This window comes from Podarcis liolepis (assembly GCF_965112155.1).
Source record: "Podarcis liolepis genome assembly, chromosome: 9".
Classification (NCBI taxonomy): Eukaryota; Metazoa; Chordata; class Lepidosauria; order Squamata; family Lacertidae; genus Podarcis; species Podarcis liolepis.
The window spans coordinates 44,402,458-44,680,975 of NC_139564.1; the positions used below are offsets into that span (position 1 = coordinate 44,402,458).

Below are 278,518 nucleotides of genomic sequence, written 5' to 3' on the forward strand. Positions count from 1 at the left end.
GTCTCTGAAACACCTCCTTTTTGACCGAAGTTATTTCATTTCAGAATATAATTCAGCACTGAAGGAGTTACTTCTCATATGTGTACAATAGAATGTAAATCTGTACAAATCTATTCTCCTTTGGTGGGCAAAGCATTTACCTTTCCAGCTCGTTGGTAGGTTGCTGCAGGTCCTCAACCAAAGAATTGCAAATTCTTCCAGCCACCTATGTCAGCATCCGGAAATGTGTTTTATTAAATTTGGGCACAGAGAACCTGGCCAAAGCCACATGCACATCTCACATAACAAATGCAAACAGACCCTTCTTTCCTACATAAATGTAATTAGCTTTGCACTCCTGCTTCCACTCTCTTTTTTCTTTCTTCAATAGAGTCCTTCATTGTGTTATTATTTTATCTGTGTCAGCTGAAAGGAAATGCTGGTTCAACTTGGCATTTGCCTAGGTTATTTGTTTCAAAAATTACTCTCACTGGAAAAAAATAGCACAGAGCTTAGCAGTTTTTGGAGGGAGCAGCAACAGGGGGGATGGAACAGGGATGGCAAATGTTAATCATGCTTTCTATCATCTATGTTAACACTGGGAAGCAGTCAAATATCCAGGGGATTTTCCTTGAATATATTTTCCCCAAGAAAAATAATGATATGGTTTTTAAAAAATATGTTTAAAAGATTACAGATAGAACCACATTTTCTAGACAAATGTTTTAAACAGCTGCTAAAATCTGATGGGATAATGAATTGCTTCAGTTGCCGGTGGCTGTAGTATGATGACCACAACACCTGATCCCGGTGTTCAAGAGCAAAAAAGAAAATATGTACTTAGACAGCTCTCCTTTTTGATATGTAAGACTGAGATCACCCACCAGGGAGTAATGGATTGGACAGCTATTTTGTACACCTTGATTAATAACTGAAGTGTCCTTCAACACAGCAAATTTGTGCTGCTTTGAAAGTGGAGAGGGCGATCAATCTCAAGATCTCCCAAGTCATTCTTTTTCAATGTTAATTTGCATTTATAAAGGAGCATCTAGTGATTCTTATGAGCTGTGACTGATCTAGGCATTTTGCATTAGAAAAGTTTAATTGATTGACATGTCTCTGTTAGTTTCCAGTATGAAACTATGCAGCATTTCCTTGAATAAAAAGTATATTGGCATAGTTTTATTGAAAGAGTACAGCAATTTCCTAGGATGAACAGCCATTGTGACATGGGTCCCCTTGTGTCACCATTTCATCAGAAGTGATTCAGCCCATGGAAGTCAAAGCTCACCTTCCTGAGGGATTCCACAATGGTGTGAGCAACCAGTGTGGGAATATGGCAGAAATTATAACATTGCAATCAGAAAGAACTGACAATGCCTATCCAGAGACATATTTATAGAAGGGCAAATGGGGCAATTGCCCTGTGTGGTGCATTTGTGGGGGCAAGATTTGCAACATCAGCAGAAGCCTTGAACACTTAGCTTTCATTTTGTTAACAATATTAAAGTCCATACATGCTCTGGGAGAAACTTTATAAGCCTCATATTTTCTGTGAAATGAGCTAGCCTAGCTTGGCAGCTCTAAATGAGTGAAATCACACCTGGGGGCACAGGAACTCCTCCTAGGGGTCCTGCATGCCTTTCTGCCAAATAGTATGTGCAGTAGGAAGCCATCCCAGATCACCCTGATTCAGGAAAACCAGTAGTGGAGGTGATGGCAACTTCTTCCCTGGGGTCTGGGACTTTCTCCTGTCCTCTCCTTTGTGTGGCTCCAGATGAACATCTACACTGAAAATACATGGCATATTGCAAAGGGGAAATGGATAGCAGCATGGCGTCACTCACTGCATCAGCACCACACCTTTTAAGCATTGTCAACCACACCACCCAACAGTTCCTGCTTCGTTGGGTGATGCTTCTTCACAGGCTCCTCTTTCCAGGCCTAGGGACAATAACAGTGTGCCGCACTGCATACAGAAAACATGCATACAGAAAACAACAGTAAGCTGCACTGCATCAAGAAAATATGCCAAAAAGCAATAATACACTTAAACAGTTGGAAAGCAATGGAATCAGTACTCAAGTTAAATAAATCCACAGTGAAGTGAGCAAATCATTAACAGCATGCTTCCAGAAAGCCAACATCATCCTCCATCTGGATCTCAAAGCAACAATTTAAGATTTCCCAGTACAACCCAAACCAACAGGTTCCAAAATGTGTCTCTAATTCAGCACTGAACAAACCAGCTGAGTTCTTAATCTGTGAAGTCCAAGGGTGGGCTCTGAAAGCCAGGCACCATGTGGTAGCCACTTAACAAAATGAACTGAGTGGCATCAGGAAACTCACAGTGAAAGATGTAGCCAAGTTTAGTAGCAATTGGTGTGCCATTCAAGGTCATGATCATGCTAACATGTCTGCTCAAATTATTAGGAGCAGAGTAGAAATGGGGAGCCCTACTTTACTGATGCTCCTTCAGGCACCTGGGAGTGCCAGATACCACTTCCCCCTCACCCTTCTCCTTCTTCAAAGGCCAACAAAGTACCTTGCAGGTCTTTGGGGAACCAGTGATGCTTCTCTGGTGATTGCTGTTCCCATAGATGCTCAGAGCATCTTATGACCACCAAGAACCTAAGACTATAGCTCAGACGATGAAGTCCGAGGATCACTGGCATGGAAAGCCACCCTGCACTTACATGCTTTAAGCCTCTCTTGCTGCTGTAATAAGTTTCCAGGTGCTGAACGCCTGTTATATGAAGAGAGCATTCAAATGTCAACTGACACCCCTCACCCAACCAGAATCATGTGTGCTGCTGTCCAAGAAGGATTCCACCACATGCTCTTTGTGACCCGTAAGAAGAGATGAGAGATAAGATATGAGCATAGATGGGGATAGGGAAACATTTCTATGGAGGACTCTTGTGGGGTTATGGCTCTGTTTAGCACTCCCAAGTTAGCTCCTAAGTTCAGTTTGTCATGCTTTCATTGTGTTCAGAACATACAAATGATTATTAGAGTTTTCCATATATACAATAATTTTGTATGCAACTGTGAATAAACCATACCTCCACTACCATACATTTTAAGGAAGGGCAATGGTAATAATACACATGCTCATTTCATATTTGATGCAACGTGCATGTATTCTTAAAAATCCAGATTGTTGTTGTTGTTTAGTCGTGTCTGACTCTTTGTGACCCCATGGACCAGAGCACACCAGGCACTCCTGTCTTCCACTGCCTCCTGTAGTTTGGTCAAACTCATGTTGGTAGCTTTGAGAACACTGTCCAACCATCTCGTCCTCTGTCATCCCCTTCTCCTTGTGCCCTCAGTCTTTCCCAACATCAGGGTCTTTTCCAGGGAGTCTTCTCTTTTCATGAGGTAGCAAAGTATTGGCCAAAGCTTCAGGATCTGTCCTTCCAGTGAGCACCCAGGGCTGATTTCCTTAAGAATGGATAGGTTTGATCTTCTTGCAGTCCATGGGACTCTCAAGAGTCTCCTCCAGCACCATAATTCTTCAGCACCAGAAGCATCAATTCTTCGGCGATCAGCCTTCTTTATGGTCCAGCTCTCACTTCCATACATCACTACTGGGAAAACCATAGCTTTAACTATACAGACCTTTGTCAGCAAGGTGATGTCTCTGCTTTTTAAGATGTTTTCTAGGTTTGTCACTGCTTTTCTCCCAAGAAGCAGGGATCTTTTAATTTCGTGACTGCTGTCACCATCTGCAGTGATCATGGAACACAAGAAAGTAAAATCTCTGCCTCCATTTCTTCCCCTTCTATTTGCCAGGAGGTGATGGGACCAGTGGCCATGAAAATCCAGATATTCATACTCAAATACAAAGAAAAGTGTCGTTCGCATTGTCCCTTACATTCTATGCGCACAGAAGCTCAAAACAGGATTGTTTCCTTCCTGAATTTCAGCATTATTTTTAAGAACCATCTGTACTTTTCAGCTTACTGCCGTCATCTAAATATTGTAGGAGCTTTTGGGAAACTGACAAATCAAGCTGCTGTGCTTCTCAAACTTACCAGCATGCTGCTTTCCTCTAGTGCCTGCTGTAGTCCTGGAAACAGATGTCTGGTGTGCAAAAATGTGTCAGGTAAACTACCCACTGTTTGAAAAGTCAGCAGCAGAGGACAGGATGCTGGTAATAATTTCACAGAGGAACGTGGAGCTGCTGTTTCCCCCCAGAGCATCAACAAAATGGTGCTAGAGTAAATATGAAACAGAAAACAATGGAGAAGGGGTTGGATATGTAGAATGGATAAAATCTGGCAAATTACAGGCAGAAAGGGCTACAGAAAAGTTGCGGTGATTTTCCCACAAAGGCAAGGTGAGGAGGAGAGAGGAGCCAAGCAGGCATTTGCAGCTGATCATCTCCATGCCACCAGCTCAGGGAGGCCGGTGGGTGAGAGGACAATGCAGCTGTGAGTCACTAGCTACTCTGTGTCTCTTGTGCCCTGACCAGGCACGGCTGCACTGGAAGGGATACAAAAATCTAAGAATTGATCTAGTGGACACCAGACGACACACTGACACACATAAAGGGCAGGAGTCTGAAGCCTGGGCGTCAGTCAGCTCAGAATGCTACAGTGTGTGGGTGGACCAGAGGAGACTAAGAAAAAGCAAATGGTTGTTGGGTGGGAAAGGATTTAGAGGAAGACAATGATCAAAGTTAAATGGGCACAGCTTGCTAGAATGTGGTAAGAACTCAAGGAAGAAGGGGAGACAAAAGTCTAATTCTAAAGCTCAGTGTGAACCAGAATCAGTACCCTATAAAGAAGGAGAAGGAGAAGGAGAAGGAGAAGGAGAAGGAGAAGGAGAAGGAGAAGGAGAAGGAGAAGGAGAAGGAGAAGGAGAAGGAGAAGGAGAAGGAGAAGGAGAAACTGGCTGGGGAGACCCATGATGAGAATGACCTTTAGTCCTTTAGGGAATAGGGAACACTTGACGGAGTTCTTCCTTATGTAATCTCACAACAGTTACAGTTTAGGGATCCACTCATCCCCAACCCCACCACAGTGGTACTCGGGTTACAGACACTTCAGGTTACAGACTCTGCTAACCCAGAAATAGTACCTTGGGTTAAGAACTTTGCTTCAGGAGGAGAACAGAGATCGTGCGATGTCAGCAGCGGTAGGCCCAATTAGCTAAAGTGGTACCTCAGGTTAAGAACGGTTTCAGGTTAAGAAGGGAGCTCCAGAACGAATTACGTTCTTAACCCGAGGTAGCACTGTACTGCGAAATTTTGAAAAATGGCAGTAACTCCTTCCCTTTTGATAGAAGTGGATGAAGTTTTAAGACATACTAGCCCTGCCTGAGAAAATAAAGCCCAAGAAATTACAGGCAAATAGTCCATGGGCTTTAGTTACTTTAGTTACTAGGGTTACTTCTCTCAACCCAACTCAAGAGACACCCAGATCCTCTTGTATCTGCCTGATTTGGTCCAGAGCTCAAGATTTAGGAGAGTCTGCTGCACACCTGTGTTGAGGGATGTCATAAAAGAGATAAGCAGGGATTGTTTTCAGCTGGAACTCACAAGACCTCATTTCTGGCACCTTTCAGGTGGGCGCCATTGCCAATATAAAAGAACAAGGGAGACATTCATTATGAGTTCCTGCACCTCTTTTTCTAGAAAAATTGCACTGGAGATCAGGATATGCTACAACAGTGGCATTAGTAATATTCTTGATATAAAAGTAAGGGGGGGGTGAAAAGTGTGGGTAGGTGAGAATACATTTTGTTTTAGATAGAAAAGATCTTGCCAATATACATGTGTGTATTGCTTTTTAGAGTACTGTATCATGTTTTTTTTTCAATTGAAACCCAATTTCTTTTACTATCAACTCAGTCGGTTGTGTGGCTACCTGTCTCGTAGTACATTGCAAGTCACGGATGGATAAGCTTGGATGACAATCTGCTTTTCTACTTCAGAGAGTTTGAATATTGCCATCAATCACGTCACTGCAGTAGTTAGCTCGCAAATCCATTCTAGAGTTATAGAAACTATTCTCATGGATACTACTTGTAATAATCTGCCTTCAAGCGAATGCGCACATGTTCAAACTGTTGATGTCAGTTGCCATGTAAAAAATTATCATAGATCAGTTGCTGTTTCACAGTCAACCTCACAGAGCTGTTTTGGGGATAAAAAGTGGGGGGAGGGAAGAATAAACAGTTTCACCAGCACTAGGTACCCCCATTGCTAGGATTGGGGGCAGAGTTTTTCAGGGGCTCCCAATGGTTTATTCAAGTAGGCACCCCTGTTTCTGTCCATGTATAGAGGGAAAGCTACAGAGGTTCTCCTGTGCATGATGTACAGCAATGGGCAAGGCCTATCTGAGGCCCCCCCACATGGTTGCTGAGATATACTGTTCCTTTAAATCTTTTCCCCTAATTTCCATTGTATTTCTTGTTTGGCTCTCAGGTCACATTAAAACTTCCATGGGCTCTTGGAGTTATTTTGCAATTACTTCAAAACTTATTAGTTTGTGTATGTCAGATGTGGGAAAACTACAATCATCCCTGGTCATTGGCCATGCTTACTGGGACTGATGGGAGTTGCGATTCAGCAACATCTGGAGGAGCAAATGTTCCCCATTTGTGATGTCTGTTAAGCCCCTTCAGCACACATAACAGTGACTGTGCTGCTCAATTCCTCAAAACGAGGAGCTGAGGCCATGAAGTTAGCCATGCCTCAAGGTGGATGCGGAAGAGTAGCTTGCTCCAGCTTCATTCCACCTACTCTCCTGTGCATGGAGTCTCTGTCCCCTCCCCTCTGCAGATGGAGAGTTAGGATTACTGAATGACTACTGTGGTCACTATATGAATATTGTAATATATGATCTCATTATCTTTCCCCATCCCTCTACACCAGCCTTTTTTAACCTGTGGGTTCCCAGATGTTGTTGAACTACAACTCCCATCACCCCCAGCTAGCAAGGCCAGAGCTCAGGGATGATGGGAGTTGTAGTCCAACAGCATCTGGGGACCCACAGGTTGAGAACCGCTGCTCTGCACAAAATATGCACTGCAAATATGTGCTGTGGTGGACCTTGGCATCTCATATTTCAGTGGTGCCCTGGGTGATGCCAAAATCTGGCATACCCCTCCTCACCTCCCACTGGATATCATAGTTGTGCTGCCTTCTGCCCCAGAAGCTCCATGCCCAGTGTGACCACACCAGTCATGCTCCCCTAGATCCACCCTTGATATATTTCCATGAACCAGTGGGGGCTAAAACAATATTCAGTTGATTTCTATTATAAGTTGGAAAGCGGTGGCCGAAATACTAAACGTACTTTCCTGGCTGCAAATACCACTGAACGTAATAGGTCTTCCTTCTGGGTAGACAGGCAGAGGATTGCAAGGTAAGCTGAGCATGTGAGATTTGTTTTCTAGCTGAAAGGCTTTGGCTTTTTATGGCAGAATTGTATGTGGTGAAACAATGTTTAGAAACATTTTCATGCTTTTTAATATATTGTGATTTTCTCATTTAATTTTTTTAAATCTAAAGGTCATAGATGTTAACTATAAACAAGAGAAGTAATCAAATACGTGTGGTATGAAATTCCATTGAGGACTGAAATTAAACAACACTTCTGAAATGAGAGACAGAAGAAAACAGGAGTCTTTGGACTTTTGCACTACAACCTGAACTCAATTGCATTTGTCAGAGGATTCTCATTTGTACAACTTGTGTGCTTGCTCCTGAGCACTGGTCTGTTGATGTTATTAGAGTACTCTGCTTTTTTCAACAAACACTGAGCTTGGACATTTCCCCATATACCTGCCTGAGGGTGTTGGGGGTGGTCTGGAGAAGCAATCAGATGTTTCAGGGTGGTCACAGAAGGAGAAATCAGTCTGCATTTTGCAGCTGTCTAGAAAGAAGGATCCATGGAGACCTTGAAGCAGATCCTGTTTGCTTTTAAACCTAGCTTTTAAAACTAGCACTATCTCTCTGAGGACTTGCCTTCTCCCCCTCCCCACCCCCATCCTCAATGTGTATATCTGTAAAGGAATAAGCCTCAGGAAAATGTCACACAGCTCTCGCAAGGAAAGAGACATGGAGGTGCCTGCCCACAAAACTTTGTAAGAAGTGCACGCAGAAGATTCTGATGAATTTCAAATCAAGAAGTGAAGTGGGGCCACTTCAGACAGATTTGGGGTTTGTCTGAAGCAAAGTGATATTGAATCAGGGAGTTTCTTTGTGCAAAGCAGGTACTTTGCCACTGAGTTGTGGTCCTCCCAGTGTTGACAAAGGACTTCTCAGGAACTGGCAGCATCGTTCTTCATTGGGAAGCACTAACCTGTCGGTGGAACCACTATTGTCAAGAACTCAAAGTTATATGCATGCAACAGAATGGTGAAAACATCATGTTGCAATTCTGAAAGGGTGTGCATTACCTGAAACTTAGAACTCTTGCCAAAGAACATTTCACGCATGCAACACTTTCCATGATATTGCCCCAAATGGTACAGTACTTGGTGACATTATGTTCTGGCTGTACTTTGGTGTTTCTGCATGTACAACAGAAATGCTTGATTTGGGTAAGAGCATTCTCTTGGTGTATATTCAATATAGTAGTAGATGGCAGGTTGGTTAGATTAATATGTTTGATGAACTAAATGATGGACGAGCCCATCTAGCATTCTAAACTCCTATTGTCATCACGTATTGCGCTTTAAATCAGGCATAGGGAACTTGCCTGTGTCCCAGTTATTAAATTGCTTTCACTTTCTTTGCTGCTATATGGATTCAAATCTGTCAGTACATGGGTCAATTCACAATTCAATATGAAGAGGGAAAGGAGGGGGAACCCATAAGATTCACATCATTCTGCCTTCACAGGGACCATCTGTCCCAGCACCTGGCGACAGTAGGCAGGATTTGTCTTCAGCACAAATGCTGTTCGTTGTTTGTTGAAGGTGAAACAAAATATTTCTGCAGCAAATCATGAATGATGCACAATATTAGAGATTTAATCAGTATAAAGGCCACTTCATCACCATAATTTTATGACCTTTCTCCCAAGCATCAGAAGATGTATATTCTATGGAAACAACCCCACTTTTTTAAAAAAAAGGAAAGGGAAAAAGACTGCATTTCTTTTACCACTTATCTTCAGAATAACTAAATAGTTCAGAATATTTCAGAAGCAGTGCTTGTAACTGTCTCAGGGTGCATGTTTGAAAATGTGCTCTTGGCAGAAGCAGCTATTCCATGTCAATTATTTTTCAGAGAGGGCTCCATTTTCCCGTAACCACTTAAGGATTAGCAATATTTTTAGGAGTGAGAATGTGATCTGCTATTTGCATATCCCCTCAGACCCATTGCATGTTTGTTCAAAATCCTGGGGTTCACATCTCAGGTCATATGGTGCAATAATATCTTGTTTCACCAGTCCCTACATCTGCATCTAGATGACAACAAATATAAGAAGAGGGTTCACAGTGTTTGAGACCACATTCAAAGCTGGTCAGAGCAGCATAGCCAACAAGCTGAATGTCAACTGAAGCCTGCAGTTCTTACCCCTCCTTGCTCATTTGTTTATTTCCTGACTCACTTGATACCAGCTTAAAAAGTGGCTAGGTTATCCTTTTTCTCAATTTGGACCCAATCTGGTTTGGAGAAAAATGCATCAAAATGCAGTATTTCCTAAGAAATGGCAGACTAGATACAGAATAGATATGGATTGTGGCTAATGTCATTTGCACACAGCTTCTGAACAAGTGGTGGAATGCAGAGTGAGCGCACAGCCTCACTCTGGTGCTTGTTCCTCCCTACTCTTCTGAGCAAAGCACGCTGCAGCCAGATGTCTAGAAGGGAAGAAGGTTGCACTGCTTCTCTCTTAAGAAGGGCACTTTGTTCAGTTTTCTCAGCTCAAGGTGAAGGGAGGAGGTAGCAGCAATGGGCAATGGAGTGAGTGATCAGGAAAAGGCAAGACTGGGACACTTTGACTTGCACTGAATTTGCTGCTCCATTATCTGACCCTTTGGCTTTGAAGATGGCCTTGAAGGTCAGGCAAGGACAGCAATTTATTTATTTATTTATTTATTTATTTTCCAAGTTGCAGAATGCTTAGTTAGCAAACTCTCTAAGGGATCTACACAATTGTTGTTCTTCATGCACTGCTTATATTACACCTGTCTTTATCCTCACTTTTCCTTTAAAAGTATCTTCTGGATTTTCAGTCCAGGAGCAACAATGTCTAAAGTTAGTACTTGTTTTAATACAATGTTTTAAGGCTGAATCAGATAGTTACAATATGCAACAGAGTGGATAGCTCCCCAACCCCATTTTATTATTTTTCCCTAGAGAGGGAGAAGCGTGTCTTTCGGAATTTATGGCTACCGTGTGGAAACAAATGTCTATTTGCTATGTACTAGCTGGCTGCCTTAACCCTATCTGAGGGATGGCTCTTATTATACAGAAAGTGAAGTGTTTGTATTTTCTGTGCATTCAGTGAACAAATTTATCTACCCCACCTCCATTTCTCAATATTTCTGAGCAGTTGTGAGAAGATAGTCATGCTCAGTTCACTAGTGGCTGGAGGCTACAGAGTGGGGATGGGGAACTGTTTTTCAACACCAGCACCCATCAGCCCCAGCTAACATAGTCAATAATCAGGGATGCGTGATAGTCCTATACCTTCTGGAGTGCCACAGGTTCCCCATCCTTGGTATAGAGGATACATCTCCACTATCCTCAGAAAATACCACTCCAGAAGTTTTGAAAGAGCCATGGTGAAGATGCAAATTAGTATGGATCCATACCAAACCCTCTTGCCATAAAGATGCACTCTCAGGAGAGAAGGCACTGGAAACTTCAAAGTTTGACTGGACAAAACACTCTCCTTGTTTTGGGTCACTTCAGTGCATTGTAGAAAGTTCCACACTGAGTGGACAATTCAAAACGTAATTGGTATGCTGCAGTGCTTTTGGAAAAATCGTTTCAGACTGTGCAGCTCTAATGCTTCATTAAAACAAAACAATTCCAGGAGGGCCTTTTCCTAAAATACTTGTAAATCTAAACCAGTAGTAAGGGCAGAGAAAAAAAGAATTGCAATTAATGTGGAATGCCTCTATGCCAGCTCTGATAACTCAGGGATGCTGTAATAACACAAGAAGCCAAAATAAACTGAATTACTGCTGGCAGCATATATTTCAATTTAAAATTGCAATATTTCCCCCTCCTGCTCTTGACAATGAGATAGCACAGTGACTCTAAAACTGTTAGGAATCATATTGGGCATTACTGATGCTGTTTAAAAAGGTATATTCAAACAGCAGAGACACTGAAAAAATCCTACCTTATGCCAAATCTTCTAAATAGAATAGCATGCCATTTCTCTATGATGAATAACAATGCAGGGAAAACAAAGCATCAGGCTCAGTCTTGTGGGTCCAAAACAAGATTAAGACCTTTGGAGGCCATAAACACTGAAAATGTTGCGGTAATTCAAAATAAAAACAACGCTGTACCTTAAAATACATTTTTATTTTTTTGAAATGACACAAAGCTTATATATATGCAGTTTTGACTAATGTACACATTTCTGCAAGCAATTTTCTCTAATGCATTTTTACATGTTATTTTCACCAATATATCAATTTATATTACACTCGCCCTTAATATAAGCATTTTAACAAAACAAAACATTGGTTGGGAAACAGCATCACAAAATTTAGATAAGCATGAACGTTAAAGGGACCTGTGCTTTGGTTCGCATATTATGTTGGAAACTGAGAATTTGATAGAATTAGCTTTACATGTATTCTGCATGGAATTGCTCCACTATACCTAATAGATTGAAGTTAAAAAAACAAAACAAAAAACAACAACCAGGTACAATGTGTTCCATATGCCTGGTACCATTCAGTAGCCTAGCTGCTGTGTTGTTTTTGGGGAGAGTCATATCTCAATGGCAGAGCAATTGCTTTGCATGCAGAAGGTCCTGAGTTAAATCTCTTGCATCTCAATGTAGGGTTGGGAGTCACCCCTGTCTGAAACCATGGAGAGCTGCTGCCAGTCACCAAGGCAATGCTGAACTAGATGGACTATGGGTCTGACTAGGAATAAGACAACTTTCTGTGTTCCTAAACCAGCAGCCGTTTCTGAGCAGTCTTCAGTAAGAGCTGTTCGACAGTGGAATTTGCTGCCAAGGAGTGTGGTGGAGTCTCCTTATTTGGATGTCTTTAAGCAGAGGCTTGACAACCATATGTCAGGAGTGCTCTGATGGTGTTTCCTGCTTGGCAGGGGGTTGGACTCGATGGCCCTTGTGGTCTCTTCCAACTCTATGATTCTATGATTCTATGATTCAGTGGCAGACCCACACGCAATGCCCAGCAGTAATCCAAATGGCATGTTAGCAGAACATGGCTAAACGTGACCAACTTATCTGTCCCTACATGAATGAGATCACAGCCACAGATGCCACTATCCAATATCACCACGAGCTATTCCCTTCCCCAGGCATGTCCAACAGGTAGATCACTGGACGTTTGCAGTTGATCACTGGTAGATCATTGGCTCCCCCCAAAGAAGCTGAACAACTGTGGCTCCCCTAAAAAAAGCTCAACTTTTTACCTCCTCCTTGAAAAAACTGAACAACCTTGCCCTGAACCCCCCAAAAGGGGGTAGATTGCTGCCAGTTTTTAACTCTGTGAGTAGATCGCAGTCTCTTGGGAGTTGGCCACTCCTGCCCTACCCCTTTTATTTTGCAGATCATTGCTGGTGAACAAAGCCCTGTGTTTTGAAGGACTGTTCCAGCTATTACCCTCCTGTGCCCCTCTTCTGCCCCCCATCACTTCAATTTCTTTCTCTCAAATTGTACTCGAAATTTAAATTTCTTATTTATCATCTCTCCCCAACTGCTTGGAGCTCCCCTTAGTTTCAAAAGCAGCTTGTGAGGTGATCCAGGAGCAAGGGAGAAAGATGTAAGGAAGATGGAAAAAATAAACTCCCCGTTAGGGTGCACTGAGATTTCCATGTGCTTCTTGTGGCCTAAATAAGTGGGTGCTCTGCAGCAACTGTGCTAACCGAGGCTGATCACTAAGGCAATTAACTTCATGATGCACACTCTGCTCTCTTATATTACAAAGTGGGAAAAAGTAGGTGACCTTGTGGGGGGGACACTACATACATAATTATCACATTTCCCTCTTTTAATCAAGAAATGCTACTACGGAAACATTGGGGTTTTTAAGCCCAACCTTACTCTTTCCTGACAGATCTCAAGAGCCAGAGAGCTGGTGTCCTACATTCCTCTTCGTTACAGTGAAAGATGCCAAGCAGTTCTCTGCTCTCTTCTTTTCCTACTGGAAAGAAGTGCACAAAATTTCTCCAATTTAGGTTGAAGACACAAAAACTTAAGTTCTCTGACCATGTCATAACTTTATTTGTGAAACCGCTCAAGTGGCCTAAGGGAGCAATTACAGTTTTTCTCAAGATCACACATTTGATAATAAGAGAAAGTAAGATGTAAAAATGCCTGTTGTCTTTGTTCATGGAGTTTTCTTTGCAGGGATACTGGAGTGGCTTGTCGGTTCCTGCTCCTGGAAAAGACCCTGATGTTGGGAAAGATGGAGGGCAGAAGGAGAAGGGGACGACAGAGGATGAGGTAGCTGGACAGTGTTCTCGAAGCTACCAGCATGAGTTTGACTAAACTGCGGGAGGCAGTGGAAGACGGGAGTGCCTGGCATGCTCTGGTCCATGGGGTCACAAAGAGTCGGACACGACTAAACGACTAAACAACAACAACAAGATGTAAAAATAAACCAGTAATACCAATTCTGTAACATAGGAAGCTACCCAGTACTGAGTCAGATCATAAATCCATCCAGCCCAGTTCTACTGATATTGATTGGCAGTGGCTCACCACAGTTTCAGACAGGAGTATCTCCAAACCCTACCTGCAGATGCCAGGGATTGAACCTGGAACCTTTTGAATGCAAAGCATGTACATTACCTCTGAGCTACAGCATTTTGCTATAGAAACACATTATCATTTTATGACAAAGAAGTATCCCTGTAGCATTCTCGTCCAGAAGTATGATGAGTTTGCCCCCTGAGAGCTGCAACATGTCAGACAAAATTCTCGACAACGGGATGCTGTTATTATTTTTACAAAAGGAGATAAAAGGCAGGTGGTTCTCTTCACTGCAAAAAGAAAGAAAGGAACAAGCAAAAAAATAAGAGGCATTTGCTTTTGGATTTTCAGAAGCTGCAAAGATTCTACCTCTTTTCCTTTAATACTTGTGGCTCAAATGTTTTTATAGGCGTTGGAGAGTTGAGCTGAAATCATACATTCTGGTTACAGGCTTGACCTGTCAGTCACAATGGAAGTCCTACCTCCTACCCTTTCCCACCTTTGTTGTAAGTTCTATGCACCCCTTGGCATTTTCTGGATATTTTAAGTTGAGAGACATCAGTTTAACATTTAGCAGATACTTGTATGTAGCATTTTTGGGGTGCCCAATTTTATGAGACACCATAAGACACTTTGGGAGGGGGAGGTTTGATTCAGGGTACCTTGTACAGATCCAACTTCAGCTTTGAGAAGCCTGGAATCCCTCTAACGCTCCCCAGGAGTTGGCTGAAATTACTGCACACTCCTAATTTCTATGGAAATATGTCATCACCATGGTTATAAACTGACAGCCATTTTCATGGCAGACCCAGGGCTCAAGCTATATGGTTTGCCATCGCTTAGATTAACAACTGGCAAAATTAATATTTCTTATTAAGTTTGAGGAAAGATCCTCACCACTGCCAGCAAAGCCTGCCTGATGGCAGAGGACTATAGGACCTGGAAAGAAAGCACTGACTGACTATCAGGCTGATTTTGCAGTGGCTGAGGACAGTTCCTGGCTATTGTGAGACTTTAGGATGAACATCTCACAGTGGCTCCTGGCCATTGTGAGATCTCATGGTTGCCAGGACTTTGTGGTTATTGCAAGACTTGGCCACTGTTGCTGGCCTCATTGTTTGGTAGGCAGGAACTCACAGGACAAGGCCCATCTTTCTCGTGGAGGGTTAGAAATGTGACTGCTTTAGAACAGTAGTTGGATAAAGAGAATCAAGCAGAAACCCGACCCTGATTCTAGGTGATGCAGTTAATGATTTCAATTAACCAATAAAGTCATGGCTAATTTGAACCCAAGTCTGGTGTCAGCCTCTTTCATGCTATTCAGAAACTAGTCCACAACACAAATCTAATTGTATCAGATTATGTGCTGCTCAGTGGAATGTCTTTTCTTTATTTTAAAGAAAGATATACTGTCTTTGTACCTGGCAATAAAGATCAATACTGATTCTGTAACTTTAAAGAGAGAGGAAAAAGTGCACATACATGTAATATTAAGTGACCACATATTTTTACATTCTTTTTGTGCTTTGGTGATGTGTACAATGCTAAAACAAGGAAGGAATCTGTCTGATCTGACATTCCTGAAAACAGAAAGCTTCTCTCTGCCTCTCATTCCTCATGGCACACTCCTTCTCTCGGAAATTTAAATGAACTGTTATCCACCTTTAGTGAAGAGGCTCCTAAGCCTCTTGGTCTAAGTGCTTTACAAATCCTTTCCCACACATTTTGACGGATGTATCTGCTATTAGCTGATTACATATGTGCAGTGCTTAATATAACATAACCACTCTTAAGGGCATGAATACATCTCATTAATCCAACATCTCATTGCTAGGGATATGAATGCAGCGCTGAAGCAATTGAGATTGCAAACACGGGTCCTGACATCCTATCATTTCTGCTGCAAAACTGAATTTCTAAAGATCTGAGAAGAAGCAACCTCTTTTACCACTTGCCATATTAAAGGAGGTTCACAGTTCCAGAAATAGACCACACTCCTGGATACAGTGATTGCAAGGAAGGAGGAAACATCCCAGATTGCCTCCCAGGGTGGTATGCACATGCCTGTGTACTGAACATCAGCAGTGTGAACTGGCCTTGAGAGAGTAACAGTCAAGCTTCAATACTGGAGATAATCTTTCTACAGAAGGCAGGATTAGGACAAATAATCATCCATGTGCTTAAATGGATGAAAAAGAAAACCCTTCTGTCAGATCAAAACAGGTCCAAACAAATACCGTATTTTTTTGCTCTATAAGACTCGCTTTTCCCCTCTTAAAAACTAAGGGGAAATGTGTGTGCGTCTTATGGAGCGAATGCAGGCTGCACAGCTATCCCAGAAGACAGAACAGCAAGAGGGATCGCTGCTTTCGCTGCACAGTGATCCCTCTTGTTGTTCTGGCTTCTGAGATTCAGAATATTTTTTTTCTTGTTTTCCTCCTCCAAAAACTAGGTGCGTCTTATGGTCTGGTGCGTCTTATAGAGCGAAAAATACGGTATGTACAGCATCACCATAATGGTTTCCCCCCGACAACTTAGTCTAAACATTCTAATGTTCAGCCAGTCACATATTCTTCATTTCAAGATGGATAAATTGCACATCACTTAGACCATTTCTTCAGAAAGACATTTGATCAGCATAATGAATCATGGGTAACGGCGGGGAAGAAATTCAGTGTAGTTTGTGTTTTAATGCAAACATTCCTAATTTGCAGTTACCAAGACGACAGGTGAACCAAAACACAGCTATGCTTTGAAATTCACACTTCCCAAATTTTTGCAATGTAGTTCTGAAAAGGGAGGGATAAAAATGCATGAGGTAGGTGAGAGGTGAAAGTAACATACAAAAATGCATTTTATTAGAGAAAATTGGATGTGACTTTGTGTATACAGTGGTACCTTGGTTTACAACCATAATCCGTTCCAGAGGTCCGGTTGCAAACCAAAACAGGTTGGAACCGAATGTGCACTTTCACCAATGGGGCCTTCCCCCAAAAACTGGTTGTAATAAAAAAAGGGGGGGCTGTAATCCAAAAAAGGGGACACACACTTCCGGGTTTGACATGGTTGTAATCCAAAATGGTTGTAGTCCAAAGCGGTTGCAAACCAAGGTATCACTGTATTACAAGAAATGCACCATTAAAATGATGGTAATTTTTTGTAAAAATATAAATAATTGTAAGCAGATCCAAAAATGTGGCAAATTGAATTGAAGATTTTAAAATTGATAAAATGGGAGAAACTGAAGTTGACAGATTGATCCAATCTTAATCAGGGATGGACAACCTTTTGACAGTGGCATACTCTGGGCTCCCAAATTTAAGCAGCACCCTAAATTTCAGCACACCTCACCTCTCTTACGGCACACAGTGTAGCTGAACCGGTCACACTACCCTAAAAATGCCTCTGCTTTATATGTTGGGGTAATCTGCTTGGGGCTAAAGCTGTCATTGAGTGAACCAAAGATTAAATAATTCAGAACACAGTTATCACTACCCCCATTTTAGAATTCCCAAGTTTACGCAGGGCTGCTCAGATGTAAGCCCCAGTTGATTTGATGGAGTTCCTCTCAAACATTTTTTTAACTACCATTTACAAAAATAAACATGACTTTAAAATGCATTGTAGCATTTACTCACTTCCTCAGATTCATGAACTGTTATTATCATTTGACACATACCCCTCCCCACATGTATACAGAAGCAATTTGTAAAAGCTTAGCAAAGAAGCCATAAAATGCAAAAGGTATGAGATTTTTATCCAAAATTCAAAGGTGCAGTGACAGTTTTTAACAGTGACACAAACTCTCTAGCTTAGCTATCCTACTGTAATACCTTTGGTGGGAGAGGAGAGAAAATCTTGGACTCAACAGAGACCTAAGCAAATAGAGCCAAACTTGCTATGGATTTCTGGTTCAGCAATTAAAAAAGAACTTTATTACAATTTTCAACCTAGCCATCATGGACATTCCACAATATAAAGGGTTGCAATATGAAAAGGCACACAAACCTGGAAGTGTTTTCTGTGGGAGATACACATGTCCTGCTAAAGAGAAGAGACATACTATGAAAGAGAGATTATGGCCTGAAAACAGATTTTCAGAACAGCAACAGATACACTAATAATGTAGTTAAAGACTTCAAGTTGCAAACACAGCTACTTAAGGGAAAGACAGATTTCCTAATAGATTTAGAGATCAAGAGATGAAAATTGCCACAAAGAAGAGGGATAAATGGATGGAGACTTAAAGGGAAAGCAAGAGCAATGAGCCAAATTGTTGGATGCATGCTGAAGGCAGACAACATTGGCAAGCAGCTGGCCCAGTAGAAGATAGGCAATTTTAAACTAAATTTTCAACATTTCCCTGGTGGCTCATTTCTCATTTTTTTCATGCTAGCCAAATCTCATTGCAATGAAACCATTGTGATTCCACTTATACAAACTGAATATTGATCAATATTTTACAGGCTCTTGGCTCTCATCAAGATTTATAATGATTCTCAAGTACTAGATGATTACACACACACACACACACACACACACACCCCAGGGTGGAAACATCAAAAAGGCATGAGACCAAATATATTTTCCTACTTGTGGTTTGAAAAATCACACAATGAAATGCCCAGAATGTTCATCATAGACACATGTCTTTAGACAGTCAGGTGTGTATAAGATGCATATGCCTAGTTCTGCAAGAGTAGAACTAGATGTCCCAGGAAATCTGGGGCTGTTGCTAAAAACTGCATCTATATGCTTAGTGTGACCTTACCCCCTCATACTGTGAATTTTATCCATCCTCACTCTACGTCATTGGCAACCCAATATTGTGATGATGCCACATCATGCATTGTCAATGGCAGCCCCATGTCATCCAAGAAAGTCTAATTTTGCCCTGACAGTTGCGACTTCATGAAGACACGTCGTTAGTAATTTCCTGTTACCTTCTTTGGGGATTTGAAACCTAAATATAAACAAGTACAGTTAGTAAGGGAGCATAGAGATAAGGCTCAGTGGTAGAAACATTTTTTTCTACGCAATAGGTCCAAAGCTCAGTATTCAGCATGTCGATTTAAATGGTCAGATAGCAGATGAAATGAGATACCTTTGCGGTGGAGAGTTCTTCCCAGTAAGCATAGGAAGTCCTTGGCAATATGGACCAATGGTCTGAGTCAATCTAAGGCAGCATCATATGTCCACAGTAACTCTGAACTAGATTTGCCATATTTCATTTTAAGCATTCTGGGTTTTATTCAATGAAGCCATCCCATTAGCACATGGACTACTACCTCTTCAATAGGACTTCTTCTCCCCTCCTCTCCCTGTTCATCCCTGCCCCCCGCAAATGTGTTGTGGGATTTTCCTGACACTCTGGAGAAGATGGGACACATGGGGAGAGGAGAGGGAGAGGAAATCTTGCTATAAAAGGAGAAATCTTTGTAGTAATGAAACAATACCAATGTATACAATGCTAAGAGTGCAGTCTGAAGGAGGGCAGGGGTATTACACAGATGGTTTAACTGCTTCATTCACCACCCTACCAGAACTGTATTTTCCATCCTATTGGAAACAGTGGAAGGGTAAGGAGAGGAAGAGGTCTACAGATGCTATTTTGGTGTGTCTAAATCTGTCTTAGGGGCATGAGAAGGGACTAGGAGAGCTTCGGATCCTTTGGATCCCAACCAATTCCCAGAATGCCACTCCGAACATAGACCTCCAACATCAGTTGGGCCAGTGCATTGAAAGAGCCGAAGTCATCTGAGAGGAAGGCTCTGACGCCGGGGCTCCATACATAGCATACGTTTTAAGCACCACCCATCAAAAAGAATCCTGGGGACTGTAGTTTGTTAAAGGGTACTGGGGATTGTTGCTCTATTATGAGTAAACTAGGGATCCCAGGATTCTTTGTTGGGGGGCTTTAAATGTATAGTGTTGTCAGGCAGCAGAGGAACCAAGCCCCACAGCAGGAAGAGCAATGGATAAGGCAAAGAAAAGTCCTTACCATCTGCTTTTTATTCAATATTTACAGAGAGGGGCTTGGGAATGCAGGCTCTTGGGATGATGGCATTGTCCTGAGTAAATCTCCAACCCCCTTCTCTCCCACTTGCTCATTTGTCATCATCATCACCTCCTCTACAGGTGCTACTTACGGCCTTCTGTCTTTGAGCTCTTTGCTCTCGTACTTTTAAGGCTCGCCGGGTTTTGAGAGATGGTGGGTCTGGAATGCTTTCTAGTGACAACATGACAGCCAGCTGCTGCTCCGGCTCTGCCTGCTCCTCCTCTCCCATTATTTCCCAACTTTCCCCCTCATCTTCCTCTGAGCTGTGACCTTCCTCAAACCCCTGTTGTGATTCTGAACTGTATTCTTCTTCTCTGGAAGGGTCAGGCTGGGGAGGTGGCCTCCACCATTCCTCCTTTGCCTAGTCCCTGACAAATGTGTTAACAGCCCTATTCTCCCTCTTTGATGTTGGAGCTGTGTGTCTGATGTCAGAGAAGGTTGTCCAATGATATTCTATGGCCTTTGGGACACTGTTCCTGGCACCACAGGACTGCACCTGTAAATAGCTCTAGGTGTACTAGAACCAGCCAATCTTTAAATATTGATAAGAATGTGAACTTAATTTCATATTAATGTTTTAAAAACATTCTAAACACATCAGAATGTTTTAAAAGGAAAGTCTCTTAAGATAAAAACAGTTTCTGTTGGATTTTAATTTGGAAAGAAACTGGTACAGCAGACATTTCAAAATGCTCTATCCTGGTTAGGTTATAAATTCAAAACCACAAGGCTTCTCTTTTCTATCTCATTTTCTTTCCTAAATTCCCCTGAGGTTATCTCACTCTTAATGAATCCATTGTGATTTTTTTTTGTCCTGAGGAGAAAGAAAATGGAAACTTTCTAAGCTGCAGCCTTTAGACTATGGCAAAACAGGAAATACTGTTCCACTGATTTGTCAATAGCACCAAGAGGAGAGAAATAGATTTGTTCTTTCACAAATAACAAGATCTAGCTGGCTCAAATAAAAGAACACTGAGCTATAGATGACCATCATAGCAACAGGAACCAGAGCAGCAGACAGTGGGTGTGATCTTCAGTTATTATAAACTGCCATTAAGCCATTGATTTACCTTAGCCATAAAGGTTTGAAACCACCTCCCTGGATCTGTGTGTATGTTATCAGCATTTGCACAGACAACCTGCAAATAAGTTGATTACACAGTAAATGGAGCATGCCACTGACAATAGGTGACGTCTGTCTTTCAGTAAGCCCAAGAGCTCTTTTAAGCAATTCAGCGTGTGAAAGGTTAGTCTAATATCAAAATTGCAGTGCTGAGCATAAGCTGCTTCAGCTGCTAAAATAAGTCTGAAGGCTTTTCTGGAGTACAAAAGAATTTGGAGAACTAAGGAGGAAGAATTAGGCTTCTTGGAGTTTTGCACTTGTGGGATCAGAAGACAACTGAACATTTCCAATCCCTCCTGGCCCAGCTTCCCATTCAGTTTTGTATGTATTCACTTCCACTTCCCTCCCAAAAACTTTTGTCCTCAGCAGTCTACACCCAAGGAAATGTAAATTTGTGGATACAGCTGTGAGAACAAAAGTTCAAATAGGTTCAATAAATAGGCTAAATACAGCTGACCATTCGCGGAGTGGTGATGCATTACACTGGTGTATATGTAATCATTGGATAAGCCAGTAATCTTTAATATCCTGCCAAGTGGTGAGGAAGCTCTATCACACATCTACATCATATCAGAAATTGGAAATAGAAGAGTATTAGTAAGATTCTTTCACTATGTTGCACAGTGTTGCAGAAAACCAGGTAATTCTACTGTGTATAGCTACTAGAGAAGAACCTGACTGGGGATAAAAAAGTTAATTGATTAATCATGAGTTTTGTTCCATTAACTGATTTATCAACTTGCTAAACTTGCATATGAAAAACAATACACCAGCAAGGTTAATGAGCAGAGTTGAGGAAAGGATTAGGGGCAAGGCTCCCTTCAGAAAATGTAAGAGTTGTCCAAATGAGAACAAAAAGGAACACAAATGTGACAAAGGACATGCAAGCTGGCAATAAAGAGTACAAGAAAAGAAAAGAAATTGATGAGTGCCTCATTAAAACCATGAAGACCAATAGTTCAAAATATTAGAAACAGGAAATTGGTTAGGGAGGTGACTGGGCTCTTGGGTGATCAGGGAGTTAAAGGGTTACCAAGAGAGGAATGGGAGATTGCAGAAAAGCTGAATGAATTCTTTGCCTCTGTCTTCACTGCAGAAGATTTAGGGCAGATTCATGTGCTTGAGGTAATTTTTTTATTCGGTGAGTCTGAGGTTCTGAGACTAATAAAGGCAGTGCTTTTTTTCTATAAAAAAAAAAGTTTAGGGGTACTCTCATTTTCCTACTCATATTGAAATACTGCCCCTCAATGAGGCCCAACCTAGATTCACAAAATGTTTCGGGGTATGCATCCCCCCTGCATCCCCCCAGAAAGAAAGCACTGAATAAAGGTAATGAGATGAAGTTCTAGGCCTTATTGACAAAATAAAAATCAACAAAGCACCAGGTCCAGGTGACATCCGCTTGAGAGTTCTTTAAAAAGCATGACATAGCTGAAATTCTAACAAAAAAATATGCAGCTTGATCCTAATGTCACGATAACTTTTTCCAAACAGCTCATTCTGGGTTGAGAATAAAATAAAAAACTAGACCAGAAGATATTAAAAGCAAAACATTCAAAGAGTATATCTCTTTGAGGGTGTCAACAACCATTTAGAAATAGGGGATCCAATAAACTTTGACTTTCAATCAGCTTTCAGTAAACCCTGCCATCAAGACTCCTGGTGAAATGTAGCAATCTTGAGATAAGAGGACAGTTCATCTTGTGAATCAGTAACTAGTTAAAGAACAGGAAGCAAAGAGTAGGAATAATTTGACAGTTCTAAGAATGGAAGAATATATGGAGTGGGATTCCCACCCCTACCCCCATCCCCACATTGGTATTGGAATCTGTGCTTTTTAACTTGTTCAGAAATGACCTTGTTTAGAAATGGAGTTAGAGGTGAGCAGTGAGGTGATCAGGTTTGCAGATGGCAACAGATTGTCCAGGGGTTAAAAACAAAAAAGGAATTGCAAGGAGTTTCAATGGGATCTTTGAGAACTGAGTGAATGGGCATCAAAATGGCATAAATAATTCTATGTAAGCAAGTATAAAGTAATGCATATCGGGGAACCCCCATCCCCAAATTCTAACGCAACCTCAATGGTAGTCCTAAATAGTGGGATTTCCTCCCCACAGAGATGCATCTAGCATCATCATGGTATGTTGTTGTTGTTGTTTAGTCATTTAGTCGTGTCCGACTCTTCGTGACCCCATGGACCAGAGCACGCCAGGCACTTCTGTCTTCCACTGCCTCCCGAAGTTTGGTCAAACTCATTCTGGTAGCTTCGAAGACACTATCCAACCATCTCGTCCTCTGTCGTCCCCTTCTCCTTGTGCCCTCCATCTTTCCCAACATCAGGGCCTTTTCCAGGGAGTCTTCTCTTCTCATGAGGTGGCCAAAGTATTGGAGCCTCAGCTTCACGATCTGTCCTTCCAGTGAGCACTCAGGGCTGATTTCCTTCAGAATGGATAAGTTTGATCTTCTTGCAGTCCATGGGACTCTCAAGAGTCTCCTCCAGCACCATAATTCAAAAGCATCAATTCTTCAACGATCAGCCTTCTTTATGGTCCAGCTCTCACTTCCATACATCACTACGGGGAAAACCATAGCTTTTACTATATGGACCTTTGTTGGCAAGGTGATGTCTCTGCTTTTTAAGATGCTGCATCATGGTATAGATTCCACTTTATGCCTAGCTCTTTGGCACCTAAGATATATGTTTTTAGAACCTCCCCTGTTCTTCTGATTGCAAATTGTTTTAATTGATTTTAATATTGTATTTTAATATTGTTTTAACCTACCCTGGGACCTTCTGGTGAAGGGTGAGTTAGAAATCCCAACACTAAAACAAAACATCAGTGATAATAATAACATTGACACGAAATCCCCCATTGGAGTCATAGCCTTCCAGGCTAAAGAGCTATTGACACATCAAAAGCACCTAATGGCATTAATTCCATTAATTTCCTAGGGAATTTCGGCAGTACTTGTTATGTGAAGATCTAAATTCAAATGATCATGACCTTCATGAACAATCCTGCTTTCAGGAAGCCAAACTTTGTATTGTTTTAAACTGCGAAGTAAACAGTGTATCAATGCAACCCTAGCCATGTCTACTCAGGACTCCTATTGAATTCAAAGGTGCTTCCTCTCAGGTAAGTGGGTTTGGATTGCCATCTAAAATGCTCTGCACATTCTGCTTATAAACTGCCGTCATGATAGCCAATTATATTACATTCAGGAAGCTGTGAGGTGAACACCCTCTGGCTCATACCACGTGCTTCTTACAAAGCTTGGCTTGATCTACACGTCATGATTGAGAAGACAGGTCTCTTCCCTGCAATCAATGTCAATTAGATGCTGCTTTTGTGGAGCTGACAATCCAATGGGACCAAAATAAACTCTGAAGGGCCCTTAGGTAATGAAAAATGACCTTTGTGAAAAGGAGAAAGGGAACAAAGAGGGATTTCAGGCAACCATTCATTATCTCAGCAATTGTAGAAAAGGGTTCCCCCCCCCCCTCTGTTAAGTAACTAAACCTCTTTTTTTATTGGTTTCCATTGACCTATGTTTTGATTGATTATGATCCCGATTCTAGTACAAGATCACTCTGCCTCTTATCACCTGTTACTAGTAGGGGGAACTGTCACTTGTCTCATGTGATTTATGATATCACGCAGGTGAACTCCAGGTTAATTGCATCATATATTTGAATAAATCAGAAGACCCAACTACCTTTAAAGAAGACATCAATAAACATTGCTGAGATCAAGGAACAATCATCTTCTTTTAGGCAAGAAGGAAGAAGGCTAGAAGCAGCTAATGCTGTGGACAGATCCTACTAGTCTTTGATAGTTATTTGCTCCAGTTTGGTGAATACTAGTACAGTAGTGTTGGCTGACATGGTCTTGAACAATCTTTAAATGAAAAGCTGAATGTAGACAGAAGCTAAATTGTATTATTGGACAAATGACCATACAACAAATATGTATGAAACTGCTCTGTGATCTTCAGGTGAAGGGTGATATATAAATTTTAAAAAATAAAGTAAAAATAAATAAGGTAAATATCTTGTCACCATGCAGAGTTACTTTCAGAGAAAGACAATGGTCTCACTAGCCTGGTACTCAATAATGGTATAATGGTGGCATAGCGTATCTCAGGGGTTGTCAACCTGGTCCCTACCAACCACTAGTGGGATTCTAGGTGGGCGGTAGGGGGTTCTACGGCACAAGCTGAATCCTCCTTCCTTCAAGCACTGGTGGGTGGTAAGAAAATTTTACCATCAAGAAAGGTGCATTAGTGGGCAGTAGGTATAAAAAGGTTGACTACCCCTGGCCTATCTGGGAACTTTTGCACTCTGAATAACAATGCTGAAAGCACATGTTCTAGTCTAAAACATCTTGAGGGCACCACGTTGGGGAAGCCTTATTTAAATGCATACTTTGATACATTTTAACTCCTGAAAACTGTGTCACAGCATTCTGAAAAGTATGTTCCAATCCGCTATTACCAGGAATGTAGAAGCAAGCTAAGAGTTTCAGTGGCCTTGTCTACTAGAGTATGAGTCCATGTTTCTTCAAACTGCAGGCAATGATGGAAAGCAGTCTAGGGAAGTGTGACAGAATCCTCATTATCTTGACAAGTGACTTCACATTAATGTGAATGCCACATATGTATCACTAAAATCTCTGCTGTGGGCTCAGCACTGACACAGTACAGGTCACCTGTTCTGATCTAATATATTCTGCTTGGCACCATTTCTGACCAGTATGACACAGCTCTCAGATCATCCTCGCTATCTGAGCCTCTGGGCCAATCCATTTTTCCTCCCAGAGAAAAAAACATTCATATGCCATACAGCTGTCTCCTGGTGATAATCAACATCACTGATTTTGTTTCATGAGCAAATGACCTTTGCATGCTAAGCCCTGATATTCTATGAAGAGTATGAAATGCTTTGTTGGGCATTGAGTTAAAGGGAATTCTCCCACAAATGACTATAAATCACGTTGGATCCAGTTCTAATTAGAGAAAACTAGACAAATTGGTGTTGAATTACTAGTTTGGTTCCCTGAATGCCAAATTCATTCCTGATTTGTGTATTTGACCATAGAAAAGAGGTGTGTGTATTTGCATTTTCAAAATATCCTTTTGGAGTGTTCAAGATGCTCCAAAGATTCACAAAGGCTTTCTTACATCTCTGGAAATGAGGCAAACTTCCAGAATACAGGCAGCAAAAAAAAATCCCCCCATGTGCTGATTCTCACAGTCTGTAATAAGGTCATGTTCACTGCAGTTCAGAACATCACCAGCCATAACAACATTTAAACAACTATTGCTGGAAGGCTCATCTATTATGAATAGCCATTTTCATTAGAAGCCATGTTTACCCCATAAAACTTGGCTGTTAATTGTGCTGTTTTGGGAGTGCAATGTATATAGCGTGATTCATATTTCTGAGAATCCATGCCTAGACTGGGCAATGAGAGTTTAAACCCAGTGAGTGTTTGTGAGGGAACGTGATTATTGCTCTAGCTAATGTGTTACTCATGCAGTGTAGGGAAGAGCTGACTGACAGGGAGAAAATAGCACAGTCTTCAGCAGCAGGTTTTAAGATGAAGGGGACGAAATGAAAATTCTGTCATAATCTTCCTCTCCAGCTATTTTTAAGTTCTTAACACCCCTCTGTATGACTCACACAGTTTCCCTTCCGCTCTCCCTCAATACTCCCGTCATTGAACTCAATCACATAATGAAGCTCACAGAGTGTGGCTGGTTTCTGTAATCTCACAGGTGCTACTGGTGAGATGGAGAATTAAATTTTAGAGCCATCTCTTCAGACACCTATATCCATTTAGTAAGCAATCTTTCTCTGTGTCGGACATTTAAGGGGAGACACAGTACTGCCATTGTTCCCCACATCTTGGTATTTTAAAGGGAGAGACTGAGGGAAATAACCTGCATTGTTTACTCTTTATTTTTCATGCAGGAGTGTCAGTTTAAGGTATTTGTCACAAATACACCACAAGCCAGTGGGGTGTAGGGGTGAAAATGTCAGACTAGGATAGGACCTAGGAGACCAGGGTTCAAATCTCCATTGAGTTATGAAGCTCACTGAATGACCTTGAGTCCATCACTATTTGTCAGCTTAAACTACTTTCCAGGGTTGTTGTAAGGTTAAAATGAGGAGGGCATAGCCATATACGCTACCATGAGCTTCTTGGGGGAAAGGTGGGAAGTAAACAAACAAATGAAATACTGAGTGGTGTGGAAATTCAAAATAATGTTCCCTGCCCTGAAAAGTTTCACGAATCTTATCAAAATTCTTGCACTTCCAAGCAATAGGGTAGGATGACATCATCTTCTACCTGTTTCTGCCACATGTCCTGTCAAAGAAGGACACAAAACTGGAGTCCTGGGGAAGTCCAGTCTGGGGCCTTCAACATAAGCTGAACTGTAGATGCACTTCTCACTTTAAGAAGTCCTAGTAGAGTTGACACCACACATTACACACATTTTGTATGCAATTTTGCCTCATAGATACCCTTTAAAAACTAATGTCACCTAATATATTGCATTTTCTATAATATTTTCACCAATACATGCATTTTTATGCACAATTTCTCCAAGTATATGCATGTGTGTACTCATCACTTGACTAAAGAACAGCATTGCAAAATTCAGAGAAGTGCAGATTTTTTAAAAATGGCTGTGTTTCGGTTCATGTCCTATTTCAGACATTGAGAATTAGGGAAGCTCACCCTTTAAATGCAAACCTTTTTTTGTTTACTTTCTCCATGCAAATAACTCATCTTGGTGCCCTACAAGCCTCCTCAATGGACTTCAGATAAAGAAATTCTGTTGTATTGTATTCTAATGGTATCTAAGGCTTTATAAATCCTATTGCACATTTTCTTGTACAGCATCTTTGCCCCCTTACTGCATGGAACTAAACAAAAGAGGGAATATCTTCCCACACCACCTATATGAATGTTTTCTTTTCTTTTGGATGAAATGTTTCAGTTTGATGCAAATAGCTGCAAACTGAGATAATAAATCTCAAGCACAACTTCTAAAATGCATCTACAATTTATTTGTTTTATTACATTGTGTTTATACCGCACCTTTTCTCTAAGGAGCTCAAGATGGCATACATGATTCTCCCCCTCCTCATTTAATCCCCACAAGAACCCAGCGAGGCAGGTTAGGCTAAGAGGCAGGGACCAGCCCAAGGTCACCCAGCGAGCTTCATGGCTGGGTGGAAACTAGAACCCTAGTTTGACACTCTAACCGCTACACTATCCTGGCTGCTACCACTAGCCCTTGGTGCTCACCAGGCCAGCCATGATTTGAAGGATCAGATGTAATTGAAGAATACATTTCACTCCTGCTCCCTTTGTAGACTAGAGGTTTAATATCCAGGAATGGATGACCTTCCCCACATGTCTGTGGTGGCTGAGGACAATTGTGAGACCAACACAGCCTTTTTTGCAAAGCCGGGTTCTTGTTTCAGTTGGTGCAAAAGGCTCACAAGAGGAAAGGGAGCTAGACTAGCTTCTTCTCGAGAAGGATCCATACCCCAATGGTTTTTGTAAGAAATCTCACCAGAGACTGCTTTATTATTTGCTCTGGTGTGTTTTTCAGCCATCACAGATTGCATAGCTTACATAATTTCCTCACAAGAGTCTGCAGTCCTTTTTTCCCATATAAGCCCCAGATGTGTATGAATGTCAAAGAGATTTATATACACTTAAGGAGGGGGGGAGGGAAGAACCTGCAAGATCAAGAGCCTCTGGTTTTCTTATGTATTTTCCATTCCATTAAGCATTCATACTGAATTTCTTTAATTGTAACTTTTTGAAAGCCAGAGTGCCATAAAGTAGCCTTGTATGCTTTTACCCCCAACGTAAACGGCATTAGTGCAATTGAGGCCCTGTTGATGACAACTTACTTAAAATAATAATATCGGGATGTTTAGAGCCTGTCTTTCATCTCTTAGCCTCTCTGTGTATCTACCTTGCATTCAAATGCTCTTTGATTTCACCGCAAAGAACATCTCTCACTCACTAGTGAGCATGGACTTATTAAAAATTAATACAGAAGCATATTTAAAAATTAAACATATTTGTACATTAAGTTTCGGGATGATTCAACACTCAGGGGGAAAAAGTTGTAAGAAGAGAGAAGACATTCACTTGAGCAGCAAGATCTTAGCTTTCCTCCCCTCTCTACCTACTTGTTTGAAACACCTCTGGCTATGCTCACAGCAGTTTGGGCAAATTCTCCTGCTGACATAAGCTTTTAATATATATTTTTTGCCATAGTTTTTGCCGTCTTTATTATGAAGCATAGCCATGATATGCAGAGAGTGCTGCATGCAGCATGCAGTGCTGTCTTGCTAGCTCTCTCTGACTCTTTCCCACCCTGCCCTTTACTCAGGAGTTCAGAATTTTGAAAAATGTTCTAAGAATGAAATGTCTGAAGAATAATTAACCGAAGTAAAAAATCTTCCAGCAGTGTCTTTTTTTAAAAAAATACACTACCCCAAAAGCACAAAAAGAGGCCAGTTTATCACTCTCTCTCAAAAAGCCAAACCTAAAAATGGTCTGAGGATGCTACAACCTGTCTGCCACTGGAATGGAAGCAAGCATTAAAACAACAACATTGCTTGTGAAACACAAGATTGTTTTTAATGAGTTTTGTTAATATATCAATGAGGGAAAGTCAGGAAAGAAGACCAATCTGTTTTGTGCACACATGCTGTGTTGGATTAAATATTGTTACACACCACCCCGAATCTCCACAGCAATGTGAGATTTCTGGGAGTTCCAGGAATGCTTATCAACGTCTATGTTTTCTTTTGGACAATGGGGCACAGCGGAGGTTGTGGTGTCTTCATAATATATGGATCATTTACTCATATATACAACCTCCCTACGATGGGGGAGCTTAGAGCATCACGCTTCAAGAGAGTTCTTGCTTCTGCCATAGTCTTGGATGCCAGTGGAACCCTCTGTTCCCGGTCCCAGATTGCTGCTTACAGACTAACACCCTCCCCCCTGAGCTTGCTTCAGGCAAACTGAAATCCTAAATGCAATTCTGCTGGAGGAGGGCTCCAGTCCTATGCCGCCTGGTACAGTGTGTCTGCTAATGGGGCATATCCCTGCCTTTGGTTGCTTAACAACTCAGCCATTCTCAGCAAGTGAATCCCTGCTGCATCCAATGATTCATGGGGCTTGGTTAAATTCTAACCTCTTTCTTGCTTCCAGGAATTTAGGGGAGTCTTGCCCCTCAACTTATAACAATACAATACAACACAACACACACACATATGGGGGTGGGGAGAGAAGCAGGCAAGCAGGCAGACAGATAGACAAAGAGATGAAAGTATATTTCCTTTTCTGTTTTCTCCACAGGTCGCAGCAGCAGGGAAGGCAATCAAATGGGTACACATAATGAAGTATCAGCATGTTAGGCTAAGCAGAGTATGATAGTGTTCCCATGGGTGAAGGCGAGCCTTACATTTCTCTCTCTCTCCTTCCTGGTGAAAAACACTGACTTGGCAATGTGCTCAGTTTTATATGTTGCAAGTGGGACCTGCAACCTTATGGAGTGCTCGTGTTCATTGAGCTGTTTTTGTTTGTTTGTTTGTTTGTTTGTTTGTTTGTTTGTGGTACTTTAGAAGTTCTTTAGAAATATATAAAAGGATGTCACATAGAGGAGGGAGAAAGGTTGTTTTCTGCTGCTCCACAGAAGCGGACACGGAGCAATGGATCCAAACTGCAAGAAAGAAGATTCCACCTAAACATTAGGAAGAACTTCCTGACAGTAAGAGCTGTTTGACAGTGGAATTTGCTGCCAAGGAGTGTGGTGGAGTCTCCTACTTTGGAGGTCTTTAAGCAGAGGCTTGACAACCATATGTCAGGAATGCTCTGATGGTGTTTCCTGCTTGGCAGGGGGTTGGACTCGAATGGCCCTTGTGGTCTCTTCCAACTCTATGATTCTATGATTCTTGTTTCTGGTATTTATACAACCACTGGTGCTGAGATCTGCCTGAAGGTGCTGTTTTGGCTACCTTGGAATCCACACTCAGAATAAATTCACTGTTAGTATATTGGGTACTGAACATTTAGTGAATGTTGATCATCAGAGGGGAAGCATCTGAAGTGGGAACTGAGGCGAGATGATTGAGAAAACTATGACTTCTGCAGTAAGATCCACACCATGCTTTAATGCACACTCAAACACACACTTCCGGCTTCCCCCAAAGACTCCTGGGAACTGTATCCTTATCAAACTACAGTTCCCAGATTCTTTGGGAAATGTCATGGTCTATATCTGGCCTCCATCTCCCTGCTAAAGTCCAGCTTTGACAATTATACAGTACGTGTGAAAAGAGGACTAGTGCATCGTTCAAAAGGAAGTACCGTATTTTTCGCTCTATAACACGCACCCGACCATAACACGCACGTAGTTTTTAGAGGAGGAAAATCCGTAGGCATGCCACCCGTAGGCATTTCCTCCATAACACGCACAGACATTTCCCCTTACTTTCTAGGAGGAAAAAAGTGAGTGTTATGGTGCAAAAAATACGGTATTAAAAACAACAGTTTTGATATGGGAGACCACCGGTAGAATCTTTCTGATTGAGCCTGATAGTATTTTCCCCTCAGGTTACCTAATGAATTTCAAATGCAGTATGAGCTGACAGCTCAGAGCAAACAGTTAAAAGATTTGCATGTTTCATGCTCAAGTAAAACAATGCCCATCTTCTCCACAGCATTTACTTCACAGTGTTAACAGAGTCACCATAGATTCAATCAGAGAGCTCTATTTGCCAGTGACCTCAGCTGGATTTCACCATATGGCTACAAGAACTGTTAATGAGAAGAAGATCAAGCATGGAGGAAATAATCAGCCAAATACTCAGTACATTCAGTAATGACATTATCAAGCTCATTTTCTTGTGCTGAAAAGATAATGAAAAAGCACACCCACTGAAGTGTTTATCTCTGCAGTTTACTGCTTTTTTATTGTTAAACGCCTAAGAGCTTTTGCAGCAATGATAGCAGACAAAATAATAAGCTATTATTTCCTTAATTTTAAGATAAGGTCTATTTATATGCCCACAGTATATGGTGTTAAGTGCAGAAATAGCTGTTTGCTTTTTTCATCTGATGCCTCCTCGATAGGTCGGCAAAAGTCCACATGGACTATTATGATCAGAAAACACACAACAATGAACCAGAATCGCTTTTGTTTCATTATGACAAAACGCATAGTGGTGAAAGTCAGATAAAAGTTGAAAATGCAGTCTGTTAATGTTAGGAAATATAGTAAGGAGAATGATGACTTGAAAGTATGTGGGCATGCGTGGCAGTGCCATCAGTAGTACCACTGATACCTTAACTTCTTGCTTTAGGCCTCTTGATCTAAGGATGTGGGTGTAAAACAAGAAGCATCACACTCTGTGCTGAGTTTTGTGGAACTTCCATCCCTTCCCCCATCCCTCCATTGTAACAAATGATGAAGACTCCCACGTGCGGATCGCCTATTAGATGTGAGGGGCAAGGGGGAGCAAAGTGAAGTCTGGTGTTCTTTCTCTTGCCAGGTCATATGCCGGGATCAGGGCTGTGCCTTCAAATGCATGAAAGCCAACCTTTCTCATTCTCATCTCTAGCAAGGGAAAGTATATCTGAATAAGTTCCAGTTTGGTAGCCAGAAACTGATCCCAGTTCATTTCATAATCCTCTCACATCCATGCATCCAGTGCCCAAATACAGAGTTTCAATTTTACCCAGGTTTTTTCCCTTCTTAACCCTCAGTGGATTGGGCAGGTTTAGTTAAACCAAGAATGAAGGGGTAAAACGCATATTTGAAGGCTTGAGAAATTGTTCTAGGAAGCATTAAGCTTGTTATTGACATATGCAAACAGGGTATTTTGGTGAGTTATTTTGATAAAGACACTATTTATAAAAAGCCCTTGCAAAGCAATTAGCTGTCCTCTCCACATAACAGGATGCTGTTCCAAAATAGCTACTGACCAAAAGTGTACAATTGCTAATTTTCATTGTGAAGCTTGACTTTCAAACAAGAGAATGCTGGAAGAATAGCTAGAAGGTGGTACAGAGATTCCTATTAGGGAAGAACACGCATCTGTGTCTGCTTCTGCTACTGCCACAGCAGTTTAATATCAGAGGATGGCTAGGTGAAACCCTGTTTTAGTTTTAGTTTTTTAAAGACACTGCATCCTCAAAATCAGAATCCATTTAAATGAAGTCCCAGGAAGGGTCTAACTGTAACCGAGATTACATGAAAAGCGTCACTTTAGCAATGTCTGTCTGCCTACTCATCCATCTATGACATCAGTTTAGATTGATGGGATATAACTAAATTGAGAAATAACAGGAAGATTGTTGGTGAATATCTGGTTTATGGAATGCCACAGAATTCAACTCCTTTGTTAGGAATAGGCAACTTCTCTTTGTTCTTTAGATGTATGCTGCAAAGAACACATGGTATACCTGAGGAAAACATAGTCTCTTCATGGTGTGAGGCCCTATCCTCCAAAACATTGCATGCTGATGAGTCCCCCCCCCCCGGTGTCTGCACACACAATGCAAATGTCTGCAGGGAGGTGGCCTTCACATGTGCAGTTGTTCCACACAATCTGGAACTCTGAATGACTGGGGTTCAAACTGCATGGAATCCTTTTGTTTGTGCAGCTGATTATACAAAGCCACTGCCCCACGCCGCAGGCATTTAGAATGTATGTGCAGAAACCAGGGGGAGGGACTAATCATTGTGCTTGATGTTGGGGGTGGAGCTACTTGGTATGGCCCTTCTCATTCCATAATACTATATATTGTCTCACTCTTGCCATATCCAGTGGAGTTTGTTTTTGCTTGTTTGTTTGTTTGCTTGCTTGCTTGCTTTACAGAGAAACTAAATTTTTACAGCATTACTTGATATTTTCAGAAAATAAAATAAAATTTCTTTGGTTTTCCGAGAACAGTTTATGTGCTTTTTAAACAAACATAGATTAACCAAGCTAAATGCTGTGCAGGCACAGAAATAATAGCAGATTCAAATTCCTCACACCCGAAAACACATTTTTAAGACTCCTCACTGAAGACAAGGGCAAAAATTAAGTTTCACCCCCTAAAATCGCACACCCGATTATAGGCTTGTAACATATATTACAGTGGTACCTCGGGTTAAGTACTTAATTCATTTTGGAGGTCCGTTCTTAACCTGAAACTGTTCTTAACCTGAAGCACCACTTTAGCTAATGGGGGCCTGTTGCTGCTGCCGCGCCGCCAGAGCACGATTTCTGTTCTCATCCTGAAGCAAAGTTCTTAACCCGAGGTACTATTTCTGGGTTAGTGGAGTCTGTAACCTGAAGCATATGTAACTTGAAGCGTATGTAACCCGAGGTACCACTGTATATGCATTTGAGGCTTGTCCACATAATAGCCACAGTAGCCCTTTTTCACTGCATAGGTGTTGTTAATTGCAGTTGCTTTTCAGAAAAAAAGACAAACTGACAAACAACATTGCTTTTGAAAGGAACACAGGACTGCCTAAGGAAGAAAAGACGCACCACTAACAAAGTTTAGCTGCTAAGTTTCCATTTGGGAATCAGCTAGGTAAAGGTAAAGGGACCCCTGACCATTTGGTCCAGTCGTGGCCGACTGGGGTTGCAGCGCTCATCTCGCTTTATTGGCCAAGGGAGCTGGCGTACAGCTTCCGGGTCATGTGGCCAGCATGACTAAGCCGCTTCTGGCGAACCAGAGCAGCGCACGGAAACGCCGTTTACCTTCCTGCCGGAGCAGTACCTATTTATCTACTTGCACTTTGATGTGCTTTCGAACTGCTAGGTTGGCAGGAACAGGGACTGAGCAACGGGAGCTCACCCTGCCGCGAGGATTCGAACCACTGACCTTCTGATCGGCAAGTCCTAGGCTCTGTTGTTTAACCCACTGTGCTACCCGTGTCCCCTGGGAATCAGCTACACAGCTGCAAATAAATGTGTTGCAAAGTGCAACATACAAATGTGGCACTAGATGGCAGCAGTGAGCTATGCAAAATTCAATATAGTTTTCAAAACGTTTTTAAAAACCATTTTTCACAGTGTTTTTTGTATATGTGTGTAGATTACACCTTGGCCACCATTTTCAGCATCGCTTGATCCAAATGCCAACCATTGCTCTGATATACCCCACTATTAGTCTCTGCGTGCATTTTCTACAGCCTAAAGGAGCCAGATATAATTGATTTGGTGTTCACCAGCTCTTGGAAGTTGGACCTCCTCTACCCAGGCAAAGAATGAGAAATGAAAAGAATGAATTGCTCTGAATAACTAGCATGAGGGGGAAAGAAGATTCTATCTTTTATAACTGAAATGTTATCGGAACCACAGATCTGCCACTGTCAGGTACTTGAATAGAGGTTTCAAGCTGTAGCCTGGCAGGAGTGTGATAGATTTCACATTCTTGGCTCTCCTATTTTTTCCCCACCTGCCACAACAGCATTTGTAAACTGCACCGCCTGGTGACTGATGATGCCAAGGGTAAACAATGAACAGAGAATAGACGAAGAGATGAAAAGGCACCCTGTTGGCGCAGGGAGGAGAAACAGCCCTTAATCATCTTATCAGGGATGGCACTTTGTGAGTTATTTATCTGTGCTGTCTGCTTTGCTTCCCAGGACTAGTATACCAAAGTCATTAAAATAAAATGGTAGAGATGGGGTGCGCATTTAGAAATGGCGGTGGGTTTGTTTTTCGCTCGCAAGGCTTGCTAACACATATTTCTCAATCTTGCTGAAAAGAGGTGGTGCCACAGGAAATTTATCAGCCTTGATACAATGGAGCATTTGGTCCAATATGTTGTATATTAAGAAGGAAACCACTCATATATTGTGATTAATTTGATTTGATAATACCGATCCTTTTCAAATCACAACTCCCAGCTCTTTTGAGCTAAGCATAATGATTTTAATGCTTCTTTTACAAGACTTGAAGGATAGGAGAATTTGACTCCTGTGCTGGTTTTCCTGGCAAATAATTTGAAACGAATGGGGGTTGGTTTATGGTTTGCAACAGTGCAGATCTAACCCACCTACAATATAATGAAAGATTTAGTGACTTTAGCAATCTCACTGCCAATCAAGCAACATAAATGGAGATATCAAAATATAGGCATTTATTATTATGAATAAAGTATATAGGGGAGTTCTGTTCATTTAGAAAACCGTTATCCTGTCATGCCTACAAGTGCTTGGCTTTAATATTAACAACTTTTATGACTCTGTAAAATGAAAACTGTTATGCTATGTTGCTAAACAGAAACCTTTGCCATTATTTTTGCACAGATATATAACATTTAAAAAAATATGAAGTTAAATACTAGCTAGTGGGCCAAACCAAAGACTTGTCATACTGAAAGAGTGACTCAGTGTGTGGATTATGAAGGGAAAGGTTGAGGGGAAAGATTTATGTAATCCATAAGCCCCATTCCCTGGCCTCCAATCATTTTAGCCCCTCCTGTTGGTTTTCACAAGCCACAATCCAAGCTCAGTTCCTACAGGATGGATGTAAAATCCAAGGGTACCTTTTATGTCCTTGTATCTCCTGAATGATGTCCCCGCTCCCCCACAGCACAGCTACAATCATCTTACATCTGAAAGCCAAAATGAAGTTTTTAGGCGATAAAACCCTGAGATGTATCATCAGCGTGAGTTGATAAAATCAATCGCTGAGCATAACTCTCACTAATGAATTGAAATAATATTTTAATTTAGCTCTAAAAGAACGAGAATTCTAATGGGTTCTTCTCCAAAGAACCTAAGCATTAATTCAATTTCATTTGGAATGGAATTACATAGCACAATCTCTTGCTTCAATCCTAGGACCAATCAAAACAAATTATGTATTCTTAATGTGTTGGTTCAGAAGGCAAAGCAATAAGAGCTATAAAGTAGCCACATACCCAGTGCAAATGAGCAACTTTTTTTGCTACTTTTCAGTGGCTTATTTTTGTATAGCATGCAAGTATTATTTTCCTTTCACATCCGGATTTGTGCTTTTAGATGGCACGGCCTTAAGACTAGGAAAGTTGCTTGTATGGGAGCTAAAAGCAAGCTTGTTTAAATGAAATTCTACATATTACATTACTCCTTCCTGGTTCTTAATGATCTAACACCACTTGAAACATGATGGAAGCAGTTTAGGAGTAGAATGATAAATGGTCCTGCTACATCCATCAGCAGGTGAAGAAGCAACTGCTCCAATGTTTACTTTCCTCTTCTGCCCTGGTTCCAACATGAAGCTGCAGGCAAGAAAACCTCCTTTCTAAATAGCTGTACTAGTAGGTATATCTGTACTTTGTTAAGAGCTTTATTAGTAGTTGTAGAAGAAGAGCAAGCTATAGTAGTAATCATCACCAAATTAAAATAATGATGATAATAATATGTAGTATTAATTAATAATAATGTTCAAAAAAATGTTGTTTAGCTCTGATATTGTGTGGCAATATACATTTCAGTGCCCCAGAAATTATACCCAACAATGACCACCTATCCCCCAAAATGAGCTCACACAAATAATGTAACCGTGGCTGTTCACATTTATTTGTGATCCTCAAAGGTACTCAGTGGTGAAGGAAATCTTTCATGAGACTGGCTAGAGAGACTTCTGCTCCTTGACAACTTTATTTTGTGCAGTTCAAGAATCTGAGGCAAAGCATTTCTAGCCAAATGTAAGAAAGAAAGCAAAGTGGGAAAATGCAAAATTGCTTTCCACACAGTTCTATTATTCTAACCTTAAATTATTTGCTTAAGGGAATAAAAGGAATAAAATAAGCAAGATGCAATATAGCAGGAGGTGAAAAACATCTTGATGCATATTAGCCTTTTATTGTCCTGTGTCAGTTTTCCTTTGACTTCTAGCAAATCTTCTTGCTTGAATGCCTTCTGTGGAAAACATCTTGATTCACTATGAAATCTAGCTGAAGATACGGCATGGGTCCAAAGAAGAATAAATTGATGTAATTCTCCATAATAAGGATGTGCAGTTTACTAACAGATCACAAGAAGAGGCAGCAAACACTTCAAAATTGTTTGCATTGCTTGCAGGTGGTTAGAGCCAATTGCTCTTAGATCCTCATTGTTATTCAGATGGATGCACCAGAAAAGAAATAGCAAGGATAATTATATTTCTGAAAAGAATGGCTTTAACGTATCTGATATACATTTTTTAAGAAAAAATGATAAGAAGAATAAACACTGCCGTAAAGCGTCTGCTCCTCTGTCTTACATTAAAAGCAGGCTCCTTTACAAGAATCTATGATTTCAAAGCCATTATTGTGTGTTTGTGTGTGTGTGTGTAGTGCAAATACAAAACAGGTTTTTGAAACCAAGTCATTTCCTTACAGAGTTAGAGTGACAATTTTGAAATTGCTTATGTATGCAGACATAAAAGTGCACTTAGTAGCTGTAATTACAGCTTTTACAACAGTCTAATTAAAGAGCACATCCATCATATATATTGTCTTCTTTGCTAGGAACATTATCAATCAGCTTAGAGGGAAGGAGAAGACAGCATATTTCCTTTTCAACTCTGCCTGAGCTTCTAAGTTAGACATGTTCTAGTTCGAGAGGAGGAAGGAATCCCCACACTATGTACAGTACTGTGATGACTTCCTGTTTTTCAGCTGTCTGCTAGCAGGCTTTCCCCCCCCCCCTTCATTCTTCATCATGCATATTATGGGACAATGGGAGAGATGGGAAACCTGCCGCCCTCCAGATTGCTGAGCTACAATTCCCATCATCCACCACCATGCTAGTTGGGATTGATGGCAGGTGGGCTCTAGGTACGCCTGGAAGACAACAAACTTCCTGTCTCTGGGCTAAGGCAACATAGATAGCCAAGGAAAATACTCTCAGTATTTAGCAGCACCTGGTCTTTCCAGTCTTTCCACTAACATTTCTCTCCCATTTACAGAAACCTCATAACGATGCCCTAGGTTCAGGGAGAATCAATGAATGGAGTAGGGGTGGATCACAGCTCCTAGCCTGGCCCCCAACTTCCACATGATGACAGGAAAGTCTAAGTGCATAAAATCTGTAAATAACTTGTACTGATTCTTCTCAGATTTACAATGTCTGCACAGGCCTGTTGCCATTCATCCGTCTCAAGAGACAAGGGAGCGTGCCTCCAGAGGTGAAGTCAAACCGCTGCGTTATGTGCTGGTGACCTACCCAGGGCCCAAGACTGGGCAGTGTGTATGGGGGTCCTAGGCTGCCCAGATGACAAGAACCTCCCTGCCCCTTTGGCCTTGCTGATGTGGTCCAAAGGAAAGCAGAGCAATATGTTTGACTGCAGCTTAGCTGCAGGGGCCATTTCCCAGGGTGTGGCCGCTATCATATGCATCTTATAGGAGCCACAGGTGAGAGCTGAATGCTAGGTGAGGACCAAAGGTGAGCAAACTGCTCCAGAAGGAGCATGACACGTCCCCCATCAGAGGTACTGCCCTTCACCTAACACACCATACACCCATACAGGGGTAAAGGTAAGGGTAAAGGGACCCCTGACCATTAGTCGCAGACGACTCTGGAGTTGCAGCGCTCATCTTGCTTTATTGGCCGAGGGAGCCGGCGTACAGCTTCCGGGCCATGTGGCCAGCATGACTAAGCTGCTTCTGGTGAACCAGAGCAGCACACGGAAACGCTGTTTACCTTCCCACTGGAGCGGTACCTATTTATCTACTTGCACTTGACGTGCTTTCAAACTGCTAGGTTGGCAGGAGCAGGGACCAAGCAACGGGAGCTCACCCCGTTGCGGGGATTTGAACTGCTGACCTTCTGATCAGCAAGCCCTGGGCTCTGTGGTTTAACTCACAGCACCACCCGTGTCCCAACAGTGGTACCGACACACAATTACACCAGACTAGACCATAGTTCCGTTTCGTTCCGTTCCAGATTATTGCACATGTAGTCACCCTGGCCAACTTGCCTTCCTAATGAAAATGGACAGAGACTACCCCTGTTGAAATTTCAGTATTTATGACTTATCTAAACATATTTTAACTTCATAATAAATAAGTAAATGCTCAGTATAATCAATGTGCAATCAAGTAATTATTCTGAACATTTTCTTTATCACAGTTCAATATTGAATTCTCTGTTTCTCCAAAGAATTACAACTAGCTGATCTCGCTCAATTCAAAATGCATCTGTTCATCACTTTTCTTCATAAACTACTTGACATGTGCCTCTGTCAGCATGGCATTATGGAGTGTCACAGAGCTGACACAGGATCTTATCCCTCCCTGCTCCAGCAACAAACCTCATTCTGGGGCTTCTGCAGGCTATCACTTATGAGAATCCCACCAGTGGTACTTATGCTCGCCTGCACTTTGGGCAGATGGCACCATATGCTTCCTGCCAGAACAGTGATGCTAGTGAGATTATGTGGGTGGAGGTCAGTGGAGCTGTTTTGAGCTGAGTGGAGAGAGACCTCCACCCCTATCCAACCCCCTCCCCACCACCAGTGCTGTGGATAAGAGGTTTAGATTGCACCATTAGTAGTAGGAGTAGGAGTAGTTATTCATCATTTTTTTTAAAAAAAAACTTTCAAAATATAAATTCTCTTGTTGGAATGTGTGGACACATTTCAGTGCAGCTTCCTGCCTGGTTTGGGGACATTGGTGTACGACTTTGTCTGGTGAACCTATTACCCTGTTGCTTCTTCTGAAGCTCTCAGCAGCCTGTAATACTGTGATTATCCTCCTGAGCTACTGGGCAGGGCTGTTGTGGACTCTGCGCACCAGTATTCCCATCTCTATGGGAACTGGTAACCAGAAGGGACTAATGATAAGGTGCTTGCTTTCTCACGGCAGTAAAGTTCTATGCAAGATATTTACACAAGCGTCGTAAGTGTGAAATTAGTTTTTTGGGCAGTATAAGAAAGACACCATTGCATCCCTCCATTTCTCCAGATTCAAAAAAGGCAGTGGAATCCTTGAGGAGGTATCTGGTGTTGGTGTCAGGCTGTATGAGGGCTAATACAATAATACAATAAGTCAGAGAAGATTATAGTATAGTTGGCTATGATGGGAGGCCATCCTCCTAAAGCAGCAAGTTTGAACTTTGGAGGGTATTTCTGGATTCTTGCTTTTTTCTTGATGGTTGTAGATAGCTGAAACTAAGCAGCTTGCTTTCCCCCAGCTTTGCTGTTGCTTCTTTTTCCTGGTCCTGAGAAATATATCTCTTCTGGAGCCAGTATTTTATTTTGGGTGGAAATATCCCACTGATGCCAACAGGGTAAGCATCTGAAGATCAGAACGTGATCCACAAATCCTACCAAACAGAGGCTGAAAAAAAGAAAGAAAGCTACAAAAAAAGCTACTTAGTTGGATATTAAACTGCATTTACCTGTATGAAATACTTTAAAGGATTCCTGGGCCTTCGATGGGAAAAAAGTACTCTTACCTATGTAAACTCTTTTTAATATGTTTATATTCTAACTGTCCACTGGCTAATATTAAAACAGAACTCTGTGGATAACAATGGGCAAAGACTCACTTCCTGTTCTTTTGAATGAGAGAAAAATCACCAACTCCTTCTCCATCTTTAAGCTGAGAGCAGTGTGCAAGGTGAAAGTTGGAGGAAAAGGTTGTTTCAAAACCAGAGAAGAACTGTCATTCTCCTCTCTTTTGGAGTTAAATTCTCCTTGTTCTAGCATCTCAAGTTGGGATCACAAGGGGCAAAAAGGATGCCACTACTCACGAGCACTCATTAATCACCATTACACATTAGAGAATAGGAAATGTTTAACAGTCGTTGTCCCCATTCATCTTCACAGCAACCCTATGAGGCCAGTCATTGTCTGTTTGAGATGTCAAACCTCCTAGGGTACTTACCATGGATACAGAGAGAAAAATAAAGGACCAAATCAAAGTACAGGACTTGGATTTACAGGGGGGCGGGGCGGGAATGTGGGTTTCTTTCCAGTTTTCTCTCAAAATCAGGGGCAGTTGGCAGTCAAACAAATATAGGACTGGACTGAATGATGCTTTCTTCCTAGTCTGGCCTACAACATGGAGTACAGCATAACTGCATCTGCTCCCCTTGCCCACTCACTATATTACTGCTACCATATTTGGCCACCCACAGGGGAGAGTTTGTTCAGTATGGTGTATGTGCATAAAATCCATTGTGATTGGGCAAAAACAAAGTCATTGATCCCCTTGAGGAGAAAATCAGTAATCAACAAGGACAAAATGATTTCTATACACATAGGCCATACAGATGTGCTGTCACCATCAGATGGACGCTGGAATATATGAGGCAGAACCAGTACACAGAGGGGTAGAAAGGGTAGGTAGTCTCACATTCCCCTCCACATAATGGGCCAGATGATGGGGAAAGTATAGTGCGAGCCTCTATTGAGAAGAAGTAAATTTAGATGGCAGTCTTTGAAATTTCCACAGCAATTGGCTGTAAGATCTTTGACTTCATTGGAGATCTAACTTCTGCCCTCACAGCCAACTCAGGAATTAAACTGGGAGTAGACCAAGGCAGAACAATAATGGGCTTTGTATTTTGCCCAGTATTGTAGAACATGACTACCTTGGCTTCTTAGATGTATGTGTGTAAATAAAAGCATTTGGGAGAGTGAAAGGGAAAGTATCTATTTCACACAAACGCCAAAAAAGAGAGAGAAAGATAATGTAAACGTATTTAGCTTTGGATGAATTGCTTGCAAGGAAAGCAGCTGATTTGTTGGAGCAAATAAGCCTCTTTAGCACTTTTAGTAACTGATGTATCTTAATATTTACTGTAGTGCAAGGTTCCAGGCTGCTGTCTGTGCAAATATGCACATAAAGTGCCCTTAGAATTGGACAAAATTGCTAGATAATCAGGGCCTCAGGATGCTCCTGAAGAGCCTTTTTGGAGTCTTCCATTTCACGCAATGAATTTTCAATCAATAAAAATCACATTTTTAAAAATTCTAATTTTGTCCACTGCCGTCTTTACGGTGACTTTCTCTTACTTCTCTTGGCAGTATATGGGTCAATACAGCCAAGGAAAGAACCAATGAATACATTCTGTGAAAATAAATAAATGCTGATGTGCTGAAAGTTGATTTCTGAGTGAAAAATGTCAGTTTAGATATTCTGTAAGTTTTAGAGACTGAGAATTGCTGGGTCCTCAATGACTTCAGAATCTGAGCATTCAGAAGTCAAAATGAATTTATTTATTCTTTGTCTTCCACAACCACTAGAATCACTGTACCCCACGGGAAATACATTTTGTGAAGAAGTAAATGATATGTTTCCATCACTGTGACCTCCAGAAGGTACCCAGCAGGGAAGAGCAAAGGGTGATGTTTGATTGGATTGACATTTTCAGCCTACTGAACTGCATATTGTCCTTGACCCATCAAACAAAAACTAGGAAGTATCTATATTCTACCCATGCAACCCACAAAATGGGTGAAATTTTTATCTTGAAATGTGATCTTTTTTATAGCATGAGAAGTTGATGTTTTGACACTAAACATCTGATGTAAATGAGCCTGGCCAAAGCAGAAAGTCCGTTCTGGGCTGTGGAAGAACACAAAGAATGCTGAATTCATGGGCAGGAGGTGTGCATTCCAATTTCTGTCCTGGCAAAGGTTGTCATTCCTCTATGTTCAGCTCCCCAAAGCCAAACACAGCTGATTCACGTATCTGGTTGTCAAATCAACCAGATGCCCACTGCAATCATATGCATGTGTTCAACAAGGCTCCCCCCCCCCCCAGTACAAGGATGGACAACCTTTTCTGTGGACATTCCCTCAGGACATCTGCTGGGGGCTGCATGCCAACTGTGGGAGGTGCTGTAGCCAAAAGTAGATACAGCCATTGTAGTCCATACATTGGTGACCTTGAGCTTAGATAGTTGCAATGCACTCTATGTGGGGTTGCCCTTGGGCCTGGTCTGGAAGCACCAGCTGGTGCAGAATGCAGAGGCTAAAATGCTGATGGGGGCAGATGTCTAACAGCTTGTGACAACTCTAAACATCTTGCACTGGCTGCCTGTATCCTACTAGGCCAGGTTCAATGCTCTTGTATTAATTTACAAAGCCCTGAACAACTTGAGTCCAGGATACATTTTGTTTTTTGTTGTTCAGTCGCCTTAGTCGTGTTCGACTCACCGTGACCCCATGAACCAGAGCATGCCTTGGAAACTCTCACTTTCTTCTCAAAGCTTCTCCTTTTTATATCCATGGAGTTTTCTTGGCAAAATACTGGAGTGGTTTGCCAGTTCCTTCTCCAGGTGGATCACATTTAGTCTAAACTCTCAGCTATGACCTGTCTCTCTTGGGTGGCCTTGCATAGCATAGCTCATAGCTTACTGGGGTTCTTCAAGCCCCTTCGCCACGACAAGGCAGTGATCCATGAAGAGGCCAGGATACGTTAAGGACCACTTAAAACCTTATATACTAATTCAATCACTGAAATCATCATAGCAGTTTGCTATGTTACAGAGGCCCAACTAGCCTCAACTAGAAAGTGGGCATCCAGAGTCACTTCTCTCATGCTGTAGAACACTCTTTCAGCAGAGATTCAGCAGGCATCCTTTGCTTTTGACCTTCAGGGATCTCTTTTTAATGCTGACAGTCCTGTGCAGTTTAATTTTTTTGTTGAGTGGCCAGTCATTTGCTTTTAAGGGATCTATGTTGCTCTACCCCACGCTGAGATTTTGTGGGAGGGTGGTATATAAATACTTTTATAAATAAATTATAATAAATCTTGACACTTCCCTCACTTTCTGCTGCATCATGTCTCCCTTGCTTCCTCTCTAGCCAGTAAACTGCTAGAGGATGGATAGAACTTTTGCTGGAGGTCTGAACTGACTGTAAATGTTTTTTTGCAATTCAGTTGAATGACAGCATTACATTAGACCGAGGACTATATGGGGACAACCCCAGCCCTCCTAAATGCATCAGTAATCTGCACTGTGTCATTGCAATTCTAAATATTATTTCCTTTAAATACATGACAATTCATCATAGCCATTATTTATTTGTTACAATGGCTTTTCCATTTTTTTAAATTTAAAAATGCCCAAAGTGGCTTACTGAAAAAGAAAGAAGAAGAAAACCACAACATTTTTTAAACAAACCAAAAAACACTTTTTTATTTATTAATTACATTTATGCCCCAACCTTCCTCCTAAAAGATTGATTTCAGATGCTCACTGCAGACATGTTCCTCCAAATACATTTTTCTGAGATGCAAAAGATGTGAATCAATGAACTGTCATTCCATTTTCTTACATTTTTAAAACAAAATTTCCCTTGACTTGTAGAAAGGTTTGATGTACATTCTCAAAATACTGTTAGTAATTTCAGATTTCACTACAGAAAACAAGGAGGAAAAGCACCATGTTCTCGAACACAATTTTTCAATGAATGTAATTTAATGCACATTTTGAGCCACTTGATACAGATTTCTAAATGGTCTTACTGGGGAAAAAATTACAGATGTGAGCCTTTTTTTTTAGTAAGAAATTTTAATGGGAGTAAGTGCTGTGTTTTGAGTGTTAACAGATGCACTTAGAGTTAAGAATTAAAGCATAGAGAGAACTTGTTCATAAATGCACAAAATGAAGACTAGATTTTGATACATAAGTTGAAGATCACAATCATTTTGATTAATGGGAACTGTGAGCTTTTTAAAAGACTGCAATATCTTTTCAGTTGCCATCTCTAAGTTACAAGTCCCCCCACCCTTTTTATAAACTGAGATGGACCTGCCTAGGCCATTCCAACAAAGTGGCAAGCAGGAAGGACTTGTATGTCTTCACAATTCCGTGACTTCATGCAACCTTTTTTCTTGTATACAATTCCAGATTGTTCAAGGGGGTTCCTGACCTTCTGGAGTGGCATGGGAAGTGGTAGGGAAGAGGAAGGAAAGGGAACATATCCTTTTGCAAGCTTCATTTTACTTGGAGTCCTGATCATGGCCCCAGCCTTAATTATTAGCCAATGTTCAGAAGCAGGGTAGAATGAACCACTCGACTCTGAGTCTGCTATGTTAATGCAGCAGCTGAAAAGCAAACTCAAGTTCCTGATGCTGAAGGGGGCTGAGCTGTCAATGATCTACTGAATTCCAAGCTAGTCTTACTGCCAAACATGTGGCACTACTGATCACCCTACCTGACAGTCTGCTATGGCCACCGTAAGTGTCAGAGCTGTGGATGAGGCAGTGGCCCTGCTGTTCTTCAGGTAAAAGGTAAAGTTAGAGGACCTCTGGGTAGTTAAGTTTGGTCAAAGGCGACAATGGGGTTGCGGCGCTCATCTCTCTTTCAGGCCGAGGGAGCCAGTGTTTTTCCACAGACAGCTTTCCGGGTCATGTGGCCAGCATGACTAAACAGCTTCTGGTGCAATGGAACACCATGTCGGAAGCCAGAGTGCACGGAAATGCCATTTACCTTCCTGCTGCAGCAGTACCTATTTATCTACTTGCACTGGTATGCTTTCAAACTGCTAGGTTGGCAGAAGCTGGGACAGAGCAATGGGAGCTCATCCCTTCGTGGGGATTTGAACCGCTGACCTTCTGATCAGCAAGCCCAAGAGGCTCAGTGGTTGAGACCACAGCGCCATCGCTGTTCTTCAAAGCCCAATCAGCCCCGGGGAAATGGTGGTTAAGATTGTGCCCTGAAGGAACAAAGAAACTCACTGGCTACAATATTATCAAGTAACATGAAGAGTATACGTTTGGAAGTAAAGGCAAATATGGAAGCAAAGTAAGTCTAGGCCAGAAGATTGGGCTATCAGGCAAGGTCGTGAACTACAGCTAAACCAGGACTAGGCATGAAAGGCATGTAATAAAAATGTTTTGTCACCCAAAGCATTTAATGTGTAAAATGAGCTGTCAAAGGCAGCAGCACAAAATGAACTGACAAACACAGTCGGAAAGGCGTTGTTAGAAGGAAAACCTGTTAAAGATGACAAAAGCCAGATTAATAGGGCATTGAGTGTGGAGAGGCTGCATGACCTTCTTCCAGGGGGTAGGAGCGGGGAGCTATGTTGTTATAGCCAGACAGAACAGACGTAGGCTTTCTCAAAATTTGCTTAATGTTTAAACGGATGCCGGTTTCTATTTCACGTAGTTCATTCCCGTCATCCCACTATTCTAGCAAATGGCAAAAGACCTTCTAAAAATATGCAACTTAATAGGTCCCCGGAGAAAGAAAATGAGCATAGCAGATAGAGAAGACGGAAGGTTAGCTTTGCAGGGATGGGTAGGATGGGAGCGGGGGGGGGGGGAGAGATATAAGAAGAAATATAGTGAAATGAAAGTAGGACAAAATCTCAGTCTTCCAATTTAGAGTATATTTTCAAAGAAGAACCAAAGTGACATACTCTAGCTAGGTCCATGTTCATTCATGTTGTCTGCTTTTATTTTGGGCACGGGGAGAGGTAACTTGCTAAAGTTTAGCAAGCAATCCTCTTATTTGTCATCTCCAATGGAGTCTGTTTATTCCTGAGTATTTTTCGATTTGGCTGCTTTAAATGAAGTGGGCCAAATTTATTTCTAGTACAAACATTTTGCTGTGAGTCATTTGCCTGTTCAATATCGCAGCATTAAAGGCACCATTCTGAGGGAAAGTTTGAAAACCACATATATTTATGACTCAGCAGCACCTGAATCTCTGGTTCTATACAGTGAGGAATTTGGGGGTAATAAGTCGATCCTTGGGAAATTACTGTTAGTCTAGGGTGTGTAGGTTTTTCTATCAAATGATCAGTGCATCCTTGCACAGAAAGCCATCACTTATCAGACCGACGTTAGCATCAGAATGTGGAATTTGTAATGGAACATTCCCATTGCTTCTCATTCCCATTGTTTCTCATGCTGTGACCAGTTTTGTGTCCTATTTTTGTAAATGTTAGATGGTCCTCCAACCATTCAACCATTTGGAAGAACAGGCAAACAGAGGCGGATTTAGGAGTGTGTGTTGCACTGCGCACAGAACCTCAGGGATACTGCAGGGGATGCCACAACTATGATTTAGAATGAGGCATGAGACATAGGAGGTGCTGAATTTTAGCGTCACACAGGGCACTGCTGAAATTTGAGACCCCGAGGTCTGCCACTGTAGGCGAATAACTACCTGGCTATTGGCTTGATATTTCCTTAGACCAAAGACTCAATATCAAAAATCTGGAGGAAAGTGAGGTGGAATGTAATGTTTCTTAATTACACACTTATTAATAATGAAATGCAAACTATTTCTCTTTAATTTTTGCTGCTTTTATGTGAAAAGCAGATTGAGAAATGGGAATGACCCCCCTCCCCCCACTGAGACAAATAATCTCGAGAATGAATTTTTTGGTGGTGGGAGAGTATATGCATTGAAAAGAGGTATATAAAATTATGCATGATGCGGAGAAATAATTTTCCCCCTTCCTCTTTCATAACATAAGAACTAGGGGAAACCCAATGAAGCTGACTGTTCAGATTCGAAACAAACAACAACAACAGAGTACGTCTTCATGTACTGTGTAGTTAATCTATAGAATTTGCTCTCACCAGAGACAGTGATGGCAACAAACTTGGATGGCTTTAAAAGAGAATTAGATAAATTAATGGCAGACAAGACCTTCTGTGGTTACTAACCCTGATTGATATATTCTGCCTCCATTGTCTGAGGCAGTATGCTTCTGAATATCACTTGCTGGGAACAGGAGGAGGAGAGAGAGCTCTTATACTCTGGTCCTACTTATGTGGTTGAACACAGTGAGGATGCTGAATTAGATGGTCTCTGGCCTAATCCAACAGGCACTTTTTATGTTCATATGTTATGTTTTAAAAACGGAAAAAAGAAAAACACACACCAGTATTTTAGAAATAAGGAAATATATTGGGAGGGACAGGCAAGAGAGAGAGAGAGTTTTATTATTAAATCACTGAAACTATTCCTATTTAACTGAGCTCAAACTTGACCTGTAATGTGCACCTCCAATACAAGCTGTATTTTTACATGGCACCAGGATTCTGAGGAGAACAGTGTTGCCATTTTGCACTCCTGGCCTGAGGTTTTTCAATACCTAGAAACAGAGGGAGGAGAAAAATATGTAATGCACCAGAACAAACATTTGAGATTCCATGGTCCAAGGGAAGGTGTCAGCAGAGAAACCAGTTTTTTTTGCAACCCCTGCAAATCACTTGGCACAGCTTGAAAAATCTCTGCAGGGCTTGTTCCTTCTCAACACATACATTTATGCCATACACACACGCATTGTGCATTAGGAAACCTATCATTGCGGCCTCTACAATTGACTTAATTGGGCTTCTCTGTTTTAGACAAAGCAAATGCATTTCTCATTCGGCACCAGGATATTTTTGTTCCCTCCTCCCCAGTACCAACAAGATTTTCCCAGCCTATTAATGTACAATTTGCTTAGAGGCAGAGGCAGCCTCCTGGTGCATCAGTACCACGAATAACTACTCATTATATCCGATCTACTTGTATTCCTGTTGTCTTGTTCAGAGACCTTTTAACCCAGGCATCCTGGAGGCAGGCAGCTCTGAGAATTGACTTAAGATAGCTTAGAGTTTGGATTTCAAGACCCACAGTCTGCTTCTGTTAACTCAGCAGCTTCAATGTGACCCACAACTGAGATAGTTTGGGCTTTCAAATGCCACCTTTTAGGCACAGATTTGTGAAAGCGGATTTGAAAATTTTCAATGGAAGTAGACAGAAAGGCAGGTGGCACTTGTTGCTTATGGTATGTAATCGAAGTGCATGTCTGTTCGGTAAATAACTTGACTCAAACATTTACATAATTGCCTAGAGGCTAATGCATTCCTCCTTGCTGAACTGAGACAGGATTTGGTCTTACATATCCACCCTCTTTCAAATTGCCTCCATTAAAAGGCATGGTGGCATTTGATTCTCCCCGACCTTTGGACCATCTAACCACATGGGTTGTTGTTTGCTCAACCCTAGGACTGGACCTGACTTTGGATGCTGCCTCTGACAACCAGACCCTGGTTGGCTGGCCTCTCACTCCTCTGAATCCTGCACGCTGTTGCTCAGCAATGAGAGTACAACAAGGGCCCCCTTCAATTTGGAGCAAGCCCTGATATCAAGTCATGTTACTTCCTGGAGCAGGGGTGTGGAACCCTTTTCAGCCTGAGGATTACATTCCCTTCTAGACAATCTTCCAGGGTCCACATGCTTATGGTGGGAGGAGCAAGAAACAAAGGTAGGTGGAGCAAAGAATGCCATTTTTTCTTTGTACTGTAGGCTTGTTTCTACAGACACTCAAGCATCTATCCTCCATCTAGGCAAGCAAGCAAGATTATCAGAATTCAAGGACACAAAAAACAATCCCGAGGGCTAGTAAGAGAACCATGGAGGACAACATCTGGCCTCGGTTCCCCATCCCTGGCTTTCAATGTAAGCACAAGCACTCTAATAATTAGGTGATATTCCCTTTATTATTATTATTACTATATTTATTTTCCACCTTTCCTCCAAGGGGCTTAAGGTAACAGTTCTCTCTCTCCTCAATTTATCCTCACAACCTTGTCAAGTAGGTTAGGCCCAAGGTTACATGGTGAGTTTTTATGGCTGAGTGGGATTTGAACTCTGGTCTCCAGGGTCCTATTTCAACACTCTAACCACTACACCACACCTGCTTTCACATAAGTAAAACATGAAGGGGCTCCTGTATTCGTTCCCTGCTGAAGGTGGAATATAAAGCAAGCTGAGGTATGAAAAATAAAATAGATCTAACTTGCAGGCTTGGCTAGCCCCCATTGAAGACAGTTATATATTTTGAAGGCAGTCAAAAGTGACTTCATAAATCCTCATTAAGATAGCTAAGAAAACTTGCTTAATGAAGCAGAAAGATGAGTACAGATTTGGTCTTCTAAACAGCAACTGAATTGCCAATATGCCACAGGAGCAGATTATATGTAAATATTAGGAACTGTCAGCAAATTAAAGATGTCTGGCCCTTAAACAACCAATCAATTAGCTAATTGATTAAATTTAAATAAATGTACATATTGCAACACTTTAGTGAAGGTAACCTTTTGAGGTTCCCAAAGGAATGGTTCAGCCTCTTTTTAACATCAGAACTTACAAATATGATAAACAAAAACAACCACTAATTATAGGAAGGAAGAAAAATTGCTTACGCATTACACTGAACACAGGTACAAGCTGTTTCTACACATGTACAAGTCTTTGTGTGTACTCTTATGGATTTGTGTACACACATATATAGGATTGTACATTCATTTAGTGTAATGTGTGGACACCTCTAGAGTCATATTCTCCAGTAAGTATTTTCAGGCCACATTTTTAGAAGAGAAAAACCTTAGCAAAAATAAAGTAATACATGTGCAGCCATGATGAATATGTACAACTGAGACCTAAGACACAGCCTTCTCTGTGGTGGTACCCTGGCTATGGAACTGCCTTCAAAGAGAAACAGTGCTCCTCTTTACCTCCATTCAGGAAACATACTAATACTTTTGCTTTAATTCAGTGCTTTTCCCCCCTGGGGGGACGCGGGGCTAAGCATGCCCCTAAACATTTTGTGAATCAAAGTTTGGCCTCATTGAGGGGCAGTATTTCAATATGCGTTGGAAAATGAGAGTACCACTAAACATTTTTTTTTTGGGGGGGAGCACTGCTTTAATTTATCCAGGCATTTGACCTGTGGTTTTATAATGTTTTTACCCTGCTGGTTTAAAGTGCAATACATTATGATGCTGTTTTAAAAGGTTTATATGTCATTTTATTACTGTGCGATGACCTGGGCTCTCTTTTTACAGGAACAATGAATTACACAATTGAGTTAATAACTACTAACAAACTAAATGATTTCAACTCTATGCCATGTAGATTTGCTGATACCTCTGTCGTTGGAGGCTTTATTCATATGCACTAGCTGCCTATTAAACACCAAGCCAGTTTTCTCCTACATACATATAAAACCCTAACTAGTACTGGACCAGGATACCTGAAAGTCTAGTAAGCCTAGTAAGATCATCAAATTTAACATGCCACAAAAGGCAACCAGACGTTTCATGTAGGAAAATGCACAGAATTCCATTCAGGCAAGGGAGCAGGCTAGTGGATATGAGAGAGAGGGAGAGAGGGAGGAGGAGAGAGAGAGAGAGAGAGAGAGAGAGAGAGAGAGAGAGAGTGCTCCATCGCTGCCATAACAGCCAGCTTGAGTTCCATGCTGGACATGGAAGAAGTACTTTCTTGCATGGCCATCATGCAAATTGATTGAGCATAGGAAGCTGCCTTATATAGAGCCAAACCAGTGGTACACCTAGCTCATTATTCTGTACACTTACTAGCAGCACTTTCTTGGGATTTCAGATGGGATGTCCCTCTTAGATATACCTGGAGATGTTCAGGCTTGAACCTGGGACCTTTTGCATGCAAAGCAAAGTGTTTTCCCAAGACGTGGCCTTCCCCAAGGAAATGCAGCCAGCTGATGGAGGAGAGACTGGAGGCTCAATTCTCCTCCATCAGCCTGCTTGATTTCCATGCTGGCTGCAGAGGAAGTAAAGCATGGCCAACAATAGCAAGTTTGGCTATTGGGAGCGTTGATTGCCCCCCTCCACCAGCCTGCTGCATTTGCATGTTGGTTGCAGAGGAAGGAAGGCCCTTGTGCCTGCAGAAATATGGATAACTGTGTTTAAGGCTGGATAAATGAGAAACAGAGAGAACTGAAGTGGACAGCCCTTTCCTTCCATAGTCTTAACATGAATACCACGATTGGAATGTAATAATGGAGGGATACAATCTATTTCAGAGGAACAGACCAGACAAGAAAGGAGGAGGAGTGGCGTTATATGTCAGGGGTGTGTATACCTGTGAAGAGATCCAAGATTTAGAACCTCAAAGCCAAAGTGAGAGCATTTGGGTCAAAATTAAGGGAGAGAAGAATAACAGAGACCTCGTTGTGGGAGTTTACTATAGATCCCCAAGCCAAACGGAGGACATAGATGATGCCTTCCTGGAACAGATGGCCAAGCATGCAAAAGGAAGGGAGATAGTAGTAATGGGGGACTTCAATTACCCGGATATTTGTTGGATGTCAAACTCAGTCAAGAGCATAAGGTCAAACAGATTCCTCACTGGCCTTGCAGACAACCTCATTGTCCAGAAAGTGGGAGAAGCAACAGGAGGAACAGCCATTTTAGATCTGGTCCTAACCAATGTTGATGACCTGGTTAGAGGGGTAGAAGTGGAAGGATCATTAGGCACGAGTGATCATGCTCTTCTGAAGTTTACTATACAGCGGAAAGGAGCAGCCAAGCATACTAGGACTCAATTTCTTGACTTTATGAAAGCCGACTTCATAAAACTTAGGGAAGTGCTGGGTGAGATCCCATGGACAGTAATACTAAAAGGAAAGGGAGTTCATGATGGCTGGGAGCTTGTTAAGAGGGAGATAGTAAAAGCACAACTTCAGGCAATACCAATGAGACGGAAACATGGAAGGTGCCTAAAGAAGCCAGGGTGGCTATCTAAAGAACTTTTAACTGAGTTAAGATTAAAAAAGGATGTGTACAAAAATGGGAAAGGGGAGAAACCACCAAAGAGGAATTCAAACAAATAGCCAGCACGTGTAGACACAAAGTCAGAAAAGCTAAAGCACAGAATGAACTCAGGCTTGCTAGAGAGGTTAAAAGCAACAAAAAAGGCTTTTATGGGTATGTTCGTAGCAAAAGGAAGAACAAAGAAACAGTGGGGTCACTCAGAGGAGAAGATGGTGAAATGCAAACAGGGGACACAGAAAGGGCTGAACTCCTCAATGCCTTCTTTGCCTCAGTCTTCTCCGATAAAGAAAACAATGCCCGACCTAAAGAATTGGGAGCAAATGTTTCAGCAGAGGAAACACAGCCCAGAATAACTAAGAAGATAGTACAAGAATACTTGGCTAGTTTAGATGTATTCAAGTCTCCAGGGCCAGATGAACTGCATCCAAGAGTATTAAAAGAACTGGCAGATGTGATCTCAGAACCACTGGCAGTCATCTTTGAGAATTCCTGGAGAACAGGCGAAGTCCCGGCAGACTGGAGGAGGGCAAATGTTGTCCCTATTTTCAAAAAGGGGGAAAGAGAGGACCCAAATAATTATCGCCCAGTCAGTCTGACATCAATACCAGGGAAGATTCTGGAGCAGATCATTAAGCAAACAGTCTGTGAGCACCTAGAAAGGAATGCTGTGATCACCAATAGTCAGCATGGATTTCTGAAAAATAAGTCATGTCAGACTAACCTGATCTCGTTTTTTGAAAGAATTACAGGCCTGGTAGATGAAGGGAACGCAGTGGGTGTAGCCTACCTTGATTTCAGCAAGGCATTCGACAAGGTGCCCCATGATATTCTTGTAAATAAGCTGGTAAAATGCGGTCTTGACTATGCTACCACTCAGTGGATTTGTAACTGGCTGACTGACCGAACCCAAAGGGTGCTCATCAATGGTTCCTCTTCATCCTGGAGAAGAGTGACTAGTGGGGTGCCACAGGGTTCTGTCTTGGGCCCGGTCTTATTCAACATCTTTATCAAACAACTTGGATCATGGACTCAAGGGCATCCTGATCAAATTTGCAGATGACACCAAACTGGGAGGGGTGGCTAACACCCCAGAGGACAGGATCACACTTCAAAACGACCTTGACAGATTAGAGAACTGGGCAAAAACAAACAAGATGAATTTTAACAGGGAGAAATGTAAAGTATTGCACTTGGGCAAAAAAAATGAGAGGCACAAATACAAGATGGGTGACACCTGGCTTGAGAGCAGTACATGTGAAAAGGATCTAGGAGTCTTGGTTGACCACAAACTTGACATGAGCCAACAGTGTGACGCGGGAGCTAAAAAAGCCAATGCAATTCTGGGCCTCATCAATAGGAGTATAGCATCTAGATCAAGGGAAGTAATAGTGCCACTGTATTCTGCTCTGGTCAGACCTCACCTGGAGTACTGTGTCCAGTTCTGGGCACCACAGTTCAAGAAGGACACTGACAAACTGGAACGTGTCCAGAGGAGGGCAACCAAAATGGTCAAAGGCCTGGAAACGATGCCTTATGAGGAACGGCTAAGGGAGCTGGGCATGTTTAGCCTGGAGAAGAGGAGGTTAAGGGGTGATATGATAGCCATGTTCAAATATATAAAAGGATGTCACATGGAGGAGGGAGAAAGGTTGTTTTCTGCTGCTCCAGAGAAGCGGACACGGAGCAATGGATCCAAACTGCAAGAAAGAAGATTCCACCTAAACATTAGGAAGAACTTCCTGACAGTAAGAGCTGTTCGACAGTGGAATTTGCTGCCAAGGAGTGTGGTGGAGTCTCCTGCTTTGGAGGTCTTTAAGCAGAGGCTTGACAACCGTATGTCAGGAGTGCTCTGATGGTGTTTCCTGCTTGGCAGGGGGTTGGACTCGATGGCTCTTGTGGTCTCTTCCAACTCTATGATTCTATGATTCTATGAATAAACAAAATACAGTACCATAGTACAAACGCTCAACCCACACCACACCACTGCTTTCTGCGACCTTGTTTCCTTTTCAATTTGCAAGCGGCTCCAAAGACCAAGGGCAGGAAAAACTAACCTTGATTAATCGTGTAATCTCTTTCTTGTAGCTTTGGCTAGAGGGAAAAATGCATTTCAAACAGACAAATCTCTGCCAGAAAAAGCAGCCTCAGCTTCTTCTGTTAGCATACATTATTGCCCTTTTCTTAATCCATGTTAAGTGACTGAACTCAGCTGTAAGTTTATGTCCCACTAGCAGATGGCACTCCAATTATTCATATTTGTAATTGCCTTAGAAAAAGAAGAAATACAGTAGTAGCTGGCATATCCCCCCCCCAAAAAAATTTAAATTTCCCTAGTGAGTTAATTGTTAATTATTCCCTAAACTAGTCAGGAATATATTTTTTTTAACCCTTCTACCCACATTTGGGAAACTATGTATATCAGACTTTATTGCTCTTTATTTTTTGTGGATTATTCATTTGTTCAGATAATGTATTTTCATTATGGTTTGAAAAGATAAAACTCAACAGCACAAATTGTAATTTGCAATGTACAGTCTGGTTTAGAGCCACAAAGAAAGCTAGGGATTTCCTTTCTGGATGTTCTCTGGAAGAGATATCAACTGGTCTGAAAAACTGGAACAAATTACTTACGGCACATTTTCATTCTGGCCTTCAGTTAAAGGCTGACAGAGTTAAATAGTGAAATGGGCTAATAGAACATAGGAAGGGCCCTGCTGGGTCAGAGAAAAGGATAATTTAGTCCTTTCCAATTGTGACCATCCAAAGAGAAGGGGAAGCAATCCATCCCAGTCTCCTGTGTGTGCCACCAACTACACCCATACACTGCTGCATCATATGAAAGCGGTGTGATGACACAATGTGTCAGGGAGTGGACTACCTCTGTTTGGCCCAACAGGCTGCAAAGGCGTCCCACCACCAAGACAGGTTGGCTCAGGTGGCTCAGGACATGTCTGGCATGCACAGGGATGATGGACAGGGTCAATGTGAGCACCCATCTCTGGCCTGTGCAGTGCCGGATTTATGTATAGGCTAAGTAGGCTGAAGCCTAGGGCCTCTAAATCTCGGGGGCCTCGCTAGCCCGCCCGCTCCCCAGAGGGCAGTTTCCCTTCTCCCAAAATTGCAAACCCAAGACTTCATGCAAGGGCAGGGCAACTCAGGCTCAGCAACTATGGGACTCAGGGCTAGTCAGTTGGGCCCCATTTGAAGCAGTGGGGCCCAACTTGATTATTTTTTTTTGTAGGGCCCCACTTCACAGCCAAAGTCTGCAAAATCTTAGAGATAAAAATAAAATCCATCTAGATTGCCCTGGTGCGGGGCACCCCCCTTAGGAGCGGCACACGAGGCCCAAGTTGGCCCAATTGCTCCAATTGCCTTAAGGTCAGCCCTGATGAGACTGTGCAGGGGTTGTACTGACAAGCCCTGCACCTTCTAGGTCCCAGGTGTCACTATTCAGAGTACAGACTCAAGGACATGTTATGGAAATAAAGGGGGGCACTTATTGGAAATCAGTTTTGTCACCTCCCCCCTCCAAACCCCGAGACAATGAGTCCAGCCACCTTTTATTCACAGTCGCATAAGCACTACACTACAGCATGGCCGTAAACCTGTATGTTCAACCACTGAAATATACACCCAATATGTAGCAATGGAGATTTATGTTACTGCTTTATGAATGAACACTGTGTTTTATGAATGGACTCTGTATTTTGTGAATTACCTAAGAGCCACCAATAGGGAGCTCTAGAATCTGACAGCTAACCAATTGGGTACTACCAAACAGTGACCCCTATTGCTGAAAGCAGGTAACCAGCAGGGAATGCATCAGCTCAGCCTTTGCACTGTTGACTGAACACCCCTGCTGTGCAGATAATGGAGAAAGCTCATAAATTGTATCTCTTCTGGCATCCTGGCCAACTCTATTACACTGGTGTAAGCCCTGGTGCGCCAGAAGCCCAGAACAGCAGCAAATAAAATCCGCTCATACGTCAGTGACTGATAAGACTTGTCAACCATTTCTTCCAAAGTCTTCCTAAATTATAAAGCTCCAAAATACAGGCCAAAAGTGAGCAGGTCTGGGAAAAGCGAGGCATACAATGGGCACCACCAGTGAAAAGGCCCTGCTCCATGTAACTCCTGCCCTGTCATTCGATAGGGTGCCCACTTGCCCTCCTTCTTTACATGGAATCCTCTCTACTGGAGTCTCCAGGTCCAGTACAAAGACCATAAGAAGGGAGAGCAGGGACCTTGAAGTTCCCAACAGCTGTTAAGCAAGCAAGCAAGCAAGCAAGCAAGCAAGCACACAGGTCACTTTTGTCACAGTCAGGACACCTATGGCCAGGCCTGCACCCAGTTTTGTTTTTGTACAATCTTGTTTGTCCTCAGTAACCAAAATTATATTATCAACATATACAAGCAGAAATGTGGTTTTCCTTCATTTGCAAGGAATTGTAGAAAACAATGTGGCACTAATAAAGAAAAGTTTCAGGGTGGCAACAGAAAGCAAACTAAAAATGCTTTTGCAGTTCATCAAAATATCCAGCAATATCAAGTTATAGGAAAACTGGTGCTATTAACAGTAATTCTTCTAGTTGGTTAATTGGTGAGGCAACTACCATGCACATGGTGTGTGGTGCTAATTATTGTCCCAAAGAGTTAAATGATAACTAATCAGAGGCAGCTACAGTTGCAAGTGGCAACAAAATATCTGTGAAAGGAAGAGGAGCAAGTTTGCTCAAGTGAGTTGCAGGTAGAAATACTGTTTGTAATGAAGTGAGAGCAGTAGTTCACTTGCTCGAATTAACAAATAAGAAAGCTTTGAGAATTTAAATTCTAAATTAAAATTGATTACTTAATTGAGAAGTAATTTATTTCCACACTGTGGCTGCAGACCAAAGCACTCGTCAGGAGTGTTATGAGATTCAGTTGAGGGTCAGATGCCTTGTCAATCCCAGCAGGTATATAACAGAAAGACCCGGCTTGCTACAGCCTGCCCACAAAAGGTTTACAAAGTTCAGTTATTGTAAAAGATTTCCAGTGTTAATTTTATGCATTTTTTAAAAATCACCATGATATTTAACAATAATATCTTATGTTCTTTAAGGAGAAATTGTGAATTGCATAATTTTAAATACCCGTCATCATCCTTGGCTTCACTCAATTTTGTTTATAACACTCTTCCATTTTCTTTTAATTGTGAGGGTGGAGGGTGGGGAAGGGCCTCACCAGTGGAGTAGTCTAGGGCCTCTCCATCTAAATCCGGCCCTGGGCCTGTGCCATCATGCATCCTTTTTCAATGTCTGAAGAGGGCTTCTCTTCTGTCACTACAGAAAAGTGTAATGAAATCCAACATTCACCCTGTGTTTTGGATGGACTACAGTGAGCTTAGAAGCTGGGTGGCTTTCCAGGAGATTCGGGTCAGTCTCTAGACCAGCCTATGCAATATTACAGATTAATTTTTCCATTGAGTAGCATCAGCCATGGAACCTGTGGGATTTGGGGAGATATTCATCAACTCCCTGTGAGTGTACACATTGCAAGAGAAGATGGGGAAAGGTGATCAAGTGTTCCACCCACAACCAACTGAGCCAACTGTTTTTAATATTATGCAATATTGTGCTTTCATATTAATGTTGTGTTTTAATTGCTGTAACCCGCCGTTGGGGTGATGGGTGGGTAACAAATTGTAGCTATCACAAATAACCAGAACAATCTGCTTACATTTCTGAAGTGGAGCTCATAATAAAGATATTTCCAGAATTATATATTTTTTATATTAAAAAAAAACTTGCTCAAAGAAAGTCAGCCTGTGAACAAATGCAGTTCATGCTGATGTCATTTACCTGAGTGGGCTCAAGGTTATGCCTTTAGATGAAGAACTATCTTTTGATGAGAAGGCAGTATGAATACATTGAAAAGATAATGCAAAAAGAAAATCTGCTCTCCCAGCTAAGTCTCTTGAATTAATGGTATACTTTCCCCCGCAACTTGTACTCTCAGTTCTGAAATATCTGTAAGGAGATTATTTATTTTATGAAAAACTAAGAAATAATCTTTGCTGAGGTTTTGGTGTTTGGCATATTCAAAGAGGTTGCAGATGAATTAGAAATAATGATGAGTGTTTAATCTAATAAAAGTTATTAAGAATAAGATGCAATGTGAAAATTCCAGGCACAATCCGTAGGAATGGATATGAACCATCTGGTATCAATGAGAGTTCAGTACTTTACTGTGCGCTATTGCTTTGAATGGGACTTAGGTATGCACGGATTCTTCTGAACGTACTCTCTGAATGTCAAGAAAGAGATGATAGTATAGACTATAAATGCATTGCATCCAAGGTTACCCTGAAATCCTGAAGTCTCTACAAGAACAAGGCTGATAAATCTGGGGCCAGAAAAACATGGGATGCATCAGGCGGTGGTCATAGCCAATATTACAGAAGTGGCAATCCTGTTTCTATGCAGTTGATATTCTGAGATGGCCTTGTCCATATGGCAGCTGGTTGCCATAGTTTGCATGCAAAGTCTCACCAGTTTTCACGATGTTTTGCTATAATCTACAATCACAGTATCTTTGTATCCTAACCTACAAATGGAAATCCATAATGATTTCATAGAGTAGTAGAGTCAAGGTGATGGAAATGAGTGGTAAATTTGATTAATTGATTGGGCAACCTCTGGTGGCAACATTCATGGCCTTCCTATAAATAGCTTTGATCTTGCACACATTGAAAGAATGGGTAGTATCTAAAGTTACTTTGACTCAGAGGATACCCATTGAAATTAAATGGACACGACCAACTTCTGTTTATGAATCTCAATGAGTCTACACCAAATAAAAAAATGAAAATTGTATACAACACAAAGCTTGTTTCTAAATATGCTAAACTGTAAGAGCTCATGGGGGGGGCGTGTCTATGAGTACAAGACAAAATTTGATGCCAGGATTCAAATTCTGCCCTTACTAGGCAAAGCTGCAGATACATAAAATATACACTGTGATGAGTATGATTGATGGTGAAAGGTAAGAGCAAAAGATCTGTTATTAAATCTGTGTGCTTCAGTCTAAGAGCTAAAATATGTGTTGTTAATTTTGATGGATAATGTGGTATTAAGGTGTCATGTTACATTAATTATAATATGTAGAAGATATATAATGTGGACAATACCCTCTGTGAGCATATATAGCAAAAATATATAGTCCATGGCAAATGTGGTTATTCAATGATATGCCGAACATCATTGATTTGGGGGTGTTCTATTGAATTATAATTTCAGCAGTCCTTGGTTCAAAGACAGGACACAGAGTTCAGTCGTGCCCATTCCTGAGGCTCTGAAACAGATAGGTGTGTGAACAATCTACTGAATCATAATTCTGAAGATGCCAAAATGTATTTTTAAAAATGTCTTGGGGAGCTCAAGCTACATTCCTAAACATCCTTCTCTAGGAGTAAGCCATACCGAATACAATGGCACTTACTTTTGAGTAAATGAGCATGACATTGCTTCACACCAAGGTCTCCGGTGTACCTGCCACAGGCATAAATGTCAGCATTTAAATCGGTGGCCTTGGGTATGAAACTGGATCTTACTGTGGAAACAATATACCTGTAGCTCAATTCTATCACTGCTTTCAGCCTGAATTGTTACTTATTGTGGCTGAAGAGATTTTGTTGATCTCCAAGGGTTCCAAACCAAATTTACTTTTGCAGCACTTCCTTAGTTTCCTTTTTGAAATTCTTAAAACCAATATTAAGTCCATGTCAATCTTGAGCATCACAGGGCTCATATTATTGGTAATAAGATACCATGAAGTTTTGAAGGAAGATGAGGCAAGGGGGTTTAAAAAGTCCCCAGAGCAAACAAGGAGAAAAACTTCACACGATAAGGAAAAGTAGAAAGCAAAGGAACTCAAGTAAAAAAATGTAAGGAAACATGCCTCCTTTTAACATTTTTTGTGTGTTTGTGCTACATGGTAGGATTTCTAAAAATGGTTTACTTTCAACTTACTATGTGGATCATTGGTGGCAGAAGGAGGGGGTGTTCAAATATTTTCCATGTGAGGCAATTCCTAGGGAAGGGGTGGGGAAAGAAAATTATTTTCTGACAAATTCTGTCTCAGTTAGTACTTAGCTATACTTAGTTTATATTTATGAATGGACAAAGCAATTGGATGAAAGACTAGGGCTGATAATCCTAAACCTGCCAGAGAAGCAGTGGTGTTTAATGGAACTGTGGAGTCCCTGTTCCATCCACAGCATCACCACTTGGATCAGCTGGGGCAGAAGAAGATGGGGGGGAAGGAGAACTTTCTATTTTTGCTATACCATCTCCCAGACTAGTGCAGCAAACAGACCCAGATCAGGCCCAGCACCATAACATGTTGGCCTGATGACTGGCTTAGGATCTGGGGGATCCTTTGCTGTGGTTTGTGCTCACTACCAATTGATGGGGATACTGTTGGCAGTAGTTTCTGCCTGCCCGCAGTTTGGGCAGGAACTTCAAAGTGGCAGAGCACCCTCACTGGAAGAACTGCATGGGTGGACACCTCTACCTTCTCCAGACCTCTTCACCACAGCAGATTGTGGGGTGGGTGAGTTGGATTGTTGTGTCCAGCTGCACTCCTATATCCATATATGTCTGAGCAAGTAGTATTGAATGTAATGGGATTTACTTCTGAGTAGCCCTGAAACAGAACAGTAGGCCAAGCCCATTGTTTGCTTCAGCTGTCAGATATCAAGTTCTCCTACCTGAATTATAGCCATTCCTAAGAATTAGGAAGGCCTGCAGTATTGCTAGCCGCAAATTTTCCACAGTCAATGAGGTGACTAATATTAAGTGAGCTGGCTCTTTAAGAGAGCCTTGCTCTGACCAAAAAAAAAAGAAAAGAAAACAAAACAAAACAAAAAAACAAGTGTGGTTTTCTTTTTCTTTTTCTTTATCTTTTTCCCCCTTATACTAATTTTTCTTCTTCCATATTAATAATACAAAATGGGTCAGAAAAGTCAAAAACACTAAGTAAGCATCAATTAAAAGGTAATCATCCATACAAATATAATTCATTCATTCATTTCCCTTCTTTTACTACCAATCATAATATTAAAGCAGGTAACCAAGAGTACGGATAGAATGATTATATCTTTCCTTTCTCATCTCAGTCTCTAGTTCAGGTATGAAAAATCTTTTGCCTTCAAGATACAGCTGAGCTATAACTCCCATAAACTCTGGCCATTGGGCCTGCTTGCTGGGATTGAAGGGAGTTGTAGGTCAGCAACAGCTGGAGTGCCAAAAGTTTCCCACAATTGCTCCATATAGAACCTTCTTCCCCACCTTGGGCTTGTAATCCTGGTCGCTAGCTGACTTCAAGAATTCAAACTTGCTTAACAAGGTCAGGTTTGGGTTGTAGTTCCCCCAACATAGACTCCAAGATAATACTGACTTTCCAAACTTATTCTTGAAAATTGAACTTGATCCACACTGTTTACAAAACTTGCTTCACCAATTACAAAATGGTTTCCCTCTGATGCTCTTTGAAGATTATGGATCTGTGTTAAATGACTAAATATAAGGTGGTCTAACATCTGGGTCATTCATTGCATCTGGGCTCAGTCACACAACACAATTAAAACATATTAAATAAAGATTAAAACTGGCTCCATAACCGCGCCCATAATTACTTACCTTATTCATAGGTAGAGAGGTGGTGGTGAGGTTTTCGATTTTCTCCAGGAGGAACCAAAAAAAGCAAAATGGAAAATTGTTTTCTGATAAAATTCAATGCAGCTGTACTTATGAAAAGGTGAGTTCCTTCTCCCACTCTCGCTTAAGATACAGAGAGCTTTGTAATACTAGCTTTTAGATGTGCGTTTTAGATGTGCGTTGAGACTGCACATCCATATTCAAGCAATATTGTGGCTAGGTATGTTTTCAAATAAATGTGGAAGGAATTCATTAGTTGTAAAACTGATTAGTCTTAAGTGGAAGTTGCCATGCAAAATCACATCAAGCCAAGAGCCTTAGGGGCAGAGCTTTAAAACAGGAAAGCAAGTATTACTCAGTGAAAGATTTGTATTTTCCCCCAGCCCAATTTCTATTCCTTTCTGAATACATTCATCATAATTAAGTCAACATTTGTAAACAGCTACCATGTCTAATTAAAACTTGCATCTTTTACATCTTTTACCTGTACATCTCCTTGGAAAACATTATAGTGAAAAATATGCACCAGGATCCTTATAACTGCATGCAGGATACTGAACCCTAGTAGGAGCAAAGCTCTGAAGGTCCCACAGAAATCACCCACTGCAAATTGCTCATTTAATTCAATTGAAGGACTGTGGTTCAGCAGGGGTGCGCCTACTTTGCACGCAGAAGGTCCCAGGTCCAATCCCAAGCATTTCCATATAGGGTTGGGAGAGAACCCCATTTGAATTCCTAGATAGCCATCACCAATCAGTGTAGACAATACTGCATTGCGTGGACTCGGTATATGATGGCTTCATAAAAGACAGTTCTGTGCCTGCAAAATAATGTGCCAATGAAGCTGTCCTGTCCATCAAAGTGAATGAGGACCCTTTTCCCCTGCATCCCACAAAAAGGGAGGTTGCTGCGGACACTACAGTATTAAATAAGCCTATTGGGTAGAGTTCTGGGGTTTTTGAAGTAATGATACTCAACGAACTATCTCAGATAAAGACGTGGCTGTAAACCATGTCCAGTCTCTGGCATCTCCATGTCATACATGGAAAGATCCCTGCCTGGGACCCTGCAGAGAAATTGCTTGTCAGCATAGATGGACAATACTAAACCACTGAGCCTCTTGGGCTTGCCGATTGGAAGGTTGATGGTTTGAATCCCCATGACAGGGTGAGTTCCCATTCCTCTAACCCAGCTCTTGCCAACCTAGCAGTTTGAAAGCACACCAGTGCAAGTAGATAAATAGGTACCACTGTGGTGGGAAAGTAAATGGCGTTTCTGTGCGCTCTGGTTTCTGTCACGGTGCTCTGTTGCGCCAGAAGCGGTTTAGTCATGCTGGCCACATGACCCGGAAAGCTGCCAGTGGACAAACGCCGGCTCCCTCGGCCTGAAAGCGAGATGAGTGCCACATCCCGTAGTTGCCTTTGTCCATGGGTCCTTTACCTTTTTTTTTTTTTTTTTTTAACCTAGATGGGTCCATTGTCTAACAAGTGAGAATGTATATTTGTGGAACCAGGTATTCCACTCCGTACCTGAACATATACCAGTTTGGGCATGTCTCTTTCCAGGGAGAGGCAAATGCTTAATATACTTTACATTAGGAGATGCTGTGTATTAATAGATTTGCTACCGATAACAAAAGTGCAAGATGGGCTTGTTAATATAAACACTGTCACCAGTAATGGTACATGAAATCAAGTTTTCCTGTACTAAACGGTCAGTGTGCCTTGGTACTTAACGGAGAAATTGTACTGAATTACTGTCACATTTTTATGCAGTTTACCAGAGGAATAAATTACTTACCTGTCACCTGTAATGCAGTTATTCAGAAATATCCCCTTAATGTAGCTGTGTATATCTGCATTTGAAGTGCAATGATGCTATTTGACCAAGTACCTTCTCTGGGAATATTTTATTCATATCTGGAAGACTACTTCTCCCACCAGTAAATCATCTAAGATACAATTCTACTGCCAAGTCAGCCTTAAATTCAGTCTTCTGTCCTTCTCCTGTAGTATTAAACATGCAAACTTACTTACAGCCCCAGGAGTCTATAAGGAAGTAGAATGTATGGAGAAAATACAGCGTTCTCTAAAGCTGCTGCGGTAATTCACTTTAAGATTGAAAGCTATTAAATTTGGGGGCCGGTTCTTTACCATTTAAAACACACCCACACAAATCTTAAATAACATAAAACCATAGGTAGGCCTCTATTGTTGTTTCAAACAGATCTGAATTATCCTTTTTTGCCTGTAGGTTTTATCATAGTCAAACCCATTCTGCAACTTTTGATCAAATTGGAGGAATTAATATCTAACTATATGCATTCCATAAACAACTTAAGGTATGAAGGGTAACAGATCCTTAACAAGATCTACTGAGATTGACTTATATACTGTATTTTTGTGAATAAGATGATGCTTTTTGCTAAAAAAAATTAGGCAAAAATTGGGTGTCATCTTATACACGGGTAGTGAATGCAGAGGGGGGACGTGCGATGAATGCCAGAAGCAAGCAGGAGATTGGCAGCAGCGATTGGGTGGGTGATTGGTGGCTGCGGCGAGGCCTGCTGGCAATTGGCTGTGGCTATGGCAATTGGGCAGGCTACTGGGGGCTGTGATGAGGTGGGTAGGCGATTGGTGGCTGCAGTGAGGTATGCGATTGGCAGTGGCTGTGGCAAGCGATTGGCAGTGGTGGGTAGGCGGGTGAGTGATTGGCGGAAGTGACCTCCCCCACCCCCACCCCAAGAAAGCTAAACAACTTAATTTCTTAATTTTGGGTTAAAAAAATAGGGGTCGTCTTATACATGGTGGCGTCTTATACATGAAAAAATACGTAGGTCTGGTGTGTGTGTATGTATGCATGTGCATGCATCAGTAGTTTTAAAAGATTTTACATGTATAAAAATAAATATTAAATATTAATAGTAAAGGTAAGACATTTAGAGCACAATCAAGGCCTGCCACTGGCATTTTATGGAGTGGCAGAGTTGCCACCACATCCACAGCCCGACCACTCATGGATGCTGCAGCAGAAAGTGGGGCGGGGGCAGGAGGTTCAGGCTAATCCCTGCAGCAGCTCCAGGTTAGTGTAGTGATCAGGTCCAGGCTGGGCCTAGTGTCATCTCATGATGACACTGAGGTTGACTTGGCATCTGGCAGAGCCTGACCCAGTTTAGCCCTGCCAAACCCTTTGAACATGTTGTTCCAGGGCTTCCCAGCACACCTCCTACCCAGATGCATGTTCAGCAAGTGGAAGGGGGAGGGTGACTAAGCTGATAGAGCTAATCAAAGGGACACTCCTTCTCAATCCAACCCACCATAAGTAGGATTTGATTGTGTAGCCCATTTTAAACTGAAAGGCCTCTTCTGTATTCAGGGGCACCTGAGCACCCATAAAAAATTTGTTGTGGGTGCCCAGCACTCACACCTCAGGTCCCCTGACGCAAATTCCAAAGTCTCGCAAGGCCTCAGACAGCATCTCCAAGGCCTTGCAAGACCTCGGAACCCGACCTTCAGATTCTGAGGTCGGGGAGAAGCTTGTACTTCCAGCTAACACCCTAGAGACCTGATGTCAGTGAGAATAGACAATGCTGGAGTAAGTTGGCACATAGTCTGATCTGGTTTATTATAATTATTAGGGATTCATAGGTTTGGATGGACATTTGTTTCATGGTCTTCACCAGTGCCATAGAAAAACCTCTTATCGATGAACATCTGTTATGCAAGACAAGAAAATGCTAGTAATTTGGGCCATATGCATTTTCAGCATGGAGCATTTTGCAGTGCATTAAAAAAATCCTCTGAAGGCATTACCACTTGCTGGAGTCAGTTTAACTGTAAGCATTTCCTCATTATAATGCCATTAAGGCTTGAACCAACCGCTCGTTCTGATTGATGAAGTAAATTCATGTAACTGAGCAATCTGCATTTAGCACTAATGCCTGTGAGTCTGGCATTTGACTAATTTTGCTCCCATATTTTTTTTTTACCTCTTATGATACTTTTGGACTCAGCATAGAAAAGTTGTAACATAAGATACATACAGAATTAGACATCCAGTAGAACCTTCTTTTACTTGTTGGTTTTTGATAAGATTGGTTAACTCTGAGACAACCTTGTCCAGAAAATTCAATTGATGAATACTAACCCCACAGAAGGAAATGACACAATTACCAGAAAGAAAAGAGCTCCTCTGCCTTAATTAACCCACAAAGTTATCTGGGTTCAGAATGGTTGGTATCCTGTGGCCCTTCGGATGCTTTTGGACTCTAAGTCCTATCATCCTGAACTATTGACTATGTTGGCTGGGGCTAATGGGAGTTGGAGTCCATTAACATCTGGAGGGCCATGGGTTCCCCATCCCTGGTTTAAAACATTTAAATTATTCATTCATTCATTCTTTCTTTCATTTCATTTCTATACTGCCCTATACCCGAAGGTCTCAGGGCGGGTCACATAAAATATAAAATACATACAAAATACATCAAATCAAATCAAAACAAAAGCAGCAACCCGATAAAAAAAAACCAAAAAAACAGTCAGCATTTTCAAACAGGGTATAGGACCCTGTTTATACTCCCATCATTTCCACAGTCCATCTTAACTAGTTCTGTGGTTCTTTTAACTCCTAATTTATACCAGTGATTTCTAAAATGGTAGGGTGCTTCATAGATGGTAGGGTGCTTCAATTTAAACGAAACCTTACATTTAATTCAGCCAGTTGGAATTTTGTATGAATTTCCACCTCTCCACTTGAATACATTTTAAGTACATCTGCTTTGTTTGAAACAGGGCAGATAGAGCTGGGCTACTATTCAACAGCTCCATTTTTGTGAGACCAGCAGTCACAATTGCATAGTCCATAATGACTGTCAATGTCCATACAACTACAGACCTGATTCAAAAATTGGAACTAAATGTGCATGTGCTTCATGGGTGGGATGTAGAAAATTAAGGGCACCCACATATTTGCACATGGAGACATCGCCATGGCCTACACGGGTGTTGCTTCAAGTACATCTTTCTTTTCAGCTACGTCATAGTTGCCTTTCTGATGTTTGCTTTTCATTTGCATGGCCATCCGTTAAAGCAAAGGTATCCTATGGTGACTAAATCCCACAAACTGAAGTATCATGTTACCCCAGACACAGTGCTTCCTGAACAAGCCAATGCATGCAGTTAGCTATAAGCAGAGTGATCAAATAATGACCAATTAAGTGACACATGCACTGGTCCTGCACTTCATTTCTGCCATAGCCAGATTTGTACAGGATATTCTCAAGCACCCTCAAACCTGTACCTCAAAGGGCCTCGTGCCAAAGGAACTCTCTGGAGATCTGAAGCTGCCATCAGGAGCCATTTTCAAGTGATCACATCCTGGGGGCACAAGATCTTTCCACTGCTCCTGTCACAGGTGAAACGGAGTTCAAGATTTATTCGCTTGATACTTGATTCACCCTGTATTCATTTGGTACATTACACTGTTTCAACATTTCTTTCTTTTTTTGTATCAGGACTGCAAAGCTGGGTGAGTGAAGGAAGTTGAAAGGAATGCGTTCTGACAGTGCCTTTTCAGAGAAACACTCAAGTTGAAGTTCTAAGCTTTATCGTTCGCCACAGCATTCAAGGCTCAATCTTTCTAATGCTGAGATCGCTCTTTAAAAGAGTTCCTAATGTTTAGTAATGAGAAATTATCTGCCCACACAATTAAATGAACTTGAGAAGTGTGATTAAAAAAAAACCCCACCGTAAAAATTCAATTAGATCTGTGTATATTAATAGTTCAGTGAGCTCTCATACTCACAGTGTAATGTGCAACATGGAAGACCACAGAACTGAATCGCTGTTGTTCCCCAGCCCACACACTTGGTATGGAAATAAGGTTAACCAAGGAATAACCAATTTTCAGGAGTCAGATTTAGCCCTCTTCGGATATTCAGAATTTGTACAGACTCAACATAGAGAATGAGGAACAAAATCATGACTCCTATCCCCATACTGCTCACACATATATAGATCCAGTACAGGTGACTGGGGACCCTGGAAAATGTTGAATCCTCGGATATGCAAAGAGATCGTTCATATATAACTGAGAAGTAGGTTGGTTCTGGGCACACAGAAAATGGATAACAAAATTGAAAAGGCACTACTGGTAGGAAAAAAGAGGAAGAAACTCCAATTGCTCTTCTTTTCTTTGTACATGGAACAAATCAGTAGGGACAGCAGGTATGATCCTTTCCACCTTCCACATGCTAACAAGGTTTCCAAACTGCTGAAAGGGGCTTCTGATGTTTACAAAAGACTAAATTACAAAATTCATTTTCAGAATTGGAAAGTGAGAGTTGAAAACCTCCACTCTCTCCTGAGCCAAATCAAAATCCAAGCAAGAGAAGAATTTTCCCCTGCCCATCCCTGCTGCCTTCCCCTTTCCACCCCAAATGTACTCTCCTTTCCTTATCAGATGTAGCAGAACAAGCAGTAGCACACCTGTATTTTAAGAAGGGACAAATCTGCCTCCTCTTCCACCTATGCTCTGACACATTGATCTGCAATTATGTGCTGTGGTTTGGATTGCATAGGTCCATATGCTCAGGGCTATTGTCTGGGTAGTCTTACTTCTACTGGATGAATCAGTACTAGTCAAAGTACAGTACCAGGAACAACAAAGCTGTGTAGCCTGTATATATAGTACTGTTCTATTGCCATCAGTAGAATGTGAGCAACTCAAGTACCTTCTTAACTGTGGTGCTTAGACTAACATTTCCATAGGCCTTAACTGCAAAAGGAGTTAATATCCTTGTTGGATGGTAGGGTGCTTCAATTTAAATGAAACCTTTCATTTGATTCAGCCGGTTCTACTTATTCAGTAGAATAAGTGCTAAGGAAAAATGGCCACAAGACTTTAATGATTATGCATAGCACCCATAGATCATCCTGAGAGTGAAATTTTCAAGGCTTCTCTCTCTGCTTATTTCCACATTTCAGAAAAGTTGGTGACCCTGTTGTCTTAACTGCTCTGGTGATGGGTGCTATAGAAAATCTGAAAATAGACAGATAAAATTACATTCCCTGCATGCCAATTCCCATAGTGAATGCTGCAGTCTGCATCTTTATTGGTCTTCTATACTACAGTTACCCCAAAGTCAGCAGGACATGATATAACACTATCAAGCAGGGCACAATCACTGCAAATCCCACAGAGTATTCAAGACGAGAAGGAAGAAAAGCATTTGTAGCCACAGTCGGGAAAGTTTGATTTGCAGAAATTAATGATGTTCATACTGAGCTACGTACAGAGACAGCCTCTGCAACTTGATGCCCCCATCCCCCCCCCAAAGACATTTACAAGGTCATCTTGTGGTTCTGAATGCAAAGGGGGGATAAATATACAGAAACGGGGAAAGAGGTTACACAATACATATGTTTTTGTTTTCATTACAAAGTTGTAAGTAAAAGTCAAAATCAGCTCCTGATTCCATACCAGAGGAGAGAGGGGAAATTCAGTGCTTCTCTAAACCCAGAGGAGATATGCTTATTAACAATAGGTGAAGGCTTTATGTAATGACCTGTAGGTTTAGGCGTTGCCTATATGAAAACAACTTCTCAAAGAAACTGCTTCATACAGCCCAGCTTCTCAGGTGACTTAATGCACTGATGGGATGCTGCAGATTGACAAATTTTATGACGTTTTTAAGATTGGATCCAATGTAATTCTAATTAAAGCTATTTGCAGCTTGCACTGGAGATGAATACAAAGTAAAATGCCATGGTATTTAAAAATGTATTTTGTATGTTGACATTTTACAGCTAGCTTTAATAATCACTGTTTTAGTGGTGATGCTTTGCTTTGTTCAGTAGTTGCGGAACCCCGCGTTAACGATGTGAAATGTAGCTTGAACTTAGATATACATTACAAAATGAGCCCAGCAATCTTCTTATGAATGAATTGGTTTATTCCGATGAATTACAATGGAAACAAATAAGCAGCCCCAAAAGTTATCCTTCCCATTATGGCACAATAGCTGACGCTAATAACATTTGTTATTAGCACTGAATAGCAAGCTCTTATTTCTAGCAACAATTAACCTCACTGGGGAGCAATTTCATCTACACATAGCAAAGGCAATAAAGTGAAGTAAAGTGACAAATTTAATAACAAGAGCCAAATACTATATTAATAAAATTCTTCATACTTGTTGTGGCATCGTCAGTGGAACTTTGGTATAAAAGCCTTTAACACTTTAGCTTTTCATTCTGCACACAAATTATAATTAAGAGAGGAGGGCTGAGTAAATATCTCCAGTGAAACGGATCTGACATTCATTATTTTAAAGTTCTTCAAATCTTTTCAAAATAGCAGTATTTTTTGCCCCATTATATTGTACCTATTGAACAGACATACTGTATCTCCCCCCCCCCCATTATTTTAAAAAAGGTTATAAACTGCTTCTCTCAGAAAGATTTACAAAAGTTGGCTTGGTCTGAACACTGAGGGAATAATTCTGGATTCTAGAACCTGGTGCTGGAACAGCAAGATCTCAAGGTTCACCTGGACTTCTTTGTATTGGATGAGTTCTGCAGGTTATGTTAAACCATAGTTTAGCAAGACCTGCCGAATGCAGTCAATACAAATCGACTTAGGTTAATCACTGAAGAATTAGTAATCCATCCCTTTCCATCACTGTACTGCAAAAACCAATGTTTGCTAAGAAGCTGGCTGATGGTTTTTGAAGGGAAGCTCAACAGCTCAATGCCAGAGCACAAGCACTGCATGTGCAAGGTCTCAGGAATCACCAGTCAAATTGATCTGGGAGCAAATATGGGGAAAGAGCTATGCCTGTGCCTCTGGAGAACCCCTACCAGAGAGAGGAATCAAAACAAGGCTAGAAAGACCCAAGTATAAAACAGCTTCTTATGGTGCTAACCATATTTGTCTTAATTCAGTGATCTGAACAACTCATCTCTTTCTTAAAAGAAGCCTAAAAGAAGTCAAAATTACATTGATTTCCCCGTGTGATCCCAGAGAGCCTTGTTTTAGACTGATCAAAATGTACAGCAGCTTACAATTTGCTGTATTTTCTCCCCTCCCCATGTGATGCACTGAGATGCCAGATAATTTGTTTGATAGGTGTTTGTGTTGACAATGTCAGTTTGAGTAATCAAGCTATGTTGTTGATTAAGAAGCCTTCGTGTTTGCCCTGAAAATAAATCCTCAGGTTTATCTTTCAGTGACAGATGTTTGGTTGTTGTATCACACAGTGATGGGCGAGACCTCCCTTTCTTGGCAGCCACACACGCTGCCGTGTTATCTGAAGTCACCCTGTGTAAAAAGGCATGTCAATATTTTGCCATGAAATTCCTCTGTGGCGGTTTGATTAGGTGCCCTTCTCACACAAGTCACACAGATGACACTTTTCTGTGATGTGACACCAGGAAACTGAAGGTCATGTGAGTAACACCACATCCATCTGAAATTTGGAATAAGTCCTCTTTAAAGCTACCTGGTGTGTGTGCAGGGCCTACCTGGTGATTAGTTAAGGGTACTCCATGCTGTGCCAGGGCATCCCACAGATGAGGGGCCACCACTGAAGAGGCCTTTTGACTTGTTGGCACACACTATGTGTCACTTGGTGGAGACACTTAAAAAAGGGCTTCTTTGAAGATCTCAGGGCATGGGCAGGCAAATCTGGGAAGACGTGATCCTTCAGATATTATGGCCCCAGCTGTGAAGAGTCTTTAAAAGTTTAAAAAAACACCTGCCCTGTTTTTGCTAAAGGACACACGATTTGTGTTGTCTAACAAGAAGGAATCGCTGGGAGCAGATAAAATAATATAAATCATTCTACTTGCATTCAGTGCAAGAAATATGCTTAGGTCTGTTTTATATTATGGGCTAAGGAGAATTCCCCTCCCTGTCTCTCTCCCAATCTTGCTCTCTTACATGTCATATCCCCTAAGTCCATTTTAAACAACTTTATTCTCCATGTATTAAAGCAGGAGCAGCCTGGAAATCTTCTACCTATATTTCCATTATTGTTTCTTGAATTTAAAGAAATTCAAAAGCACTGGTTGTAAATACTTCCAGCTAATCCAGGCATAATGTGCCTCAAATGTTAAGCAGAGTTCAGCATTTGAATTTGCTTGAGGGTCATGGGCCATGGGGCTTTGGCATTTTATTTTCAGCATCCAGAATAGGCAGCAGCATTCATGTGATTTTGAAGGTGAGAGGCAGTCACCTAGGACCCCAAATCCATGAAGATGTGCATGCAGCTAATCCACAGGGAGCTCAGCAAAGTCTAGACTTCAAAATATACTTTGGACATGCTCTCTTGCTCCTGTCAAGTTGAAAGAAGGGAAGGGAAGGCACTTGGCAGAAAAGGATGCAAGCAGCAATGAAAGAAGTAGACTTGAGACACAGCAATTTAAAAAAGATTTAACCAGTGGAGTCCCAGAACCAAGAAACAAAACACAGTGCTCTCTGTCTCCCAGTTTGCAAGTATATCTCCTCCTCGGTTACAGATCTGTCTAATTTTTATTATGCAATATGTAACAAAACCAAAAATTATTTCATTGCTCTTTTTACTGATTTACAGTTTTAAAGGGTAAGAACATGAGACAATGGACAGATGAACATAAGATACAGATGCTAAAAAAATGTGCACAAACCTAAAAATGAGGTGGCATCCTTGAATAATACTGTTTTTTGACACAGCATGAAACAATTAAGTACAAATTGGAAAATTGCTTGATCAATTGCTTGATCAAATTCACCTTCAGGAGATGTGGTACATACAGGGGCTCCCCCACCCTCAGCATACGCTACTGCCCCCCCCCATATAAGAATACATTTTTGAGGTGCCTCCAGGGAGCAAGTTTCTCTTCCTCTATCTTCATGAATACAGTTGATGAATGTGTACTACATTTCAACCAACTATAAACGCACCCTTAATTGGCTATGACGCTCGATCTTCCCTTAGAAAACTACCTGAAACAGCAGCTTGCGAGGCTAACAAGATTTCTCCGGAAATATATAGATACCTTTTACTCAACACAAATCTGTATGGAAACATTTTGCTACTGGCCAATATAATTTAACCATTGGTAAAATAGTGTTACTCAGAGTCTTTATAAAAGGAAATGATGTTCCCTTCCTGACACATGGGGGGGGGGTTATATATAAAAAATACAAGTTTCTCATTCAACTTATTCTTTGTAAATGCAAGTTCCAAGCATATTTAAGATGGAGGCCTTAGGACTTCTCTTTGTGTCATAAGGGAAACCAGTTAGACAGCTTTGGCTGACGTTATGAGAGGGCACAAAGTTGCAGTAGTTGTGTGTTGCTAAAATATTTACAATAATACAGACTATACATTCATTCATACATTCATATTGTGCTTTTAGAATGTACAAAGGATCTTAGGTACGGAGGACCCCTACAACACCCCTGTTAGGTAGGTAAGTATTATTGCCATATTGCAAATGTGGTAGAGGGGCTTGCCTTAGGCCAACCAGTAGCCTTTGAAGCAAGATCCTCTTTTATTGCTAGTTCAGCCTTTCTGCTAGGCAAATGTCTGTGGTTCTCTGTACAGTGGGTTGCATCTCACGCAGAAAGAAAACAAGCCTATAACTCCATTTGCGGAATCATCCATAGGTACACCCTCCTCTCCACTACCAATAGTCCTACCCCATACATGCCTATTCAGAAATAAGTGCCATTAAGTGCAATGGGACTTATGCCCAGATTTGTATAGGATTGCACCCTTTTGCCAGGAAATTAACTTTGGGATTCAATCCTGTTGAGAGTGCACCTTATCTTTAGCTCTAACAAGTAATTCCATCTTAAGGCTGACAGAAAAATCAGGCTGTCATATCAGTTCATTTTAACAAAATTCAAAAGGTCGGTAAAATAGTACATTATTAGGATCAGAGTTCAAGTATAGTATAGAAATCCAGTTGAGATGTCTTGCCTAGTAATCTGTAAATTCTTCTCCTTAAAGCAAAGGGACAGTTCTTTGTCTGACAGCCAGTCTGATGTAATGTTTAGAGTCGTGGTCAACAGCATGGTTCCATGGCACCAGTTTGCTAATTGTTACCTCCTAAGGTGTCTGCAAGAGGACACACAAAATAGCCCGTCGAAATATACAATGTATGAGATGGTTCTTCCTGCCATTTTGTATTATACATGTCAGTCATTGTGTGACTGGTACTCATTGCTCTTTCTCAAAATTTCAATATAGTGGTACCTCGGGTTACATATGCTTCAGGTTACAGACGCTTCAGGTTACAAACTCCGCTAACCCAGAAATAGTACCTTGGGTTAAGAACTTTGCTTCAGGATGAGAACAGAAATTGTGCAGCAGCGGCGCAGCGGTGGCAGGAGGACCCCATTAGCTAAAGTGGTGCTTCAGGTTAAGAACAGTTTCAGGTTAAGAACAGTTTCAGGTTAAGAACAGACCTCCAGAACGAATTAAGTTCTTAACTCGAGGTACCTCTGTATGCCCACTGGCCCCCCAAAACTGGTGACCCCTGGTTAGAGTATGAACAAGGGAGGCTCAGATTCAAGTCCGCATCCATCTGGAAAAGTTACTGGGAGGAGAAGCATGTATATATTGCCCTAAACTCTTTAAAGGAAAGGCAGGATATAAATGCAATATGGTAAATCAATAGCAATACCTATGCTGGTAGAAGAATTGTAGAACTGATGCAAGATGGTCAAGAATGTGTCACACAGAGACAGAGCAGGACTGATATTGGACGGAAATAAGTGCTTCAGTATATCTTTACGTTTTTCAAACAATATTTAATGCTAAGAAATGCATTCCCTTTGTACACAGATGGCAGATGGCATCTCAGAAGACTTTTCCATCTAAATACCCGAAATAAATAGTAAATAATGTCATTATCATTATGCAAAATCAAAATGATGAGAGGCAGTCATGGAAATAGAAGCCAGAGCTCTAAAAGCCTCTTTTTACAGAGCCAACTTTTGTCTCAGCGACATGAAAACAAAATAAACGTTCCTTTAAAACACCACAAGTTATCTCATAATTGAAGCAATCTTTTCTGTATAGCTTGGACAGCAACAGGAGGGGAGGGAACCCAAGGCATTTTTTGTTGTTGTTGTTCTGGAACAGTCTCAAAGGCAGAATGAGCCTGGCCTTTTGGGGCCTGAAATAACCTACACTCAGGGCAACAGTCATCACCCAGAACACAGAACAGATGGCAGCGTGGTTGCCTCACTCACACATACAGGTTACTGAGCAGATGCCTTGAGGGCTCAGTATCAATTTTTTTGTGACAAAAAAAATCATGTAGGGTTTCAGGGCAGTCTTGTACACGCTTCACCAAAAAGAAAAAGGAAAAAGGAAACAAAGGAAAGCACCTCTACAGCAAATAAGAAAAAGTTACCAGGGAAAAAGGCAAAATGTCAACTGAAAATCAAAATTAGAAACTACAATCCAGTTATTAATGCTTCACATTTCACCTTCGCCGGTCCTTTTTTTGTTTAAGTAGGGTACTTCCTGTTCAAATTATTGCACATTTTATTGAGGTAATGCACAGCAGTTCAAGACATGAGCATGGAAGAAATGCTATTATACATTCTCCATCTGTTTTGCTGAAAAGGTCAGCCTACCTGAGCAGCAGCCACTCACCTCTTTCAAATGCCAGCTGTTCAACATATAAAGGCAGTGACTGGAGAATGGGGGCAGAGGGAGGGAATTGAGAAATAAAGTATAAGCGCTTAGCCTCCTCAAGTGATTGGTACCAGTCACTAAACAATGTGACGACAGGGCAAGAATATAATCCTGTAGATTTAACTGATGTGTTGTGGTTTCAAAAACGAGCTACAAAATATGACCCAAGAATCTTGATGACAAAACACTGTAATTTGTACAATTTTAAACTGTATTTTAGCCCAGGTTTGTCTCCTTTGATATTACAAATGAGCTACCTTAGTTCAACACGATGGCCTTCCAGATGTTGTTGGACTTCAATTTCGATCAGCCTCAGCCAACATGGTCAATAGTCAGGGATGATGGGAGTTGTATTCTAGAGGGTACCACATTTGCCTACTCCTGCTATAGCCCTCATTCAAGTATTCAGTCTGACCACTGACTAGTATATCTGAAGGAGGATCTCCACCCCCATTGAGGTCTTCCTCTGTGGGTCTTCTGGCGGTTCCCCCACTGCGAGAAGTGAAATTACAGGGAACCAGGCAGAAGGCCTTCTTGGTAGTGGTGCCCTCCCTGTGGAACGCCCTCCCTTCAGATGTCAAAGAGATAAAGAACTACATAACTTTTAGAAGACATCTGAAGGCAGTGCTATATTAGGAAGTTTTTAATGTTTGATGTTTTACTGTTTTATATATGCTGTAAATCTCCCATAGTGGCTGGGAAAACCCAGCCAGATGGGTGAGGTATAAATCATCATCATCATCACAGGAGTACTAAATTTTTGTAAAGTGCTGGGTGCACAGATGTTCCCCAAGGCCCCCACATCCCCTGAGCCCTGGGCAGATAGTTGACAGTTAACATTTAAAATAAAAGATAGATGAAAAATTGAATTGTAAAAGTAAGCTAAGAACTGGGATGCAACTGAAACCTTTTCCCCCTACTTTGCTAGAGTGAAAATAAGGTTCAACTGCCATGTCTCTTCCCATAATAAATAATTATCAGACAGACAGCACTTGCTTACTTCAACCAGGTTCTTTTATGGCTTCTACTCATAGAGAACATGGAATATGGCTGCTGCACAAATTATATTATAGCTCCCATTTTTTTTATCTGGGCAATGAGCTGATCGAGAAAAAATGAAGCACGGCTGCCCATTAGAACCAATGGGATCAATGTCCTGCTCTCCATTGTGCTCTTAGAAGGTGTGGCTATTATAAATGATACAGATGACATTGCCATCGTATGTTCTGTTCAAAATGCTGCCAGGTAAGCCGAGACCCTTCCAAAAGGAGGTTTGGGTTTATACTTTCCATATTAGCTTCCTCTTCTCCCTCCCATGGGTGTCTGAGGGTGCCTGAGGTGGTGAGGAGCTACCTTGGCAAGGGGTTCTTTGGGGCAGCTGTCCCATGCCTTAGGGCAGTCTTTGAGGAAAAGTGCATCCCCTTCTTATTTTACTTTCTCATGTTGTCATCTTGCCAGAAGCCCACAGCCCTTCCTCATGACATTGTACATCACTACACACAAGCAACTCTTGAAAGCATGCAGCCTAAAAGTATTCTATTATTAGCTGGGCAATTTCAGGTCGCTATACAAACCCTGCACAAAGCAACAGAGAAAAAATGGTTAAATGTCACTCTCCCCTCATGATACAGTACTTTTCTCGGAATTCCCATATGGGGCAATGGCCAACCCACCAGATGAACCAAAATACCAGGTTTACCACTTTTCTTTTCTTTTTTTAAAAGTTTCTAGCATTTGTAGAATATGAGGTACGAGGCAAAATGTACAGGCAACATTATTCTTATTTTTGTGTTAGACACTAACCTGCCTTTGCCATTCAATGTTTTGCTTCCCTTCCTTCCCCTACCTGAAAATTTCCTACAGGTGCTGCAAGCAAGCCTTCCTTTGCCAGCCCAAACTTACCTGGCAGTGAAGTAGTGGTAGCAGCATTAGTGCTATCTCCCCCCCCCCCCGAAATCTACTCAACTTGAATGCTGCAACAGGGCTGCTTCTTAGACCATATTGATGAGAAGCCCTAGAGAATTCTATTTCCCAAGGAACCTTGCATCTAGGACACTGATGTTGCAGCATTCTGGCACCAGAAAGAGTAAAGAAGGGCACAAGGGAGAGCAGACGCTGTGGCTTGGGATGTTTTGGAGATGTTTCTTTCCCCCTCTAGAATAGCATAACTAGCATGAGCAGGGAGAGGGTTGCAATGAATTGGTTTTTCTTTCTCTGGGATGCAGATATGCTGCTCCAAAGCCTATGCTGATGCAGAGCCAGAAGGCAGCGGGGGGGGGGGGAGAATCCTATTATGGATCGTGCAATTTTGTTGTGTCAAGCAAAGAGGTAGCCTTCACTTTGGGGGCTTTTTGTAGAGCCTGCTAGTTGGTGGCGAACAATAGGTAGTTTCTTAATGGGCACTAGCAGCGCATCCTCTTAGTTTTTAATCTCAAAAGCCCATTGTGTAAGGTACCTAAAAACCACTTCAACCTGCAGGGTAGTAGTTAAAGGAAGGACTTGTGCAGTTTCAATCTGGGTGGTAGCAAAGAGGAGGGGAATCAGTGTCAACCTTTTCCAGGTGGTTGCTAGAAAACTGTGTGGTGGGGTGTCCCACGAGAGCAGTTGTGTTTGTAGGATGCATGTCAGAACCAGGATTGGCTGAACCTGTGTGTCAGGGAACTGACATCGGAGACCAGCAGAGAGAGAAGTCGCCCCGATAGTGCAGGAGAGGGAACCAGCAAAGAGAGAGAGAGAGGTTCCGAGGGTGAAGGAAATCAAGGTGACACCAAGAAGAAAGGGGAGGAGGAGAGCACTTTGGAGGGAAGGCTCAGGGACTCTTCCAGTGAGATCAGCGGGGAGAGTGCCGGACCACCACTGGGCACGCCTACTCTGCGCAGAAGGCTTCCGCGCAGAGAGGCTAGAAGGAGACTGGCTGTCAAGGAATTCTTATGTTGGAAAAAGTTTAGGAAACACCCACTAACGGATTCTGCCAGTGACTGAAGCAGACGCACAGGGGAGCACTTCAGTCAGGGAAAGGTTTAACCAAACAAGCAGTTCAGAGAAGTTCGTGACTTACACACAAGCAACTACAATTCCCATTACACTGTGTTTACTCAACCTATATTTTTTTTATTTCATACATTTATATTTCCATCTTTTAGGATTACTCCTTACAAAGCAACTTACACAAATCTAACACACACACAAATCATATAAGTGGGGGGAAAGTCAGCATAACAAAATAACAGAAAACAAATCAGCTAAAAAAATATTTTATCAATCATTTCACCACATTCAGTTCAGTGCGAATCATAAAGCCCCCCTAAGCAAAGGCATGCTTTTCCAAAGCATGCTATGTTGAACCTATGGCCCTCCCAGATGTCGCTGGCCCCAACAGCCATCAGCCCCAGCCAGCAGGATCAGGGGCCAGGTATGCTGGAAGTTGTCTTTGGCTACTTCGGCTCTCAAGCACGGGACATTCCCAGCCCTACTTGGAGGTGCTAAGGATTGAACCTGGGGTTTTCTGCATGTCGAGCTGTGCTCTGCCACCAACTTATGGCCCTTCCATTACAACAAAAAATAGGTTTGAATCACATAGACTCTCTTGAGATGGACAGGTTGATTAAGGGCTCCTGCTACAGGTCATATAGTCCACGTAGCTCAGCACCATCTGTTCTGACTTGTGTCAGGACTGGTTCAGAACAGAGACACAGAGACTCAAAGTCAAGTTAGCTTTTTATTCAAGAAAACAGCATACAAGCAGAGAGCACACAGGCACAGCTGCCCTCAGTGACTGACTCTTGGCTCCTCCTGCTTCCACCTAAACCTCCTCCTCCAGATGTCTTCCAAGCCAGTGTAAACTCCGGCAGGGAGCTCCCCCCTTGGATTTTCTTATCTTTATGTTCAGCTACATGCAAAGCCCTGCATGACCTTGGAGTCAAAGGGGGAGGGGAGCTTACTGCAGTGGGGCCAGGCAGCTGCTGCCAGGCTGGTGCAGCTTCTGTCTGCAACCTCCTCCTCTCTTTCAGGTCCAGGGTCTGAAGTCTCTTCCTCTGCCCTTGAAGGGCCTGTTGCTTATTCGGCCTCCCTGCCTCCCTTTTCCTCTCACCTGTCTTCAGAGTCCCACCACTATGATTCTGGGTGTGAGCCTTCCCCCTGTGCTGCCTCCCTAGGGGGTTCCTTGACTGAAGCCTTCCACGACTTCTCTTCACCCGGCCAGTCCCTGGCACTTGCAACAACTCTCCAATTTCCTGTGCAGAATTTCTCCCCAACCCTGCAACCAGATACGATTGAGGAAGCCAGGACTTGCACCAGGGACCTTTGCCATGCAGAGATTGGTCTCTGCCATTGAGCTATGGCCCAGCAAAAATCCTAATTATATGTGTTATCATTAGAACAAAAACTTCCAAATGTGAGTTGGCCATATGACTACTGGTCCTATGAGTTGCCATCTATTCTGGGGCAGTTACACATCAGAGTAACCAGACAGATGCTATTACTGAATGTCCTAATCCTTCATTCCATTATGGCAGCAGAAAGGCTGTTAAAAGCAAGGGTGAAGTGCCATTCAGTATAAAACTCAGATGCAACACCACACCAGGAATGTTCCATTCACACCAGAGGCTCTGGGTACCTTGAAAAATATTGAGGAATCAGACGAGACAGCACTAACCGCATTGACTAATCTGGAGGGAACACTTTGGAAAGCGAGAGCCTGAAAGAACGATGTCAGCATAGCTTGGCTAAATAGCAAGGGAAGGACCATAATAGCATACTACAGATATTGGGGAGAGTATAAACCCCCAAGGAAGAGTATGAATTATTTAGACCCTGGCAAAAAGGTATAATTAAGAATAATGAGGTGAATTTATAAAATGGAATATTCAGGCTTGAATAGAAGGCAAAAAGGAAGCTAAATTAGGTGATCTACAATTTTCCCAAGGGAAGTCGTAGAAACTCGATTACCTGGGGTGGCTGGATGAGAGAAAAGTGAGAAAACACTATAGGGGGAAAAAGACTCTTGAATTCAGCAACAGATACTGTACTTGGCTTAATAGCGCTAAACCGTGTATAATCCCCGTAGATCAGGCTTGGAAGCCACGCTGACAATGTGCTCCGTTGGTGCTAGTTATTACAAGGGCAATATTTCTTTCTGCGGTTGTGTCAGTGACTTCTTACCTCTTGAGGCAAAACTCAGCTGGGCACCAAAATGTATCTGAGACACTCAGGAATGTGCTCAAGCAAGAGACAGAGAGGCTATCATTCAGCGAGGTGAATTTGGTCTTCAAAAGGCATCATGTGCACACACATCCCAGTTGAGTCTCCAATTACAGGCTTCACAGAGGAGTTTTGCAAACCTGGGAAAGCTGTTCGTTCAAAGATAATCACGGGACAAAAAGTAAGGGGGTGTACCATGAGGGCAAACCGTCACAAAAGTGCTGTTGAGCTCAGCTTCTGTTTGCAGGCTCTCCATAGGCATCTGGTTGAACACTGTGAGAACAGAGTGCTGGACAAGATGGGGTTTTGCCTTATCTAGCAGGGTTCTTCTTATTTTCTTAACTAATGTCTGTCCCCAGATGAATTGCGAGAGGAGCTGAACTCCATTATGTGGACCAAACCAATTTCTCCCCACTGTCTAGAAGTTCTTCAGAACTTCTCCTTCTGTATGGTAAACGCATTGAGAAGGGAGAAGAGCAGGACCACATCACTGGCCACCTCTAAAAGGCTGCATGTACTACTGCCCCTACCCTTCTATGTATTCAGCACATTTGCAAATATACACTTATGTTTATATATTTGATGCATACTCCAACAATTGAGACCTCCCAATTGTGCAGGTGTTCCAGTTCTGTGAAGCATCTACAGACTGACAGCCATTTGCAGACATTGTGCTAGTCTGTGTACAGTTTAGAAAATGCATTCATTCTGTCCCAGTATTTACATCTTCCTACCACCCTGTTTGGGGGATCAGAAACAATTTGGAAGTTTTGATAGAAGTTTGTCTTGCGAAGAAAAACAGTTTTAAACTTCCATGCATGTGTAAAATGTTGAGATATGCAAATAGCCAACCTGTATTTTCTTCCCTCTGAGATTTCTTTCCTCTGCAATCCTGCCCCAAGTACACAGATGGAAATAATTTTATTTAATATTCTAAAAACAGGTTTAAAGTACAAACAAAATGATGCTCTGCCTAGAGGATGGTGCCACTTGGATATACAATGCATACCAACCTGCCTTGCTACTCTGTTAACATCAAAATGCATACATAAAACTGTTTATCCTACAATTCTTTTAGAAACACAGTTCCTAAAACATCTGAGCTCCCCCAGCCGAAGAACATACATCCCATAGAGGGAGTATAGCCTTCCTTTGATTCAACAGCAGTCAACCCCCCCCCCCCACACACACACATTTATGCACCAAAATAAGCTTTTGCAATAAATGTGTTTATATGCTGGGGTCCACTTAAAGTGTTCTCTTGTAAATATATTCCACTGAATGTTGCTGGGAATTCATTTCCTTCTCCCCTCCCTCCCCACCATACTTCTTGGCCACCTCCCAGACTCAGAGTGGCTTGTTATTTTCTAAGCAGTGGCAGAGGTCATGAATGGTTATGAAGATGGCTACTACAGTGTTTATACCCTGCCTTTTCATGAATCGTGCTCCAGATGGCTCATTTGTAGAGCAGACTCCACTACTTTGCTTGCATTACAATGAAGCGACTCATTGTCAAGGGTTTTAAAATAACACCCATTGCGAGGTCATTGATGTCATGACACAAGGCAACACTATGAGAATGGTGGCCTTTGCACTGCAAACGGTGGGCCTTCAGAGGTCAACAAACATGGTAGTCCTAAACAATTTACCTATCACAATATGTTACACTGGCATCTACATCTGATAGGAGATTCCTTCAGGGCAAGGTAAGTTTTCGCTAAGGGGCTTCACCCATTCAACCTTTTTATTGTCACAAACCTTGTCAGCTATTGCCATATTGCAACCTAGAGTCAAGCAGTCTGTTCTTAAAATTCATGTGACAAAGTGAGAGGGTGTGTGTGATCCTATCATGCCACACTACTTATGCCTACTCCTAAGTCCAGTTATGAACCAAAGAAGAGGACTGCAATGCAATGCCAACTTCAAATTATCATGCATGCTGTGTGACAGGAGAAGATCCTGACGACACATCCACCTCCTTGGGAGACAGGGCCAACAATCTGGTCTTTTACTCATGCAAATTGAACCACTGCAATACTAATTTCTCACTTATACCACACTTGCTGCACAGGCATGACTCAAATAACTCAGTAGACTCTTCCATCAACACAATATTAAAGGGTCACTATGTTTTCTTTCATAGATATATAATGAGAATAAGAGACATGGACTTGCTCAAGACAATAGACACAATCCCACACAATATTGTGTACAGTGGAACCTCTACCTGCAACCATAATCCATTCCGGAGGTCCATCCAGAGATCGAAATGGGTCGCTGGGAGAGGCGCTGTTATGCGCAGGTGCGGGCAGCGATTGCCCGCTTCTGTGCATGTGTGAACAGTGGCAAACCCGCTGGTTACTTCCAGGTTTGCCTCGGACGTTGGGCAAAATGGACGCAAGCGGAGGCGGATGTAAGAAGAGGTTTGACTGTACACTGAAATCAGTGGATCTATTTCAGCTCAGTGAAAGCCTTGAATAAATTTATTAATTACAGTGGTGCTCAGTTGTGACCACGGGAGTCCATTATGAGTCCCAGCTCCAAGTACAGCTCTCCTGCCACAAGGCCACACTGGCTAAATAAAAGAAGCTAAGTGAATGATGGTGCAATCCTATACATATCTATTCAGATGAAAGTCCCACTGATTTCAATGAGACTTGCTTCCTTTCCATTTCTATAGCAATCAAACCTCAGTGACTTTATATTATTTATCATTGATATAGAATCCAGAAGGTGTTTTAAATAAAACAAATCCGAGGATAAAAATCCGCAAGCAATTGTTTGGCCCACATGACCTTTATATTAGAATGAAAGAAGATGGGAGCTGCCTTTATAGAAATTTCAACAGGGGGCTTTCTCCATGTAAGCAAATGTGTGCTTGTAGGCTGCAAGGGAGGAGGAAAATCCATTATCCAAACACTTCCATCTCCCTCCCTCCACGAGTTAATGCCAATGTACTTACAAGCATCTTAGGAGGAAACAAACATTGTATAATATATTAGGAAAAGGCCATCTGGCAGAATATATTTGCTCTTTTCCAGCTTAGCTGCAATCCCATCCTCTTGTGCTTTAACCACCTCTTTAGTTATTCCATTTTTCTGCAAGGCATTTCATGCATCTCATGAAATTGCAGGGATGTGTGTGTGTGTGTGTGTGTGTGTGTGTGTGTGCGCGCGCTCTAAAATTGCCTTTCTCAATAACTTTTTCCACATGTTCATCATTCTCTTGCAATTCTTCATTTCCTCTTTATTTTCCTAATTTTTGGATACCGTCCTCTTTATCAGCGCAATCAGTGCTCTTTGGAAAGCCTGAGATGAATGTGAATTGCATGGTTTACAGGGAATAGTAAATATTTTATAAAAGCTATGGATTTCAACAGATTGTCCTATCTATAATTTAAGGGAAATATTCCTATCATGGTTTGGTGCAAACAGATTCTCCCTTTTTCTTCTTTCTCTGAAATTCAAATGCCTTCATGTCATGACACAGGAAAATAACTGCTTCTATTATCTTTATCTACCACCCACCTTTCGCTGTCATTATGCAACTGTTCAAGAAGGAAGACAATTACTGATGGCTTTATTAAGCAGTGATGCAAGGAACTCATCCATGAATGAGGCATGAATATATATATATATATATATATATATATATATATATATATATATGCATGTACTTCTTAAATTCTTCTCCCACATTTATTTTTCCTGAGTACAAATTATTCTATGGTTTTGTGAATTCACATACCAATGACACACCACAGTTAGGGCCATTGTTCTTCTTCAAAGGTCCTGGGTTGTTGACACCCAACCAGCCATGGCTTATGGGCAAGCTTGAGTTTGGACATTAGAACAAATGATGGCTGAAGGATGGGGCCAAAGGGCTACATTGCTTCTTGGCCAAGTTTGGTGGTGGTGGGTATGACCAAAGTGAGTGTGGCCAACCCACACTCTTTCATGTGCATATATACAAAATACACACACACACTTTCCCCTTCTCTCTCCTCATTTTTCTTTGTTTCCATTCTCCCTCTTTCCCCTTCTTTAAACATACCATAGGTTTGTGCTACATCTGAACTCACTCTGTTTGTGTCTAAAAAAAAACAAAAAAACACCCAACTGTTGGCAAGTTGTCCTTGTGTAGGGTTGCCGTGTCTCCTTTTTTCTCAGGACGCATCCTCTTTTTCCGGGGTAAAATTTCTGTCTGGGTGGATTTTTAAAATTTGCCAAAATGTCTCTGGCTATACTTTCTGGGTGAGACATAGACATAACTGGTGGCTGAAGACTTGCTTTCCTCTTCTTTTCTTCTGCCCCCTCAGCAATTCTATAGCCTACATATAAAATGAGAGTCGTCATAGCATCCTCTTTTTTGCTCTTCAAAATATGGCAAACCTCTTGTGGTTACTGTTCTTGCTTTCTTCATATCCCAAAGATAGAGGGAACACAAATGTATCAAAGAACCACACACATCAATAGGACATTGGAACATTCTTCACACACATAAACAATTACCGTACACACCAGGCTAAGCACACATGGAAGGAAAACCACTGCTTCTCCCCAGCTCACTCCAGTTAGCATTGCCTGTAGTAAGAAGAAGAAGAAGAAGAAGAAGAAGAAGAAGAAGAAGAAGAAGAAGAAGAAGAGGAGGAGGAGGAGCAGTAGTAGTAGTAGTAGTAGTAGTAGTAGTAGTAGTTTGGATTTGATATCACCCCCTTTCACCCCCTTTAAGGAGTCTCAAAGCGGCTAACATTTTCCTTTCCCTTCCTCCCCTACAACAAACACTCTGTGAGGTGAGTGGGGCTGAGAGACTTCAAAGAAGTGTGACTGGCCCAAGGTCACCCAGCAGCTGCATGTGGAGGAGCGGAGACGCGAACCTGGTTCCCCAGATTACGAGACTACCGCTCTTAACCACTACACCACACTGGCTCCCAGTGAAAAGGAGGCCTCACTTAGATTTGACATTCCTGCACCAAAAGATACAATATATACTGCTCTTGAAAAACACCGTCACCACAGCATAGCATACATAGTGTGTACCTTCTGGACACAGATGCTGAGGCAGGAGGCACATGTCTTCCGAAGCATATGCAACAATAAATCAGCTCTTTTTTAAGATGCCAGGGGATATTTTTTTTCAATTCCAAAATTCCTCTTTCTGGAATGCATGTTTCAGACTCTTATGTTAGGGGATCTCTGTAATCCCAAAACAGGAACTGCAAAGTTGTGCTCTTAGTTCTCTGTAGTAAAGATTCTGCTAGGTAGTAGGGAAAATGAGACATGGACATTTCTTTCCTCTTTGTGTGGGCTTTTCTATTAGGCTCCTGGATGAGGCATTATTCTGTAACCAATCTGTAATCTTTGTGGTGTAACCATCTTTTCAGTGATGATTGATGCAAATTTTAAAATAAGTTGTTGTTGTGGTTGCCTTCTCAATGTATTTACCACTTCAGGTATAACGCTGTTCAGGCATTCTGCCTGAATACATAATGCACAGACAAGTAGGGGGCATGGGGTGTATAATGGCACTGTCCACACCACCCCCTCTTGGCATGTGACAGCCCCCATATGCGCGCTCTCCAGCCTTTCTGTGTAGTGGAGTGATATCTGATTAGGCAGGGTTCTTGATCGTACAGAGACTTCTAAGCATGTTTTACACTGTTCTGCACTAAACTTTTACATTGATCTTTGAGAATTCTTGGAGAACAGGTGAAGTCCCTGCAGACTGAAGTTGGGCAAATGTTGTCCCCATCTTCAAAAGGGGGGGGAGGGGGAGAAGACCCAGGTAACTACCGACCAGTGAGCTTGATACCAGGAAAGGTCCTAGAACAGATAATTCAAGTCAGTTTGTGAGCACTTAGAAAAAGATGCTGCAATTACTAAGACCCAGCATGGATTTCTCAAAAAGTAAGTCATGCCAGAAGAACCTCATTTCTTTTTTTGATTGAGGAACAAGCCTGAGACAAACACAGTGCAGCCCTATGCAGGTTTACTCAGAAATAAAACCCATTAAACCCTATATGCCCTGACCTGAGAGTAAGCCCCATTGAACCAATGTAGACATGCATAGGATTGCACTGTGGGCAAATGAAATGAAATATTCATGTCAGGGAACTGCCATAGGTGCAGGAGGGAGAGAGCAAAAGCCAGATGGATTATAGAGAGCCTCGAGGGATCGTGGGAAGTAGCTCCTCTTCTGCGGAAGAGAATAAACGCAGCTCCAGTGGAGAGGAGGCGCAGGAGTCGGAAATGGCAAGGACTCCTTGCCTGGGAGAAGCGGGGAGGGAAGGGGTCCTCTGCTGCTCACGCCCTCTTTGCGCAGAATGCATTCGCGCAGAGAGGGGAGGCGCCGACTGGGCGTCAAGGAGCTTCTTTGCTGAGGGAAGTTTAAGAACCGCCCACTCACGGATTCTGCCAGCGATTGAGCCAGCCACGGGAGAGTGGCGCTCTGGACAGATAAAGTTTACTTTGGCAGCCAAGCCAGGTTTTCACAGGCAGGCAGGGAGATATTTGTCTGCTTGCTCCCGAGCAACCCCTTGGAAACATAACAATTCAGCACATATTGCATTCATGTTCTTAGCAAATTGTGCTCTATACTTATTGATTGTAAAAGAATATGGCATTCTGAGATGGCCAGTGTGCATTCCAATCAGGTGCGCTTGAGAGCGCTGCCAGGTATTTGACTTCATCTCAGCGTTATCTTGAATACATCTCTGTTCAAAGCCTGTTGCATAGAAGAGAGCATCGGAAGACAAGAGGTCTGCAAAAATAAAATAAAAAATTAAAGAAATTCATACAAATTGGGTTTAGTGCCAGGAATTCCTGGAATTGCTGATGGAAGTCGTTTTTGAGAGAACTAATTTTGCACTTGCTATGCTCACCCCTGAGTTAGATGCGGGTGGTTCTTTGATTTTTAAAAAACTGAAATCATCTTTTCTCTTCATACCACCCAATTTGATAGCCCTTTAGCCCGAAACTGAGCTGAGCAGATCATTACTGCTCATTTAAAAGGCAAATTTATAAATAACTATGGCAGGAAACAGGAAGAGACTCAGAGGAACAGTACAGAATAGGAAAAAGTCAAGGAAGCTATTGCTGACACAGGAATGCGGCAGCCTAACAGTTTAGCTACAAACAACTAAGTTTTTGCCTCAGTTGCAATAAGGTGCTAAATTTCTAGTAAAGGCTTTTGACCAGGGATGGGGAACTTCTGGCCTTCAAAATGTTGCTGAACTCCAACTTCCACCAGCCCCAGTCAGAATGGCTGATGGTCAAGGACATGGGTAGGCAATCTAAGGCCTGGGGGCCAGATCCGGCCCAATCGCCTTCTATATCCAGCCCACGGACAGTCCGGGAGTCAGCGTGTTTTCACATGAGTAGAATGTGTCCTTTTATTTAAAATGCACCTCTGGGTTTTTTGTGGGGCATAGGAATTCATTCATCCCCCCCCCTTCAAAACATAGTCTGGCACCCCACAAAGTCTGAGGGACAGTGGACCTGCCCCCTGCTGAAAATGTTTGCTGACCCCTGGTCAAGGATGATGGGAGCTGGAGTCTAGCAATATCTGGAGGATCACAGATGGCATTTGACCATCAGTGCCTTCTTCAAGCATGCTCAACTAGTTGGCATATCCACCCAGCTCCAGATGTGCCGACAACTGGAATAACTGAGCATGGGGGAGATGCTCAGTTTTTCTTCCGGTGTTCTGAGAAGCAGCACACTTTTAGACACTTCTCAATGCCTTTCTTGCTGCACGGGAGCCAAACAAGGTGATTCAAGAAATGTATGCTCATGCTATATGTCATGTCTTGTTTCCTTTGGGGAGAAAGAAATAGCAAATGTCAGGGGGCCCAGTCATAATCAGGATCACTGCAGCCAGAAAGAGGTGCAACTCAGTCCTTATGAAAATGATTCTCAGCTCAAAGTGACTACTTGCACTAGAAGGAAAGATAACATCAGTACTGCTGAGCTCAGATGAGAATATTTTTCCCTTTTCTCTCTCATTGAGGGTTAACTCAATAGTACATCTTCCCCTAAGCAGTAAATATTTTGCTTGAATTCCCATGACTTTATACCTGAAATATCTAAAATACCTGACCTCTATGGTGGATGGAGCAGAATTCTGCACCGGAGGCACTTCATCCAACGGGGTGGATCGGCATAAAATAAAACGGCTGCTCTTGATCATGCCAGAAGAAAATAAGGAAGAAAATAGACTGGAGCACTGCAACCAGGAAAGCTCACTCTTCCCCTTCTCATGCTTCATTTCATTCTCGCTGAGTCTCTAGGGATGATCAGAGTGCCAGAATGAGATGAGAGCTGTTCTCCAGGCTCAGCCACTCCAATCTGTTTCTCTCTCTTGTTTAGCTCTCTTGCAAGATTGCGGAGGTCAACAGAGAGAGAATGACCAGGGTCATTTTGTGTGTGAGAGAGCTTCTGGGATTTTTGGGAATATTGGTGTCAGTTGAATCCAGAGGGATAAGAATATAGAAGAAAAACTCACTCTGCTGTCTGAAGACAGAAATTCCTGGCTCACAATGAATGCCAAAAGACAGGAACTCCGGACCTCAATGCTGTGATTTGTTTGGGGTAGGGGTGGGTAAACTTATTCCATTCAAGGGCCAAGTGGGTGGAGCCAGATGCAGAGGGGCTGGGGACAGAGGGGAAAGCATTTAAAAAAAAAAAAAACCACCACCCTGTTTTATTACTCTCTTCCCCTTTCTCCTACTGCACCTTATTCAATTTATTCTATTATTACTTCCCATCCCTCCCCGCCTCCAACATCTGAAAGGCCATAGGTTCCTTGTGCCTGAGTTATAGTAAGGGTCCTGGAGAAATAGGATTGGGGGGTGCATGCCATGGAGTTGTAAAAACCCCCTTGGAGTTGTAAAAAAGCCAGTGTGGTGTAGTGGTTAAGAGCAGTAGACTTGTAATCTGGAGAACCGGGTTCACGTCTCCGCTCCTCCACATGCAGCTGCTGGGTGACCTTGGGCTAGTCACACTTCTCTGAAGTCTTTCAGCCCCACTCACCTCACAGAGTGTTTGTTGTGGGGGAGGAAGGGAAAGGAGAATGTTAGCCGCTTTGAGACTCCTTAAAGGGAGTGAAAGGCGGGATATCAAATCCAAACTCTTCTTCTTCTTCTCTAATGGGCAGGTTTCAGGATAGGATAGGTTGGTCACTTAAACATCACACAAGAAAGGAAATGCATCACCAAATCAGACAACACAAAGTTGAACAGGAGCAGTCCTCCTAAGGCAGGAATGTGGAGCCTGCCACCCTCCAGATTTTGTTGGATGGCAACTCCCCTCATCCCTGGCCATCATACACAGTGGCTAAGGCTGATAGGAGTTGAGTCCAACAACATCTGGAAGGCCACAGGTTCCATGTACCTGGATGATGGCAATACACTGCAATGTTTTGTTGTTGGTCCCACATCAATTTGTCTTATGCTGAAATCAGTCATGAATGTGGAAGAAATATTCTGCTGGTACTCAGTGCCTGTCTGCCCCTGCACCTTTTCATCATGGACTTGCAAGCTTTTTATCTTATTAATTTTTTAAGGCCATGTGAAGGTCTTGGATATGAGGGAGGGTATATATTTTCACAAGATTATTTTCCTTGTGCTGTATATTTATGTCCTGTGACTGTGCAAAATGGCATGCAACAAATTGCTTGCTTCTTCTTTTTTTGCCTCTCCTTCCTTTGTATGTTAATGTAATAAGACACACTCTTAATCCCAGTTTCCTTTTTATATATAAAAAAACAAAATTATAAGTGTGAAACTGTGAATGGTAATTTCTCATGTGTCAAGAGGCTTAGTTAGACCTTCTTTTCTTTCGGTTGACAGGCAAATCAGCTTGCCGAGGCTGGGAAGAGTTTGCTGATAAGATTCTCCTGTGTATGCTGTCATTAATTTGTCATTTTTGTGACTGTGAGGCATGCAAAAGTCCCTGAGATGCAGCAAGAGCTCCCCCCCTTTAATACTGTAAAAAGAATTAAGAAATTAGCTCCCCTACTGATGTGATGACAATTCATGCAGCTGCCATGAAGGAGAGATCAGGTTTTAAAATGTTATCGGAGAAGCAGGAGTTTAACGTCAACAAAAATTGCAAGACTTACTTGGCCTCCAGAAGGAAAAGAATGGATTGTTTCCTTTTTGTTCGCTGCCGTTTTGTGTGCTTGACGGAAAGATGGGCATTTATACTCAAGACTACCAGTATTTTGTGGGAGGGATTTATCTAGTTAAAGAGGAGTAAAACACTCTTTCTGAACACAGCTGGGTTAGATCATGGGTAGGCAAACTAAGGCCCAGGGGCTGGATCCGGCTCAATCGCCTTCTAAATCCGGCCCACGGGCGATCCGGGAATCAGTGTGTTTTTATATGAGTAGATTGTGTCCTTTTATTTAAAATGCATCTCTGGATTATTTGTGGGGCATAGGAATTTGTTCATTCCCCCACCCCCCAAAAAACTGGCACCCCTCAAGGTCTGAGGGACAGTGGACTGGTCCCCTGCTGAAAAGATTTGCTGACCCCCGGGTTAGATCATTGTGACCTCATTACACCCAGGAAGAGATCAGCTGTGGGATATAAAGGAGAGGCTGATCCAGCGCTAATAGGAATTGAGAAGGTATGACAGTTTCTTGTGCACTGTGGATTTCTGGACGGATATTGACTGGGATCAGAGTTTTCCTTCTCCCAGGTTGACGAGCCCCATCCAGTGGCGAAGCTGCATGCTCCAGCACTGTGGGCGGAGAGCAGGCGGGGGCGTGGCTGGCGTGTGTCCTGGGGGCGTGGCATGCTGCAGGCGGGGGCATGGTGCCCAGCACAGTGGTGGGGGGGTGCGTAGCGCGTGTCCGAGAGGGTGGCCGTGATGGCACCCCCCTCCCTGATGGTGCCAGGGGCGGTGTGCTCCCCTCGCCCCCCAGTTCCTCCGCCAGTGGTCCCATCTGCCCCTCACTTCCCTCTACGGCACGTGCAGAAACCACAGTCTTGGCCATTGGACCCGCTATTGGTCTCATCCATTCAATCTGCCTGAGCCTGTCTTCACATGCAGGGGAAGTCCCTAATTTATTAAGGGTTGGAGATCCATCTGCTACCCTCACCTGGTTGAGCCAGACAGTTGCAACTGTTCCGTGGTATAACTTGCTATAACATGCATCATGACAGCTTCCAGGATCCACAGGTGAGATCTGAGTGACAACACCTGTTTTCTGAAAACACATATGGTGAAACAGACATGCATGTATGGTGAACTACATATGGAATTCACAAAACTTCCCATCAGAAAGTGGGAAAGTTAACCTGTTTAATTAGAGAAAATTCATTATTGACATTTATTAAGGACTGGAAATTTCTTAAGGAATTAATGCATGAAAGAGAAAATGAACTTGTAATATCTGGATTTGAAGATTGAAAAACTATTGGTTTCTAGAAATTAGAATAGTTGGATGTTAATAAGTGAATGCTATATTTAGCTGACAGACAGAGAACCATTATCTTTTCCCATTCTCTTTTCTTTTTCCTTTCTTTTTTCTTCTTTTTGCTCTTGTTCCTTTTTAAATTGTATTTTTAAAGTATTTCCTTTATTCTGGTGTATTATAAAAAAATACTTTGTATCGGGTATACACTTTTGTATATCTTTTAATAAGTATCAAAAATAGATTATTATTTTTAAAAAGGAAGTGGGGAAAGGCTGTAGCTCAGTGGGAGAGCATCTGATTTGCATGCAGAAGGCCTTGGATTCAGTGGATGGCATCTCCAGGTAGGAAACTGAAACTGCAGAGAGCCTCTGCCAATCACTGTAGACAATACTGAGCTAGATGGACCAATGATAATGGTCAGTATAAGGCAGATTCCTGGGTTGCTATCATATGGCTTCCATGCAAGGTATCTCATATTGTGCGAAGTGGCTTCCAGACCTCTTGTATTTGAAGAAAGAACCACTTGTTTGTTTTGAATGGGGGACTCCATTAGGTGCCAAGGCTTCGTGCAGCAACTGCAGAGAAAACACAGCTCTGCATATTTTATGTTATTTCATTGCCGTGTTCTAAGTATACAGGTAGTCACAGTCTCCCTTTCATCTTTATTATTTTTATTTTTAAAACAAACTCAAAACATCAGATGTGTTTCAGGCTGTTCTCTGAGGAGGCGCTCATATCTCCTGCACAGCAAGCTTTCCTCTCAGCTGTCAATTAATCGCCACCTGGAAGGCACCAGTCAAATTAATATTGTATTAAATGGATCCAGAAGTCACAACAAACTGAAGTCTCTAAAAAAACAAGGAACAAGCTGGCGGGGGAGGGGGTGGGCATTTGGAAGGTGCATGCTTAGTCCCATACTACACCACGATATTCCTGTCTTGCACAAACTGCCTCATCTCCTCCCAGTCATTCACTTACATCAAAAATTAGCCGTGGTTTCAAAGTTCACACGTACCTGGTTTGATGTAAGAATTTGACCAGCTCATAATATTCCATTTTGCTACAGATGGAGCACTGTATCCTGTACTAGCAATCCCCCTCAGTAGACACGTTTCAGTTGCACACGTTCCAAGAGTCTAACATATTAGGATCCTTCAGCCTTGGCAGGCATATCTAGTACTGTAACTCACACATGTACGTTTGTTGAAGTCACCTAGAATCAATATATATTCACTTATTACTGAACTGGGGATAAGAGCTTATTGCCGAAACACAAATTTCAACTCCCGTATTTTCCGCTCTATAAGACGCACCCGACCATGAGACGCACCTAGTTTTAGAGGGGGAGAACAAGGGGGAAAAAATATTCTCTCCCTCTCTGAGCAGTGCCCCTTCAGCGAAGCAGCAGGAGAAACGGAGCCCCTTCCAGCTCCGCAGCTTTCGCTGAAGCCTCCGGAGCACAGTAGAAGTGCTCCCGCTGCGCTCCAGAGGCTTTGCATTGCTTTCGCTGAAGCCATGGAGCCTGCATTGACTCCATAAGACGCACACACATTTCCCCTTACTTTTTAGGAGGGGAAAAGTGCGTCTTATAGAGCAAAAAATACGATAGATTTGGAGATTAACTACTGAAGGGTTGGGGAGGGGGGCAGCTTACTTGCTATATGGTGTTCTACTTCTTTTTTCTTATTGCACAAGTAACTTGCATCTTACGCTTATTTATCATACGCACTCACAGCCTCATGTGTGTCACCGAAAAATGTTTAAATATTTTCAAAATGATGCAAAAATGGTGTGCACAGGGAAAAAATAAGAATATGGCACAAAAACGACACACGCAGGGGGGCAGGCGAGCAGGAAAGAGCAGCCAGCAATCCCAGCAGCTTCCATGAGAGTGTTTGAGTGTCGAAAAAGCAGGTGAAGAGGGTGACTGGAGGAGGCCATAGAGGCTGGCAGAGGAGTTTGGAGGGGCAATGGAGGGCTTTGGAGTGCGGAGGGGGTGGTTGGCAGAGCTTCAGATTGTAGAATGGCTCCAAAATGCAAGGCATCAGCATTTTGGTTTGGAACTGTCTTCGTATTCATGAGCTTTCTTGATAGATGTTTGGGGAAACAACCTGTTTTTCTGAGTGTTCTCTTCTTCATTTTTGGGAAGCTTTTAACACTGACATGTAAATTAATTTGCAAAACATTGGCACGCCGCATGAACAAATAAACATAAGGGTATGTTTGAGTCCAGGTGTTGTAACACCCACACTAATTGCATCTTTAATTAGGCACGTGTTCCCAAACCAAATCTCTGTTCCCAGAGGGCAATGAGATTAACATACGTGTACAAATATTATGAGCTAAAAGAGAATGTTCAGAAAGCACACACCCACACACCCCAAAAAAACCTCCACAAACATTTATTAAGATATTATGAATACTGAGCCAATTCCAAATGAAGCCAAGGGAGAACCTGATCATCACTAATATAAACCCTGTGTGCCACACCCTTTTACTTTCCCCTACACCAGACATGGAGAACCAGTGTAGTGTAGTGTAGTGTAGTGTAGTGTAGTGGTTAATAGCAGTAGACTCGTAATCTGGTGAACCGGGTTCGTGTCTCCGCTCCTCCACATGCAGCTGCTGGGTGACGTTGGGCTAGTCACACTTCTTTGAAGTCTCTCAGCCCCACTCACCTCACAGAGTGTTTGTTGTGGGGGAGGAAGGGAAAGGAGAATGTTAGCTGCTTTGAGACTCCCTAGGGTAGTGATAAAGTGGGATATCAAATCCAAACTCCTCCTCCTCCTCTTCTTCTTCTTCTTCTTCTTCCATGTGTGGCCGAACTACAACTCCCATCAGCCCCAGCAAGCATGACCAATGACCAGGGATGATGGGAGCTGGAGTTCAGCAACATTTAGAGGGCCAAAGGTTCCCACATTTGCCCTACACCATCTCACTACCTGTGAAATTTGTTCACATAAAAATGATACGGAACTTCAATAAAAGGAATCAAAGTTATTGCATTGGACACCAAATATAGATTAGTAGTGGTGGTCGTGCTTCATTACAATCCTGAAGGAGTAATTCCATAACAGATAAAGGTTATTCTGCATGGTATATTGTATGCTTTCAAATCTAGCAAAAAGAAAAAAGAAAAAAAAGGCTCCAGCACATTTTGCAGATATCTATAGTAATTAAGAGATTGGCTTCCCTGCCTTTACTTTCATTATTTTCATGTCATTCTCTTTTCGCTCATCCTTAATATGCACAAAACTTCTTAATTAAACCTCTACAGACTCTCCATGGCTTGTGATGCATGATTCACCATGTCAGAACTGACACTGTAAAGTTCTTTCTCTACATTTTAGGCTTTTCAGCAGGATCAAGTGTGGGTGTTTTTCGTCAGTAAAGCTTTTGTACATTTTCTCTAGGGGACAGAATATTTTGTCAAGTCTCAGAACACAAGGATATTAGCTAGAAGTAGCTGCATTGCCTCTCATCGCCAAGCCTGTGAGAAGGGTGAAGCCCAACATCACTTTGGGAGAGGGGAGATTCCCAGGCCACACCATCCTGGGAATGGAGGGGAGACCAGGATTTCTATGTGACTCAAATCCTACCCCTCTCTTGGTCCTCTGCTGGGGACGTATTTTCACAAAACAAACATGCAACTATGCCAAATCATCCATCTGCATTTCAGCCTTGGGAGGCTAGCGCCCCCCCCATTCACTTTATTACCATCAAGTCAACTCCCCCCCCCCAAAAAAAACTTTATGTCCCACTACATCCTGAGGGCAGTGAACAGCATCATATTTAAATTAATATATTTTTTAAAAAAATTAAAAATCTGAATTTCTATACTCACTTTATATATCCATAAATACTTTACATACTGAACACTAAAATAGGCTCACTAAACTCTTTTTTTGTAAATGATTTTTTATTAATTTTCCAGTTACATTTTCACAATTAAAAACAAAAATTAACTCACATTTCTACCGGATCTAGATTTATACAAACACATTTTCTCAACCCTTCTCTTTGAGATTCTTTGAATCTCTGGACTTCCCTCCATACCCTCTTCTGGTTCCTTATATAAAACCAAGTTCTTCTGCATTTCCATACTTATACTTTTCCAATTATTATTTCCCATAATTTTTTTCTAATTTTCTACTAATTGCAAGCGTTTACTTAAAATCCTGCCAATGTATCAACCTGTTTTTGCACATACACAATAAACGATTCACACACTTTTTTAAACTTCTCATCATAGTCTCTGAGTTTTGCCGTTAATTTTACCTTTTCTGCAAAGTCCATTAGCTTGATTTGTCATTCTTCTTTCGTCACTATCTTTTCTTCCATCTTTGGGCTAACAATATTTGGGCGGCTATTGTAGCATACATAAATATTTTCTTCTGTTCTTTGGGGAGTTCAGTTCCTATCAATGCTTCTGGGGGTTTTTTTTAGCAAAAGTTATTTTAAACATTTTCTTCAGTTCATTACAGATAATTTCCCAGAAGCTTTTAATAACTTTACATTCCCACCACATATGATAAAACATACCCTCCTTTTCTCTGCCTTTCCAACACATTAGAATCTGTTCTATACATTTTAGCAAGTTTTATGGGCTCACTAAACTCATCCCACTAATAGGCAGTGCAAACACACATGCAAGAGTCATTAGAATATCTGAAAAATCTTGTCAAGAGAGGAAAGTTGCTGATGGAAAGGTGCAATTCATGAACATAGAATCATAGAGTCTCAATGCATGCAATATATACACTCCACCACTCGTAAATCTATAAGCACCAAGTGGTTTATTATTATTATTATTATTATTATTATTATTATTATTATTATTATTATTATTACATCTTATGTACGCCACTAAGAAATTCTGAATATTAAGTGGTCTATAAATACCTGAAATAAAGGAATAAATAAAATGGTACAAAAATGTATCGGGGATTCATCTTTTTCAGAAGATCTAGAGAAACTATTTTTCTGCCCTCATATATTTATGAGCTATTGCAGCTGAATAATCTCTTAGAAATCTGGAGCTGGCAAGCACACATAGTCCTGTCTTTGGAAGGACTACCCTTGATAAGCATTCACCTGCTATGCAAATAAAAGCACAAACAGAAGGTCAAATAGCAAAGTGAGAAGTGTGTGGTGGTTAAGAAGCCATCACTAACAGTTTTCAGGTTTGGAGGGATACTAAGAACTAAGGGATACGATTATGGGGGGCACCATGTTCCACAATGTGAAAACGACTTGCATTTAGCTCAACTTCAGAAAGTCAAAAAAGAAAATTAATTGCTTTCTCCCAAGTCTCTCAGGCACAGTGTGCCTAAAAATAAACACCAAACAAAAAAACCGGCTACCTCAGCAGCTGGTGCCTCAGATGAAATTCACATGCCAGCTGCAAAAGCCACCACAAAATCAGCTCCTTTCACATGAAAAAAAGAGAGAGTGAGACCTTACCTTACTTTTGGTTCTTCAGCCTCCACAAAATGCATTCCCCACTCCCACCCCAGAATATTGCACATATCTTTTCATGCAAGGAGCTAGAGTAATTTCGAAGAGTAGCTTCCGATCTGTTGCACACAAAGAGATATAGCACATTGAGTTGCTATAACACACACAAATTACTGGGTACCTGTCACTGCTTTTGCAGGAGGGAGTCAAGAACGTATTGAAAGCTTATGACTGTGCAATTAAAATGTTCTGTTACCTCCTCCCCACTCTTAAAAAAAGGGAGACTATATTGCAATTTAGGAAAGTGAAGGTGAAATGGGCTGAAAACTGTGGGATGAACAAATGGTTACGGGGAAGAGGTGTAAAACAGTTCACAAGAGAAGCAGGATGAACACTCGTTGAACACTGTAAAAAAATCAGAATAAATGCTCAATAAAAACCAGACCCAGGCTGTGTACGTACTATACCTTTAAAGCACACTGGAAGCACATTCTTTACCTCAGATAATCCCGGTCACTGTACTTTGCTCATAATTGTAACTCTGTGATGGGTCAACTACAGTGCCCAGAATTCTTTGAGGGAAATTATGTGTTTCAAATGTATTTTCAAAATACAGTGTCTACACAGCCTGAGTTTAACTACTGTGTATGCTTTGTGCGGGACGCGGGTGGCGCTGTGGGTAAAACCACAGTGCCTAGGACTTGCCGATTGCATGGTCGGCGGTTCGAATCCCCGCGGCAGGGTGAGCAAGTAGATAAATAGGTACCGCTTTACAGCGGGAAGGTAAACGGTGTTTCCGTGTGCTGCGCTGGTGCTGGCTCGCCAGAGCAGCTTCGTCACGCTGGCCACGTGACCCGGAAGTGTCTCCGGACAGTGCTGGCCCCCGGCCTCTTAAGCGAGATGGGCGCGCAACCCCAGAGTCGGACACGACTGGCCCGTATGGGCAGGGGTACCTTTACCTATGCTTTGTGCAAGTAGATCAGGGTAGATGCTGAATACGGAGGTTGTCTGAAAGAGGCCATGGTGTAAGGAAGTCGGCTGTAGAGCTTTCTGTACATTAAACCTGGATTAATCCAGGTTTATGCATGCATCGGTGTGTATTTAAACCTTCACTTGCATGCAGTCCCTCTGGCCAATGGGGTGTAGGGCTTAGTGCGCAGGACTAACACCTGGGAGACTAGGGTTCAAATCCCAACTTGGCCATGAAGCTCACTGAGAGACCTTGGACAAGTCGCTGCCTCTCAGCCTAACCTACCTCACAGGGTTGTTATGGAGATTAAGTGAGAAGGGGGAGAAATATGTATGCCACCTTGAGCTCTGAACTTAAGGGATGAGACAGAATGTTATCTCCTCCCCACCAAATTTTTGAGGAAAGTGGAGCATCCAAGAGGCTCCTCTCTGCTGAACACCCAAGAGGGTTGCAAGGAAGGATGTGGTCTTTCAGATACTTGAGGATGAAGGTGCCTACACACCATGCATTTAAAGCTCATTGCTTCCTCATGTAGTACTCTAGCACAAGGCACAGCATCTCTCAGGGAATCTGTTTTCAATAGGGAAAGATTTGTGAGGGTTTTTTGGGGGGTGGGGGAAAACTTTGTTGGTGTTGTTCCACAAGGGAACTTTTATCAACAGCATCCTATGTTTTCATGACAATTTCAACCATATCTGCCCAACCCAACCCTTTGGAAAAGTGAGGGTTGCACAAGCATAGCTTAAAATGCTTTGTTATTATAGCTGCTTGGGGAGCTATTTCACACACGCAATCCTGGTTGTTTTCTTCCATCCTTCTCAATACATTTTCTTTATGGAACACCAGAGGCAAAAGCTTCTGAGGTTAGTGAATGGATAGATCATTGTTTGGATGTTCTTGTAGCTGAAGCCTGCTGCAATTGGGACTTTCTGCAACAAGCTTTATGAATTTGGAAACAGGGCTGACTAAACCCACGAGCTCTTTCATGATGGAGTCTTAGAACAAAATGGAACACTCGTCATCTGTTTTACCAATTCATTTACCCCGAGGCCTACCCATTTACTGCCAGAGGTGCAACTAGGCAATTTTAGACCCTGGGCTTAACGGTCTTACACATGAGAGCAGGCAGCATTAGCTGGCCACGTGCAGATCTTTAGTTGTGAGGCACACAATTAACATCTATTTCTCCAGTTGCCACCTGTAGTCCAGGCTTTATAGCTGCCTCTATGCCCCTCATATGTTAAGAGAACAATTCTCTTGAGCACAAGCAGTTTCACATTAATAAAAAAATAAATCACAGTGCCAGCAGGACTACAGAAATAAAATGGACCTTGCTTCTGCTGCCCTGGCGCTAAGCACATTCACTTAACAAAATACATAATATATTTGTAAATAAAAAGAACACCTGTGACTATGTACATGCCCAGTCAGCTACCCAGAATATAAAGGGTCTTGAAAAATAAGGATAGTGATGTGATCACTGGCCGGCTTGATAGGTCCTGCCATGCCTAGGCCTACCCAGTGCTGAGGTGGACTTGTTTGCTGCTGCCCCCATCACACGCAGCACATGAGATGGTCATCCAGGTACTCCTGGGCTATGGGGTCCGGGACAATTGTCTCAAGGTCTAACCTTAGCCGCAGCACTGTTCATTGGTAAATTGTGTGAAAATAGCAGTGCATTAATTTAAGAATTACACCATGGAGGACTGCCATCATTTGAAGGGTTAAATGTTAACCATAAGCATCTTGTATCAATAATCACAGCGGATGACATTAGTTATCTGACTGCACAAGTTGCTGAACTTATGGAATCATTCCCTACCACATCATCACAGCTAATCAGAGTCTTTATCATCATGTACACCGAAGCCATTAAGGCTTGAGGGTCACGGAGGAGAAGCTGTAGCAGTCTCTGGGAATTCTGTCTCTCCTCAGGCTTCCTGTCTGCTTCATTGGGGATCTAGAGCAACTATACTTGGCATTGGGTAATCAGGACAGATGGGGGATTCTGCTGGTTTATCACCTGCCTTGCTTCCTAGAAATCTCCCTGCCTGAGTTAACAGAGATGGTCTCTGAGGAAGCATTGAAGACTCCTAGACTGCTGGTTCTTGAGGACTTCAACATTCATTTATTCTGAGGCATTTTAGGACTTCATGGTCACCATGACAACCACGGGGCTGTCCCAACACATTTTATGCACAACACATTTGACGGACCACACTCTTGATCTGCTTTTCTTGACAGGCAGGAATAATGTGATCTAAGAGAAGGGGAGGTATTAATGTCAGCTCCTTGTGATGGTCGGATCACCTTCTGCTGAGATTTAGGCTTTCCGCAACTCAGAGGCTGATGGATTCAACTGGTTTCCAGACAGTTCTGGTGGATTTTCTGATTGATATAACTGGTGCGCCTGTTGAAGCCCTAGCTGATTTGTGGAATATGCTAATAGCGCCAGCTCTTGACATTATCACCCCTGAGCTCTTGCTCTTGTTTGATAGAGCCAAGTGAAGCTGCTCTGTTGCATAAGGACACCAGTAAGTGATCAATATCCAACATACTTGTGGTGGAGCAAACTTGCAGACGAAGATGACAAAGAGAAGGAGAAGTGACTCATTGTACACAAACCTCATATACAGCTCTTAGAGCAAATGGATGAAGGATCCAGAAGAAGTCTGTATCCCTATAGGCTACTCTAAGAGTACTGCTCCTATTCAACAAGCGAGTCTGAGAAAGGGGGGTTGGTTATGGCTTGTATGCATTCCATAGAAATAATGCTTTTGCTGAAATTACCAAAAACTATATGGATTGTTGCCCAAAATTGCTGCTTGATGGCCTGCATTTCTTACCTAATTTGGGTATAGTTTTTTATTTGTCTCAAAAGAGAAATGTTGCCAAGGGTTTGAAGGCAGCTGTACCTATAAGAATCATTACAGCATTCAGGGTAAAAGTTGGTTATGAGAGTCTTTATTTTGCAACCTATACATAAACATAAAAAAGAAAACTGCAGTATACTTTAATGTTACATAAGATAATCATTAAATTTCGTTATTAAACCTATTGAAATTAAATGCAAAGAAGAAACCATTTTTTTCTTGCAATTAACTGCAGATAAAAATCAGGGAAAACAGTTAACACACAGTTGAAATTAAACAACTGCTTGCATAATATTACACAGGTTCTTTCAATTTTATTATGGCACAAAGCCACAGGTCTGATATGAATGAAGGTAGTGGAGTTTTAGAACGTCTACACAATTAATTAACATGCTAACATAAATATAGTGATTAAAATAATTTTCTCTACAGTCAATTTTGAATGCAACCCTACTTAAGAATTATAATGTATTCTACATGGTAATTACATAACAATGGGGTGGGGGGTGGGAAATAACGTATTTCTCCATTCCAGCAGCAGTACCTATATTGATATTAAATTTGGAATTTGGAAATGCTTGGCTAATGCCTAATAATCTTATATTGGTATGCATGCTATAAATCTTTCTATTTCTATTTTGCAAGGCACCTTACAATAACTCCTCTAAAAATTTGAACTAATATCCAAACAGGGCATGAATTAGGAGAGAGATGCAAAATTAGTTTGAGTCTGGAAACTAAAAAGTCACAGTTAGGGTTCAAAAGCATTTCTTAGGGCACGTGTCATTCTTCAACACAGTATTATAAAAACACACTCTTTATGCAAAGTTTTCCCGTTAAAATATGTTAAAACTAAAATTTATGGTTAGAATACTATAGAAATAAAAGTAAAATCATCAGGCCGCCTGCACGCATAACAAGCTTACATGATTTTGACATGAACAAGGAAGAAATAAAAGAACAAAAGGACAACAAAACTTTAGATTTGCAGAATCTATACTTTTCCTGGTTTACTGCATTTAAAATGTCATTTCAAGATGGTAGTAATTTCAGAGTCAAAAACATAACAGTTGCAAACACAAAGGAGGACCTGACACCTTCTTCTATAGTCACAGTTTCTCCACTCCTCTGGTAAATTATAGGCTGGCGACAGGTTATTTCCTTAATCAAACTTTCCTTATTGTGCCCATGCAAAGAAGTCCACATGGCCTAAATCACTGCTAAAGTTTAAGTTGCTTTACTTATCACAGAGCACCTGCTGGAAGCGGCCATACACACACAATTCCAAACAGAAGATGTCTTTTTCATGGAAGGTTTTAAGTTTGGTTGTCCTTATGATTATCTGAACATATTATTATTTTTTTAGTAGCACACATATGTTTCTTTCTTCAGGCTAGACTCCAGTGTGTTTTCTTCTGCTCAACGGCATATAAAAACAACACATAATATAATGCTTTTCATTTAAACAAAGGAAGTCTATGACTCCAGCTTCAATATTTCAAATAATCATACAAAATATACATGTTGTTTAGAATCCTTTTGACCTTCGAAGGTATAGGAATTTTCTGGGGCGTCATCTTGTAGAAAGAGACAATTTAGTCACAGCTAAAAGCATCAAATATATCCTTCGTGGTCATCGTCATCATCATCGTCCCCTTCATCCTCATCGTCATCTTCAATTTCATCTTCGTCATTCATCATATCGTCATCCTCATCGTCCGTCCACTCATGGAAATCACCGCTGGCAAAATCACCTGATGTTTCCAGATCAATAGCTAAAGGAGAATATAGCTGCATTACTTTGTGTCAAGTATTATGTAATGCTATTTTTTTTAATAGGTAAGATCATTTTTTTCCTAATATTTTTTTTTGGGGGGTGGGGGGTTATATTTGTGGCCCAAGGGAGTTCAGAATCCAACTACTCAAAGAGCTCCTGTCCCTCCGGACTCTTGCTAAGGCTGCATCCTAAAGTTGCTTTCATTCATTGTCTGACTCCAAGGCACAAATTTAACCATCTACTAGAAAATGCATTTTGAAAAAGACTAGTAAAAACACTGGTAAGGAATACTGATAACTCAAGATGAGAGATATGTATTTTGTCATTATGTATAAATACAAAATGGGCTTGTCAAAACTAATTTTAATTATTGCAAGAAACAAGCAGAAAATAACAGCTTCTAATTAAGGAAACCCCCCCCCCCAAAGTGTGAGATGATGTTTTGAGTTGTGCTGTGTTTTATTATGTAAAAGGCTTATAACTGTGAAGGTGTAGGTCACAATCTACAGGGGGTGGGGTGGGGGCTGATTCTGCACACAACAGTCCTGTATCAGCAAATACTTTATTTGGAAATTTGCCTAACCAACAGAAAAATTGGGTTTGAGGCAGCCTTGAATGATCAGTTTTTAATACAGTTGCTTTAAATGCAAGTATCATCTATGGATTAAGAGAGATTCCAATTCTCTCTATCAAGGAAATCAGATAACAGGGCATACTCTAGGTGGTAAATTCAGACCTCAAAGATCAGCTGTGGGGGGAGGGGGGGACACAGGACCTGACAAACTTTTCTCATCCAAACAACTGGAAATGGAATTATGTGATTTACCACAGTCTGCAGCTCCATGTGTTCTGGATCCTGTTACCTCATTGCCATATCTGTCCACGCACCAGCACTGTCCTGCACTTCCATGGCACTGAGTTGGCTTGTAGTAACCATCTTCATCACATAAAGGTATATACTGCCCTGTGCAATACACAAAAACATTACCAGGGATGTGCAGTCACTCTTGCAGCATAAATGTCCTGGCTTCAACCAAGCCATGCCTGGATAGCTCAGTCGGTAGAGCACAAGACTCTTAATCTCTTAAGGTTGTGGGTTCAAGCCCCACATTGGGCAAAAGATTCCTGCCTTGCAAGGACTATATTACCCTTGTGATCCCTTCTAACGCTACGATTCTATGAAACTTGTGAATATGCGTACAATTTTTCTGTTATATCTCCTATTTCATTCTCAGGTTAAGTACTAATACAATGGTACCTCGGGTTAAAAACTTAATTCATTCTGGAGGTCTGTTCTTAACCTGAAACTGTTCTTAACCTGAGGTACCACTTTAGCTAATGGGACCTCCCGCTGCCACCACACGATTTCTGTTATCATCCTGAAGCAAAGTTCTTAACCCGAGGTACAATTTCTGGGTTAGCAGAGTCTGTAACCTGAAGCGTCTGTAACCCGAGGTACCACTGTGTGTTTAAAGGTTTCAGTAAATATCAAAGCATGTTTCCCAATCGCTTGCCATAAAAGGTCTCTCTGTTCTACCAGAAAAGGAATGTCTACATTGCCTTTTCCTTGTTCTACTGATACATAATTCATATTGTATTTTTTCATATGTTTGAATTGGGTTAAGATACTCTGCAAGGGATGTGTATTTCATGTTGGTTGCCATGGAAGAGTAACAGTGGCAAAGCCCAACTGAAAAGTCACGGAGTTCAATGGGACTTACTCTCAGGTAAGTATGTACAGGATTAAGAAAAGCATTTGTGGACTTTTATGGGGAACTCTTCAGAGACTCAGGAAAGAATAAAACGAGGGAAATAGAGAGATACTTAACATCCAAGAATATAAAAAAGATTCCCCTGGCAGACAAAGAGAAATTAAATGCCCCGATTAAGGTGGAGGAAATAAAAGCAATAATATCAGACCTAAAAAATGGGAAGGCCCCGGGCCCAGACGGGTTCACTAGTAGATATTACAAGGAGATGGAACCGATTCTGTTATATCCCTTACAAGAAGTAATGAATATTATTCTGAAGGAAAGAGAAATACCGGAGACGTGGAAGGAGGCACTGATAACACTAATTCCAAAGCAAGATTCAGAATTAGATCAAATTAAAAACTACAGGCCGATCTCTTTATTAAACGTAGACTATAAGATTTTTGCGGGAGTCCTGGCAAGAAGACTTAAAGACATTTTGTTAAATAGTATTCACAGAGACCAAGCCGGCTTCTTGCCGGGCAGGCAAATGAAGGACAACCTAAGGAATATTATAAACATCATAGAATATCTAACAGAAAGGTGCGACAAACAAGGCATATTGCTATTCGTGGACGCCGAAAAAGCGTTCGACAACGTAAATTGGGAATTCCTTTTGAAACAATTGGACTACATGGAAGTGGGTACTGAATTTCATAACGGTATTAAAGCAATATATACGGAACAAAAAGCAAGATTAATAATAAACAACGTAGAGACGGAAGAAATAACAGTAACCAAGGGAACAAGACAGGGCTGCCCACTGTCCCCATTGTTATTCATAACGATATTAGAGGTCCTACTAAAAACTATCAGAGAAAACAAAGAAATTAAAGGTATCAGGGTCGGCCAGCATGAGCATAAAACAAAAGCCTTCGCAGATGATTTGGTTGTAACGTTGGAAGAGCCATTAGAATCAACAAAAAAGGTACTCGGAGAATTTGACCAATTTGGCGAGGTTGCAGGCTTTAGATTAAACAAAAGAAAAACAAAAATAATAGCTAAAAACATGCAGGCAGCCGAAATTGAGGAACTACAAAGAGAAACAGGAATAGAGGTAACTAAGAAGGTGAAATACTTGGGGATATGGGTTACGCCAAAAAATATAGATCTCTTCAAAAATAATTACGAAGCGGTATGGAAAGGAGTTAAGAAGGATATGGAAACGTGGGGCCGGTTAAGATTGTCATTTTGGGGTAGAATAGCCACAATTAAAATGTCGGTATTTCCAAGAGTTTTGTTCCTCTTCCAAAATATCCCGATCATCAAGGGTACTAAGATATTTAAAGCCTGGCATAGAGATATTTCCAGATTCATCTGGCAAGGAAAGAAGCCGAGAGTGAAGTTTAAAATTTTGACGGATACGAAAGAAAGAGGAGGCTTCGCCCTTCCCGATTTGAGGATTTATTACGAAGCATCCAGCCTATGCTGGATAAAGACATGGATAAAATTAGAAGAAGGGGAAGTGCTAGATCTAGAGGGTCATGACAACCGATATGGGTGGCACGCCTATCTGTGGCATGGGCGGAAGAAGGGCCATACAGGATTTGGGAACCATGTATTTAGGGGCCCATTGTTGGAGGTCTGGGAAAGATATAAGGAGATGTTAGAACCCAGAACCCCACATTGGCTATCCCCGTTAGAGGTAATGGCCATCAAAAAGATCAATATGGGAACCAACTGGGCAACCTATGAACAACTGCTCATGAAGGAGGAAGGAAAATGGAAAATGAGGCCGTACGACCAGGTTAAATCTCAAGTATACGATTGGCTACACTACCACCAAATAAATGACATGTTCAGGAAAGACGTAAAAGACAAAGGCTATGCCGACAATAATTCTAGATTCCAATCTGAGGTTCTGGGGAGCAACATAAAAATATTATCTAAATTGTACAAGTATTTACTGGACTGGAACTTAGCTGATGAGGAGGTTAAGGCGGTAATGACCCATTGGGCTAGAGATCTCGGCCGTAATATTTATCATGAAGAGTGGGAAAAACTCTGGAAACAACATCTAAAATTTACGGCCTGTGTGACACTTAAGGAGAACTTAATGAAAATGTTTTATCGCTGGTACCTGACTCCGGTTAAGTTAGCTAAAATGTATGGATCCTGCAACAAATGCTGGAAATGTAAGATAAGGGAAGGTACGTTCTACCATATGTGGTGGGAATGCCCAAAGGTTATAAGGTTCTGGGAGAGTATATATGATGAAATGAAAAAAATGTTAAGGTATACTTTCAATAAAAGACCAGAGGCGTTCTTGTTAGGTTTGGTAGGAAAAGAAATTAAGAAGAAAGACTACAAATTGTTCCAATACGCAACAACGGCAGCAAGGGTCCTATTAGCAAAAAATTGGAAGCAGGAGAGTATCCCAACAACGGAGGAATGGAGAAGCAAATTATTAGAATATGTGGAGATGGATAGGATGACATGTAAAATTAGATATACCAAAGATCAGAGATTTGTTGAAAATTGGGAAAGTTTTACGAAATATCTGAAAAGCTTAATCGATGAACAGACAACACTAGTAGGTTTCCAAGAAGCTCTGTAAGAGAAAAGAGTAAAGCTAAAAGAAAATGGATGGATGAGAATGACTTATGGCTTTACAAATATGGAAATGCGGATTTATTGTTTAATGTTACTTTGGACGATTCGTGAAATGACTGAAGGAAGTCAACTCTTTTCTTTTCTAAGTGACAGATTTAAGTTTTGATTAAGTTTGTTATGTATTATGACTTTTGAAAACTAATAAAAATTATGCATGAAAAAAAAAAAAAAAGTATGTACAGGATTGCTACCTAAATTCTACTTAAGTTTATTAAGTATATCAGAATAAGAATACAATTTATTTTAAACACTGTAACATATGCAACAAATTTGGAGGTAATTGCTTCAATTTAAAATACGAAGTCTTTAACTCTGATTATAATTATGCAAACTTTTAGATTCAATGAACAATTATTCACGTAAGAGATTTGAAGGAAATATTAAATAGAGCATTTAAAACCATATGTTATTTTACGACTGAATCATCTAACCCTTCTTTTCGCAGTAGGTTTTATAAAGTGAAAAAAATTGACATTATAGTACTGTAATAAAACATATGTAATATCTTGGAACTGATAAGGTAATAAAACTAAGTTTAATGGTTTTCAAAGACTTTATAAATTCTGTTACTGGAATTTAGTTTGGTCCATCATTTTAGGATTCATATTGATTTTCTGTTGCAGTTTCGCTAGAGTTATTTATGTAAGCAATAAAAGCTTCAAAAGAATGATCTATGACTTACCTAGGAGCTTCCTTCCCCCTTGCTGTTTCTGAATGTTGCTGAGCTCTGTCTGGCAAGGTGGGTCTAGAATGATGACATCAGATAAGTTAAACTTCAGTTATGTGTGAGATTTTAGGAATGGCTTGCTCTGCTTACGATTTAACTTCAAGTATAGGATTTAAAAATGGCTTACTCTCACTGACATTGTTATTATTAACAGATGTGAACTGGAAGCCAGTTCTTCTACAGTCAGAATGTAAGAACAGTTTTGCTGTTTTAGAAAAGACATATTTAGCTTAGAATTCTGACTTCATCAGAGGTCTTCCTCCAGATACCTCTATGACACTTGTAAGCAAAGCATGATAGCATCAGCAATCTTTCACAACTAACATCTGTTAAAAAGAGGGTACATGGGATGGTATTAAAGTTTTACTGAAAGTGGACCCACTGAAATTAATGGACCCAAGTTAGTTATGTTTACAAGTTTCAGTGGGTCTGCTCTGTTTTAAACTTCGTTGAATACCACCCTTGGCTTTTGACCTAGACTGTTGATAATCACCATCTGATAGACCTACTAACCAGATCTTGTCTGATATTCTTTAAGGCTATCGTAGTATTTTCTTTAAAAAACAGTCTGAAAACTGCCAGATGATATAAACAGTTTGACCATAGGAAGTCTGCACTTTTAAATCTGCACTGGTTCCCAGTCTATTTCCAGGTCTTTTTCCAGGCTATCGTAAGTAATGGAACTCACAAATTAAATATTGTGAAGTGTGAAATAATATTTTGTGAACCTACTCTCACCGTGAATCCTAGTATTATGTGGAGAAACAATTATCTTTATCCATCTAAGGTTCCCCCCCCCCTCATTATTAGCATCCTTGCACTTAGTAGATGGGAAAATATTTAAAATATTTTTTAACTCTGTGCAATCTTGGCTGTATAACTCTTAGTAGTCACTGATCAGCAGAATTCTACTAAAATAATATTGGATGAGTGAATCCTGAAACGATTTTATTTATTTATGCATGTGCATACATGTGTTTGCTTTAATAACTATTATCTGGGTCACAAGCAGAAGAAAAGTCTCAAAATACAAGTACTTTAGAATGCTGTGTCTTTAGAGTAACTCTACAATGTAAGCATATTTCACAAATCTGAATTTCCTTGAGCACAGTACAAGGTTGAATACTTTCAAGTCCCGTGTATTTCAATAGAAGAGTTAAGCACACACTTAAATCTTTTGCATTGAAATTGAAAAGTTCTTAATACTGGCTGGATTGAGCTGTTTGTGTGTGTGTGTGTGTGTGTGTGTGTGTGTGTGTGTGTGTTCAACAGCTGCATCACTTTCACTGATTTCCTCTATTGTCAATAGCTTTGCTATTGAGCTAAATTTAAGACTAAGTCCATGTTACTTTTGATTTTGTTTTATTATATACCAAGGTTACAATTGACTAAAATTGTGTTACTGCTTGTTTAGTCTAAACAATGCTGAAATGCTACTGATTGTTGCAAATTCTGCAGTTTTTAATGGAATACACAATCATAAAATCTGTTCAGTACACACACACACACACACACACACACACACACACACACACAATTTTAATGTTTTAATATATCTGTTGCAGAAGACTTCAAACATCAATAGACCTTTTGTGCATTAGTCATGCAAATGAGAGAATCAATACAGATTGAAATACAAACTGACTATTCATGCAGATCAGTCTGTATTTACCCTTCATTTTCGATTTTGAATTTTACCTTGGGGGAAAATAGAAAGATAAACAAAATGCTTGAATGGGTTATGGAGATTCTGTTTAGAAACAGCCTCCTTAGAAAGGGGTGGCTGTGTGACAAGAAATATGCCAATTCTATCGATACTAAATTGAGAAACAAAGTATCAAACACAAGCCAGAGAATCAGAAGACAAACCCAGCTATTAGAAACAAATTGCTACGCTTATCAGTAGCACTTTTGTAAATTTATTACAAAACAACCCTATTATACCTTTTATCTAGTGTGTATTTTTATACTGGGTTGCTGAAGAGTGATCCTTCTTTAAGCAGACGACTTTGTGCAAGGGATGGTGTCAGAGTTTTTCCTGACACACCTTATTTCACCCTGTATTAGAGGGAAAACTGCCCAACAGGAGTCATGTTTTAGTAATTTGCATTAGGAAGCAGAAGACAAGGAAGCCCTGTTGCATTATCACAACTCCTGTTATAGTTCTCTGGATCCTGCTCACTGTAACTTTTCACAGCCCCTTAAAAAGTGGATTTCTCACAGAACCTCTTACTTTTCCATAACCTTTTATAAGATTTAATCACACACACACAGAGAGAGAGAGAGAGAGGGAGGGAGGGAGAGAGAGAAACAACTAAGAGTTAAATGTCTAACATCAAGGTTTTCAAGTTGTTCTAGCATTGTACCTTGCTGCCTCTGAAAGCAGTAGCACCACTCATTGTTAGATATCAAACTGTCTTTGTAAGTGTCACAAGAGTTGAAGAATGCCTTGGTGCACTGTTCATTCTTGTCAAGGTAAATGCTTCCAAGCTCTGACTGGTCCAGTAGGAGGTCGTAGTTCGTATCAAGCCTGTTAAACATCCAGCCAAGAGAGTCCTTGCAAATTGGCAAAATGCTGGTATCAAATCCTAAGAGGCAGAAATACAAAGAAATCGAATGAGAGAAAGATTCAGCTAGCTCACAACTTGGCAAAGCCAGGGAAGTCATGGAAACATCTTTACCAGTCAAAAATAAGTTCAGAGTGTGTGCTGATGACCAGCTTGTAAAAGTAACATGCTAACTGCATAAAAACAAGAGTATCTGCATCTATTATTTAGCATAGCATTTAATCTCAAGACACTTGAAAACATATGCTTGCTTGAAAATTCAAGGCATGCAATAGTGGGAAATAATTATTGCACCCTGACTTCAGCAATGTTGACATCCATAAAATGAGAAGTAACTGAGTAAGACTGGGTATGTACCTGGGAAGACTGGTATGGTTATATAAAATTGGTAAGAAACGGAGACTGAAGTCCAGATAAAAACAGTGGAGCCTGGCACAAGGAACCATAAAGAAAGCATTGTGCTGCTACTTTGGCTTCCTATGTAGAAAGGTATGCCAGTCTTCCTTCTTGCTCTCTCTCAAGCAAATCAGACTGAGGAGAGCTAGTTTGGACTAAGTTGCCCTGGGTATTTTTGGGATGGGTGGGAAGGTAGGGGATAAAAAACACTGCATCTTTTTAAGAGCTCCCTCTGGCACAACAGAAGACAAATCTCTCAAACTGGATTCCTTATGATTGATAAGCTAGGTCTAGTTTGTAAGTTCTGTAAAAAGCATACTGTTCTTGCATAGGTGAAAAAAATAGGAGGACCCTGTGCCTTTTCACATGCAGCCAGTAAAGCAGTCCCGAGGGGAGAGGAGTTTCCATTGTGGGGAGGAAACTGGGACAAGCACCCTGAACAGTGCTCTAATTAAGTTGCAGCCTGCCTTTCAGTCAAACAAACAAACAAAAAAACAAAAAAACAAACAAACAAAGCAAGAGATAGTCTACTCATCTACACCCTCTCATCTAGCTCAGTCAAAGTATGATTGCCTACTTTGAACACGAAATGTTCTTGGTCTGAATTTTCTGTCACTAACGTAAGACCAGAGATCACTAACAAGATGCCATAAAAGATTTTGGGAAGTCCTGTGTTAACAGTACCGGCAGGCAAATATTCTAGGTAATGTTTTTTTATTATTATTATTTATCCATAATATAAAGAAACTGAAATCACAGAGAACAACACAATTTTCAAGCTGGGCTGTCACAAGCAAAGCAAGAATTATACATGCCGACACCTGACCATATCAAAAAGCCAATTCATGCGAAGTTCCATGGATGTTTTCAGCATGAACTTGCTCCCTGTATGCATCACCAGTGCAGCTTGTAGTGTGGGGTGCAGCTATTACATGGCAAAATCCTAAAAAGACTCATCCTTGAAAACAGAAAGATGTGAAGAACTAAAATCCTGTAATGGCTGGGAACTAAAGACAGAAACTTCAAAAATGCTGTAGAAAATCAAGCAAACGGCACAAATGGCCCAAAGCGTTCCCTTAAGGAGAGAAGGGAATTTGTCACCTTCAGTTTTAATCTCACATCCAGTGCCCATATTGTCTACCAAGCACCCGTCACAATAGGAAGGAGAATGCTGAGAAGATATTCATACAAAACCGCAGCAAAACGCAACTGCTTAATATACAGCAACAGAGTATTTAAATACAGTATAAAGAGGTATAAAACTTAAAATATTGTTTGGATGCAAAGTGATTAACTCTCAAATACTCTTACTGAACGCTGTTCCTGTAGAAACAAAATCAAGACTACTGAAGTAAGAGGCTGAATAAATACCAATGGCCTGTATGGGACTGCAAGCTAGAACACAATATGAATTGACCAAATGAACACTGAACTCAGACCCAATTACATCTGCTTAAGAGAACCAACTTGCAACATACTTTTAAAGTATAGTAACTTGGCTCAATATTTATTAAAAGTGTCTACATATAATTCTCTATCATCTCTTGTTAAAATATACCAAAGTCACATATTTTTGACCATACAGAGTAGGATCTGTACACAGCCTGGACAAGGCACTGAGGGATGCAGTGACTGGAGATAAGAGTTCCTGACCATGCCTGAAGACATCAAACACACCAAAATATACATTATCTGCTGCAGGATCTCTAAGGGAAGAGTTATATTGACCTGTTTTCAAATGCTTTCCCATTTTCAGAATAAACAGATAGATTTGCTAGCAACAAGAAGAAATTCTTTGTGGTTTCAAATCCTGAAAAATCTTCACCCAAAAATTATGTTATTTATTGTTTAGGTTGGCAGAAATGTTTAGAAGTTACCTACAGTATCTTGTATGCCCTCTTCTGTTTGAGGAACTGCTTAGCGTCAAAATACAACTTACCTTACTCCCCCCCGCCCTCCGCCTCCTCTAAAATGTGGCTTAAATGAGCCAATTTTATTTCAAAGAAAAAATCTGAGGTGTGCCAGTTGCCTGCTAGAAATTTCTCCTCTTAGCTACTATTTGTGTGAAGGTGGTGTTTATTGTAAAAAAGCTACTTCTGGAGCAAATAGCAGCCAGTGAAATGTAAACCTGGTCTGAAATACGGCCTCTGGTCCAATTGCGGGTACTTTCAACCAAACAAAACCATTCCGTATTATTTTATTGTGCTCCTCCGATAAAATTACCCTTTCCAAAGTAACAATTCCATACTCTCACTCGGTTTTCTGATCGCCACACTCCCTACCATGCACATATGTTTTCATCCAATAGCACAAAAAGGCAGTAAATCCCTTGCCACATGTAAACCATAGTGAAGGAAACTGTGGTCTTTCAACAACTCTCGGCATCCTTAACAAACTACAGTTCCCAGAATTATTTGGGGGAAGCCATGACTGTAAATTCATTTGGTACTGTCTTAAATGCACAGTCCAGATGGGGCCAGGTTTGTGCAACAGCTGTAGTTATGGGAGGAAAGGGTGGTTGTCTTCATATGTTGCAGAGCTGAGCTGTGGTATATAAACCTAGTTGAGCCAGGGGTGTCTGAAATTAAACCCAGTCAATGACAGTGTGCAGCTGGAAGTGGAAGGTGAGGATCACCTCACACATGTGGTGGATTCAGTTGTTGGTCTTTTTCACCCACACTACAGGGCACTAAATGGACCCTTTTATTTATTTATTATTGAATTAATATCTTGCTTTTCCTCCAAGCAGCTCAGCCTGGCACAAATAGCTCTTCCCTTCTCCTTACAACAGCCCTGTGAGACAGATTAGGCTGAGAGATGGTGATCGGCCCGAGGTAACTCAGTAAGGCTCATGGGGGGTAGGATTTGAACCCAGTTTTCTGGGTCCTAGTATGATGTTCTAATCACTGCACCACATAGAAATACAGGCAGCTGCCTTATATTGAGATCACTGGCCCACGGAGCTGAGTGTTGCCTTCACCTGGGATAGGTGGACTTCAAACGTATAAGATCTACTCCCCATTTCCCAATACTTCCCTGAAGTCCAGCAGCAAGATCTATGTGTAAAACAATGAGAAGACTTGTATCTCAGCCTAGAACTGATCTTGTAGTCCTTTTATACAAAAATAAAAAATAAAAATCCATTTCTTGTTTTCCCTTCAGGTTTCTTTGTGTCTGAAGCCTAATTTGGAGTTCCTGTTAAACACCTGAGAATCAGAAATTCTTGGTGGTCTTCTGCAAATGTGAAAGTTTATTCATAGTCAGGGAGGAAGAGGCAACAGTTTAGACTTTTGGCCGCTATGGCAAAATTTGTCAATCTGGTACTTTAGTCACATCATCTCTTCCACTTGCCTAACTCCCCCCCCTCTTTTTTGCACTAGGTTGCACCGGATAAGTCCCCCCCCTCACACTGAGCTACTTACCATTTGAGAAAGCAACTTCCCCCTTAGACAATTCGGAGAATATAAGCCTTTCACATTATGTCATTCAGACAAACTTAACAACCAGCACACACAGAAGCAAGGAGGAGTTGTGAATATGATTAGAAGTCTGCTTTACCCCTCTGGAAAGAACCTAGACCAACCAGATTTAAACCAGAAATGTTTTTGTCAACTATTAAACTGCTAATTTGGGTTCTCCCTACCCACTCCTGCACAGAAGAATATTCTTTCGTTTGGCTTAGGTTGCACCACTTGGCTATTTACTAACCTGGCACACATACAGGGTCATTAAAAGCTTTTCCTCCTTCCAGGAAACCTGCCATTGGGCTGAGTTCCAAAGGAAGTACTGAATTCCACACATTGCCATAAATGTCTTTTGCACTTCACAGCGCTCGACATTTCCTCCACTAGGAATTCACCAACAAAACCTTATAGGAAAAAGAATGTATATCGGCAAATATTTTTGTTTTCTCTCTGGGGATAAATGTTGAATCCTGAATGTTTCAAAATACAGGTTTGACAAATAAAGCTGTGCCAACTTCCTTTGGCACGTGAATAAGGAGGAAGCTAAAATAAGTCGGGTAATTCCATGAAAATCTCAACCTGCAGACTCCTTTTTTCATTTTCATATATAGTAAACGTTCTCTATATCATTTTAAAGATAATTTCCCAAAGTTTTGCTATCTGGCGACAGTTCTTCAAAATGGCATTTTACACATGAGTGAAACAACCAGAAGCATGACATGTAAAATGACTCAGAATTTCCCCTTTTTTTCCCTTCTAAAGTTCAGTAAAAGACCTCTGACTTGTGTCTGTAGGCTTTATGGGACTGATGTAGCAAGTATGCCAGAGGCACCATGATTTTATTTATGGTGAAGGGCTAGATATAAACCTCCAGAATAAATAGATAAAGTACACATGTTCAGATTTATGGAAAGCTTTAACAATACATAGGAGCTTCATTTGTTGCCAGGCTCCTAAGGGAGAGAGAAGCAGGGGGAAGAGGATTAAGTACTTATTACTTCTATGCTGTAGTTGATGAACTAAGACACAGAAATTAGGTGCAAGATAAACCTTGATGCCCTGATCCCATTGGGAGACACGACACATAGTTAGGCACATGAGCTACAAAGTCCCTAGTTCATCTCTCAACTCAGCTGGATAATACTAGGTACTTTAGACAAGCCACTTTTCTGATGGCCACTGGGATGCTAGCCTACACAACAGGGTTTCAGCAATATAATATGCACAAAGGAACAGGTTTGAGTTCCCTAAACCCTACAATATAAATGCTACTTATTTATTAAATCGCACCCTACCCTTCCTCATAATGGAGCCCAGGGTGGCAGATAAGTGATAATGCCATAAAAAACCTGAAAAACAGCACATCTGAAGGCTGGGAAAGATCTCAACTTAAAAAGCTTTTTGAAAGAGGAAGGTCTTCAGTAGGCACTAAAAATACAACAGAAACTGTGTGTGACTAATATTCAAGGGTAGGTCTAAAAGGTAGGTCTAAACAGATGTCCTGATATGATGGTATCTGCAGGAGTCCCTCACCTACAGAGCACAGTAATTAATTGAGGGTGTATGGGGTGAGGTGATCTTTCAGGTATCTGGTAATATATACTAACAAGGGAGTAAAAGGAATCCAGTCACCTATGCAGCTTAAAAGGCCACTGTAAGAAAAATCGAAATATGGAAAACAACAAGCTGCTTGTCGGACACCGTATTTGGTCCCGGTGATATGTGCTATGTGATCGCAATTGGACAAAAGGGAGCTGCAAGGACTGGGTTGGAAGCTACTTCACACAAACATTTTGCCACATGGTGCAGTGCTACACTGAGTGATAACGCTACTACACTCAAAGTTGGGTGAAGGAGTGGCATGCTTTATGAAATCTGAAATTTCCTAATGCATTTGTTTCGTATGGAATCCATTTTAAATGCTGGTGTTTGGCACATTATTCCAGAAATGAACTGCAAGAATATTCCTTGTAAAATTACAAGGAACACAACAGTACTTTAAAAATGCAAGCATTCCTAGTTTATATTACTTTCAATGCATCAAAAATATTTAGTATTTTAAGTATCTTTTACAGAGTGCGCCCTGGTTATTCCAGAACTATACCTCACCATTTACCCATAACAAACTGTAGTTCTAAAGAAGCTAGGCCGAGAAAGACCAAAAAGAGCATTATTTAAAAAAATTCTTTCTGGTCCCTACAGAAGAATCTTAAGCCTGGATTGTGTGTGCACAAGACTCTGTTTTCTTGATTGCAACTGATGTTTAAGCTTGTCTTGTTTACATTTTGCATTGACTGGACTGTGAAATAATGGTCACCAACTCTACTGTAAATCTTTAGAATGTAGAAGTAAGTAGCAGCCCAGCTTTCACATCCTGTACCACTCTATTTATTGTAGAGAAACGAATACACATAAATACAGATTCATCTTTATTTCATTTTGACTATTTGCTATTATTGCTTCAGCATGAGTAATCACACAGAGCAATAACATTTTCAATTAAGTAACATAATAGGATTTCTTAGTAATGCAAATTTGCAGAAAGTAGAAGACCTAATCAAACAAAAGCATACAAAAAATATCGAGCACATCTAAAAAATGTTAATAGTGAAGGTATCAAGGTAGGCAGTCAGCAGCAGGCAAGCTCTATTAAACAAGACATGAGAGAAATTCACAGAGTTGGCCTGTTGTGTTAATGAAGGGTCCAAGTTCAGCGCTTACAAAATCTAATTTGCCTTGGCTCCTCAGTAGGAAACCACTCTCAAAATGTATCACTGCATATAATAATTGCTGTTTTAAACAAATCCTACCAGTAATTACATAACCTGATATTCCACTTGTTTTTGATGCAACAGCAACAAAATCTTTTAAAGTTTCAAAGGATTTGCCCTGTTAATTGTTGTTGCTTAGTTGTGTCCGACTCTTCGTGACTTCATGGACCAGAGCACGCAGGCACGCAGGCACTCACTGACTCCCGCAGTTTGGTCAAACTCATGCTGGTAGCTTCGAGAACACTGTCCAACCATCTCATCCTCTGTCGTCCCCATCTCCTTGTGCCCTCAATCTTTCCCAACATCAGGGTCTTTTCCAGGGAGTCTTCTCTTCTCATGAGGTGGCCAAAGTATTGGAGCCTCAGCTTCAGGATCTGTCCTTCCAGTGAGCACTCAGGGCTGATTTCCTTCAGAATGGAGAGGTTTGATCTTCTTGCAGTCCATGGGACTCTCAAGAGTCTCCTCCAGCACCATAATTCAAAAGCATCAATTCTTCGGTGATCAGCCTTCTTTAAGGTCCAGCTCTAACTTCTATACATCACTACTGGGAAAACCATAGCTTTAACTATACGGAGCTTTGTTGGCAAGGTGATGTCTCTGCTTTTTAAGATGCTGTCTAGGTTTGTCATTGCTTTTCTCCCAAGAAGCAGGTGTGTTTTAATTTTGTGACTGTTGTAACCATCTGCAGTGATCATGGAGCCCAAGAAAGTAAAATCTCTCACTGTCTCCATTTCTTCCCCTTCTATTTGCCAGGAGGTGATGGGCCCCTGTTAATAGTTCATCATTATTCACTTGTTGCCCCCCCCCCCTTTGGAGCTTGATCATTCATACATGATTCCATTCATACAATGGGCTTGTCAGTATCTTCCTTTGTGTAACTGTAGAAACATTCACTAATGGTTAAGGGCTTCCATGCTGCAGTGACTGTATATCTGCCACTCAGCTCAAGTGAAGCACTTATTTTTTATCCTCTCCTTTCAAGGCAACTAATCATCGGCCTGTATCGAACCATTTCTTAGAACTGCATACCTGGCTGAACAATAGACTTGTGAATGACAACCCACACAAAACTCACTAGCTTGTTCTGAACTAAGTGATCATTTGAAGAAAGCCTGAAGAGATTGTTGCACATCAATACAAAGCCATGGCTCGATTTTCTGGAGGGCACCACAGTTGGAGAAAAAATTAACTTGTGGAAGGCATGTTTATGTTTCTGAAGCAAGTGGTTATAAGCTCAGTTTGAGACTCACTGGAAAAATAACACTAATGGATTTTTTTTTTAATTTAAAAACCCCCAGAAACTTAACATGCATTCTTTCAAAGAGATATCAAAAGATGCAAGTGCTTACTACTTCTTTCGGGTCTTTGTACAATTCTAGTCCTCTTCTGAATTCCGCTTTCATGAAGAGCCTTGAACCAATCTCGCAATCTGTTTGCAACCTCTCTGAACTCCAGGTCACTGCACACTGAAAAACAAAATGAAAAGCTTTGTAATTTTCCCGGGCTGCATATAAATTCAATCTTTCATGTTGTCGTAAACAAATGAAAACTAACAGATAACAATTTCCCTATGAGTTACTTTCTCTTCCAATATTATTTACAATCCTCGGTATTTTAAAGATGCAATTTACATAGTGCTTTTGAAAAATGTATAATGTATTGTTCTTCATAAGTAAACTATTCTCAATTTCCCTACTGGTAGGAATACCTGTGACTCTCTCTCCCTATGTTGTGGTATATCTTGTGTTCTATTGTAGAATAAGAGTTCTTATTATTATTCTTCAGTAAGCATGTGGGGCATTTTTCTGGATGTGTATCTGCACTTTAGAAATAATGTGAAGAAATGGGACAAATTTCTACTCAAAATCTATTGGAACCTTCAGTCTACTGGAAGAAATTTGCAACTGGCTTGTAATTTAAAAATTCAAACTTTCTTGGAAAGGTTTCACACATGTCTGGCTCTGGTTAGTGCCTTGATAGGAATTCATCTGGGAAGTCTGTGCATACTACCTTGAGGATCATGATAAAAGGAAGTCAAGTCTAATGAACAAATAAATACATTCATTATCTGAAGTCTAGTATCTGAACGCATTTGATAGTTGACAATATTCGAGAGGTGATCAACAACAGTGTGTATATCACAATGGTTTTCAGCTTTTCCACATGACCCCTTTTCCACATGAACTGGCAAGTTAACTGATGCCTGCAACCTTGTGCACTTTCTGCTAGCTGCACCCAAACCACTCACTCTCATCTATGCCTTCTAGCAGATCCCAGCTACCAAGGACAGCGGTTTAGTTTGGCTTGAGTTGTTGGGAGCATACACAGGCCTGCTGCATTTCTCCAAGAAACTCAAACCCATCAAGAGCTCATTGAGTGCACAGCCAATCCAGGCCCTAACAAGAGAAATGGGGATAGGCTTGGGTTAGGAAGAGTAGCTGTGCTACTTTCCACCAATTCCATGGCACCCCATTGCTTGTTTGGGGTGCCAGTTTGGCTGGAAGAGCAGCTGAGTCTTGGGTCCAAACTGAACTGTGAGAAACTGTGTTGAAATGTCCAGAGCAGTAAGCTACAGATTGGTGGCTGGGCAGCAGCCTATGCAACTGGTACAACTCGAGGATAGGAGGTATGAATGTCTGGAGTCCTGGCACTCAAAGGGAGCTACAGCATTGCACATAAGAGATTACAATCTGCTCCCCGTGGCGTAAGTACACCAATGCAGATTGCTAACCCCCATGATAGCAGTTCAATTAAGCTCCTGGGTTGTACTGCTGCCAGAACGCCAGATCAAGGTTGCAGTGTTACCAAGGATTTAATCTAACCAGCTAACTAATTTTTTGGGCATAAATCATACCATTTATCTATTTCTCTAAAATGAAATCTTTTTTCCCCATGAAGGCGTGCTGCTACTATTATACACGACATATTGGCCTGCATTGATTTAAAATAGGTCAAGATGAGGTAATTCAGACTATTATTTCACCCAATAGGTTGGCAGATGAATCTTTAATGACAAAAGACAGACAGTAAAGGTTGTGGAAGGTTAGACAGTAATCAAAAAAATGCATATTAAATCAGATGAATCCACTCAGGAACCTGCCAAGAAGTGCTTTTCCCTTTGTCTAATACTACTACAGGCGCTCTTGCTCTTACAATCAATTCTAGCAGCCATTAAAAGAATTAGTATGGATAAATGAAGTCTCTAGCTCAAAGGTTATTTTGTTCTATCATCTTAAAGTGCTAGAAGCTGACTGGGTTTACAAAAATCAGCATATTTAACTATGGATAAATGAATGAATTTAAAGTCCCCTTCATACATGCTTCATAAATAACTTTCATAATATATAAATGCAAAGAGGAACCAAGTGCTGAATTTGTTTTCACATAAAGTAAATGCTACAATTTGTGGAGTTGGCATTTGAATATAATTTACTGATTGGAAGTAGAGTTTCTGGAAATGCTAATCAGCATATTTTCCTTCACCGCTTTAATTTTCAGTGCAGAAGCTAATTGTATCCTTTGATACAATTGAATCAAAAGAGCAGGAATGAAAAATGTATTAAGATTTTATGCTAAAATATGCATCTAACAACACACAAAAAGGGGTTGTCTGAGCCAGAATCTGGGCAAACCTGCTCCTAATTAAGTGGTAATTGTATTTGCACTCTACACTGCACCATTTCTGATAGACAATAGCAAATGGCAAGGGGATAACGTTACAAAATTTTCTCCAATAAATTACATTTAAGTTGGAAGACTAACGAATCGTTTTTAAGCTGAAAATGGTCTTGGTGACTGTGATCCACAGAAAAGGCAAGTACGAATTAACAAAGAACCTGTAAATGATTTCAGAACTTGAACCACTGAACACATAACCTATTTATGTATTGTCTACTGTGTAGAATGTAAACTGAAATGTACACCTTATAACATACAAATGCAATCATCCTTCATTACTAATTAACTAATTTTAATTTCACAATTTCAAACTCTTTTGCGTTCATCTTTAATCAATCTAGTAGCCAATTGCTTTTAAAATATTCCTTTAGCATAACCTATTGTTTTCCAGATCTGAAGCCACAATAGGGATAATTCTTCCTCCAGTGGTGCCCAAACCTTTTTCAAAGAGGGCTAGATTTGATAAAGTGAACATGTGTGAGGGCCAACCAAGGTTGTTGAGCTTTTTTTTAGGATTTGACCCCAATAAATAAACTGCCACAGGGGCTGGATTAGGCTCCCGAAACAGACTTTGGACATGCCTGCTTTAAATAGTTTCTGTCAGTTGCTCCCAATGTTATTTTGTGCCCATGATCAGTCTCAAGCTAGTCCTGTATGTTTACAGTTTGTTTTTAATCCCCTGTTTCTGTTTCTATACTAGTCAGTAACATCTCTCTAGTGTTAAACAGTACACTCTGCTCGATTCATCTTTTCATTATGGCCAATGACCAGTATCTCTTCTCAACCTTCTTGCTACCCTCAGAGTCCTAACTATCCACCCACTCCCCTGTTCTTTGAAATAATTCTAAACAGGGCCATAAGAAGGAGGAGAATAGGGGAATGAGATGGTTTTTAAGTAATGTCAGAAACTCAGCTACATAAGCTAGACACCAAATGGCTCCTTAAACTAAAGTTACAGTCGCCAAAACAGAATGTCTAGTTGCCATTTTGGAGCAAGACAGTCCTAAAGTCTTATTTTTCAAATGATGGACTGGCTGTGATTGATTATCAGTTAAACATCTGGCTAGTTCAGATGACAACCTTGAGCTAGGTTAAGGTCTAAAGCATGGGTAGGCAAACTAAGGCCCGAAGGCCAGATCTGGCCCAATTGCCTTTTAAATTCGGCCCACAGACAGTCTGGGAATCAGCGTGTTTTTACGTGAGTGGAACGTGTCCTTTTATTTAAAATGCATCTCTGGGTTATTTGTGGGGCATAGGAATCCATTCATCCCCCCCAATATAGTGTGCCCCCTCCCCCTGTGTTTAGTATACAGTTAGAGAGTTAAGAGTTAGGGGATTTCATTGATTTGGTTGCTCCCTAAAGTTGGGGGGGGGGGGAGAGCAGAGGAATCACTGACAGCAGAAACAGCATGTGGCAGCTTTAGTAGGTCTGCCCCCCCCCCCAGTAAGTATTGGGATAGAACTATAGAACGGACCTCACTACGTCCTGTCTCTGCCCCTGAAGCCCAGGTACATGCAATCCAACAGTTTCAGAGTGATAGGAAAAATGAAGTGGGATAATTATGTCAGAAAACTATTATATCCAATTGAAAATAAGTGGGATGGTCATTGGTCTGTCTGAAACTAACTGGGATGGCATTCAACTCCCCTTAAACATTGTTTCCAAGAATATTCTCTTTCCCTTCTTTCAAGTGCCCCACTTTATCTGATTATTTTCAGATAAAGTTCTGTCCCTCTCTACTATGGAGCAGAATGTTTTCATACAATGAACTTGATTGGCACATGGCAGCTATATTTTATTAGAACAATTTTGGATGGGAGGTTAAGTCTAAAATAAGGCAATCAATTCCCTAATTTCATTTGTGGGCTGATCTTTTATTAAGAGATAAAACATTTGTCAATAGAAGTACATCTAATACTACATTTTTATAAACAGTATGCATTTTCTAGCCATCTGCTAACCTTTAAAAAAGTCTGATTTTAGGATGCACCTTAAAATTTACAAATAAATGCAGTTTGATTTCTTTGTTGCTTAACTAAGCAAATGGGTTTTATACTCCAGTTATTCCATGTTGTGAGATAATTAATATAAATACTGCTGATATATCAGGGAACTACAGCTGCTTATTCCTACTGCTTGAAATTAATGTTCCATAGAGGCATTCTGTCCATGATTAATGTATCATAAAATTTAAAATGATTTCAATTAAATTATATATTCATAAGAGAGATCTAGTCTTATTGTCTCCATACAATTGTCAAGGCAGCCCTCATTCAGCCATCAAGGCCAAAGAAGATTGTCAAGATTTACAACATGAGGAACTGATGAACTAGGAAAGAAATGAGCCACTCCTTCACAAAGTATAGTTCCCTTCTTTACTTGCTTCTTTCATACACTGGCTTGAGTTTGTGTGAAATCTATTTCTAGAACTTCAACCCACATTTGACAGCAAGTTAGGTCTACTTTGTATGATTCCACTCTGTCACACAGTGCTGTAATGTGTGTCAAGTGGGTGAGCAATTATGCAAAAGTGCTTGCAGTTCATAAAAAGTGGCTGAATAATATAGAGAGGCCCTGAGGGAGAGAATCAGCCTGAGCTGCAGTGCAAAGTTCTGATAGGTGTGGACCCCAAATGTTTTGCACACACTGCCAACACTTTAAAAGGCATTCAGACATCAATTCCTTTCTTCATTTATCCCTGCCTCATCTTACCATCTTTAGCACATCACTTCACCCAGCAAACCAAACTGATACTAAAGTGATATCCTCATCAAGGAGGCTAGAATCAGACTCTTAGTCTGCAAGATAAAGCTAGTCTGCAAAATAAAGCTACACATTTTGGTAATTCCTCTCATAGTGACAGATAGTTTCTTCAGCAAATGATGCATTTTATAGGCTAATTTCATTTCCCCCAATGCTCCACTACTTGCTGCTTTTAACATATCTCTCTGTGACAAAAAACATACTTAAGACAAAAAAGGCAACCCCGTTTGTGCGCACACACCTTCATGAAGCCAAATTCCTTAGCCTCGGGTATTGCCTTTTGCCTGGGTTTTATGCAAATGCCATATCTGCTGCTGAGGATCAATGACTTGCAGCTTTGTCCACACCATACAGCTTGATTCTCCACACGTTTTCTCAGGTCTCACTGGTATCAAGGGGATTTATGCTTAAGTGTAAATAAGACGGAAGCTTTATTTATACTCGGATTTAATACTATGTCTTCACACTGGAGTACTACTGCTTCAAGACCTACTCATTCATAAGCATCAGTTTCTCTGGAATGTCTGGATATCAGAATTCAGCAGGTCCATGTTTTCTTAAGCTGCACTGCATTATGGGATTTATAGTACTTATAGCAAACACATCACAAAGCATTATGGGATTTGTCAGGCTTTCAAATCTGGCTCACAAGGGAACAAAGGGAGCCAAGCCACAACAACTCTCCAAAGTAGTAAAAGTCAACCACCTTGTGCTATTGTAATAGGGGTGTGTGTGTGTGTGTGTGTGTGTGTGTGTGTGTGTGTGTGTTAAACTGGACTAAATGTGCTCTTGGGAAATATATTCTATATTTGTGTGACTTTTCTGCAGAACAGGGAGACTGCTGAAGTGTCGCCCTGGCCAGGTCTGTTAAGTATCTACTTTGTTATGTAAGCTGGGGCCGATGTCCTGCCACAGAAACTAAACAAATGGTGATTCTTCTGGAAGGGAGCTGCCTTTCTTTCCCCCATTCCTTGGATAAAGATGTTGCCATCAATATGTCTATGTATGGAAGAGAACAAAAGACTGGCAGTCCTGAAACTGAGTCAGCAAGAAATAAGAGGCCTGGGTTACTTTCTGTGATAAATCCAGTGCTAGAGCATTGTGGGTCCCCTAGAAGCCTAAATGTGAAGCAGAAGCTCTTGGGGGTGTTGTGAACGTCCATCTCATGCTTAGATTGTATACAGAGAATTTATGTAATGTAAGGTTTTATATCTTCCACAGAAAGAAACCTAAGGTACATGTAGGATCCCTAAAACTTATCAGTACTCAGGGATTGCTAATGGATGGTAACACTATTTTCTAATGGCATTAATACCAGCAACCATTGCATAGACCGTGACATTAATGTTTCCTCAAGAACTGTTAATTATAGTTTCATCCAAAACTGTATTCTGAATGCAGCTATTAATAATCATAAGATTGACAGTAAAACCATTATACTGCTTACATATTTGAAAACAAATTATTGGCTTCCCTGTTAAAACGTTTTTATATCAAGCCGTTTTAGTGTCACATTGACGAATAATTTTTCCATGGAAAACACACACACATGGACAATGAGCTGCTAGGCAGTAATCTATTCAGCCATAAATTTGCTTGTTATTCATAAAGTATGAAAGATATTTGAACTAACTGGATGTGTTGATTATCAGCTCCATTGCCTTTAGCTGAAAGGAACTGTCAAATGTCATCAACCGTGAGCCTCTTTTCCCATTGCATCTTAGACTAGCAACATCTATTTCCTCTAATAACTGCATCACTACTCTGTACTACTTACAAGATTCATGAAACTGAGACTGATTAAACTGTCAATGATGACATCAGCACTTTGTCAGGAAAAGTCTGAAAATAATCTGTCAGGAGCTGATGCCTGAAGAAATACATGTTTCAACTTTTTTCTGTAATATCCAAGTGTATTTTGATAATGCTGCTAAAGATATCCTCAATTTTTTTCATAATGTAGTGTTTTGCATTCTAATATGATAAAAATCATTTCTTGTTGCCTGTTATGCTAACTTGTAAGTAATGCAGCAGCTATCATGCAAATAACTCCATACATTTTTGATGTACTGTGGCACAATGCCAATTGCATACAACTTTCATCTCCTTTATGAAAATAGTATGTAGAAAATCTCTAAAAAGCAAACCCACTACTATAGCAATGTTGCATCAACACCACTGCACAATTTTGTCATGCCTTGACCCCTTGACAAGTTAAAGGGATTTAGTCTCAGAAATGGATAAACAGTACTTTAAATTTGACTCCAATGATAAGAATGCATAGACACAGAGGCAAGCACAGAGGGAAGCAAACGATAAGAGTCTCATACACCTTGTCTATGAGTTCGACTGTACCACTAACTGCCATGGACATCTTAGTAATCATACACTGCTTGTACAGTTCTACAGGAGGCACAATGAAACACAAAACCCATGCACCATCCTATGGTTACTTAAAAAGAAAAAGAAAAAGATGACTTATTAAGATTGAAAGTCCTGCTCCCTCACCCTGACCAACACTTCTGGTTTGGGAAACCAAGCTAGCAAGGTAAGCTGCAGTTGAAACAAAGAAACAAAAAGGAATACCACTTAAAATACCACTTAAAAGGTAAAGGTACCCCTGCCCGTACGGGCCAGTTGTGTCCGACTCTAGGGTTGTGCACCCATCTCACTTAAAGAGGCCGGGAGCCAGCGCTGTCCGAAGACACTTCCGGGTCACGTGGCCAGCGTGACGAAGCTGCTCTGGCGAGCCAGCACCAGCGCAGCACACGGAAACGCCGTTTACCTTCCTGCTATAAAGTGGTACCTATTTATCTACTTGCACTTAGAGGTGCTTTTGAACTGCTAGGTAGGCAGGAGCTGGGACCGAAAGACAGCAGCTCACCCCGCCGCGGGGATTTGAACCGCCGACCATACGATCGGCAAGTCCTAGGCACTGAGGTTTTACCCACAGCGCCACCCGCGTCCCTTACTTAAAAGGTACTTCCAAATAAATTGGTACTTTGCTGGGATTATTTTGAGATGGGGACCATTATTGGGATATAAAAGTCCACCAAACGTTTGCATAGTCTTCAGCTTCCGCTTCTTCCCTCAGCACATATAGGTGATGAGTTTTTCCATAAGCACAATATGTACTGCTGTGAAGACAATTCTCCTTTATTTAATAGCAGTTTCTCATTATGAACAAGGGGAACTTATGTTTTAAGGCTCCCTCCAAACCAGGTAGTGAAAAGTCACGTGTGCAAGGGAAGAATGGAGCATGAGGGCACGTCACTTGTTCCTGGTTTGAAAAACCATGCCTTATTGGACAAAGGTCAATATCCAACTGTGTCATCGGAACAGACTTCTGTGAATCAGGACTTCCCTTGCCTGATAAAAGTCTGCTCCATGTGAATGGGTGCTCTTCCAGGGGAGATTCAGGGACATTCCATCTCACCAGTGCATTCCACTGCAAAACAGTGGCTATCACCCAGAGAACATATTTAAAGTGAAACATAACCTGATATAACCAGGAAGCTGTTTAACATCTGAATTCTCACTCAGTATTTTTAAGTATTTGTCTCTCTGGCCAGTTTATAGAAGATTTGGTGTTATAAACACTGTCTTATGTTTGACAAAATGTTCAGTGAACCCTGACATGACTCTGGTAGTGAACAGGTAGGTTCATCACCAGCTGGCTGTGTATTCATGTGTAATCTTTAGCTCTGAGGCTAATTCTCATCCACCAGATAGCCTCTCATGACAAACTTCCAATCCTCAAAAAATGTATTTCTGAGTTTACTTGGAAAATATATATCAGCCAGCAAAGAATATTGTATTCTCAGTAGCCCATTTGCCTTTGATCCTAGTGATTATCCTGATACACATTATTCTTTTTAACTTGTGGCAGCCATAGTACAGTGGACTCCTGCTGTAAGAGATGATAGAGTGATGGCAAGAGGCATTTACACCATGCATTGCCTTTAGGTTAGCCAGGGAACAGCAATGACAGTCTTCCAGAATACTATGTGGTGAGTAAGATCATCCAGTATATTTAAGTGTCAGTCTAACCAGTCTAAGTACTGGTTGCTTATTACATTCTCCCCATCCCCAGATGCTTAGCACCCTAAACTGTATCATTGAATTAATTCTATCAGTGTACAGGATTACTTGTATTAAAATAAAAGTTGTGTTGTTGTCTCCTCTCCTTCAGAGCAAAGGCTACTTGGGTTGTGAAATAGTTTGTAAATGAGAAGGAGCCAAACAAACGTATGGATTCACACAACTATATCTGCTGTTCAGTAGAAAACTTTTCAAAGGCAGAAATGTTATTGAAAAATCTGTCCTCTGCACTGCTCTTTTGAAGCTTTCTCATGTTGTATGTTTCCAGTGTTTTAACTGCTTCAAAAGAAAAGAATACAGAAAAATTATTCTGTTTCCTTTTTTGTTTCCAAGCTTTGTAAATTCAGCCTGGGCTTTGTTAAGAGGTGCATGCAGTTTCCCCATTTTTATTTGAAGAAAGGCTGCTTTTAGGAATAAAGTGACTGAGCAAAACAGAATGAATTGTGACCTCTGGGATATCCTTTAAATACATTCCTCCTGAATTCTACAAGGATAACTACTAGGAATGATCAACACCTCCAACGGATAAGATAGGTGAAAATAATGAAATTTCCTGACAAACATAACAGGCACATAAACCTGCTTAAAAGCTTTCGTCTGCCCCTAAATCCAGATAAGGGCTAATCCTGCTACAAAGGCAAAAGTATAAAAAGTCTCTAGCGTAATCTCAGAGAAGAACAAACTATTTTGGAAAAAGTTGTTATTTGGTTTTATGGCTGTAGCTTTGGATTAGCATCCAAGTTAAACCTGACATTACTAGCAAAACAATTTAAAAAAATAAGGATTAACTGAACTATTAGGTTCTAGCTCTGAAGAGTCTTATAGGACAGAACTCCTGCTCAGTATTCCAGCCAGCCAGCCAGCCAGCCAGCCATGCCCTTAATCCAGGATACTCCAATCCATTTTCCTCCCTCCTCCAGTTTGGGATTTCAGATATTCAGCCAGGCAGCCATACCTGTAATCAGGATATGCAATTCCTTTCTCCCTCCCTCCCTCTACAGCAATCAGTCAGTATTTCATGCCCTCTGAGCATGCCCAGCCCATATCCAGCTTGCCTGCCTCCATTCAAGAACAATTTTGTATACTTCTGCAAATCTTAGGGTTTCCTCAAGACTGTGTATGACTGCTGTCATTTTGGCTACATAATGATCTATGTTTGGAGAAAGAGCTTGCTACAAGTATATAGGATCTGAGACATTGACAGTGAAATATAGGAGTGGTATGCCATAAAATTTAACACCGAAATCGAAAACCACAGAACCATATCTATTTAATCTCCACAGACCTACACTGACATCTATTTAAAGCAGCTGACCCCATCACTGCTGATTCTGACAAGGTGAGCAGGGGATAGGCGGCTCCTGGGTTCAGGAAATAGTGTTTCTGCTGCTCTGGGTGGGATTTTATGGATATGTCTTTTGGGGGTTCCTCTTGATACTGCACTGGGCACATGAGGTCCAGGAGGTGTCAGTGGCTTCAAGTGCCCTTTACCAGCTTCAAATGGGTTGCCAGCTGTGGTGATAGCTTGGTAGTGATGGCTTAGGTATGGTGATACCTGTACTGGTAGCTTTTTAGTTTGACTACATCTTCCAGTTGAGTTACAACTGGTCTGGACTTCAAAAAATGACCTGTAACCTCAAATTAGTACAGAACTTAGCTGCTAGAATTTTGATGGGCACATCCAAAGTTGTTCATATCACATATTTCAAAAGATCTACACGGGTTGTCTATTCACTTCCAAACCTAATTTGAACTTTAAACTGGATTTAAAAATCCAAAAAGTCTTGGGATCTGAATATTTTATGGAGCATATTACACCAGGTTGTTCATGTCTTCAGTTCTTCTGCAGACACCCTGCAGACATGTGCTATGTTTTGTAAATATACATGTTTCTACAGGGAAGAAAGCCTTTTATGCAGTGGCCTTGACTTTGAAATACTGATGAAGTATACAGACATTGCAAGCTTTTAGGGATCAGTGAAGTTTTTCATATTTGCCCAGGAATGTTAGATTATTTTGCTTTGTTTCAGTTTGCTCTTTAGTTGCTTGGGTTTTAATTTGTCTTTGTTTGGTATCTTGTTATGTTTATTTGTTGGCTTTATGTTGTATTTATATGTTGCAAATTAGTTTTTATTCCAACTTTTCTACACTGTCTGGCATATTTTGAAGAAGTGTGGTTTAACAAATATTTTAACTCAAGTTACCATTTACAGAGCTTTCAAACCACTTCAAGATCTTTCATCAGTATGCATCAGTCAATATATGGAAACAGCAATAATAAACACAATAAAACCAATTACACCATTTGCAGTGAAAGCAAACAGTTTTAATATTCTATAATTTATTTAAGATTCCAGTTATATGAAATACTGCACCTCAAAATTTTTTACAGAGCTAGCTAAGTCTATCATGGGACAATTAGAGCTAGCTAAGTCTATCATTGGAACAATTTCTTTGTGAGCAAAGGCTACATTGTTTGGGGCATTTGAGTTTACAGAGAAAAAAAGACATGCAAGAAGGTACCGTGACAGAGGTTTATATAATTATGTGTGGTTATTTATAGAAAAAATGAATAGACTTTTGTTGTTGTTCCTTTCTCATAATCTTAGAACTCAGGGTCATCTACGTAAGCAAAATGCTGAAAAACTCAGGACATACATACAAAAGAAAATACTTCTTCACATAGGACATAGTAAAACAATGGGATCACGACCACAGCATGTGGTGGTGGAAACAAACAAGATAGTGTTAAAAGAGAAGAAGAAGAAGAGTTTGGATTTGATATCCCGCTTTATCACTACCCTAGGGAGTCTCAAAGCGGTTAACATTCTCCTTCCCCTTCCTCCCCCACAACAAACACTCTGTGAGGTGAGTGGGGCTGAGAGACTTCAAAGTATGAGTAGCCCAAGGTCACCCAGCAGCTGCATGTGGAGGAGCGAAGACACGAACCCGGTTCCCCAGATTACGTGTCTATTGCTCTTAACCACTATACCACACTGACTCTCATAAGAGGATCATAAAAATTCATGGATCATACGGAATAAGAAAAAAGAAAACATGACGCCATTACAGCTTTCAATGTATAGCAATCTTGGGCACGAATGGGAAACAACATTTGTATACAGATGTACTGTAATAATAAAACTATTATTGCATAATCAATTTAATTTTATATATCATATTACATTTCTTCTATTTAAAACAATAATGATTTATATTTTAAAAATAGGTATTGCTAAAATGATTGTCCCAGTATCTTAATAAAATTATATGTTTGATGTAAGAATCACAAAGCCAATAAAAGTGCTAATTAAAACAATAGCACTCTCCATTACAGAATTATCATGCAGAAAATGAGATACAAGGTAGTTAAGCTACTAAGAAATAAGAAATTGTTAATTACTACTATAGTCCAGAATCTGATTATCAAGATCATAAAACATAGAAGTGGGATGCTGTGAAAAGCTATAATTTAAAAATAGAGTAATGGAATGAATACATTAAAAGCCACTAGTCCTGAACAAAAGCTCATGTGCAGTTTGCATCAGTACAAAGTCACAGTGCCAAACACCTTTTGTCCCCGATATTAAAAATTAAGTACAATATAAAAATAAAAACCTGCAGACTACTTGAAAACAGGAAAATGTAATGAATTGTATTACGGAATACAAATTACTTTATGTACCAAAAATTGACACAAACACAATATCTATTGTTCTGTAATATCTATAATATTGTTAATATTATATGTATTTTATATTCTGCTAGTATTAATAATAATTACTAATAACAATAAATCATAATTAAATGTAATGCATTTATTCTCACCAATGCAAGAAGACTCCCAGACAATACAATGGGACACAACTGAACATAAATTGAGATTGAACAAAAGTTTGTAGGCAAGGGGTGGGGGGAACCTGCAGCGCTCTGCTTAATTTCATGTGGTGACATGGAGCAAAAAGTGCAGGAGTGGGGGGAGAGAGTGGGATTAATGCTGTGGGAATGCAACCCCAGAAAGGGAAGAAGAGTTCCTCACCCTTGTTGGATGCTAAAGAAAAGGTATGCTTCACAGCTGCATTGTGTATTAGATAGATAATCATAATTTCAAATCTGCTACACATTGCAACATTCCTGAACTAATAGTTTACAATGAGACTTGTAAGGGCCCAATTTGAATTAAATGTCAGAATTCATTTGTCTATATAGTATTAACGCCACATAAATGATGCCGATAGGTGCACTAGGATTGCAAAGGTCTGGCTCTCTCTGTGGAAGTTTCACACTGACCTAGTTTTGTTGTTGCTGTTGTTGTTGTTTTTTACTGGTTTGATCGAACCAGAAATTCACCTTTTAAACTTGGACTGACACATCAGTCTTTAATCTTTTTAAAAAATAGAACTTTATTGAACAATCAGCATCGACCTACACAACCATACACAATAATACAATATATACAAACTATATACCGTATTTTTCGTCCCATAGGACGCTCCATCCCATAGGACGCACCTAGTTTTTTGGGGGGGAAATAAAGGAAAATTTTTTTTCCTTTATTTCCCCCCAAAAAACCCAGGTCGGGGAAACCGAACCAGGTCGAGGAACAGTGGGATGGCGGCGCTGCGCCTCCCTGCTGTCCCCCGAGATTGTGGGGGTGGCCGATGTCTGCCCAGCGCGAGGGGCACTCTGCTTCAGGACGCCCCTCGCGCTGGGTGGCAGGCTGCTATCCGCAGCGTGGGGAGCCCTGCGGGGAACTCCTGCAGGGCTCCCCACGCTGCAGATGTCTGCCCGGCGCGAGGGGCGCTCTGTTTCAGGGCGCTCCTTGCGCCGGGCGGCACGCTGTGGATGTGTTCCTGAAGCGCCTGGCGCTCTGCTTTCAGCGCGCCCGGCGCTCCGGGAAGCAAGCTGCTATACACAGCCTAGACAGCCCTGCGGGAACTCCCGTAGGGCTGCCTAGGCTGCGGATGTCTTCCTGAAGCCTGGAGAACGAGAGGGGTCGGTGCGCACCGAACCCTCGCTCTCCAAGCTTCAGCGAAAGCCTGCATTGGCCCATAGGACGCACCCTTCATTTTTGGAGGGGAAAAATTGCGTCCTATAGGGCGTAAAATACGGTACACATACACATACCTTACAGAAAAAGAAGAAAAAAAGCACAGAGTAAAAGAGAAAAGATGGAATAAATAAAATAGACTTCCGATTACTCTCATTGTACTATTTCTTATTTCATTATTTTACCCACTGTGCCCTGTTATTATTATTGCTTTCCCAATTCTTTTCAAGATGTTCTATCACCAGTATTTTACAAAAATCATTCAAGATCTGCCAGGAGATTTTTGTTATCACAATGATTTTTCAAATACTTTTAAAATATTGTCCATTCTTAATCCACCTTCTGCATCAAATATCCTCTGACCTTCCCTGTCATTTTTGCCAGTTGTATGTATTCTAACATTTTTACCTGCCAATTGGTCCATAATCTGAAACTGATTCCTACACTGAACTTCTGCTGAAAGCTAAGCAACACGTTTAGATTTTAAACTGACTTTTCCTCTAGCTAGTTCTGTACTATGTGGAACTGTATTTTAGACTTTTAGGTGTATGTGTTTTTTAACTCCTCCTGTCAACATGTGGTGCAATCTAGGTTTCTGGTTGGATGGTTTATTAGTTTCTTAAGATTGCCCTGCTAGGGTAGAGCTGGAAACATGTTTCTACATATTTATCATCCCTAGGATTCAGCTTCTGAGCTGCACCTTTTAAAGGGTTTAGCCCCAAAATATGGGAAGCCCCTGTCCCACAGTACATGACAACAGGCTTAGAAGTCCCTATCCATGTAATTATATTCTAAATTTGTAAGAGCCAACATCAAATGTTTTAACTTCATATAACCATATACCGTATTTTTCGCTCTATAAGATGCACTTTCCCCCTCCTAAAAAGTAAGGGGAGATGTGTGTGCATCTTATGGAGCGAATGCAGGCTGCGTAGCTATCGCTGAAGCCAGGAGAGGCAAAAGGGATCAGTGCGCACTGATCCCTCTTGCTCTCCTGGTCCCTCTTGCTCTCCTGGCTTCAGGGATAGCCGCGTGAAGCCTTTTCAGGGCAAAGGGAGGAACGCTCCGCCTGCCCTGAAGAGGGTTGGCACAGCTATCCCAGAAGCCAGAACAGAAGAGGTATCACTGCTTTACTGCGCAGCCATCCCTCTTGCTGTTCTGACTTCGCTTCACTGGAGAGGCGCTACGCAGCTTTCCCTCTATGCGCAGCGCCCCTTCAGCGAAGCGGGAGGAGAAATAGAAGGGGCCCAGTTTCTCCTCCCGCTTCACAGAGAGGGAGAGCTGCACAGAGCTCCTTCAGCGAAGCGGGAGGAGAAACTGAGCCCCTTCCATTGCTCCTCCCGCTTTGCTGGAGAGGCGCTGTGCAGAGAGGGAGAGAATTTTTTCTCTCTTGTTCTCCTCCTCTAAAACTAGGTGTGTCTTATGGTCGGGTGCGTCTTATAGAGCGAAGAATATGGTAGCTGCCCTGACAAGACTGTTTATTTGTGAGAAAATAAACAGGGAGGAATGCAGCTCATTTCAGGATAAAGTTTTTTTTAATTCTCTTTCTTTTTAGCAAATTATCAGCTATTTATCTCTAACCATTTCTTTACAAATGACAAGAAGACTGCAGTTAATTGTAAAGGTTAATGTGGCATAAGGCTGTGGAACAGGTTGGACACATTTTCAGAAGTAATTCTACTATAATTAGAGCTGTCACATTTATTGAGCAAAGCTGAACAGCCAGCAGAGACAAGGTTTGCATCATCCTTCACGTTTCTTTTTCTCTCAGATATTCTGAAAAAGAAAGAAACTAGAAAAAGCAGCAGTTTAGAAAAAGGATATAACATCTTAGCAAAGCAAACGCATTGCTAAACATGCATCTTACAGTTCCGATCCCTTTGCAAAACTGTTTAAAAACTACTGTGAAGTGAGCAACAAATACTGCAATCAATGAACAGAAATTCTGCCTTTGCTTGAACATTGGTTTTCTGTTTTAGGTATATAGTAGCAGAATGCTTCATTTAAAAGCTTTTTGTTTTAAAAAGGAACTGTCAATCTAGAAAACCACAACTTATATGGAATTGCAACATAAATATAATTGCTCCCTCGCTCCTTATAAAGCAACATTACAATTTCTGTACTTAGGAAATTAGGAAAATATTAGGATATTAGGAAAAAAACAGTGACTACCAGCTATACAGCAAAACATCTTTTCAACCAATAAGGAGCATGCATTCTCCACCCCCACCCCACTTCAATAAACCAAAGCCTAGAAGATGAAGAGAATTTCAGTACACTAAACATGCACAAGCTGAAGGTGATGGTGCCTGCCAGGTTCTAAAAACTCTTAATGAAACATTGGCCCTATCCCAGATTTGATCCAGGATTGGATCCGGGTCGGGCAATGCCTGGGTAAGCTGGATCAGAGGGGTGTGTTTGTGTGTCACAGTCCTAACTATTACACAATAGCCCAGGTATGTTTCTTTTACATTGTAAATATAAAAGAAGGAATTTCCATGCAATTTAAGGAACAAATATATCTGCATAAATATGAGTGTTAACAACATAAATTAGACAAAATAGGAAGTAAAATCTTCAATGAATACAGTCAGTGTCGTACACATAAATGGTTAAGATGGTGATTAAGATACCACTTTGGATAATAAAATTAAACTACAAACTGGGGGACAGACATTACAAGCTCCAGCATGTACATTGGTTTGTATTTTTCAGACTGCACTGCTGACCTACTCAACATAGGTTTCAGCCAGAGGTCGACAAATTTTGTCTGAGCTTGAAAGCCAACAATTATTTCTTCTAGTCATTTTGAGTATAATAAAAATGTTCCTTTTCCAGTGAGGAAGTACAGCCTACTCTGCCACATAGAAATAGGCACTTACAGAACAGATGACATCAGTCCCTATACTCATCACTGCATATCCCCAACTTTCTAGCCTTCAATGCTACCCATACTTTCCTAGCAAGAATTCTATGTTCCGGAATATTCACACTTGCAGGATGTACATGGAATGATCTACAAATTAGAGCAAAACCCAAAATGGTGGTACAGTTGTACCTTGGTTGCAGAGCACCTTGGAACTTGTACATTTCAGCTCCCAAATGATCGAAAACTGGAAGGGAGTGTTCTGGTTTTTGAATGATTTACAGAAGCCAAACATCCGGCGTGGCTTCTGATTGGCTGCAGGAGCTTCCTACAGCCAATCAGAAGCCACACTTTGGTTTCCAAAGGTTTTGGAAGTCAAACAAACTTCCAGAATGGATTTTGTTCAACTTCCAAGGTACAACTGTATATAGAGTGCAGCTAGTTATCTATTGCATGCCCTGAACCCCCGCTGGGATAGCCTGAATATACAAGCACAAATTGAGTTACTACAAAATATTGTTAAACTGTACCCTCCAAAATGGCTATGGTGCAGGCCGAAGAAGAAGAAGAAGAATTCATATTGTATGGGTGATTACCATGGAGGCTGATGGATAAGTGAAATGTCCAAACCCCAGTCACTAAGCGCACGATAGAAGTCTTTTGTTTCAATTGCAATTTTTAAAGGAATAATAATAATCTCTGGGCAGCTCCCAACAGAATATTAAAAACATCAAACATTAAAACATCAAATATTAAAAACTTCCGTAAATAGGGCTGTCTTCAGATGTCTTTTAAAAGTCAGATAGTTGTTTATTTCCTTGACATCTGAAGGAATATCAAAGTGTGCTGAAATTCTTTAAAAAGCTCTATTTTAGAGCCAGTTGACAATGAAGCTCAGCTCTACAGTTCATGTAAGTAATTGTGCAGAGAATTTCCAGCACCCACAAGTGCCACACATACTGTCTCCCAGAGCACTATTTCCCCAATCCTCAAAGTATGGCTAATTAGTAGAACAAACATCATCAGAAGCCTCAATCACAGATCTCCTATATCAAATCTGAATACAAAACCCCTGGAGTGGTCAGGGTTTGGTCTTTATAAACATGTCCAGTTTTATGCCAAACCCAGTGTTAGCAGAAAGGTATGCAAAATCATTAAAGAAACAGAGGTGTACTATCATGTATTTTTTGTAAACTACCTTAAAACAAAGAGTCACAATGCTTTTCCACATGCATGGGTATAAGTGAAGAAATCATCATTGACAGACCTAATATAAGTGCCAGTACTTACCCCTTCTATTATTTCTGCCTTCACTTGTGGATTTATCTGAAGGGCAAGGGCAATGTCCTTCGCATTTCACTGAGATCTGTTTTCCTAAGACGCAGGCTTGATATTCTAGTTTGCACTGCAATAGAGAGAGAATGACAATCTTCAGTGTAAGCATCATTTACATTTTTTGTAAATTCTAGTCCATTGAGTATTTTGAAAGAGATTAGGGTTACCCGTTTTGTCACTTTCTATTTGTGATTACAAAGGACTACAAAAGCCACCCATCCTAAAATGTTGTAGGATCACACTCTGAATGGATAGCGTTGATAAGTGCTGTAATTAATTAAAAGCCATGATGTAGAAAAATAGGACATCTTTACAAAAGCAGGTGTGCAGAACCTATGACCCTCCATGTTGCTGAACCTCAACTCTCATCATCCCTATTGGGCAACGTTGACTGGGGCTGATGAGATTTGGGAGTCTAGCAATATCTGGAAGACCACAGATTCCCCATCTTGGTGCTTAAAAATATGTGCCTTTGACTAAAGAGGACTCCGCAGCCTTAGTAACTAATTTTTTTACAAAACAAAGAATGGCTGATGCCACACTGGACCGTGCGTATGAACCCTGTTTGTATTTGCTTTGGCATATTTCTTGCCACTCTTCAGCTGACTTGATTGTTTTCTACTATGACCCCATAGTATGCATTTAAATAGTTCTTTCCAGCACCCACAAGTGCCACACATGCGTAATATCAATTATTCCTACAATAACCCTGTAAGGCAAATCAGCAATAGCCTATACTGCAGATGGGGTTGGGGGCTCAGAAGGTGTAGTTTGCCTAAGGTCACTGAATAGGTTCATGGCAGAGCTAAGAATTAAATCTGAAACTGTTAGTTCACAGCTTACTTTCTTAGCTACAAGAAAGGGGAAAGTTGAGGAAGCAAGGTGGTCAGAAAGCATTCTTATCCTGTCATTCGGCATTACTGTGTTCTAAACTGTGATGCATTTGACAACTCTTTCATTTCCAGGCTAATGTTAACAGTTAAAAGCATATTGTATATGTTAAGTATATTGGATAATATCTAATTGTGAATGTTTGTGAGCAGAACAGATTTGTGCAACAAGGCTTCTCCTCCTTTCCTTTGCAATCCCCTATATATTCCCCCAAATCTGCTTTAAATTGTTGGGAGATGTCAGGGAACTGGGGGCAGAGAAGGGGGAAACGATGGGGAAATACAGAGATAAGCCTCCGATCATAAGTAGTTGCACCTCATCAGAGGGAGAGGATGATGAAGGGTTGTCAGGAAGCAATGAATCAGGGAGGAGGGAGCAATTTCCGGGGCTTAGCTCTTCACGTAACAGAGGAAGGAAAAGGGGAGGGCTCCGGAAGTGGTTATGCTGGAGAAAACGAAAGGAACTGGCAGTCTCTGCAACTGATACCGAAAGAGCCGGACGTGCGCTGAGAGCTCTGTGTGTAAATAGGAGAATGGACCTAATAAAACCTGTAAATCTGGCTGGAAGCCCGGACTCTTATCTCTTCTAGCACCCACCAATCATCCTTGACAGGAGATGATCCAGAAAATATTTTAGTGAGCATGCAGTACTACATGGAGAGTAGAGGAATGAGAAATCTGCTTGGAAATGTTAATTTTTTTATTTTTAAAGGGTTTTTTAAAGATTATTTTAGATTTAGGGGGAAATGTATAGCAATTTTTTTTCCATCTGCTCTCTATATTGCAGTCGATTCAGGTTGTTGAATTTATCTTATGGAATATAGTGATAAAATTTATGTTACTTTCTTCCTCCTCACTCTACATGTTTTTTTTAAATAAATAATTTGTTTGAAATGTCTTCTGGTACCATAAGAGATGCATTGTAATTTGACTTTTTGATGCATTCTCTTTTCTTAAACAACATCCACTGATTGCATTGCTAATTCATCAAGTTCAATTTACTCAATTATCCAAGGTTGAAATATTTATAAAGTTATAAGTGAACTAAAATATCACATAAAGGGCATGCTCATTAGTATTTAATTGTGAGGAAAATGCAAAACAACACACATAATCAGACACACTACTTTTTGCTGCTTTGAAAAAGAAAAGGTTAGCAAATTGTTTTACTTGGGTTAAAAACTAAAATAGAGTCATGTATGTACTCATGTATGTATGTAAATAGAGTTATGTATGTCCCCATTTACTTTTCACACTGCAATATTTCACTCTAGAGTTATTTTATTAAACACTGACATGATTAATCCACTCACAAATGGTATAGACGCAATTACAGTGAAATATCTTTCATGTCTTCTTGGAAGAAAGCTTAAAAGTTTAATTGGACTTTTCCCCAAGAAAATATGCATAGGACTGCAGCCATTGAAAACGTGCACAAAAAATTGGTTTAGCCCTTTGCCAATGGATTATACAGCCACTAAAACAAATATGCTATGGGTAGAGGTAGACTCAAAATCTACCACTTCCCATAGACTCAAACTCTCTAAACTACAAAGTTTCAGTGGCCATTTGAAGAATTCCCATTAAAACCAGTGGAGACATATGTAGGCTTCAGAATGGGTAATTCATTCCCTTACACACACACACACACACACACACACACACACACACATTTAGGTTTCATAAGTCCTAACTTTGGGGTGTGACAAAAGCATGATAGATGACTGACTGGGTATGTATTACCTAACAAAACAGGTTGATGATGCAGAATTGCTGATTGGACCAATTTCACAATTATCTCTGATTTACGAATATTTGTTAAGCAAGGCTTCATGCTTAATATCGCCTGCAGAAGATGCAGCATTTCCCATACATTTTTAGCATTCATATGACACCTGTGTGTGATATGATTAGAAATGAATACTTCTATTGGGTTAGGTAAAGGGTAAAGGGATCCCTGACTGTTAGGTCCAGTCGCGAATGACTCTGGGGTTGTGGCTCTTATCTCGCTTTATGGAGCCGGCATACAGCTTCCGGGTTATGTGGCCAGCATGACGAACCAGAGCAGCGCACAGAAACATCATTTACCTTCCCGGCAGAGCAGTACCTATTTATCTACTTGCACTTTGACAAGCTTTCGAACTGCTCGGTTGGCAGGAGCTGGGACCAAGCAACGGGAGCTCACCCTGTCACGGGGATTCAAACAGCTGACTTTCTGATTTGCAAGCCCTAGGTTTTTTGTCATCACATTCACCATGGTGACAATAAATTTAATTCTGCACGTTTTGAAAACAGAAGGATGGGTTGCCCCCATATTTTTTTTTTTTAAAAAGCATGACTGGCATATGTTGTTGCAGGCACGAACTAATCTGTATTTATTTACTAAATAATCCTCAATATTCTCACACATTGTAAGCAGAAATCCTACATGTAATGGGATTCACATACTTCAAGCTTTAATACCTTCTGTGTTCCAACATGACAAAGAAGCATCAACCAGACGTAGATTTAGGAAAGTGTGAGCAGTGCGGTCGCACTGGGCAAAGAGCCGAGGTGGGCGCCTTCTCAAAGCCTGGGAAGAGCTTGCCTAGTTTCAGGAAGGAGGCGTGAGGACTCTAACAGGGACCTAGAGTCCTTCTTCTACCTTCCCAAAGGTGGGCAAGTACTTACCAGGGTTTGGTTAAGAGGCAGAAGAGCTATAGGACTCCCCCAGAGCCCTGCGCCTCCTTCCCAAAGCCGCTGTGAGGGCCGGGGGGGGGGCATCCATAGCTTTGCACCAGGTGGCATATTGCCAAGGTCCCTCTGTGAACATTAGAAGTGGAAAGGATCAGATCAGAGGTCCCTCTAGCACAGCAAACTGCTTCCCACAGCGAGTAACCAGGTACATCTGATAATCCCACAATGTGATGATGAAGGCCATGGTCCTCCCTTATCAGCATAGATTTGGGCATGAACATTGCATCCTGACATAATTGATTTCAGTCCCTTTTCTAATATTTCCTAGCGCATAATTTTATTGTTCACAGCACACTAAGAACAACATTTTGTGGCACCTTACTAATCAAGAAATGTATTGTGGCATAAGCTTTTGTGCTCTAATTCTTCACTTCATCAGACGTGTAGAATATTATTCTTGATGTGAAACATCCTGATAATAGATTAGCAAATTAGTACCTGTACAGGCTACATATGTTAAAAGGCTTTTCAACAGTTTCGTGTGGGAATTTCCCTTTAAACACTCTTCTTCATTGTACTGTAAAAGCGCCTTAGGATCAGTGACAGAGTGTACTGGGGGTGAGATTAAATGTTCTGCTAATTTCTTAATATTGTCCTCTCTGACATCAGATGTGTGACAATTTATTCCTTTGTGTCGTGACTGAGTTATGTTGAATAGAGAATACCATTGTTTGGAGAAGACAACATATGTCATAATAGACAATGAATGAACCCTTGAATGACATTATTAGATCCAGAAATGGTGTTGTTTGAGTAGATATTGAGACAGTTTTCTTCTTTGAAAAAATGTTTCTGACAGTTTAAATATAAATAAATTACAGAAACAAACAAAAACAAACTAATATAACTAATCAAGTCTGATCTCTGAAATAGATTTCTGCATAGATATCCAGGAGTCTCCACAGACATCCAGCTCTGGTCTCCCCATTGACAAAGTTTATAAAGGCATAATGTATATTCTCAAAATATTTATCTCTAGCTTTCCATATCTGCAGTATTTTTTTTCCTAGCACAACATCTTAAATTTTCTGTTTCCATTGTTCTGTTGATACTTGTTTTCCCAACATCCACCTTTGTGCCACTTACCAGACAAGCAGCTACCAATTAAAAAACAGCAGTTTCCTTTGCACTAAATTATATTTTCTCCATTTAACATTTATAACAGCAGTATAGATCCAGAGCTGGCATATGGGTCTCCTGTGGTCTTTGTGTTACTGTTATGTAGCCTGCTGTCACAGGTAAGTAGTTGTTTTTAGCTAGGCGGCTGTTTGTGAGTTAGGCTTCCGAGAGGGATGTAGATCGCTTTAATTGATTATTCATGGGCACCAGCCTGGCCTTGTTGATCTGCTTTTTCATTTCAACGAGTGGGTATTGTAGTTTTTAAAATTCCTGAATTAAACCCTTGTGGTGTATGTCTTTGGAAATCCAAGAAAGATGGAACTGTATTGTAGGACTTGGCTGAAGAGAATGGATTTTTGGTGAGTTCTGGGTAGATGCTTGAAACATGTAGATTTTTGAAGCAGTTAGTAGGTAGTGCTTTTAGCCCATGATGTAGTTGCACAATAGAGTTAAGATATTTCGCCTGCTTTGTGGAGTGGTTATGGAGGGGTGAAGGTTGTTCAAGTCCTGGTGGAACTTCTCAAGTTCCTCTTGTCCTTGAGTCCTGATGATAAATGCATGATTCATGTATCTCAGGCAAAGGTGCTTTTCTGAATACATGCTGAAAAAACATAGTTCTATGTTCTGTATTTTTATCTTGTGAAGAAGCACCCTAATGATATTTGGGTAAAGGGTGGTATATAAATTTAATAAAGAATGATAAAAAATTGTTGACCTATTGTGGATTCAGTGCACTGAAGTAACATGCTCTCCCCAAAGTTGAAGCAATTGCAGGTGAATACAAAGTGGCAGAGTTGGGTGCACCATAGCACCATCAGAGATCATTTCCCCAATGTCTTATAGTCCATCATTGTGGAGGATGTTTGCATAAAGAACCTAAACATTCATGATTGCTAGGACACAATTCTCTGAGAGATCATCACAGACTTATCAGTTTGTGTAGTTCCTTGATAATTTAAGGGATTGCACTCAAATGTACTTTTCTTTTCTTTTAATCTAATCAAGTTTTTCCATTAAACTAATTTGGACTACTGAAGAAATGTTCAGATATTTGTTTATAAACTGTATAAAATTAAAACAGCATACATGCAGTAAACAAAACTAGAGAAAATCAAACAAATATGAAAGGGGGCTACTACCTCCCCTCCCAATGAACCATATTCCCCAGGTTCCCATCTTTCATTTTTTACAAAGAGTTATTTTCCAGCATTTGTTGGCTTTCAAATACAAGACAAAATGTATAGGTACAATTCTTCTCATTTCTGATGAGAAATGACCTTGTTCCGCACTTTAATTGTTCTACCTTTCCCACACCCTGAAACATTCTTGCAGGTGCCCATGTAAACATGAATTAGGGAAAGTTTACCCTAAAAAATTCCAGACAAAAAACATTATCGTTGGATGCTGAGAATACTGTGTAGTGTGAATGCAGAATGAAAGAGGGATTAGGAACGAATACTAGATAATTTAAAGATTTGAGCATGATCTGCAATGGAGGATGTTTGTGTTGACAAATATTTGTTTGTTAATAGACAATATCCCAAGAATCCTAACTTCAGCATTTGCTATTCAAAGCTTTTTTTCATCATAATGCCTCATAGGTAACAATCTCTATTATTTGCTCAGATTTTTGGAACTATCATTCTTACAATTCATTTGTTATAAATCCTATAATATTCTGACCAAATGCCATGGATTTAGTGAGTCTGAAAGCATGACATGGAAATCCCATAGCAACCTCTATAGTGCTGCAGAAATTATTTTTACAAGACCGATACAGTTTAGTGACATGTATTCAAAGTATTGCACAATTTGCAGAAGTTGCTGATAAACACATACTGTAGCAAGTGAAGGAGAGTAACTACAGTATATCATACAACAATGCCAAACTCTTACTGAAGCTTTACAATATAATAAAAATAAGCTTTGCCTGGGGTGAACAAAAATATTTGTCCTTAATGTCAGTTTCAAAATTGGCAACCCTTCAAAATAACCTTGGGTTTATAAACCAAGATTATGAGGTTTAAATGGATATTTGAAGGCATACATCTTTACCAGGATAGGCAAACAAACCGGAAGCTTGGGTGTGAACTTTAACGTGCAAGTTAATTACTGCAGGAAATGATGAGGGGTTTAGGTTAAGAATTTGCTGTTATCTGCCTTGCTTCTGCTTTCAAGCTGTCTTTGTAAGGTGATGAGCTAGAAGCTCCCAGATAAGATTTGTGGTCCTCCATGCAGTTCCCAGAATAACCATAATTTCCACATGTTCCCTTCCGTTATATTACTGAACATAATTAGAAGCGATATGACCATGTTGTCCTGTCCTGCCCTGCTTGCATGTAGAGTGCTTGCATGTAGAGTGGATGCTTGGGTTGCGAACGTGATCCGTGCGGGAGGCACGTTCACAACCTGCAACGTTCGCAACCCAGAGCACCATGTGTGCGCATGCGCGGGTCGCGATTTGGTGCTTCTGCGCATGCACAAAGTGTGATTTAGTGCTTCTGCACATGCACAAGTGCCGAAAGCCGGAAGTAACCCGTTCCAGTACTTCCAGGTTTGGCACGGTGTGCAACCCGGAAACGCGCAACCTGAAGCGTCTGTAACCCGAGGTATGACTATAGTGTTGATTCCTGTATCCATGCAAGCAATCTATATTCTTGGGTAAAGGCAGTTAAAGGTTGCATTAATAAACCCTACAAAACTTGTTTGGGCCACTAATTGGAAATGTTTGCTAATCTAGCTAGAAACTGTTTAATCTTATTAGGCTTAATCTTGACATTTCTTCTTTCATCTAGGCATATTTTTTGATTATCTTAAAATCCAAAAGTTTTGCAATTTGCATTTTTTGTTATTTTCGTACAAGCAACCATTAACATAAATATTATTAGTTCCTTAGTTGTCACTATCTCATTTCTTCCTTCTAATTTATTGAAAGAACTAAAGCTGTCCTAGTATATATAGTCTGATATGTAATCATACCACAAAACTGTGGTACAAAATGACATGACCACCATATTACCATATATGCACCTTGTTTCTTGTACCATTTCCAACCATTTTGTACCATTTGTTTTTTTTATCTTTCCCAGTGACACTGTTGTACTGCATCATCAGTATAATTTCCCATACCAATTGTTAATACAGGTTTCTTTGATTGAAAACCCATTATTTTGAATGGCAATTTTACCTGTTTAATTGAATTAAATGATACTGTGATTTCTTGGCATTTATTTTTTGAAATGGGGATGGGTTGTGTGTGTTTTATAGAATTTAGAAGAGCTTGTATATACAGAGCATAATATTTTACAGTAGAATGTTATATAACATATAATGATGGTGGACAAACCCCATCCGTTATTCATACCTGAGAGGAATAAGTATGGCCGTCTGATCCACAAACAGGATTAGTATAAACCACTGGACACTGCTTGCATTTTGATGACAAGGGACCAACTCTCCATTGTTTATGGCCTAAGCCAGCCTCCTTCATACTGAAAGAAAACAAAGCATGTACTGTAGCATCGTGAGCAATAAAAAGTTTTTTAAAACCTGTGAAAAGACCTTTTTTTTTAAGTTGACAATTGTATGCGCATACAAACTGTCTGAATAACATTTCACTGGCCTCATTTAAACTCATTAGATGGTGCAATTTCTCCCACTGCCTCCCTGGACAATTGTAAAACATTTAATTGCACTCAGAGTATCAGTGATATGTCCCACATATGGAGAGAATAAATGTTGCAGTGTCCTAATGCACTACAGTGGTACCTCTGGTTACGAACTTAATTCTGTCTGTTCGTAACCGGAAACCGCTCGTAACATGAGGCGCCTCCTGCTGCTGCCACACCACCGGAGTACAACTTCCTTCTACTCCCGCTCACATACCAGGACAAAGTTTGCAACAAGGGGCATCTATTTCCAGGTTGGTGGAGCGCGTAACTCGAAGCATTTGGAAGGGGGACGGTACGTAACACGAGGTACCACTGTACTTTCCCACCACTGCATTCTGTCTATTTAAGATTGGACAGGTCAAAGAGAGCAGGGAGCTTCTGTACAATTTATACACAGATATCCTGGATGGAAAGTCTCAGTGCTTTTTGAAACTTAGGAGGATTCACCAAACAATGTTTAGAAATGGGTGGTCTAGTTTTATTTGGAGCTTCATAAATCTACGTATATTTTCATTATGCCATTTTTCTTCAGAATTTCAGGCATGTGGGAGTGAATGGGTAGGGAATCCTCTAATTCATATGGTTTTTACACACACATAAATATAATTGCAAAACATTCCTGACATGCTAAATGCTCTGGGGTTTTTTTGGAGTGGTGGTTAAAAGAGGTGTCACAGACAGCTAGATAGGGTGCCATAGAGCTCCTGAAGAAAGTTGAACATTCAACCTTGGGAGATAAAGAAGTTCAAAATTGCAAGTGGTGGGCAATTTATAACATCCTCACAAAACCAATAGTACTTGGTATTAATGGGACTAAACCATTAGGAAACTGCATTCCACTCTATAATACTTCAAGATAGTGGACTCTATGGAGCCATTGATAAAAAGAAAGTCTTTTTCCAGAGCCATAACATATAAAACTGTACAATATAAATCAAACATAAAATAGAAAGTTGTTCTTAGCAGATGGGGGATCATGAAAGAAGTCAAAGTCAAGAAGACACAAAGTCAAGAGTGCACGAGGGAGATATGACACGTGGTGTTGAAAATGTAATTGAAAAATATCATCGAGTGTGTTAAAACCTCTATAACACAAAAGACAATTTAAGGACTAGGAAACTGAAAAGGACATTTTAAAGGTTAATTATTGAAAGCTACAATTTTATTTTCCTTGGTAAAAGCCACAGAAGACTGAGATGAAGGAGAGACACTAGATTATTATTTATTCAGTGTGCATTTTGAGATGAATAGGTTTTCAAAACAAATAAGAGTACAGTGGGGAGGGAACTGTTTGAACACATTTAACGGGGGGTGGGGGGGAGGAATTGACCAAGGCAATTACAGTTTCCTTAATTCATGAAGAATACTTGAATGTAACTCTTAGATTGACAAGTAAGTCTTACAAGCCTTTGTTTTATCACACTAAACCATGTCTTGCCAACTCCTGAATTAGCCTTTGTATCCCTCCCTTTAATAGCAGTTTGTTATACAACAAATAGTAGGTAATCATATTTATTTCCAAAGCTTCATCTGGTTGGTTGGTTATAATTTATTTATTTATGGATGGATGGTGGGTGGGTGGGTGGGTTGGAGGGGGGCATATCAGGCATTCTGTTTTTCTGGCCAGCTGGCAATCTTACCTGAACCTCATTAACAACAGATAATTTTTAGAATTCCAAGCTATAGAGGGCACCAAAGAGCTTTCAAGGCCTTTTTCAACCATGTTGTCTATTTCCTTCTCTTGTTAGCCTACCCTGTCGATATATCAACAACTCCAAAAACCACTGAGATGGAGAATCTAAGCTTCACACAAATGCAGGAAATACTTATTATGAAAAAAAAACTGCATATGGTTAGAAGATCATGATCACTGGTAAATGAACAAGTAGCAGTCACAAAAGGACAGCTTTTCTTATTTCATGCCAATTCAGGCAGCATTCTATGCCAATTTCCTGATGTTCCGTTACTTGCTGATAATTTCCACATTTCATGTGATCTTTCACATGACGTAGAAGCCACTTCTGAAAACTCAATTGTAACTGAAGTTTAGCATTCATTTCTGTGTTATTTGCATTCAGAAAAATCCATTTGCAATCCTGTTAACCTGGGAAATAAGTTTTGTATTGTAATATCACATGACAAAAATTGGGGCAGTATTCTGGCATACAGTTCTTTGCCATCAATATACAGCATGGGAACAGTTGTGTAATGCAACAGGTAATGCAGTAGAAAATGAACGTGCTAGCTTTATAATCAGGAAAACTTAATATCCAAGTGCAGCCAAAGAAATTCGGATGAAAGAGCAAGACAAGCAAATAGCTACTTCATTGTACCAGTTTTGATTACTCATTCACAAACAGTTCTATAAGGGTGTCACTTATTTTACTGAAATGTAGATAGTCTGTCTTAACATCAAGAATCATATATTATCCTAACATTTCCCATATATCTCAGCCATTGATTGATTACTAGCTTGGTCATAATCATATCATAGGACCATGGAATTGTAGAGTTGGGACCCAAAGGGCTGGGGCTGTCTAGTCCAACCTACAGCATTGCAGGAATTACTGCTAAATAATCCCTCAGAGATGGCTACGCAACCTCTGTTTAAAAATCTTCAATGAAGTCCACCACCTTCTAAGGTAGTTTGTTCCATTGTCAAACAACTCTTACAATCAGAAAGAGCTTTTAGTTGGAATCTCCTTTTTGCAATTTGAATACATTGGTTTGGGTCGTATCCTGTGGGGCAGCACAAAGCAAGCTTGCTCCATCTTCCATGTGACAGCCCTTTAGATATTTGACAATTGCTATCATATCACCTCTCCGGGATGCAGCCTTCTGATGAAGTAACATGGGGAGAGAATTCACCTCCCGACACAGCAATAGCCACTTATTTCCAACAGCAATGGAAGTGTTAAGTTGGGACTTGGCTGGGCCTGGGGGGCAGGGGCGGGGGACAAAAGCACCTTTGAGAAAATCCTGGGTAGATCAACGGTTCCAGCAAAGGATGGAGAATTTACTTTTAAACACGTTCTAAGACAATAAATGGCAGGAATGACTTAAGGACCACAAAGACAGATGATCACGCGCCAACCATGAGTGCAGACCAAGCAGACATAGCCACCACACACACATGCACATACAAACACAGGCCTCACATGCCAAACCTGTGATGACACCATTCACTGCATGCCTAGCAAACTAGAGTAGTGAGCTGCCCCTTTAAGGATCTGCAGTCTTCAACAATGGGACAGGGCTTTGGGGGAGACAAGCTCAGGAAGTATAAATGAGCTCAGATAGGGGCAAAATCTTTAAACCATTTCTTGAACTTCAAGTGGACATACACTTCTTGACTGTTAGCCTTCTCCTTCTCTAATCTAGACCATTGAGTAACCTGCCTCTTCCAGCATCCACAAGGTATGATTCTCAACAGGACTAGATACTGGGAGATCTGTATAACCATCACAATGCAACAGAGGTTTTCAACTTGGGATGACTTGGAGCATTGGTTTTCAACCTTTTTGGATCCACAAGTCCCTTGGTCAACTACATTCTTTCTGTGGCACTCCTGTGGGGCTTAGGAGCCCAGTTATGTCACCCCTTGCCTGCAGAGCTGGAAGTGCCTCACCCCTTTTTGAACCCTCCCTTGTGGAGTGTTCCCTCAGCCTCCTCCCCATTGCCCTCTCCTTGGGAGTCTTCTGGGCAGCCATAGCTGCCACCCCTAGTCTCTGATCTGCCCCCCTTGTGCCAAAGAGAGGTGCTTTCTCACACTGCCTCACAGGGGCCTGGGAAGCACCCCCTGGCCAGCCCCAGAGTCACCATTCACCTGAGTAGCTTGTAGCCAGGGCTGCTGCAATAAACAGCTGTGCAAGCTTTTGGGAGGTAGAGATGCAAGAGGGCACCAGAGGAGGGAGGGAAGAAAAGGAGGACAGAGGCCAGGGTTGTCCACAGTACCCCAACCATCATTCAATGCACCCTAGGGTGCCATGGCACACTGGTTGAAAACCACTGCAATACACCTTTCAGCAATGCATGCAGACTTGGGCTCTTCAAAGAGAATTGTAGAAGGCTGAACCAATGATATATTTGGTCAATTTTGCTGCTAATAATCTAGATTTCCTTGACCACTATTCTCTGCTCTGGCAACAATTTTTTTAATTACTGTTTTTCATTATGTTTACTATTATTTATGTGTTATTTTTGTTCAGTAAAGTGAACTCAAAGTGACTTACAAAAAAGAACAACACATTACTAACAAGTGTGAAAACAAGATTAAAGGCAAGCTAAAGTGCACAACTAATATGTACAGGATGAGTCGTTTAAAAGAGGCCCTGTGGAACATGTGTGCTCTGTATCCACGGGGCCTCTTTTAAAGGACTCACCCTGTATAAAATAGCAGATCCAACTCAACGCAACCTCATTAATATACTTTTGCTTATTTCATGGTGTTCCCCACTCTATGTCTCATAGTAGAAAAACATGTGGGGTAGAAGCTTTGTCTCAATAAATAAATTAAAGTGTTGAAATACCATTGTTTACCACCACTGCATGAACACATATTTGAATCCCAACTTTTTAAAAGTACACTCACTGACACTTCACACTTGAGCCTATCTTGGCCCCTTGAAGTAGGTGCTCAAGGTGAGAAATGATAGACGTTAAGATAGCCACAGCAGCCAGCCAAAATTTGCTTCAGTCAATGGTGGTCCTCTGTTGAAAGCACTTCCATGTGCCACCACCAGTGTAGCCTTACAGAGCTTACAAACAGTTCCTGCTAGCTCCCACAACCTAAAAGTTGGCAATCTCAGTTCTCTCATGCAATCCTGCCCATTTTCCATTAGTATCAGTGAAAATCATTAATGAAAAAAGCACAAAATAATTCCCCCGTGGGGTCCTATTTTCCTTTTGATGCTTAACTTCCATCATCCACATGCAAGCCTATAAAAGAATAGAGCTAGTTACCCTCTCTGTCCCCCTTTGTGGCTACACAACCAGTTATACTTATCCAAGAACTGTATTTTGTTCCCTAAAGAATAGCTAGAACTAGCAATCCCATACATTAATTGTGATATTGTTTTTTAAATAAATAAATAAAATAAGCTGCTGAACTATATAGAGTCTCCAGTACATTCACAGATCTTTTTGCCTTTTACTTCTTCCAACTGCTTTCTTGTCAAGCAAAATTAAAGCACAGTAGAGCAAATCCCGTGGGTTGGTTTTTTGTTTTGCTTTTTGAAGGGGGGTACTTTGCAGGGTAGTGTAAGAATCATCACAATTGCACAGTTCCACAGTAATTGGACTAATCAAAGCTATATAATGTTACCATTGTGAATAAAGTAGTCCTGCTCATTAGCCCATTACAAAAGAATTACTGTAAATTCAAGCCTACGTGCAGCATCACTTCCTGTGCAAACAAACATAGATAATGCAACAAGCTTGAAACTTTTCCAAGCTGGCAGACTGGCAACGCAAATTATGCAGAGAAACAGAAAGCTTTCACTAGATTCAATAGAGCTTGGAGCGTAAGAATGATTAAATGTTTCTGTACACAAGTACACATCACAATAATGAATCAGACTAAAAAATTCCAAGAAGGGGCTCAACTGCACCAGCTGGGCTTCTTCAGAGAGCAGGGTTATAATGCAAAATGATGACATTCTAAATAGCCTCATTTCCAACTTCTGTGCAATCTGTCTAAGACATGCCTTTAAAAGAAAGGAAGGAAGAGAGGACTACAATTCAAAAAGCAATACTGTTATCATATAACTGGAAATGGTCAAGGACAGGGAAACCCATCCTTGTTTCTTTATTTAATTTAAAGCAGGGGATCATAACATGACCCATTTTTCAGCATATTCTAATTTGATTACCTTGAGAAAGAGATGGTCTGCATTTTAAGACTGAAGGTACGAATCAGTTTTTTTTATTTATAAAAAAACACCTAGCTACAATCTGTACAGTGGTACCTTGGGTTAAGAACTTAATTCATTCTGGAGGTCCGTTCCTAACCTGAAACTGTTCCTAACCTAAGGTACTACTTTAGCTAATAGGGCATCCCGCTGCCACCGCGCAACCGCCACGTGATTTCTATTCTCATCCTGAAGCAAAGTTCTTAACCCGAAGTACTATTTCTGGGTTAGCAGAGTCTGTAACCTGAAGCGTCTGTAACCCGAGGTACCACTGTACAACTACATCACACATTTTAGGGGAAATGTTCACGCACAAAGTAATTGTGTGAGGCTTTAACCCACATTCCATCCCACATGCTTAAGCCAACTAAGTTCAAAGACTGGCTGCAGAATGGCAGACAGAATCAGGATCCCTAAAAAAATAAAAAATAAAGGTCAGGGAAGGTCACATAACCCTGAGACTTAGTATTTCATTAGTAGTTGCATTATTTCTTCATTTCCTCATACACTGGCCTGATTTCAAACAGGAACAACAAAGTATTTAAAAACAGTCTGCCCACAAGAACAGTTCTGCTATTATGTTCTGATTTGCACATGGCAGCTTAAGAGGATCAAGAAACGACACAGTAGCATATCAGACATTCTTACTTTGGCTAACCTGCTGAAGTACTGAAAAAATAAGCAGGAAGGTAACTATGGGCATTCATTATCAATAATTCCTCCAAAACAATCATTCAAATCTCTTTGAAGTATTGTTTAAAATGAATGAATATTTTTTATGAAATGGGTACAATTTCATGGCTTAAAGAATTTACTGTTGGCACTTCCCAAGCTTCTGAGAGGAAATGTGTTCTATAACTAGTGAGATACAACAGGGAAGGTTCTCTTCTACATCTCCATATAATATACAGCTCCCTGAGGGGGAATCTGAAGATGACCCTACCAGCAGCAGCAGCATTTCTTAATATACAAGGGAATTAAAAAAATCATGAAAATGGTATAAGACCAAATTGGACAGTATGGGCTCAGAGTGAGCCAAGTCTTTAATAATATCAGACTCGAGAATCTTGTCATTTGAGAAACTTGAGTGGGATCAGATGAAACTGAACAGAACAGAATCTGAAAGGACTTAATGTATTTTCACATTCAATTTGTATTTCCTATAGAGAAAAATGTACAGCATGTTCCAAACACATTTGGAGAGATAGGCCATATATAAGCTAAGGACAGAAGTCTTCAAGCTAAGGAGGCAAACCGGAGTGCATGGTGTCAAAGGAGAGCAGATATATATTGGGAACAATGGAAACCTGATGGAACTGAGAAAGCCAAAAGGACTAGTTTCTGCTGGCTACTACAGGTTAGGGTTCCACCTGCCTGCCATTGGGGCAGGAGTGCTCCCCTAGCCAGTGACAGATCTATGCACAGCTGGATCTGTCTCATCCAAGCCCCTTGCAGCATGGCAGGTTGGGGGCTTCGATTGCCCTGTTGATCTATTATCAAATTAAACTATAGTTTACGTGAATTTACACAATGAATCTGAGGTCTTCCCCTATTTTATATTTTTAATGGAAGGGATATCAGTGGAGATGACTAGACGGGAATGATCCCATCCATATCAGTCAACTAACTCTTTTCAGAGTCTTTTTTTCTCTGAGAAACACACCTACAAGATACAAAATCCAGAAGATGGTGAGACTTGTATACTAATTTCACATATACACACACATGCTTAAAGCATTTGGTTAGAGTGTTTGCTACCTTTGCAATTAGTTATATTCTCTTCTAATTGCTTCCCTGGCATATCATATGAGACCTTGCTCTAGTTCTATTATAAATTCATTCAATGTTTTTGTATATAAATATATTTAAACAGCACAATTTATGGCAATTTAATTAAATTGCTGTTCGGACATAACAGATATAACACTTCAGTTGAGGAAAGGAGGAAGATAGTTTTGCATACTTTGCTCAAATATAATATTAAAACATCCAAACCTATTATCTTGGGAGAATAATTTTGATAGTTCCACCAGTAAATTTATTACATATTTTGCATTACATAACAGAATGAACCTTGTTTTAAGTAGAAGAATAATTAGGCTACTAGCTGAAAAACCTGGTTTTGCCATGCAAGTCACTAAAACAAGATGCCTGGAAATCTATCAAGAAAGATCAGAACCTATTGCCTATGTTAAGTTAAGGGCAGAATAACCATAGCCACTATCCCAGTTGATGGCCAAACAGGTAATGGTATGAAACATTCCAAAATTAAATACAGTGGATGCTCGGGTTGCGAACGTGATCCGTGTGGGAAGCATGTTCGCAACCCACAGCGCCGCATCTGCGCATGCGCAGGTTGCAATTTAGCACTTCTGCGCAAGCGCCAAAACCCAGAAGTATCCTGTTCCAGTACTTCCGGGTTCAGCGCTGTGCACAACCCGAAATCGCACAACCCGAAGCATCTGTAACCCGAGGTATGACTGTATTATTCTATATATAGACATAGTTAATCCTGATTCAGTAGCTCTTCCTTCTTAGCTTCTAAGTTCCAGTACTTGAAGAACATGTTGAAATTCTGACAACACAAATTAATAAAAATTAATTTTCACAGACCATTAACACCCTGTATGTGTGGGGAGTTAATGTTTACCATGAACTTCTGTTAATCTTAATATATACTTCAATGGAAACCACAGAAGTGGAATCTCTTACAGAGCCAATAGACTAGATTCAGAACAAGCTAATTATGTTTTAAAGGTAATGGGACCCCTGACCATTAGGCCCAGTTGTGGATGACTCTGAGGTTGCGGCGCTTATCTCGCTTTACTGGCAGAGGGAGCTGGCGTACAGCTTCTGGATCATGTGGCCAGCATGACTAAGCAGTTTCTGGCGAGTCAGAGCAGCGCACGGAAACACCATTTGCCTTCCTTCCAGAGCGGTACCTATTTATCTACTTGCACTTTGATGTGCTTTCAAACTGCTAGGTGGACAAGAGCAGGGACCGAAAAATGGGAGCTCACCCCATCGTGGGGATTCGAACTGCTGACCTTCTGATTGGCTGTGTTTATGTTTTAGTTTCACTCAAATCAATGGTACAAATTAATTGTATTAGTTGATGCTTAAAACTAACTTAAATCCCATTGATTGTAATCAGAATAAAAGCATAACTAATCTACTCCGGATCCAAGGCAATGTCTATTTAGTTCTTTCATTTTAAAATTAGAAGGGAGCTTATAAACTTCTGGTTGCATAACAATTCCACTGATTAACAAACAGTAAAATCTTGTCCAGATTCTTGGAAATAATTTGAAAAATGTCCACGTATAACAAGGTATCATAATCAAAGCAGTTTAATTTTGGTAGAGAACACTTGAATCAGATTCATTAATTAAACTGTAGTAACAACCAGAGAAAATAACATCAAATACAACCCACCTAGCAGCATCTCCAGTCTATTTCTTTTGCCCTCAAGGCCAGCTCCCAGATGGAGAGGTATCCTAGGTAAGTGAGAAAATCTACGAACTATGGCAACACACACACACACACCACTGACTCTCCAGTCTGCAGTTGTGCTGCATTAAGTGCCCATGTGGGCAAAGGTGGAAAAGACCCTGGCTACACATGTGTCAGTGATATCTGGCTGCTCTCTAGAGTTTCACCATTCCTGTGTTCTCTTCCTCTACCTCTCCTCCCCCTTCACCATTCTACCATTCACTGAGGCAATTTCCTCAGGGAGAGTAAGAGGTCAGCCTGCTTATCCAAACCTTGACTTGCCTGAGGTTCTGCCTACTTGACAGGAGTGCAGGCCCTGTGGAAATATAAGGGAACACTTCTCTTCTTCTCAAGGTAGAAGCTGATCCCAAAGTGAAAAGAAAGAGTAAAGGGGCACCCAAAGTTTGCCAACCTGTTCACCTTCATTTTACAATGTAAATTCATACACACAGGCTATCAGAATAATTATTTTAAATTCTAGCCCTAGAACAAAATCAAGTTCAATTCAATATCCAGAAAATGAAAGCCATCGCTTGCAAATCTATTTCTTCAAGCAGCTTAACTCAAGAAATTGCCTTCCTTGTAAAGCTGATCATATAGATTTAAAAATCTTCAATGACATATGGCTCTCAGATCTACAGCTTTCAAAACTTTGATCCCTTAGAAACATTCCAGACCAAGTTTTATCGTTCTCTACTAGGGATCCCCTCTTGCGTGTCTAATATAGCTGTCCGCTTAGAGCTTGGTCAAATCCCTGTTAGCACTCTGATATGGATCTTGAAGATCCATTATTGGTTAAAACTCATTTTCCCCCCCTGTTGGGTCGGCACCCTTAACCCTATTGGATTCCTATCAATCCAAATGGAAATCTACACTGTACAGAAAGTTAAAAGGTGTGGGGTTCTCGCTACTGGCACTAATAGCTGTCAGCTATGAGAAAGCCTGAGTAACAATTCGCCAACGAATCTGGGATGGATTTAGAGCTTCAGCATCATGTGAGCGAGATGAATAAGCATCCAGCAATCAAAGATAATGGGGGAGGGTTAACCCCAGCGACATATTTGTCAAAATTACAAATACCTAAGGTAAATATAGATGGTCATTTACCTTCGCTAGATTCAACGTACTGCTGTCTGCCTTGTTGCAGGGCAGATATGCGGGTAAACCGTATGTGGAATGGGTTTGCCCCGGCGGCGCGATAGAGGTGGAAACTCTTTCTCACGTCCTGATACAATGCCATTTTTGCAGGGATATACACTCGGTTTTTATCACCCGTTATACAGAAAATTCCAAGTGGGCCCAAACCTTTAACATTTCTGATAGAGGACGATCCAGAGATCACCTTAAAGGTGGCCAAATTTTGTGTGGTTGTCATAAATCTTAGGGAACAAGCTGTGCTATTATAAAGACTAAGGCCTTAGAAGCAAATTATAGATAATATTGTAGAGATTAAGACTTAAACCATATTTTAACTGCTGCCATAATTGTAATGTTTATCATTATATTGATTGTTAATTTAAATTTAATTTTTATTGTGTTTTTGATTTGTTTAGTATGGTATGTGAGTCCGGTCTGGGACCGTAATAAATTCAATTCAATTCAAAACTCTTCAATGTTCTTTAAACTTAATAGTTTCTGTGCATAATCATATTTTCTCAGAATTCACATCGCAGCAATTTTAAGCAAGCTACCTATGTGTTCTGATCCACACCATATATCCTTTGGTACAGCACAAACACATTATTCCATTACAGAATCTTTTTGGTATGAATATATATAACGCAAATCCTTCTGGACTGCACTCTGTGTTCAGTATTCAATGAATATCTGAAAACCTTTAGATATCCTATAAATAGCTTATAGTGAAATCCTATGCAACATTTACTCAGCACTTAAGGACTCAGTAACATAAGTAAAAAAAAAGCAGCGTTTTTAATGCATTATAAACATGCAACACCAGATGGTCCTGTAGAGCTCAAATCTTTTCTATGCGATTTTACATAGCATTTTTTCTTTTAATTTATGACTTGTTTATAGTGGTTTTTTCCCTATGTGTAGATCCATCCAAAGACTCAGCAAGTGCACTCTTCGTTTCTCCCAACCCAACTTTCCTTCCCATTACTAACAAAACAGTCTCATCCTCAAACAATTAGGGGAGCATCTGCTCCCTATGAATTCACTTTCAGTACATTAAGCATTTGGTGACAAAGGGTCAGACTGTCATAGGCAAACTAATAAATCAATGCTTACTTTATGTTTCTTTTTCTGTGCTAATTTATTTTGTTGCTGATGCTACTAAAAGGCAAAAGAAGGGGGGTAAGAGAGAGAGAATATTAATTTGTTACTGCGGGTCCACCCATTATCCAAACTAAAAAATGTATCCTTCCTTGTTCTCTAACCCATAAATTGTTCCACAGAAAATCAAGCTATATGAACCTATCAAACATCTCATTAGGTGAATTTTTCATATCACTCCAACTCCAAGACTACTTATCTCAACATAGGTACTTATCTCAACACATTTACTGCCTTCCTGATATGATTTCTTAACACGAATTACTCAAGAGATAAGGTTTGTTTGTTTTTATCAAGCATCTTCCAAAGCACTATGCTTTAAGTGAAATCTCGAAAAAGAAAATACTAACGTGAAACAATGTCACTCACAGAGGGACTTCAGTCTTGAAGATGCAGTGCCAAAGAACAGCTTGAATAAGTGATATTGTTCTGTGTGTTGTGTATAATGGAGCCACTACTGCAGCTCTATAGCACTTCAGAATTTTTCCAGCCTTCTGTCACATCATCCATCACAGACAAGGGTAACCAAATACCATGCTTCAGGGCACAGAACTGATCACCCCTGAAAGCTGAAAGGGAAATGTTTTTCCCCATGTTACTACAGCACACAAATCAGGAATAGCTTAGGGAGGAAATTGGGGAAAGCACCATAAAAACAAAATTAATGGATTTTCACTCCATTCTGTCTACATCCCCCCCCCCTTAACCAGGCCTTATAGCTAGCGCTTTTTTCTGGGGGAATGCATACCCCTAAACATTTTGTGAATCTAACTTTGGCCTGATTGAGGGGCAGTATTTTAATATGTGTAGGAAAATGAGAATACCCCTAAACAATTTTTTTTTGGGGGGGGAAAGAACTCCTTAGCTATAGCTATATATCCAAAGCTAAGGTCAATAGGATAAGCAAATGAAGCAGATCCAATAGCCGATTTTAAAGCAATTCTCGCTGCTTTCTGGAATATTAGGAATTCTTTCAGTTCCAAAATTAAGAAGTGCAATAAATGAAGATAAGATTTAAAAGTTCTCAACTTTCTGGGATTTACATAGTGTGGCAATCATTTCTAAAAGATAAAAGATATACAGTCGGGGCTCCCTCGCACCCCCCCCCTTCATGATTCTGATTCATTACAATGCCACATGTACATTGAATCAGAAGGCTGCTATTAATGTCAAAAGGGTAGCAAGGTCAGTTTGATAAGATATATGTGGCATGCCCTATTTTTAGAATTTGCTACATCTGTTGGTGGGTTTGATCTCAAAGGCATTTGTAAATAACAGGTAAGCTGAGAAAAATTACTGATATTTGAAGCAAAAAAAATATCTTTACAACAAGAAGCAATTCAGTTTGTGTTGATATGAGATTATAGGTGGCTACAGATAATGGTGCTATTCACATGATGACTGCAAATAAAACATAATGGCCTGTTCTTTGAAGTAGTACTTGTCAATGGGAAGAAACCTAACCTGTGATAGGATTCTCTAAAATCTACCCGTTAAATTCATGAAAGGATTAACCAAAGCTGAACTTCATTGCTCAGCCTTACATTGCTAAATACATTGCATTGCTACATTGGCTCCCAGTACGTTTCCAAGCACAATTCAAAGTGTTGGTGCCGACTTTTAAAGCCCTTAATGGCCTTGGTCCAGTATACCTGAAAGAGCGTCTCCACTCCCATCGTTCTGCCCAGACACTGAGGTCCAGTGCCAAGGGCCTTCTGGTGGCTCCCTCGCTGAGAGAAGCCAAGTTACAGGGCAGAGGGCCTTCTCATTAGTGGCACCTGCCCTGTAGAACACCCTCCCACCAGATGTCAAAGAGAAAAACAACTACCAGACTTTTAGAAGACATCTGAAGGCAGCCTTGTTTAGGGAAGCTTTTAATGTTTAATAGACTATTGTATTTTAATATTTTGTTGGAAGCCGCCCAGAGTGGCTGGGGAAACCCAGCCAGATGGGCGGGGTATAAATAATAATAAATTTATTATTATTATTATTATTATTATTATTATTATTATTTCATAATATTTCACGGGTATGTGCAAAAGCACACAGATTGTCAAAATCTCTAATCAAACTAAAAAATAAATGAAAGCCTGATGAGTATAAGCCAGTGGTTTTCAACTAGTGTGCCGTGGCACCCTGGGGTGACTTGAATGATGGTCAAGGGTGCCGCGGGCAACACTGACCTCCATCCCTCTTTCCTTCCCTCCCTCTTCTGATGCTCTCTTGCACCTCTGGCTCCTAAAGGCTTGCTCAGCTACAACCTCTCCAGCTGAATGGTGCCTCTGGGGCTGGCCAGGGGGTGCTGCTTGCCAGGAGCTGAGGTGGCAAGCAGATGGGTGAGGGAGCCCATCCAGTCAATCAGCCATCCCTTGCTGTTGGGAATGGATCAACAATTGGGAGGCCAGGCAGGCACTACACTGGCCTTACTTGTGCTTGCTAAGTGCAATGCCTGCCTGGGAGCTGAGTGTCTGGAGCCAAAGGGGAATCTTTCCACCATGTAGACCCAGTGGCGCCTGCTGCTGCCACCTGCTGCCTCCGAAGGCGAGTAAGATGGTGGCCGCACATTCACCTTCAGCCAGTCTCTATTGGGCCACTAAGGCTGGGGGACTCCTCTTCCCAGGCCCCTGTGAGACGGCTCGAGAAGGCACCTCTCTTTGGGGTGAGGGGAGAAGGCTCAGAGACCGGGGCAGCTATGCGGAGGACTCAGAAGGAGAGGGGAGAGGAGGCTGAAGGATCACTCCACATGGGAGGGTGTTCTAAAAGGGGTGAATGACTGCTGGCTGCAATCAAGAGCTGACATAAATTGGCTTCTGAGGCTTTGGAATGTGTTTCCTCACAGGGGAGCCGCAGAAATAATGTAGTTGGTCAAGGAAGCCATGGACTCAAAAAGGTTGAAGACCTCTGGTATAATCATATTCAAAAACATGTATTTGTGTGTTTGTATTTCACCTTAAAATTACATCACAAATAGCACATTGCAACTGTAACTCCATCCTAAGAAACAAAGTATTTTCATTTTCGAAAAATATATCAGCCAATGCAATCAAATGCTTAAAGTGCTCTACCTCAGAAGTATTCAGATGCAGGGTCACAAGGCACAAGTGTGTTGACACCCAAATTCATCTGCCCTAAATCCCTTCTGGAAAAGAGGCAGGCACTAATCGATATGCAGTATTTAATATTAATGGCACATGATAGCTGAGCTCTCCCGCTCTGCCCCGCCCATCTACCATTGTTGCAATCTAACAGTGATGTCAACAACCTAACAGGGATGTCTTCCACCTTACATGTTACAGGTGCGCTGGCCTACAATAGATTCCCATGACTTTGCATTCCATATAAGGAAAACTATGTTCTGCCTCCTACTCATTTCAATCTATTTAGTGCTGAATGGTCCAGGTGTCTGTTTATTAGGAATAAAGATTCCTGATGACCAATTGTGCTTAATTCTATTAAATCTTTGATTTATCAACACAAGCTATATTTTTGTGAAGTAAAGAAAAATTATAAAAAGGTATGCTTTCCTAAGCAGTGCAGGTGCACTCAATTAAAACTATCTATTTAGAGAACTGTACCATACCAGCCACCAATGATAGCATAAACTTCAGAATTTGGCAAGAAAATGTGCTCCCTTAAATTGAAAGGAGTTTTTGTTGTCGTTTTATTTTTGATAGAACAGCTGCATTACTGGAGGGAAATCTATCAAATGAAAAGCAACAGAATACAAGAATACATTTAAATGCATAATTGTTACTATGAACAACAATGGAACCATTAACATAACTTGATAGACACCTCTGTGGCCTCAAGTATAACCCTGTTTTTCAAGAGAATCTGGTAGAAAAATGGCATCTGGTCCTCTCTCCAATATGCAATGCACAGCTTTAGAAACTCCAGTAGCTATGCAACTACACTTGACATCTCACAACTTTTGCTGTTATACGTATTATCCATCTGCTCAGTAAGTATACTATGCTGAACAGCAAGGAAACACCATTACATGAACATAGTTTCCAGAATTATAAAGAAAAACAACAACAATGATTAAAATGCTTATTTGAATTATGCATGATTAATTGACAAACTGATATGCTTTAGTGCTTTGCTGTGGCATAATGCATACAGCAGCGTTCAACTTTTTTTTACTCAATTGTTGTATGTCCTCCTCTCCCCGACCATCCACAATTAATCTTCTTAAATTGAAATACTCCCTATATACCCAGGCTTTTACTGCATGGCATCCCAAAACTGGGGTGGCTCTCACCTGTTACATAATAAGGGAGCCCTCAGAGTAACACACACTTTGGAACACACACTAAGATCAGGAGGAATTCCCACAGGAGGAACATGGACAATTGTGTTTGATACCTCACTACCACCTGCCTGAGCTATCTTTCTCACTCTAGGCAGCATGGAGGGAGGCAACAACAGGTCAGATTTTTCACTGTTTTGCTCCTAGGCAACATTCATCAGAATAAGATAGTAAGTACCAAGTGGTGGTAGAATAGCTGTCCCAACAATCTTGGGAGAGATATGACAGTTCAGATTACCCTGCCTGCCCACTGCTGTTTGCACAAAATCCTTGGAAATGAGATGTGAATAAGGAATTCCCTGTGTTTGTTTACGGCCACATAGTGTGGTACTCCTTTTTTTTCCCCTACTCCCCAGAGGACAGAATAACAGCTGTACTATTGATGATACAATTAACACTTTCTATTTGTATGAAATGATAATATAAATTTAACCATTAACAGTCTGACCAGTTCAGAAATATGCCTGTACACTTTTCAGAACAGACCACCACATGAAACTTTGGACTTTCTACAGAGGAATGCGTGCATTCATGCACGCAGATGCATGTTTGCATGCAAATAAAAAAAGGGGGGGCATCGCTTTCAGAAGTGCATTTTGGGGACAGGGACAGTTACTTTGGAACTGCTTGGTATATAATTGGCATAAATATGGCCATTTTGACAGCAATTCACTGGCCATGTTCAGAAGCAATGCTGCCCACCAAGCACAGTTGAGCAGATTTGTTTGTTCCTAGCTTCTGATCATGGTTTGCTTGGGAGTATCAAACCAAAGTACTGGTTCAAATGTAACAGCAGACTACGGTTTGTTTTCCTGCTCCAGAAAGGGAGTAGTGAAATGATGCTGCACACACCATTGCTTAACTACGGTTTACCCCAGCATTATAACAAAGTAAGTTTTTTAAGATCTGTAGCTCATGAAGGATTCTTTATACATAGAAAGTTCACGAATATATACACTGTCACATATTTTTACTTCAGCTATGAGATGCGATGAAAACGCAGCAGTTAGCAAAATTCCATAGTTACAGACCTTGTTACTGTTAACTAATCAATAATATGGAGATATTTACCTGTGCGTAAGTCTCCGGTGGCTAATGCAAACAGCTGTGTGTTGGTCTTGAGCAACGCATACCTTATGACGACTACATTTCATCTTTAAGCATGGATCTTTAGCTGGGTCTAAAGCTAAAAACAATTAGGAGAATATTTTTTTAAATAATCCTTTTCTACAGATGTACAGTAATTATAAGCCAACTCAATTGTTGCAAATGCCTTATTGGGGGCTCTTAAATGCATTTCATGTTACATTAAACCAATACTTTTTTAAAAAGAAACCTGCATTATAATAAAAGGTGTAGTCTAGCACAGAAGCACACATAATAACACCTATGTATGGCTGATTGTGTGCTCAGTCAACTGCATCCTAATTTCTTGCTGTTAAGGTTTCTAGTTTGGTCTTTGTTGTCATTGCTTTGATGCCCAGGTAGTACGTAAACTTCCATGGGAACAGATTCATAGGAACTTGTTTTTCACGTGATAAACATAGCTATCACATCTGACACTTGCATCACCTGTTGACTGCCAAGGATAGAAACTTGATTGGGTGGGAGCACTACTTGTATATGGGCACATTTTTCACCATGTGAAGATCAACATTTGAATTGGTTGCATAAATTATCAGTAGACAGAAACTCAAAAAGACAGGGACTAACTTGTACCACCTTGTTCTAACTTCTGTTAAAAGCAACATCATATAGTGAGATTTACCACATTATGGGATGCATAACCTTAGAATGCAGTAATTTCTAAATTCAAACACCTGATTGAATCAAGTGGCACTTTGTGGGTTGAGAAGTATTTTCTGCAGAGGGTTTAAAAGGATTGAAATGTGACTATGGCCCAGTTCAAAGCACACACGGTACACCATGACCACGCCAGTTGCCTGTTTTGCTCTTCCCTGCTAGCATAGGGAATGATTCCTGAGTTTATTCCAAAATGGGGATCATAGCTTTGTTTTGCTCAAACATACCACAACGTTAAGAACAAATGTTGGCTACAGAACTGCACTTTGGAAGTAACGCTAAGCCAAGGATGGTGGCGCTAGCATGGAGGAGCAAAGCTGACTAGATAAAATCACTTGCATCTAGCAGGACCTTGACTCCGCTGTTACAGCAGATGAATCTCAAGTGGTGTCTAGAGCACTGTCTAATCCTGTTGTGTTGGGTGAGTTTCAGTTAGTAAGGCTCAAAGGTGAGGATAAAATGCTTGGACCACTAGCATTCTGGACCCTTGCCCCTCTTGGCTGATAAAAACTAGCAGAGAGGGGACAGGTGGCTGGGCCAGTAATTACCAGCCAGTTGCCACCCTCCCCTTCTTAGGCAAGCTTCTTGAGGTGGTAGTCACGGAACAGATCTAGGTGCTCTTGGAGGAAACTGGTTTTCTAGATCTATATAAATTAGGGTTTGGGCACAAAAACTATTTGATTGCCCTGTATGATGATCTCTACCAGGAGAGAGAGACTGGATTAGAGCCAATAAACTGAAGCTCAGTTCAGAGAGGTCTGAGGCACTGTTAGTGGGTGGTTCGCTGGATCAGATGGGATACTGCCTGCTCTTGAAGGAGCAGGTACGCAGCCTTGGGTTCCTTCTGGATCCCACAGCTGTCGTTTGAGGCTCAGGTGGCCTCGTTGGCATAGTGTGTCTTCCATTAGCTTTGGCTGGTGGCCCAGCTGTGCTCCTATCTGGACATGGATAGCCTAACTTGTCTATGCTCTGATAACCTCTAGGTTAGATTACTGCAATATGTTATACATGGGGCTTCTGTTATACAGGTTGCTCACCAGGGCAATACAGTTTCAGCACTTAACACCAATCCTGGCCAAACTGCACTGGCTGCCAATTAATTTTGGGGCCCAATTCAAAATGCTGGTTTTGACTTAAAATCCTTAAGTGGCTCAGGACTACAATACTTCCTGGATCACCTCTCCCCATATGAAGCCACTCAGACCTCACACTCATCATCTGAGGCAACATGAGAATGTGTATTTTCTGCTGTGGCTCTCCAGGGAGGGAATGCTCTCCCCAGGGAGACTTGCCTGGTGCCATTGTTACATATCTTTAGGCTCCAGGAAAATACATTTTTCTTTTCCCATGCCTTTGGCTAATTAAATAATATGTGACCTTTTAAACAGGGGGTGGAATACTGTTTTGTCACTACAGCATATATTTTTGTCTTTTTATATTGTACATCATCCTGTGATCATTGGATGAACTGGCAGTTTAGATGATGATGATGATGATGATGATGATGATGATGATAATAATAATAATAATAATAATAATAATAAAATTTTTAAAAAAATCTGCATTCACGGTAAACCAGTTATGGTAGTTTACCTTGGCATGCAAACAAGGTCAATGGGAAATCAGAAAATATTGAGTAAAAAAGTCAGAAGTTCTTTGTTTTACACAGAAACAAAACACTGAATAAGCTTTGGCTTTCATTCCTTTGAACTCAACTGAGAAATCACTGCATCAGGGCTGCATTAAATTCAAGTAAAAACAACAACATTACAAACCTTTTCTCAGATAGCTGTCAGATTTAGAAGCCCTGGGCTATTTCATTCTGTATTGTGTTTCTCACACCTCCAGAAATGTGTGACAACAAAGACTTTATTCACTAGATAAAACACTGTCACAATATGATTTTCAAAATAAAATAAAAAACGGGGACATTCCCAGTGTTTTATAGATTCTAGCAATACTCTGCCTTTCAATAAATATAGAATGGACATTTACAAAAGTGTAACAGTACCTGAGAACCTATGTGAAAGATTGAAAATCAGTACGATTTCATACCTATATAACCTGAGAATACTCAGTGATCTATTTGCTGTGTATATAATGCTTTGATAATATCATATGGGAGGATATCAGTTTCAATAGGAGGCAATGTTTTGAACATGAATGCCATTTGTTCAACTAAAAACAGGAAGTGACTGCGGTGACAAGTGACTGGTTGGGTTGCAGTATGATCACATATTTTTTACTTACAGTGCAAGTGCAATCTCTTTTCTATAGTAGAACTAAAGCAGTTTTTATTCAAAGGTAGAATAGATGTATTCTAGTCAAAGCAGACCAAATTTGATGACAAGTACGTAAGCCATCAATGAGGGATTTGTGACGCTTCGATCGCCATCACCACATGAGACATAGCCTTTTTATCTTTCTTCACCGCCTCTGCAGCCCTCTCCACCTATTAAATACATCAAAGGACTACAGCTGGGGCAAAGACTTGACAGTTTTAAGCAAAAGTATACTAGTATTTAATTTGTGTGGGGCTACCCCTGAGAACTGACTTAAAGCTTCAGCTCATACAGACACCCATGACTGAATGAAGAAGAACGCATAGAAGAAAATTATGTATACTGGTTCATCTACACTGGCTTCTAAACCCAATTTATGTTAAAGGCCATAAATTTCCTAGTCCCTGTCACAAAAACAAAGTAAGGGGTGGGGGAATATGGGAGAAGCATATAAAAACATGCATTGTGTGTTGAATGTGGATAGACAGTAGTTCATCTCCATCTTTTATTATACTGGGGTCATCTAGTCAAGCTTTCATAGATTTAAGACAGATAAAAGGAACTAGTTCTTCGCACAGTTAAACTACAGAACTTTGATCAGAATGTGTGACCATCAACATGGCCATCTTTGAAGTGGGGATTGGACAAATTCATGAAAGATCAGGCCATCAATGTTATCAGAGGGGCGCCAGCTGATGGGGATTATGAGCAAGAAAAGTTCTACTGTGCCATGATTTTGACATGGATTATGGTGAATATAGATTCTCTCTCACAAATGTGTATAGCTGTAAGCCACCAGGGTCTGAGGACCTTCTCCTAGATGGGCTACTCTCCCAGGTTAATGAGCCCATCTGCCTCTTATCTCTCTCTGTCTACAGCACATGCAGAAACCACCTTCTTGACCATTGGACCCAACATTGGTCTCATCTACTCAATGTACAGGAGCCTGTCTTTGCATGCAGAGGAAGTCCCTAACTTACTGAAGGTTTGAGACCCATCGGCTACCCTTAGCTGGTTTAGCCAGCCAGTTGAAGCTATTTCCCGGGGTATGGCTGCTGGCTGTCAAATGCTGACAGCTTCTAGGAGCCATGGGTGAGAGCTGAGAGCAGGGTGGGGACCAACAGTGGACAAACTACCCCAGAAAGAGCACAACTTGAGGAAAGAATTTGGGATCACCAGATTTTCACATTTGGCCTTGTGTATATACTAGTCATTAATGCATAAGGTTTGTGGTACTACGGTGTGCTTCAGATCTAGCGGTGTTACACTCTGTATGCAACTAGTTAATGTCCACAGGGCCAGTGGAAATGAAATCCTGCTTGTTGAACAGGACACAACCCAACCTACTTATGATGTTTAGCTTCTACACATAATCTGAACCAGTCTACTGCTTGTTCCACTAGAAATCTTATTTCCATAAGCACTTCATTTGTTCAAAGTATAGATGGTGTGTTTGTATTTGTACATGCATTCCCCTATATTTAATTTTAACTAGAAGTGAGAAACTTCTAGTTAAATTTTAACTAGAAGTGAGAAAGTGAGAATACTTTGCCGCTTGACTCATATTCTATTCTTTAACAAGTATATTTGCAGACAAATGAATCTGTTTTGATGTTTTTTCTTCCAGGAAATTGTGCAGCAACTACAGCTTCCATGCATGCGCTCTCTCTCTCTCTCTCTCTCTCTCTCTCTCTCTCTCTCTCAGCAAACTCTAGAAACTCTAGGAAGACCCAGCTGGTCTCTGGAGACATGCCAGTATCTACAGATCTACAGCAGCTTAATATTTATCTGAATACATCTTTCAATAAGCTTCTTTGGAGTATTTACATATTCATGCAGATAAATTTAGGCTGGATCTAGACACATCAAAGAAGTGTTTCAGGAAAAAGTGTTGTTAAACTTTGTACAGTGGTACCTCGGGTTACATACGTTTCAGGTTACAGACTCCGCTAACCCAGAAATAGTGCTTCAGGTTAAGAACTTTGCTTCAGGATGAGAACAGAAATTGTGCTCTCGCGGCACGTCGGCAGCGGGAGGCCCCATTAGCTAAAGTGGTGCTTCAGGTTAAGAACAGTTTCAGGTTAAGTACGGACCTCCGGAACGAATTAAGTACTTAACCCGAGGTACCACTGTATGAGAAATCACGTTGGCAAAAATGGAACTCCACAGCGCCATCTAGTGTTATAATGAATATACAATGCACATAAAACACTTTATCAATCTAGCTGAATCTTTAGTAGTGTGAAGCAGCCCTAGAAGAATTTTAATTATGGTGCAGCTTCTGAAACTGTGCATGTTATGATTTGATGGTGCTTTAGACACTGATCATAATTCACTATGAGAAACTTTAGTAGGAATCTTTGAGAGTGTCCGGCAGCACTTAATGAAATGAACATAGTCAATGCAGCAGAGTTGTGTGTTGATTATCAAGATCATTGAAACATGTAAAGACTATATTTTACAAGATAGAAGGGTGAAGATAATATAGTTATTGTGGTGCGGGATACATTGCAGAATTACCTAATTTCAGTGTCATAATAATAAGAAATGGTCTACCTGCTAGCTAGTAAGTCCACTTTCCTAATAGCAGCTAAGTTAGCAACTGGTTTGTCTTCTAGAACAACAAGAAAAAGGAAGCTTAAACCACAACACAACACATGTTATTAAGATTTGTTATATATTAGAAATGGAAATCAATCAAGAACAGCTAGAGTCGGTCAGTCAAACCAGTCCATGACTTGTAACTTTCCTAGTTGTATGGAGATTTATTCATTTCCACATTAAGATTATGCTATTTATCTATATATTTTAATAATAATAATAATAATAATAATAATAATAATAATAATTAAGCAAGCTAGTATATGGAATAGGACAACTGAAAATAATTTCTCTGATTTTCCAATAAATAATAATAAATCTTTATCTTGCAAATCACTTAATTGCTTTAGTAATACTAAAAAGTCACCAGAACTTGAAAATGTGGCTCGGGGGAGAGGGAGAGGGAAATCTGTGTCCTACATCAGTGTTTCCCAAACTTTTTTGGGCAACGGCACACCTGTTTACTGAAAAAAAATCTCGCGGCACACCACCATTAAAGCCCCGCCCCGTGACGTCAGCGCGCAGCGTCACGCCGGGCGGGACGCACGAAAGTGAAAGTTTTTTCCCTCCCCCCTCAGTCCCTCACTCGGAATTCAGCTCGTTTGGGGCATCGCTCCGGCTGCTCCCTCTCCCGCCGCGCAGGAGCGATGCCTCTCTCTGGCTCTCCCTCCGCGCAGGCTGAGGGAGGGAGGGAGGGGCGCGTGTGACCCGTCTCTGCTGGGAGACCAAACCCAGCGAGGCAGAGTCGCGCGGAGGCGCCCAGGCAGCGCTGCCGGCTGCAAGGAGGAGCGCCAGGCAGCAGCAGGAGGCGCGGCCTCTCCTCGCCGCCGCCGCCCCGCCTCTCACCGCCCGACTCGCCCGCCTCCCTCCAGGCATCTCGCGGCACACCAGCCGATGTCTCACGGCACACTCGTGTGCCGCGGAACACCGGTTGGGAAACACTGTCCTACATTAACTCTACTACAGCTTTACTGAAACAAGCTACAACTTCCCAAACACAGCTTAACTTACATACAAGTAGGAAGTTCACAGAGCTTCTAGTAAAAACAACTAAATAGGTAAGGTTAGAAAGGTAATAAAGTTGACTTGATAAGGTAAAGACACATCAAATTATTGAATGTCTTAAGCATATAAATTAATTTTAAACAACCACACTTGAAGAGGCTGGGTGTGCTACACAGGAATATGCTGAAAAAAGCACCAGCACATTTAACAATTACACAGAAATATTTTGATCTACCATCACGACTACTAAAATGAACTGTATCTTTAGAAATTCTTCATTTTAGAGATAGCTCAGTTGGTTAAAGTGTGGTGCTGACAATGCCATGGTTGCAGGTTCGATCTCCATAAGGGACAGCTGCATATTCATGCATTGTAGGGGATTGGACTAGATGATCCCCAGGTACCCTTCCAACTATGATTCTATGAGATCTATGAGATATCCATACCAGATCATAAAGCATGCCTTTCCCTTGGGAAACATAGGAAACTGCCTTATACTAACTCAGACCTTTGATCCATCTAATTCAATATTATATACACTGAGTAGCAGCAGCTTTCCAGAGTTTCACTCAACTTTCCCCATCCTACCTAGGCATAGTGGGGAATGAATCTGGAAACTCTGGTATGCAAAACATGAGCTCTACCGCTGAGCAATGCTCATTTCACTCTAGAAACATACATCTTAATCATCAAACACAAGTGTACTTTTAGCACAGCGTATGTTAATTTTGTTATATATAGTAAGAACACAAAATTAAATAGGTACAAACAGAATACTGAACTTAACGTGTATGCAACCTTTAATGCAAACCTGTAGGCACTGGAATTATATCATAAGTGAACTGATAAAAGCAGGAATAGCTCACGAAAGCATAACATACAAGAGACTGAAATTGCCTCATTCCTATTTTTGGTTGAATGCCTAGATAACAGTATATATACTGTAAAAGCCAAGTGCTATGGATTAGAGTGGCCGATGAAAAGCATTATAAATGGTATCTACTAACACAACAATACCTGCAGGGTACCCATCCTCCATGGAAATGTCATTTCATATCTTATCTGTTACATGAAAATAGTTCACTGATCCTCCGGGGTATTTCTATTGAGCAAAGGAAAGGAGAGTCCATACCTCAGAAATTACTTCAGTGACTTTGTATTGTAATTTTATTCACTATAGCACTCCCGCTAAGCTTTGAAAGCCTCTACCTTCTAAGAGTAAACCGGGGTAATAAATTTTGCACATATGGTCACATGAACAAGAAAAATCGATCTAAATATGTTTCACCCATCTTCTATGACTATATACTGAAAAATAGTGCATAATCAACAATGCCTTCCAGCTCACAAACATCACTCACATAAAACTGGTTAACAAACAAACTCCACTGCCTAAACGAATGCTATACTTTTTAGTTACGGTGCAGATTTAGGAAAATAGTAGCCATACAGAATGTGAAATAACTTTTATTCTAATGGTTAAATATTAGAAATATTAGAAATAATGGTGGTTAAATATTAATATAAACCTCTACATAAAGAAGAAGAATTCACATCATTCATTGGCTTTTGCATTTTTACCCATCTAACAGTCTGAATTTATACTGCATTTGCCACTTATTGCATTAGCTTTATATAGGCAGTAACAAAAAATAATAATCTAAATGTATGGAGGTGGAAAGATGCCCAGAATATTCCAGGTTAATTTATGAATGGCTTCTTCAAGTTAATTTCATAAGAAATGTGCATGTCACAGCTGATGGTGGGCTTCTTAACTCAACAAATAAAACTGACCTTTTTGCAATTTCATGTGGGTGGACTAGCAGGTACTAATGCACAAGTTCTGTAACAAATGCTGGTTTCAGTTTACAATAGTATTGAATTGCTGCAAAGCTTTGATCATTTCCTTAAGCAGCAATTACAGTCCCATTATGGTTCCTATAATGAAGTTCTGGTTGATAGATAGGGTCTTCCAGCATTGCCGAAATGTCACCCGGACCAAATGTCTGGCTATATGGCAACTGCATGCAGCACAGAGATCAGAAATGTCTCACAAAAATGTTGCTGTCAAACATGCAGACAAAAGCAGAGTTTAACAGTATACCTGGCACACAACATCTCTGACAAGTTTGACAAAAGATGACTTTTGGTTGGAACACGGTGAACAACAGTGGCAGCTACTCATTGTCAACTGATCCACCAAGAGAGAACACAAGAAGCAGCTGATAGCAAAAGCTGATGCTAAAACTGATGGTTCGCGCAATTGATGCAACTTTACAAGGTGCTTCCTTAGTAAACATTCACTTTCCTGAATCAGATGTTTTGGTACTATTACTTCAATGAGACCCATACTATGACCATCAACATCCTGCATTGGTGGCCCGAGTAAGAGGAAAAGGCAAGGTCCTCTTCATCCTATTTATGATGAGTAAAGAGTTACAGGGTACACACACAACCTGGTTTTCATATCTTTTGCCAACTGTGATACCACTAGTTATTTTGCTAATAAATGTAGGCTATCTTGTTGGAAGGTTTTCCAGCAATCAAATGAAAGTCTGTTTAAGGCCTCTGTTGACTTTGGACTTGATGCAACTTCCATCAGATGCCACTTACATGATGTTACATGCAGAGCGGAAATAACTATATATGTGTGTCTGTCTGTGTGTGTGTGTGTGTGTGTGTGTGTGTGTGTATATAAAAATATAAAAGGTGTTTCAGCTACTCTGTCCACACTACCATTCTGAGAATGGAAACCAAAAGAACATCTGGATCCCATGTGAAAAGTAAATAAAATGATATTTCTATAAACACATTGTGTAAATTTGTTGAAGTCGTCAATCTCCTAAAATCTAATTTTGTTCAGCTGGTTAGGTTCATAAGTACCAAGAACGGTCTACGGAGAGATCCTGGATTAAATTATTTTCATCTTCAGTCTTCAAGGAATTTTTTTTTAAAAAAAGTTCCACCACTATCTAAATTCAATAAATATATGTTACTAACTTAGCGTCTCTAACTTTTTTGTGACATGTGGGGTCAAGCACTGAAATATACAGTGGTACCTCGCAAGACGAATGCCTCGCAAGACGAATGCCTCGCAAGACGAAACAGTTTTCCGTTTTTTGAGTTGTTCCGCAGGACGAATTTCCCTATGGGCTTGCCTAGCAAGACGAAACGTTCTTACGAGTTTGTTTCCTTTTTCTTAAAGCCTCTAAGCCGTTAATAGCCGCTAAGCCGCTAATAGCCGTGCTTCGCAAGACGAAAAAACCGCAAGACGAAGAGACTCGCGGAATGGATTAATTTCATCTTGCGAGGCACCACTGTACATCTATGTATCTATTATGTCGGTCTTCCACAACTCTACATTCCAGGTAGTCCTCAAACACGTGTTGTGAATTGTCAAATGGTGTTTGGTGGGTGCCTTTTAATTTAGTGGTGTGTTTACTTATACAGCTTTTCGAATCAATTCTACCCCATTTGAAAGACTAGGTGGCTAGGGTAAACTGCTTCACCCGCCCAGGAAAAGTTTACATTGCTAGTTACTAACGTCTGTAGATGCTTAGCCCAGAACTTATTCTGGCAATTTCATGTGGAAAGGACTTATATGACAAAAAATACATGCTGATTTTCATGATAGACACAATATACTTTTGGCTTCAGAGTTGATTATCAACTTCAACACAGTACGGCAGTGCAAGAGACAAGCTTCCCTGTGTGCACAGCCTATGGAATGAGTATACCAACACTCTCAAACAATTTCCTGCACCGTGAGACTGCTACAATCAGAGGTGGATTTAGGGCAGCGAGATTGTTCCCCCACACAGGGTGCTGAGCTGAGAACATGTCTGTCTGCCTCCTTCCCAAAGCCTAGTCAGTACTTGCCTGGCTTTGGAAAGGAGATGAGAAGGGCTCTAGGACTCTGCCAGAGCCCTTGCACTTCCTTCCCAAAGCCCTGCCCCTAGCTTACCCAGTGCCTTGGGAAGGCAGGGTGAGGGTTGGAAGGGGGCAACACATTTTTAGTATAAAAGAAATATAGGTGGCCATCTAAAACGTTCTCAAAGAATCATCATAGTTAAAACAAGACGCAATACAAAGTTCACCTGCAGTGGTGGTGGGGAGAATAGCTTCATACCATCACTTTAACTTTTTTTTTTCATTATTATGTTAAATAGGACAACATGAAATGGTTTATTTTCTAAGATTGTTGTTGTTATTATTATTAACTATGGACAAACACAGTGGTTAGGAGAGTTGGAAAAAATTGTTGTATGACTGTTAGGAGAGGATCTATGTCCCCCTTAAATTGTCAGTTGAATGGCAAAAAAAAGGTGCAAATATGGCATTTTAAATATTTTAAATATTTATCATCTTCTGTACATCTACAGAATCTACAGAATCTCCCAAATGATCTGCCAAGAAACTACTAGCTCAAGAAACAGAATTCCAGCTTCCTCATCTCACCCTAAACCATCTTATGGCAGTACAGATGAACACCATGTGGTATTAAAAATGGAAACTCAGTCTGACACTGCAGCTGAGAAATAAATGCATTCAATCGAATGCAAAATTTGGGGGGGGGAAAATATACTTGCTACAAGCATGTTAGCAAGCAAACAAGAACCACCCTTAAGACCATAATATATTCCTCTAGCACATACAATCTTGAACAATTATCCAACCAAAATCTCTCAGCAGCTATTCAAGATTCAAATATATAGTCTCCCATTCAAGCTTGACTATACCAATCACATTTTGCCCCTCATCACCAAGATCATAGATCATGCATTTTTAACACCTGGAAACCCCCAAAAATCCAAACTTATTTTAAAAAATGGGAGTGGAGTCCATACATATGAAGTTTCTTTACAGATCTTTTCTACGATTGCCATCATTTATGAAAACAGAGAATTGCTAGTCTTAGTAAACTTGGGGAATAACATCATGGGATTATTAAACCACAAAGGGAAGTCACAAAGCCGTTTAAGGGCTTTATAAAGAAATTTTAACCGACTTAACTTCTCTTTTACATCATCCCACACCATTATATTGGAAGAAAGTTTAAGCAAATATGAGATGAGCTTTATTACAGCAACAACATACAACGGGTTACATAATGTTACAAGCCCTCCCATGCACATTTCTATGTAGCAGCATCTGAAATCTGCCAACTGTGGGGATGGCCATGATTGTATGGACCAGCCTTCCCCAATGTAGTGCCCTCTAGATTTCTGAACTACAATTCTCCAGTGTATTCCATAGACAGGGACGATGTGAGTGGTCATTCAAATCATCCAGAATATACCAGATTATGTGCAAATATATTGTTTTATTGAAACTAGTAACCCCTGCTAATTGACCATACCCAACTGTTACTGTTGAAAGTTATAATCCAAAACATACAAAGGAAACCAGGCAGGTAAGAGTTGCTATAGACTAAGGTCTGTGCTCTGTGGCCTCCTGCAGCCAAAAGCTTGGAAGTAACCCCAAGAGGAGCTGCTAGGAAGACGCTCTGATAAAGCCTCAACTGAACATGAAAATGATTGGGACTTGGAAGAAGGTGGCATAGCCCCAATTCAAAATCTTTTTTTACCTACCTAAAGTCCCTTCCTTCTTTCTTTTCCCATGCCTTAAATGTTGCAAATCTTTTGACCCGTATTAAATACATTCCAATTTGGTACGCTTGCCCTGTCCATTTCACCCATGTTTTCCTTATAAGGGATGAAGTAAAAATTGTTGGTAGATCATAAAATGAAGTTGGCAGAAATGCATGTATGTGGTAAAACAGATTCATATGTGGTCCTTATATGTAACCATGTACCTTGAGCTTTTCTACAATACCCAGGTTGGAAAAATACTGTGTATGAAGCAGACTTCAGTGACTATTCCTTAGATACCCTAAGTAGAGTACTCTAAAGAAATGAAGTTATGAGCTCAAGCTAGTTTTTAACCCTAACTGTGATGTCACCTGGCAGTTATATTTTTATACTTGAATTGATTTTAATTCACTTTTCAAAAGGGAGAGGGAATAATTGGCACATACCCCAAAGAGAGAAAAAAAACACATTCTTTATTTACACACACACACACACACACACACTTTACATATTATTGATATAAGGATTATTTCTTACCTTGATCAAAAGGTCTGGCTGGACTCCATGTGCGAAAATAATCATCCTGCAGCAGAAAAAAAGAAAGTGTATGTTTATTATGCAGAAAGAAGTATAAATACATGCAGAAAGAAAAAGAACAGAAATACAGAAGGAATATACAAACCTCGACTTCCTGCAAAGGGCACGCAGCAAAAAGGAACACAAACAAGAAAAAGATATAATTATCATACTGGCATACCAATTGCAGGGAATAGAAAGAACTTTGCTAATGAAGAACTAAAAGTAACTAACAGCCAATCCACAAATCTGATGAAAAACTGCTTGGGTTGACAGACCTCCATTCAGCCATAATGCTTAGCAGGGGTCAGCAAACTTTTCCAGCAGGGGGCCGGTCCACTGTCCCTCAGACCTTGTAAGGGGCAGACTCTATTTTGAAGGGGAAACGAACCTTGTGGACCTTGCTGCCAGCTCAGTCAGCCCAGTCCCGATGCCGCCCAGGCCAGCAGCATGGGCTCTGCACCCCGAGACAGAGGACGTTGCCGACGCTGCCAAAGACAAGGAGGTGGTGGCGTGAGTGGCGGTGGGGTGCTTTTGGGAGGGGGGGTGCTTTTGAGAGAGGGTGGGTCCGGACCCTCACAAGGTCTGAGGGACAGTGAACCGGCCCCCTCCTGAAAAATTTTGCTGACCTCTGCCTTAGGTGATCAGTTTAAAACACCACTCTATCTAGCTGACCTAAAGAGTTGATCAAATCCTGGTTCAATCTAGAAACAAAGCAACTTGTTTGGGACATCAGCAGGCACTCCCAGAACTGCCACTGCAGAGACCAAGGAAAGGCAAATGTGTCATCTCTGCAATGAATGTCATTACAAAAAATCTTCGTCATGCAGCAGTGAACCGTGATTTTTTAAAAAAATTAAAAATGATACGGTCAGTTACAGCATACTTTTTTATTTTATCAACCCTGATTAGACTCTATTGTTTTACTAAAAAAGGAAGTATCTCAATAAAGGCATGATTTTTGTACTTGCAAGAAGTGCCAGTGTCTCATGTTACACACAAGGAAGATTACCAGTTTAGAGAGGAGTGCTTCGTACCTCACTTATAAGCTCCACTGAAAAATATGTCCACAGATGTTTGATATTTTGAGTTGTTTTAGCAGTGATTATGGATTTACACTTTTCTTGTTGTGACAAAACATGTCTGAAGCCAAAGCTACGTTGTGCCAACTTTAATTTTTATAAGCATGTGTGCTGACTGTTTAGAATTAACAGCTATAATTTGTGTGAAGTGACAGTTGATAACATAGAATATGAAATAGATGGAAGTGATGCTCACATTTTTCTTCCTGTTTTCAATGATTTACTCCAAAAAGCTATTAATAAAATAAACATAGAATTATGCAATATGCAAGCAGCTGGCTATGAAGAAAGGTTTGCAGTAGTGTGTTCCCATCCCCCAACAATTCTATCTAAAAAAAAACTCTGCTTGGAAGCCCAATGCCAATATTGGCCTGATCTGCTTATTTCCAATATGCTCAAATACAGGTTTTCCTTTGAGTAAGATATATGCAGTATATCTTGTTCCATCAAGAAACTACCCACAGACTGTCAAAAACTTGGGGGCAGCGGCTTTTTAAGTCATTGTCGGCTAAAATGAGGCAAAAATAGTCTTAATACAATTCACAGATGGCACCAGATACCTGTGAAATGCCACAGAATAAGCTCTCATTCAAGTCGTTTACGTAGTAGATGTCAAGTCATATTTCCATATATGGTGAGAATGCAAACCTGCACAATTATTTAAACCTGTTTTTAGGTAAACAGTAAGAATTTACTGTTTAAGCAGCTATTAATCTTTTCCATGTCTGCAACTAGAAATTTATCATCAGAATATTGGGAAACAGCCAAAAACTTAACTCTAAAGGCATGACGAGATAGACTATGGATGCTAGGTCTTACAGGGAAACATCTGATATCTGAAGAAGTGTGCTTGCACACGAAAGCTCATACCAAGAACTAACTTAGTTGGTCTTAAAGGTGCTACTGGAAGGATTTTTTTTATTTTGACTATGGCAGACCAACACGGCTACCTATCTGTAAAGGGAAACAAACAGAGCATCTTAGAGCATTAAAGAACACAAAAGCCCAAAGATGATTTTGAAACTATGTGATACATGTTTATTTAATAAACTCTACACTATTGTACAAACCTGCTTAATGTTTGACTGTATCATTTACATTGTATATGCATAGATTGTTTCTTGAGGAGTGGGGTTATATGGCAACTATTTGTTATATAAGTATTTTCAAAAACTGAAAAACAAAAGTTTTGGGTTTAAAATAAATAAACTACTTGTGAAGTAACCTCTATACTGAATTCTATACTTGGGGGACTGTGTCCATCAGACTGTGGCTGACAGGAGTCAGTAAACTGGACTTTCTCATATGTCACACGGATAACTGTTTCTTGCAGGTGAATTCTAAGTCAGTTGCCTATTCATTTTAAATCCTACTTTCATAATATAATGGTCATTTACTAGAGTATTGATCTGGGTTGCCGTTCTATGATGACAATGTGAAACAGCCACTATGTGGCTCTTTACATGAATTACAACATAAAAGACCTAGATCAGAACTTCTTAACTAAAGCTATCAGCTCATTGTCTTAGGCAACATCAGAAAATGAAGGCTTTGTTCTGTGGATTCAAAGCAGCACATATTAAAGAAGACTTTCCAGAATCACCTTCCAGTAGCAGCCCTTGAAGACTTCCCCTGCAAGTGAGGGGACCATTGACCAGCATCCCATGACAAATGAAGTAGCAGCTGCCAGAAGAAGAAGAAAATCTCTTTTGTGTATGTAAAAATATTTTACATAAACACATTGACTTTTCTGGATCTCAACCTATACATTTAATAGAAGAGAAAATTTAACATGCATTTCCCTGTGCTGACAGTAGCTAGATACAAACAATGGATATAAAGATTTGTTTAGTTTTTTAACCTCACCTAGTCTCCATGTTTCACATTAAAATAAAATGAGTGGAACATATTTTTATTTTATTTTTTTAAAGAGTTAAAGCAGATCTATTGAAGAAGAGGAAGTTTGTGTTTCATTTATGCTTTCTTACTTGATGAAATAGGTAGAAGAATTTATCCATGTGCTTTGGTATAAAGTCTAGGACCATCTGATGTATTAATTATGAATCACAGCTATGTCTAAATTAAGAAATGTGCAATTGTCATTTCTCTAATAGCAGCATTTCTTTTGGTTTCTGTAGCATTTTATTTTACTTTTAGCCTATAGTGTTTATGCATTTCAGAAGTCTTGATTATTTCTTTGAAGGCTGCTATACGTATGCAAGGTCACTAGCTAAAGAAAATTATCAGAATGAGCAGTGCAATCCTAAGAGGAAGCAAGGGAGGAATGCCATGATAAGATATGACACTGTATCCCAAGCCCTGCCAGATCATGCCACCCAGGGAAGAGGCTTTCTTGTTTTGTTTTGTTTTGTTTTGTTTGTTATCCCACCTCCAGGCTGGCACAGTTGATGGGCCAAAGGATCCACAAAGACACCACTGCCCCACCCAAAATGCTCTATTTGGGGACTTGGCACACATGAGAAAACGGTTAGTAGCTTTCCACCTCTTAGGACAGAAAGCCACCTCTCTACAAGTGGAGACCAGAAAGAAAGAAATTTTCCACAGGGAAAAATAGGGTTCAGGCAGAGTAACAAGACCCACCAATCCTGCAAAAAGGCTTATTTCCTAGAAACAGGAAACACTTAACTAATCAACACAGTGATTGGCTAAAGTTTGCAAAACTGAAGCTCACAACCAATCCATTGAAAACACTTCCAAAATATTTCCAATATAATGACGATGCTCGCAACCAATCAATTTGATGCTGGTTCAGTTTTGTTCTGAATCAATTTTAGCTAACACACATTTGAGCAGGGTCTAGCTGAAGGATCAACTGGATTGTGATCCATTAGTTTAAAGCAGGTGACCATGGCAAGTTTGCTTTGGTTTAGTGCTATACCAGGGGAGGGTAGAGGTGGGGTTTCATTTGTTGCAACACAGAACAACTCTTTCCTACTCTTTAGGCTTTTTTTGACTTCACCTTTGTTCTCTTGATTTTTGCCCCCTTCCAGCCCCTAGCCTTGCTTTCTCCCATGGTCCCCCCACTCCAACCTCAGCATTACTCCCCATGCCAGTCCCTGGCTTTGCTCTTTCTTTCCACCAACATACATTTGACTTGCTAAAATACAATAGCAAATTGGACAGTGCTGCCTCAGTGGTTCTTCATCTCTACAAGAAGAAAGATCACAAGAAAAATCATTTTAACACGCTTCACTTTATTTCTTATGCATTGTTGCAAATATTAATGCATCGCAATATGTTTCACAGGGATTAACTCTGCTGTTATGACATGTAAAATTCCATATGCTTCCACTGCACACCAATGGCACATACTTAAGTTGACTGGGCAAAGGTCACATTCTTACTTGGCACATGCCAAAATCAGTAAATTCCATTTCACTTCCCAAAAAGTTGAATTACTGGTGCTAAAGGTCACTAAGCAGTGTGACTGCTTCAAAGTTCAGAATAGTAAATTATGTGGTAGGGGGAAGGTGGTCTCCCCACAAAAAATTGGGAAATTACCAGTGATTGCAAAACATTCCACTATGTGGAAATCTTTTTTATTCATTATATGATTGTGATTTTTCTTATCTCATGACTACTGTGCTCTTCATATTGTAAATATGCTTATTGCTTTTTAAGAGTACATTTATTTGTTTACAAAACCTTTAGGCCACTCTTCATTATAGTGATCAGAGGATTGTTTCCAACATGATATATAAAAACAGCAATCATACACAATCTTATTTCCATAATTATTTTTTTCTAAATGACAATCTAATGTAAATTTTAAAGTAAGCACACACTATAAAAAGTGTATGGATAACCACAACAATTTGCACATTGGATTAACAAAAAATGAGAGAATGCTGTATTAGTTCAGTTGAATTTTAACCATCATTGATCAGAAATAACATCTCTAGAGTCTCTATGGAAAAAAGAAATGACACAACTGAAAGCAGAGCTTAGGAGAACTAAAATTATATATGAAAGAATATATTTGTGTGGCATGTCATAAAACTTCTTCCTATGTCCCATCTGACATTCTTTCTTTCCTAGTACTGTAAGCCTAGCAGCATATCTACAAATTCCATAAGACCTACTATTAGGGACTTGATGCCCTCCTTTGCTAGCCTTTTGATTTGCCACCAGGAGCATTTGAAATCTATTGCCAACACAACACACAGGAACTGAACACTTGGGATCTTTTTAACAATGCATTCATATATAAATAGCACACTGCATCCAGACAACCATCCCATCAATGATTAATAGACAATTAAAATATTTTAAATATAAAACTGTCATAATTTTGACCCATATTCCTTTCCAAAGAGGACTTGTTAAGCTGCAACTGTAGAACAAACACTTGAGCTACATTTTCAGACTCCTTTTAAAAATGCATATGCTCCATTTCTGAGAAAATAAATATTTCATATCCACTGCTTCAAGGTCAGCCCATTAGTAAAGAATGTTATGTTTCATGGAGCTGGTCACTAGGGGATGAGTAATCACCTAGATAATAAACTATGTAAGACACAACTACACTGTGTCATTCTACTTTTTGCCTGGCAGCTACAATAAACTCATCATCAGAATTTGTTGATAGTATCCATCCCCTAGGAACACTAACCAACCATCAATACAGGACACACACACAAAGAGGGGGGGGGAGAAATAAGGAATACCCTGAGTGGGATATGAAGACTGGTAAATTTTGGATAGGAATAAAATTACATGGAAGCAAACAGCTCAGAATTTCATTCCTCAGATGTCATTTGATAAATATCAATAAGTATCCTTGTTTCCTTTACTGGCATACTGGTAACAACATTTTGCTACGTTCCCCCAGGGAATACTTCAGTTTCCCTGGGCCCACCTGAAACATGTTTGATCAGTTAAATCAGCCTTACAATTCAGCCCACAAAAGTTACTAGCCCACGGTTCACTCATCTGCTTTTTACTCATCAGAGCGGCTGGTTGGGAACATACAAAATAAAATGCAGTCTTGTAATACATGTTGCATGCCAGCAACATGGCAGACTCGCAAAGGAAGCCTCTTTCACCATCCCATTGGGTTTCTAGTACAGTGGTACCTCGGGTTACAGACGCTTCAGGTTACAGACTCCGCATATCCCAGAAATAGTACCTCGGGTTAAGAACAGTTTCAGGTTAAGAACGGACCTCCGGAAGGAATTAAGTTCTTAACCCGAGGTACCACTGTATAGTTTTAATTGCCTTTCTGAATGATTACAATAAGAGTACCTAGCAGACTTTAGAGATGGAGACCCACAAGAACAGGTTTGCACCTTAACAGTCAGGTATGTCTTAAACAGGCCTATAAGAGGGAAGTATTCAGCTTCTTGGCTTCCAATTGCACCAACTTTAAACTTCAAGTGTGTGTGCACGCACATGCATTTTAAAACCAGGCCTAATTAGAAACTCCCACTCCTCTTGAAAAATGGAAACTATTACATTCATCTCTGTAATTCCACAGCAATCATTTGAGCAGCCTCAAATTCATTATAATGCATTAAGTGAGGAACAATCAGTCCTAATTATTAGAAAGCAAAAAAAAAAAACCCCTTTCTTGATAGATTCCTTTTTCTCTCCTTTGCATTGCATTAAGAGCAGAGTGTCATTCATATGTGATTGATAGAAAGAACACCAACGGCATAGGCAGCAAACGCCAAGAAACAAAAACATCCCTGTGTGTTTTGAAAATGTAAATCTTGTAATCACTACAATAAGAGATCATGCACCAAATTACATTTGTTAAAGAAAAACAAATACCATAGCAACACATTGGAATGGGGTGGGGGGGCAGGGAGAGAGATTATGTAAGTGCAATTAATAGTACTATTTTAAGAGTAAAAGAAGCAAAGAAGAAGAAGCAGGCAGGTCTGAGAAATTTGACATGAACAGTAGTGGGTGTTATATTTAATTCTGGGGAAAAGGTGATATAGAAAGTTGAAGAAGTAGTGGAGTATTTGGTAGACCTAGAAAGTAGTAGAGAGGGCAGCAAGCACATGTTCTATGATTTATTACTGTAGATCATGGTGGCACAAATTAATGTGACATGAGACACTCCAACTTTTTTGACCCAGGTACCAGGCTGGTCTCAAAACCTGTACTGGAAGGCACTCGGGAGACTTCCTGAGCTCCTCACAGCTTGTATAAAGATCAGCATATGTAAATCTAGCTACCATTAAAATCTACTTAACACCTGAATGGATGCCATGGAGATAATGGGTGGGATAACTTTTGAGACAGGATTCACGTAGGTAGCCGCAGTCAAAATAAATAAAAAATTGTCCAGTAGCACTTTAGATACCAACTAAGTTTGTTCTGGGTGTAAGCTTCCGTGTGCATGCATACTTCTTCAGATATAGACAGGAGGCAGACAAGAATAGCCAGTTGACTAGGATGTTCTTCCAACTGTTTATGGAGCAAGATGGACAAAGTGGGAAATAGGCAGGAAACTCTGGGATAAATTCAATAGAATTACAGAACTATTCAAATAATAGGAATTGCTCATCTCAAAGCCCTGCTCTCTTCTTCACTGTAATGAATTGGCTAAAATGAGTACCAAAACTCTAGATTTCCAATGGTTAGTCAACTCTCCTTGGTCCAACAAGAAATTTAGTCAACACTCTCAAGGAACAAACACATGTCCATATGGACAGATATACCCTTCCCCCGCCCTTAATGTGGGTTCTGCTGCAGAATTGTCATGCTAACTTTCTGCAAGCTTTGGAGAGTAGTTTGGGGTTCTTTCACTCTTTAGATCAAGTGGTATATGTATTGCAGGATTTGCTGCTCCTTAAATTGTAATTTTGCTGGCTGAAGTAGCATTTATATATTCTATCACTTTCATTTCATGCTTTCTTTATTCCTTTTGTGTAAGAACTTCTTTTGGGCATAAGGTTAAGGGTAAACACGTATTCATAACGGACACACATCATAACTCTAGCAAAAGATCCTAAACCTCTTGGTACTGTAACAAACGGAGGGTCAGGCAGTTGTCACAACTTGACCCGATCAGCTGGCAGTTCCTACAATTGTCTAGCTGTAATGCACAACTACTTCCTGCACCTACCAATAATCTTGAAATGCTCCATTACTGTAACACTACTGTACTTTGAAGGGAAATCCAGACCTGCTCAGAAGCACAACAGCCTCTACACATTTTTGGATTACTTACTCTGTCATGACTTTAATTTCCTTAAGCAGTTTTGCATTCATCCCCTGAGAAAATTGCTCCCTATTTAGGGAGTTTGCCTGCACCCTCCTTTATGAATACTGAAGCACAGAATCTAATTTAATTCCCCACCCCCTAGTGTCTTCCTTTCTAGTTAATAAATTACTCATGTGTCATCTCATCAGTGATAAGTGAAAAAAGAAACTAATGAGGCTACTTACCTTCATGAATATAATGAGATGCCACAAGAAATGCTAGCCAGGCGACAGCTGCTTATCTCTTGCCAGTTTAAAAAGATACCTCACAGAAAACATCCTGACTGTGGCAAGTGATTTTACTGAACACACCAGCAGGCCATAGAAAGAACACTTCAGCCAGAAATGACTTATATTTTTCAATAAAATCCATATATAGTTTAAATCAAAAACAAGAGATTCCTGACACCACTTGCAGAAACTAACTTCTCCCAGCTAGTACACTTTTTCCTTCTAGCTAGGTGAATGAAGGGGAGGGAACCGCTGTAGTAGGCATGTGGTGAGTGGAATGTGTAGAGCAGGGGTAGTCAACCTTTTTATACCACCCACTAATTCATCTTTCTTGGTGGTAAAATTTCCTTACCGCCCACCAGTGCTCGGTGGAAGGAGGATTCAGCTTGTGCTGTAGAACCCCCTACCACCTACCTAGAATCTTGTGGGCGGTAGGGACCAGGTTGTCAACCCCTGGTGCAGAGGCTTGCCCTAACTCTTTGTTGCCCTAATTCACTGCATAGAGCTACTTCTCCCAAGGTTCTGTGCCCTAGCCCAGTGTTTCCCAACCTTTTTTGGGCAAAGGCACACTTGTTTCATGAAAAAAATCTCGAGGCACACCACCATGCCAGATGGGGAAAGGTCACTTTTTACTTATGTAAAAAAAAATAAAAAAACTAGTAACAGCATAGAAGGTAATGGTTAGGCTAGCATCCCTCTTCCAAATATGCTAGGTTTTTATTTGCAGGGACTGTTCTACATGGGAAAGCATTCAGCACTGTCATTCTCCCATCTGCCATCTGAATTGGTACTATTCTGGGTCAACTTACTCTGCTGCATGTGTAGATGAAAATGGCACCAAGTGTGGGGGAGGGGGCAGAACAGGTTTCAGATACAGGATATTAAGCATACACGTACTTCAGATTGAACTGGTTGCTTGCTTTGCAAGTTTTCATTTCCCAAATGACTGCCTTGGCAAGCGCAATACCTACCAGGCTCAACGCCGGTCTCGCGCTGCCGCTTCCCGCGCTCTCAAGGACCCAGGAGGAGGAAGGTGTGAAGGGAATCCCGAAGGCGTGAAAACCTCGCGCATGCGCAGGCCTTCCGCCTGCGACAGCCCAGTAGGCCGGCCGAAGCGAGCGGCGATGGGATGTGGGAGGGAGCTCGCTCACCGCCCCGCGTGTGCCTATGTGGGGCACATTACAGCCCCGTGACGTCAGCGCCACGCAGGCAGCCAGGCAGGCAGACGGCGAGAGCCCCGCGCTGGGCGGCCTCTCCTCGCCGCCGCCGCCCCGCCTCTCGCCGCCCGACTCGCCTGCCTCCCTCCCACGGCACACCAGGCAACGTCTCGCGGCACACTAGTGTGCCGCGGAACACCGGTTGGGAAACACTGCCCTAGCCCACTGCAACCCAACACATCAGGATATTGGAGGGGGGCAGGACAAAAAGAGCAATCCTCCTCTCCTTTCCTCACATGCCTGCCCCTTGTTGGTCCTATCTCATCTGGTCACCTGTGAGGTAAATGGGAGGAGGGGAGGAGTAAATGGGGTGAAGGACTGGCTGTCAAGATTTGGGGGGTGAACACTGGCAAATACACTTTCTGAGCCCTTTAGCTCACCCAAGCTTTTCTGATATGATTTCTAAGTTCGTCCAAAGAGAGCTTCAAAAACCCACTCATATTTAACAAAAGCAGCTATGGATGTTACAGTTAAGTGGTTCATCATACAACAAGTTTATCACACCATTTGTTTAAGGGTAGCATAGAAATTCAATATACAAACAAATAACTGCCATTGGCCAAGTATTAACAGTAGCAAAACCTTTCAGAATTTTTCATTCTGTGAAACTTAAACCCAACTTTAGCCTTGCTCTATTGTCTATTTTAAGCAATATTTTTAAAGGGACTACACAAAGCATATACATTATCTCAGTCAAATGCAGCCAGACATGAAATTATAACAGTATGAAGGAAAAGAATATTATCACAAGCAACAGTTTTATCATTTTTTCTCTTCCTCTATTTTTACTTCTTTTCTAATTTTTTTGGCTTTCTTGAAACAAAGATGCAATGCAGACTGTAGCTGACTAATTAAAAGTATTGTGGAAAACTATTTGTTTGATAATAATGAATAAACAAATAATTATTCATGTTGATTCAGAAATGCAGATTGCCACTTAACAATGTACAGTGTTACACTTGTCCATATAAAGAAAAATATGGTCCGTAGTTATTATTGCAATACAGCTGTGAAAAAAGACTAAACATTTTAATAATGACTGGGTGCATTATAGATACATTAAAATTACTGAGCATGAAATCTGACTTTACAAAATGAATTCTTTAATAAGTATTCAGATTTTTGTCATTTCATTCAGCTCCACAATCAGATTGAATTATTGGATTTCTTATTATATGGCTGGCTAAAATATTGACTTTCCAAGGATCTATATCCCTTGAGAAAACACTTAAAAGAGTTCAACGTATAAATAGAGTTTTATGACACAAGAGCCAGTGGACTACATTGTGTAATAATATATTCATTTGCATGAGTAAGATACTTTCATGCTCCTTGAAATCTGGAAAGGAGCAGACTCCTCCACAAAATCACTGTGTGTGGTAACACCAGGCCCCAACTGTAATTTACCATCCTCCTTTTCAAACTGATCAAAGAAATCTTGAAAGGAATACTAAAACCAGGAAGAAATTGCTTAATAAAATCAACGATTTCAATTACCTTCACATAGACTAGATAAACGCATATTCTAGTCACAACAAAGAGTAAAATTTCAAGATACCTAAATGACTGCCCTAGAACAGTTAGTGAAAAACTGACCAGAGGGGCTGTGAAGCTGGACTTAATGGCACCCAGGACCTTTTTGTGAGATGTAAATGTTGTTGAACTGATCGGGAACAGTGACCATGGTGCTTTCAAATTCAATTGGAGAATTGCCAACTGATGTCCAACACAGTCACATTTGACTTCAAAAGAGAAAAGTTTCCCCAAATGAGGAGATAGTTGAAAAAGAAAGGCAAAAGGATCAAATCTGTCAAGAATGCTGTGGGTTGGGGCACAATAATAGAAGCTTAGTTAAAATATATAATGCAGCTCAGGGAAAAGAAAGTGCCACCAGGACATCAATACAGTTAACAAGAAGCCAATGAAACTATTGTAGACAAAAAGGCTTCCTTCAGAACATGTTAGTGTCATCCAAATGAGGATGCCACAAACTTTGGCAAAAGAAATGCAAATATTCTTATAAGGTTTTTATAAAGTTTTTATAAAGTTTTCCAAAAAAAAACCCCCAAATTTAACAAATCTCAGATTAGCAATTTTAACAAATCTCAGATTAGCAATTTAAAAGGGGTGCTAAAAAGCATTTGAGAATATTGCTAAAAATAGGAAGAACAGCAACATAAAAATAATAATAATGCATTAGTAGCAGTTGACCAGCTAGGGAATACCTCTGGGTATTAATGGACTCAAAGGTGTGCTAAGGGAGCAGAAGGAGGTTGCAGAAAAACTGAATGAATTCTTTGCATCTTTCTTCACAGTAGAAGATATAGGGCAGAACCTTGTGCCTGAGTTGCGAGAACAGACTAAGTTCTAGGCCAGGGGTAGGCAACCTAAGGCCCGTGGGCTGGATGCAGCCCAATTGCCTTCTCAATCCGGCCCACGGACAGTCTGGGAATCAGCGTGTTTTTACATGAGTAGAATGTGTCCTTTTATTTAAAATGCATCTCTGGGTTATTTGTGGGGCATAGGAATTGGTTCATCCCCCCCCCCCAAAAAAAATATATAGTCCAGCCCACCACATGGTCTGAGGGACGGTAGACTGGCCCAAGGCTGCAAAAGATTGCTGACCCCTGTTCTAGGCCTTACTGATGAATTTAAAACTGGCAAATCACCAGGTAATCACATGTATACTAATGTGTTTTAGAGGTAACCGACCAAGAATGAGATCCTGAGGTTGTACTGGATGTTGAGCCAGTGTGCGACAGCTGTGAGAAAAGGCCAATTCTGTGTTAGGGATTACCAGGAAAGGGACAGAAAGTAAAACTGCCCATGTCATAAAATCTATGGTGAGTCAGAACTTGGAATATTGTTTACCATTCCATCAGTCACCTCAAAAAAGATATTGGATAGCTTGGAATGTTAAGAGAAGGACAACGAAAATGATTCCATGGCTGGAGTAACTTCCCTATAAGGAAAGCTTGCAACATTTGAGGCCTTCTACTCTAGAAAAAGAGTGAATAAGGGGCGATGTAAAAGATATGTAAGTTCTGCGTAGTGTGGAGAAAGTATATAGGGTGAAATTTTCTCTCTCTATTTCTTTTACTTGAACCTGGGACCATCTGATAAAACTGAATGTTGGAAAATTCAAGACAGACAAAAGGTAAGTACTCCACACAGCTCCAACTTAAACTATGGAATCTATTCCCACAAAATTCAATAATGGTGATTACCTTGGACAGCTTTAAAAAGCATATTGACAAATGAATATAGGATAAGGCTACCAATGACTACTAGCCATGACATCTATGTTCTACCTCCACTGTTGGAGGCAGTATACTTCTGAATACCAGTTGCTAGGAATCACAGTTGGGGAGAGCACAGTTGCACTCTGGTCCTGCATACAGGCTTCCCATATGCATCCAGATAAGACATTGTGAGTGTTGGACTATGATGGGCCTTTGGTCTGAACTAGCAGGGCTCTCATGTTTCTTTTAAAGAACTGTTTGTATGTGCACGCACACACCCACACCCCTAGCATTGGCACAGAATCCAACCTATAATTTATACAATGTTACTTTTTCAAGAAAATGGATTATATCATCCATTCATTCTGAAACAGAGAATAGTACCAAAAGTTTCTGAATGGTGCTCTCAGAAAGAGGTCAAACTGACATTTGTACAACGATTAATTCAACTCCTGTACTCATATCCTTTATATATGAAACCTTGCTGCTGTGGAACACTCCCCCTCTCTCTCTCTCTCTCTCTATATATATATATATATATATAATCTACAATACCGATGAAGATGAAGAGTTATTCCATTTGACATTTGAAGTCTACTTTTTTAAGATCTGTAAATGGAATATGTCACTCAGCATGAACTAGATTTTTTACCTCTTCTCCAATCCTTGATTTAACTCCTCTTGCTAAATATGAACAGAATATCTACCATCCTTAAATGACCATGCAGCTGATTCTTTGGTTGTTGTTTTTAAAATCAATGTTCATTTTTATTTAGAAAGCACTATAGATCAGCACATTACTATTTCCCCCCTAAGTGATCAGTGTTATGGTCTGGTCAGATATGAAACACCACTATTCTGTTTCTCCGACTTAGTGTCAAGTAACTGCAGACTCATCTCCATCACTAACATAAGTTCAATTACGCATCTTCTACAGCCATCACAAATCTCCCTAATTCATAGGAATTCTTCTGCTGCAGTGGAGATAGACTGCTATGCCAGGAAGTATTATGATAGTATGAGCAACCTCCAGATATGAAGCATTTTATTCAAGCAAGCCATTTGCAACTAGGAGGTAGCAGGGATGGTGGTTGTTGCTTATAAACTGCTGGATATAGCTACAAGCATCGTCATAAATACCAGCCTTGCAAGGCCATAAAAATTGTCAACCCATAAAATTTGTTACTAGCCCATTTGCTATGCACACAGGTGTATTTTTCAAAGACCCTTTAAAACATTTACATGTGTAATCCTACACACACTTATTCAGGTATTTCTGCAATGTTCAATTGGGTCTCAGTACATGCAAGATTGCAGCTTTGAACTTATACAATTGGACCCACACCAGTTGCAAAACGCACCTGGCTCCTTACCAATGCTTTACAGTAGTCTAAATTTGAGATTACCACATACAGCAGTGGTAATTTGCAATCCTAGTGCAAGAACTGAGGGTATTTCTACATTTTTTTATTCCCAAGCCTTTGAGAAAAGGCAGGCTAAAAACCTAAAGGACATAAATAGCATTTTCCCCCCAATACTCAAAAGGAGATTTGTAGCTATTAGTGCCAAGAAAGTTAGCCAGACAAAAACTGTCCACAATTAAGGGAGTGCCACAGAATAACTAGCCAGGGGCACCTGGTACCCTAGTAGCCATATGCTACTTCTATGCAAAAGATGATTAGTAGTCTACCTAAGGCTGTTAGCTCCCCCTCTCCCATCACTACTCTTAAGATCCATAAAAGTTGCCCATTCTGTACAAAGAATTTGCATGCCCCCCCCCCACAAAATGGCAAAGATGGCAAGGAAGAGAAGTTTAGAATACAGTAGAGAAGTATAAATTATTGGCTGGCTGGCACAGGGGGGGTATGCAGCTGTGTGGGAAATGCACTCTCACTCATTCCAAAACTTTCCTAACCCTAACAATTTTGTTTGTGGAAATTGCTTAGTGTTTTGTAATAGGTGGTCTAGACAAAAGCATATGCCTCTAGTATCAAATATTCTCTTTCAAAGACTCCTCTGTCCACTGGCAATTAGCAGCTAAAAGCAGCAATTAGCGCAGTATAGTCCCTCTAGCTGTAGAATCACACAGCTAGCTTAAGGAAATGTGGCACAGCATCTAGTAATTCAAAAATTCTTTGACATTTCTTAACAGGCTACCATATGTAACATAATTATAACATGAACATATGACAGCTAATCAGAGTCAGTGAGGTTTCAACAGTTAAATGGGACTAAATATCTAACATTCCTTAGGGCAGGCATTTTATTTTCAAACTACTGTGCATTTAAATATAGCTGTGCCATCATCTCCTTTTCAAAGAATGCTATATATAGAATTGGATTGCTTAGCAGCCATTGGCAGTACACAGGTAGATAGATATAAGTAATAATAAGCTTATAAAAGGCATAGGTTAAAAACAACTTTGCAACTTTCACACTCTGATAACAATCTCTTAAGTACTTTAAATATCTTACTATCATGATGGTACAGCTGTTATAATTGATAGCCTGGCTTCATCTCTCAATTGCCCATTGTCTTGCATATTTGTAACCTTCAGCACAGGAATGCAGATAATGAAGAGCTAAGAGTGGGGTTTTGCAGGATAAAAGACAGTGGTCTCTTCCAGACTGTCTGTATTTTATGGAAGGGACAGGCATCAGTATATGTAGGAAGGGTTAAATCATAATGAAAAAATGATTGAAGTGCTCTGGGATAACAAATCCACTACAGCAGACTTTTTGCAGTTAAGGAAATGTATGGAAAAGTATGGGATAATGATCAATGGATGGGATTATGTGTGACATCACTGCAAAGAAAATAAGAAAGAATGCTCAATAAAGAGTAGTGATTGTATAACTTCTGCTTAAGCTTTGTGCAAGCAAAAAAGAATGAGTGTTCAACTAACAAGTCATTTGGAGGAGACCATAATACAGAACTCCTCTTGCAGAAGAACAGCAGACATTGGTAATGATTCCCCTCCTCATCAAAAAAAAAAAGGGGGGGTGAGTATTTCTGCAGCAGATTCCAGCCTATCAAGAGATGCAGACACTACTTTTGGGACCAGAATATATATATGGTATATATTGGCTAAAAGGAAGATTCCCAAATAGGCTCAGAATGCAGTGACAGCCTGGCTCCTCCTGTCCTCTCACTCCAGTAACCCAGTAGACCAGGGAGGAAGACGCTGTGGCTCTCCAGATGTTGTTGTTCTCCAACTCCAATCAGCCCAGCTAGGGTGACCAATAATCTAGCAATGTTTGAAGGGCTACTACTTCCTCATCCCTGCATTAGACAGAAGGACTCTGAGCTCCCAAAAACAAATCCTTTAAAAAGAAAAGAAACAGTGCACAGAGTCAATAATAAACAGCTGAACAAAGAATGCTAAACCAAATCATCCATTACAAACCTAGAAGACTGGAATAAACAGTAAAGGTTGAACTCCACTTGACACCAAAATGACAACATTGTTGGTGGCTGGTGTACCTGTAGAAGAAGTTCTATCCCACAGAATCACCAGACAGGAGATTGCTTTTCATTTGCCACCTATCTTATCTCTAAAAGCAGAATACCCCAGACCCAAGCAGCAAAAGACTGCCAAGGGCAGAACTATCACTTCATATCCATTTCTGGGAACTACCTGAAGTTGTTTCAGAACTGGTGAGATATGCTCCATGTGGCTCATGCCAGTCAATGAATAGCTGTGCCTTTTGTAAAATGAAGTTTCTGAATGGTTTTCAGATGTAGCTTCATGTACAAACACCCCTCCCATACACAGGTACTGATGTGTTTAAATCTATTTTAAACTAATTTTAGCAAACTGCTATCTTTGAATTAATTTATTCATTCATACCTGACATACATTTCCTCACACAGTGATTTGATCACCTATTTTCAAGAGCAGATATATTGTAAGCTTGAAAAAGTCCACTTATTCAAGAAACTGAAGCAAGATGTGAATACTTTTCTATACAATATGGCCTTCCTTAACATCTGAAAACAGAGTGGACTCATTCTTCTAATGGAAGTCCTATTTAATTAGCAGATTAACATCAAATTCTGAAAGTGCATTTTGCCTATATCAGAGTGATTTCTCCTACACCTGGGTGCTCTCCCTGCCCCTAGGATTGTCCTAATTTTGGTCATTAACAGCATCCTCAAATATTCATTGTTATAACCATTCATGTAAATTATACAAAGATAAATAACTTGAAAATGAAAATTAATCTAAGGAAGAAGATTTAAAGAAAAATTATACAGTGGTCAAATAATAATGATCCTAAACACTTATCTACCATGGGATCACTGGCTTAGTTCAGACATAATGCCAGCTCATAGTTCGCTTTTACATAACCTTCCCATGTCTGCATTTCCCACTTATATTACTACTTTTGCAGTTTCCCACTAGAGCTGAACAAACTAGTTTGTGCAAACCAGAACTAAAGTTCTGAAAATTTGGTTTCTAAGCTCAGGTTGGCTCAAACTGCAGTTTGTCTGCAGGGAATGAAGAAGCCCAGAGCTCTTTCATGTTCTTTGGTATGGTATCTGAACAGAGCCATGATTTGACCTTGGACACTCTTTCAACCTGTTATCCACCTATAAAACAGAATTAATAGTCTAATCTTACTCAGAAGGATACAGCCTGCAAAGTTAACAGTAGTAACTAGTACTTCTATTGCTCACCAAAACTGACACACAACTTTATTGCCTACTCATATTGCTTAGTTTCTCTCTCTCCCCCCCCCACCCCATGGAAATTTAACAATATGTTGTCCTGGATATTGATACTTCCCTCCACACAGACTGTGGGTGATATATTTGTACTTGCTTATAGAAAGCCAGTCACATCGTCAAGTCACAGAGCAGGGACACAAGCACAGGAATCAAACATTATGAAAGGATAGACCCTTAGCCAGTTGGGTTATTCCTATATTGTTAACAAACCCAGGTGTCAACCCTGTGTCAATATCTACTCAGACAACAGCACTGCTGGACCTAATAATGTCAGCTATGACATCAAGAGCTCACTAATCCGCATCTTCCAATATGATATGTGTGGTTATCAGCCAGAAATGCCCTTCTGCATTCTACATAAGACAAACAGGTCAATCTTTACTTAGGTGTCTATGTAATGCAGAAAGTTGCTGCTCTATGAAGTGTTTCATGACCATTAATAATAATTGGAAACTAAGTTTAGGAAAATATTATTGAAAATCAATTTAAGTGTTCATATTAAAAACCTGCCAAACATATGGTGTTAATTTTTTTGAAAAAACAGCATTCATTTTGATGTTAAAGTTATTACTGGGCTCAATGGAGCATTAATTTTGACAGGGCTTCCAGAAACAAGACTAGTGCATTGTAACTAAGAACAATATGATTCCTCAGGGGTGTGGCAGGTGTGAGAAGGACCAGCATAGAAGCATATACAGTGGTAGCTCAGGTTAAGAACTTAATTCGTTCTGGAGGTCCGTTCTTAACCTGAAACTGTTCTTAACCTGAAGCACCACTTTAGCTAATGGGGCCTCCCGCTGCTGCCGCACCGCTGCCACGCAATTTCTGTTCTCATCCTGAAACAAAGTTCTTAACCCGAGGTACTATTTCTAGGTTAGCGGAGTCTGTAACCTGAAGCGTCTGTAACCTGAGGTACCACTGTAAACAGTTAGTATTCTAGGCATAACCAAATTTCATTGAAAGAAGTTTATCTGTCAGTTTGGGCTTTCTCTTCTTCCTAGCATATTCTAAGGATTGGACAAATTTTAACAGTGGAGTGGGAGAGACAAGAAATATAAAAATTCGTGGAGTGGAAGACATGGAAAGTGGGAAAATCCCTGTTGAGCCTGATATGTCCCTGGGCAAGCCACTGTCTCTGAGGCAAATCTAATTTATATTGTTAAGAGCATCATGGAGATAAATCACAAATCATTTTTATTCATATTCTGAGTATTACATAAATAACTGAATAAGGTATTTTTTATAAAGAAGGAAAACAAAAGCAAAATACAGCTGTAAGAAAGTCATTAAGCAATTTAAATTGCTTAAACCTACAAGCTTATGCCAGGTGAAACACATAACACAGATATATCAGGATCAAAATGAATAATATTTTACAAATGAGAAAATCATGCCAGTTCTAAACTGTTGCTGTTTGTTCTCCTTATGTTAGTTCCCCACCAACCTCATCATCATTCTTCCACTAAAAGCCCCAAAACTTGCATTTTTTCCATGACACATAATTGAAACATCATACAATCTCATTTACTTGTCTGCTGCTGTCACTGTGGGAGTTTTTATTAATGGTTATATCACTTCACTCTTTGTTGCTCATAAAACTAAGAACTTCTAAATTTCATATCCTAAGCTATAAATACGAAAACTGCTATAAAATGTTTAAAAGGTAAAAGGTAAAGGAGTCCTGGATGTCTAAGTCTAGTCAAAGTTGACTATGGGGTGCAGCATTCATTTCGCTTTTCAGGTCGAGGGAGTCGGCATTTGTCCACAGACAGCTTTGCAGGTCATGTGTCAAGCATGACTAAACTGCTACTGGTGCAAGGAGGACCTTGATGAGTGCCTGAGTGCACGGAAACATTGTTTACCTTCCTGGCACAGTGGTACCTATTTATCTACTTGCACTTATATGCTTTCGAACTGCTAGGTTGGCAGAAGTTGGGACAAAGCAAAGGGAGTTCACCCCATCATGCAGATTCGAAGCTCCAACCTTCCGATCGGCAAGCCCAAGAGGCTCAGTAGCTTAGGCCACCCGCGTCCCTTTATAAAATGGTTAACAGGTGCTAAATCCTAATAGTATAAAAAAGCCATTGGTTCTCCAGTCAGAGTAAAATGCAAATTAAGTAAACATTATTTCATCTCTAAGAACTAGAATTAACTGTTATAATGGGACATGCTATATTTACCCAAATTATTTTCAGGAAAAACACCTATGGGAATGAAAATCCATTTCTATCTCTAGGATTTGGAAATTAGTTCCAATGCAGAGAGGATCTGGCACTGCAGTTCAGATCCATAGGCTTGCAGAAGCACAGCATATATTTATTTTTTCGTAAGCATTTGTTGACACACAGGATGGATAGATAACTGATGGCTGTGATTTCATTATCAAACGAAAGGGGAAAGACATGTCAGCCATCAAAGCCCCAGTGGTGTGCGAGTATTTCACTGTGTTATATATATCCTTCCTATCTTTTCCCTACACATCTATGCACAAATTCCTCCCTCTCCAGTCAGAAACAGGAACAGGTATATCCTACCCACATAATTCTTACATTAGCAGGATGTAGTGACACAGAACATGAAGAAGGGGTGGCCATCTCCTTTGCCAGCATCTATCTTATCTGTGGTTAAGAAAGTATCCAAATCATCCAGTGAGTTCTAGATCTTGTGTTTTTTCTTCAAATAACAAGAGATGATCCTCCTAAGTTCTACCAAGTACCTCACAGAAAATCTTCATCTTCATTCCTTTAAAACAGAGGAACTTGTGATTATAAAGTCAGCCTCCCTATTCACATCAGCTCCAGACAGCATGGACAATCATCAGGGAGTCAAACATCAAGAGGGCCATAGGTTAGTCATCTTTGCTTTTTAAAAACCAAGCTGTTGAGTCACTCTAGCTTAGAAAGCATCAAATGGAAATTGGTAGAGGGAATGTCTTTTGTTCATGGCTATGAGCTGTCCTACCAGTAAACTGACAAAGATGGTAAGAACTGGCATGAGTTGAGAGAGAGAGAGAGAGAGAGAGAGAGAGAGAGAGAGAGAGAATTTGTTTCAGAGTACAAAAACAATACCTGACTGCAACATGTTCAAAGGAAGAAACAAGGAAATGGCAGCCTTGCAAAAAATATTAGATACATTCAATCATTTAACAGTGCAACTTCAGCTTTTCATCAGCTTTTCTTCAGTGGCTTTAAATACATCAGTGAAGAATTTTGTATATTTGATCTTGTAAATGGAGTGGAGGATTTAAGAACCTCCTTAAGAAAAAAAGTACATTGATAAACAAAAATAAACTTGTGGGTATTCACATTTTGCCTTCGTAAGTTTTAATTCTTTCAGTTAACACAAATACAACGTTTTGGGAGTCATAATTTGAAAATGAAATATTATTTAAACTGAGCTGGAGGTTTTCCTTGGACTTGGAACTCTGAATGATTGGGATCCATAACAGGGAAGCGTTTGTATGTACAACTATATATCCTTCCCTACAGATGTTCACAGGGTACATGTGAATGTCGGGGACAGTGTTCAAATTTATACCAACTACCATAAAAATTGTTAAAGGATAAAACAATACTTTGTAAACAATTGCAATAATTATCATTTTTGTAACTCAGCAGTACTGCAAAAACTGCTTAGCTACAGAACAGGGTCTTGAAAGTGAGAGGAATGCAAAGGAATGTCCTCCTTTCTCCCTCCACTGTTCACAAAACTTCACAATTACCTAGCTGTACCATAGCAGACCTTTACCTTATTTTCACAATTTAACCCATTTACAGAAACATTTGCATGCTGAAAATCTTGAAAAGATGTATCAAATGCATGCTGTACATAGTTATAAGAAATCTGGTGCAGAAGACCACTGAAATGTTGTCTCAGTTCACTTTCTAGATTTTCACCATGGTTTTTTGTTTGTTTGCTTGTTTTAAAGGTATGTCACTGTACACTAGAGATCCTTCTTGCTTCCAGGCCACAGATCTATCTTGAACCTAGTAAATAACCTTTGAGAGCTCTTCATGTACCAACAGCCTCTCAGGTGACTTTCTTCCCACAAGGTGATGTGTAATACATGCAATACATAGTACAAGACGATGAGAATGCAACTGTTTGTGCCCTTCTGCTTGAATAAATGCTATTGCTGTATATACTCCTACAGAATGTAGACAAATTAGCTAACTCTTAACGCATCACTGAAGCAATTTCCTCTGCACATTCAGATTTAGGTGTTCAGTTACTGGGAAAGATTCTGTTTTCTGGACTAGAAATATTGCTTCCCAAATATTTACTCTGTTGTTTTATTTACAAATGTGATGCAGTAAGAACAGAACTATTTCTCGCTTTAGCAGCCCTAAACTCTGCTCTGTGATGTACTGTAGTATTGTAATAGCTACATAAACCACTTCCTGGCATTGAAATTTAGATACAACTGTGTGCTCTTGAAATTTTTATAAAGAGACAAAGTTTCAAATATTATACTGCTAGGAAATCTTTCAGGACGCCAAGAATTCAGAAAGCACCACATGGAAACATACTTGGCTCAGTTCAGATGCTCATATCTCATTCTTATTGCATCAGGGTGTGCTTGAGGTTTTCTCTCTCCATGCACAGCCCCTTTGCTCTTACCCATACATAAGCCACAATTAAATAAGGAAGTCCACAATTAGCCACAATTTCACCAACACTGCAAAACTAGGGTTTCCAGCTTCAGAACAAACCAGGCTATTAAACTAACTTCAGACTTCTTTTTCATATCCTGGCTTATCCCAGGATAATCATTGTTCCCAGTTTCTTGTCTGATTGCTATGCAGCACGAAGTATTGTGTGAAGCAGGAGCATGCCTGGCCAAAAAGTCTGCAGACTATCTCAGCTTAATATGGCAAGATACAATAATCCAAACACGTTCCCCAAATGACAATCTGGCACAATTCAGGAGAAGGTGAGACATCAGCTGGATGGAACTTCAACATGCACTGTAATCATTCAAGTTGTAGAGAATCAGTAAGGATAGAATGAAAGGGGTTGTCTAATATACTATTTGGTTTGTGAATGGTTGACTGTATGACGTTAAAAGGTTACAAGCTTACAATTGAATCTGGAAAACATACTGAATATGTGCTCTACTGTTGGCAACCTGCCAAGAATCATCAGGTTAAAATTTGGTAATTTTACAGTTCCAAGGAACTGGCTATTTGCATTGAGAGGTTTACTGCTATTTTATACTGCATAGTGCTTTTAGACCAGAATTGTGTGTGGTGGGTTGGACAGAAGGACAGGCAAGGATAGGTTCATGGAAGAACGTTCTATCTTCACTCACTGGTTTTCAGTTAGGAACCAATGAGCTGCCAGAACACCAAAATGTAATTTGTGATTGGCTGGAAGGTTGGAGCCAGAGAGAATAAAAAGGGCAGGATGACACAGTGAACATCAGTTGAAGACAAATGCCAGAAAGAGCCAAGACTGAGAGTGGGATAGTTAGGGGGGGGGGCAACAGATTGGCAACAAGCAGCAGCTGCCCGAAAGCAGAACAACAATGCAACTGCTGATAAGGTCTGCAGGGAGAGGAAGACTCCATTAATGCCCTATATGAGAACTGAAGCCGGATGATAAACTAAAGACAGCTGATCTCAAGAAGCTACAAGTCTTCAAGCAACTAAAAAAATTTTGTGATGCATTCTTATGCGAAGACTTAAGAATAAGATATCCAATGAATGCTAACTGGTGGGAAATTAGGACACAGACTATTGGCTTTTATTACAAAAGTAAACTAGCTTGAGCAAACAGATACTTCTTTAAGGTAGCATCACTATTTAAGCACACAACAACCAAAGCTTAGTTTTATTATCAAATCTATTAAAGAATTATATCGTTTTTAAAAAGGTTTTAAGTAATATATTTGTTTCATTTTTGAATCTCCTGATCTCTTGGTCTTATGGCTATAGCCTAAGCCTATAGGCTGAAGGCCAAACCGGAGTGTGTGGTTAAAAAAACTCTCAGGTTGTTCTTGACTAGAGCTCATAATTAGCAAGTAGACAAAAGACATTCAGACAAAATGCCTACATAGTCAAACTGCTACATAGTTCAATGTGGTGTAGGAATCAAAAATACTGGGGAGGAGTGAAGCAGCAGCATGCAGCTTTCCAGGAACCCACACATTCATGCGGTCATATTAAACCACAGCTTGGTTGACCACGGTGTACAAACAAAGCAAGTGTGTGTATTATAAAGGCACATGCCAAGACAACCTTACTTGCACTGAAATGCAACTGAGGCAACACCCTGCCACTCACAAAATGCAAGAACTTTCTTGAACAGGTCAGTGGCCCTTCCAGTCCAACATTTAGTTTTCACAGTAGCCAACCAGATGCCAACACAATGACCAACCTGCAAGCAGAAGCTGAGCACAAACAACAGGACTCTGCCCTCATGTGGTTTTCAGAAGCTGGAATTCAGATGCATACACCCTCTGATAGTGGAGATAGAAAATAGCTTTAACTTCTATGAATTTGTGTAATCCTCTTTTAAGGCCATCCAAAATTGTGGCCATTGCTGCCTCTAGTGGGAGCAATTCCATAGTTTAATTTTGTAATCTGTGAAGAGGTACTTTGTTTCTCCTGAATTTTCCAGCATCAGGTGCCCCATAGTTCAAGTGTTACGAGAGGGAGAAAAACATCTCTATCCACTTTCCCCACCAGATGGACAGCTGGTTGTCTAACAGGAACTTGCCTTAGCCCCAGCCAGAGTAGACAATGGTCACAAATGATGGGAGCTAAAATCCAACATTTGGAGAGTCAAAAATTAATGACCCCTGCTGTAAAGGGAAGAGGTTTTGCTACCCTCAGGACACAAATTGTGTTCAGAAACCATGCTTACTCGAACATGCATGTAAACATGAAAACAAATTTTGTTTTCTATTTTGCAAAGTTTTCAAGATCAAAACTCAGAGGAGCCTCTGGAAACTTTTGTGCATATTAGTTATGATGTAAGGCAAGAGAACAATTATGACCTTTAGAGATACACTGAAAGGGGGCGGTACAATCTGTCAGATGTAAGTATATTATAAGCACATCTAATGCGGGGATCAGCAAACTTTTTCAGCCAGTCAACTGTCCCTAAGACCTTGTGGGGGACTGGACTATATGGGGGGGATTGAACGAATTCATATGCCCCACAAAGTAACCCAGAGATGCATTTTAAATAAAAGCACATATTCTACTCATGTAAAAATACCAGGCAGGCCCCACAAATAATCCAGAGATGCTTTTAAAATAAAAGGACACATTCTACTCATGTAAAAACACACTGATTCCCAGACCGTCCGCGGGCCGGATTTAGAAGGCGATTAGGCCGGATCAAGCCCCTGGGCCTTAGTTTACCTACCCATGATCTAATGCCTAATTATGCACCTGTAAATCCCTCTGATATGTACTTCACACTTATTGATCTAACTGGTTACAAGGCTGAAGGCTGAAAAATGTTTCATGATCATGTCGAAAAGCCCAATGTGTTCTTGAAGGATGCACTCAAGCCACCATCATTGTTAACTCTGCTCCTGCAGCCTGACGATTTACAGGGTTTTCTCTTTGTACAATACAAAGACATAAACTGGCCTGTCAACAGTGCTGGTGCTTCAATTAATCTTCCTAAAGTAGCACAGCATTTCATCTGCTGCAGTAGCAGAGTTAGGTTTCAGCTCTGTCAACAAATATGAGTATTTTCAGCAGACATTGCATGAATAGAAATGATGGTGCATATTTCTTCATGGATTTTTGATCCATTCCGTGATTCGCTACATCAAATCTAGTGCAGAGTACTTAGTAGTATATGAAAATATACCTTGCTTCTTCTTTTCCAGACACACTGCCTCTTCCATATCCTATCTTGGCTGAAGGGAGGGGGAAAGCATTGTAAATGGGCTGTGTGCCTAGAGTGGCTACTGTGGCAGATGCTCTAGCCACAATGCCATGTCTCTATTGCTCTTTTTAGCAGCACAGAGAAAGCATGACTGTGGTGGTTTTAGTAGTGCAGAGAGGCAGGAGGGAGAGTAAAGGAAGAAGTAGGCAGTGCAAAAGGATGTTTCATAAATGAGTGAAGAACAACACCTGACAGTAGCATAAAGGACATATGGGAGAATCTTAAGCACAATTTCCTGGTCAAACATCCCTGCGTCCACTCACCCTCCACAAATAAGAAATGTGACACAAACAAATTTGGGACCCCGTGCTTTTATAGGAGAAAATGATTTCCTTTCCTGCAATGAACCACAGCAAAATCTCCCCTAGCCTCTCTGTTGTCGCCCCTTCACCTGAGCTTCCATCCCTTAACTTCTCTATTTCTTCCCCCTCCCATCCCTTATTTTTGTTCTTATTCTCACCACCATATAAACTGTGTGTCTGTATCATGTGTTCTGCATATTCTGACTCCTGGCTCTCTCATGATGTCTGTCCCTAGCTCTACATACTGTTTTGCTTCCCTGTCCTTCACCCCACCTGTTAAGGGTTCATGGTTAACCTTTATTTTGTGTTCATGACTGGACTAATCAACAGCATGCTCTGGGTAATCTCTCTCTCACACACACCATTTATTTTCTGGCCATTTCTAGCAAGTTGCTTTGTGGCAGGAAGCGTAATGATTAAATCAATGAAAATAATGAGTTGCTATGATGGTAACAATGAAGCCATTTGGCAACTGAAAGGTCATCAGATGCAGATTGCAAGATCTGAGACTCCAGAGGCAGGCACTCCTTAGGTAAACATAGATGCTACAAAGATGTAAATTTAGGGTGAGAAGAATAATAGCAGCTCACTCTAGGTGTCCAGGCAGGCAGGAAATCTATTCAATCTATTCAAGAGGCTATCTTGGAGAGGTAATCTTTCTTGATTACATTTACTCAAGGTACCCAAACTCACACATTCACCACGCCTTGTGAAATAATTCTATGTAACAGTACATTTCTGGGTATAGCACAATTCAGAATGTTTCTCAGAGCAGTGCACAGTTGACTCCAGCAAAGATACTATACCTCTCTCATAAGCTTGTTTTCAAGGGTCGTGTGTGTGAATACATGCACATGCAGATTCCTGGACACATATGCAAGATACTGCTGTTTATTGCCTTACTGTTTATTGCCTTTGCTGTTTATTGCTGTTTATGGAGAGGCTTTGCAAATATTTCAAATGGATCAAACCTGCACACATTAGGCAGGGCCACACAGACATGATTCCAATCATCCACTGCATAGAATCATAGAATTGTGGAGTTTGTAGGCAAAACACAATTAGAACTAATATTACAAGGATCCCGTTCTTAAAATCAGCAAAGCTTACAAAACTAAGATGCAAGATACAGACTATTTGAAGTGTTATTCTTCATTTATAATTATTTATGGTGGCAGTAGCCTTAGTTAGCAGTATGGGAGACTTTCACTCCAGGATCTTCTATTTTCATAACATACATCACATTTAAGAATCAATGAGGAAAGTGATTTATGTTAGCAGCTGGATAACAAAGATCATTAATTTCAGCTTGCAAAATATATCCAGCCATTAAGCAACTGTTCATCTTACAAGCTTATTAGTGCAACAACTAAAATTACAGTCATTAATAGAGGCCATGACTGCTCAGCTTACATTACATGAGCTACATCTCTTCTAAACTAAATCAAAAGTCATACACTTCTGCCTGCTTCATGATTCAGAATTAACTCTTCCAATAATGTGAGAATTTATCACATGACTCTCGGTTTACTGAAAGAGTGGTCCAAAGTTGCAAATAGCAAAGTTGTAAACACAGAGTGATAAGTGAGCTACCTACTCCGAAAAATACAAAAGTCACTCTCACTGAACCCATATCTCACAAATCTTGTCTGTGATTCAGAACTCAACATAATCTTAGCTACAAATTTCTCAAGCCATTGAGACTCTTTTGTGCTTTCTAAATAGCCAGATTCAGGACAATCACACTACCCTGTATTTCCTCTATGCCAACCCCTCCCTCAGGGCTTTAAAACAGGAGAATTAGGACAATGTGGATTACAGAAGACAGATAATGAACTTCTTTTCATTGCTTGACAGAAAGTTGGGAATGTAAGAAAGACACAAAGGAAGAACCACCCTAAATGCTTTTGCTATGTGATAAGTTATGAAACTTTTTTTTAAACGTAGCAACATTTTTAAAGTGACAAAACTGTAGTTTAAACAGTAACAAATAAAAAATTAGGTGAGGTCATTCCTCATGGCTTCACTGTTTGTGTTCAACCTTTGCATTCTAGCCTATATTTACATTAAAGTTGGTGCAAATATTATCCATTTACGGACATACTAATCTTTAAGCCAGTCCTACAATCCTCTATGCCAGGCCAGGCCTGTTTTAGGATTGAGAACAAATACAGGAATTCCACCACATCAAAGATAGTGACGTTTATACATCTTGGGACAGATGAGCACATCTACAGAACAACAGAGCAAAACATAATAATCGGCACATCTTCCTAAATTATTTCAGCTGTCAGGAAACCTAAGCTGCAAATCTCGGTACCCAACATTTAGCAATAAGATGTCAAAAGAGATTGTATTTGCTCCACTTGCCACCCTGTACACAATCATCATTTTATTGATGTATAGTCTAATCCACAAAGCAATGCTGCTTCACATTTATTTCAGTGTGGCACATATGGGAGCAATAATTAGTGGACTGAGAACAAAATAAAAAGGCAGGAAAAGTTCTATTTTGAATTACTAGAGAGTCCTATCAAGGGTCCCATTAAAGCTAAGAATCTATGATGCATAACAATAACTCTGAGCATCATTAAAAATTGCTGAGCAGGTATACCACAACAAATATGATATACATTAAGAAAACCTAGGTTATGCAGGGCAATGACACTTATCACACTTTTGCAGCCTATCAATGTGGGCCACAATCCTGTAAATAATTTATATTGCATATAGCAACCAAAAGCATTAATATTACATGTAAAGCATTACTGTTACAGGGGGATATTGTTTTTGTCTGTTACTACCTTATGTATTTTTGTGTTTTATATTGTAAACCACCTATGATCCTTGGACGAGGGGTGGTAAGCCATTTTAATTATTAATGATAAATATGAAAATTAATTACAAATGCATTAAACAAGTCTCATGATTTTATTTTATTTTTTTAAAGGCTAGCACTTGTCTCCAATAGAAAAATATCCCTGACCCAGGCTTACTTAAATTGCAGGCAAATTTACACCTGCTTTCCACTTAGCACTGTGGCAAGATCAGAGTTAAACAGAGGTTTAACAAAATGTGGTTCCTGCTCAACTAATACATTCAATATTCTAATTTGCAATTATTCATAGAACTGCAAGAAGTTTAGAAATATAGCAAGAGTAAAATCAAGCCCAAGGCATGTTTAATCCTAAGTAGGAAATTATTGATTCCTTGTATTTCAGTAGGATTTCACAGGAAGCAAATGCTGAAGAGAAGAAAAGCCAAGAAGTTGCAGTACTTCCTTAAATTATGGATGAACCAAATTTAAGAGGAGTTTTGGAATGACAGCTAGTAAGTCTAACATGTTGTCTCTAGTAAATTTGCTATGAAAATCATAAAGCATCTAAGATGGATAGATAAGGATATCATTTGAAATTTAGGAATGTTACAGCACACAATAAAGCTATAAGAATATTATTTCCCATGGGTGTGTGTCACATAGAGCACAAATGACCAGGCTAATGTCACCCCAAAAGCTATTAAGAACCTTTAGCTGGTGCCACCAGTAGTGAAGTCTGCTGCTTACACCAGCTGGCAGTTGTTGATCAACTGTATGCTATGTGCTGCACAAGACAAAGACAATCTGGAGCTCCTTGCAGACAACAGCAGGCTCTATTCTAGGCACACTACCAAAGATGAGGTTTCCTCAAAGAGATGGTTAGTGCTGCTACTGCTAATCATCTGCAAGGTGAGAGTACCTGAAATTAGTCCATTCATAACAGATACTCCTAACAGTTGCGCCAACCATGAGATTCACTGTACAGAAACCATCCACATGCACTCCCCAAGGTGCTTGCAGGGTGAAGCAACCTTTTGCATGGCATGGATCGTAGCCAAAATGGACATCCATGCACAAAAGGCCATTTCCATGCTAGCTATAAACAAGGGTTTGGAAAAGCCCAGGAGTTTTAACTCTTCCACCCACCAATCACATGGTGTGAACAAGCCTTAGTGAATTGAATTGAATTGAATTGCATAAGCAGAATAAAATTCTCAAAACAAATCTCTTCGCTGTCAACAGCATAAGGAATCCATGCTAACAAAGGGCCAACTTACATGATTAGTTGAAGTGGCAGTTAAGTAACAAGCTTACCATTTGGAAAGCTTACCTCGACTGACAGGCACTGTGTACATGTGATAAACCTTTTTTTAAATCCAGGGGCACAGTGACAGCCACTTCACACAAAACAATTACTGTATAGATGCAAACTATTACTACACAGGTGTACTGCTTACAAGCTAAATACAGATTTATGAAACTAAACACTTAAGGCAGAAATAAAGGAGGAAATGTTATGAAAGGATTTGATAACAAGATCAAGTGACAAGATTAGAAACAGGTAAGTGACTCATAGGTGAAAGCTTAGAAAAGGTGAGCTAAACATGGTACATGTACCACTATATAGAACAGCCCTCTTAAAAAACACTTAGCAGCAATCTATGTTACCAGCTATGAAATGAAGACAAAGATTTAACATCATTTGTATACCACTTAATTGTAAAAAAACCTCTAGGTGGTTTACACAAAATACACATTAAAACATAAGAGTATAATACATAGTATTCAAATACCAATGTTTATAGTCTTCTGGCTCAGATATTAGAAGCAGAACAGAGAAAGCCTTGCCCTTTTTAGAAGAAACAGAACAGTCTGAGCATTAAAACCATGCTGTACTTGATTTCTGTCTCCAGATTTTTCACCTCAAGTTATATATAAAACAAGAAGAAAGTCTGCTGGCACCACCTATTCATACATCCCAAAACTATTTATAATAGCTGCAGTATAATAGGCACAGATGGCAAAAGTCAATTCCAATAAGATTAAAGACATAAGACAAGACTAATGGTGGATATCCATATCCACTAAATCACCTGCAGCAAGTAAAAGAAAGATTATTTGTTCAGAGAAAGGCGATAAAGACAAGATGAAACAGTTATCTACTTTACCTAAGATTACAAGGCCAATCTAAAGAAGAGCATATTAATGTTCTTCTAACTCTGAAATATCCAGCAGTATAATCAGCTTCTCTCAACTAATGCTTTCTAAGACCAAAGAAAAGAACGCTTAGTGAACCTGAACATTCCCCCCTCCCTACTTTTCACTTACAAGTAGACCAATCTATTTACATGCAATTTGACTAAACTGTTTCTTTCCCCCTTACTACTCTGAGGTCAAACAGGGAATCAGGGATAAATAGGAATTCATTAGCAGGACACAAATACTAGATAAATGTATAAAGACAGGATAGATTTCTAAGTTAATTTATATTTCAGTCACCTCAGAATTTCTCCTCTAGTTGCTCTTGTCTATAATCTGCAACAGAATTATTGATGAACAAACTAGGAATATTATAGCATATGCCAAAGCCCTGAGCATAAAAGGCAACTTTGTAAAGAAAAGCAAAGTAATAAAATATTACGGAACTACTTCTGCTGTGGGACATTTACCCCCCCCCCCCCGTCTATATAAAAGAGAAAAGAAAATGAGAGGCTCTCCCAAGTTAGGTGGCTAACCTACTCAGCTATCAGTCCCATGAGATGTCCCATGTTTGTTTGTGTTTTTTAAATGAAAACCAACTATGTTTACCATGTGATACTTTTCAATCATGTAATCAACAGGCTCATCAATAATTACTTTCAGACCTGGACTCTGTTTCCTTGCCAGAGGCTATATATTGTTTCTTCAGTCTATAGATCTTCATGGTTCAGCAACAAGTCTGATAAACATAGTAGCTGTGGTTTTAACTTGGGAGAGTTGACTGAGGGAGAGCCATAGGGCTATAGTCAAAACAAAAAAAGAAAACCCTGCACTTATCCTACAAAGAACAGATCAGCACAGCATAGTGCAATAAATCCTACTGGATGCCATCCTGAAATCTCTGCAGTCAAGTACCACAAAAAATGGGTGTGTCCTTGTTGACACTCTGGCCATTATAACACCACTGGGAGCTTCTTGCTGGATTGTAGCTTTTCCTTGATTGATGTTCTGCAAACCTCAGTTAGGAAAAGAGTACTGCATGCCGGCATCCTAAATGCATTTCACTTGCACAATTTCAACCATAAATGGTTGAAGGCAGAAACTGCAAGTCAAATCCAAGCGAGGCAGGGAGCTTAAAAGCTCTTTTTGTACCAGATCCACTTGGGGTTATATTCAGCATGAGAAGAGCTTTTAAGCTCCGACTTGCTTGTTGGGCAAGGCTTGCTCAGTACATGAACTCCAGGGATTCTCTCCACCCCACCACCACCTGCTGGCCACGGGGTGGCTCCAAGGATTTGGAGATATGCTATTTTTGTGTATACACAGAACCAAGGAAAATCTGAAATTTTAGGCTGGGATCTGGCTTTCTTATTGGACAAGATCAGCACTTTTCAACGTAATGTTGATCAAGGCTATTCCAGTTCTTGGGAAATTGCATTAGCTTTCTGTATAGTTGACGATGGGCTACTTTTGACAGTTGATGAATCCTGCTGTGTTGTGGGAACCTTCCAGTTAAGAGTCACACTTAGAAGACCAGAGTCAGACAGTAGTCAGATGTGTCCATGTCATTTTCCAAGAATATTATCTTTCCAGATTCTATCACCCATATTACTTAATGTAGACAGCTGGTGTAGTAACATGGTTAAGAACTAGATGCCCTAGCTTCACATCTCAGCTCAGTCATGAAGCCAGATTCAGATGTCCGTGGGAAACAAGCTTCCAAATAAAACTGCCTCTTCAACCCTTCATCAAGCTAATTTTCAGTTTAAACATCATCAGGATTGCCTCTCTGCCCTGTAATATGACCACTGTCTGCTGGAATTAAGCACAAAGTCAGTACATACTCCCAACACATAAATTTTCTACTGTTTCAGGGTAACACATGGCTTTTGCAATGTAGCTGATGAATAACTTTCTTCTGGACTGTCACAAGAAAATTCATTTCTTTTAAGAAGCAGAAATGTCATGTTAAGTTCCATATAAAGTACTAAAGATTATTTGAAATTTACACCATTCCATGGATATCATTTTAGTGAAAAATCCAATTTAATGTAATGCCAACATTATAAGACATCAGGCAAAGTTGCAACAACATGGTGTAAAGCCAATGTTGGCCTAAGACATTCCCCGATTATGGACAATTATTTCAGAACAGCTCTCTATTCTCTTTCATTGTGTTCTAAATCACTTCTGGAAAGCTGAGCCAATGAGCCAGAAGTCAGGGTCATTATCTTACACATTAATCAATCCTGTCAGTTAACTCTGAGTTAAGCCTTTAAATACTTCTTTTCACACCAGAATTACCTCTGAAAGAGATAGGATTTTTCCTATTTTACAGAAAGCTTGCTTGTCACACACTTTAAAACTGTTTAAACATTCTAAATCCTTTCTACACTCGAAAAAAAAGAACAAAGTTCTACAGAAGTGGAATTAAATAAAGGAAGACTTTTTATATTATTAAGGTATTAAAAATGTATTCCCAGGCCTTCACCACCTATTTGCTGAGGCTGAATTAAAAAGCTCAGGCAGCTGTAACCATAACCTTAAATTACTTCAGAATATTCCTAAATAGTCAGCCACTTTGATATCAACAGCTACTACTTCAAAACTAGTTGTTTCAGGATTGTGGAATCATGCCATCTTTTGTGTATTGAGTCTCAAGCTCTCCTTGAAAAATGAACATATGCAGACTCTGTTTACAATAAATCCAGATGTTGGCGGTAAGCATAGATAGGATTACTATATCCTTTCATGACCGAGTCTCCTGTGCCCTTAACAGCTGCTGCACAGTAAAACATTCAACAGGTGGAGTTTGTCTTATGAATCTGCTGTGATGGACAAAGTGCTTCCACATAAATTGTGCCCAGCTAACACAAGAGAGTCTTATGTTCAATGGGGATATTTGGGAATGTCTCCCAAATAAATGGATATAGGATTAAATCACTAGTGCTCTGAAATTTCTTTATATGGGTAATCTGTGGTCCTCCAGATGTTATTGGACTACAACTCTCGTTAACCCCCACTAGTGCAGCCAATGATTAAAGAATTGTAGAATTGGTTGATATAAAATGAGAACTGCAGACCAACATCTTCTGGAAGGCCACAGGTTAGCAACCTGTATTTTAAACAGACACGACACCAGGTCATTTTATTGGAAGACTCAACAGGGAGTATTCTCCAAATACTTTAATAATTAGAATAGGTTTGTTTCTTTCAGATACAGAAAAAAAACTGGCTAATATCCCAATAATACCACACGCAACACCAACAAGGATCTTTCACAATGCATTTACTTATTCAGTTTTATGGGATAATGCATTGAAAGTATCAGTTAACACAAGAGCAGTATGATCATATGCATCTCAGGAGTAGGTTACATTATTCTTATACTTAAGTTTGCACAAGATCGCAGCCTTCATGGATATATCATACAATGATTTGACACTAGTCCCACATCCTACAATAATCACATACTACTGAACTGGAAAATCTCAAGCTTCTAGTTCTACATTAAGGAGGGATGCATTTTTTAACATTTCATACAATAATCAAAGCTAAAAATTAAAATTGAAACCTACTATTGAAATGTATTTAGGCACACACATGTGGACACCTTTACTAGCCCAACTGTTTTTGGCCATACATTTATGCTATTTCCAACATGGACAAAAAATTCTATACGTACACTGGCAATGCAGAAGGAATAGCATGAAAAACTTATGATTTCAGATTAAATCACAGATACAGACAAACTATTGAAGGGACCAGTTGAAAGTCTCAAGGCAAAGATTTTTCTCTCTTTTTGAGAGGGAGTAGTTAAGAAATTCTAGTGTCAAGGAAATCAAAAAAGTTTAAAGTGTATGTGATGCAATTTGTGGTAGATGTTTGAAACCATGATGTATGGATGCTTATTAACAGTTCACTTAGAATTCCTTTCCAATTCATTCATTCATTCATTCAAAGAGACACACTGGCTTACTGAAAATTCAGCTGCTAACTAAAATGTTTCTACAGATAAAATCAGCTTACAGCACCACTGTAAGTTTTGCAACTTTGAACTGCATTGGTAATAAGCACCCTCAATTAATTATCTCACACACAACATTCAATACTCTTACTTAACTGGCTATATAGCAAAATCAATCTTTCACTATAAACAAATTCAGAAAGATGCTGATTATTAATCCAAAGCCCATTCCCATGCATTTTTTCCCTAGAGAGTTCATGGAGCTCAGCATATAAGAATATGATGCAGCCTAGGAACTAGTAAGCTGTGACCAATCCCCTTGAATACTTTGAAGCAGGGTACATTTCTAACCCAGAAATTAGTATTTTCTATTCATAAACCAAGAAAACCTATTCCAATCTCAAATACAGAAAATGATACCTTATTGCTTGCAATTAACTTAGTTCCAGAAAACCTCTGACATTCCATTGTTCATGATTTATCAACTTAAGATGGCATGCCCTTGACTTAAGTTTTCTCTCTTTACTAGTAAAACAGTAGTGAGGACCCAATCTTATACTGTCCACTCTCATTTTCTGTCATTTTTTATGAACACCATTAGAACCCAAAGAGGGTTCAAAACATGTTCATTTTATTTAGAGGATGAAGTTGCTCTTATTATTGGGGTGCCAGCTTTCTGGCAACTTAAAGCAGAAGAGAAGAGTTTGCTGGAGGTTTCAAAAATATTTATTTAAAGTGATAAACAGAATAGTATAGAGTACAGAGCAATGTGCAAAGAATTAAGTGCTAATGAAACATGGACAATTTGTCATAATAAGATAATATTAGTGACTCAAGTGTAGAGACCACGACCAATTACTGTATGCAGTCTCTCTCTCTCTCTCTTTTAGTAATTCAGTGGGGGGGGGGAGTTTAATTTGAAACCAAAGTTATTGACATACATACAAAAAATTAAGCGGCATTCAGCTATTGCTTTTCTTCAAAGTAAAGAAACAATGGCAATCCAGTATGCTTGCTTTAACAAGAAAACTTTGACACTTAAAAAAAAAAAGTTTTCCCATTAAAAAAATTCAACAGTAGAGAAGAGTTTCCAAAGCATCAACTAGATATTTTTAGAGGAGTAAGATTTAAATAAATGGTGACAATTATCATTCAACTGCTTCTAAGGAGATAAGATTCTAAACAATGCAATGCTATGCTTGTTTACTTTGAAGCAAGTCCCACTGTTTCCAATGTGGCTTACTCCCTAGTAAATATTCAGACTGAAGCTGCAATCCAATGCACACTAACTTGGAACTAAGTTTTAGTGAATGACATAGGACTTGTTTCCAATTATACAGAAGGTTTCACAGGCCACATACATCAAGCTGCACAGATCAAAGATGTCTCCACTGCAAACCTTTACGTGTCTCAGCCTACGTTAAGAAAAATTCACAAAAAGTATGGCAAAGCATTCACATTACTTCTTGCAACATATGTGTTGCTTCTTACGAGTTTATATTCAGTCTCATGATAACTTTTTGAAAAGGATAGAGAAAGGAGATTTAAAGCGACTGGTGATGCTTTCAAACTAGTACTAGCCTTCTCCCTTAGCCATTCATTCAGAAGTATTCTCTGCACAGACTGGACCTGCCTGAGTGTGAGATTTGGGGCTTACTTAGCACATTCCTTGCTTGGGCTCCATCTGATTAGGCCCCAAAGTGAGGGGGCAGTGGAGAGGGAGGAGAGAAAGAAAAAGAAGTTGCACTCCCTACCTAGCTTCTAATGTGACCCTGGTTTCATGAATGTTCCACCAAACTCACTCAGCTGCTTTCCATGGGGTGAAAAAGCACTGCAACTGTAACTCAAGCACATCCCCCTCTTCCAGTTAGAGAATACAGATCCCTAGATAAAACACCAGGATCGGAGATGACAATGTAGCAGCAGCTACACTCCACCAGCAGCCACCCAGAGAAAACTCAGCTTGCTTCCATCAAAAGGGAAGCATCTTTCCCATGAACTATGGATTAAAGACAGGACCAACACATGCCCTAAAAAACCCCACTCTCCTTTCCAGTTACGACTCTTAACCTCCTCTGTCTATTCTCTCTCCCCCCACCCCCAGCAAAAGCCTGTCTTTTCATCACCATTTCCATCCCCTGGTTCTCAGCATTTAAGACCAGCATTATTATATATTTCTGACCTGCACGTGCACAAAGAGCGGTGGCATGGGGGTGGGAAAGTCCACCCGCCCCCCAAGGCAGCCCATCACCATCAATCAGGGCTTTTATTCATTCGCAGACATCCAAGTCTCCCCAAGTAGCATTGTCTACGTGTCTCCCTCCTCCTCCTCTGACTTTCAAGTTCTTTTAAAGGGTCCATTAAGCCACCGGATCGATCCTTACACTACTCAGTTAACAGCAGCGAGAAAGCTCCCCACAGTGGGGATGCACTTTTTACACTCAAGGCGATGCGGGGAACGGAAGGGTGGGGAACCCAAAAAACAAAAAAAAAAAACCCTTTACATCTCTCCCCACACCACCCAGGAAGAAAAGTTGAGACATCACAGCACCCGCCGCCAGTGGGAAATGAAGATCGTTGCAGGGGAAACAAAGTCTGCTCGCATCGGGGAAGAGGAGCGAGGGAGCCATGCCAGTTTTCGAGAAACAGGAGCAGAAAAGCGCAGGAGAACTTCTTCGCGGAGGAAAGGTGATCGCGCCCGCAGCGCAAACCCAGGTAAGCAGAAATAAGATAAGAGGAAGGGGAAAGAGGAGCAGGAGAAGCAGCAGTGGCAGAAGGATCAGGCAGGCAGGCGGACGAGCAAGCGAGCACGGCACACTTACGTCTCGGAATTTGTTCCACTGTCCAACCTCCTTGTCATACTGGGAGATAGTGGTAAGCCATTGTTTATCATCCAGAAAATTGCCGCTGTCTGACCTGCCCCCGGCTCCCGTCGCTGCTGCCGCCGCCGCCGCCGCCGCTACCACCGCCTGACTGCACCAAGCGGCTGCCCACACACACGCGAAGGCGGCTACCTTGAGCATCTGAGGGAGAGAAGAGAGACACCGCGAGGGCGGGTTAGCCCCCGAAGGCACCACACACACCCGCACCCTCCCCTCGCGAAACAGAAAGGGGGGCTTCCACAGAGAAGGCTCCCTTGGCGAGAAGCCGGTCCCCCTCCGCAAAAAAAGGGAGAAAAATAAGAGGAAGAAAAAGGCGCGAGTCGAAAGGGGGAAAGCGCGCGCTGCCCACTCCGTCACCTTGCCGCCAACCCCGCCGCCGCTCCGGACTCTCCGCTTCTTGCTTGTGGAAACGCAGCGCGACGCTGCCCACTGAGCCTCTTGCTGGAGGAGCTGCTGCTGCTGCCGCCGCCGCCGCTGCACGCGCCGCCGTCTCGAGCCGTCCACTCAGCGCCTGGCGCCCAGCGCGCGCTCCCCGCCCCCGCCCCCGCCTCCTCCCGCCCAGCAGGCCCTCCCCCCTCGTTCTGCTGCTCGGCTCCGCTCCGCAGGCAGCTGCTGGCGAGCGGCGGGAGAAGCTCTCTCGCTGGCGCTCGGCTGACGAGGGGACGCGGGAGGGCCCTTCCGGACGGGGCGCGCGCGAAGAGACTCGGCGTGGCGGAGGCGTCCGGGAGGGCCCGAGAGCTACACGTGAGGCGAGGCACGTATAGTGCAAGCGCGCCTTTACGCGGCCGCTTCTTTTGCCTCCTGAAGGAAGAGCTGCTGCCGGGGAGGAGACAGCGCCAGGCTCTCCTGCGCTGTAGCAGAGGCTGGAAACGGGCTGAGGACTCGAGAGGAGCGTGCTGGATCGGGCTCGTGGCTCGGCTAGTCCAGCGTCCTGGTCTCAGTGGCCAGCCGGGTGTCTGTGGGCAGCGGTGCCAACTTGAATAAAATATTGGAAGGGGGCAGGTAAGCCCCGTCCCACATAATAGATCACATGACGCAGCCCCCCATTTGAATCAACTTTGGGCGGCCCAGCCCCCTCAGATATTTTTGGGGGGGGGCACTGAAGGGACCTCAGCCGCTAGGCGTTGAGTCCTATACCTGTGGAAACGTCCCCTCCTGTCCTTTCCAACAGCTGGTATCCAACTGTAGAGGCATAGCCATCGCAACGCTCTCCTCTCTGAATTTGTCTAATCCTCTCTTAAAGCCATCTAGGTTGGTGGCTGTCCTTGCCTCCTGCCACTTCATCTGAGCCTTGCCACTTCTGGATGGGGGAAGGAGAAAGTGAAAAAGAGTGGCTGCTCCTGATGCCTTTCATGCGCTCACCCCCTGGGCAGGGAAGATGGTTTCATGGTCCAAGCTCTGCCCATTCTCTTATACTCTTTCTAGCAGACATGGCACAAGAAGGTGACTGGGGGAAGCAGCAGCTGCCTCTCACCCACCTGTGCTTTCCCTCTGGGTGGCGCTGCTAGGGATGTGCAAGCAATGAGAGGCGGCAGCAATCGCTTGCCCAATTCTTTCTGCCAGTAACTAACCCACTGCCTCCTCTCACTGAGCACACCCAGTGCCACCATTATGCCACCCAGAGGCAGAGGGCAGCTGAGAGGCTGGTGTGACTGCTCTTTCCATGCCCATCCCAGTTACACCACTTCTTAGAAACCACAAAAGGGAAGAAGGCTGTTGCACTCAGTCTCGGCTTCTGGGCTCCCCAAAGGCCGTATTCTAGGCTTCCTATGTTCTCTATACTGCACCATCTGGCAGCAGGTGGGCAGGAGAGATGAATCACAGAACTGTAGAGTTGGAAGGGTCCACAAGGGTCTTCTAGTCCAACTGCCCAGGAATCTTTCACCCAATGTGGGGCTTGAACCCACAGCCCTGAGATTAAAACCCCAGAGTTGGTCACGACTGGACCTAATGGTCAGGGGTCCCTTTACCTTTTTACTGGCTAAGCTAAATGACTGAACTGGAGTGGTTGCTTCCACTGCCTCTCTAGATGTCACCATGGAGCCAGTTCTGCCTGCTGCTGAATCCCAAATAGGGTGAGTAACAGATAAAAGGCAGGAGTAGTCACTGCCTTTTGTTGATTTCACTCTTCCTGACTTCCTCCAGATGTCTTGGAGGAGGAGGAGCTGCTGAAGGGGCTTTCCTGGATGCCATTTCCCCCACCTTCTGCTTCACCATCAATAGCTGGTGATTGGCTGGCATTTCCTTCAACATAAAAGTGGAAGTACTAAACATACTTAATACAAAATGGTTCAGAAATAAACTTAAAATCGTACACAACCCTAACACGCATTTAAAGCACATGGCTTCCCCAAAAGAACCCTGGGAACTGTAGTTTGTTAAGACTGCTGGGAATTGTAGCTGTATGAGGATTAAACTGGGAACCGCAGTTCCTAGGATTCTTTGATGGAAGCTGCGAGCTTTAAATGTACAATGTGGATATGATCTGGTGGAAAGCATCAGGTAAGGCTGAGTTTCCTAAGTAGGAGAAGTGCTTCAGGACTGAAGGATTATTTTTACAATTACATTTATATCCCGGATTTATTCACTCCAGGAAGTTCAAGATGCTATATATATGGTTTTCTCCTCCCTCCAGTTGTCCTCACAACAACCTTTTAAGGTAGGTTAGGATGAGAGATGGTATGAGTGGCCAAAGGTCACACCAAACAGGAACCTAGGGATCTGCCTTCTACCAAATTAGATCACTAGTCCATATAGCTCAGTATTGACTGTACCAGCTGAAAGTGGCTCTAGGGTTTCAGGCAGGATGAGGCTGGGTAGCTCAGTCAGTGGAGCTGGGTAGCTCAGTCAATGGAGCATGAAACTCTTAATCCCAAGGGAATGGGTTCGAGCCCCATGATGAGTGAAAGATTCCTGCATTGCAGGGGGTTGGACTAGATGGCCCTGGAGACCCCTTCCAACTCTACAATTCTATGATGTCTAGGTAGGGCTGAGATATACCAGGAACATGGGACTTGCATGCAAGGCATGTGCTCTGCCACTGAACGATGCCCTTCTGCTTCTCCTGAATCTCCCTGAATTGAGCTGCTTCAGTTCTGGTTGGGATGATTAAGGCAAAGTGATCACACACCTTTAGTAAATGCAGCTCATGAAATGCCTCTCCCCCAGCCCACATATCTGATCCATCTTCTAGCAGCTGATTTTATCATTCTCAGAAGTCAGATTTTGATAACTGTTTTAAAGCTTCCATCCCATCTACAAAACAAATACACCCCAAAATTTTTTTTACCTTGGTTTGCATCTCGTTCTCTTGGTTTATTCTAATGTCCTCTCTTATTACTCTTTTATAAAACTTGCATTTCACTTTTCTAGCCTTTACTGCTCGCTTTAGTAAAACTGCCCTCTCACATGGCGTATACACTGAATGAATGGAAGAGGGTGCAGGATCTCAGCCATAACTGTATCTTGTCTTTTGTAGTTTTTACAACAGTACAGAAAGAGTTTATGCATGTACAATTTGTACACAGGTAAACTCTGTTCACACCTCCAGGCGAATGTGTGGGGGTTGGAAATGGGGACAGAGTGAGCATAATCTTGACTTACTCCACTGAACATGTAAAAAGGGTTTACGTGGTAAATTATTCTGTAATGAGAAGAGCAGAGATAGATGAAGATGTAAGCGTGTATGCATGCACAAATACGTCATAGAGAAAGAGATGTGTTTAGGAACAAGAGTAGTATGGGATTTACAGAAGTTTCCCTCTGATTTTTATAAAAAGTGATCTTGCATATATGTGTATACTCTTTTGACAATGGAAACTAAATGATCAATTATCTCTAATTTTGCCTGTCTCAGCTTCCTGAACATTTAATAACTCTTAAGTGCTTTTTCATATCTGTAAGTCTATCAGTCTACACATAATTGGTTTAAGAGCCTGATTCTGAAAAAGGATGCTACAGGTTGCATTATTTGAGAAAAATATAAAAATACTAGAGCCAACCACAAATTACACCTTGAAATCCTCTGCCATGCTTATAGGCAGAGAAATGGGGCAGAAGTGGGTATTTCAAATAATTTATCCAAGGGAAGGAGTAACTGGCCAACTGTTTCTCAGTGTTGGGGTTGACCATTTATTTAGTCTACTTACAACCTGCCCTTCAGCAAATGGTCCAAGGGAGGATTATAAAAACAGCACAATTAAAACAAGTAAAAATTATATTAAAATCATAAAACAAAACCAACCAACAACAAAATTAACAAAACTGCGGCACAGAACGGCAAAGCAGCACCCACTCAACTAAAAGCTGGAATGCCTTGACACAACTTCTTTCCTTTTTACTAAATGTTTAGGTGCAGCTGCTGCAAGTATCAATAGCAGCCTCATTAGCCATTTTCATCATCATCATTTTATTTGTATGCCACCTTTCCACAGTTAAAACAATGCTCAAGGCGGCTTACAATATGAAAAGATTTACATTGTTACAAATGTAGCAAAGTAGTCATGAAAATAAATAAAACACAACAAAAACTACATAACCAAACAGAACAATTTCCACATGAAAATATAGATACAAAAAAAATTATATCAACAACAGCAAAAACTCCCAACAAAACGTTTCCCAAAATACCCCATTTTCCATCCTCCACAATGTCCCAGACCTAATGTTGTTCTGGGCTATTGTTGGGGTGGGGTGGGTGTGCAGAAGATGGTGACCACCACAAAAATGGTAGGAATTCTGCAAAGTGCATTTGGGGTATGGAGTGTTAGAGGAGGCATAGTACCTCTAGTGGGGGAACATGCTGTGCTGCTTCTGGGGTAATTTGTCCACCGTTAGTCCCCACCCTGTCCTCAACTTTCAAATGTGGTTCCTAGAGGTTACCAGCTTGCAACAGCAGCCACACCCTGGGAATGACTTCAACTGGCCGGCTCAACTGGGTTAGGGTAGCTAACCTTTGGTGAGTTAGGGGCTTCCCCTGCATGCAAATACACACTCCAGCAGATTGAGTGAATGAGTCCATTAGTGGATCCAATGGTCAAGAAGGCAGTTTCTGCACATGCTGTAGAGCAGAGGGAAGTGAGGGGCAGATAGGGCTTGTCAACCTGGGAAGGTAGCCCATCTAAGAGAAGGAAATCTCTCATCCTAAACCTCTGTTACCTTGTGGGATATCTACAGGAGAAGAAACCCTACACAAATCCAGAGTAGTGTCCCTAGGACGATTGGATGGTGCCTTGTATGCCTCCTTCCAGCAATTCCTGAAGCTAAGTGGGTGTCAAGTACATTTTTCTGCTTTGCTTTGGACCACATCAGTGAGTCGTCTGGGCAGCCCAGGACACTGCCCAGGCTTGTTTCTTGGGGACATCACTTCAGTTTTGATAACGCAGCAGTTTGACTTCATCCCTGGAGGTGTACTTGTTGTCCCTCAAGATAGACACATGCCAACAACATCTGGGGTGTTGGGGGAGAGTTGAAAATAAGAAAAATCTTAGACGTTTTCTCAGGGAAAAAAATACATTAAAATGTTTATCTTAGTGAAAAAATACTTTTTCAAATGTTGGTTCTTAACTGTTGCAATTTAATGGGTTAAAGAGCCCACCAGCGACCTTATATTCTTCAGCCTCTGATTCACAGGGATCCAGTTTACCCAAGGGCAAAATTTTGCAAGAACTCACAACTTATTTCTCAGCATTTTCAACAGGCATATTTGTGACATCACTACCTCAATGCTTGTTTAAGTTCACTGTAACTGAATTCTGGCGAAGTGTTGCATTCACTAGGGTTGCCAACTTTGGTTCTGACAAGGCCATTAACAACTGAATGACAGACAAAAGTTCAGCCACTGATGTTTTCCTGGCATTGAGCTACATATAGTGAAGTGAAAAACTTCATCATCTGAATTTCTGCCCGACATGCAGCTATTAAATGCACAAGAGCACTACAATGGAAGAGGGAATTGGCACCCGTATTCTTCCTATATAAATTATTAAAGATCCTTGATTCATATTGAATTTGGCAGTACTAAGTTCTGTTCAATTTAACTCTGCTTTTGAAGAAATTGTTTCAAGATCCTGGGTTTTGGCATCAATCATAAAGTGATGGAACTGTAATTGGGTTTTTCTTTTTTAAAAATCTAGTTTGGTGTGGATTTTTAGGACAATGGCCTTCAGTTTGAATTTTGTGAGTAGGCTTTGTCCAAGGGAAATAAATTAAAACTCAAGGGTACACAGAGTATCTTCAGTGACTCACTAAGAGTTCCTCCATATTACCTCTTTATTGAACATTTATTCTGGTTTGCTTGCACAAAGCTTACACAGCAGAAAGAATGTACTGATCTTTATCAGGCGTTTGTTTGTAGGAAGATTATATGACAATGAACATTCATCTTGATTTGCTTGTGTGTTGTTTATATGCCTTCCTGTTAATCAATTGTTTATTCCACACTTTTGTATACATTTCATTGTCACTTTCCTAACTGCAAAAAGCCAGTCTCTTTTTTAAAGTAGATTTGTGGTGCTAGGTCAACAGAGCACTCTAATCCACTTTAATTATGCAAACCTTAATTTCCCAGTTTGTGCTCAAATCCCTCCTGCAAAATATTGACAGTCTGGAGGCACACTGAAGTTATCCCTTTTTTCCCCTGACAAAGGTACTGTGTCTTTAACAGCTGGATAACACACTGGGCATGAATTCAGCAGGTTAAAGTTTTCATAATCTACAGAGATTTCAGTGCATCTTAATTGGTATGTTAGCCAAGATTCACCCCTAGAGTCACCTGTACAAGATCACATTCTATATCCTAAATAGTTTCCCTGAAATAACTTGCCACCTTTCCTATTCTTCATTCACAGTAATTATCCTGTTCTAGGTGATAAAATTATTCCATGTGTTTAACTAAATCAGGGAGTAAGAAATTAGAACACATAAATGGTAAAGACATAAACAAAAATAAATAAGTAGAGGGAAAAGCATAAGGGTTGGGAGATAAAATAGTGAATAACCATGGAAGAGGGAGAAGAGAGACTATTCTGAAAACCATGACATGGGAATCTGGAATAGCCATCCATGAAGTGTACGTAACATTGTACTGATGCAATATGGAAATAATTATATCTGACTAGAAGTATGTGAGAACAAATAAAATGGAAGGTACAGATATTATCAGAGGAGTTATTCTCTGTTATTACTCAGAATAAAATAATATGTGCATGTGTACTTTTAGGATACATTTGCACAGGAAACTCTCATGCTGCCAGTTTAGCACTTTATTGCAAGAAAGTTACAAAGGTTAACATAGCATGATACCATACCAGCAATACATAAGCAGCTGCACAAGCAAAAGTCCTTCGATTTGCTAACAAAACCAGAAGTATAGGAGGACACTGGGAGGAGAAATTTCCCTCCCATTAACCTCGGTAGGAGTGGAAAACATCCAAACATTCTGAGTTGGCATTGGGTTCAGTGACCATTTCACCAGTTTAGTGGGGCAAAACTCCAGACCTGCAGTAACATACTGTAAGTATAGGATTGCTTTGTTAATACCGTTTGGTGCTTCCCGCATTGACATCATTCCTCGCATCTTGTATACTGCCTTGACTGCACTGACCTCATGATTTTCATTCCTACATTTGCAATACAGACAAAAATGCAGGTGAGGGATTCAGTGTCATTGAACACAGATGCCTTATTGGGACTGGATGTCCTAAATGAGTGCATTTGAGTCCTCTCTTCTCACAATGCCTTTGTGCAAATTTGTGCAGAATGAGAGGACACAAGTTTGCCCAGCTGCACCATTGAATTAAACAGAAGTCCCATTTTTTCATTGAATTCAATGGGACATGTGAAGAGTGGATTACCTAGTTGTCGCATTAAAAACAAAAGATGGATGTAACCAAAACAGATGCAAGGGTTCGGGGGGGGGTGAAGAAAACAATGCTGAGCTGTTTTGCAGAGATGAAGACTTGCGGCTAATGTTGAGTCACCGTGAAAATATAAATTTGTCTTACGAATAAGACATGGGCCTCTATACATGGAGAGAAAGTTCATATCTTGCTGAGCAGAAATAAATGCTTATAACGTTATATCTCTTTCTGGCATGAGCCGCACAGACTATAGTTGTAACTCTAATTGAATAATGGCTTCTTGCCAGGATATAAGTTTGATTGGTTTGGAATTGTATTTTACATCTCTCAATTTCTTCTTTTGAGGCTTTCACTATTCTTAATCGAAGCCAGAGTTTTCTGGCTCATACACAGATGGTTGCAGGCTTCTTCTTGTCTGTCATTCTGTATGGGTGCTTCTAGATGGGGGCTTAATATTGCAAATGGGTCATTAACAGCAGGGCTTGTAACTTATCAGGTTTAAAGGGTATATCGAGATGAAAGGGGACGGGTGCATAGGCTGACATTTTGATGCCAGTGATGTCATGTGGAGACTGAGAAAAGCTTGCATGCATGAACAGCACCAGTCCCACAACAAACAAACACCTGGAAGGACTATATATATAGAAACATAGGAAGCGGCTTGATACTGAGAAAGACCAGTGGTCCACTGACTGGCAGCACCTACCCAGGGTTTCAGGCAGGGTCTTCCCCACCCCTACCTAGAGATGCCTGGGATTAAATCCAGACCTTATGCATGCAATGTAGGTGCTCTACAGGTGAGCTACGGCACTTCCCATAGTGTGCCATGTAACTTCAAAATTGATGGGTTGGATTGGAAGCATTCACCCTGAAGGACAGCAACCTCAATGCCCTGATATTCGACCAGGTATGCTGCCAAGTTAGCATGTATAGAATTGCAACTCTTCTAGACCCCACCTGCACTATGCATTTAAAGCAGAATCATACCACTTTAAACAGCCATGGCTTCCACTAGAGAATCCTGGGAATTACAGTTTGTTAAGGGTGTTAGAAGATCCCTCTTTCCTTCACAGAGCTTGAATTCCCAGACGTCCTTGGGAAGGCAGATCGATTGTTAAGCCGCTTTGGGAATTGTAGCTTTGGGTGGTGGTCTCCTACTAACTCTCATCATCCTTCCCAAACTACAGTTCCCAGGATTAATGGGGGAAGCCATGACTGTTTAAAGTGGTGTGATAATGCTTTAAATGTATAGTGCAGATTGGCACCCTAGTAATTCACTATACAAACAATTCATGTTAAGTGGATTGGAGGGTTGGATGCATTAAGAAGATTTGTGTCCCTGGTCACTTATATTTCTTCATGAAAGCACCAACTGGGGACTGTCCAAACCACACTACAGCCTCTTCCCCCACCAGGGAATTGTTGTTTCTGGAAGACCTTTGGGATGCTAATTAATCTGTTCAGAAAGTGCACTGTCCCTGGCTACAGGTCATTGTCTACTTTGCCTTCCATTTCAAAGAAAGAAATGGGGCTTGTATAATTTGGAGAATTTGCTGTTGAGAACAATCTTAGCCCTGCACAATGAAAAGAGAACTTTAAGAAGAAGCCTCACCATCATTTCCACAGTGTTACAAGCTGCCACCCCCCATTTCCCTCATTTTTCAACCATATTTCTGTCATCAACAACACTGTCCTAGATTTGGGATATGATGGCTAAGAGGCCAAAGTGCTTGTTAAAAGCCTTTCTATACCAGTTGAATGCTAGTTATGCTGCTGCCATGAAAAATACACTGATGGAATGCCTCAGATATACCAACAGAACACAGTGTTTACGAGGAGTTTCAGAAGTGCCTAAGGGGACTAAGGGTAGTGACCTTATTTCTGGTTAAGCCTCTGGGACTGGTGGAGCTGCAGTGTTGCTGTGTGTCCCCTTTATTTTATTTAAAACATTTGTATCCTGCTCTTCAACTGTAGAAGACCCACAAAGTGGCCTATCTGCATGCTGTGAGTGTGCTGGGTGCATATTCCCATTGTTGTGTGTCCATTTGCCCCCCCCCCCCCCGGTTGATGGGATATGGCAGTGGTGCCAGAGCAGGTGTGTCTTTTTTATGCCATCTTTTCATTGTGTTCCGTTCCCTTCTTTGCTGAGCGATTATAAGATATGGTACAGTATTCCTTTGGAGTAACAGTGGCGTACCTTTCCTTCTCCTTGCCTACTTTAAGGACTGCTCTGCCCAAAACATTTTAATGAAGGTTTTAATTTAGAGGAAGTGCCCATTTCTCTAAACTTCAAGATTCAAAATTACAATAGATTTTCTATAAAGTATTTTGATATTAAAATTGTGCCATCATTATGGACCCTGGGTTTGAAAAGTAACATCTGAGCTCTGCAGCCTAGTTTTCTGTATTTTCACTCTGAATTAAGTGACACTGAATTCAACGGAACTTATTCTCAAGCATGTCTAGAATCACAAGTGTACACTGCTTCACTCCTTCAATAGTAAGGTTGCTATTTTTCCCCTTAAAAACCTCTGTGCCTTTAAAAGCTACACGGGCAGCAGAAATTCAACCATGTCTACACCCCTCCCCCCAAAAAATCAGATGTGGAGCATTTATTTGTGGTGAAAAGAAGGGAAAGAAAATGCTGAACATATGGCACATACTCTTTAAGATTTTTTTGCCGTGAAATTTTGTAAACAGCTTAGAGAGCCCTTCAGAGCTATACAGTGGGACATAAATATTCTAAATAAATGCATAATAAAAATGTAGCTGTTTACAAGCACAGGAATTCTGCCAAAATAAAATTGACATCCCTATAACTAGTTGTTTTCAGGTTTTGAAAAGAATTTCAGGCTCAGAGCTGGTAGAACGCTGGCTAATGAACTCTGTGCTGGAAAGAACATTAGATCCTTCAGAGGCTGAGATAACACCTCCACACCATGAATTTTACTGAAGTCTTTGGAGTTGGCTAGGTATTTTTTAAAAAGAGTTTTGATGGTATCAGTGTCACCTTCATTCAAGCCAACTGAATGAGACTGATGTCTTGGACTGCTTGTGCAAGTTACAAGAACAGCCCTCATGATAAGGCCAATAAATGATACACTATTTTCAGCAAACACTGTTTTAATTTTCTTGTACTTCCGGCAAAATATTACACGCATGAATTTTCACTCAATTGTTTTCACCTCCCCCATGTTTAACATTATTATCAGGTGGGTGTACTCTCACTCTTCCATCCCTTTTGTAGAGAACTGATGCTGCCATATTATCCACTTGGGGGGATTATTTGGTTTTTAATTCCCTTGCTTTTGGTCATTCATACATGTAAATCTAAGCATATCACAAGGAAGGAGGACATTGAACTTAAGTCAGAATTCAGGTTTTAAGTAAGCTTTCATAAGATCATGCTGAGAAGCCTCTATTTTTAACCCTAGGGGTTTGTTTCTTGTAGGAAATATTACAGGACCACACGCCAGTAGTGAGTGGGACAATGAATGTGTCTCTTATCTTTGTGCAGTTGGCTACAGTCCAGGCATACAGATGTCCAGGGTTTCTACACATAACACCCCTCCATCCAGACAAGCAAGAGGTATTGCTAAAGTTCAAGGGCACCTTTCACCCAGGCAAAAGTATGAGGAAAGTGTGGCCAGGGTAGAAGTCTGAAGGACCAAACTGAGAAAAATATTTGCCTCCACATCTGACCCCAGCCCGGTTGTATATTGACCTTAACTTAGAATCATTGAATGTCCCCACCCCCCGAGACAAACATGTTTATTACTATTCACAATAACTATTTTAAGGTGAAAACAAAAAGCAAGGTAAGTGTCTATTAAGTTACATAGACTTCATCAACCTGCTTGCAAGGTGAAAGGCTTATCTGAAGATAGAACAATAAACTTGGTGGTCTTCTCTCTCCTACTCATGCCCATACTTCTGGAATTCCCATTCTCGATTATCTAATGGACACACCTGCCGAGTCTTAAGCCAACGAGAGATACAATCGAAGTGGAAAGCACGATTGCAGGCAGCCCATGCAACGGTGCATTCTTTGGAGGTAGCTGATTCTTGGTTAGCTTGACATTCTGTGCACAGATCCATAATATGGTTTCTGCAAATGGCACAGTTGTCAACCACGATGTCCCAAGTCCAGAGTGCAATTGTAATCCACTTCTTTACTTTGAAGCGCTTCTTGCCGCCACCACTATTGGTCCCACTCAGTGTGTCCACATCCATCGCAACAGCCATTTTGGATAAGCCAGTCCCGGCAGAATGCTATCTGAATCATTGAATTGTAGAGTTGGAAGGGACAGAGGAAAAGTAGGTGTTGAGTAGTTCCACCTTCTCTGTTACCCAATAGTATTTCTCCAACTTCTCCACACAAGTGAACTACTATTTGCTTGTTCTTCCTCCGGCTTCAAACATAGCCAAAGAAACATTTTTTATTACTTTAAACTCTCTTACAAGCCTGAGCTCACTCTGAGCTTTGGCCTACCTGACCTTCTCCCTGCAACTGTGGGCCACTTTTATATACTCTTCCTTTGCAATTTCTAGCTTTCTTAGATTTCAGCTCATCTGAAAGCACCAGTTTCTTTAGGTGCCTCCCACTTTTCCTTCTTGTTGGAATTGTATGCCTTCAATATTTCAACTTTAAGAAACTCCCATTCATCTTGGACTCCCTTCTCTTTGAGTATTTCTGATGATAGGTAGTTCATTAAGCTTTATGAAATCAGCCTTTTGAAGTCCAGAGTGCATATAACTCATAAGTTTATCACAAGCAAAAGCATACAAACGATGTGCACAATAACTAATGCATTCTCACATTCATGAATACTTAACCTAAGAGAACAAGAAGCTCTAATCTAGAAGAAGAAGCAAGGTAGTTTGAACATAACCTTGTGGCAAAAAGACAGTGATAGGAGAAGGGTTTTACATATCCTAGCTCTCAATAGATGATCTTACAGCAGTGGAGGGTGATAGGGTGATGTAATGGATACAGGAAATGGTTATTGCAAAAAACTGATTTTAAAGTTTTCATGTTCTGTTGGTGAGCATTTGTCTAAGAAGGGGTTAAGTGACATAAAAGGAGGGGTAGGGAGGTTTATAGGTGGGAGACCTTAATGGAAAAATAGTAGCAGGAAAATCTGGTTTCTGCCTGAAAGGTCATGACTGTCTGTATGTGGTCAACTCTACTTAGAGAGGATTATCCTTCTTGAATAGAGTGTCTACTGGTAAACAAGTGTTTTGCATATTTTTTCCTGGTGGGACAGGATACCTGCAATGGGCCTCCATTGTTTTGCTCATCCTTTTAATTGACACCTAAGTGATATCCATGTTTGCCTAAAGAGACTCTGCATCAGTAAATCTGAGACATAAAGTCTATGCATTTAGCAATCCTTTGACAGCCAGATAGTTTCATTAAGTTATTCCAATCCCAACTTCCTAGTGATTCCTGTCATGTCTGCCCAACAGGTAAGATAAAAAGGCAATAGAAAATGTAGTTTCACTGAGAGGTAATTACCCCAAATGCAACTCTTTGGTCATGCCAACACAGTTGTGGACCAAAGTGAAATCTTTCCCAAAGCATCATGGTAACAAGCTGTAGTCCACAAAAAATTGTGTCATAATAAATCTGTTGGTCTTTAAGGTGTCATAAGGTGCTCTTCATTGTTTTTCCTACAACAGCTACCTCTCTGGAATTTGTGACATACCAAAGTTAACAATTATTTATGAAAACACCTATAGATCCTAAAAGTGGAGCAGTTGTGTGAATGCAGCCACACATGATAGGGCGACTTTTAAAAAACTGCATAAATATGGTCATCAACAATCTCATCACAGGGGACGCATATAAAATACTTCTACAAAAGGTACTTATAAATAATTTGCTCTGCTTCCAGTGTTCAGGCTGTGAGTGCCATTGCTTATTATGTAATCAAAATGTATCACCCACATACAAGAGGGGAGGTATAATTAGGTTGAAGCTAACCCCCAAGTTGGCATAAGTACAAAGAATCTTTTGGGGGAATAAGTGAAGTGGGGGATTCCAAAACTGTCCAGTGAGGGATGAGCATGTTCAGTGGTCACAGAATACTAATGTGGGTGTGTGGGAGACAATATGGGAAGGGTAATCATAGAGAAGGACAGGGCTGCCTGATTGAAACACAGAAAAAAGCACTTTGCACTGCAATGTTTTGTCCAGTCCCACCGTAGGTCATTTACCTAGTCCTAGAACATTTGGGTGCATGAAGAGGGGAAGGAATGCACACAGGGGAAAGACTCTGTGGTTCTGGTAGCTACACACCAGTACCTGATAATTATGTAACACATGAAGCTTCCCAGATAAATCTGAGTTTCACATTTGTCAGTCAGGGCAATATGCAAGTGTGAAGAAGCCTTCTGAAGAAGTTTCTCAGGATTCGATGAACAGAGCCAACACTAGTAATTATGTTCAAATATGGTTGTCACTTAAAAAAGAACTCATTTCCCCAAGAACTCTACAACAGTTTACATTACAGAGGTGACGCAATCCAGGAAGACTAGCTTAGCCTCAATCTACACAGCTAACTACTTATTTTGTCTAATGCAGGCATAGGCAAACTTGGCCCTCCAGATTTTTTGGGAATATAAGTCCCATCAACCCTGACCACTGGTCCTGTTAGCCAGGGATGATGGGAGTTGTACTCCCAAAACATCTGTAGGGCTGAGTTTGCCTATGCCTGGGCTAATGTTTTGCTAGTATGACAAGTGGTTAGAATACCAGACTAGGCTGAGGATCCTGGGAATTGTAGTTCATTAAGGGTTCTGATCCCACAAAGACAAAATTCTTTAAGAAACTGCACAATTCTATGGGGGAAGCCATGGCTGTTAAAGTGGTATAAGAGTGCTTTAGAAGTGTGGGGTGGATGTGACACCACTTTCAGTTCGGCAGCCGAGAATGTTCCTTGGTCAGTCAATGATCTCTTAGCTTATCCTACTGCACAGGGCTGTTGTGAATATAGAACTGAGGGGACTATGTCTCTGTGGAGGAAATGTAGGGTTTAAATAGGAGACCTGTTCCTGTACACAGTTGCTTGGAAGCAAGCTCTACAGAGCCCTATAGTGTGTTCTGTTTTAAAACATTTGTCAAATTGTGTTTGTATTGCCATTTACTCCCAGCATAAAGGGGCAATGGATTTCTGGTCATGGCTTTGTTCATGACTTAACCTTTGAGGTTGTTTGTTGTGTGGTGACTAATTGCTAACTCTCTAGATAAATATTCATGGCATTCCACAAGCTACTTGCAAGCTGTCTGGTAAAGAAAAAAGGGGAAAAAAGATTTCCTTTGTTTGGTTTAAGCATGCTGCCTGTTAATGTAATTGGATGTCCTGTAGTTCCTGACCTGTAATGTGTGAGAGGATAAATAATCATCCTGTATTTACTGTTGTCACAGTGTTCAAGATATTGTAGATTCCACTACATTCCCACTCCGGTCATTTTATTTCTATGGCGGTTAGTTTTAATAGGTTTCCATCTCTATTACATGCAAATTGTCTCAAAAATGTCCTTTTATTTCCCTTCTCTACTTACTGGAATCAGGACTGATTTGCTTAAATCAGTAGTTCTTCAGAGTTGTTGCCCTGAATCTTCAGAAGCCAATTTAAAAATGGGTTGAACCTTTGAAGTATAATAAGCAAACTGGTCCTAGCAAACTACTACTTGGAAGAAATGTAGAATTAAATTAATCTTGTTTCTAAATACGTGAAACTGGGATTTCAGTTTGCGGGTGAAATTAGGACACAGGGTTACAATGGCAGCTCTGAGTCAAGCTCTCCCTCTCTCCCTTCCTCCCCACAGGAACAAAGGAAGCTTGCCTTATAGAGTCAGAGCACTGGTCTATCTAGTTCAAGCCTCACTTGGAGATGCCTGGAATCAAATCCAAGACCTTCTGCTACAGTTCCTTGAGCTATGGTCCTTCTCATGAACTTCTATTCAGCTTACTTTCCATCCTGATGTCATAGTAATGTGGATTTTCACACTCCTGCCCCACATCATTGGTGAAGAGGGCAGAGGAACGGGTACTGTGATGACATCAGGGAGCTGGGGCTAATTCAGCTTTGCCCAACCTGATATCCTCCAGCCATTTTGGACTATGACTCCCATAATCCATGGCCATTACCAGTACTAGCTGGGGCTGACAGGAGCTGTAGTTCAAAACATCTGGAGGGGGAAATAGTTGGGCTTATTCAACACAGCAATCAAAATACATTGCCTAGCCCTACTGAGCAAACCCCATACCACTCTGGCTTGCATGAGCCAAAGGAGTGGGGGCTTTCTTAAACTGCTCAGCTGGGGGGGGGGAGCCAAATGGTCTAATAACAATTTAGTCATGGTTCAAGTGAGTTTCAGCATCAAGAGAAATGTTCTCCTCTAATCACTTTCCTTCTAATAACTTCTATGTCACATTATTGTTATTCATGCTTCTTTGTTATTTTGGTTATTTGCTAATTTACTGACATAATTACATGATACATTCAAGAAATGTCCACTTGTTTACCTAGATACACAATAGCTGAGCTGTAAAAATTAGTGGATGCTCTTCCACACAAACATTTGTACAAGTGTAGAGAAAGTTTGCACCTTTGTTCAGTGGAACATGCAAATTAGACAAGAAGAAATGCAAAGTTATGTTCATTGGTTTTTGAAAATTTGTAGCTCAGAATCTGTCCTTTGCCTTCTGCTGCTCTGTATCAGCATCTTTCATTGTTCTGATTTGGGCCTCCACATTTTCCAGATATATTCCAGTTCAGCCTATTTTTCTGATCTATAGGATCTGCTACAGTTTACCCTCAAGTTGACAGTGTTCAGGTAAATATCTCTGGCAACCATAAACATGAAGGTGATTTTAGCTTTATCTCTCTGTGTGTTTAAAAGATACATTAAACAGACACAATGGAAAATAAAGATTCTAAAGCACTTACACTCTGTCAACTAGACCCAGATTGTGCCTTTTAAAAATAACTGTGATCTTCAAAGAAAGGAAGGTATTCTGTAAACATTCCAGAAAGGAAGCCTACGTTAGTCAATATGTAGCAATTTTTATCACCCCTAATAGGACTCACTTTTGCAAACAATTTCATTTGCTTATTTTAACCTAGAGGGAATGAATATACTTATCAGGTCTCGTTGTTCTCTAAATCAAGTCCAGAGCCAGTTTTCTGCAGCAACATTTACATGGGATGCTGCTTCAAAGGACTTTTGAAAACAGGGGTTCATACATCATAAGAAAGGGGTAGGCCCATTAGCAATTTTTTGCCAACACCGTAGAATCCAGAGCCTTTGGGCAAACACTGAACATGGTTAAAAGAGAAAAGATATCCCAAATTCAGGGAAACTGGAAAAGGACACAAGAGATTGGGGCTGCAAACAAGATTGTTAAGACCTGGTATTTAGGGGCTGGGATGGATGGATAAGCCAAGGGAAGGACATGGAGAGTCAGAGAGCAGAATTTCTCATGGTGTGGTAGGTAGGGTGACAGTTGCATGACAAGATTTCTTTCACAGGCTTTCCAAGCTGCCCATCACATCCAGTATGAACTGTAGACCATTGCTGTTAACATTCACTATATTTCTATCCCACTTTTCCTTCAAAGGTGCTCAGTCCCCATTTTATCCGCACAACAAACCTGTGAGGTAAGCTAGGCTGAGGTATTGTAACCCAACAAGCTTCCTGGCTGAGTGGGAATTTAAACCTTCAATCTTACCCCAACACTCTTAACTACTGCCTCTCATCCCAGAGGCTAATGGGATTTCTGGATTCATTTTGCTTAAGAAAGGAAGAATCTCTCCATGCTTACACATGGCGAACAAGAGCATACACAGCTGGTCTGGCAACAGAGGCTCTGGGTCATAGTCTCATTCAGTCAGCAGGAGCAGTGGGTGGAGAAGCACCCATAGTTATATCCCACCTTCTTTCCAATAAGCTTCTCCCCGCTCCCTTCCACAACAACCTTATGAGGGAGGTTGAGCTGAAAGAAAAAGAAGAAGAAAGCCAGCGTGGTGTAGTGGTTAAGAGCAGTGGACTCGTAATCTGGTGAACTGGGTTCGCATCCCCGCTCCTCCACATGCAGCTGCTGGGTGACCTTGGGCCAGTCACACTTCTCTGAAGTCTCTCAGCCTCATTCACCTCACAGTTTGTTGTGGGGGAGGAAGTGAAAGGAGATTATTAGCCGCTTTGAGACTCCTTAGGGTAGTGTTAAAGCAGGATATCAAATTCAAACTCTTCTTCTTCTTCTTCTTCTTCTTCTTCTTCTTCTTCTTCTTAGCTTCTTCCCACTCCCTTCCACAACAACCTTATGAGGTAGGTTGAGCTGAAAGACTGGGACTGGCCCAAGATCACCCAGCAAGCGTCATGGCCTGCTGGGGATTTGAACTCTGATCTCCCAGGCTATCTAGTCCAACAATCTACATTGACTCTCAAGATCTTAGCATGTTTAAGTGTAGTAGACACACTGAGAGATACACAAACACACACAATAGATACACAATAAACTAGCATTATAAGAGGTAAGCAGGGGGCAGTAAGCCAATTCCCAGAGTGACAACCAATCCCTTTTTCACAGGGAACTCGAGGAATTATAAGCTTTGTGAGAGGAATAGATGGACTGGTTGAGTGTGATTTTTAATTGGATCTCACTGACTGCGTTTACTTGACTATTGAGATCCACCCTGAGATCACATGTGGTAAAATTCTGTGAACAAATAAATGAATAACATGAATGTGGTGAATTCAGTGGAGGCAAAACCAAATACCCCACCCTCACCCTGAATAAGGGGTGAGGAGGGGACACATCCTTGTTGCCAAGGCAACAGGACCAAAGATAATTGTGCATCTATGCCATGCAATGGTGGCTTCTGCCCAGTGTGTCAAAACAGTAAGTGTCACAGTACAGTTGCCGTGGCAACACAATGCCTCCACAAACCTTTTTGGACTGTTTTTGAGCTCCCCCCTTTCAAAAATTCACCACAAACTGGTGTGTTTTTCAAGGGGCACAGACTATTTTTCATAAAGCAAAGAAATAGTCACAGAAATACTCATCCCCACACCATTTTATTAAATATTTAGATATTTTGGTTTGGCTGTTAATATTTCTTTCAATAGTAATAATCAAACTGCATTGTCCTATGTATTACATATATTGCTTATTGCAGTTTTAAGTAAATTCCTCTTGAGATGACCATGCTGTAAGACCTGGACTCCCTCCATCTAAACTCAGGTGTAAATATGTGAATAAATCACATTTCTTAAAGCTATGACAGTCTCCACCGCATCTTGATTCTGAAAGGTACACCCCAGGAATCTTGCTACCACTTGGCAGAGAGTGGGGGGTGGCAGTTTCCAACTTTTGTAACAATATATTTATACCCTGCCTTTTCCCCCTGATGGGACTCAAGGCAGCTAATTCACACTGGCAAATTTCCATGAAGTTTAAAAAGAATTGCCAATTGTTGCGGAACAGTGGTAAACTGAATGGTGACAGACTAGAAAAATGAGAAACTAAGAGAACCAAAACCAACAGATTTCCCCATCCCTACCAGAAGTCCAGAACATGGGTCATCGTGGATAGCTTATGTCTGCCTGGAAATGCCCATTAAGAATAACTTTCTTGGTGATCCTAACCAAATATCTTCTCCAAAAAACACATCACGAGACAAGATATTAAGTGGCTGGTAATATAATAACGCTTCAAAAGTTGCAAGCCGCACACATTTACTTCGGAGTAAAATAAAAAAATTCCTTCCAGTAGCACCTTAAAGACCAACTGAGTTAGTTCTAGGTATGAGCTTTCGTGTGCATGCACACTTCTTCTGAAGAAGTGTGCATGCACACGAAAGCTCATACCAAGAACTAACTTAGTTGGTCTTTAAGGTGCTACTGGAAGGAATTTTTTTATTTTGACTATGGCAGACCAACACGGCTACCTATCTGTACTTGGGAGTAAGTTTAAACATTTACCTATTGAACTCAGTGGAACTTATTTCTAAGGACATGTGTAGGATTGTGCTTGCAAGTCTTGCAGAAAAACTAAAAGCCAGGATGGGTGTGGTACAGGGAAGGGGAGCCTATGGGCATCCACAGCTGTTGGACTAAAATTCCTCTTAACTTCAGCCAGCATGGCCAATGGTCAGGGATGGAGTTCAGCAACATCTGGAAGGCCATTTTCCATTACATCACAAAGTGCTGTGTTTTTTTAAAGGAAATCCAACCACTAGGAAGCATTTAAAAAGAGTTAGAATTCATGTAGAACATTTGTGAGATGATTTCTCCTGGTGTTCAGTAAAAAAAGAAAGAAAAAAGTTTTCAATTATGTATTTCTTGAAAAGTACATGGCTAATGCACCAGCCAACTGAGGATTAACTAATGTCAACTTAATGATTAACAGGCTAGAAAGGAAGAACATGACTTATGAGCGGTTTGCTAAAGACACCTGGAAGAGGAATGAGGCATTTTCTAATCATCTTCATTCACACCTAAGATATCAAGAAGGATTCATTAATATGTCCAGGTTTCATGAAAGCCAAATATAATTTCTGTGAAGAAAAGGAACAAAATCACTACAAAGCTAAATTATATGACCATATTGGAAAATTTTACCATGGGCAAGCTGCCACTTAAGTCAGGTGCAAACAGATTTCAGGCTATTTTTTTCTTTAAAAAAAAAATGTGGCCTTTCCAAATGTTCCATTCATAGTGTGAACAGGAGAGAAACCTCTCAGGATTTCTGCAAGAGCGGCCTATTTCTTAGTGTACTCAGGAGAAGAGTGCCCCCTTGTGATTTCAAAGATGACATTAACAAGTTGTAATCAACCATTTCCCATATTTAACTTAGATCCCACACCTTGATGTTATTTTATTTGGTATCACTAAAAATAGGTGTTTCTTTCTAATGAGCTTTATATATTCAGTTGTAAGGAGGCATTTGGGAATTCTAGAGAAATGTCAAGGCTCTGCTGCCTTGCATCTTTTTATACTTTGCTTTCCAATCAGAAAACTGTAATTGAATATTGTAAAAAAAAAAAAGGGCACTACAGTGGTACCTCGGGTTACATATGCTTCAGGTTACATACGCTTCAGGTTAAAAACTCCACTAACCCAGAAATAGTACCTTGGGTTAAGAACTTTGCTTCAGGATGAGAACAGAAATCGTGCTCTGGCGGCGCAGCAGCAGCAGGAGGCCCCATTAGCTAAAGTGGTGCTTCAGGTTAAGAACAGTTTCAGGTTAAGAACAGACCTCTGGAACGAATTAAGTACTTAACCCAAGGTACCACTGTAATAAGAATACAAGAAGTGTCTGCTTGATCATACCAGATACTTAAATAATTTAGCATCTTGCTTCACACAATGGGAAGTCTGGATACAGGACATGAGTGCAATAGCTCTCTCCCACAGTTGCCCCTGATTCTGGAAGTAGCATTATTATTATTATTATTATTATTATTATTATTATTATTATTATTACCCACCCACCTGATTGGGTTGCCCCAGACACTCTGGGCAGTTTCCAAAATATATAAAAACATAAGCATATCATCATCATAACCAGTAGTCACTGACAGCCTTATGAATTTGTCTGTTGCTATTTTAAAGCTATTAGTTGATACTCCCTTAGTGTTAAGGACTTGGCAATTTAAAGACTTGCTCTGGAGTCACATAACCTAGACACAGGTAGGTAGCTGTGCTGGTCTGCCATAGTCGAAACAAACAAAAAAATTCCTTCCAGTAGCACCTTAGAGACCAACTAAGTTTGTTCTTGGTATGAGCTTTCCATGAGCCTGCAGTCTCAGTTCTAGCAGAAGGTCTTATTGAACTATTCCTGACTGGACTCAGAAACATTACACTTACTGAGAGGAGGAAGGGTGTGGGCAGTGGGGAGGGTGGTGCTGTGCAAATGCACCTGTGGAGCAAATCTGGTACATCTGAGGGTGCTTTTGCACCACACCACCTTCCCCGCCACTCATCCCTCTCCTTCCCAGCATCTCACTTGCAAGAAGTTCAGGTAAGCACCTCCTCTGCATCACACCATTTGCTAGTGCACTTAATCATCAAAACCACTAAGCACTTTACATAAAGTATCTGATACCTGCCTCAGTTGGCCAACATATTATACACATACAGGTGTAGAGGAAAAGCATGGCAGGCAGGCAGGCAAGCATGCAAGTATAGTGTAGTCAATGCCCATCCACAACTAAGTGTCTGGATTCTGGCACTCACATATTAGACTCAAGTCATTGCCAAGCAATGGCTTCATTGAGTTGTGCGTGAAGAATTCTACACACTTTAAGCTTAGGACATTTGGGACCTTTTAAGGGTAGGGAAGCGAAATAGCATCCTTCCCCCAGCACCAGCAATTTCTCTCTTCCTTTCATTATTTTCTCAATGACTCATCACGAGTATTTGATTATGGTGTTTTCTCACCCAGGAGATCTGGCCTGCCAACCTTTTGAGTCCCCTTTGTTATTTTTCTGTCAAGCCAGTCGACTTGACTGATAGCAATTATCTTCCCTCTGCTCTCTGCCCCTCAGTGTGGCCAACAAATCCCAGATTACTCAATTATTTATCAGTATCGACTTGCTCCTTAATGCTTACAAAATATTCTGAGTACAGTTCAAATAATAGCCCTGCACACACAGGGCCGCTTTATATTCGCAACATTACACAAGTACACCAACTGCCACTCTTCCCTATGAGGAGCTGTTTTCAAGTGGAGGGTAACAACTACTGTATCTCACAATGTATATATTCTAATCTCATGGAGAGTTTCAATACTAATGATGGTCTTCTTCATGATTATCTTGCAGTGGAACAGAAGCATTTCATGTGAAAAATTCCCATTGTAATGATGATGATGATGATGATGATAATTTATACCCCGCCCATCTGGCTGGGTTTCCCCAGGCACTCTGAGTGGCTCCCTACATAATATTAAAAACATGACAAAACATCAAACATTAAAAACTTCCCTAAACAGGGCTGCCTTCAGATGTGTTTTAAAAGTCAGAAAGTTGTTTATTTCCTTGACATCTGATGGAGGGCATTCCACAGGGATGTGCCACTACCGAGAACGCCCTCTGCCTGGTTCCCTGTAGCTTTGCTTCTCACAGTGAGGGAACCGCCAGAAGGCCCTCAGAGCTGGACCTCAGTGTCCGGGCTGAATGATGCGTGTGGAGAAGCTCCTTCAACTATACTGGGCCGAGACTGTTTAGGGCTTTAAAGGTCCACACCAACACTTTGAATTGTGCTCAGAAACGTACTGGGCTATGAAAAAAATAAGAAAAGGAAACACACAGAACAGAAAGCACCCAAAGATGTAAAAGAGAAATGTACAGTGGTACCTCTGGTTATGAACTTAATTTGTTCTGGAGGTCCGTTCTTAACCTGAAACCGTTCTTAACCTGAGGTACCACTTCAGCTAATGGGGCCTCCAGCTGCCACCATGCCACCGCCGCGCGATTTCTGTTCTCATCCTGGGGCAAAGTTCTTAACCTGAGGTACTACTTCCGGGTTGGCGGAGTCTGTAACCTGAAGTGTTTGTAACCCAAGGTGTTTGTGACCCGAGATACCACTGTATCTCAAAGATGAGGAAAATGTTTATTGTTAAATTAGCCCAATGCATTTTGGCTCAAGCGCTTATTTGCTTCTTAGCAAACTCTCAGTTTCAAAGACCCTGCAGGGCAAAACCTCCTAAAAGAGCAAATTACCCCTTCAAACCATATGGGATGGTGGGAAATTTAATATTAAAACTCATGATGAAGCTACTTTTTAAGCTGTCATACTCCTGACTCCTTTCTCAGTCTTCTTCTCGTATTTAACAACACTAAGGACTCATTCATGATCCCATTAACACCAGGCGCAGACAGTGCGGTGAGGCAGCACCAGTCACCTAACTTGAAGCTGACTTCACAGATCTTGAAGACCAGAACCCCAAACATAGATTATCTCACATTTTCATTAAGATTAACTCATATCAGTTTGATATATCCCCTCTTTCTGTTTGTTTTAAACTGGACAGAAAGGTCACTAAGTATCTTTTCAAGATGAGGATAAAAGCAATCTTCATAAAGAAATTTAATTCATTTGCATAGCATTTTCTCAGCTTTCCTACTTCCAACTTTTTGAAAGTCAAGAAAGTAATATAGCTAATTAAAATTATAGAAATATCATTCTGATTCAGCCAATTCTCCTACAACAACTTAGACCAGGGGTCGGCGAGGTTTACCTCGCCTGGGCCAGTTCACTCCCACTAAGATTGCTTCGTGGGCCATATCATGTCTGCGCAGATGTGATTTCTGGCGCTGCGAAAGCAAGTCCCTTGCGAAAGCAAGTCTGTACCAGTTTAGCCAGTGGGGATTTGCTTAGTGGGTGGCTTAGTTTGGGGGCAGCTCATGGGCCGTTTCAACGACCCCCATGGGCCACAGGTTGCCGACCCATGACTTAGACACAGTAGTTTTCCTTCATAGCCGACTAAGATTTGCAACATCCTCATAGATAATACATTCATAAAGGCCTTATAGAGCTTTCCATGCCCCCCCCCCATGCTTAGCACCAGGAAATATTTTGGCCCCTGTTAAATATCCATAGGAGGCCCACCTTCCCCAGATACTGTATGTTTTTTCATTATTTGGATCTCAAGATTAATCTCCTAATTTTGGAGACCTAACCCCCTTTCTTTTTTTCTTTTTAGGCAGAAGAACAAGGGCTTAGGCTTGGATGGTTTTCTTGGCAACCTATTTGCAGTGGTCTGAGCCCAAACTACGGTGATGAAGATAAGGGTACCTATGAATAATTCATCATGGAATACTCATATTTTAATCTAGCAGTACATTCCTCTCTGAAATCTTCAATGAAACACCACCCTGATAAGGAAAAAATTGCTTTCATCTCAAGGGAGCAAAAAATCTATATTTAATATGGTGAAATGAAACATCCAATTGATTATTCATAGGTTCCACAGTAACTAGTTACATACAAGTGAGGATTTAACGTTCTTATTTTACATACAGATTATGTACAAAAGTGCGATAATTCTGACCTTGTGTCAAACTTTTTGAATGTATAAGGCTCTTCAGCACATATACTCCCATTAAGAAAACCTGTATACCAAATTGTAATGTATTTTCTTACATCAAGGCTACCTGTGTTATGTAGCTCCTGTTTTTTAAAAAAATAGTTGCAGTTAAAGCTTCCTTCTCTTTATATTCTTGTGTTCATTGAAACCGCATGAGTTGTGAGGTCATCTGGCTCTCCAGAGCATAAATTCTGTAAATATAATGATGAGGAACAGCCCCTTTGCCTGGCATCTGGGAAGCTGTCATTCCCAATGCTTTTGTCATTCCTAACGCTTTTGTCTACTTGAGCACAGCTCAGGTATTTCTCTCCAGTTATGGAGACAGTTGGCTTGTGCCCCTGCTGTCACATCACACACAGGACCCTCTCCAATGGGGAAAGTACTGGAGGGGAGGGGGCTGCCAAAAGTCCATAGGCTGTCTTGTGAATAGAACACTGAGTTCCAGAGCATGGAAACACCCTCTGCATATTCTGGGGAAAAATAAAAAAACCCCTTTTCCACTTTCCTTCAGCACACTGACAACCAGGGCCATCTTTACCAGGGGGTGCAAGGGGTGCGAGGCATCCGGGCACCAAATTCTGGGGGGCACCAGGCGCCCACTGCTGAAGCCATCTAAGCTCTTAACTATCTACCTGTTATGAAATAATAAATAATTTTGATCAAGCTGACATTCAAAGCTGGACACCACTGTCACCCCCACCCTGGCTGCTTTCTCCTCCCTGGAGTCCTGCCCTGCATGGAGAGGTGTTGCTCTCTTGCCCGCTGCCATTGTGGCTGCTGCGTCCCTCTTCTTCTCCTTCCTCCTCCTGGAGGAACTTTAAAAGCACCTGGTTGTGAAGCTGCACGCTTTTGTGGAGCTCGTTCACCAGGTTCTTGAGGGGTGATGGCAGCGAGACTCGGAAGAGCAGGACGCTGACACCACCACCATGACCTCGCCTGCAACCATGTAGAAGTATATCTTGGGTGTAGACGTGGGCAGCACTAAATTTGGGGGCGCTGGGTGGATCTTTGCACCCCAGCAGCGCATATGCTAAAGACGGCCCTGCTGACAACACAGGGGCAGGGCCAGCCTAGGACATAGCAGAGGAGGTGTGTCGAATCTGTGCAGTCCCTCTATTTCTCTCCCTGTAACCCTAACTGCATGGAGAGAAAGATATGAACAGGGTATTGGTCTTGTCTATATTAGGTCTCTTGCCTGAGACAGTTTCCATCTAGGTGTATTTAATGTTGTGCCTTGGAACTACAGATCAGCAACAGACAATTTCTGATCTATGACTTCAGAACTTTAGAGATCTGTAACCTCTTGTATCAGATGCAATCTTCATTGCTTCTTTGGGTGCAAAGCAAGGTGGATTTGCCTGTTTTTGTATATCTATTTTAATTTCACATTTCTACTCTATGTCCTTACCTGATTATTAGGACACTTATTTGTGTGTAGGACACTTTTGTGTGTAGGACACTGCTTGTGTACCTGGGCTTTTCTAGCATGATCCACACGGCATCCCTATTGAGATACGACAGACACCCACTATTTGTAGTTCCTGGAAACAGCTGAAGACATGTTTGTTTCTACAAAGTTTTCCAGTTGAATTGGCAGTGAAATTAATTTAAAATATGGCCTGGTCTGGTTATGTCAGAGTGTTTCTTTTTACTGCTTGCTCTACTAGAAATAGTTCAGAAATGAAATATTGTCAGTTATTTCCTTTATTGGTGTTTTATTTCACATGCAGAGACATACTCTTTATATACTGGTCAGATGTTGATATTTAGGGTGGGTGGGAAATCTGGACATTATTCACAGGATAATTCAGATCTGTTAGGTAGGGGTTAGCAACATACATCTCAGCAGAAGCAGGACCATGGGAGGAGGGAAACAGAAACATTTTTTCTTGGAGTATCCTCATGCATGTTCTTTCATGCTTAGCAATCTTTTGGCTTAGAGTTACATGCAAACCAGGCCACAATGTCCCTAGCAACAACTCCTCTACATATTTGAGTGACTTTTTCTCATACTGAACAGATCTTACAGCATACGACAATATTTTTTTCAAAGCTGAAATCCAGAAGCAACTTACTTTACTTATGACAATGAGAGACTAAAATGCATTGCCTTTCAGATGTGTTGTCAGTACATTGTTGATTTCAAATTCCGTTACAGAGCACAAAACGAATTGCTATCAAGACCAATGAAAGGCGTGCATTTAAGAAGAATGACTAAATGTATCATTACCAGCTGGCATGAATTTCTAATATTCTTTTGAAAGTCTACTGCCGGTTCTCATTTTTGAGTCTCTCCTTTCATTCCATTAGCACCCTGATTGCCTCTCCCAAGGTACACTGTCTCATATTAAGAATATTCCATGCGCTGGGGGGGGGAGCAGTGGGTTGACATTGCTGATTCACACCTAAGAAAATCATAGTGAGCTCTGCAGATGAGCTTTATACAAACTCAGACCAGATTGTGAGGGAGGTACAGTTCCAGGATTGTATCTGCCTCATCCTTTAAATAAGAGTAAAGTTCAGGCTTCAGAGAAATCTTTGCCCTGAGCTGGCAGCGCTGTAAATGAAAATCAAGAATGTTGTCATCAATGCAAGGAATAACAGAATCCTTCAAACATCTTGGTATGAAATCTTAAGCCTTGGTTTTTGTTTCGTTTTTTTAAAGCAAAAAGCAAAATTAAGGATAGTATGTTTCTGTTTCCATCTCTAATGTAATGTTTGTATTGTCAAAATTGCAGGAATTTCTAGCAGCAGGAGAAAGCAAGTGGGGTTTAAAAGCTTTGCATCTCATTGCCCTTCAGTAGGTGGGGTGGGGTTTGCCTTGTTTTAAATGTTTCAGGGGGGAAACTACAAAATCCACTCTGAAATCATATGAAGTGAAAACAGTTGTAAAACACAAGATCCTGTGGGAATCACTCACATTTCCTCCAGTTAATTTTGACCAACAGCTCTCTTTATGTGACTCGTATAATGTTATCTGATTTTTTAATTTATTTTTAAGAAAGAAGGGCAATTGCAACCTGTGCAGAGTTTAAGCATTGGCTAAAGCATTGGGGAGTGTGGGGAGGAGAATATACTGGGGTGCGGAGATAAAGGAAGACTAGTTCTGATAAATGCTGCAACCCCATGACAACGAAAGCGAAAATGAAGCTAAATGATAAATAGTATCTGTTTGCATTCAATTCTCTTCTAAAATTTGGGACACCTGGAAGAAGTTTCTAAATGTCTACTTCACAAATATTCTACACATCATTCAGATGATTTTCATTATGAAGTGTTGCATCTGGGGGAAAATATTCGTGCCTGCTTTTGGAAAAAGAGTGAATGACTGCCAGCTTATCTTATTAAATGAGGTTTACCGAAAAATGGAAACAAAATCATTTTACTGTGAAGAAGCCTAGAAAAATAAAATAAAATAAATATGTGAATTGGTTTATCTATAAAATGTTTTCTGTTGCATTGGAATATGAAAAATTTAACAATCTATATGTTGACACGATAGCTTTATTCGGACCAAAAAAAAAGTGTTTTGTGGTATGGTAGAAAATGCAATCTTAGTAGGGCTAAGAAAGATACCTGTCTGAAACCCTACATTGACTGCAGTCAGTCAGGGTAGACAATACTGAGCTACATAAACTAACTTGGTACGAGGCAGTTTCCTAATGGCCATGTATGAAGGGCCCATAGACCTGTGGCAGAGAACAGTCTTGGGAAGGTGTAAGGTCCACATTCAATCCCTGTCTTCTCCGGTGAAAGGAGGTAATACTGGGGTAGATGACCAAATAGCCTGGCCTCTGTTCCATGAAGCATAAAGGCTGGTGTTCAAGCAATAAGAGTCCACACCTCTATTGCTCATGTAGAACTTAGTCACATAGTTCATGGGATCCCAACTATAGAAAGTGCCATCAGACTGCTAGCAGGTACCTTGTTGTTGTTGTTTAGTCGTTTAGTCGTGTCCGACTATTCATAACCCCATGGACCAGAGCACGCCAGGCACTCCTGTCTTCCACTGCCTCCTGCACTTTGGTCAAACTCATGCTGGTAGCTTCGAGAACACTGTCCAGCCATCTCATCCTCTGTTGTCCCCTTTTCCTTGTGCCCTCAATCTTTCCCAGCATCAGGGTCTTTTCCAGGGAGTCTTCTCTTCTCAAGAGGTGGCCAAAGTATTGGAGCCTCAGCTTCAGGATCTGTCCTTCCAGTGAGCACTCAGGGCTGATTTCCTTAAGAATGGATAGGTTTTATCTTCTTGCAGTCCATGGGACTCTCAAAAGTCTCCTCTAGCACCATAATTCAAAAGCATCAATTCTTCAGCGATCAGCCTTCTTTATGGTCCAGCTCTCACTTCCATACATCACTACTGGGAAAACCATAGCTTTAACTATACGGACCTTTGTTGGCAAGGTGATGTCTCTGCTTTTTAAGATGCTGTCTAGGTTTGCCATCGCCTTCCTCCCAAGGAGCAGGCGTCTTTTAATTTCGTGACTGCTGTCATCATCTGCAGTGATCATGGAACCCAAGAAAGTAAAATCTCTCACTGCCTCCATTTCTTCCCCTTCTATTTGCCAGGAGATGATGGGACCAGTGGCCATGATCTTAGGGTTTTTTTATGTTAGCACATGCAACTACAAGTAACAGAACGTCATGGTCCAGGACCAAGTCAAATTTGTATCCTATAGGCACAGATTTCCTACGGTGATCATGTTACATGTAAAGAGCCGACCCCTCAACTAACTGGAAGCAAACACTTTTATTTGGTCCCCAGTGCTAATGTTCTATTACACAGTAATAACAAAAAATGGCCTCATTATTTCTACTATTATTATGCTTTATTCACAGTCCTCTCAAACTTTTGTAGAGTGTGTCAGTGCTGGAACATTGCCATTAAAACAGCAGGTTTCTAAGAAATTATGAAGTATAGCCATTTGTGCATTATCTCTAGCCATGAGTAAAAGTGGTCCATAAGTCCTGACTATAACAGAAGTAACAAAAAAAATATTATCTGACTCTATTATTATAAGCTACTTAAAGATGGAAAATTGAAGGAGGTAGGGAAATTACAGGATGAAAATCACTTTTAGCAAAAGGATTGCTGAGAAATGCATGCCTGGTTTTAATGAGGGAGGGGGTAGAAAAATAACAGGAAACTATTGCATAGAATTATTTTAAACACACACATCTGGACTCTTGTAAACTGGATTGGATTCTGTAGCAATCTGGATATTACTTGATGACTAGTAGGGGAAAGCTCTGATTCCTTTCTATAGCTGGTACCATTGGTCTTCTAACAGTGGGACAAGACTTGGGATGAGGGGAAAATTCAATTCAGTTCACATTTTCTGAAAGAATAGGCAAATTGAAACACAGCCATCCTTCAAAATTTGAAACTTTCTGAATTTTGCAATTTTCCAAACAACTAATGTGCACAACAATGTGTAAACTGGGATAAAGTTTGCTTCTAGGTGCATATATTAGTGAAAACAACATACCAAATATGCTGATGCATTTTCATGAAGACTTAATCCCCCCCCCCCCGCCCACACACACAAAGTGATATGGAAACATGAAGAACTGAGCTGAAGATTCTTTCTTCCTGAGATAGCTATGATGATAGAAGCAGAGCTGTATGGAAAGCAAAATGAATGGATCAAAGAATCATTAACGATGATGAAAAAATCCATTGCTGTGGTGAAAAAAAGATATATATAAAACATTGGTGAATGGAATCCTACCAGGACATGGAGTCATCTACACTCCTGAGCCTTAATGGGAAATCCTACTGAATAAAATTTATTTGGCTATGTGGGCAATTTAGACTGTGCCTGATTAAAACACTAGCATTTTATTCCTGGGGTTTTAATTATTGCTCAGATATTGATACTGGTGCGGGAGGGTGTGTATCGAGACAAAGAAATAGTCTTCTGAACTACTCTAACTAACAAACGGCTCTTCTCACCCTACTGCTATTGGCTCTATAGTGAGAAAGACCAAAAACTGTTAAATAGTATTTTGGATCACATGGCCTATCTAGGGACTGATCCTTAAAAAATAAATTAGGCAGGTACAGTAAACAAAGCACTGGGGAGTACCTAGGCATAAGATTATCATTCAGTGTGAAGGACTGAAATTCTCACGAGTGTAAGCAGCACCATTGTAAGCAAAACAAATTGTTTTATGTTACTACATTTGGCTTTAAAAGGACACAGAACGCCTGGAGGAAAAGTGACCAGAATTTTGTTATATGGGGGTGGGGGTGGGGAATCTAACAGAGTAAAGTGGAAAGCACTTGAAGAAAATGCATAGATTCATTGAAATTCATCCAAGTTAAGCCTGAACAGGAAACAGTCCAATGGAGCCGTTAGCTGTCATTAAGTGGGGGATTTAAAGAAGAGGATGAGAAAAAGTGTAACACAGAATGTTAACAAAAATCAATTGAGGCTGAATAAGATGGGAGACGTTCATAATAGATCAGCGGATGGCTATCTTTAATTATGTAATGGAAATAAATAAACAGGGTTGACCAGTTTTAGTTCATATGTAATTTTGCTTGTCTTTTTTAAAAAATGTAAATGTACAGTGGTATCCGGGTTACAAACACCTCTGGTTACAAACACTTCAGGTTACAGACTCTGCTAACCCAGAAGTAGTACCTTGGGTTAAGAACTTTACCTCAGGATGAGAACAGAAATCGCACGGCGGCGGGGCGGTGGTGGTGGGAGGCCCCATTAGGTAAAGTGGTACCTCAGGTTAAGAACAGTTTCAGGTTAAGAACGGACCTCCAGAACGAATTAAATTCGTAACCAGAGGTACCATTGTATCAGCCATATTAATCTTAAAGTAGATCATATGTCCCTGTAAAATAATTAAGGGGTCAAGAGGAAAAGAGTATTTAATAGTTAGACATGATAGAATAAATAAAGGATATGATCATCCCCTATTATCTTTGGACAAGTCCACCACATATGTAAGAAACCTGCCTTAGATTAGCTGCTACTCTAATCTGTCCCAGTTCTGGGCACCACAAATTCATAAGGATATTGACAAGCTAGTGTGTGTGCAGAGGAGGATGATCAAGATGATAAAGGAGATTCCGACTAAACATCAGGAAGAACTTTCTGACAGTAAGAACTATTTGACAGTGGAACCATTTCCCCCGGAAGGCTGTGGACTCTCCTTCCTTGGAGGTTTTTAAGCAGAGGTTGGATGGCGATCTGTCATGGATGTTTTAGTTGAGTTTCCAGCATTGCAGCGGGTTGGAATAGATGGCCCCTGGGATCTTTCCAACTCTACAATTCTATGATTCTAAGTTTCCTATAAATCTTAATTTAACAAGGTATCAAGTAATATTAGTACAAGATTTTGTAAAAGTTCTCTCTTAATATACTGTGACCATGCTGGACTTTTAGAGTGAATAGACACCCAAATTTCTGATGTAACAAAAATATCCAGAAACATCTCCCATCTCTTTTTATGACTGTTAACTTTTGATCATAGCACAATATGAATATTAACTAAATTTCTGCAATAATATTTTTTACTTACTTCCTACCTATTATTTATCAGTTGTTCAAATGTCAACAATTCCAAAGTTCTCAGTCAGAATGCAGAATGTTTTATATACATGCAACTATGAGACAGCCCAGTTATACTCAGAGTAGAGCTTTTCCAGTGAATGGACAGGACTAACTGAAGGACAGTAATTTCAGTTACAGGTAGGTAGCCATGTTGGTCTGCCATAGTTGGTCTACTCTGAGTAAAAGCTAGTTTGAATACAACCCATTGTATTCTTAGCATCTTTCTCTAGTCAATCAGATCAGATCTTGACAATGGGATTTACCATGGGCTTCCTGATACACCTTCATTCCATCCTTTGAGAATTTTGTCACTGTCTATATATTTTCAAAGATGGAGGAGTTCAGTGTTCCATGCTGACTCTCTGTTTGGATGAGTTAAGAGTGGTAGATACATCAAGCATGGTGACACACATTTTGGGAATTGCTGAACTAAACAAATGTCACAAAAGTTATATTCTTTATTGCACTCCTCCTAAATATTTTCAGATCAGTGTAGCAGTTTGTAGCATTGAGCCCTAAGGCTCCAAGTTCCATTTCCATTAGCTGAACAGCAAAATGCACAGAGAGGAGGGAGAGAAAGTGATGTGTTACTTACCAAGCCCTTTATTTTCCTTGATTTAAAAGGAAGAGGTTGATAAATAGTGCATTTCCTATCCTACATGAAACTTTGCCTTGCAAGAAACAGCATTAGTACCTCAAAGATAACAATAGAAATTGCTCTAGGAAGATTAGTTACACTTTATTAAAGCCCCAAATCCAGTGGTTGGATTTCCAGGTGCCTAGAAGGAAATGAAGGTGGAAATGAGGGAAATTCTTTGGGATAGAGATCAGATCAGAGAAGATGAGGAAATAGCACTCTTTTTTTGCATCATTATTCATAACATGACCACAAATGGATGTTCCAGGTACATTTTTCAATACTGTGATTCCTTTAAAAATGAATGGTTTTCAAGCTATGAAAACTGGCAGACATTTTTGGACAATGCTAGATTTTCCACTCTCTTGCTTGAGGGAGATCATAATTTAGGTTATTATAAGTTACACTTTTTTCCTGTTGTAGCTGTCTGCTACGGATGCTTTCCTGGAAGTAGCATAGTAGGTTATGATTTAGTAGAAGTTGTTAAACCAGATAGCCCTGGATGCTCTTCAGACCTATGGGTTAAGGAAGGTATGAACTTGGATGGCTTCAAAAGAAGATTTGACAACTTCTTGGAGAGTAAGACTATCAGTGGCTATTAACCACAATGGAGACGTTCTACCTCCATTGTTGGAAGCATCATACTTCTGAATAGCAGTTGCTGGAAACCACAGGAGAAGAGACTCCTGTTGCTCTCAGGTTCTGCTGCAAGCTTCCCATAGGCATTTGGTTGGCTACTGTCAGAAAAGAATGCTGTACTAGATGGGCCATTGACCCAATCCTGCAGGCTCGTCTTATGTTCTTAGGTACTTTCCTCCTATATCATGTTTCCACTTTAGGATGCATGGTAGAAAATTCAGCACTCCAACACCTGTATTTAAAATTATTCTAAATATGAATGCTGAAATGTCTCCAATGGGACAATGAGAAGTCAGAGAATCATTTCTATTTTGTCCTTTGGCAGCACGCTTGCATAGCTTGTTCTGCCAATAATACATTGGGTTGAATATGATGAAAGAGGTGATTGCTCCAAGGATAGCTCTGGCAATAATAAAAGCAGTAGCTCATCATAACACTCTCTTTGTTTCTTACAGCACCATCTATTTTATGTGGGTGAGATAGTTGGCTTCCAGCGCTGCTCACTTTCCTCCGTTTCTAAGTTGGACAGGAGTGCAATACATCATCAACAGCCATAAAAGGATATATCAGCATCACGCTACATAATGATGTGAATGGAAATTAAAGACTATATGAGTCTTGCAGAGGAAATCAATTCAAGTTAGCTAGATAAAGGGCAGAGTATAAATGAACTTATGACTCTAGGTCAATTAGATTAGATCCCATAGGCCAGCAGGGGAAACTAGGGGTCCGAACAAGGATGCTTTTATAACCAACTTTAGAAACCAAGGTTCATAGTATAATGGTATCTTCTACTGTGCAGGTCCACTGTCATGAAAGGGGATGATTCCCATTAAGTTCTATGGGAGATCTGCCCAACAGATATTAATTTCAAACAGGACAAGGCAAGAGGCTCACCCCAAAAAAAGCTACAGTAGAAACGTAGAATGAGCCAGAACACCTTGACTGACTAAAACAATTTACATAAAATTGGAAGATTTCTTGCCTTGACCTGTGGACTTACGTTACTGTCCTTTGTGATCATGGCAGAGCGGCTGCTTAGAAATAAGGCAAACTAGTTCCACCATCTGAATTTAGCATTTCCTTTATGGATTTTTCACTCACATAACACATCCATTTGTATGTCTGCTCTCAAGTAGGAACAAATGTGAAAGTCATTTGCAATAAGGTTTGTTATTTGCCAAGACTTCCAAAAAGGATTTAAAAAATCTTAATTGTCCCTTGAAGCACTCCCAAGGAAATTATGCAAGTAACAAAATGAATGTATTTCTAAACAAATGATTTTGTCTTTGCTCTTATGATCATTAACGCCACATTCTCAACCTATTTTCACTAAACAGTCCTCCTGATTTCTCTCTCTCTCTCTCTGTCTCTCTGTCTCTCTCTCTCTCTCTCTCTCTCTCTCTCTCTCTCTCACGCACGCACACACACACACACACACAGGCCCACATCTTCTCCACATACTCTGTTCTTGTAGGGTTGGTTTTCAGCTCCCTCTTCAATTATCCACCTTGTCTCTGCCTTCCTCTCTCCACTTAATCTTCCAGGTTTTCCTGGGAAGCGCCCCCACCTGACAAAGGGCTGTTTCCACTTACCTCAGAGACTAGTCTACTGGCAACTATTTCCCCTGCAGAAGGGAGCAAAGGTGGGGTAGTTAACCGGCCAAAATAAAATAAAATATATATTTTTATACATTCCTCCCTTTCCCTTCTGTTAACACCCTCCAAACAGAAGGATGCTTTCTCTTCACAGAAGAGCACCACAGAACTTGGATTATATTACTATCCTGAAGGAAATACTGCTTTGATGGCAAACTCTCATGTTTCTCTAGTTTTCTGTAGTTGCACTTGTAAAGTTGAACCCAACCATTACATAATAAAAGCCATGCTGGTTCAGGCTTAAAGCTCTGTGTAGTTCAACATCCAGCTCTGACAGTGGGCAAGCAGAGGAGAAGCCCACAATCAGGACATAAGCAAAGAAAGCACTTTCCCTACTTGTGATTCCTAGTAACTGGTATTCAGAGACATAGTGCCTCCAGCAGTGAAGGCAGAGTGCAACCATCATGGTTAGTACCCTCCATGTTGATAGCCTTGTTGAGCCCTGATATATTAATGGAGGACAAATGAAGGCAGTCATTTGTTTATTTTGAAAGTTCAAGGCTGGCTTCACTCGTGACACATTGAATGTTATAGGCAGAAGTGGCAGGGTGCTAATTACTCCGGTAATGTGATCCATTTTTCCCAAATGGTGCAAACATCAATAATTCATTTGAAGTGGCTGCTAAAAAATTTAATGTCTGACAATCAAAGCTTGGCAAATCCAGAAGATAATCTTTTGTGTCTACTAGTTGGCATTCAGCGACTCTCTCTTCATTATAAAATATAAATGCATTGCTCCTACTTGAGGCAGTTTAGATTATAAAAAATGGCAGATGTATAATGTGTCTAGCTTTGATTGTTTGAGGTAGTAAGGCAGAGCCCAGCAAAGAGAAATGCAGATGTTGCATATTCACTGAATAAAGCTTGAATGATTCTTCCGATAGGAACAGCCCAATTATGTAAATAGGTAGTAGTAGCAATGAAAAGATTTTTTAAAAATGGTCATAGTTAGTCATTTCAGTTGCTTATTATTATTGGAAAAAATCCCCTTTTATAGAAGGGCATATTCATGTCTTCATGCCACCATTACCTGCAAAGAATCTGAACCCTCAGGAATGGGTATAGGGGATCACTGACCCTGCTGCACCCCCAAATGTTTTTGCCTGACTAGAATACGTCATTAGACTCCAGTAATGTTTCTTTTTTGTTTGGATAAAGGACAACGGAAGGTGTGTGCATCTACATAGAAATTGGTCTCCTGTGTAATGGTATACTTTCCACCTAACTTTTCCCTCTGGCTCCATCAATCACCCGCATGTGGCCCTGAGAAGGTTGTCCAGAAGGGGCTGTGGCCCTCAGGTTGAAAACATTTCCCCAGCCCTGCTTTAGAGTGATACTCTGGCCTACCCAATGGGCTCATGTGGTTTACAGCAATTTCATCAGTAGCCATCTGTGTCCCTCAGAGGAATCACTATTATGGTCTCTCCCATTCCCCCCCCCCCCCGGGGCATGTTTAGAGGCAGCACATTCTCAAGCATGTTCTGTACTGACATGCTGCCTCTCTAACTCCCTATCCAGGAAGTGTTTAGCTGCTCCTCTCCTGATGATAAGGGAAATGTTGAATTTTGTCCTATTTAGTAGAGCTGTTGCAATTGGGGACGTCATTTGGGCTTTTAGGATTCAGTTTTCAGTGTCTGGGTGATATTTTTGCTGCACTATTTCAATAGTTGAGGATTAGAAAGCAGGATATGTGTGCATGACCAGTGTGGCACTGGCCCCCTCAACCACAGGGCCAAGCCTGCACACCTGGGTGTAAGTTACCTCAGCATAGAAATATGTCTTCCCAACATTTCAGGGGTAAACGGTACCTTTGAATCTCCATCTGGCCCTTAGATGTTTTAAAAGCAGTTTTTCCAGAAGTACAGTTAGAAACCAGGGCTCCGTTGAGGGAATTCAAGATAGTGCTCAGATAACTATCTGCCTTTGAAAACAAGGCTAACAAGATTGTAAAAGAGATTACACGAAACTGAGCCATTTTTATATCTATAACATAGACGTTATCAATCTCAGTGCACTATGGAAAACCTTTTCCTGAAAGAGCATTTTGGGGGAAGTAAAAGACTTGAAATAGCACAATTCAAACAGAGGACATATATAACAATCTTAGATGACTCCAGAAAAGGCCTGTCTCTTAGTTCTCAAGATGATGATAGCACCCGAGCTTTTCTTTGAATCACTTGAATCCTTTTTTATCAGTTTCATTTATTGTTTCAGCTGATAGTTGGCCTGTTTCTACCGCTGCTCCTCTTTGCCCTTCGTCACATGCAGCTGGTGAGATGCCTGTGTATATAGTATATGTATATGTATATGTATATGTATATGTATATGTATATGTACATGTATGTGTATACAGTATGTTTTTAAAGTCTACTCCATTCAACAGCTCTCATTCTTTTCTACTGTAGATTACTGCTCATCCATGCCACTAATGTTGTAGCACAGATAATGTCCTAAACAGTCAGTGCTGATTTGGGCCCCAGGTGTCAATAAAGAACGTAACACCACTGACTGCCAGCACATCTTCCTGCAAAGGAAGTGTCTGGCAGCACATCTTCAGTTTATCAGACAGGATATTTCTCAGTCTACCTGGCGATGCTAAGGAATGGATGTGAGGCATGTTCTTTGCCATTTAACTATGGCTTCTGCTCTCTCCATAGGCACGACCATGGGCTGGCACTTGGGTAGATAACTTATTAAATATTATGTCTGTCATATGGAGCACAGACATGGGTAAGAATTTTAAGATCAGCCTTTAGGCTGAATCATGAAACATGATTTGCTACACCACATATTTGAATTTATTACATTGCTTTTTATTTGGTGGCATAAATTGTCAAAGCACAAGCAAACCACCTCAAAGAGATTTATTGTCCTCGATCATTTTATTAATAGTGAAGAAAAGTCTCCTTATGCATGTGCTTGTGTAAAATGAACCCACACCTTTTCCAACAGTCTATTATTTCTCTGAATAACTTCTCTCTCTCTCTCTCTCTCTCTCTCTCTCTCTCTCTCTCTCTCTGTGTGTGTGTGTGTGTGTGGTTATAAAAAGAATTACGTTCAGAATCTTAGGCATATTTAACTAAAATAATTTTAACTCTGCTTCACAGAAATGGATTAAATTCATCTCCTTCCAGAGACTTAATGATATCTTTAAGCAACCTGGGATTTAAAGGAGTGAATAATTACAGCAAATCAAGACAGCGTTACACAGGCTGACAGGTTCAAGGCAATGATGGATGAGTCCTAAGTGAGAAAACTGTCACCTGGTTTCTGTTGTTCTAAAGACATTCCTTAGTAAATAAATCATAGCAAAGTTTAGTGCTTCTCCCCACTCCAAAAAAGAAAAACCTCCCACAGCAATATGATCTGGATGTGTGATTATAGTGCTCTTAATTCAGGTACCTCCACTAAAAATGAGTTGTCATGTGAGCAGAAAAAACACAGAGACAATCTTAAATATGGGATTTATTAGTTTGTGTTTTAAAGCAGTAAAACATGTCAGGGAAAGGCATTAAAGACCACAATAACGGATAGGATTAAAGAGGTTACAAATTTAATAAAGGACCATGATATAAAATGAAATGCTATTAAGCATGTGTGGTTGTTCCAACGCCCATGAAAATGGGAGACAATTTCAACTACTTTGAGGGAAGAACAGGACTAGAGAAAATCTACAGATTTTCAGAATGTGGAGTTTACTTGGAAAAGCAGTGACAGCTGGTTTATTTGTCCCTTTCTTGATTTAAAACAATGCCATTGGGACTGCCACTGTTTCGTCAACAGTGAACTGTATCATGGCATAACATCATTCCAAATTGTGTTTCCCAACAGTGAACTGTATCATAGCATAACATCATTCCAAATTGTGTTTGATGGCAAATCTATCTTGTAAAAACATAAGGCTTTGGGCAGGAACAGATTTGCCTATCACTGCATCTTCATGGAAGTGAAAACTGCAGCTGTGCATTGCTGACTACCCCACAGTTGTCAAAAACACAGTTTTGGTCGGGGGGGGGGGGAGGGGGGAGCTGGAAAGCTTGTAATAGCCAGCACTATTTTTCTAGAAAAAGAGGTGCCAGAACTCACCATGAACACTTTCCTCATTCTCTTAGAATGGCAGTGGCACCCACTTGAGAGGTGCTGGAACTGAGTTCCTGTGAATTCCCCCTGAAAAAACACCCCGGAGGCAACTGTTGTTAACATATCACAATACAAAGAAAGTGCCACAAACCGAAATCAAGAAGCTACAGCCTGGCAGCCTTGCTGCCACTAAATCACAAAATGTTACTGGATCAGCACTATTTCTTTTATAAGCTGCTTGCTTATTAGTTTGGCTGAGACAAAAAGACAGCTGTCAAGCCCAAATGGAAACCAGTGAAAAGAGAACTCTCTCATTCTTTATCAGATTATACATTGGTACTTCCTTTACTGCTTTCTTCCAAGTTCAGCAGTATTTTATTGTATTAGTTTTCAAGTCGAGTTTGGTAACAACAGCTAAAAAAATCAATCTAATCAGTCAAGTATGAACAGTTGTGCTTGAAGCATCCATATGCCTGTAGACTGACACAGAACTAATGAATGTGTTGTCTGTCAGCCACTCTCTGTCTTCTTATTTCTTTATAGCTATATCATACATGATTTTGCTCTTGTAATGTATCTTACCTTATAGTAACATTCCCTCAAGACAAGAATCCTAGATGGATTGTTCTACCAGACTTGTAAGTTTGGGGCAAGCCAGCTCCTAAACTCCTAATTCTCTCCCCCATGACATGTATCTGGTATCCTTGTTATGTATAGGCAACACCCCATTTATATGCAATCCATTTGCTTGTGACCATACACATGCATGGTGCTAAGTGCCCAGAAGTAGTAGCTGGAAATGGGGAACACCCTGCAGAGTCCTCCTGGCTTATGAGGAGATCCACCCCAGCGGAGGGTCTCCTCATGAACCAGAGGGGCAGCAGGGCATTGTTGAGATGCTCAGCCTCACAGCCTAACAGCTGACATGTGGGGTAGTGCAGCATCTCTCACCACTTGCCAGAATATTAGCTGAGCAAAGACTGCTACCCTTCCGGCTTTCATGGAAACCCTCCCAAGAGCCAGAAGAGGATGTCCTTGGTGTTTCGAGACAGTTGTTATCCCAATTACTGCAGTGCCAAACTTGGAAGTGAATCACAAAGTATTTCATAGGTAGGTTACTTGTTTTTGGAGAGATTTTGAACAATAGTGGACAGGAAAATGTGGTGGTCACTTGCTATTGGCCCCAGGCTGACCCTGTAAGTGTGTTTAGAATAAAAGTGATCAGTACGTGAATTCCTGCAGTAGATGCCTCGCTTGTAGGTATCAGTCTGAATTGTGATTATTGTCCATGCATGGGGTAGATCAAAAACAGACGAATTTTGAAAAGAAAAAGTATGTACAACCCTTCATCAAAAGACCATAGAGCAGTTTACAACATAGAACATAATAAATAGCATATAACAAGACCCCGTCAAACTCTATGATTCTAGGAAAACAAAGCTAGAAAGGTTTCACCAACATTATCAGCAGGAGACACACCTTGTAAAATAGAAGTGCTTTCTTCCCAAATCTCATCAAGAAATTTTGTAATTGCCAAGACAATTCTGAACTGAGCCAAGAGGAGTTTTTCGTCACTAGATGAAATCATCACAGTAGTTCATAGAAGTCTCCATTAACTTTATGCATGTACATTTGCCAGACATTTATAAGTTGTCCTTTCTGCCAAATTGGCACTCAGAATAGCATACCAGAATGATAAAACATGAAATAGCAACACAAAGTCCATAAAATATTAAAACCTAAAAATAACCCCCAAAACCAACTAAAGTAGAAAAGTAATGGGCCAAAAAACCCCCCACTGCCACATTACAACATAAAAGTTAGCCACAAGTAGTTGGATTCAAAGGCTGATATGCTGATCAAAGAAGAGGAGGAGCTCTGTAAGGCTTGGTAAGTTTAGAATGCTGATTTTCCAGTTAAATGGATGTGTTCTTGAATGGGATGAAACAGAAAGGCTGAAATCCAGTAATGCTTGCTCAGGAGTAAGTTCCACTCAGTTCAGAGGAAGTTATTTCCAAGGACGCATGCAGAGGATTGGTTTGCACATGTATTCTCTTTGAGTGTATTTTCATGGGCAGTAAGTAAAAACATATTAGCCTGAAAACAAGTACCTAAGCTTTCCTCTGTCCCCCTGTAAAGTCCCCCATTCTTTATTTCCCACTGTTTTTCAAATTACCTAACTGAGGAATACTGTTAGCCTCAAATCAGGTTTTACATTTGCTCTCTCAGTACAGATATATTCTCTTGGGAACATCTCTCTCTCTCTCTCTCTCTCTCTCTCTCTCTCTCTCCTCTCGCTGAGCTACATCTCAATCAGCAGACAATTCACTGAGGAGATTCAGTTTGAATTCCAGCTTCATCTAGTCACACTCAATTGAGCATAGATGTCTGTGATCATTAAAGGCCACAGCTTTCCTCTTGACACTTTTATGGAAGAGGTCCAGAGCCACTCAGCACTTGAATTTCATATTTTCCTGAACCTAAAGGTGTGTAGTGTGAAGCAAGATGACCTTTTCCGTATTTTCTATGAAATGAAGGCTCCTACTTACATCAGGCGGACACATCTCTATAGAGCGTCTGACTAAAATATAACAGGAAAAGTAACAATAGACACTAGATGGCCATTTATTAAAAGGTAAAGTATCTGGTCACCATGGTTTTTGTTTTCATTTTTCGGAGTTCAAAGGGCTTACATCACAATCCGCACTTTGCTTTCTGGGAAGTCAGCTCCGCTCTCTTAAATAGGCTTGGAGCAAATGCAAAGTACAAAACTCCATTAGTATACATGTGTATCAGACAGAAGAAAATGACAGATATCAAAGGTAGGATAAAGAGATATTTACTATGCCATCCAATTTGTTTTTTCAGTCTTAATGATGAATTGGAGCCTCCAAGTTCCTTCAGCTGTAGACAGTGCTACACCCATGTGAAAAATCAGGGCAACAACCCAAGACCTATTTTCAACTGGAATTTGGATGTTATGGGGCAAGGAAGTGGAGCTAGTAGGTATAGGTTTCTAAGAGGTCATGCAGTCTGAATCCAAGCACACTGCCTGTATGGTGGAGTCGGGAACAAAGACCAGATCATTCCACTGAACATCTGCACAAATGCCATGCAAGCGAACACCATCTGAACCAAAAACATGAGTGACTTACCTTTGATCTTCCAAGTGTTGTTGAACTTTCATTGTGACCTCAGCTGCAGGGACCCCCCACCCCATGCATTGACTATAGCAAGTATGTAATGAATAAAGTCAGTCAGACAACAATCTGGGATAGTCTAGGCCACAACTTTATTGATTTCAGATGTAGGTGGATTTTGGCTCAGGCACTGGGTATATATCTGCCTCAGACTCTTGGTGGAGGACATTTCAGGGTCATGCTAGGGATTATGGCCTTGGTAAGATGCCTATCTAATGTGAAGACTACCTTCAGGCCATTCCTGGAAGCTCTATGGCCTGTCTGCCCCACGCTTGGCTTCTGGAAAGAGTTCCACTGAGACCCTTTTAATGGGGTGCCCTGAATACGCTTCAGGTTCTGCTAAGGGTGATGCACCAAAGTGTGTGGCTTACCTTTGATAATATATACAACATACACTCCAATGTTTTTCGGATGAAAATAGAGACGTCCTATTCAGTAATAATGATAATTATAACAATAACGATAGTGATGATGATGATGATGATGATGATAATACCTTGCCCATCTGACTGGGTTGCCCCAGCTACTCTGGGCGGCTTCCAACATATATGAAAAACATAATAAAAAATTAAAAACTTCCCTTTACAGGGCTGCCTTCAGATGTCTTCTAATGGTTGTGTAGTTACTTATCTCCTTGGCTCAGGAATGGCATAACTCCATACTCTCCTACATTTTTCTGATGAAAATAGGGACATCTTAAGGAAAAGCAGGACGTTCTGGGATCCAGTCATAAACCTGGATGGCTTCTGTAAATCCAGGAGTGTCCCTGGAAAATAGGGGCACTTGGAGGGGCTGCACAGAAGTCTCAGGTAGCAGGCTGGAAGCCCCAAAGGCATTTGGACAGGAGAAGGTAGTAGCTACAAACCTAAACTTCCAAGCAGCAGAAGTCACAGTTATAACATTCCCTGGAATTGTTTCATCCGAAGGGTTCACCAAGTTTCTTGAAATTCATGGCTGTTATGGGAACTGAAGCATAGTTCTCTGTAGGGTAAATGGAAATTGAAACAGAAAAGGAAACATAAAATTAACTTGGGTAACAAGAGATAATTACATATAATTCTTACTACCTATTTAACGTTTGAAAACTCACAGAAATAGTGCCTCAGGTAACTTTATTTTGACATCTGCAGAACTCCCAAGCATGCAAGTATTTGAATACATGAGTGACTGAACTAATTAGCAAGAACTTGAAGCACAGAAATGAAGCAAGTGGATTAGGAGCTCGCATGATAAAAGTTAAAAGATGTTAACAGGACATAGCATAGTTAACACGCTGTGAAGTATCACCGAATGTGTTTTCTGCTTGTTCCTTTTTGACACATGCATGTCTTCTTCACATGCTAAAATTCATTCCTTTATATTAGAAAAGAGAAATAGATATTTCTCAAATCCTTCATAAACATGCGTCAATCAGGGAATGAGACAGAATAAAATGAATATACAGTCCACCCAAACCACAGAACAAATGTTAATAAACGATGTGGCTGTTTTGCTGCAATATTATGAGGTGGGTGGGTGGGTGAGAGGGATATTTATTAACCTTAGTTAAAATAAATAAAAAGCTCAAATGGGGTAATCTGTACAAACTGAAGATTGTGGAATTGCAGGAGACAAGAGCATTTGTATCTGTTTCCATACACAAAATGTACTCATTTGGCCACAGATTATTTATACTGTGTATAAAGCAGAATTTGAAATGATGGAAGAGGCTGCCAAACACCATGCATTGCCTTCAGGATACAGATGATGCCTTTAAATCCTGTGAAAGACTAATTAATCTTAAACTTTGGTGGGTGATCTCTAAGACCAGTTCTAGCTGTAAAGAACTTGGGGAGAAAGACAGGATGGGGCTATTTTTATGACTGAAGTAAGTGGGGGCTTAAAGTTTCATATGTGGTTATTTGACACTTTAAATATTAACTTCAAATAGCATGTGCATAATAAGGAGCTAGACAGATGACAGGTATTATGGAGTACTTCATAAGGACAACCTATTCTATGTGAATATCATTTTATTGTTTATTTCCTGGTAGTGTCTGCTTCATTGCTCAGCCTTCACTGTGTGTTGCCTTTTCACTGGAAGATCTGAGGTAGATACTTCTTGGTACTGGAGGGTCTTTTCCCCCTACAGTATGGCTTACCCTTCTTTCAAACTGAGAGTTTAGGGATTTGCTTGCTTTTTGACTAATGTCAGAAGGGCTGACTTTGATAGACCCTTTGGTATTCACACCATGACATTATGAAATGATCACATGAGCACAAATGACTGAAAAAAAATTATGTTGCAGTTTGTTTTCCAAGTAACTGAGATTATTCTGTGAGCATAATCTAACAGGAACTGTCTCCATTGAAAGATACTGTGTGAAGCGATACCAGGTGTTGTGAAAGCTCCGCCTCTAACATTTGATCAGAATTTCTTAACTCCAAGCCGATAAATTATATTTTAGTCATTCAGTGGTAAATATGAACGACTGAACTTGATATAGACACACCTGATGGGTTTGCCATATGCCCAGGATTTCCCAGACATTACTGATATTTCAAAGGCAGAAGTGACATCCAGCAGTTTGCCTGTGTCATGGTCCGGGTTACAGGCAGTTGGAGTCCTGGCTTGGTACCTCGGGACCGGGCTAGAGGTCGGGAAGCAGGAATCAGCAGTCCAGGGTCAGCAGTCCAGGGGTCAGGAAGCCAAGAGTCCACGAATCAGGAAACCAGGAGTCAGGAAGCGTGTTGCTGTGGCAAAGAGCCAGAGGGAAATGCTGGCCTTATATACCCCTCCCGGCCCTTGCCACCAAGTGCTAGGAGTCTTCTGTCAATCCTCACTTGTGTGGCCACGCCTTGCCCTTCCAGGCCAAACTCAGGAAGTCCCCAGTCCTGCGAGGCCCTACCAGTCACAGGGCCTGGCTCCTGCACACACACCTGACAGCCTGGATCTTTGGCAAGTAAACAGGTAAAAAAACGCGCTCAACATCTTTGGGGGTGTCCGGATTTTTACTTATTGAAATATTGTGACTCTAACACCTGAGAATATGTGCATGGATATATTTCAGTAGAAATTTCATACTCCAGAACTCCAAGATCCCAAACATGCAGCCTCATGCAAAAGACATACATTTAGAGTTAGACTAAAACCCACTCTGAATTTGTTTTAAGTATGTGAGCTCAGAACTGGGCCATAGTCACATCTTGGCCCTATTAAACCCTATGCATAAAATGCTTCACCTTTCTTGTTCTTCTGACCATGTGACCCCCCCTTTAAAATCCTTTTTCTGTCCACTCCTGGATCCAGCGCACACTTTCCTTATCTTCATACCTCTCCATGTCTTTGCCTCTCCACATGACTGTGTCCTACTCTTCTAATATATTGCTGCTCCTGGTGTTTATTCTTCCAGCTTCACCACTCAACTAATTTGAGGGTCTCCTGCTCCTTCAAACATCTTCATCTTCCCTAGCCTGCTTCTTTGGGTCAGCATAAGCATCTTGCAGGTTCTGTTTTAGGCCTGTCCATTTCTGCTGGCATATAGTTACAAGAAAAGAGATTCCAACTAAACATCAGGAAGAACTTTCTGACCGTAAGAACTGCTTGACAGTGGAACTGTCTCCCTCAGGAGGTGGTGGACTCTCCTTCCTTGGAAATTTTAAAGCAGAGGTTGGATGGCCATCTGTCAAGGATGCTTCAGCTGAGATTCCTGCATTGCAGGGGGTTGGACTAGATGACCCCTGGGGCCTCTTCCAATTCTACAGTTCTGTGATTCTACCACAATTAAATGTAGCTTTCTTCATTTTAGCACAATCATTTAGGCCGTGGCTCATTTTGTTGTTGATATTGTTAAACCTAAATCGTTGCTGATCTACTGTCACTCAGAGATAGTAGATTCAGACCCACCTTCTTCCTGCCTCTGAATTAGGATACTGTATCTTGTTGTTAGGATACTGTTATTCCATGCATTCCTGGCTACCACAAATGGTACACAAGCAAATTCTTTCTACTACAGGGATGGTTCTAATATGCTGCCAGTTTCTAACTCCTATCAGCCAGCATGGCTACTTATTTGGGATGATGGGAGCTGTACTCCAGCATCATTGGGAAAGCCACAGGGCCCCCATCCCTGCAGTAGAAAGAGCGCTACAATTTTATTTTAATCTTATTGTGACTCTATACTTGCTTAAAACTAATATGCTTTATTCAATATTGTAGCGAATAGACTCTTCCCTCCCACCTCCTGATTAAAAAGAAAGCAATGCGAGATCACTAACTTTCCATAGGAAAATAAAGAAAAAAGAAAAGGTTTTGTTTGTAAAATAACACCGAGATGTCTATGCAGCCTGCCTTTGGCTGATCAGCATAAGATTAAGCAAACAGGAACACGCACTACTGAACAAAAGGTATAATCTTTTATTCATCATTCACCAATCTCCAGAGGTCCAGTACCAGAGTCAGAGTTAACCTAATTTCTCATACAAATTATTTAATGCTTTGCTCAAAGGAGATGCAGATGTAACAGGTGCACAAAAACACCATCCAAATAGCAGCAGTTAAAATTCCTGTTTTTAAGCAATGTTTGCGTGCACACTGGTGATCATTGGACTCAAGATGTTTTGACAGCTTCAACTTCAGGCAGATGGACTGAATATTAAGCTGTGCCTAATTGTAAATAGATGAGCATACAACTTACCAAAGCTCCTTGGCTCAGCATTGCTTTCCATCAAACAAAGCATTACTTTTTCATCACAAGCAAGCACATTTACAGTGCAATCCATAATACAGGTCTTTTCAGAAACAAGTTCCATTGAGTTCCATGGGGTTTCCTTCCAGGTAAATGAGCACAGGGTTGCAGCCTTAAATTAGTTCTAATTTTAAAACATAATTTCACCTTAATACTCAAAATAGCTCTGAAGTATAGGTGTGGAATAATGAGCCAAACATATCTATTTTTGTTTAAATGGGTCTGAAAAATTAACGTTTTTGTCCAACATTTCTTTCCTGCTTCTATTATTTTACTACTGAGCACACACAATAAAAGACAGAACCAGATAAGGCTGCCGCTTTTGAGTGAGGGACAACAACTGTTGGCAAAGGGGTGAGCAAGCTTTTTAATTACATACAATTATCCCTGGGCAGAATGGAAATTGAGTGATTAGCTGTTGTGCTGAATAAAGCTTCTGTACAATTCAAAAGGTTCCAGAGTTTTTCACCAAGAAAAGGTGATCCAATAAAAAATGTAAAGCTATTGGCTATCATTCTGAGGAAACTATGCAACAAATCTGTATGCTGAACATGCTGGTAATGACGTACTGAGAGAAAAGAACTGTGCTATATCAGCCTTCCTCCACCTGGTGCCTTCAGGAAATGGTTGGACTACTGTTCCCATTAGACTCAGGAAGGGGCTGATGGGACTAATAGTACAAAAAATCTAGAGGGCATGAATTAGGTTCATATTCTTCAAAAGGAGCAGAATGCACATATACCACCTTAATTCTTTTTAGGATTAAGGGTGGGACTTATTTGTGTTTCCTTAGGCAAGAAATGCTGATCCTCCTGGTTCTAGGAAAGTGGCAAGCGTATATTCTCAATTCTTCTCATGACCTGGACAATATTCTGAACTATATGATCAAGAATATATGCACAAATGAATATTCCTGATGACTGGCATCCACTGACCTTGGCCAGGAACTTCTTGTTTCGCTTGTACATTGTTGAAAACACTGCTCCCCAGTGCTGCAGTCTCCCCTCTCCCAAAATTGTAAACCCAAGACTTCATACAAGGGCAGGGCAACTCAGTTCCAGCAACTATTAGACTCAGGGATAGCCAGTGGTGCCCCATTTGAAGCAGTGGGGCGCTAATTGATTATTATTTTTTGTAGGGCCCGAGTTCACAGCCAAAGTCTGCAAAATCTTATAGATATAAATAAAATCCATCTAGATTGCCCTGGTGCAGGGGGTTCTTTAGGAGCGGCCCGCAGGGCCCAAGTTGGCCCAATTGCTCCAATTGCTTTAAGGTCAGCCCTGATGAGACTATTCCAGGGGTTGGACTGACAAGCCCTGCACCTTCTAGGTCCCTGGTGTCACCATTCAGAGTACAGACTCAAGGACTTGTTATGGAAATAAAGGGGGGCACTTATTGGAAATCAGTTTTGTCACCTCTTCCTCCCCCCCCCAGACCCCAAGACAATGAGCCCAGCCACCTTTTATTCACAGTTGCATAAGCACTACATTACAGCATGGCCATAAACTTGTACGTTCAACCACTGAAATATACACCCAATATGTAACAATGGAGATTTATGTTACTGCTTTATGAATGAACACTGTGTTTTATGAATGGACTCTGTATTTTGTGAATTACCTAAGAGCCACCAACAGGGAGCTCTAGAATGAGACAGCTAACCAATTGGGTAGTACCAAACAGCTACCCCTATTGCTGAAAGCAGGTAACCAGCAGGGAATGCTTCAGCTCAGCCTTTGCACTGTTGACTGAACACCCCCTGCTGTGCAGATACTGAAGAAAGCTCGTAAATTGTATCTCTTCTGGCATCCTGGCCAACTTTATTACGCTAGTGTAAACCCTGGTGCACCAGAAGCACAGAATAGCAGGAAATAAAATTCACTCATATGTCAGCAACTGATAAGACTTATCAACCAGTTCTTCCAAAGTCTTCCTAAATTATAAAGCTCCAAAATACAAGCCAAAAGAGAGCAGGTCTGGGAAGAGCGAGGCATACAATGGGCACCACCAGTGAAAAGGCCCTGCTCCGTGTAGCTCCTGCCCTGTCATTTGATAGGGTGCCCACTTGCCCTCCTTCTTTACATGGCATGCTCTCTATTGGAGTCTCCAGGTCCAGTACAAAGACCATAAGAAGGGAGAGCAGGGACCTTGAAGTTCCCAACAGCTGTTACGCAAGCAAGCAAGCACACAGGTCACCTTTGTCACAGTTAGGACACCTGTGTCCTGGCCAGGCCTGCACCCAATCTTGTTTGTGTACAATCTTGTTTGTCCTCAGTAACCAAAATTATATTATCAACATATACAAGCAGAAAAGTTGTTTTCCTTGGTTTGCAAGGGATCGTACAAAACAAAGTGGCACTAATAAAAAAAAGTTCCAGGGTGGCAACAGAAAGCAAGCTAAAAATGCTTTTGCAGTTCATCAAAACTATCCAGCAATATCAAGTTATAGGAAAACTGGTGCTATTAACAGTAATCCTTCTAGTTGTGTGTGATTTCCCCCAGAGGTTAAATGATAACCAATCAGAGGCAGCTACAGGAGAGCTATGAGATTCAGGTGAGGGTCAGATGCCTTGTCAATCCCAGCAGGTATATAAGAGGATGACCTGGCCTGCGCAGCATGGAAGACTAGGGTATAGTGTGCAGTTCTGAAAGGGCCACAAAGGGTAAACCACCCAAAAGGTATGCTGAAGAGTTTGCTAAAACAGTCACAGCAGATACAGCTGTTGTCAGTAACTCAGAGAAGGTTTGGGAACCTTCAAGCTTCCAAGAGGTCTAAAGGTTAACCTCAGAGGATGCTGAGCCATGGTTAAATGCCATGAAGGCTGAACTTGATTCCTTAGAGAGGAACAAGACATGGGAACTAGTTCTAGGCCTGCCCAGGATGCAAAAGGTTTACAAAGTTAAGTTACTGCAAAAGTTTTTCAGTGTTAATTTTATATATTTTTAAAAATCACCATGGTATTTAACAATAATATCTTATGTCCTTTCGAGGAGAAATGGTGAATTGTAGAATTTTAAATACCTCTCATCATCCTTGGCTTCACTCAATTTTGTTTATAACACTCTTCCATTTTCTTCTACTTGTGACGGTGGAGAATGGGGAGGGGCCTCACAAGTAGAGTAGCCTACGGCCTCTCTTCATCTAAATCCGGCCCTGGGTTTATGAGGGCCAATAAACTGCTTGGATTAGTCATAGGCTGATCAAATGGTCCTACTACACCAGGCAGCCAGAATGAAAACTAAACTAATGTTTGCAATTCTGTGTACTGCCAGCAGTAACATCAACACAATAAACACCTGATAATGTAAAACCACTGACACCTGCCATCTCTTTTATGAGGAAAGGTCACATGGTTTGGGGCTTTTTAGTATTGAAAAAAAAAGTTAGGTGACATGACAGAGGTATATAAAATTCTGCATGCTGTGAAGAAAGTGTACAGTGGTACCTCGGGTTACATACACTTCAGGTTACATACGGTTCAGGTTACAGACTCTGCTAACCCAGAAATAGTACCTTGGGTTAAGAACTTTGCTTCAGGATGAGAACAGAAATCGTGCAGCAGCGGCACGGCAGCAGCAGGAGGCCCCATTAGCTAAAGTGGTGCTTCAAGTTAAGAACAGTTTCAGGTTAAAAACGGACCTCCAGAATGAATTAAGTATGTAACCAGAGGTACCACTGTATAGAATTTCTCTCTATCTCATAACATTAGTAAGGAGGTCATCGAAGAAACCTGGGTTCAGGACAGACAAAATGTCATATATGCATTTAGGCAGCACATAGTTAAACTATGGAATAATTGCCACAAGTACTGGTAGTCACCAGCATGCATGGCTTTTAAACTTGGTTATACAAATTCATGGATGATAAGGCTATCCGTGACCACTAGTCCTAATGGCTACATGCTGTGTCTATGATCAGAGGCATCATGCTTCTGAATAGGAGATGCTGTGGAAGAGCAGTTGGCCAAAGTGGGAAACGGGATCCTGGAATAGCTGCTTTGGTCTGACCCAGCAGGGCTTTTATTATGTCCTCATCTATAGGTTGACCCTATGGCCAAAGATATAACACACTGTTTGCAGCTATTTAGCAATGGTTTGATGAGGATTGTTTTTACAACACTTGTCTTGAGTGCTGCTGTGCCTCTGTGAGTCATGGCCTTGGGACATTTATGCCACCTGTCACCCCTCTTAACAGCTTTGCTCTTGCATGCATTACTCGGATCATTATTATGCCATTTTTCAGACTGAGCCTGAAGTGCTTTAACACAGTTATTGACACTTTTTCACCATATGAACTGATATAGACAAGCAGTTTCAGAGAGAACCCTTAGGCTAACAATTGTATTTACATCATCTGCTACTGAGGGAAAAGCAGAACTAATAAAGCAAACAAAAGATCAGGCCTCATCCCTTTTCTTCATTAATGTTTCAGATTATTTTCTCGGTGCTCTGTGGAAGGCTGGGGTGGAAGGCTATTGTAAAATAATGGAATAACATTTCTTTTACAAACCATTACCTGTGAAGTTGCATTGCAGGCCTATTCCTGGAAGACCATTGTTTCATTTCTTTAAAAATTACACATAGTAAATGAATTGTGTCATGAGGGATTATATGAATAGGACTAATTAACGGGTTTGAATATGAATGATAAATAATACTGTCAAGTGCTCTGCAGACTGAGGAAAAAGAACCCATGTTGTAACCGGACTGTCAAAACAGCAATAGATGAAAGCATATGCATATCACAACTGCAAGCCCTCAACACAAGACGCCTGCCAGATTAGATCCAAATTCACCTTCATAGAGTTAGTTGGAAGGGAACCTGAGTGTTATCTAGTCCAACTCCTTGCAATGCAGAAATCTCAACTAAGTCACAGCTGAACCATGAAACTACATTGCATTAACTAACTGAGTGGTCCTAACTTCAAGTTACACTCACTGAGCAAACCAGGGTTGCTACTAGAGCTGGACTGAACTGATAGTGGCCATTTCTCCATTATTTCACCTGCTTCAAAATCAGCAATATTTCAGGGGTGAGATGATTTTTGGGTGGGAGGGGAATAGAATTGGGCATGCTGCCATTTTATTTCCCCCAAAAATCCCTGTTCCAAGGTGCTTTTTGAAATTGAGAGCTGTAATCCAATAGCAGCAGGAGGCCCCTAGAATCAACAGACCTATAACCAAAACAGTGTTTCTGGTAGCTATCATGGGTCATGCATGAAGGGGGCTTATGTGAAGTATATCTAGTACAACCTTTTTGCCATGTGCCCTATGGGTCTATGTTGCTTCTGAGGCCCAGTTTAAAGTGAATGTTTGGCTTCCCAAATCATTGCAGTTTATCACTGATGAACTACTGTTATTTGTCTCATTTTTGACAGGTTTGATACCCTTTTGCTCTTTCCTCCTTCCGATGTGTTATACAACTGACTATTCACATTGAAGTACAGTGGAAATAATGAATGCTAGTTTTGGGCTATGTTCAAATAAAGCAATAACAGAAATCTTTCTGTGCAGGCTGCTAAAGTTGGTGGAAGACAAATGGTCGATCAACAGGTGCCTTCAACTCACTAATTCATAACAATGTGCTGCAAATTATCTAGTATATAATCTTGTTACTGTACTCATCAATATTTGTTACTATTGAAAGATAATCAGAATTGAAATGGAACACTGTTTTCTCCCTTATACTTCCACCTATCCTGACAAGTGTTTCATGTTCTATTAAATCAACAATAATAAGCATTTTTAGAGTGCCTTTGAATGTTCCATGTATTTTACATACATTATCTTTTAATCCTTAGAATAACCCTGTAAACATTATTAGTATCAGTATTTTTAAACACTATTTTTTCTGATTTAAGTTAGAGCTGGAGTACCATGTCACCAGAAAACAGTATTAGAAGCAGAGGGGTTTTTTAAAAGCCGGAACTTACCAGAACTCAGTTCCAGCACCTCTCAGGTGGGCACCATTGCCATTATAAGAAAACAGGGGAGATATTCATGGTGAGTTCCAGTACCTCTTTTTCTAGGAAAATAGCACTGAGTAGACGTAGTGTTGCAAAAGGGTAAAGGCAGTTGATGCCTTTTCATAGGCTTATCTTAACCTCTTTGCACCAGCAGTCAACACCTTCCCCACCAAGACTTACTATTTGTACCATGTTGGCGAGAAACAGACTCCCGTATGGTACCTACATGTATGGGATTTTCCATCCCTGAAGAGCAAGTGACAGCTCCACGAGGTTATTCAAATCAGGAAACTGGCACTGGAGTTGAAGATTATGCCACTCTCCCCAGTGCTACAGCTCTAAGGTCTTCTTGAACTTTTTTTTTTAAAAAAACAGGATTACAGTGGTACCTCGGGTTACATACGCTTCAGGTTGTTGTTTAGTCGTTTAGTCGTGTCCGACTCTTCATGACCCCATGGACCAGAGCACGCCAGGCACTTCTGTCTTCCACAGCCTCCCGCAGTTTGGTCAGACTCATGTTTGTAGCTTCGAAGACACTATCCACCCATCTAGTTCTCTGTCGTCCCCTTCTCCTTGTGCCCTCCATCTTTCCCAACATCAGGGTCTTTTCCAGGGAGTCTTCTCTTCTCATGAGGTGGCCAAAGTATTGGAGCCTCAGCTTCAGGATCTGTCCTTCCAGTGAGCACTCAGGGCTGATTTCCTTAAGAATGGATAGGTTTGATCTTCTTGCAGTCCATGGGACTCTCAAGAGTCTCCTCCAGCACCATAATTCAAAAGCATCAATTCTTCAGCGATCAGCCTTCTTTATGGTCCAGCTCTCACTTCCATACATCACTACTGGGAAAACCATAGCTTTAACTATACGGACCTTTGTTGGCAAGGTGATGTCTCTACTTTTTAAGATGCTGTCTAGGTTGGTCATTGCTTTCCTCCCAAGAAGCAGGTGTCTCTTAATTTCGTGGCTGCTGTCACCATCTGCAGTGATCGTGGAGCCCAAAAAAGTAAAATCTCTCACTGCCTCCATTTCTTCCCCTTCTATTTGCCAGGAGGGGATGGGCCCAGTGGCCATGATCTTCGTTTTTTTGATGTTGAGCTTCAGACCATATTTTGCGCTCTCCTCTTTCACCCTCAATAAAAGGTTCTTTAATTCCTCCTCACTTTCTGCCATCAAGGTTGTGTCATCTGCATATCTGAGGTTGTTGATATTTCTTCCAGCAATCTTAATTCCGGCTAGGGATTCATCCAGCCCAGCCTTTCACATGATGAATTCTGCATATAAGTTAAATAACCAGGGAGACAATATACAGCCTTGCCGTACTCCTTTCCCAATTTTGAACCAATCAGTTGTTCCATATCCAGTTCTAACTGTAGCTTCTTGTCCCACATAGAGATTTCTCAGGAGACAGATGAGGTGATCAGGCACTCCCATTTCTTTAAGAACTTGCCATAGTTTGCTGTGGTCAACACAGTCAAAGGCTTTTGCATAGTCAATGAAGCAGAAGTAGATGTCTTTCTGGAACTTTGTAGCTTTCTCCATAATCCAGCGCATGTTTGCAATTTGGTCTCTGGTTCCTCTGCCTCTTCTAAATCCAGCTTGCACTTCTGGGAGTTCTCAGTCCACATACTGCTTGAGCATTCCTTGTAGAATTTTAAGCATAACCTTGCTAGTGTGTGAAATGAGTGCAATTGTGCGGTGGTTGGAGCATTCTTTGGCACTGCCCTTCTTTGGGATTGGGATGTAGACTGATCTTCTCCAATCCTCTGGCCACTGCTGAGTTTTCCAAACTTGCTGGCATATTGAGTGTAGCACCTTAACAGCATCATCTTTTAAAATTTTAAATAGTTCAGCTGGAATACCATCACTTCCACTGGCCTTGTTATTTGCAGTGCTTTCTAAGGCCCATTTGACTTCACTCTCCAGGATGTCTGGCTCAAGGTCAGCAGCCACACTACCTGGGGTGTACGAGACATCCATATCTTTCTGGTATAATTCCTCTGTGTATTCTTGCCACCTCTTCTTGATGTCTTCTGCTTCTGTTAGGTCCTTACCACTTTTGTCCTTTATTATGGCAATCTTTGAACGAAATGTTCCTTTCATATCTCCAATTTTCTTGAACAGATCTCTGGTTCTTCCCATTCTGTTGTTTTCTTCTATTTCTTTGCATTGCTCGTTTAAGAAGGCCTTCTTATCTCTCCTTGCTATTTTTTGGAAATCTGCATTCAATTTCCTGTATCTTTCTCTATGTCCCTCGCATTTTGCTTGCCTTCTCCCCCCCGCTATTTGTAAGGCCTCATTGGACAGCCACTTTGCTTTCTTGCATTTCATTTTCATTGGGATGGTTTTCGTTGCTGCCTCCTGTATAATGTTGTGAGCCTCCATCCATAGTTCTTCAGGCACTCTGTCCAGCAAATCTAAATCCTTAAACCTGTTCCTCACTTCCACTGTGTATTCATAAGGGATTTGATTTAGATTGTATCTTACCGGCCCAGTGGTTTTTCCTACTTTCTTCAGTTTAAGCTTGAATTTTGCTATAAGAAGCTGATGATCTGAGCCACAGTCAGCTCCAGGTCTTGTTTTTGCTGACTGTATTGAGCTTCTCAATCTTTGGCTACAGAGAATATAATCAATCTGATTTCGATGCTGCCCATCTGGTGATGTCCACGTGTAGGGTCGTCTCTTGTGTTGTTGGAAAAGCGTGTTTGCGATGACCAGCTTGTTCTCTTGACAGAACTCTATTAGCCTTTGCCCTGCTTCATTTTGCTCTCCAAGGCCAAACTTGCCAGTTGTTCCTTTTATCTCTTGATTCCCTACTCTAGCATTCCAATCCCCTATAATGAGAAGAACATCCTTCTTTTGTGTCACTTCTATAAGGTGTTGTAAGTCTTCATAGAATTGGTCAATTTCAGTTTCTTCAGCACCAGTAGTTGGTGCATAAACTTGGATTACTGTTATGTTACAAGGTCTGCCTTGGATTCGCATCGAGATCATTCTATCATTTTTGAGATTGCATCCCAGTACTGCTTTCACCACTCTTTTGTTGACTATGAGGGCCACTCCATTTCTTTTGCGGGTTTCTTGCCCACAGTAGTAGATATGATGGTCATCCAAACTGAATTCGCCCATTCCCGTCCATTTTAGTTCACTGATGCCCAGGATGTCAATATTTATTCTTGCCATCTCATTTTTGACCATATCCAACTTACCCAGGTTCATGGTTCTTACATTCCAGGTTCCTATGCAATATTTTTCTTTACAGCATTGGACTTTCCTTTCGCTTCCAGGCATATCCGCAACTGAACGTCCTTTTGGCTTTAGCCCAGCCGCTTCATCAGCTCTGGATCTACTTGTACTTGTCCTCCGCTCTTCCCCAGTAGCATGTTGGACACCTTCCGACCTGAGGGGCTCATCTTCCAGCGTCATAACTTTGATATGCCTGGAGTTTTCTTGGCAGGGATACTGGAGTGGCTTGCTGGTTCCTCCTCCAGGTGGATCACGTTTGGTCAAAACTCTCCACTATGACCTGTTCATCTTGGGTGCCCTGCTCGGCATAGTTCATAGCTTCTCTGAGTTCTTCAAGCCCCTTCGCCGCGGCAAGGCAGTGATCCATGAAGGGGACGCTTCAGGTTACAGACTCCGCTAACCCAGAAATAGTACCTCAGGTTAAGAACTTTGCTTCAGGATGAGAAGAGAAATTGTGCAGCGGCAGGAGGCCCCATTAGCTAAAGTGGTGCTTCAGGTTAAGAACAGTTTGAGGTTAAGAACAGACCTCCGGAACGAATTAAGTACATAACCAGAGGTACCACTGTACAACCAGGGACCTTCCACTTTCTCATTCAGTTGCACTCTTTAAAATATTTCATCCTCAAATGCCCCAGCTGGCATTTTCATTTTATGTAGGTCTTCTGTTAATAGCTGGTATGGGTGTTGCCATGTGTAGAAAATGTAATCCAAGTTTTAATAATAATTTATTATTTATTCCCCTCCCATCTGGCTGGGTTTTGAGGCTTCCTGGTGGTTAAACCAGTTCAAGGCTGTGCTGCTTCCAGTAGAAATACAAAGCAAACTGCCTTTATCATGAAATAATATTTTTTAAACATATATAATGTAGGAGTGGGTAATATTGCTAAATTCTTAGCCACTGTGTGACTAAGTATAATCCACTGCTACTACATAGTAATACTAGTGCTAATCTGTAGCCCTCAGCACAAAAACATGTTCTTCATATTGTAAGGATTCGGCACATAGCTGGTTCTGGAGAACTTCATCTTTTGTCACTGGAGACCTTTTAATGTCAGTATCAAGTGCTGTTGAAAGCTTAACTGATTTAATGTGGTCTCCTCTTTCCTGGCTGATTTGCATCTTTGAAACTTTGTGCAATTAAATGTCACCTAACTTCTCACACTTCAGCGACGATGAGTTATGAACTATAGAATCCAGAGACAGGGAATAAAATCCCCTGAAAATAAACCCTGTGTATGCTTGGATACATACGTCTTTGGTAGTTCAATCATTCTTTTTCCTGGTGGCAAGCAGAATTTGTGGAGGGAAAAAATTACAGGTTGGTAATGAATGTGATGCCTGGTGATCCTCCAGCACCACTTTATAATAATACCCTGCTCAATTAGGGTCACCTTGCTATATAATGAACGTTACATAGATCAAGAAGGTATATAGTGGAAGGAACCAGCAAGTGGAACTAGACCTCTCTATTTTGGGGGAAGGAGAGACAGGAATGAAATGGGATACACAAAACCATGAAGGTAAAAGGAAGGGCAGATGCTTCCAAACATTTCTTGCTGTATGAGTTCATAGACTTACCGTAATTCACATAAATTGGTGTTTGCCTTTCGAGGTGCATGATTCGGGCCTCTCACATAGCATCCTCCCATTAACTCCTGACCAATTCGTCATTTGTTTGATTACTTAAAGCTTGGCATGTAAAAGGGAATGAGTTCATTTTAAGAAATGGCCCATGATTTCTTAGTAGGCATGCAAATAATGTTGCCTGTGAAGAGATAGGTGTGCCTCCACTACATTTTTGAGAACCCCATCCAAGAATCAGGAAGGGATTACAGGGGTACCTCGGGATACATACACTTCAGGTTACATACGCTTCAGGTTACAGACTCTGCTAATCCAGGAATAGTGCTTCAGGTTAAGAACTTTGCTTCAGGATAAGAACAGAAATCTTGCTCCTGCGGCATGGCAGCAGCAGCAGGCCCCATTAGCTAAAGTGGTGCTTCAGGTTAAGAACAGTTTCAGGTTAAGAACGGACCTCCGGAACGAATTAAGTACTTAACCCGATGTACCACTGTACAGTGGTACCTCAGTTCCCGACGCCTCCGTTGTCGTACGTTTTGGTTCTCAAATGCTGAAAACCCAGAAGTAAATGCTTCAGCTTTCAAACGTTTTTCAGAACTCAAACATGCAACATGGCTTCTGCTTAGTGCAAGAAGCTCTTGCAACCAATGGGAAGCTACGCCTTGGTTTTTGAATGTTTCGGAAGCCGAATAGTCTTCTGGAATGGATTATGTTCGAGAACCAAGGTACCACTGTAATTCCCTCCCACTTCTTTGAGATCCTGCAGAATATCTGCTGATGATGTTTCTTTTTAAAATGTGATAGCTTTCATTGGATAATGTCCTCCACTGGATAACGTATTGGAATAGAAGGATAAAAGTCCAGCTCAGCTGTAAATTTCCTGGGTGGTCTTTGGGTACTGATGCCACTTAGCTTAAGTTCCTGATCTATAAAATAGGACTATTGTTAATCTTCTAAAGAAGGGATGTGTTGCAAAGCTGTACTTATTCAGAAAAATCAAGACAAGGTGGTCATATTACTAACCAGTTCTGCATTTCTATTTACTTTTGCAACACTGTTTGGTATGGGAAATTATGTTATTTTTTTTTATAAAAAAAAAACCCCGCAGAACATGTCCTGTTAATTTGACTTCCTCTTGATTTCCTGCACAAAAAGACCTATGAAATACTTCATGTATGCTACTTTCTATTTCCTTTTCCCTTATCTCAAAATGGCCAGTGTCAATACTTAAGGTTTCAGGATCAAATGTTTCTCCTTTTCTTTTTGCTAATGTCCCCCCGCTAAAAATAAAAAAATCCTCACTTCATCGAGGTACAGACAATGTACACTTTTTAAACAGAACTGACTGGTTAAGACCTCTATTTCTTTCTCCAGCAGTAAAAGAAATCCAAATTAGAATAAAGGATTGCGTGAAACAAAAGCATGGAATACTTAAATGGAAGTTGATGCAGTTGTGAGGTCCAAAATATCTACTTCAAAATAGTATCAGAGGCAGCTTTACTCAATTCAATTGAAATTACATCTCATATAATTAGTTTAAGACTTCTGTTTAAAATGATAAAATATGCATGCAAGTGTTTAGGATTATTATAATGTCACACATAAGCACTAGAGAGCTCCAGTAAACATCAATTATTTCCTTACATCTCTCTCTTTCATGCACAGTTTGGGCCATGTTAATTAGCATTTCTCAATCTTTATCAGATTTGTGCCAAAACAGATTTCACATTCAGAAAAGGTATTCCAAATCTGGTATTGTATGCCCTATTAAAGTGGCTAGTAGCTACAAAATCTGGATTCTTTTGACAATTCTTATAAGCCCTTAAGTAGGAATAGGATGTAAAAATTGTCAGGGTTGTGAGAAGGCGGGGGGTAGTAGTATTCATTCATTGTTATTAAATCAGATGCCTGACAGAGTACGGTTAATCTGGAATAGAGTTTGCGGAAATATTTTACAGCAGGATGGTTCCTTAGAGATAACAGCACTCACAGCAGGTTTGATCTCCAACAGGAGAGAAAAATCTTATTACGAATTACAAATAAGAAAATGGCATGTGGATGTCCCGTCTTGTGAGCAGATGACATAAAGTAGAGTATGAACAGCTGGACGGGGTAGGAATGGAATGCATCTTTCCTCTTGATCAGGGAATAACAAGTTTCATTTTCTATTTCCCTTAATTTAAAATGAAAATCTTGTAATTGAATGCTGCCTCGGAAGCTCAAATTATCTCTAGCTCTTTGCTTGTCAGGTAGCCATCAATAGTACAGTGGTACCTCGGGTTACAGACGCTTCAGGTTACAGACTCCGCTAACTCAGAAATAGTACCTCGGGTTAAGAACTTTGCTTCAGAATGAGAACAGAAATCGTGCTCCTGCGGCGCGGTGGCAGCAGGAAGCCCCATTAGCTAAAGTGGTGCTTCAGGTTAAGAATAGTTTTAGGTTAAGAATGGACCTCCAGAACGAATTAAGTACTTAATCCGAGGTACCACTGTACAGTGGTACCTCAGTTCCCGACGCCTCTGTTGTCCCGACGCTCTTGCAACCAATGGGGTTTTCGAATGTTTCGGAAGCCGAATAGTCTTCTGGAATGGATTATGTTCGAGAACCAAGGTACGCACTGTAATTCCCTCCCACTTCTTTGAGATCCTGCAGAATATCTGCTGATGATGTTTCTTTTTAAAATGTGATAGCTTTCATTGGATAATGTCCTCCACTGGATAACGTATTGGAATAGAAGGATAAAAGTCCAGCTCAGCTGTAAATTTCCTGGGTGGTACTCCTTTTCCATATGGTCAAGATTCTTACTTGGATCTGAACCTTGTTCATTTTTACCCGTGTGCTGTTCTTTCATATGGGGAAAAAAAGGTGGTAGTAGAGTTGTGTGGTTGGTCCTACTCACTTAACACCCATACATTAGAATGCATGTCTGCAAAGAGGCTGGGTTGATGTCTAGGGCTGCACATAAGCAAAGGTCTTGACCAGGGGTCAGCAAACGTTTTCAGCAGGGGGCCGGTCCAATGTCCCTCAGACCTTGTAAGGGACCGGACTATATTTGGGGGGAAAAGAGAATGAATTCCTATGCCCCACAAATAACCCAGAGATGCATTTTAAATAAAAGCACACATTCTACTCATGTAAAAACATGCTGATTCCCAGACCATCTGTGGGCCGGATTTAGTAAGCACTTCGGCCGGATCCAGCCCCCGGGCCTTAGTTTGCCTACCCATGGTCTTGACTGCATGGAGCATCACATACCCTCCAACATTTCTACAATGAAAAGAGGGATGTCCTATTTGATGATGATGATGGTAATTATTATTATACCCTACCCATCTGGGCAGTTTCCAACATGTATAAAAATATAATAAGACATTAAACATTAAAAAAAAACAACTTCCCTTTACAGGGCTGCCTTCAAAATAGGGATGTCCTAAGAAAAAGAAGAACATTCCGGGATCAAATCAGAAACCGGGACAGCTTCTGTAAATCTGGGATTGGCTCTTGAAAATAGGAACATTGGCACAGTGGAAATAGGAAATAGGAAATAATAGGAAATAGGAAAATAGGTACAGTGTTTGGGAGCAAGGCAGCTAGGAAAAGATGAAGCACCTATTCTTGGTTCTTCCTCTGGAGAACTTCCTTCTTGAAGAGGCATATAATCTTGGGCCTTTAGCCATCTGATAAATAAACAAACACTCACACACAAAGGAAGCTAGATATTTTGTTTACAATCTATGATGGCACACAATTACACATAATCGGGCATTAAAGATATCTGTGGACTTCAGAGTTTCTGCATCCAGCAGCGATGCCTCTGGGAGAGAGTGCAGTGTTGTATCTGTGACTAGTGGGATGTGGCGACATCTGTTCCCTTCTTCAACATTATCTGTTCTTTGTAATTAAAAACATTCCAGATTATCGCTTCCTATTACTGATTAATCAGCAGGTAGTTGACCATTCCGGCAGGAGGCAAAGGCTTTCTGTTTACTCCCTTGCCTTTAATACCCTACACAGAAAGTGTCTTTCCCTTAGGCTCACAATATAGCAGCCTAGCTTGCTCCCACTACCATATTATGTATGAAATTCAAGCAATCTCACTTAAAAAAAAAAAAGACAGAAGCCTTCTAACACAGACAGAAATATTTGTAACAAGAACCACATGCAAAACAGGTTGTTAGAATTCCTGCTAACACACCTTGATGTTTTGAGGATTTAAACTGCTGTCTCCCCGCCCTTTTTGATTGCTTTATTTTGCAGTCTTCACAGTTCACAGTGACTTGTGAATTATTGCAATTGCTTTATTTAAAATAATAAAGTTGGTTTATCAGGTAAAAGCAGATGCTAATGCTAGATTCAGTAATTATCACATAAAATGGATCCATACATATGTATGACTTTATCAGGTAATAACAGGTACTGAATATTTATCCCCCAAGCCACAATGACTGCACATTACAAATTTATGACTCTTCCCTATCTTCTGTACAGTTAGCTTTCCCAGGAATCTCAAATGGACAAATATCATCTATCTCTACTGGGGCTATGATGGTTCCTTTTTATTACCTGGAGGTTATATAATCACTAGTAATCATGGGACTGTGGTGCCCCCTAATATATACATATTGTATATTGGTATGCACATATCCACCAGACTGCACCAGAAGCTGTTAGGGAAGTGTTTTGTGTCAGGAGGTTAATAAACACAAATTAAAAGCAGAGATACAGCATTTTCAATCAGCTTTCTGGGTCACCTTGGGGTGTAGCTCTTCAGGCATCTCATAAATTTCCCCCAGGATGTTGGTGTCTGAAAAAACTCCCAGAACCCAGTGGGAAATCCAAAACTTCTCCTGCACAATCTCTATAGGGTTACTTAATGTCTCGCAGAATATGAAAACAGTTTTGTGTCAAGAATAAAAAAGCAAATATGAAACATGCTGAGCCTAGCTGCCTGATTTTCTGAATAATTATAACAGCTGTAAATATTAATATGTTCACATTGTCATATTCTCTTGGTAGAGACCAAAAGGGATGGTTATGAGAGGAATCACTAGGGAAGCCTAGCTTCTCTCTGTGTAGCCATTGTTGACATGGAAGTCGCTGTTCATGTTGGTGCACTTGATGTTTTATGTCAACATAGCGATTCTCCATATGAATACTGAGATGGCATAACCATATCAAAGACAAAATCTGACTACATCTAAGAACAATAATTTTAAACTGCAAATGGATTCAATATGGTTTGCACAAAGTAAGTAGAATGCAGGAGGAATAAACAATATAGATAGCTATGATCAGCTTTATTTGTGGGGCATTTCATTATCGACACATGTGGTGGCCTTATGCTGCATATATTGGCTCCTCAGCCCATGC

At 40.8% G+C, this 278,518-nt stretch overlaps 2 protein-coding genes and 1 long non-coding RNA gene across 4 annotated transcripts; 1 reads left to right on the forward strand and 2 right to left on the reverse strand.

Moving 5' to 3' along the window:
- Positions 1-102,999: 102,999 nt before the first annotated feature.
- Positions 103,000-215,422, reverse strand: SPOCK3 (SPARC (osteonectin), cwcv and kazal like domains proteoglycan 3). Of its 2 annotated transcripts, XM_083520318.1 has the most exons (11): positions 215,246-215,422; positions 214,829-215,029; positions 177,034-177,079; positions 164,286-164,400; positions 146,900-147,026; positions 138,746-138,860; positions 120,346-120,462; positions 112,165-112,386; positions 109,754-109,816; positions 105,534-105,671; positions 103,000-104,705 (listed from the first exon to the last, which is right to left on the reverse strand). In XM_083520318.1, exons 2-11 carry the CDS (start codon positions 215,027-215,029, stop codon positions 104,545-104,547), a joined length of 1,305 nt encoding a protein of 434 aa, XP_083376444.1. In that variant the 5' UTR covers positions 215,246-215,422; the 3' UTR covers positions 103,000-104,544. The 2 variants fall into 2 exon arrangements, with proteins under 2 accessions (XP_083376444.1, XP_083376445.1); XM_083520319.1 differs by lacking the exons at positions 164,286-164,400; positions 214,829-215,029; positions 215,246-215,422 and having other exon boundaries at positions 177,034-177,054.
- On the forward strand, positions 214,096-240,531 carry LOC310714768. Its single transcript, XR_014530056.1, has 3 exons — positions 214,096-214,721; positions 230,581-230,801; positions 239,465-240,531. It is a non-coding gene; the product is annotated as an uncharacterized lncRNA (long non-coding RNA).
- Positions 226,512-227,016, reverse strand: LOC310686200 (E3 ubiquitin-protein ligase RBX1-like). Its single transcript, XM_083459398.1, has one exon. It carries the CDS (start codon positions 226,990-226,992, stop codon positions 226,663-226,665), a length of 330 nt encoding a protein of 109 aa, XP_083315524.1. The 5' UTR covers positions 226,993-227,016; the 3' UTR covers positions 226,512-226,662.
- Positions 240,532-278,518: the final 37,987 nt, after the last annotated feature.

Excerpts from the sequence above, each read along its gene's own strand:
- SPOCK3 (XM_083520318.1), bottom strand. The coding sequence starts at position 215,029 with ATGCTCAAGGTAGCCGCCTTCGCGTGTGTGTGGGCAGCCGCTTGGTGC. Across the intron at positions 138,861-146,899 it reads GCCATACTTATTCCTCTCAG|TGCAAACTAGAATATCAAGC; the intron begins GTATGAATAACG and ends TCTCTATTGCAG. Across the intron at positions 109,817-112,164 it reads CTGCTTTCAGAGGCAGCAAG|ACCCACCTTGCCAGACAGAG; the intron begins GTACAATGCTAG and ends TCATCATTCTAG.
- LOC310686200 (XM_083459398.1), bottom strand. The coding sequence starts at position 226,992 with ATGGCTGTTGCGATGGATGTGGACACACTGAGTGGGACCAATAGTGGT.